The following is a 288,358-nucleotide window of genomic DNA, read 5'->3' as shown; positions in this document are numbered from 1 at the left end:
ACTAAACATTTACATCGGTTTGATAAATAAAAATGCATCATCTAAATTTCTAACATTTCGCGCATGAAAAACGATTGAATTTTCTTTAGAAAAGCACCTCAACGTTTTGTTTACATCACTCACACCTTCAATTCTTTTCTTTTGATAAATAATAAACTGTCAATAGTCTAAATAAGTTGGTTTGATTACTTTAATGATACAACAAACGTAAAAAGGGGCAAATAAATAAGTCAAAGGTATTAATAGTACAATTCATAATCATTGTAGAAATAACTTAATCGTAATCATAGAGAGCATTGATATATGGTAACTTTGTCAAATTAGTTAGAACATCTGACTCTTTTTTTTTAAATACCATTTTACAGGTAACAAAGTTATTTTTCTAGATACTTTTTTGAGTCTTTGATCACAAATTGATTAATCAATGTTATTATTGTCCGACACTTTTGTTCAAAATTAAGTCGAATATCCTTTATTAAACTGATCATCATTTTGACAATATTTCTTGACAATTTTGGAAAAAACTAGATTTCTGCAAAATAAGAATATAAGTAATTACGCTAAAGGCTTTTCAATAGTCGAAAGAAAATATATGCACTCAAATGAAGTCAATTCTTAAGTTAAATTCCTTTTATTGTGTTTTGCAATATGGAAAACTTTATCAATTTGTATATATAGTTTCCATGGGGGGGGGGGGATTTCCAGGCGGTTCCAGATACAGATAGCCGTTATAGAATTTCATTATATTTGTATATTTGTTGTTGTTTGTGGGCTCATTTATGTTGGTGAAACCAAAGGTTTACTGAACAATCGAATATCAGGTCATAGATTTCTAATCAATAACGGCTGTCAGCAGCTTTTATACAAACATTTTTATTCCACTGATCATTCTGTTTTGTATATGAAGTTAGAATTCTAGAAAAAAATTACCATCATACCAATAGCCCATTGCCGAGTATGCCATTCCGTAAACAACAAGAAGAATTTTTGATAAGAAAACTAGATAAATATATACTAGGTATATATCTATCATTGATGGCGTAACATGATGTATGTTTAATAGAGAAGATCAATGTCGGGAGACAAATCATTGGAATGCAGTGTAAACAATACCGATATAGGTATTTTATACTGATACACAAGATTTAGATGAATGTCCGTTTGGATATTATCAGAATAATAAGGGCATGGATATTTCATTTTATTAGCGAGTGTTATAAGGTAAGCAAATAAATATTCCTGTGGCTTGACCGGCCTTTCCTCTGTCTGTGTGTACAAAAAAGGCAAAAGTGTAACACTTCCCCGAATATTATGAAAAATGAATTTGGCAAATATCAAAAGCATTTGACCTAAACTACTAGCAAAAAACTGCTAGAATCCTGTGCTTTGTTGTTGTGAATAAAAAACACGTAGTATTTTCAATGATATCGAAGATGTCGAAGGAGGGGGGGGGGGGGTTTCGATAAAATCAAAGGAAACATCGACATCGGTCTTATAACAAACTAATTATACACGATGTTTCCTTTGATTCAGTATTACCTTATATAAATAAACAATTGGGTCTCCATTTCATTCGCACCAAACTTTACTCTGTCCCTTTGAAAGCGTTAAACAATCTTTATGATTTTTTGACTTTTCTACACCGGAATACAGACTCGGATCCATGATTATTGATATTGCTCATCATCAGCTTTTTAAACCTACACAAACAGAAAATACTGCTCATGTACCACTTTATTTTTTCAAACTGCAGTATGCCAACAAGGGAATTGATGCCGTTAATATAGGCAATATTTTTAATCACAAAAAAGTTCAGTCCTGCATTTCGCCATATTTCAAGATAAAGTCAACCCCTTGTATTTCCTACAATTATACTTCAACCATTGCTTCCAAACTCTTCAATTGCAAACAAACTCTACAAGACCTCAATATCGAACATCTGAAAGATAATCCTCAAACGTGTTCATGTTCTTCTTCACCCTACCACTATAGTCCTACCGGACATGTCATTACTGATGATGTTAATTTAGTTAACAACGAAGACCTAAGATCACTTATTATGAAAGAACCAAAATTTAGGGAGCCTAGATCCTTCAGATGGCGCCGTAATTTTATACATAACATAAATTCTGTTGTAGATTACGCAAAATGATGGGCAAAATCTGAATGAGAAGAACGTAATACCTTGTCAGAGTGGCTTAAAAGCATCAGATATATATTTAATACTCGTAATATACGACGGAGAGGTCAAATGAAAACCATCTATCCTTCTGTTTTCAATAAAGCAGAAGTGAGAAAAGAACTGCACGATCAGTATGCACCGTTCCCTGCTGATAAGGCAATTAACAACACTATCTTTGTTTGTAAGGCACATTATATTAATTGCATTTTCAAAGAACTAGGTTTTGATTCTACACATGGTAATCCTTCTTACATCTATAGCAGCCTTTCCATTTAGGAAATACTTCAAAATCATAAAACAGTTATGGATATATTTAATATCCCCAATAAACAAAATGAATTTGATTTACCTTATTTGTACTGGATTCCAAAGCTTCACAAAAGTCATTACAAACAAAGATATAGAGCAGGTTCCAGTTAATGTTCTAGCAAACCTCCCTCTTTATTCCTTAATAAAATTCTTCCAGTAGTGAAGGAGAAACTTTAGGAGTACTGTAAAACAATATACTCCAGAAGTGGTGTGAATCAGATGTGGATACTAAAAAAAAAGAATTATTAGAAACGTTGAGGTCACAAAATCTTACCAAAATCAATAGCATCAAAACGTACGCTTTTTAAATGCTTTTTACAACCATTCCCCATGACAAATTAAAATCTAAACTTTATTGATATCATCGACAGTTGTTTCTTCAATAAAGATGGAAGTCGTAAAAATGCTTTCCTTGTCATTGGAAATCTAAGAAATTATTTTGTTAAAAATCATTCTGATTGCACACACAAGTACTCTGAAGTTAACATTAAAAAGATGTTTAAGTTTCTGATAGACAACATCTATGTATTTTTTGGAAATCAAGTCTTCCAGCAATCTTTTGGAAATCCAATGGGTACCAAATGTGCCCAATTGTTAGCAGACATATTTTTGTATTCTTATGAAGCAGCATTTATTCAAAAACTTGTACGTGAAAAAAATAAATCACTCGCTGTGGCCTTCAACTCAGCATTCAGGTATATCGACGAAGTATTATTAATTAACAATTGTTATTTCCATACTAACGTCGACTCGATATATCCCAGTGAATTTGAAATAAAAGATACTACAGAGTCTGCGTTATCTGTTTCATATTTCGATATTTTACTGGAAATGGACATTGATGGTAATATAACAACAAAACGTTATGATAAACGCGATCACTTCAATTTTTCTATAGTCAACTTTTCTTACTCTTGTAGCAATATACCTTCATCACCTGCATATGGTGTTTTTGCTTCTCAGTTAATTCGTATGAACAGTTTCTTAGGTGAGGCAAGCTACTGACAAACAAGTTGAAAAAACAGGACTATCAATAGTCTCGTTTGAAATCATTTTTTCGTAAGCTCTATGGTCGATACAACGACCTTGTCAGCATATACAATATTCCACCTGGTCGCATGCTGACTGACGTCTTTCATACTAATTGTTTGACCATAATTAATCACCTAATTGTCTACGGATTTTTCCGTTTTTCCCGATTACGACAAAGAGCAGACGGCGGGTGTAACCGGTCAGAAGAGGATGCTCACTGTCCTAGGCATCAGATCCTGCATCCTGAAATTTTATAGAGGTCCGTGAATGATTTGTTCTGAACTATTGATTGAATACCGAATTGTCCACGGATTTTTCTCCCATTTTTCCGATTATGAAAAGTTCCCCAAATTACGACATTTTCATCGATAAAGACATGTTTACCGATATGATATTTGGCACACGGCCGGTGTGACAGGTTAGCAGAGGTTACTCACTTCTCCTAGGCACCTGATCCTACATGTACCTTTATCTATTTGGAGGTCCGTGTTGTTCTGCTTTGAATTTGTATTTCATTTTATGGAATTTTGAGATGGTTGAGTGTTTATTATTGTAATTTTTTTCATTCCAAAATTGTTGTAGAGGCGAGCGCAGTCTTCGTCTCTAAATCTGCGCATTAAATTATATTAACGTATGTTTGTTTCCTTTTATAAACAACATGTAATCGGTGATGGAGCTCTCTCTTTATTTGTTTGATTGTAATTATAAAGATAAAGCATTGATTACCTCGTTTTTCGAAAATATAATGATGTCTTTTCTAAAAACGACGACGATATCGGATGCACAGATAAAGTTCAACATCGTATTCGTCTTACTGATAATGCACCAGTTTCTCAACAGTATAGTCGTATCCCTCCATCTCAGTTTGAAAAAGTAAAATAGCATATTTGGAGGCTGCTGGATAATGGTGTAATTCGCGAGAGTACAGGTACCTTCGCTTCTAAAATTGTGCTTGTTCGAAAGAAATACAACTCTTTCTGGCTATACGTTGACTAAACTCAATGAGAAAACTATCAAAGACAATTTCCCTTACTGAGAGTTGAAAAAACATCCGACGTGTTGCATGGTTTTTCTATATTTTCCATTGTAGATCTTACTTCGGGTGACAGTCAAAATGAAATTTCAGAAGAGGATATACCGAAAACTTTTTTCACTGCATGTTTTGGACTCGCATGCCATTTGGTCTTACAAACGCTCCAGCCATATTTGAACGTCTAATGCAACACTGTTTTCGTGAAGAACTTTTCAAAACTTTACTTGTTTTCCTTGACAATACCATCCGGGTTTTTTTGCAAACATAAAATAAGCAGTCTAATAGTAGTAAACAACTATTCCCAAAATCTATAATTTGTATAAATTATAAGATATGTAAAAAATATTAACTACATGTTTAAAGTTTTGATAATCAATGTTTGTAAGATTCTGGCAAAGTAGTTTTTAATTTTTTTTATAGTTTCCTTATTAGTGTTAGTTGTATTATTTAACTGTAAACAGAGATGGGGTCAATTACATTCAAAAGTAATTAATTAAATTACAATTACTTGCTTAAAACCTTCAATTGAATTACCATTATCATTAAAAGGATTTTCAAATGTAATTAATTAAATTACAATTACTTTACCAATGTAATTAATTAAATTACCCATTACATTTGAGAAAAATCATTTATTGAAGTAAAGCAGATATGACATGTACTAAATTTGTCTTGTCTTGCTTCAACACCTACACATGTTTACAGTTTCATTTAATGATTATTAATTGTTCATTATCCATGCCCCTTAACCTACACTTTTTATGTTCACAAGACTTTTCTTGGACACTGAAAGTAAACATCTATCTCCACTAAATTCTTCTTTCTAAATTGGAAAAATACAGGTTATGTAAATCTGGGGTAGAGAGCAGACTAAAATTGTTATCAAACCACAATTTACACCTTTTGGTCATTAAAGTAACCCATCAAAATCTGGCAACAAAAACTTATAAACTCTTGGCAAAACTGGCAATTTAAAAGCATGACTTAATAGTTTATACAATTCAAATAACATTGGTTTTATTTGTAAAATAACAGAAGTTTTTAATCAAATGCAATCAATACTTGGAACCATTAATTTTTCCAATAAAATAATAAAAATTTTAGGTAAAAAAGGGTTAGCATACATACTATCAAAATTATTTGTTTCCTAACGAATTGATAAATATTAAAAACAATGATATTCATATTTCACATAATTCAGAAACCTCTTGATTAGACAGCGAATAGGTGAAAAAGTTTATATCAACTACATGTTTATTAATTTTGGTAAACTTTAAATACATTTAAGTACTCTTCCTAATTTGATCTTGTATTTGTGTTGTTTTATACTTTTGTACTATTAGAAGTGTGATGACAATAGATAGTTGATAGCTTTCTTATTCATATACACAATCGTCACTATGTAATTTAAAGTACTTGAAAAATAATTTGAATTACATGAATTAATTCATTTAAGTTGTGAACATTTAAATTTATACTAATCAAGTTTTAAAGAAAAAATCATAAAAGGTAGATACATGTGCATAAAAAAATACTCGCCTCGTCTTTGATCTGATTTTTCTACACGGGTGTTCTGCCTCTCATTCATTTCGATAAAGCTGCCAGCGGCTATTTTAGGTCGCTTTTTTTTAAGGTTTACAAAGTTTTAGTTTTGGAGAATATATTATTCAGTGGATTGAAATTTTAAATACATGTAGAAATTTCTGTGCACGCATATTCAAAGCAATTTTTTTATAAGTACAATTTGACATACAAAAAAAAATGTAGAAGGGAAATTCTGTTGCTTCTTATTTATCATTAAATTTTGCTCCTGCGAATACAAAAACCATTGCCCTTATCAAATACTGGAAAAAAGAATTCTTCGTCTTTGGGTTTTCATGTAATTAGATCTCAGAAAGCCGAGTTAAAAGTCTTTAATAACTCAAGACTACTAGTAAGTGGGTAAGAAAATAGTGGATATTAAGGATTTTTTTTTATTTCTTTCAAATGCTTATTGATTAAGACGTCAACTACTTCACATAAACTATGGATACATTTTTCGTTTGTCAATGGAGATGATATTTTACATCAACTGATGCTTTTTGAAACATGTTTTTTGTGTTCGAATGTTTTGGTATAGAAAGCAGTGCTTGATGGAACGATATTTTGATCTCTTAAACATGTTATATAAATTTATTTACTCATTCTCCGAATTTCAAAACCTTACATTACATTTCTACATATTATTATCTTACGCTGATTTTTTGTCTCAATTCCCTTAATAATGTGTACAACAATTGCTAATTCATTTAATTTGGATAGCTTCTAAAATTGGTCGATTAAAAATGATAAGACTTTTGTCATCTGTGTCTTGCATGTGTTGTGACGAGCCAAATGCATAATAAAAGTACTTCTGTAAATTTATCGTTTCTGTCATGTTGATGTTTTGGACATATACACACATACATGGATTAAATATATTTTCAATTATTGAAAAACGCCATCGGTGTCATTTTAAGATTTCATTAAAATTAAACGTTGTTTTCAAAACGTTGAATGATTTTATCCATATGTCATTTTTAGAATGGATCTCTATGTAACGGAGTATGGTATATTTATTCACCTAAAATGTACACAAAGAAGTACAACGCACTTTTTTAAAAAAAATAATTATTTTTTCTCATATTAAAACTGCACGTGATTTTCTATGGATATTCAATAAAGTAACATAAGAGCGTTCATATCAACTAAACTCAACTATCAAGTATATAAGAAGAGATGCGATAAAGTCTATACGCGGAAATGTTGATTTTCATGGGGTCAGTACTTGGTTAAATAGTTTTCTGTCTTTTCCGTTTCTATGTAATTTAGAATCGCTTGAAATGAAATAGATTAGAAATTAAATATACTTAGTGAATGTTAATTTATAACATAATGACGATGTTAATGCATTTTACTGCCACTGCCACCCTCACGTTCAAAGTAAAATTTAACAAGATGGGTGGCTTTTTAATGACAGTTATCATTGCGTGTTGTGACGAATCTAAACAGTTTGATGCCCAGAAAGCAGTCACTGTACCTTTTTAATGCCAAAACACATCTGTTTTATCACATGACGGTTAATTACAAAAATTATAAATCAAAGATGTGTGTTGGTCAAAATTGATTTACTATTTGTAAACATTTGCTAATGTATAATAAATAAAACTTTTCAGGTTGATAGAGCTATAAGTAACTCTTTTATCCTGTTTGCCATGGCGCCAGATGCAAACAAATCGTCTATATAACATTTTTCAAGTGAACTTGCTGTAGTGTAACAAATGAGGACAGCTTCGAATATGTACGTAATTATTTCACATAGTAAAACGCTTAATTGTAATGGAAATGTACATTTATTGTTATGTAAACTTATATCTTAAATTAATTTGGGTTTTAGATCTATTTAAGATGGGTTTCATAGTAATGTTGTTTTGCCTCGCCATTCTAGAAGACAGCGCGGCGTATTTTCGTAAGTACCTAATTAAATAATGAAAGCTTTTACCGTTAAATATTATCAACTATTCTTAAATTTATAGAAACTCTATATCAGGAAAAACACTTTTATTTTATTTTCCCTCAGAGCAGTGTCTTTTCATCTCTCACATCTTCATTTTCAATGCAAAATTGGTAATTTTATTTTGGCAGTACTTGTCTATGAGATATTGTACCGAGCAGTTTCAGTAATAGAATTTAAATATACGTTTTAATAGAAAAACAATTTGCTAACTTCATAGTTCAAATGAACCACACAGTAAAACGTTTGTATTAGATGTACGTACGAGCCTGATCCTTTTGTTTTTTGTTTAACAAAATATAATAAGTAAAAATATGTAAATATTTGAAATAGAGTTCATTTCAATGAAACGATTTACACACTATAAATTTTAGGTATTTGATTTAACATAGCCACTTGCTGCATTGATTATCTGCTAGATAATTTGTGTTTTTGTTGTTTTATAAGGTTTATTGAATGCTTTTTTTCATACGAGCTTTATTAATTTAAACTGGTTTGACGGTTTGAACATACTTTACTGTATATGAAATATACAGTGGCTAGAACACAAGTTTTGACAACCTACTTTGTTAAATCGTGAATCGTTTATGACAATAGTTTGTTTTGTTTTTTAAAATGTTTTTAGTTATAAGCTCATATTTGATTTATTAAGATAGATTATTGCTCAGTAATTTTTATTTGTTCAAATCTAAAAAGGCATTGTTCGTTTGTTGTTTTAAAAGCGTTTAAATTATCAATCGTTATCATTCATAATCGTGTCAAATACCCAAATGGAGATTTTTTGTAGAGTACTTAGTAACCGAGTATTGTCATTTAAGCTTTATTCAAATGTGTAAATACATTTTGTTACTATACGTTTATCGATGAGTTTTATTAATATTTTCTACCAAAAGTTCAAAGGTCTCCAGTTGTCGCATTCACTGCCCTGCTGTCTAAGGATACAACAGTCGGAGGGCGAGCTGTCGTTAAGTATGATCACGTGGTAACTAATTGGGGCGGGGCCTATCAACTGACTTCAGGAATATTTACTGCACCTTTCGATGGGCTCTACAGCTTTTCCTGTAGCTTAATGAGTCACCCCAGTAGCTATGTTCACTTGAACATGGTCAAGAATGGAAAAATAATTTCCACTGTGTTCTCTGCCTCTACAACTTATCCACAATCTTCACAGACTCTCTATCTGGTGTTGAATAAAGGAGACAGGGTTTGGATGCAAAACAGGAATGGCCATGCTTCAACAATGCACGATGGGAAAATTTATAATGTTTTCTCCGGTGCCTTAATTAAAGATATATAAAATTAATATAAAGTTAGAAGAATAGTTGTTTTTTTTTCTAGCACTTTAAAATGTTTTATAAAAAGTATGCTATGCATACAAGATCACGATATCATTATATTACTTTGGAGCTAAGCTTAAAAAGTAGTTGCTTCGCTAAGTAATTTTTGATAGTAAATTAAATTTGCTGGTCAGTGGTCGGAATTCAAGTAAAATATAGAGCTTGCAATTCTTTATTATGTAAAAAGGTTCGTACTATGTTTTCATTTATATTAAACTGAGATGTGCGACATATGTAATGCGTTTGTTATGTTAAAAGTTAGCAGGCAAATAGAAAAAAAAATCCTCTCTGAAATATTCTTTATCCTCACATATACACGTCATCTTTGAGTAAGCTTTGCATTGTCCCAATCAGCTAAAAATTAAATCACAAACATTTTTACTTGTATATAGACGATATCATATAATTAAATGTAAACAACAGACATAAATTCAATTTACAATCTCAGAATATGTTTTCATCATTTTCCATGTATTAGGACTAAATAGGGTATGACTTACACAAGCAAGCAAAACAGTCGTTGTTTGGTCCATGGAATTCATCTGATGGATATTTTATTTAAATAGTCTTTTGCATCTGGTGCAAACTTAAAAGTCATCGAAAATTACATGCTTGAATTGGTAATTTATGGCCCTAATAATTGGATTTACAAATTGTAAATCGCTTAACAAAAACATTACCAGCTTTGATATAGACAGAAAGATATATTGTCTTCTCTGTGACAGCAGTTGAGACAAATAAACCCACAACTGATGGGAAAGCTTGCAATTTCTAGTAAAGAGACTGACTGATCAACAATATGGAAAGTAATCTGACCTAATAAACTTCAAATCTTAACCTACAATTTTCGGTACATTCAAAATCTATAATTTACAATTACTCATTATTATGAATGTTACAATCTGGCTAGTAATGGCTGCCACATTTCTAAGAAAATATGCATTTGATTTCTTGAACATAGGCAACTTTCTTTGGCATGAATTTTAATTTTCAGATAGTTTTTAGACGGGGTCACTGACCCCGTAAATTGGTTTACTGTCAGCCGAAGTCTAAAACCGGAAGGCACGCGTAGAACACATGAATGGAGTCTACGCGTAAGAAAATAGTGCAGACAGTTTTCATGCATTTCAGTAAAAATATATCATAAAAATACGCATTATATCTTTTTAAGTTCTCTGTGTATAAACAAAATTCTATTTAGAAAAATAAACAAATAGTTTTATTGATCAAAATATTCTTGCTCGGGTTCAAATGTGGAATGAGTTACGTAACTGAATGCACAGCGCCGTTGACGATTCAGTTGGTGTACGAGCTCATTAATCAATAGTAGAGGTTGATGGTGGAATCGAAATTAAAGTGTCATTTTTGAAAAGTTGTGAATTTCATTTTGACAATCTTTCACCTGAATATTACCAAACATCATGTGCAAGCCGAAGTTAAAATCGGGACGGGTTATACACAGATGTTTTACAAATTAAATAGGTGTTTCATGGGCTTTCCAGTCTACTTGCGGTATGACTGCCGTTCATCTCTAAAGGAATTTTGTACAAAGAAAATAAAAACAAGTCTGAATTTGCCTTCTCGTTCGTTGGCTCTTTATTTGATTAAACTGAATTTAAATTTTAAACAATGCATTGTAAGCAAAATCTATAATAGATTATACATTTTGGAAGACTTATAAATCATATAATGTATACAATAGTATCGATTGAAGAACCAAGTTAAATGTTAATGTTCATGTTTTCCGGCTTAGTTGGAATCAGGCTTGGGGTGAATTACATGTAAAATAATGCATTACATTACCATTACTTCATGAATTAGGGCATTAAATAACCATTACCATTACTTAATTTTCTTGAAGTAATGCATTAAATTACCATTACATGAGTACAGTAATGCATTACCATTACTTTGTGTAAAGTCAATAAATTTTAAAAAAGTAATTTAAAAACTAAATAAAGAGTTTTTTGTAAATATTTCATAAATAAAACATGCTTAAAATATTAACAGGTTCATGTTCACTATCAGGTTCAAATTCAATGACTTTTACAAGATTGCTGTTGCAATCAAAGTTGTTCTCAAAGTAAGGTTGGTCCCGTAACATTTACACGCTAATGGCGGAGTTGACAATATCTGTTATTGATGTCTCTGATTTTCGGAGTATAATCTTTAATGAAAGGAACGGTTACATCGTAATTCGTGTAGGTGATGCACGGGTTTACACAAAAAAGTAGTAAGTGGCGAACGGATTTATCTTTACCTATCAATTTTGCATGAATCGCAAATGAAGAAAATCGTGTCAGATAAGTCGGTCTTAAAAATCAAAATGGCGACCGTGACAAATCTTTTTATTGCCAAAGTTCTTGGAATCTTATTGTAAAAAAATATTTCTAACGTCAGGTGCCTGTGTTTGTTATTGGTATACAAATGTTCACTTTGTTTGTTAATTCGGCAGTTTAAGAGTTTTCGGGGTTTTCATAAAACTTGTATTACGGATACCGTCAGACTTGTGGATTTTCCCTTGGATCACAAAATTGATTAAATCTAATGATTAAAATTATCTACTTTGATATAGTTGTTTGATTTTCCCGGATAATAGTAATTTTTAAAAATTTTCCTTGAGGTCTTATTTTACATAATATACCGTTGTGTCAATTTTCTACAATTATGAAGGTATCAAATTAAAGATCTTGTAGATATAAACAATGTCATATTTTGTCATTGTCTGTATTGAGTAAAATTTAAACAAAGTATCAGACAATTACAAAAAAGCCGAATAAACATAGATTGTAACAACTAATTCAAACTCATAAATTTTGGAAGCATATTCGAGGAAATCCACGCGGCTGTGTTAAGGCTGTCCGAAGCTAAATATATATTGAAAAATGATATTATTTTAATTATCGAATAATACTTTAACCGATCGAGTTTCTTTAAACTTTTATTACATAAATTAACAGTGACATCCAACACTAAATTAGATGTATTTTTGTGACGTCATATATTTTTCTTAAGCACGTGACGGGTGTATTCTAACACGGTAAATAATCTATAAAATCGCATCGGCACAAGTGAATAATGTCATTAAATTAAAAATATTTTTATGAAAAATCCTTCGATAAGTAATGTATTTTGCAGTTCATATAAATATTTCGTTTATTTGAAATATTGTCAAAACAATTCGCACCGCCATCGAAATTAGGCACATTTTTACCTTTTAGGCTTGATTTACACAAAATCAAGTCAATGGGTAGGTTTCCCCCAGCAAGATTCACTTTGGTACTTATTTTCTCTCCCGATTTCACTTAAAATATACTAAGATTGTTTTTATCTTTCACTTGTGCCAAGCCGTTTTTTATGCATATACATATCACCATTCATTAGATTACACGTAGCAGGGGGCGTCTTAAAACCATTAGTTTATAAATAGTTATTTACCAATTACGAAGCTTAAAAACTGTTGATTTTTTAATACCCCATATCGGTGATATTGAATTTAGTACACTAGTATTTATAACAGTGTCTATGTAAAGGAATGAAGCGGTTTTATATTATGCACGATGAATATCACTTATTACGTTACGATACATTCCCTAAGAACGATCGAAATGAATGCAGATCGTGACGTCAAAGTTAACTATGACGTCATATCTTATGAAGTACAGACAAGTGACTTTCTACATATCGCTGTGAAATTAATCGGGCAGCCTTAACATAGCCGCGCAGGACAATTACAAACATTCAAGACCCCGTCTTTCAGTACTCTTAGTACTTTGATTAAAAACAGTAAAGTGAACTTGTCTGCCAGGTGAGTTTGTACGAGTTAAATGGATAAACCATTTTCCAAGCAAAATACAAAAATTTTGTGGAATATTGTTAATATCATAACAACCAAAAATAACATCTTTCATAGTCAAATTATTAACAATTTCTATATGCTGTTGCCACCAATATATCAAGTCTTTCCAAAATACTTGAATGCTGCTGCATAGGAAAAATATGTGCTGTATTGTGTCAATTTCACTACAAATATAACAATTTGGACTTGGTATCAATTTCATATTACAAAGAGATTTGTTATGTACTATTATTCTGTGCAATATTTTTAAATGAAGAGATTGTATACTAGTTTGTGTGCAGCACTGGAAAGTTAATTTGAATATTTTTTTGTAATCAGAAGTAGGAATTTCTAAACTAAAAATTTCCGACCATTTTTGAATACAGGGGGTTGAGTCATTGCAGCTGTTGAGCAAAATCCAGTAAATATCTTTGCAAGTTAGCTTACATAAAGGTACAAGCTTGCCCTGAATATTCAAAGTGTGAATTTTGGTCCGGTTCACTTGAGAGAATATGTGTTCCTTTTTAACAGTTTTTATCCAATTACTTGGAATTGAAGAAAGAAGGCTAGTGTATTGCAAAAATTATGGTTTAAATCTGAATCTTTCATAAAACTCATCTAAAGATAAAAAAGTACCATTGTTGTTAAGAATATCCTCTAAAAACATCATTTCATGTTTATACCACTCTAAGAAAAAAATTGGTTTGTTTTCAATACATATATAATTGTTAAACCATAAACACTCTGTGAAAATAGGAGGATTTAGACTGATTTCATTCATACAAGTTCTTAATATTTTCCATGAAGTAATAATATTATGGTAAAAAGTAGGTAACCTGATTGTAGAGGTTGACGGACTACACCGTGTTAAGAGGAGATCAGTGATATTCATAGTTCCTGTGAAAGCATTTATTAACTTTTTCCACTTTGCTTCATTTGCACTAAAAATCTTTTGATCCAATTTAATTGAAGTGACTTAACTTGAATTTCAAAATTTGGAAATTTGAATCCACATCTTCAAAACTTTGGCAACTAATTGTGTATTTTATTTTAGGGATTTCCGAATTCCATATAAACCTACTTATTTCTTTTTGAACCAAATTTATTACGTTATCCGGAATTGGAATTACAGAGGCCAAGTATACAAGTTTTGACAATGCTAATGATTTGGTCACCAAAATTTTCTCTAGAAGAGATAAATTGCGATTTTCCAAAGATTGAGGGTTACTTTTAAGTCCTCTAGTTTAGTGTTCAGATTTTTTATGAATGGCATTGTTTTCGTCTTCACTGTTAAACCAAATACCTAGAGTGAAAAAGTCTCCCTTGGAACATTTTACTGGCAAAGTTCCTGGTTTATGATTTCTTTTTATCCTATCCATATTGCTTCAGTTTTGTTTAGATTTATCTTTAACCCAGATAAGCTGTGAAATGTTTGCATGTTATTCAAAACCTCAAAACCTGACTCTTCATCACCAAGGAAACTTCTAGGTATTTTATAACATCACATCCTTTGTTCTTTATATCAAAGTAACATAGTGGTTTAAAAACTTTTTTCACTTTCTTACTTTGACAACGCGAATAAGAAGATTAATAAGAATTTAAACTTGTCGGTTAAAAGTTTGCAAGTCATCAAAGATTTACTTTGAATAACACGTATCAACAAACAAGGTCATTCTTATGAATGTCACGTTGTTGTGATTGCTGTGTATGATAATTACAATGGGATTAACACAGTGAGAAAATAATCTGAATTCGAGGTCATTCGTTGATTGCCATCAGAAATAGGCATTTATGAAGCATTGTTGCAACCACTATTGAAATAAAACCACTATTGAAATAAATTATTTCAATAGTGGTTGGGAATGCATTTCATTAGAAAAATCACTTTGCAACCACTATTGAAATAAAACCACTATTGAAATAAATTATTTCAATAGTGGTTGGGAATGTATTTCATTTGAAGGATCACTTTGCAACCATTATTAAAATACGACTACTAATGAAGTATTGATTTAAATAGAAGTTTGGGATTTATTTCATTATAAGAACTACTTTACAGACACCATTGAAGTCCAACTACTAGTAAATTTATTTTTTCAATCGCAGAAGGAAATGAATTACTTTATAAATATAACTATATGATCACTATTGTAACACATTTGGAAAGAAAGAAGTTGAATATCATATTTGCAAACGATTTTGAAATAAATCTAACGAATAATTTAAAATACACAATTATGTTACAATTTTCACTGCTGCGTAGAAGAAAATAACCAATTCTCGCAAATAATCATTATTTACATTTGTTTTTATCTAACAAACAATTTCAAATACACAATTAAGGTACTAAATACTTGCATATTTTACGTTAATTATAATCAAGACTGTGAAATAAATGTACTTTTTTAAGTATTTTCACTGTTGTGCAGAAATAACCAATCCTCTCAGATTAACATATATAATTGTTTTTCATTTTTTTTCTTTACCTATTTCTCTTTCTATAGATATATCATGTATTATAAAAATTGTAAATTTTTTGTACTAGAGGACAACCCGATAACTTTTATTCAAAACCCCTGTATATTAAAAAGTAATTTATAGCTTACATGTCATTATAGATATATGTTATAAAGAATATCACTATTGAGATAAATAACTTAAATTATAGTGGTTGGGGATGTACTTCGTTATGACTAATATTGAATGAAATAAATTATTTCAATAGTGGTTATGTATGCATTTCATTACAACCACTATTGAAGTAAAGTATTTCAATTGTGGATAAGGATGCGGTCCATTTCAACAATTATTGAAATAAAATATTTCAATAGTGGTAGGGATGCATGACTGTCATTTTAATGCCTATTATTCCGACTGTGCATAACACTTTCGGTTCCAGATGACAGGTGGTATGGGAAACATGACCATATAGAGGTAATTCAAAAAACATCATAATAAAAAAGGAATTTATCATCTCATAAGACATACTTCTTATATTCAGAAACTCCCCTAGCAGAAAGGAAAGTGTTACACACAGACATATTAAGAGACATAAAACTGAAATGCATCATCAACCACTATTGAAATACTTTATTTCAATAGTGGTTGAAATGAAAGGTATCCCTAACCACTATTGAAATAACTTATTTCAATAGTGGTTGAAATGAAACGCATCCTTAATCACTATTGAAATAACATATTTCAATAGTGGTCGTAATGAAGTACACCCCCAACTACTATTGAAATAATTTATCTCTATAGTGATATTTATAATAGTATTTATCAATAATTAATTTTTCAATGTACAGCTGGGGGTTTGAATAGAATTTCTGGCAATTTACAAGATTTTCACTATTGTGCAAAAAATATACATTATTCATAGGACATGATATGTTTGTAGAAGGAGAAATGTAAAGAAAAAAATATAAATTTTCAAAGAAATGCATTCTATGCTACGATTGAAAATTTGTTTTAATAGTAGTTGTACTTCAACAGTGTCTGTAAATTGAATTTCAAAATTGAATACATCCTGGAACACTATTTAGATAATTTATTTCAATAGTGGTTGTATTTCAATAGTGGTTGCAAAGTGATTTTTCTAATGAAATGCATTCCCAACCACTATTGAAATAATTTATTTCAATAGTGGTTTTATTTCAATAGTGGTTGCAACAAAGCATGCATCTCAATACCTTTAGAAAATAAAAGTTTACTTTAATATGTATTCTTCTTAAGGTCAAGATCTAGTAAATGATTCCAGAGTGTCCTTTTCCCGCTTTAAAGGAATAAAAAAAAATATTTTGAAATTCTTTACTGTGGTTTTATTAATATTAATGGGTATCATATAACGTGGAAATAGTGAAAACCACAATCTCAAGGATACGTGAACTTGTAGCCAATGTCCATATCAATACAAATTATTAGTTAAAATTGCACTTCCATGAACAATATTTACATTCCACATAATGTTTGCTTGTAAAGTGTGTTGAAAGCTACGGTAGTTATAACACTGTAATGCACACAGGGTACCCAAATGTTAAAATGACAAGTTTTATTATGACGTCACAAACGTTGAACGCTGTAAACCGTAATGTCACGAGCGAAAATCACAGTTCACGCTTGTGGCTGGTACTGTGGCTCTTCCATTAATATGAACTTACCCTTAGGATAAGATAGGAATTTTAAGGTATAAATCACATTTGCAGACAATGCATGAAGTTAAAAAAATGTAAATATAAGCATTAAATCATGATTTCTTTTTAAGTATGCACAATTTCACAATAGAAACTCTGAGTAGACCACAATTAACCCGTCGCCATAAACAAAATTCGTTTTATATGGCCCAAACTTTGAAACAATCATTTAGATAAAACAAAAAGTATTCAATAAAGTTGACGTGTGTGATAGTTTTGGTTTTTTTCGGGTGTACAATAAAACACAATTAAACATAATTAAATCACTTGTGTATATCTTAATTTTAACCCATTTCTTAAAGACAGAAAGAACATATTTGTTTATTAATTTATTATTCGAAACCAGACAGTATACGTGCGTAAGGACGACAGTTTATTCACAAAGAGCATATCTTTTTATAAAGAATTGTTTCATTTTTATGTTGTATTTGTAAATAATAAATACATATAATTGTAAAATACAAATATATGATCTATCACTATAACTAATTACATTTACATCAGATGGAGGGTTTCAATGCAATCAGACGGAATTAAAAACTCAATTAGGGGAATTTTGAAAGTTGGGGATTAAATGTCAACTGGGTAAAGAATTTGTAAGAATCAATCAGATTGAAGAACTGCTAGAAATATTAATATTCAAATATTTTAAAAACTTAGTTCGTATCTGGGTAAAATGCCTATAACCCATATTTTTTTTAGATATCTACAATGAATAGGGTTATACCTAAATTTATACCAAAATGAACACATAACTACCTAAATGTACATATAAAGTATAGATTTACTGCCCATTAAATTTGTTTTCTTTTGTAGCAAGTGGTTTAATTACACAATTTTTTGACAGCATAATCCCAAACATTTTATCCGATGAAAAAAAAACTTACTTTAAATACAATAATGTATTCAAGATTCTTAAATAACTGCAGAGATACATATATTATTTGAAGATTTTTGTTAAGTGAACCCAGTAGATGGCGCATTTTCAATTATTACAATTTAAACATAACAATGCAATGGCTACAGCAAAAAGCTACCTTCCGCAAGGGAACCAAAATACACGTTGTTTTCTAATAAAGGGTGCAAAATTATTTACCAGTACATAATTATTATTCTCCAAAGAAATATCCCTTAAATAAAGAGTAAAAATCTTCGTCAAGAGCACTGCTGTAAACGTTTAATATAAATTACGTTTTAACAAAAAAGATAAGAAAAAAAAGTTATAGCAAGGGAGAAGACTCTGCTGATGATAAGAGGCATTTATACCACATTAACATGCAGTATCCATTTTCAATGCTGTTACTTTTTATAGTCCAACAATTAATATTGATAAAATAAAAAGCTTGACAGACAGTTTCCATATACATGTTCAAAAACCTTGTTAATATAAAAATATTGCAGTATGTTTCTGGTGTCAAATATGGTACAACACTATTTCTTGAAAAAAATTTAAAAATTCGTTAAAATAAGAATAATCATTCATGATCGTGAAAATATGACATTTCAAGTTTTATGTATGCTACATGGATTGAATTAAATACACTTCGAGCACAACAATTACTAAAAAAATGAATTTGTACAGAGAGACTGTACAAGGATACAATGTCAAAAGGATAGGGAGACTCACAATGTCTTCGTCAGTAAGAGTAAAGCAGTTTTCGGTAGGAGAAGGAGATATATGTACACAACACAGGCCGGAGGCTATAGCTCCATGTCTTGATCTTCGTCAAGTTGTTTTTTTTTTACTTTTCATTATTTTCATAAATAAAATAAACGTAGCATATTGTTTTCGAATCTATTCCTTATATCTATATGAAAAAATTCAAAATTTTATTTTCCATCAGCGAAGAGTGTATCATCCAAGACAAAATTGAATGGTGCCATACCCACAAGTATTCAAAATTAAACTATTTTTCACACTGTAGATTTAATTACCTAATGAGAATGAAAAAGGAACTCAGTTGAGTACTTTGCATTTAAATTCTGATATAAAATTTGTACGTGTGTTCATTTTTGTCCATAGAGTATCGTTTAAATGGTGCACACAATTTCATTTAGTCACTATGAAATATTTTTTAATCGTTGATTTCATACACTTTTCTTTGCGACAAACAAATTATTTGAATATGAAGTACTCTAATAAAATAAATTATCCATTTTTGTATATCTGGGAGATCTCAGAGAATAACTTATATAATTGTTTTATGATAAACTGATTGCGAACGATCGATGATATCGTGTGCATCCAATCTCAACACTGAAGGATTAAACTACAGTTCAGTATTAATTATTTGTGGCATGTCTACACGTTCAGTGTGTATATATATTTTAATGTTATTAAACCGTTGGCCGTCGGCTTCGGGCAATAGATCATACTGAGCTGTTCCCTGCACCTCGGGAAAAATATTCGGGTCTATTGAATGCTCAAGCATTAAATAATTGCATACTAGTTGCACCGTGAATACAAATGACTTAAAGTGCATATTGCCTTTGGCGTGAATAAAAAAAATTAATTCTATCTTTAAGTAAACTACTATGTTTGTTTCATTTTAACTATATAAAACTATTTTCTGTGAATCATGGGACTATAAACATATGAATCATTGCGGAAGAATACATAACTCGAGTGGGTTATGTACATATATTGCAATGATTACTACCTTTATCATACTAAGCCCTTATAAAAACACTTTACAAAAAGTTTGCTGCTTATATTAAAATATATCGCTGAATTTTGTTTTCAATTATACACAAAAAATGCTGAGTGAAAATACGTAGATTTTTTTTATTGCATTTTATACACAGTAGAAACGTCAAATTCTGCCTTTTCTGTAAGATAGCTATGGTTTCTTCAATTCTTAAATACAGTTCATGTTCGTGGTCTTTGTTCTTTTAATGTAACTTTTGATTGATCACAAAAACTCCACACATGTACATTGCAATGGTCATGGGTATACAACAATTGAGCGATGTTAATATTTTATAGTTAAGTATTTTATTAAATGTGTTATTTAAATAGCTTAACAAGGCATATAACTTTTAAATTAAAAAAAAAGAAAACATTGATACCCGGAAGATTTTTACATAAACTAATGTTAGATCGTTATATGGTTTAGCTTTCATCTCTAAAGGTGCTGGGTGGTCAATAATTTAACCTTCAAATCTTCATTGAATTTACAAATATTATTAGTTTAATTCGTTATTAACTATCATTGGGTAATGAAGAAATTCATATTATTTTAGTTTTAAAAAATTGAATATTTGCTATATTTAAATTCAGACCTCTTCTTCTTAAGAAATTTAAAATGACCATGATCATCCAGCCCTTCCTAATAGGTTTCCAAGTAGCAATGTGCACAAAGCACCGGCTTCTCATTGAGTTCGATTCTCGTGATTGCAGGGTTGTATGTGAAAGGGTTTGTAATTGCACGCATTAACACGTGGCCATACCCCGCGCACCACGACTTCCTCTTATATATATGATTCCTTTGCGCTAGCAAGTATGTTAACGAGAGACACTCATATATGATGTAAAATTTGTTTGTCAATCTGTTGAAAAATATAAAAAATCCAGCTCTATTTTAACCACATCAAACTTTATTCATATTATTGTTGATTTGTTTAAGAATTACAACAACCTTTAAAGGGCCTTTATTTCATATTTGTGTTATCAACACACCAGAAAACAAATTATAAGATCCATGGTCATGGAGAATGGCTTTAATTCTGCTGTGGTTTTGAATCCAAACACGGTCTCCCTTATTAAGAAGTAGTTGCAGAGTCTGAGCAGAGTGAGGATTTATACCAGATGCAGAAAAGACTATGGATAACTTTTTTCCATTCTTCATGATATCGAGATTAACATATTTGCTTGTACTACTCAGGAGGCTACAGGAAATGGTGTAGATACCCTTAAAGGGCGCAGTAAATATCCCTGTGGACTTGTCATAGGCCCCTCCGACATTGGTCAGCAAGCTATCATACTTCACAACCTCCTTACCGCCAACTGTTGTAACTCTGGACAAGATTGCACTGAAAGCAACAGCGTTTTTCTCTGAATAAAAACAAAGTATACCTATTTATTATCCGTGTAATTCATATCAGTACCGTAAAAATATCAACGATCTGATAATTGGATATCAAACGAAAAGTTCCACTGTTTACTCTTACATGACCGGTTACTGAAATATTAAACGAACAATAAAAACAAGAGACCATTAGACTTATCGTTCACTAGAGCAACTATACACATGATAAATTTAGCTTTATGGAGTCATATACAAGATATCTGGACAATGGGCCGGGGTAAAATAGATTTTAAAATATATATTATCAGATCTTTTTCCAGATCTTCTCATGTCGAATATTGAGCCCCGTTTGTAAAAGGATGATATCATAGTCATATCACATATTGAACATTGCAAATCAAACTTTGAATCCTTTGAAGAGCCCAAGAATTGACCGGGCCATAGTATAAAATAATTAAGAATCAACAATATTTCAATATATTGCATATAAGCAATACCACAGAATAAAATCTGTGTTCTAAAAAATAATATTGAAAAACTTCCTTAGTATGTAAAATAAGACCTCCTAATGTGGCCCATCCCTACCCCCGAAGATCATGATTTTGACAAACTTGAATCTACACTATCTGAAGAAGCTTTCATTAAGGAAACAGCTTTTCTAGGCAAATGTTTTTTTTTTAAATTTCTTTTTAAATACTATATATTTGAATGTAAACATTTGACATCCCCCTCGAATGTAAAATGTTTGACAGCCCCCTCAATTGCGACTCGTCATACCGGTTACAGCATGTTTAATTTATTGGGTTTTAGAAGAAAGATTTTGATATATTTATAATTATGTAAATATTTGACTTTGTGGACCCAACTTAACCCAGACATTCATTATATTGACAAACTCGAATCTATACTCTATGAGGTTGTCTTTGCTAAAGTTACCGCTTTAATGGCTGATCGGTTATAAAGAAGATTTTATTCCTAAACCTGAATCTAAATCACAGCTTTTTGGAACAAATGATTTCAAGTAAGAAGATTTTGAAAGATTTTCTTTTTCCAATATATTCCTAAATAAAAATCCACCCCCCCCCCCCCACTTCTCCCATTGTGGTCCCACTCTACAGATTTGATTCGTGATTTGAACAATGTTGAATCCACGCTACCTGAGGTTGCTTCTACACAAGTTACTGCTTTTCTGGCCGAATAGATTTTAAGACGATTTTTGAAAAATACCGACACCAATTTAACAATTCCTAATTATCTTTTTTGTTAATGTCTTAAGAAAAAAAATGTTTTTTATATCATTTTCTTCATTAATGATTATACTAAAAATTGAAATAAAAAAGCACTAACCAGCAGCTATAACATTTCCAGTCCCACTTTTTCCGAGATATTGAAATGTCTGCACATTCTGTATATCTAAAAGAAATAAAGGGGAGGGGGGTTAAATACATCAAAGTAGTGTCAGATTTAGATGTTGGGCTCAACATTGTAGAGGGGGATCAATTAAAGCGTGCATTGGTTGTTGGTTAAAACGTCTATATGAAGGTCAATTGTTCTACTTCCAGCATGTTTGGTCAACGAGTTTGAAAGGAAACCAATCGTTTGAATGGAAAATGTGTTATTGTTTAAGAGAGGAATCGTAATCAGGTTAAAGACTGAATACATATTTATGAACTGAGATATCCTCTACTTGATATGTATTCATCAACAAATAAATAAGCAAAAAATATTGATCTTTTTATATAGCAAGTCGTTTGCATGAGATAATTTACAGGTTTCAGTTTGTTTTATAGATGAACTACGTTACTCTAATGCTACTGTCTCAAAATTGTTTCCGATTGATTTCTGAATATTTACATATGGTATAATGGAAGTAAAAAAGAAAACAATGATGATGATGACAATGATGATGATGATGAAGATATTTTTGGTGTTACTTACATAAACTATCTAAACAGCTCAGCATCAAACTTCCAATCAACATTCCAATCAACATCATAATTATTTCTATCGAAACAAAGATAACATGTTCATTTGTTAAAAATGTTTAACTGTTTTTATTATTTTACTGACAGCATTTTATATTTTAATAAAGTATCAAACATAGACTTAAAAATACCTTTCAAGCTAGAATGCAGTTTGATATCCATCGCATGTTCGTCGGTCTTTTTATAAACAGACTTGACCATGTCATGAATATCAGTTTCATTTTAATGATGCGCATACATTAAGATATTGATGTAGTTGAGTATGTAAGTATATCAGTTATATTTATTGATATAACATTTTTTAGAAGTTTATATTATTATTTTTAGAAAAGTTAGTGTTTATATTTATTTTTTATTCATGTGTTATCTTCAAAATTAATTACTTATTCTTTGCAAGTAATGCTTTTCGGAAAATAAGCACTTTGACCAGAAGTGTAATTCTTAAATACATAGAATATTGCGCGTTCACGTCTTACATAAAAGATACGTGACATGCTTTAAGGTTTAGTATATCTGTGTATAATGATAACTTTACTCGCAACAAAATATCTCATTAGTAATTGTTCTTAATAACTTTTTCCATTCATGTACTTCATTATTAAGAGATTACTTAAAAAATTACTTAATTTAAAATGTTTTTGTAGATTTTGTAATACTTTGGGGTGTTTGCAGAGATTTATTTTATGGGCGTAAAATATTCATAGGTTTTTTTTCTTTAAAAAGTTTGGTTTCTAGCCATTTTAACATCACATACAATGCACATATGACTCACTTGAGGACTGCAACCCAATACATCAGATCACGCAACTGCAAGATCATGAAATACAGGTTTATTTTGAAACACATTTACAACTTATAGCTCTTTCAGTATTCTTAGTCATCATCATGGTAGAAAAATGAATTTTGATACTTTGGTTATAAACTCTCAATTGTTTCGATCAATGTCAATTCCGATAATATACAGCAAAGAAAACAATATCATTGTGTCTCTTTTTTAGTCATTTATAAATAGCATTCAGAAGGAATGGCCAAAGATGGTGTTCATAATCTTCCTGCGAAAACAAACTGGCCATAAAAGAGATTCTAACAGAAAATTTATTAAATTATATGTTATATCTTTACATTTTCAGGAGCGGTAAATAAACGAAAATTTCCTAGGAAGAATTTTTTAGAAATTTATTGATACGAAAGAAGCACCGCTTTCCTACATTTTAATGATTTTTTTTTATTCTTTTGGTGCCATACATTGTTGTTAAAGATGGTAGATTTTTAGTTTTATTCTCTGATAATGAAATATTGTATTTCCTAAATAGTGTGTCATCCTTTGTCCATGTCATAACTGTTGAAAATTAATTTCAGAGTCTATGAAAACAGCACGACGAGGAAATTAATAAACATAATCATTACATCATAGGGATTGGTGCTTTATAAAAAAAATTCGTACGCTGTAGCAAAGGGTTTATGTAGTGAAAATTAGCGTTGATACAGCAAATTTACAACTTTCTCTTCAGTATAGCAGTTCTTTCATCAAATTACACTGTTCATTACTTTTTGTAGACAATACATATAGCTGAAATAAAGCGATGCGTGAAGTCAAATTTTTTACAAGAAAAACATCCCCTTTATGCATCTATATTGATGAGCAGTTTTTTGATTATCAAAAATATACACGTCAGTTAATCAAGTATAATGTCGTATATGAAAATGGATCTAGCATCTAAAAGGCTCATAAGCCCTTTGCTTTCTGATTGTAATGGTTTTAAACTTAAATTATATCCAGCATGATAACAGGGGACGATGTTCAGGTGTCCGATTGTTTTGAAAATACGTTAGAGCAGTAATTTACACACGGTCCGAGGTATCTGTTAATCGATAATAGCTGGATGAATGATCACATAATTTGATTAAATATCCACTACTAGTAAGTAATTGCTACTCTTCAATTAATGTTTTGTACATTTTTTACTTAAACTAAATTGAAATGCATCAAATGTCTCTTTAAATTATCAATTACATGCATAAATCATAATTTAATGAAATAATGAAAATACTTTCTAGTTATTATTTGTTCATTTCTGTTTTTAAAAAATCCCACACAATATATTAATGCGCAAGAAATACATCTCATCCTCCAAAAACAAATCTTTTAAAGAGAATTAATATTTGTCTACTTTATTTTTTATCTGTAAATAATAAATACATATAATTGTGATATACATATATATGATCTATCACTCTAACCAGTCACGTTTACCTTTCATGGAGCGCTCAATGAAATCAGGGGGAATCAAAAAATCTATGGGGGAAATAGAAAGGCGTGGATTCAATGTCGATGGGTAAAGAATTAGTCAGTTTTAATCATAAAGAACACTTGCTACTAGTATATTGTTTTTCAAATAATTTATGTAGTTAGAATATATCTGGGTAAAATGCCTTCAACCTGCACATTTTGAACAAAAATTATCTATTTTGGATAGGATTATACACAAGTAGTATGTACACTGTAAGATGAACACATAATATAATTCTACACACGTTAATGCAAATAAGTTTCTAAATGTTGAATATCCACACAATAATGTAGCAAGTGCTTAAAACTCTTCATTTTTTGTCAGCAAAATCAAAAATATTTTTTTTATCCAAAAAAAAGAACTTACTTTTTCAAAATAAAATAACTGCAGAGATACATGATACAAGGACTTGTGTTTAGTGAACCCATCAGATGGCGCTTCATCAACTATCACAATTAAAACATAACAACGCAATGGCTACGGCAATAAGCTACCTGCTGCAAGGAAACCAAAATATACCAATTGTACAGGACACAAGCTTAAGCTTACTGTCCAAAAAAGAAACATTTTCATAGTTACCACACAATTTACAATCAAATTAAAAGATTGCCATATTTTATATACAGAGCACACAGGAAGTTTACATGCATGTGTAGCCACAAATAAAACAATAAAAGTTTTTAAAAACAAAAAAAGCAAATTCTCAGGGGAAAACAGCACTCAAAACTGATCACACATCTTTCACACTGTGATAAATGTTAACAATGGTAGATAGGGGTCATCTTCGGGAAGAACCTTACTGAACATCACACTACTGTGGTCCTTTATCAAAAGAGAATCGTTAGAGCAACTATTCTACGACAATGGGTGTCAATCTCATTATAATTTCAGTTCTAAAAATAGATTTTATCAAGGTATATTGCATGCATGAAATTGTTTGCTTATGGTTCAAAAATATTTTATCCTGGTCACATATGATGAAAAATACCAGTAAGTGGACAAACTAGAGACATTTTGATTAAATGATTCCCAAATACGGTTTTGTAACAAAACAAACAGCACACAATATAATCTTACATACATGTTTCTTCAATAAACAATAAATGTTGAACTATTGAACAAATGCACATTCATTTATCATCCACTTCCATTCATAATTTCCAGAATCAAACTTACTTTCACATAAAGAAAATCAACTAGTTGCAAAAGAAATCTGTCTAGTTAATGTCTGCTTTCTCATCACGAGAGTAAAATAAGTTATATGATTTGTCCTAAATTACTTTTTGCGAGGGCTAATGTTCCTCAAGCATTTATTATTTCTGCATTTATCAAAATAGCATGGCCCCACTGAACTTTTTCATTCTCAAAATACAGATATGATATGAATGGTAAATATATCAAAAGCACCTTTGTTGTGACTTCTTTGAAAAGCATCATAATAATAAATTATGCCACACACTGGGGATTGATTACATTTTTTAATTATACATACAATTCTTTGTATATTACTTCAGTAAAGTCACTTAATAGATGGTTTCTAATCTAAAACATTAGATTATTTGAAAACGTTATTATCTACAAAAACAAGCATTTCTATGTAAAAAAAAAAAAAGTTTACATCAGTAGCCAAATTCTATAGGGGCAATGTATTCTACATTTACATCATAAAAATGAACAGATTAATGGAATTTTGCTTCATAAGCATTTAAATTAATTATACTTTTAAAAATATATTCAAATCTTTGGTGTAATCTAATGAATGATTACCTTAATTGTATATACCTTGACACAATCAAAAACTCATATCATTTTCAACAAGTTTGTAAAACATAGAATTTGAAAAATCAAAAAATAAAATTAAATATGTGTTTTCTGCAAATGCAGAAAGAGTGCAATATCAACGCTTTTCTTTTAGTCTCGTAACCCAATTGGTCATTAATTTTTGGTCAACAATTTTTTTTGTAATGAACAAATAATGGGTAATATTTTGTAAGTATTACTCAAGTTATGTTTGTATAAAATACAAAATTAATTTATCTGCACTTATCTTACACTCAGTTTGTACAGGTTAGGAGGGAATGTTTATTTCGTTTTCTTCATATATACGTAACTATACTCTATGTTTCTGCTTCCACCACGTTTTGTTTTATAGTTCGTTAATCATAAATACCTTTGTGCCCTTAAAACGTTCATCCACTAGAATGAGAAAGTTCATATTATCTGTTTTGTAACCACCTCTGTCGTTTAAGATTTTAATACGCAATCAAAAATAGAAAGTCTTCGTGGATTTTGCATGGCAGAAGAAATGAAACGAATCCGTATGATAACGTTGAAAAATTGTGCAAAGTGTCCCTAGTACTTCCGAATGGAGAAAAGACGTAAACATGTCCCAATATAAATTTCTATAAGAAATTCGTTTCGTTCATGTTAATTTCTCCGGGTAAAAATAGATAAGTGTCAATGAAGATGCCTTGGAGTATCTATTTCAATTGTACTTCTTTGACAGCTATGTGTACTTTCATAGTTTCATAGTTTTCATAGTCAAAACGTGATGAAACCAGTAACCTGGGACAAACTTTAGATGATTATTCTGTTTTAAAAATTAAAAGGTGTCCATGTTTAGGGGCGGTTACATCATTTATGTTACCGATATATACGGTTTTATTCATTGGGTAAAATGTGTAGAACAGGATGATCAACGATACATTTAATTGAGTAAAATGTATCGTTGATCATCATGTTCTATATGGGGAACCGACGATTTTTCCAATTACCTTTTCTTATCATAAGCTAGATGTCAGTCCGTGCCTTCCGCGGCATCTGTGTTCTAATTTAGCTATATGTCAAACTCAACATTTCACGTTTATGTTGTTTGATATTTGCTGTTGAAATTGGTTTACAATTTGTAAACATTTGCTCCTGGATAATAAAAAGCACTGTTCAGTTTCACAGTGTCAAGAGCAACTCTTATATCCTATTTGCCATGGCGCCAGATACAAATGATTTATTACTTATATAACAATTTTCAAGTGAGCTCACTGGGACAAAAGGGTGGAGAATGAAATATGTGCGTATTTTGTACTTATTAGTCATTATTAATGTTTAAAGTTATGATGAAACTTCATTTTCTCTTGCGTAAATTGGAATTCTGGGAAGAAGCTATAGACAGTTCGGGGTAGTGAAATTCGAATAAGTTATGAAAGAGGTCAGTTTTGGGGTCAAACTGCGCATTGACTGTCCATGGGTATCGCCCAAAGCCGTGGTCCAGAGTGTATGTATATATATATATATATATATATATATATATATATATATATATATATATATATATATATATATATATATATATATATATATAAATATATATATATATATATATATATATATATATATATTCCCAACTCTCTTAGCCAGATTAGAGATAATATATAAATTGACAGTGGTGACCATGAAGTTCAGAGAGCAATTTTTAAAAAAAGTTACAACTTTAAGTAATAAGTCGGCGTGCTCTACACTGTTTGTACACCACTACACGCTTGTCTCTTCACCAGCAGCCATTAAACATAAAGGTGCAAACTATATTGCACACGTATATTGTGTTCTTCTGGAAACTGTATATCTCGTATTTTAATCGATTGTGTATCCTAAAATTTGTATTCCTCTGGCTGACTTTCTTAGCTTTTTTTAAAAGCTTACCTTGTTTTATATACTAATACACTTAATTGTAACAGAAGTGTTAACATACGTTCAAAGTTAGCAAGCAATGAGGAAAAAATCGACACATAAAAGATATTCCATACAGCAGTTGTGTGAACAAAAAACATTGCTGGAGTCATGTTTACAAAACAAAGAATTGTGAGTTCTGTATTTTGCCAATACATAAAGAATTGTGAGTCCTGTATTTTGCCAATACATATACGGCTGTCGTCGAAGCGTAGTACCAAATATTAAAATACCCTAAGAAAAACATTTTATTGTAAGAACAAACATAGAAAAATAGGAAAAATAGGAAAAAATCAGCCCAAATCGTAACCATGCCTTTTAAAAGTAAAATCTAGGTCTGTCATTTAATCACTTTCAGGATTTTGAAATATGCAAGATAAAATTATAATTATCTGAACGAGTTTAAATGAAAGATATTTTCATTTTAACACCACCAAATTGACTAAACATTTACATCGGTTTGATAAATAAAAATGCATCATCTAAATTTCTAACATTTCTTGTAGTGCCGCTCATGAAAAATGATTGACATTTTCTTTTGAAAAGTACCTCAACGTTTTGTTTACATCACTCTCATCTTCAATTCCTTTCTTTTGATAAATAATAAACTGTCAATAGTCTAAATAAATTGGTTTGATTACTTTAATAATTTGATACAACAAACGTAAAAAGGGGCAAATAAATAAGTCAAAGGTATTAATAGTACAATTCATAATCATTGTAGAAATAACTTAATCGTAATCATAGAGAGCATTGATATATGGTAACTTTGTCAAATTAGTTAGAACATCTAACACTTTTTTTAAATACCATTTTACAGGTAACAAAGTTATTTTCTAGATACCTTTTTTAATCTTTGATCACAATTTGATTAAACAATGTTATTATTGTCCGACACTTTTTTTTCAAAATTAAGACAAATATCGTTTATTAAACTGATCATCATTTTAACAATTTTTCTTGACAATTTTCGAAAATACTAGGTTTCTGCAAATTAAGAATATAAGTAATTACGCTAAAGGCTTTTCAATAGTCGAAAGAAAATATATGCACTCAAATGAAGTCAATTCTTAAGTTAAATTCCTTTAATTGTGTTTTGCAATATGGAAAACTTTATCAATTTGAATATATAGTTTCCATGGGGGGTGGGGGGGGGGATTTCCAGGCGGTTCCAGACACAGATAGCCGGTATAGAATTTCATTATATTTGTATATTTGTTGTTGTTTGTGGACTTATTTATGTTGGTGAAACCAAAGGTTCACTAAACAAACGAAAATCAGGTCATAGATTTTTAATCAATAACGGCGGTCAGCAGCTTTTATACATACATTTTTATCCCCTGATCATTCTGTTTTGTATATGAAAGTTAGAATTCTAGAAAAAAATTACCATCATACCAATAGCCCATGTTATAACTTTCACGCCTTGATGGATTCTCATGTGTTTTTGTTTTTTTGTTTCAAAGATATCAAGAGGATTTTCTTAGAAGTTTGTTTTGAATTTATAACTTGTACCTAGATATGCGCATTTATGGTAAGGATATATAGTAAATTTCATGCGCAGATCTAGAGGGGGGTTAAGGGGGGTCCGGCCCCCCTTGTAAAATTCAAATTTCTTTAAATTACATTATAAAATTACCAAGAATATGCCTCGGACCCCCCCCCTCCCCGCAAACTCAAATAACCATCGGACCCCCCCCCCCCCCCCCCCGGATTTTTGTTTCTGGATCCGCGCATGAAATTTTTAAATACTGTAGTGCCACCTGCAATACATACGAGCTCTGTCGATTGGATGGAAAACTGTTAAATCATTATTTAAATCATAGTTTCTTACGATGAAGCGTCGTATACGCAATTTAAATGAGGTATCACTTTATAACGATTATTACATATATTTATATAGCTCAACAGTTACACTTTTTATTAAATTAAATTCAAATTATTTGTGTTGGATTATCAACAAATTGCATATCAATGCAAATTGATAGAAATAATTTCTGAAATATTGCATACAGAAAACGAAGCCTAAAATAAAATTGATTAAAAAAACACAGCACAAATTATCTTGTGAAATATTTTGTATAAAATTTCTGCATTTTTATATAAAACATGGTGTTTATAACTATAACATATTACATGTAGCTCGACATATTATGCTTAAACGAGGGTCTATTGCTCCATGTTGATAATGAATTTTAATCAAATCACCGGTAGCAAATAACACTCAGGTGATTGCATTGTTTGAAAGGGATAAGGCTAGATGTTTTTACAATTATAAACACTTCTAATGAGATATGGAAAGCAATTTAGTGTCTTCTGACACTTAAATTGTTCCGTCCGGATAGAAGTAGCAATAATAATATATAGTTTATATAAAGAAACGTTTGGTCCGGCGGTTTCAACTTTGAGACTTTACCGTTTAAAAACACTCAAAACCTATTCATATCACAAAGTTATTCCAATTATTACTTAACAACTAATAGACAACTCAATGCATATAAAACCCATTTTTTTAAAATTATAATTGGAAAGAAATCATCATCATGAATGTGATATCTTTTTGAAGCACCCATATCCGATATATAATAATAATATTCATTAAATGAAATTTATTGCCAATTCAATAATGATAGTGATTGAACAAATGTATCTGCATGCAGGATAACTTGAAGATATTAAGTTTTCCCTACTGCATAGTTATGAGCTCTCCCTTGTACGACTTCTCCAGGGTACGATTTCTCTAGCATACGCCAGTAGGTGGCGGTATTTCTGAAATGCGAAAACGAAAGTGGAAGTAGGATTAGAAATCTGGCGACAAAAAAGCGCTGCAGCTATGCTTAGCGCTTTAAAAAGTGATTGCCTTACATAAAAAATATATACATTATAGTTCAATGAAAATATATATTCAATGTTCCTCCATAGACACAGACAAATATATCTTGTGGTTTTGAGGCCCATTTTCAGGAAAAGGTACCCTACTTTGAGACAAAGTAACAACTGGAATAAGCAAGCCTAGACCTCTTTCTCAACAAATGGCTGTAGAGAAGACACCAATGAACCTCACTCATATTTTTTTCTGATTTTTAAATCTTCAAAATATGTCTGTAGCTGTTTAGTTTGACAGCTGTTCTAAGTGATTAAAAGAACATCATCCTGTTCTTGTATGCGTACGTCTTAAACAAAATGACACAAAAAACTTCATATTTATTGCTTTTGTATCTTTTGGAAACAAGCCAGTTCGAGAAATGTTTACATTCTTATCCTCAAATGTACAAGATGGCCGCACTACCCCTTTAAGGTGGCTGAAAAATATAGCACATTAATAGCAAATTAAACTGAAATTTGACAAAAATATAATTCGTTTCTTACGTTCAAAGTTAGCAAGCAATGAGGAAAAAACTCGACACATAAAAGATATTCCATACAGCAGTTGTAAACAAAAAACATTGCTGGAGTCATGTTTACAAAACAAAGAATTGTGAGTCCTGTATTTTTCCAATACATATACGGCTGTCGTCGAAGTTTTAGTACCAAATATTAAAATACCCTAAGAAAAACATTTTATTGTAAGAACAAACATAGAAAATAGGAAAAAATCAGCCCAAATCGTTACCATGCCTTTTAAAAGTAAAATCAAGGTCTGTCATTTATCACTGTCAGGATTTTGAAATATGCAATAAAAAATTATAATTATCTGAACGAGTTTAAATGAAAGATATTTTCATTTTAACACCAGCAAATTGACTAAACATTTACATCGGTTTGATAAATAAAAATGCATCATCTAAATTTCTAACATTTCGCGCATGAAAAACGATTGAATTTTCTTTAGAAAAGTACCTCAACGTTTTGTTTACATCACTCACATCTTCAATTCTTTTCTTTTGATAAATAATAAACTGTCAATAGTCTAAATAAGTTGGTTTGATTACTTTAATGATACAACAAACGTAAAAAGGGGCAAATAAATAAGTCAAAGGTATTAATAGTACAATTCATAATCATTGTAGAAATAACTTAATCGTAATCATAGAGAGCATTGATATATGGTAACTTTGTCAAATTAGTTAGAACATCTAACACTTTTTTTTTAAATACCATTTTACAGGTAACAAAGTTATTTTTCTAGATACTTTTTTTAATCTTTGATCACAAATTGATTAATCAATGTTATTATTGTCCGACACTTTTTTTTCAAAATTAAGACAAATATCGTTTATTAAACTGATCATCATTTTAACAATTTTTCTTGACAATTTTCGAAAATACTAGGTTTCTGCAAATTAAGAATATAAGTAATTACGCTAAAGGCTTTTCAATAGTCGAAAGAAAATATATGCACTCAAATGAAGTCAATTCTTAAGTTAAATTCCTTTAATTGTGTTTTGCAATATGGAAAACTTTATCAATTTTTATATATAGTTTCCATGGGGGGGGGGGGGATTTCCAGGCGGTTCCAGACACAGATAGCCGTTATAGAATTTCATTATATTTGTATATTTGTTGTTGTTTGTGGACTTATTTATGTTGGTGAAACCAAAGGTTCACTAAACAAACGAAAATCAGGTCCTAGATTTTTAATCAATAACGACGGTCAGCAGCTTTTATACATACATTTTTATCCCCTGATCATTCTGTTTTGTATATGAAAGTTAGAATTCTAGAAAAAAAATTACCATCATACCAATAGCCCATTGCTGAGTATGCCATTCCGTAAACAACAAGAAGAACTTTTGATAAGAAAACTAGATTAATATATACTCGGTATATATTTATCATTGATGACGTCACATGATGTATGTTTGATAGAGAAGAACAATGTCGGGAGACAAATCATTGGAATGCAGTGTAAACAATACCGATATAGGTATTTTATACTAATACACAAGATTTAGATGATTGTCCGTTTGGATATTATCAGGATAATAAGGGCATGGATATTTCATTTTATTAGCGAGTGTTATAAGGTAAGCAAATAAATATTCCTGTGGCTTGACCGGCCTTTCCTCTGTCAGTGTGTACAAAAAAGGCAAAAGTGTAACACTTCCCCGAATATTATGAAAAATGACTTTGGCAAATATCAAAAGCATTTGACCTAAACTACTAGCAAAAAACTGCTAGAATCCTGTGCTTTGTTGTTGTAAATAAAAAACACGTAGTATTTTCAATGAAATCGAAGATGTTGAGGGGGGTTTCGATAAAAAATGACAATATTTTTTTTTTTGCGATTAACAATAGGTATCTAGCAGTAATACTTATAAACATGAACTAATTGCTAATTGAATTATGGTATCATACATACAAATTAACTTCTGGGTAGTCTTACACTTTTAGATCTTTTGTTAAGGTAAAAACGTTATCTATTTTAACTAAAACGTGATACCATTGCAAGGCAGCTTAAGCGACCAACCAGATTCTGAAGTAGAAATATAATATCATGGCGAACACATTCACTTTATAATAATATTCAGGGCTGTTTTCATAAAAATAAACAATTTTTAAATTTATCAATTGATATCGCCGGTCATTAAACTCGGAGTTGCCTTAACCTACCTGCGTATGCGAAGTCATAGACATCGGTCTTATAACAAACTAATTATACACGATGTTTCTTTCGATTCAGTATTACCTTATATAAATAAACAATTGGGTCTCCATTACATTCGCAACAAACTTTACTCTGTCCCTTTGAAAGCGTTAAACAATTTTTATGATTTTTTGACCTTTCTACACCGGAATACAGACCCGGATCAATGATTATTGATATTGCTTATCATCGGCTTTTTAAACCTACACAAACAGAAAATACTGCTCATGCACCAAATTATTTTTTCAAACTGCAGTATGCCAACAAGGGAAACGATGCCGTTAATATAGGCAATATTCTTAATCACAAAAACGTTCAGTCCTGCATTTCGCCATATTTCAAGATAAAGTCAACCCCTTGTATTTCCTACAATTATACTTCAACCATTGCTTCCAAACTCTTCAATTGCAAACAAACTCTACAAGACCTTAATATCGAACATCTGAAAGATAATCCTCCAACGTGTTCATGTTCTTCTTCACCCTACCACTATAGTCCTACCGGACACGTCATTACTGGTGATGTTAATTTAGTTAACAAGGAAGACCTAAGATCACTTATTATGAAAGAAACAAAATTTAGGGAGCCTAGATCCTTCAGATTGCGTCGTAATTTTATACATATCATAAATTCTGTTGAAGATTACCCAAAATGATGGGCAAAATCTGAATGAGAAGAACGTAATACCTTGTCAGAGTGGCTTAAAAGCATCAGATATATATTAAATACTCGTATTAAACGACGGAGAGATCAAATGAAAACCATCTATCCTTCTGTTTTTAATAAAGCAGAAGTGAGAAAAGAACTAAACAGATTGCACGATCAGTATGCACCGTTCCCTGCTGATAAGGCAAGTAACAACATTATCTTTGTTTGTAAGGCACATTATATTAATTGCATTTTCAAAGAACTAGGTTTTGATTCTACACCTGGTAATCCTACTTATATCTATAGCAGCCTTTCCATTTAGGAAATACTTCAAAATCATAAAACAGTTATGGATATATTTAATATCCCAAATAAACAAAATGAATTTGATTTACCTTATTTGTACTGGATTCCAAAGCTTCACAAAAGTCATTACAAACAAAGATATAGAGCAGGTTCCAGCAAATGTTCTACCAAACCTCTCTCTTTATTCCTTACTAAAATTCTTCCAGTAGTGAAGGAGAAACTTTAGGAGTACTGTAAAACAATATACTCCAGAAGTGGTGTGAATCAGATGTGGATACTAAAAAACTCTGAAGAATTATTAGAAACGTTGAGGTCACAAAATCTTACCAAAATCAATAGCATCAAAACGTACGCTTTTTCAACGCTTTTTGCAACCATTCCCCATGACAAATTAAAATCTAAACTTTATTGATATCATCGACAGTTGTTTCTTCAATAAAAATGGAATTCGTAAAAATGCTTTCCTTGTCATTGGAAAACTAAGAAATTATTTTGTTAAAAATCATTCTGATTGCACACACAAGTACTCTGATGTTAACATTAAAAAGATGTTTAAGTTTCTGATAGACAACATCTATGTATTTTTTGGAAATCAAGTCTTCCAGCAATCTTTTGGAAATCCAATGGGTACCAAATGTGCCCAATTGTTAGCAGACATATTTTTGTATTCTTATGAAGCAGCATTTATTCAAAAACTTGTACGTGAAAAAAATAAATCACTCGCTGTGGCCTTCAACTCAGCATTCAGGTATATCGACGAAGTATTATTAATTAACAATTGTTATTTCCATACTAACGTCGACTCGATATATCCCAGTGAATTTGAAATAAAAGATACTACAGAGTCTGCGTTATCTGTTTCATATTTCGATATTTTACTGGAAATGGACATTGATGGTAACATAACAACAAAACGTTATGATAAACGCGATCACTTCAATTTTTCTATAGTCAACTTTTCTTACTCTTGTAGCAATATACCTTCATCACCTGCATATGGTGTTTTTGCTTCTCAGTTAATTCGTATGAACAGTTTCTAAGGTGAGGCAAGCTACTGACAAACAAGTTGAAAAAACAGGACTATCAATAGTCTCGTTTGAAATCATTTTTTCGTAAGTTCTATGGTCGATACAACGACCTTGTCAGCATATACAATATTCCACCCGGTCGCATGCTGACTGACGTCTTTCATACTAATTGTTTGACCATAATTAATCACCTAATTGTCTACGAACTTTTCCGTTTTTCCCGATTACGACAAAGAGCAGACGGCGGGTGTAACCGGTCAGAAGAGGATGCTCACTGTCCTAGGCATCAGATCCTGCATCCTGAGATTTTATAGAGGTCCGTGAATGAATTGTTCTGAACTATTGATTGAATACCGAATTGTCCACGGATTTTTCTCCCATTTTTCCGATTATGAAAAGTTCCCCAAATTACGACATTTTCATCGATAAAGACATGTTTACCGATATGACATTTGGCACACGGCCGGTGTGACAGGTTAGCAGAGGTTACTCACTTCTCCTAGGCACCTGATCCTACATGTACCTCTATCTATTTGGAGGTCCGTGTTGTTCTGCTTTGAATTTGTATTTCATTTTATGGAATTTTGAGATGGTTGAGTGTTTATTATTGTAATTTTTTTCATTCCAAAATTGTTGTAGAGGCGAGCGCAGTCTTCGTCTCTAAATCTGCGCATTAAATTATATTAACGTATGTTTGTTTCCTTTTATAAACAACATATAATCGGTGATGGAGCTCTCTCTTTATTTGTTTGATTGTAATTATAAAGATAAAGCATTGATTACCTCGTTTTTCGAAAATATAATGATGTCTTTTCTAAAAACGACGACGATATCGGATGCACAGATACAGTTCAACATCGTATTCGTCTTACTGATAATGCACCAGTTTCTCAACAGTATAGTCGTATCCCTCCATCTCAGTTTGAAAAAGTAAAATAGCATATCTGGAGGCTGCTGGATAATGGTGTAATTCGCGAGAGTACAGGTACCTTCGCTTCTAAAATTGTGCTTGTTCGAAAGAAATACAACTCTTTTCGGCTATACGTTGACTAAACTCAATGAGAAAACTATCAAAGACAATTTCCCTTACTGAGAGTTTGATAATCAATGTTTGTAAGATATTGGCAAAGTAGTTTTTAATTTTTTCTATAGTTTCTTTATTAATGTTAGTTGTATTATTTAACTGTAAACAGAGATGGGGTCAATTACATTCAAAAGTAATTAATTAAATTACAATTACTTGCTTAATACCTTCAATTGAATAACCGTTATCATTAAAAGGATTTTCAAATGTAATTAATTAAATTACAATTACTTTACCAATGTAATTAATTAAATTACGCATTAAATTTGAGAAAAATCATTTATTGAAGTAAAGCAGATATGACATGTACTAAATTTGCCTTGTCTTGCTTCAACACCTACACATGTTTACAGTTTCATTTAATGATTATTAATTGTTCATTATCCATGCCCCTTAACCTACACTTTTTATGTTTACAAGACTTTTCTTGGACACTGAAAGTAAACATCTATCTCCACTAAATTCTTCTTTCTAAATTGGAAAAATACAGGTTATGTAAATCTGGGGTAGAGAGCAGACTAAAATTGTTATCAAACCACAATTTACACCTTTTGGTCATTAAAGTAACCCATCAAAATCTGGCAACAAAAACTTATAAACTCTTGGCAAAACTGGCAATTAAAAAGCATGACTTTATAGTTTATACAATTCAAATAACATTGGTTTTATTTGTAAAATAACACAAGTTTTTAATCAAATACAATCAATACTTGGAACCATTAATTTTTCCAAAAAAATAATAAAATTTTTAGGTAAAAAAGGTTTAGCATACATACTATCAAAATTATTTGTTTCCTAACGAATTGATAAATATTAAAAACAATGATATTCATATTTCACATAATTCAGGAACCTCTTGATTAGACAGCGAATAAGTGAAAAAGTTTATATCAACTACATGTTTATTAATTTTGGTAAACTTTAAATACATTTAAGTACTCTTCCTAATTTGATCTTGTATTTGTGTTGTTTTATACTTTTGTACCATTAGAAGTGTGGGTGACAATGGATAGTTGATAGTTTTCTTATTCATATACACAATCGTCACTATGTAATTTAAAGTACTTGAAAAATAATTTGAATTTGAATTACATTTAAATTTATACTAATCAAGTTTTAAAGAAAAAATCATAAAAGGTAGATACATGTGCATAAAAAAATACTCGCCTCCTCTTTGATCTAATTTTTCTACACGGGTGTTCTGCCTCTCATTCATTTCGATAAAGCTGCCAGCGGCTATTTTAGGTCGTTTATTTTTTAAGGTTTACAAAGTTTTAGTTTTGGAGAATATATTATTCAGTGGATTGAAATTTTAAATACATGTAGAAATTTCGGTGCATGCATTTTCAAAGCAACTTTTTTATAAGTACAATTTGACATACAAAAAAAATGTAGAAGGGAAATTCTGTTGCTTCTTATTTATCATTAAATTTTGCTCCTGCGAATACAAAAACCATTGCCCTTATCAAATACTGGAAAAAAGAATTCTTCGTCTTTGGGTTTTCATGTAATTAGATCTCAGAAAGTCGAGTTAAAAGTCTTTAATAACTCAAGACTACTAGTAAGTGGGTAAGAAAATAGTGGATATTAAGGATTTTTTTTTTCTTTCAAATGCTTATTGATTAAAACGTCAACTACTTCACATAAACTATGGATACATTTTTCGTTTGTCAATGGAGATGATATTTAACATCAACTGATGCTTTTTGAAACATGTTTTTTGTGTTCGAATTTTTTGGTATAGAAAGCAGTGCTTGATGGAACGATATTTTGATCTCTTAAACATTTTAAATAAATTTATTTACTCATTCTCCGAATTTCAAAACCTTACATTACATTTCTACATATTATTATCTTACGCTGATTTTTTGTCTCAATTCCCTTAATAATGTGTACAACAATTGCTTATTCAAGTAAGTTGGATAACTTCTAAAATTGGGTCGATCAAAAATGATTCGACTTTTGTTATCTGTGTATTGCATGTGTTGTGACGAGCCAAATGCATAATAAAAGTACTTATGTAAATTTATCGTTTCTGTCATGTTGATGTTTTGGTCAAATATACACATACATGGATTAAATATATTTTCAATTATCAAAAAACGCCATCGGTGTCATTTTAAGATTACATTAAAAATAAACGTTGTTTTCGAGACGTTGAATGATTTTATCCATATATCATTTTTAGAATGGATCTCTATGTAACGGAGTATGGTATATTTATTCACCTAAAATGTTCACAAAGAAGTGCAACGCACTTTTTTTTTTAAAAAATATTTATGTTTTTCTCATATTAACACTGCACGTGATTTTCTATGGATATTAAATAAAGTAACCTAAGAGCGTTCATATCAACTAAACTCAACTATCAAGTATATAAGAAGAGATGCGTTAAAGTCTATACGCGGAAATGTTGATTTTAATGGGGTCAGTACTTGGTTAAATAGTTTTCTGTCTTTACCGTTTCTATCTAATTTAGAATCGCTTGAAATGAAATAGATTAGAAATTAAATATACTTAGTGAATGTTAATTTATAACATAATGACGATGTTAATGCATTTTACTGCCACTGCCACCCTCACGTTCAAAGTAAAATTTAACAAGATGGGTGGCTTTTTAATGACAGTTATCATTGCGTGCTTGTGACGAATCTAAACAGTTTGATGCCCAGAAAGCAGTCACTGTACCTTTTTAATGCCAAAATACACCTGTTTTATCACATGACGGTCAATTACAAAAATAATAAATCAAAGATGTGTGTTGGTCAAAATTGATTTTACTATTTGTAAACATTTGCTAATGTATAATAAATAAAACTTTTCATATTGATAGAGTTAAAAGTAACTCTTTTATCCTATTTGCCATGGCGCCAGATGCAAACGAATCGTCTATATAACATTTTTCAAGTGAACTTCCTGTAGTGTAACAAATGAGGACAGCTTCGAATATGTACGTACTTATTTCACATAGTAAAACGCTTAATTGTAATGGAAATGTACATTTATTGTTATGTAAACTTATATCTTAGATTAATTGGTTTTCAGATCTATTTAAGATGGGTTTCATAGTAATGTTGTTTTGCTTCGCCATTCTTGAAGACAGCACAGCTTATTTTCGTAAGTACCTAATCAAATAATGAAAGCTATTACCGTTAAATATTATCAACTATTCTTAAATTTTTTAGAAACCCTATATCAGGAAAAAACACTTATATTTTATTTTCCCTCAGAGCAGTGTCTTTTCTTCTCTCATATCTTCTTTTCTAATGCAAGATTGGTAATTTTATTTTGACAGAACTTGTCTATGAGATTTTGTACCGAGCAGTTTCAGTAATAGAATTTAATATATACGTTTTAATAAAAAAAAGCAATTTGCTTAAGTCATAGTTCAAATGAACCACACAATAAAACGTTTGTATTAGATGTACGTACGAGCCAGATCCTTTTTTTTTTTTTTGTTTAACAAAATATAATAAGTAAAAGTATGTAAATATCATGTCATATTTTTGACAATAGTTTGTTTTGTTTTTTAAAATGTTTTTAGTTACAAGCGACCACATATGCAATTAATGGATGTGGATATTATTTTTAGTGAAAATTAGGAAAGGTGTTCGAAATATCTGATATATTACTCATGTTTAATTTATTAAGATAGTTAATGATTGCTCAGTGATTTTTATTTGTTCAAATCTAAAAAGGCATTGTTCGTTTGCTGTTTTAAAAGCGTTCAAATTATCAATCGTTATCAATCATAATCGCGTCAAATACCCGAATGGAGATTTTTTGTAGAGTACTTAGTAACTAAGTATTGTCATTTAAGCTTTATTCAAGTGTTAATACATTTTGTTACTATACGTTTAACAATGAGTTTTATTTATATTTTCTACCAAAAGTTCAAAGGTCTCCAGTTGTCGCATTCACTGCCCTGCTGTCTAGGGATACAACAGTCGGAGGGCGAGCTGTCGTTAAGTATGATCACGTGGTAACTAATTGGGGCGGGGCATATCAACCGGCTTCAGGAATATTTACTGCACCTTTCGACGGGCTCTACAGCTTTTCCTGTAGCTTAATGAGTCACCCCAATAGCTATGTTCACTTGAACATGGTCAAGAATGGAAAAATAATTTCCACTGTGTTCTCTGCCTCTTCAACTTATCCGCAATCTTCACAGACTCTCTATCTGGTCTTGAATAAAGGAGACAGGGTTTGGATGCAAAACAGGAATGGTCATGCTTCAACGATGCACGATGGGAAAGTTTATAATGTTTTCTCCGGTGCCTTAATTAAAGATATATAAAATTAATATAAAATTAGAAGAAAAATTGTTTTTTTTTCTGGCACTTTAAAATGTTTTATAAAAATTATGATATGCTTACAAGATCAAGAAATCATTATATTACTTTAGAGCTAAGTTTTCTATTTCTTTCTTTTCATGTTTGATAGTAAAATAAATTTGCTGGTCAGTAGTCGGAATTCAAGTAAAATACAGAGCTTGCAATTCTTTATTATGTAAAACGGTTCGTACTATGTTTTCATTTATGCTAATCTTAGATTTGACAACATATGTAATGCGTTTGTTATGTTCAAAGTTAGCAGGCAAATAGAAAAAGAAATCCTTTCTGAAATATTCTTTATCCTCACATAAACACGTCATCTTTGAGTAAGCTTTGCATTTTCCAAATCAGCTAAAAATTAAATCACAAACATTTTTACTTGTATATAGACGATATCATATAATTTAAATGTAAATAACAGACATAAAATCAATTTACAATCTCAGAATGGTTTGTTCCCGTTTTGTACACATTTGAAAATTAGGTATCGAAAAAATGTGTGCGAAACGGGAATTTTACCAGGTGAGATAATTGCTTAATTGCTATAGTCTATATCACAGTTCCAGTGTGGACAATTGACAATAAAATAAATAAAACATATTTACTCGCAACTGATATTTACATTTATTACATGTTACAATTTAACTTGTATAAAAACACATTTACATATAATTGACATCCATGTTCTTCAATTTAATTTCAGACGTCAATTTGGTCACGAACAATTTCATTAATTTATTTAAACAAGAAAGATTACTGCAAAACTATTGTATATTTATTGGTTTTGTTTAATTTGCTGTCTATAAGAAGTACATGTACATGTAACAAGTTTGAAGAGAAAATATATTTCAATGTTCAATTATTCCTTTTGCTGACATAAATGGAGGAAATGTGTCTAGTGAAAACGCTGGTAAATATTTTTCAGTTATGCTACGGCTTGAATAATCGAAGAAAATAGACAAATTGTATGATGATAAATTTGCAATTTTTTATGCTTCAAAAACTGTAAAGATATTTTCATAAAATCTATCAAATGTAGGTCTACATGTAATTCATGCATAGCCAACCTTCTTCAGTTTGAAGTTTATCGAATCCATATTATTATTATTTTTATTTTAGTCGGAATTTTTTGTGCTTCATGTATTTAGCTACTGATTTGAAAAAAAAACCCAGAAAGTGGACTGCGATATACTAAAGCAGTGATGTCATAAGAGCTTACCGAAACAATATTAAAATTATTATTTTTGTTGAAATTGTTTGTGCTTCATGTATATAGCTACTGATTTGAAAAACCAGAAAGTGACCCGCAATATATACTAAAGCGGTGGTGTCATAAGAATTACTTTGAATTAAGTTGTAAAAAGCGACACGGGGTACCCCATGACTGTACGTGTAGTTTTCCCATTCATCATTTAATTATACAACATATATATAATTATCCATTGAATCAGCTTCCTGTTGGCTTGGAACCAGAATATTCCCTCAATATTCATTTAATTTTATATTTAAGATAAATGAACAAAAATGTAAAAGTCAAATCATTATTTTTCTTATTAGTGAGTGGAAATTAAAGACTATAAAATATCATTATCTTCATTTTATCAAGTGAAAAAAATGGTGAGTTATTAGTAATCAGACATAAAATACAACAAAATATCTATATTCTTTTTGCTAATTCATTGTAAGGCGCTGATAAAATACAGGTAAAAATCCAGGTAAATTCTTTGATTGAAAGCAGACTATAATTGCTATCACAACACAAATCACACCTATTGTTCTTTACCTAATTATCAAATGTGTGCAAAACGGGAACACACCCTCAGAATACATGTATATTTCCATCATTTTTCATGTATTAGGACTAAAAAGGGTATGACTTAAACAAGCAAGCAAAACTGTCGTTGTTTGGTCCATGAAATTCATATGATGGATATTTTTTTTAAATAGTCTTTTGCATCTGGTGTAAAATTAAAAGTCATCGAATTACATGCTTGAATTAGTAATTTACGGCCCTAATCATTGGATTTACAAATAGTAAATCGCTTAACAAAAACATTGCCAGCTTTGATATAGACAGAAAGATATACTGTCTTCTCTGTGACAGCAGTTGAGACAAATAAACCCAGAACTGATGGGAAAGCTTGCAATTTCTAGTAATTTTATAACATGACATCATTTGTTCTTTATATCAAAGAAACATAGTGGTTTAAAAACTTTTTTTCACTTTCTTACTTTGACAACGCAAATAAGAAAATTATTAAGAATTCAAATTTGTCTGTTAAAAGTTTGCAAGTCATTAAAGATTCACTTTGAATAACACGTATCAGCAAACAAGGTCATTCTTATGAATGTCACTTTGTTGTGATTGCTGTGTATCATAATTACAATGGGATTAACATAGTGAGAAAAGAATCTAAATTCGAGATTATTCGTTGATTGCCATCAGAAATAGGCATTTATGAAGCATGCATCTCAATAACTTTAGACAATAAAAGTTTACTTTAATATGTATACAAAAAATTGAAATTATATACTGTGGTTTTATTAATATTAATGGGTATCATATTACGTGGATAAAATGAAAACCACAATCTCAAGGATACGTGAACTTATGGCCAATGACCCTATCAATACAAATTATTAGAAAAAATTGCACTTTAATGAACAATATTTATATTCCACATAATGTTTGCTTGTAAAATGTGTTGAAAGCTACGATAGTTATAACACTGTAATGCACACAGGGTACCCAAAGGAACGCTGAAAACTGCAATGTCACAAGCGAAAATCAAAGTTCACGCTTTTGGCCGTTACTGTGGCTCTTCAATTAATATGAACTTACCCTTAGGATAAGATAGGAATTTTAAGGTATAAATCACATTTGCAGACAATACATGAAGTTAAAAAAATGTAAATATAAGCATTAAATCATGATTTTTTTAAGTATACACAATTTCACAATAGAAACTCTGTATAGACCACAATTAACCCGTCACCGTAAACAAAGTTCGTTTTATATGGCCCAAACTTTGAAACAATCATTTAAATAAAACAAAAGGTATTCAATAAAGTTAACGTGTGTTATAGCTTTGATTTTTTGGAGTGTACAATAAAACATGATTAAACATAATTAAATCACTTGTATATATCTTAATTTTAACCCATTTCTTAAGGACAGAAAGAACATATTTGTTTATTAATTTATTATTCGAAACCAGAAGGACGACAGTTTATTCACAAAGAGCATATCTTTTAATAAAGAAATGTTTCATTTTTATATTGTATTTGTAAAAAAATAAATACATATAATTGTAAAATACAAATATATCATCTATCACTTTAACTAATTACATTTAAATCAGATGGAGGGTTTCAATGCAATCAGACAGAATTAAAAACTCAATTAGGGGAATTTTGAAAGTTGGGGATTAAATGTCAACTGGGTAAAGAATTTGTAAGAATCAATCAGATTGAAGAAATGCTAGAAATATTAATATTCAAATATTTTAAAAACTTAGTTCATATCTGGGTAAAATGCCTATAACCCATATCTTTTTTTAGATATCTACAATGAATAGGGTTATATCTAAATTTATACCTAAATTATATACACATTACTACCTAAATGTACATATAAAGTATAGACTTACTGCCCATTAAATTTGTTTTCTTTTGTAGCAAGTGCTTTAATTACACAATTTTTTGACAGCATAATCCCAAACATTTTATCCCATTAAAAAAAACTTACTTTAAATACAATAATGTATTCAAGATTCTTAAATAACTGCAGAGATACATATATTATTTGAAGATTTTTGTAAAGTGAACCCAGTAGATGGCGCATTTTCAATTATTACAATTAAAACATAACAATGCAATGGATACAGCAAAAAGCTACCTGCCGCAAGGGAACCAAAATACACGTTGTTTTCTAATAAAGAGTGCAAAATTTTTTACCAGTACATAATTATTATTCTCCAAAGAAATATCCCTTAAATAAAGAGTAAAAATCTTCGTCAAGAGCACTGCTGTAAACGTTTAATATAAATAACGTTTTAACAAAAAAGATAAGAAAAACAAGTTATAGCAAGGGAGAAGACTCTGCTGATGAAAAGAGGCATTTATACCGCATAGCATGCATTATCCATTTTCAATGCTGTTACTTTTTATAGTCCAACAATTAATATTGATAAAATAAAAAGGTTGACAGACAGTTTCCATATACATGTTCAAAAACCTTGTTAATATAAAAATATTGCAGTATGTTTATAGTGTCAAATATGGTACAACACTATTTCTTGAAAAATTTTAAAAATTCGTTAATATAAGAATAATCATTCACGATCGTGAAAATATGACATTTCAAGTTTTATGTATGCTACATGGATTGAATTAAATAGACTTCGAGCACAACAAATACTAAAAAATGAATTTGTACAGAGAGACTGTACAAGGATACAATGTCAAAAGGATAGGGAGACTCACAATGTCTTTGTCGGTAAAAGTAAAGCAGTTTTCGGTAGGAGAAGGAGATATATGTACACAACACAGGCCGGAGGCTATAGCTCCATGTCTTGATCTTCGTCAAGTTGTTTTTTTTTTTTACTTTTCATTATTTTCATAAATAAAATAAACGTAGCATATTGTTTTCGAATCTATTCCTTATATCTATATGAAAAAAATCAATATTTTATTTTCCATCAGCGAGGAGTGCATCATCCAAGACAAAATTGAATGTTGCCATACCCACAAGTATTCAAAATTAAACTATTTTCACACTGTAAATTTAATTACCTAATGAGAATGAAAAAGGAACTCAGTTGAGTTCTTTGCATTTAAATCCTGATATAAAATTTGTGTGTGTTCATTTTTGTCCATAGAGTATCGTTTAAATGGTGCACACAATTTCATTTAGTCACTATGAAATATTTTTTAATCGTTGATTTCAGACACTTTTCTTTGCGACAAACAAATTATTTGAATATGAAGTACTCTAATAAAATAAATTATCCATTTTTGTATATCTGGGAGATCTCGGAGAATAACTTATATAATTGTTTTATGATAAACTGATTGCGAACGATCGATGATATCGTGTGCATCCAATCTCAACACTGAAGGATTAAACTACAGTTCAGTATTAATTATGTGTGGCATGTCTACACGTTCAGTGTGTATATGTATTTTAATGTTATTAAACCGTTGGCCGTCGGCTTCGGGCAATAGATCATACTGAGCTGTTCCCTGCACCTCGGGAAAAATATTCGGGTCTATTGAATGCTCAAGCATTAAATAATTGCATACTAGTTGCACCGTGAATACAAATGACTTAAAGTGTATATTGCCTTTGGCGTGAATAAAAAAAAAATAATTCTATCTTTAAGTAAAAAATTTTCTTGATTATACCTGTAATTCATATCTGAATTATTTTTTTTCATTTACTTTATTATCGTAAAATGAAAATTATTTTCAACTTAATTTGAAAAACAAAAATTGCAAATTCTCTCGAGTTCTACCCTTATTGGCAAAACAATGAGAGTATATATAGATCTATGATACTTATCTATGATACTTAAATTTACATAAATACATCCTACCTGTACTACATGGAAAACTACTATGTTTGTTTCATTTTAACTATATAAAACTATTTTCTGTGAATCATGGGACTATAAACATATGAATCATTGCGGAAGAATACATAACTCGAGTGGGTTATGTACATATATTGCAATGATTACTACCTTTATCATACTAAGCCCTTATAAAAACACTTTACAAAAAGTTTGCTGCTTATATTAGAATATATCGCTGAATTTTGTTTTCAATTATACACAAAAAATGCTGAGTGAAAATACGTAGATTTATTTTATTGCATGGTATACACAGTAGAAACGTCAAATTCTCCCTTTTCTGTAAGATAGCTATGGTTTCTTCAATTCTTAAATACAGTTCATGTTCGTGGTCTTTGTTCTTTTAATGTAACTTTTGATTGATCACAAAAACTCCACACATGTACATTGCAATGGTCATGGGTATACAACAAATGAGCGATGTTAATATTTTATAGTTAAGTATTTTATTAAATGTGTTATCTAAATAGCTTAACAATGCATATAACTTTTAAATTAAAAAAAAAAAAAGAAAACATTGATACCCGGAAGATTTTTACATAAACTAATGTTAGATCGTTATATGGTTTAGCTTTCATCTCTAAAGATGCTGGGTGGTCAATAATTTAACCTTGAAATCTTCATTGAATTTACAAATATTATTAGTTTAATTCGTTATTAACTATCATTGGGTAAAGAAGAAATTCATATCATTTTAGTTTAAAAATTGAATATTTGCTATATTTAAATTCAGACCTCTTCTTCTTAAGAAATTTAAAATGACCATGATCATCCAGCCCTTCCTAATAGGTTTCCAAGTAGCGAAGTGCACAAAGCACCGGCTTCTCATTGAGTTCGTGATTGCAGGGTTGTATGTGAAAGGGTTTGTAATTGCACGCATTAACACGTGGCCATACCCCGCGCACCACGACTTCCTCTTATATATATGATTCCTTTGCGCTAGCAAGTATGTCAACGAGAGACACTCATATATGCTGTAAAATTTGTTTGTCAATCTGTTGAAAAATATAAAAAATCCAGCTCTATTTTAACCACATCAAACTTTATTCATATTATTGTTGATTTGGTTAAGAATTACAACAACCTTTAAAGGGCCTTTATTTCATATTTGTGTTATCAACACACCAGAAAACAAATTATAAGACCCGTGATCATGAAGACTGGCTTTAATTACGTTGTGGTTTTGAATCCAAATCTTGTCTCCCTTATTAAGAAGTAGTTGCAGAGTCTGAGCAGAGTGAGGATTTGTACCAGATGCAGAGTAGACTAGGGATAATTTTTTACCATTCTTCATGATAGCAAGGTGAACCTGATTCTTTGGATGGCTCATGAGGCTACAGGAAATAGTGTAGATACCCTTATAGGGCGCAGTAAATATCCCTGTGGACTTGTTATAGGCCCCACCGACATTGGTCAGCAAGCTATCATACTTCAATACCTCCTTACCGCCAACTGTTATATCTTTGGAGAAGATTGCACTGAAAGCTACAGCGTTTTTCTCTGAATAAAAAATATTATACATATTTATTATGTAATATCAATACCGTCAAAAATATCAATGATCTTATAATTGGATATCAAACAAAAAGTTCCACTGTTTACTTCTAACAAGAGACCATTGGACTTATTGTCCACCAGAGCAACACTATGGATGACAAAATAAGCTTTATGAAGTCGTATACAAAATATCTGGGCAATGAAGTTAAATAGATAGTAAAGATATATTTTCAAATCTTTTTCCAGATCTTCTCATGTTGAATATTGAGCCCCTTTTGTAACAGGATGATATCATAGTCATATTACATATTGAGCATTGCAAATTCTTAAAGAAGATCGTTAAAATATAAACCCATTTCAAACTTTGAATCGTTTGAAGGGCCCAAGAATTGACAGGGCCATAGTCAAAAATAATTGAAAATCAACAATATGTGAAGATATTGCATATAAGCAATACCATATAATATAATATCTGAGTTTTAAAAAATAGTATTAAAAAATTAGTATTTAAAATTGGACCCCCTAATGCGGCCCCACCCTACCCCCGAAGGTCATGATTTTGAGAAACTTGAAACTACACTATTAGAAGAAGAATTCAGTAAAGAAACAGCATTTTTTTTCTAGGCAAATGGGTTTTTTTTTATTATTTTAAATACTATATATTTGATGGTAAAAACTTGACATCCTCCTCCATTGCGACTCATCCTACTAGCGAAGATTGTAATTTTGACCAATTTTGAAGTAGCTTTTACTAAAGTTACAGCATGTCTGGTTAATGGGGTTTGAGAAGAAAGATTTTGATGTATTAATTATTATGTAAATATTTGACTATGTGGGCCCAACCTTACTCAGACAATCATGATATTGACAAACTTGAATCTACACTATATGAGGTTGTCTTTGCTAAAGTTTTAGCTCTAATGGCTGAATGGTTATAAAGAAGATTTTAAGAGATTTTTTTTATACATTCCTAAACCTGAATCTAACTCACAGCTTTTTGGACCAAAGGATTTCAAGTAAGAAGATTTTGAAAGATTTCTTTTTCAATATATTCCAAAATTGAAATTCACCCCCCCCCCTCCCTTCCCCTCCCAGTTGTGGTCCAACTCTACACCCGGAGATCGAGATTTGAACATGTTGAATCTACACTACCTGAGGTTGCTTCTACACAAGTTACAGCTTTTCTGACATAGATTTTAAGACAATTTTTGAAAAAAACCAACAATAATTCAATAATTCCTAATAATCTCCAACTGAAAGAGACGTGGTCCTTCATTTAAAAAACCCTAAAACTCCTTCACCCAATAACGCTTTGTGCTGAATTCGGTTACATTTAGCCAATTGTCTTGGGAGAAGAAGCTTAAAATATTCACAGACGGACGGACAGACAGACAGACAGACAGACAGACAATGGAAAAAAAAGTGATCAGAAAATCTCACTTGAGCTTTCAGCTCAGGTGAGCTTAAATTCAAAATAACAAATAATAATAAGCTTTATCTTTTATGTTAATGTCTCAAATTAAATTTTTGTTGTTTTTTTTTTCATATCATTTTTTCATCAATGATGATACAAAATACTAAAATAAAAAAAGCACAAACTCGCAACTATAACTTTTCCAGCCCCACTTTTTCCGAGGTACTGAAATGTCTCCACATTCTGTATATCTAAAAGAAAATGCAAAATTCGTCAATGTAATGTCAGTTTTATAAATGTTGGTCTCAACATTGTAGGTAGGAATCAAATAAAGCGTGCATTGGCGTTTACTTTAAACTTCTATATGAACGTCAATTGGTTTGCTTACAGCATTTTTGGACAACAAATTTGAACAGAAAACCAATCGTTTAAATAGAAAACATGTTATTGTTTAAGAAAAATTGTAATCAGGTTAGAGATTGAATACATATTCCCGACCTGAGATGAGCCTCTCCTTGGCATGTATTTATTTACAAATAAATAAGCAAAAAATATTGATCTTTTTATATAGTAAGTCATTCGCATGAGATAATTTTCAGGTTTCACTCGGATTATATATGAATTACCTAACTCTATTGCTACTGTCTTAAAATTGTTTCCGAGAGATTTCTGAATTTTTACATATGGTATAATGGAAGTAAGAAAGAGAGCAATAATGATCATGACGATGATGATGATATTTTGGTTATACTTACGCACATGGTTTAATGGAAGTAAGAAAGATGATGATGATGATGATGATGATGATGATGATGATGATGATGATGATGATGATGTTTTGGTGATACTTACATAAACTATCTAAACAGCTCAGCATCAAACTTCCAATCAATATTCCAATCAACATCATTATTATTTCTATCAAAAAGATAACATATTCATTTGTTTAAAATTTCAAACTTATTTTATTATTTTACTGAGAGTATATTTGTAATAAAGTATCAAAGATAGACTTAAAAATACCTTTCAAGCTAGAATGCAGTTTGATATACATCGCATGTTCGTCGGTCTTTTTTTATAAACTGATTTGACCATGTCATGAATATCAATTTCATTTTAATGATGCGCATACATTGAGATATTGATGTAGTTGAGTATGTAAGTATATCAGTTATATCTATTAATATTACATTTTTTGAAGTTATTATTACTATTTTTAGAAAAGTTAGTGTATTGCGCGTTCACGTCTTTCATAAAATATACGTGACATGATTTTAAGGTTTAATATATCTGTGAATAATGATAACTTTACTCGCAACAAAATATCTAATTAGTAAGTGTTCTTAATAACTTTTTCCATTCATGTACCTTAAGTTCATAGATTACTTAAAAAACTTATTTAATCTAATTTTTTACAAAAGTGTGGATTTTGTAATAATTTGGAGTGTTTGATTTGTTGGAGATTTGTTTTCTGAGCGTAAAATATTTATAGGGTTTTTTTTTCTTTAAAAAGTTTAGTTTCTAGCCATTTGTATATCACATACAATGCACATATGATTCACTTGAGGATTAAGTAATGAGATGTAGAGCAATAATACAGTAATAATAGTAATGCAGCAGGTCACGCAACTGCAAGATCATCAAATACAGGACTGCTTTATTTTGAAACACATTTCAAACTTATAGCTCTTTCAGTATTCTTAGTCATCATCATGATAGAAAAATGAATTTTGATACTTCGATTATAAACCCTGAACTGTTCCGATCAGTGTCAATTCAGAATATACAGCATAGAAAACAATATCATCGTGTCTCGTAGTCATTTATTAATAGCATTCAGAAGAAATTGCCAAAGATGGTGTTCATAATCTTCTTGCAAAAACAAACTGGCCATGCAAGATTTTCTAATAGAAAATTTATCATCTAATATGTTGCATCAACAAAAATTTACTAGGAAGAATTTTTGAGAAATTTATTGATATGAAAGAAGCACCGCTTTAAATTCCTATATTTTATTGATTTTTGAATATTTTCTTGGTGCCATACATTATTGTTATATATGGTAGATTTTTAGTTTTATTCTCTGATAATTATATATTGTATTTTCTAAATAGTGTGTAATCCTTTTTTCATGTCATAACTGTTGAAAATTAATTTCAGAGTCTATAAAAACAGCACAACGAGGCAATGAAAAAAACATAATCATTATATCATAGGGATTGGTCCTTTCAACAAATTTCGTATTCTGTAACAAAGGGTTTATGTAGTGAAAATTAGCGTTGATACAGCAAATTTACAACTTTCTCTTCCGTATAGCAGTTCTTTCATCAAATTACACTGTTCATTACTTTTTGTGGACAATACAAATAGCTGAAATAAAGCGATGCGTGAAGTCAATTTTTTTATAAGAAAAACATCCCCTTTATGCATCTATATTGATGAGCATTTTTTGATTATCAGAAACACACACGTCAGTTAATTATGAACTACAGGAAACAAGTATGATGTCATACATAATAATGGATCTAGCAATCTTAAACGCTCATAAGCTCTTTGCTTTTTAAATGAAATGGTTTTTAAACATAAATTATATCCAGTATGATTACAGGGGACGATGTTCAGGGGTCCGATTTTCTTGAACACGTTAGAGCTGTAATTTACAAACTATCCGTGGTATCTGTTAATCGATAATAGCTGGATGAATGATCACATAATTTGATTAAATATCCACTACTAGTAAGTAATTGCTACTCTTCAATTAATTTTTTGTACATTTTTTACTTAAACTAAATCGAAATGCATCAAATGTCTCTTTAAATTATCAATTACATGCATAAATCATAATTTAATAAAATACTAATGATACTACTTTCTAGTTATGATATGTTCATTACTGTTTTTAAAAAACCCACACAGTATATTAATGCGTAAGAAATACATCTTATTCTCCAAAAACAAATCTTTTAAAGAGAATTAATATTTGTCTACTTTATTTTGTATCTGTAAATAATAAATACATATAATTGTGATATACATATATATGATCTATCACTCTAACCAATCACGTTTACCTTTCGTGGAGCGCTCAATGAAATCAGGGGGAATCAAAAAATCTATGGGGGAAATAGAAAAGCGTGGATTCAATGTCGATGGGTAAAGAATTAGTCAGTTTTAATTATAAAGAACACTTGCTACTAGTATATTGTTTTTCAAAAAATTTATGTAGTTAGAATATATCTGAGTAAAATGCCTTCAACCTGCACATTTCGAACAAAAATTATCTCTTTTGGATAGGATTATACACAAGTACTATGTACACTGTAAGATGAACACATATTATAATTCTACACACGTTAATGCAAATAAGTTTTTAAATGTTGAATATCCACACAATAATGTAGCAAGTGCTTAAAACTCTTAATTATTTGTCAGCAAAATCCATAATATTTTTGTTTATCCAAAGAAAAAGAACTTACTTAAATACAATAACAATTTCAAAATAAAATAACTGCAGAGATACATGATACTCTATAAGGACTTGTGTTTAGTGAACCCATCAGATGGCGCTTCATCAACTATCACAATTAAAACATAACAACGCAATGGCTACGGCAATAAGCTACCTGCTGCAAGGAAACCAAAATATACCAATTGTACAGGACACAAGCTTAAGCTTACTGTCCAAAAAAAAAACATTTTCAGTTACCATACAATTTACAATCAAATTAAAAGATTGCCATATTTTATATACAGAGCACACAGGAAGTTTACATGCATGTGTAGCCACAAATAAAACAATAAAAGTTTTAAAAACAAGAAAAGCAAATTCTCAGGGGAAAACAGCACTCAAAACTAATCACACATCTTTCACACTGTGATAAATGTTAACAATGGTAGATAGGGGTCATCTTCTGGGAGAACCTTACTGAACATCACACTACTGTGGTCCTTTATCAAAAGAGAATCTTTAGAGCAACTATCCTATGAGAATGGGTGTCAATCTCATTATAATTTCAGTTCTAAAAATAGATTTTATAAAGGTTAACTTCATGCATGAAATTGTTTGCTAATGGTTCAAAAATATTTTATCCTGGTCACTTATGATGAAAAATACCAGTAAGTGGAAAAACTAGAGACATTTTGCTTAAATGATTCTCAAATACAGTTTTGCAACAAAACAAAGAGCACACAATATAATCTTACATACATGTTTCTTCAATAAACAATAAATGTTAAACTATTGAACAAATGCACATTCATTTATCATCCACTTCCATTCACAATTTCCAGAACCAAACTTACTTTCACACAAGGAAAATCAACTAGTTGCAAGAGAAATCCATCTAAATAATTGATATCTGCTTTCTCATAATGAGAGAAACATTAGATACATGATTAGTTTTCTCCAAAGAAACGACCCCTTAAATGAAGGAAAAATTCCGTATCCACAGCACTGCTCAAATATCTTAACAAAAAATATACATTGATACCATGGGAAAAGATTCTGTGAATGTAAAACTTGACAAACAGCTCCAACATAATTTTTAATTACCTTGTATAAGTACATTTTTTTAAATGTTTGTAATTTCAAATATTACACATCTAATCCAAATTCTTAAAAACACCATAAATACAAAAATGACCATTTCTGATAATGAAAACATGGCATTTCAAGATTTATCTTTGTCACATGGCATGAAACAAATAGAATTATAATACAAATAAAATAAACCCAATACAAATTCAAAACAATAAAAATGGTACATGTACAAATGTACAAAGAAACTGAACAGGAAGAAAGAAAATCATGAATGTTAAAATGATTGAGAGATTCACAATATCTTTGTCGGTAAGAGTAAAGATGAGCAGTGCTGGGTAGGAGAGGGAGGTAAATGTACACAACAAAGGCCAGAGGTTATAGCTCCATGTCCTGAGCTTCATCCTCCGAAAAGTCACTCATACTGGACTCACTGGACGATGATTGCTGCTCGTCATGCTCCCGCAGGGCTTCCTCCGTGGCGTATTTCTTCACATACTCTGTAAACACCACATGGATAGGAGAATCAGTAATATAACACAATGCATGGCACTAAAAAAGGCATCAAGCAAATAGGAACATTACTCATAAAAGACAATACACGGTTCTAGAGTATAGGTAAGGTATAGGTATTTTGATGGATTTAATGCTAAAACATTTTTGGCTCAGACATTGAAATGTCAGACATATTTCTTGACTTCATGATAAATTTATTCTCAGTTTCTCACTTTAACATAAATACTGACATAACACATTCAGTTCTGATTTCAGGGATTAAATCACATTATTTTTTATGTCGACATCATTTTTGTACAGAAACATCAGACCCAAAGTCACCGAAAAAAAAAAACTGCTACAGATTTTTTTCTAATCACATTCACGTACAATAATTATAAACAACTGTTAGGAAACTCTTCTTATGAATGACATAGTCAACAAAAGCCATAATGAAAATATTTCTTGTGTTCAACAAACATTTAATTTCAATTTTACATTAATAGTTGAAAACTGTCACAATCAGTTGCAATATAAATTTTTTCAAAAACCCTGATTAGAAGATTCATTTATAAATGTACAAAAATCATGAAATTTTATTATCGTGAGATGCAATTCCATTAAAATTACAAGTAAATCAAAGGCCGGAACGGCCACAAAGGCATCGAGCTGACATTTTCTTTTATATAGATTGATAAAATGATATCAATAATTTGAATTTTTGTACTAATAGTCGTATATCAAATAACAAAATAATATTTAGTGAATGTTTACACCTTTTGTATTCATCCGCCATTCTTGATTAGGCAAATTTATACTTATGCAAAGAGTTATCAATAACCTGCAGGGAGGCAAAGTTGGATTTTTTTTACACAATGTAGTTGAATAAATGGAATAAAAATATTGTAATACGTTTAATACTTTAAGGAACTTATTTTTTGTGCGCATTTAAAAGGCGGTGCAGTGCATGAATTTTTGGATGATTGCCAATCCAGACGATCACTCGAAGGCTGCCGAGCATTAGCTCGACGCCTTAAAAATTTGTCACAAAAAATAAATTTACATTATCACACTACAATAATCCTTTAACAGTTTAATGATCTTTATCCAGTAGATACAAAACTTTCAACTCACCTAGGACTTTCTTTTTGTAGTCCTCTGGTTTGTGGAGATACATGGCGGCTGCGTCTCCATTCAGTGGGTCGATGGGATTAGGGTAGGTCAGGAGCTGTGGCAAGAAAGCCTCAAAGATGTTGGCCAGATCTGTGAAAACAAAAGTGTACAAAAATCAAAGTACTGAAAGTACTGGAAACTGGTTAGCAAGCTTGCTTTCAAGTTGTTTGAAATACATGCATTAAGGTACTATAAAGTTTCAGAACAAGTTTCACCATTAAAGTTTAAGCTTTAAGTTTTTATTGTGAAGGTGTGGTTTGCCCGGAAGGATGCACTTCAGCTTTCTACTTAAATAATTTCTAACATTCTCAAATGTATATAGGATTAAATTTGATTTAAATCGTAATGTAAAGTTACTGAAAATCCATATGGTGAATTCAGGGGTAAGCTCAATTCGTTACACTCACTCAAGTAAATGCTGAATAAAAACGCCAAAACAAAAGTTTGACAAGTTGTATTTTAGTTGGTGGAAAAAAATTGGTAAATGGTATTTCAATGTAAACAAGTCTTTCAGTTCTCGAGACAATAATTTAATAATGTGCAGACGAGTCCGATATAATTTTGTTTACAAAAATGATACCAAGGTGTGGAATTTCTATACAGTTAGACTGACATCACACACTCCTCTAATATGCGGGCTTCCAGCAGTTTGCCCAAAATAATACACTCTTAATGTGTTTCAGCACAATTTGCCCAACCATACTCTTTCAGGGCTTTCACTATTCCCCTATTATTTGTGGGACTGGCATTGCTTTTTCTTTTAATTACAAAGAGATGGTAATGACATGTCAGAAAAATAAAAATTCACATGCATATACAATATAGCTGTGCAGATAAGTTCAAACATCTATTGTCCAGCAACTATTTAATTCACCAGGAGATAAGTTAAGAAGATATCTGATTCAAAGACTAGTGTTAGTGGGATCAACATTTTTGTCTCATTAAAGCTTTTTGATTTTTTTTTGTTTTACAAATTATTATGCAATATATAACTGTGAAAAAAATGAAACTGATCTTCTCATAGCAGCTGGTACATTTTAAATCTATAATATAGTTAAGTTTAGAAATCTTTAATTTAATACTTTTAATGTACCACAAGCTCAGAAAAGATCTTCTTTTCAGTGTTATACAGTTTCTTAGAATAATAATGTGTTTTAATTTTAACCTCTATAAAAAGACTTAAAATAATAACATTTATTTTTCTAATGTCTATTAATTTTTAGGATGTGCATAAATAAAACAAGTGTATGAAATCAAATTGTGTTGAGTAAAGGAATACATTTAAAATTAATCAAATCATCTTTCAAGTAGGATTTACATAAAAGATAGAAGGAATTTAATCATCCAATCAATTGCATTTTTTATTTTTTTTAAATGTAGAAAGGTATCAGTTTTAGACTATGTTAATCAACACATCACCAATAATATCATAACGAACCTAGTTTTAATGCATAGAGAACCAGAAGTTCATTTCATTTTATTACGCAATGTGCTACAATATTCCTTTTCTTGAATTTTTGTTCTCTTTCAAAGTACTGCAGATCCAGTAAATGAGTAAATTGTTGTTTTTTAGTACCGTATTTTTCCGACGATTAGTCGCTATTTTTTCTCTCTGAAGCAGACCATCCGACTTATCGTCTTGATCGACTTGTCTTAGGCTTGAGGTCAGAAAATTGTTAAAAATAGTATTAAAAATTTTGGTTTCAATCATCTTGAGTTGGCTGTGTGATTGAAAATTACGTTGTTGAATTCTTTGTTCATCTTTAATAATTATCATTTTCACCCATCTGTTATTACTAGAATACATAATAATAATAGTTATTAAACAAGAGGCCCATGGGCCACATCGCTCACCTGAGGAACAAAAGGTATGATAAAATCAGTTTAATGGAGTCATAATACAAACTATCTGGACAATGTACAATAATACATGTACATCCTGTATAAATAAAATCCATTTTCCCCTGGATATTCTTATGTTTATAATCAGTCCCTTTTCTAACAGGATGATTTTATAGTCATATCATATGTTGAGTATTGCAGTTCTCAAAAAGATCCTTAACAATAGTTTATATACGGGATATAAACGTACATCAAACTCTGAACCTTCTCGGGAGGCCAAAGAATTGTCCTGGGGCCAAAGTCTTAACAATTATTAAGAATCATCTGGCTGATTAGTTTCTGAGAAGATTTTTAAAGATTTACCCTATATATTCCTTTGTTAAACTTTGACCCCCATTGTGGCCCCACCCTACCCCTGGGGATCATGATTTTCACAACTTTGAATCTACACTACCTGAGGATGCTTTCACACAAGTTTCAGCTTTCCTGGCTGATTAGTTTCTGAGAAGAAGATTTTTAAAGATTTACTCTGTGTATTCCTATGTAAAACATCGGCCTCCCATTGTGGCCCCACCGTACCCCAGGGGTCATGATTTTCACAGCTTTGAATCAACACTACCTGAGGATCCTTCCACACAAGTGTCAGCTTTCCTGGCCGATTAGTTTCTGAGAAGAAGATTTTTTAAGATTTACTTTATATATTCATATGTTAAACTTCGACCCCCCATTGTGGACCCACCCTACCCCCGGGGGTCATAATTTTCACAACTTTGAATGTACACTACATGAGGATGCTTCCACACAAGTGTCAGCTTTCCTTGCCAATTAGCTTCTGAGAAGAAGATTTTTAAAGATTTACTCTATATATTCCTATGTAAAACTTTGATCCTTCATTGTGGCCCCACCCTACCTCCGGGGGTCATGATTTTCACAAATTTGTATCTACATTACCTGATGATGCTTTCACACAAGTTTCAGCTTTCATGGCTGATTAGTTTCTGAGAAGAAGATTTTTAAAGATTTACTCTATATATTCCTATATTAAACTTCGACCCCCCCCCATTGTGGCCCCAACCTTAGGTGAGCTAAAAAGGTTAAGTTTACAATACAATAAGTTGTTAAAGTTGGTTTCTGGAAGAACAGACTTTGAAAATTTTCTTAATAAATATTGACATTTTTTTTACTTTTTTAATCTTTAGTTTTTAAGATCTGTGTACAAACATAGAATTGTGAGCATTGTGAGAATCTATGTATCTTGCTTACAATTCGAAGCTTAACACTCAAATATGGTGAGTAAATAGAAATTGTAAACAATTAAACACAAGAAACATGCACTACATGTATAACAAATAAAGAACACAATTTATTTTTTTCGAAATGAATCATATATATACATGTATATACCTACATATTTCCGTCAGCGATATCAAACTCTATTTAAACTGAATAAACTCGAGAAAATGCCGAGCTATTGCATTAATCTTCCATTACGCAAAAGATAATGCCGAATTACCGATAGAATGAATTGTATTTCAGTACCCCTACATCAGATTTTGCTTAATTTGCGCAGGAAAACAGTTAACTGTTTGATTTACCGAAGTCTCTGTTTGATTTGATACGTAAAAATCACGAAATACAGACGATAGTTTCCAGGTTACAAAGCATAGATAATGAAAACGAAACGAAAATCAGAACAAGCTAACACCAACGTCATGTGTGAAAACTGTCAACGCATTGAAATATTTAGCCTCAATTTACTTCACAAAATCGGCACCAATATATTTTGCATCTTTCAAAATTTCCCTTCATACGCGAACTGTTGCACAACAAGCAAATTCATCATAGTCAGATCGACCCTTTTTCGTATAATGTCATGGCTGCTTTAAACAAAGAACCTCGTTTTAGAAGTATGGAATCATTTTACCGGATGCCGAACCCGAAGCTATTAAACTGATTGAAACACGCCTTTCCTTTATTATTATTTTCGTAATAACTCAGATTTGACACAAAATTACCCCTTAATTTTTGCAATTTATATTTTCCTTCCCATAAGGATAATTTATGCTAAACTACGTTGAATTGGAATCAGTAGTTCTTGAGAAGAAGATTTTTAAAAATGCACCCCCCTTTTTCTACAGTTTCAAGGTTTTCTCCGCTTTAAATACAGATCGGACTTTTATTTCTGCAATTTATATTCGCCCTCCCATAAGGATGCTTTGTGCCAAATTTGGTTGAAATTGGATAAGCGGTTTTAGAGAAGAAGTTCAAAATGTAAAAAGTTTACAGACGGACAGACGGACAGACGGACGGACGGACAGACGGACGGACGGACGGACGACGGACAAAATGTGATCAGAATAGCTCACTTGAGCTTTCAGCTCAGGTGAGCTAAAAATGGTATATTGTTTTTAATGAATTAAAAGTTTTACCATTCCGTTTTTATAAACACATCGCAACATGGTTCATATACCACTATTGGGAAGATAACATTGCGCAGTAAAATTGAAACCAAACTTGAATGGAAAAAAATTATTGCAGTAGGTCCAGGGAATGTTTTTAAAGTTTTATAATTTTATCAGTAAAGAGTTGTTAGTGGAAAGTATGAATAAGAAATATTTTATGGTCAAATTTAATCTTAAAATATGTAATCGGCAATTATCAATACTATTGTTTATATAGTAGGCTGCGCCGGTTGTGCTAATTATCTTGCCCTGAGGCTGAGATCTATACAGCGTGTTCACACCCTGTGTATATAAAGAGTACCGTTATAAGAGTGATTATAGTTCATTGATTAATTTTTGTCCAATTCTTTGATTATTGTTAAATAAAATTTATAGGAAACGTATGGTATGTCGTATATCGTCATTTTCAAGTCATACAAATGATCGATCAATTTCTAACAGTGTCTATGTAAAACAATAGCAGGTAACTGCATTACTGGATACAAAGTAAACAAGTTTCATCAAATCATAGTAATTGCTAAGCTTTCTGCACTTGAGATCCCCCTTTGAAGTCCGACACGAGACAGGTGCATGTCTCTGACACCGGAAATTGTTAAACAAACATTGACCACGCGCTGAGTCAACAGTTGGCTGATTACGTAAAGGCGAATACACTGGCGATAGTCAGAGTGGATAATTATTTTAATACATGGGAATAAAATATTTCTGTCAAAGTAAGTTTAGTTTTGCATAACACGCGATATTGGGAATTGTTAACAATGCCAGCGACTTTGTAGATGTTGCCGGTATTTGAAAATATGATGCATAAGTATAAAGTGTAATTGTTTATATGTTAATCATTGATAATAATTGGTAGCAATATCGGGACATCCTGGCATCATACACTGATAAAGTTACTGCAGTTTTATAAGCCATTTTGAAGTGATAAGATGGACGTATCGTCTGAATCAACGTATCATATGATTTTGTTAAAATTTTGGCTAAAAATGAGCAATTCGACTAGTTATCCGCATCGACGATTCGTTGGGAAAATACGGTACATGTTAATCTGACCTCAAGTTCTTGTTAACATTCAAATTAATAATTTGTCAATGATCAAATAATGTGGATGGAAAAAACTTTGAGAATCAAAATATCACAAGAAAATTATTGAAAGGAACATGTTGAAAAGATTTGTATGTTAAGTGAAGTAAGTTTCTGTGTGTATCATGTATCATCTTTCAAACCTACCATATATAGCCGTCCAGGCTTGGTTGATCACATCTAAGCAAACTGTACCGGATCTAAAATTCAAGATTACCATGGTGTACATAATTCAGAAACTTTGGATAATCAGCATTACCTTAGCATAACAATCTGGCATAAAATATACATAACCATGTATTTATCAAATTAATATTCAGCTTCAGGCTTGCAATAATTCTTAGTCAAAATATGACATAAATATTTTTTATCAAACAAAAGCGAGCTTTCTTTGATTATTTAATATAAAGATTTAACAGAAATTGAGACTTGTTAACATCAGGATGCAGAATTGTTAAAAAAAAAAGAAAAAAAAGCACAGACCACATTCTTAATTCTTAAGAGATGTTTCTTGTTAATCACAGTACAAGTATTGAGTTACTTACACTTCATCTATGTTAGGGTGGTATATTCTATTCATAAAACCTGCAATAAAATTAAAACATGTTAAAAACTGCTCCTTGCTGTCTAAAAGGTATCAATATTTAATTAAAAAATAAACAGGTTAAAAAGTTCAGCAGGATATGAACTTGGTTGGTCACGTGATAAAATCCTGTGAACAGAAGATTTGATTGAATACCAACGAAGTTCATATCCCAGTGTTTTTTTACCATGGCTGTTCATTACTTATATCAACGTTTGAAATAGAAAAATCATAAAGAATTGTTAAAATTACCAAGATTTTTTTGTTTACAATAACCCTAGCGACAAGCGATAAGCGCATGCCATGATCATTGCGAAGTCATGAAAAAGTTCATACATATTTGAACGTTTTCAATTTTTTTATAGGTTCATACAAGGAGACATATTTGCTAATGTAAAAAATATGACAGGCATTTCAAATAGGTTTTGTTAACATCCAGACTCCTTGGAAATAACTACCAAGTTAGTACTAAGGTAATAAATTTTCCAAACTACTCACAATAGCAATGTGTTCTTGTGTTTAGAACTGATATTTTGTGTATCATTTCTCAACCAATAGCATATTTTCAATCATTATTTCTAGCAGAGAAAGAAATGGACAATGAATGAAACAGAAATTGGACATACCAACCAGTATAGTCATGAATACATGTCTAAGCTATATCTACAAACAGTATGATGATGATGGTGATGATGAAGCCCAAGATGTCGATAATCAAGATGGTGATATACCTATAGAGGGCGACTTGAATGGGTACTTCTCTGGCAGATCTACGCGGACTTTCCACACTCCTCCTTCATATGGAGCTAGAAATAAAATTGTACTAAGTGAACTATATGTTACTAACAATATTGCTATTGTTGCTTCAAATGTTTCTATCAATTTATAAATCAATGTCTTATACATTCGAAAATAAATACAGTCCTAGTGGCATTAAATGAAAACTGTAGATTCCTTTTTAAGCATGAGGAATTAATATTCGCATAAAATTGAAAGAAGCAACCCTAACCAATTTTAAAGTACTGCTTTTATTTTTAAGACACTGACAGTTTTGAATTTTTAAAATGACGACAAAAAATTGGTGCTCCCGATTTTATATTCTCGCAATTTGATACAAAACAGTGGAATTAAGTACTCCATATAATAAAGAATTGATTATGCATGCTCATTCTGTTCACTAACATCAAAAACAGATCAGGTATTTTGGTTCAAATGTTCATTTATCACAAAGTGTAATCCAACAGAAAATCCTTGGTTAAAGTCCCTTCTAAAATGAGCAAATGGGTTTAACAATGCCAAATTTCCCTCAATCCAAATTACATCTCATTACTTAAAATATAATTTAAAGTAATGTCCATGACTTTATTTACAGCCTTAGTACACTATATACAATAGTAAAGGAACAGGAAAGTTTTCAAAGCAAGGAGGACAGCAAAATCCTACGTATTTTCTCAAATCCATTTGATACAAACTACAGTGGAATCATTTGAATATACAGGGCTGATTTTCACACATTCACACTTTATATTGTGGTACAATGTGATGATTGTGGATATCAAAATATACAACAAAGTGATATACAATCTACATGTCCTAGATAGCTTGTTTCTTAGTCCTTTGAGCAATTGTCTATTGAAAGTAATGATAATTGTGTCACCACTAATTATAATGATTCCACCGTGTCACTTACTTCCCTGTGGTCCGTGAAATTTGACGATGAACTCGTTGAGTCCCCCAAGGATCGTCACCTCATGTTTACTTTCTATTCTGATACAGGTTAAGGATGCTAAGATTTATTGTTTTTTTTATAAATAACATGAAAAATATAAGTTTTACATACAACATGTACCATCATACAATACACTTGAAATTACAGATGATTCTTTATATATATTATTAGTTGTTCTAAGATCTAAGAAACCTATCAATGTTTTAGTAATTACCGGTAATGCCTGTCGCTGACTAGTATGAATTGAAACAAAAACATATACATGTAGTACTTAAAAATTAAGCAGTGTGAATATTGGCAAATGTATAACACTACTTCATTAACAAGACTTTATTGTGTATTTAATTTCCCTTTCATGTGCTATTCATTATCAAAGTTTTACATCACAGACTTTCATTTAACAGATATAACATGCTTATTGTCAGAGTTCACATACATGACACTATTCGTCCCGTTTTACAGTTAAAACAATATAATACATCCTCATCCCTCATCTCAGCATGTCTATCACATAACCCGTCACACAAATTACTCTCAACTTCACTTCCTTCTTTTCTGTCATAAGCATATTAGATGTTCAATGCAGCCTCTAGGCATACATCAAAAATATTAATGATGGTATTGCAGGGCCATGCATTTCCAATATTTGATTCATGATCTAAATTGCAGCTTTGCTCAGATTTGTCAATAGATGTACTTTCTTTTAATAAACAATATTTTTTTTTAATTCATGAACATTAATATTTCATTTGGTCTGATGTTTTGGATAAAAATGGGAAAATAGAGTAATCAATGAAAAATTGATACTGAAGAAAAAAATTGAGTACTGTAACATAAAATATAAACTTTATGTAGAATTTTCAATATACATGTATGACCAGTGAAATTCTATCACCAAAAATTAACATTCAGTGTAATATAGGGAAGCTAAACTTGAATAATTAAATACTAGTATCTGTCTGAAACACAACTTAATAATTCACTTGTACATACTTTTTAATTGACATCACAATTCCTCGTGTCATAAAATATATCACGTACATTACATGTATAACAATTTGTAATTTGTTTGCTATCAAAATTTAATTTTAAGAAATGATTTATGCAATAGCTTCAAAACATATACAGTACTAAGGAACTGGGTTGTAGCAGATTACGTACACTTTTTTAAAAAGCACTTCATGACTTATAAAGCATAAGCTGTCCACCTAAGCTTACTCTTTTAAATTCTGTAGCTAAATTCTGCTACTGAGTAAATTTGTGATACTTTAATGATGGAAAGTATGAATCAGCAGTTGAATTTTTAGCACTGAATGAGGCAAGCCTCATGGTCTGTTGCATCATGTATCTGTGACTATCACTATATTTATTACAAGTATCAACTGAAAGGGCAGAAAAATGTGATATAATACGAGTAAATATACGAGTTTTCCAGATAACTACAGAAATTATTAATCCCATCCACTTTGACATACCAACTATCATGTATGGCTTTCAAGATATGAAAGAATGTTTCAAATAATTGAAATTCTTTTCATTAGTTAGCGCTTACTGACAGTGCATGTACAATTAATTTCAATTTACCGGTACCTCTGCTTGCAATATATGTATATGCAGATCTCTTGAAATGGGAGCAATTATATGATCTTTGTTTAGCCAGAGGTCATTGCATGCAGTGTCTATTTCAATCATTTTGTCAATCAAACATGCAGTGTCTATTTCATTTGATCATTTTGTTAATCAAATATTAATCCTAGGACTAAGGTTTTAACCTACAAACTCACTGGAGCTACATGCGTAATGATTGAGTTACCAAAGATACTGTGGAATCATCAATTTTCGTTGGGGCCAATTTTCGTGGATTCCTGAAATTTTATAGGTTCGTGGGGACGAATTTTCGTGTTTTTTCTTATACCTACAAAACGAAATATGACTTTATAACCTAATATATTATTCGTGGAGGATGTTAATTCGTGGATGAGAGGTACTCACGAAATCCCCGAAAATTGAGACACCACGAAATCTAATGATTCCACAGTATGTGATCATGCAGTCACTGATATATCATATCAGCCAGATATCATACATAAGCCTGGGTATGGACCTTAATGTTTCCAAGATATCAAATGGTTAATATCATAGGGGTGTGTGGCCACAGGTACAATAAGTAATAATTTGTAGGTATAACCAGGTAGGACTACAATTGTGTAAATGTTCATGATTATTCAATTTCCGTTGTAACACGCTATTTAACTGGCTGAGAAAAATATAGTTTATTGAAGGAATTAATTCAATAACTACATAGTTTATATATCAACCATGGTTTAAAGTTTATGCTCTTATAAACAGCCACAACAAAGTTAGCAACTTACTATATGCATAAATTCTTTAGATATCAAACCAATAATTTAAAATTGTTAGGCCCCTAGATATGGTACCTCATGCTGTGGTTATAGAACTAGCACAGTGCACCAGATGTATAATGGACTCAAGTTCAGTTCCACTGCAACATAGGTGACCACCAATTTTCACAAGTCATGTAAATGCCCGAGTGATAACAATTAGAGTTCCATCCTACAGCTAGGTCATTTTGAGTCAAAATTTTTGACACTCAGATCTACATATACTTATAATATTCAAAGCATATAATGTAAACAAATCATAAATTTTGGGCCATTATTATCATTAGGCCTATTACACTTATATATATATTATATACATGTATATAATACACGTAGCTCTTTTTAAGTTTTGTTAAATTTGAGTTAACTCATCATTAAAGGCACATGTAATTAACTATGCCCTTAATTGTACACAAATACAAAGAACTCACAATTAAAAATGGGTCAACTGTGAAAAGTTGAGCTTTTGTTTTTAATATCTCCTTGAAAACAGCTGCCATGATGCAATGGCTTATATATATTCATTATATAATATGATACCTTATTGAAATAGATATCGACTTAAAAACTATGAAGATTCTGAAAATTTTCATCAATCTTATTTTTAGACTGCGCAGCAAACGTTTCCGCTCAATATTGGGGTCAGCACTGTCAGCAAAAGGAAATAAAGAACAGACGACTTATACCGTCGATCATTATTCCAAACTAAGCGATATAAGCTTCGTGAAGTGAAATAATTAAGTACAAAAATAAAAATGCATCCTTCCTCAAAGAATCTCATATTTCATATTGCTAATGAAGTTTGTAAACAAAGCCCTGACACACCAAAACAGGCTGAAACCAATCGGACGAATCGCGCAGATCCCCAGATGTTAGTACCCTTTAAAACACCAAAAAAACTGGGATTGAATATTGCAGTTTATCATATCAAATGTAAAAAAGATACAGTTTTACAACATCTGTATCCATCCTCCGCTTTCCTGGGCTGGGGGATGACATTTTTACTGATTTTCCTCCGCAATATCTGTTTACGTAGTCGACTTCTTGAAAACAACAATAATAATGGCGGATATGTGTTATCCTAATGCATGACGATAGATCACGTGATTTTTAACCCCTCCCACTTAGCAAGATTTTTGATAGATTTCTTTTTAAAAACCAACAAGAGTTCTTTATTTTGATATAGTTGATTAGAGCCTGTTTATGAAGTTTCGGAAAATACTCTTATTAAACGAATAAAAGAACAGATTACATTATTTTCATACCAGGGTCAAAGGTCAGCAATGTGTAGATACTGGTCACATGACCCCTTTACCACGAGGTTCTACGATCAGCTGTCGGATGTAAACAAATGATGTTTATACTTTGTCAACGATGATGACATCATCAATGCGAAAGAAAATACTATAAATGTAGCATTTTGATATTATGCATATTTTGAGAATTGTATAGCATTTTAAAAAAGTTATTAAATTTTCATGACATTGATAATACAAAAACGTTATACATGTAGACTCATGAATGTGGGTCATGGGGCCCGAGAGGGGGTTACTCATTGAGGATCTCTAAAGGGAAATTGAAAGTATAAAAAAAGGAACATTCGAAAATTAAGTAAACTTACACAACTTTCTCAAATTACATGTATCTTACTGAAATTTGGACAGCGAAGAAGATATGTACAGCTAGATCGATTTATTTTTAAACAATTCCAGTTATCGCGCTTTGGATGTCCCACATGTAGTACTTATATATATAACGTTATTTAACCGAGTTGGTCATGGTACCTGAAAATGTCTGATAAATGCATCTTATTGAAATAAATATAATCTAAAAAAACCTTTCGACAACTTATACTCCAAGTCAATCAGAGAAGAATGACTTTCAAATTAATACATGTAAATGTACATGGCATTCAGTTGTGCATGAATCAAATGCGGATCAAACCACCGCCGCCACCACCACCCCTCTCTGCGTTAAAATGTTGATGTTTTATTTATCTATTTATTGATTTGTAAACTTTGTTATCTTGATATTGTATACATACTTTCAATTAAGTTAATGTGAAATGTATGTAATTCAAATGTATATATACACATATTGCAACAATAGGGGGACAGAGGGACAAATTAATTAAGTATCATTATCTATATCTATAACTTTGTTTTAAAGTATTTGTTTGTATATTCAACTACTATAATGTTTACAGAATTTGGGACTCATCCTTTTGTTCTCCATCAAACAATAAAATATGTTTAAATTAAATCATATGTCCCCAACATATCTTAAACTCTTGTTTTGCAGATTAAAAATTAACACTGTAAAAAAAATTCAAAACTTGTGAAAACCAAAGGTTTTTTTTTCTTTGCAAAATTTATGGGGTTTTTTTCTAATTATCTATTTTTAAAAAAATTAAATCTTTTAATTCTTATGTAAACACAACAAAAAATATCAAAATTATTTGTACGCTTCATTTAGCTTTTAAAATTTCTTATTAAATAATAAATTTAAGAGCTTTCAGGGGCTTCGTCCGGCCCCTGGACCCCCAGATAATTGATTTATTCATTTATATCGGGGACCTCTACAAACACGTATCAACAGGGGGTCTTATTGACCCTTTCCATTTTTCAAAAACAAAATTTATCTAACTCTTTTTTTTCTTATCTAAACTTAATTTAATAAAAATACTAAAACCATTTGTTTTCGGTGTCTGGCACTCCCTTCCCTCAATTTTTGCGTGCCCTCAAATTACCTGACTGTCAGTTTAAAAAATGGCACCCCCTCGTAAATTTCTGGATCCGCCCCTGTGTATCTTGTGGAATTCAAGAAATGATACATACAAATTAAAATGATACGGGGCAGCTGTTTAAAATAAAGACGATTCCAAGCACGTAGCATCGGTTTTGAAAGTGGAAGGGGGGGGGGGCAGACTCATCCAAAAAATCTTGACAAGAAAGAAAAAAAGGGGGGGGGGGGATCATTTTCATTCCAATTTTATACATTCTCCCAAAAAAGTGGTGGGGGGCAACTCCAGGATATTTCAATTTTTAATATGTAAATTTTATAAAATTAGCTGCTGCGAGAAAAAGTGTGTGTGGGGGGGGGGGGGGGGGGCAGCCCCCCTAACAAACTATGATATTTGGTATATGAATTTGTTTACTCTATCTATTGAGCAACCCAGAAAGCTTTTGGAAACCTTTCTGTATTATGTAATTCGCTGTAACAATTGGAGTGTCACGTGATATTGGTTACCGTCTACGAATATAATACTTTTGTTTTTCAACTGACATAGTAAGAAAAAATTGGACTTAGAAGTTATGTAATGACTGCGATCAGAAACCTTTACAAAGAGTACACATTTCAATTCCTATGCGCCTACATGTACATGCCAGTGAGTGAGGCGGAATTAAAGAAAAACATATTTTTTATGCCAAACAAAAATAACATTTATTCAAATGTAACTATTGTTTAATATCGTCATTTTACAACATGCAGTTCATTTTTGTCAAATGAGAAAGAAAATATGTCAGAACTGGATTGTTTGTACATAGACTCGATTGTTTGTACATAGACTCGATTGTTTGTACATAGACTCGATTGTTTGTACTCGATTGTTTGTACATAGACTCGATTAAATGTACATAAACTCGATTGTTTGTACATAGACTCGATTGTTTGTACTCGATTGTTTGTACATAGACTCGATTGTTTGTACATAGACTCGATTGTTTGTACATAGACTCGATTGTTTGTACTCGATTGTTTGTACATAGACTCGATTGTTTGTACATAGACTCGAGTGTTTGTACTCGATTGTTTGTACATAGACTCGAGTGTTTGTACATAGACTCGATTGTTTGTACATGGACTTGATTGTTTGTATACATAGACTTGATTGTTTGTACATAGGTAAACCACTGCTCTGTGCATCACCAAGTCCTCTCAGTGTGAAAAGATCTAGTATACCAAAATTATATGTCATGGTGATAAGAAATTAAGGCGAAATCCGGAACCAAGAAAAGAAAGATCGATCTCAAGTTGATATACCCGAGAAATAATCAAAGTGCTGAAGTTCAGAGAGCCAGACTATTTCGATGCATTCACACTGACCCTTCTCTCTCTCTCTCTCTCTCTCTCTCTCTCTCTCTCTCTCTCTCTCTCTCTCTCTCTCTCTCTCTCTCTCATTTCTTTGATGTGCAGCCGAAACTTACTAATGCTTTGTAAAATTGTTCATGGTGAAAACTTATGCGCATTGTATGTGTCAAAAATCATAGTCTTGCCTTTAAAACACGTAATTAATGAGGAATAAGTAAACAACAACAAAACAAACACTCCTCGCTATTTTTTTTCGCCAAAAAACCCCCAAATAATTATTGACAAAAAATAACTCTCTATGAAACTGTTTGGAATAGCGGAAGCTTTTATTCTGACGCTGTTTGGTTTTTTGTTTACTTTTGAAAATGCGCTATTTATAGTAACATTGGCGATTTGCCTACCCTTTAAATCGCCAATCATCTCAACCAACCAACCCCCCTCCCCCTCCTTCCACCAGAGATTTGCTAAGATCAGTATAATCAGAAATAAACCCCCCACCCATTCTTGAAAAACACATATCACTTTCTTAAATTAGAAGTTATGTAAAAGTAAATTCGAGGAGACCCCCCCCCCCTTTCTCGTAATCATGAAAGAAATCTCCGGATCCTTGCCAAAGGCGATTATTTGAAATAGAGGGAATGTTCTCTAGATATTATTCCTAGCCGGTCAGTATCTAAAAAATATTGACCGGTCAATATTTTTCGGACGAGCTGATATTACAATTATTGACTATTCGTCTATATAGAGTTATATAGTGAGAATATACTACTGAATATAACAAATACATTTATTTTACCGTATCCATTCTAAAAATATGTCATGTATGATGTAAGATATGTTAATTCAATCTGAAAATGAAGTGACAGTTTTCGTAAAGTTTTCAATCCGATGAAAAAAAAGGTAAAAGTAATTATAAGTCATTTTTAAAAACACATTTATCGTTTTGTACATATTTTAACAAATGTAAAAATATTCTAATGACGTTCATGCCTAAAATAGCAAACAAACGTCTCTTTAATAACCCCTACACTGAAACTCATTTTCATCAAAAGTCCATGAAAACGTTGAACAACTTTCATATTTTATGTATCAAAAATACAATCTCCTTCAATAGCCAATACATTCCAGTGCTAATTGGATCATTAAAAGGTTTATATGTACTACGTCAATAGAACGTTTTCCGTTCGCAGACGTAGTTCAGTCTACTGGAGCAGACGTTATCGTTCCAACCGTCACCACTGATGTCAAGGCAGTCCTCGTTTCCGCCATTGCCATTGTTCGGGTTTCCCGCTCTCCAGTTTGTATAATTGAAATATTCGTCGGTGATCCACATCCACTTGCTTTCTACCAAGAAATCGTGGCCACCAATCCAAGTGTAACCATGCGACAAATCTACGAGATCATTCCTCTCACGTTTGACGTAATCCAGGATGAATTTCTCCTCTTCGGCGGAGTGAACCGCTGCAAGATGTCCGCTCATTCTCTCGCAGGCAACCTCAGCGTCTTGCCAGGTCTTCGGAACAACGCCAAAATAGTAACAGGATTTATCAAACATAGTCCAGCCATCCGGGCAACGCGGCGCCAGGGTGGACGCACATCCACACAAAGATCTGACCTGATTGGTCAATGTGGAAACAGCTTCCTTTATTTGTCCAATTTCTGCCAGTATTTCTGAAGCATCTCCAGGATTTACCAGAAACTCGCTGGAAACATCAATTCTTGCAACAAGAAGAACAGAAATCAAAAGCAAACCTTTTAGCATGGCTCTGATCTAAATTGGTCGATTTCGATGTTTAAGACCCTCAAATCTCTAAGAGCTAACATAGAAAATGGAACATTTTTTTCTGCCTTTTATCTATTAAATCCCCTCAGGACTCTTTATTTGTTATCGTTTGGAACCCAGTATATACAAATAGAGCCATCGAGTTCAATCAAGATGTTGCTAAATTTCTCTAAAACCATAACAGTAAAAACAGTGAGAAAGCTTTATATATGTCTCATTTGAGAAAAGATAGATTTAGAGCTGTACATCGTATTAATTACTAGCAGTTACATCGAGCGGCTTTTCATCTGCACTTTTATTTTAAAACCCTCAGATTATTTCGCAAACGACAATATGTCTAAAGTCAGATTATTCCAGGCACTATATTATATACAGCTGAGCACCGTAATTTTAAAAAAAAATCCAGTAAGTTGCAGTTACACAAAAATCTCCTTTTGTGACATAATCGTCTTACAAATCTTCTGCAAATGTGTTTATAAGACTTAGCCCTTGGGATGCTATTAAAAAGAATATGAATGTTCTCAGATTGCTGAAAGCAGATCAAATCATGGCTACAGGCAGGCAAATCGCAAATATTACTATAAATAGCGTTACTTTAAAAGTAAACAGAAAAAAAAAAAAACAAACAAACAAACAAAAAAAGGAAAAAGAAAACTAAAAGCTTTCGCTATACCAAAACAATGATGTTACTAATAGATCCATGTTTTGTCACATCTTTTGAGTTTTTATTTTGGCAAATAACAGCGAAGAATGTTTTTTAAAATAAATTGATTGCCGTGCGATTTATCAACGAGATCATGCATTTGGGGCACATACACAATGGAATGAAATTCCACGTACTACTTTACAAAGCATTTATTTGGTATTCAATTGCACATGAATTTGTTTCAAAATTTAATATACGTTGATTTTTTTCTACTAGACAGCTAGACAGCCATATTTTTGTAAATAGGAAATCCGATATACGTTGATTTTTTTTCTACTAGACAGACAGTCATATTTTTGTAAATATGCGCTTAAAAATTTAATCGCTCTTTGACACTATGCCGATATTAAACTTTGGAGAGAGAGAGAGAGAGAGAGAGAGAGAGAGAGAGAGAGAGAGAGAGAGAGAGAGAGAAGGGTCAGTGTGAATGCATCGAAATAGTCCGGCTCTCTGAACTTCAGCACTTTGATTATTTCTCGGGTATATCAACTTGAGATCGATCTTTCTTTTCTTGGTTCCGGATTTCGCCTTAATTTCTTATCACCATGACATATAATTTTGGTATACTAGATCTTTTCACACTGAGAGGACTTGGTGATGCACAGAGCAGTGATTTACCTATGTACAAACAATCAAGTCTATGTACAAACAATCGAGTCTATGTACAAACAAACGAGTCTATGTACAAACAATCGAGTACAAACACTCGAGTCTATGTACAAACAATCGAGTCTATGTACAAACAATCGAGTACAAACAATCGAGTCTATGTACAAACAATCTCTTTACTACACAATATGCATGTAAAAGGACACATTTAAAAAGCCCGGCTATCGGTACTTCAGTACTATGATTATAAAATTTGCAGTAGCTATTTTACTGTGATTAACAAATATGAAGTTTATTCAAATTTTAAGCATTTTACAAGTGTCCAATACACCAATTTTCATTTTTGTTCATTAAAATCTTAAAATAAGCATTCACGTTAAAGAAATCACGTATTGCAGATTTAAAGACACTCCTAAAGACCATATAAACATCTTTTGTTCTACTTAATCTATAAATATCTACAAAATGTCTTTTTCCGGATTCCCTCTATAATTGTTGAATGGAATGACGCTTGCTTTGCGTGAACAAAACGATGGAGCTACAATGTTGACTAGCTAGAGTATTGGTATACTTGATATCATGCCGAAAAAGAATTAGTTAGGCTACAGTCTTGGCAAAGACAAATAGAGTACAATGTTTTTCAAGGACATCAGCATTCAGATCATATTCGGCAAATGGTTTAATATAGAATTACACGAGTGAGTTGGTGACAATTTTCACGTCCAACATACATCGAATTTAATTGCTGAATCATCTTCATCAGATTGCTACGAATACCTCTGCTGATCTAAACCACTGAAAGAAACACTTGCATGGCCAGTAAAGATTATCCGCCTTAACTTTCATATCAATCAACTTGACATTATCCAGATATAACGTTAACAGATCTATACGAGTATACGAAAAGACTTGACACTAATGCACTTTACTCTGCAGTCCTAGAAAAGTTTAAACTATCAGTCTACTCGTGAATTTTTATACTTATTTAAACAAACGCGTTTTTCAATGGAATGTCAATCTGTCTTGATTAATGTTTTGTAACGTTACACAATAAGTTTAAACAGTCATAATTAATACGTGAATTATGTGTTTGCGAGAGGCAGTTTTTTTGTTTGTCAAAACTAACGACGATATATAAATGCTTATATGAAACATTACTACACACTTGTTGCTGAAGTATTGAAATGTGAAAAAAATGTCAATACTCTTTTGTATTATCTTTTTTTACGTTCTAGCATAACTTTCTAGCTATGATACCCCATTATTTGTGTTAAATAAGATACACCTCGATAATACGGGTATAGGTTAAGTCAACCAAGTCAACAGGCCACGTTCTCAACTCAAGATGATATTTTCTGTGGTTTTAGTAACGGCCGTTTTTGTCCAAGCAATTTCTGGACTACTGAATGGTAACGTTCATACTGATACAACTAGATCACCAGATGGCGCTGTTTTCCACCAGACTCTTGCACAACTCGTCGTGGAACTGGACAAACGTGTTAACGACCTCCAAACTAAGGTCAATGCCCTTGAAACAGAGAAACATGACTACATTGTAAAAAACACTCAGTTAGAGACAGAAGTATTGACACAGCGGCTGAAACAGGAGTCTTTACAGCGGATGTTCCAACAGCAAAATGCATCACTGATGTCTCTTAAAACAGAGGTGGATGTCTGTAGAACTTTGAGTTTTCAATTGAACGACTCGTTACAGAATCTGACTGATGGCCATGAAAAACTGAAATCAAACTTGGACGTTGTAAAAAGTACGTATATGTAACAATTATTTACTATTTGTATGGATTAGTCAATCGATACACAAGTTATTGAAAGTCTCTCTGATCCTTAGCCTCAAAGTTGTTTTTTTTCTTCATAAAAATGTCATTTATCCTTCAAACTTTGAAATGAAATAAAATTAAAAAAAAAATTTAAGGTTTCCACGCTTTTTACAAAGTTTTTTGCAATTTTAGCCACGATGAATATAATGGTATAAATAACGTGTGCAAGTTGTGATCAAATTATAAAAAAACAACAACACTTGTACTGTACCGGTTGCTTGAACCCGTTTAACCCAAGGTAGTAGGTCTCCGTGGAGCCAAAGGCTATGCGTATAATATTAATACTTCAAGACTTTAAGATACGAATAAAAATTCCGGATAATTAAGAGTTATCGAACATTGCTGAGGATCAGAGATCGTTAAGACACTAAAAAATACCTGCCGTGTTTCTGCTGAAATAAAATTTGAGTGTCTACTTCAACCAGACATTGGGTTTTCGCACCGAATTTTGGCCCAGAGAGAGAGAGAGAGAGAGAGAGAGAGAGAGAGAGAGAGAGAGAGAGAGAGAGAGAGAGAGAGAGAGAGAGAGAGAGAGTTAGTTATGGTTCTTTACATCGAATTTGTGAGTGGATATTCGATGTAGTGGAAAATTATATATATTTTTTTATAACTTCATATTCCAATTTTTCTGTCTTATTTTTTTTCTTTTTGGTCTAGAAAAACAAACGGGTTGCGGTCGCTTGCGTCAATTATTTTCTTGTATTAAAAAAATATCGGTATTTTGAATTACCTGGGAAGAACTTGAGAAAGTTTGTACAGTGTAACTACATTTTTTTTAGACTTTACTATTCTGCCAATGAAGAATGATATCAACAATATGCAAGGACACATCTCCGACATTCTGGCCGCCAAGGGAGGTCTCTCAGGGAATCTGTCACATGCTCAGAACGATCTTCATGATTTATACGGTATGACAGGAATTGTACTTCAATTAATGAAAAATTCTAGGGTTTTTTTTTTTGACAAAATATGAAAAATATTTTTTTTATCAATAAAAACAACAGAACGTTGAACTTACTCCACGATTTATATGGTTTGTATGATATTTTCAATTTCAAAAATAAGCATATTTCCCTATTACTGGAAACTAACCAATGCACGGCATTAGGTCTGTCATTAGATGGGAGTCCAATAAGGGCCATCAACACTTTTTGGAAATTTTCTAAAAGAATTTCTTAAAATAATATAAAAATCATTTTTTTAAATGTCATTTATTTAAACAAATGCACAATTTAAAATTAATTTGAGAAAAGAAACTTTCGGGAAAAACAGAAATATTAAATAGCTGAAAAAGCTTTCCATATCTAGAAAGTGTGGAGAAACCCCAAGAAAACAAATGTTATTCACTTTGCTACAGTCAAAGCCGAAGATAGATCTTTATAATTTAAAGAAAATTGTCCACGTATGATTATGCACTTTCCTAGAACGCGGTGCATGCAATTATATCTTATTTTTAATTCAAAGCCAGTGTATATAAGTACTGATCAAGTGTTTGACTGTACCTGGTGAAAAATATATACAAGGTTATAATGGTTTGATAACAAGCTTATTTGCTACTCGTTTTAGCTATTAAACTGATCAATGCTCCGTCAAAGTAATATAACTTTCATCATATGCTTTATATTAACGGAACTTAAAAGGTAATCGTATGAGAGAATAAAAAGAACTTCCAAATATCTTTTGCACGCAGGTAAAAGGAGTTAAATAAATATTATAAGATAAATATTTTATTATTCATTTAAAATACCGGTAGTTTATTAAATGGAAATTTTACGAGGTTACGACATAAAATTGCGATATACACCAAAATACTCTTGGTTTATAGAAATACAGTTGGAGAGGGAGAAGAGGGTAAATTGTCCCTATGTTCAATACGCAAACTTTTCCACTTGGAATAAGCATTAGCTTTTATTCCGTAAAACCCGTTTCCCAAGACCAACTATTTAAGAAATAAATATACAGATATAATTGCCAATTCTGATTTGACGTTTAACTTATTTTCGGACCAAATACAAACATTTGCACCTGTATTTATTTTATTTTATAGCACATGTCCACCAAGAAAAGCCCGGATTTACAGCATACGTTGATGGCTCCTTTGACGCTACCGGTACCGTCATACTTCCACACGTCTACAGCAATACCGGATCCCTCTATGACCCCAATACAGGCGTCTTCACTGCAGACCGCAGCGGGCTATATGGCTTCTATTTGGGTATTGAATGCGTTGACACAGGCACGAAAATTGTTGATTTGGTGAGGGACGGAAGTCTTATAGGACACGCTGTTTGTTTTCCCCAAGCAGGTCTTGCATCTTTTGGTAGTACATTCTCTGTCCACCACATAGAGAAAGGGTCAAAAGTGTGGGCTAAAAACGCATACGATTCAGGTGACATTGAACTAAGAGGAAAAACTACCTTATCGGGATTTCTTATTTCAAGCTAACAGATTGAAATCAATATACATGTTAGCAGTTGCCTACGACATAACTTTTGAATATCAACAAAATATATTGGTCTAGAGCATATTATATGAATGTTTGTTAGTTGTTTCCAGCAATTTTTCTAAAATATATCATGTTGGATGCACAATGGATAAGAACACCTATATCATCAAACAGTATTAAGCGATGTTTTCTCCTCATTTTCATGCATCCAAACAATGCAAGGATATCATGATGTGGAAAGGTCATGATATGAGCGCTTATATTAAAGTGCAAACTTCTAGAAAAACAATATTACTTCAGAAATTTGTGGGGAAGGTAAAGTCCATAGAAGGCAAACCTGGATGCCATTGTATATAGGATCGTTTTATTACGTCACGGGCAAAGGGGAGTCACTCTAAATATTTTGGGGCTTAAAAATTAAAGGTATGGTTGATCGTTTGTGTAAAACATTAACTCAAATAATGTTACATCCGCCATGTTGCCGTATAAATTTTGACGCTGGCCGTGTAAAGAAATTTAGAAGGCAATCACGCGACGCGAATCATCAAATGACGCCGAGACATTCTATTCCGAGGCAAAACAAAAGTAAATGCAGAGAAATGAGAACAAAAGAGGCTGATTTCATCACCTTTTTAATCATTTAGAACGGCGCAGAGCCAGACTTAAATTCAAGATTTTAAAACGATGAAAGGCGGCCTAATATTTATGGAATTTTATCATAGTTTTGGGCAATTTTTGCCAAAAACAAGCCAGTTCAATAAATGTTTACATTTTTGATTATCCAATGTACAAAATGGCCGCATATTTCTCCGAAAGTTCTGTTATTTCAATATCCATCAATATATAGATATGAGCATGAAGTATATTATATTGTATAAACTTTACATTGCATTGTACAGATGGTTCAAACTATCATACGTGTATGTACTATTCTGTAACTTCCTGAAGATTTCAGACATACCCATTAATACAGATCGATATAAAATGATAGCATGGAAAAGATTTAGAATTTCTTATTGACACGTCATCTGATTTTATCCGGAAAAATTCAAGGGAATAAAAACAAATTTCTAAAGGAGAATAATAATGGGGTTATGATGACATCTTTTTTCCATTCGATAGTACTCAGGCATAGTTTAAAACATTATCATCGGGGGTACAATTTTGTAATTTCAATGTAAGATCCAGGTATACGTATTATTTTGAGCTGTTTATTGGAATCAGACAAGCTAGAGGTCGTTTTACAGGAAAAAAAATTATTCTATTGAATAAACATTGTTTGACCTTGAGGTATTTCTGAATATCAAATACTTAAAAAAATGTCTGCATAGATATTGTGAGACAGAGTATAGTGGCAAACTCTACCACTGTGAAAAAATGATGATATATTCACCTCCTTTTTCTTGGAAGTTTCTGGGCCAAACTGAAAAAAAATATTCGGATCGGAAACATTAAATACCTTGGGGACTGAAATTTTAAGAGTGAGAGTTGTAAACAATTAAGAAAAACGGTGATATTGAAACCCTAAGTATTTGAGATTCGAGGCTGTACAAATGAAGAATACTCTATTTATCAAAAGAGGATTTAACAAATCGGTCTCTGAATCATACAAAAATTCTACCTTTCGATCGAAAGGCCTAAATCGTAAAAACTAGAGATGATATCTTCACCCTTTGGTCACAGTGGTACATATTTATCACAAGTAGCTGACACAGAAAAAAACCGCAAAGAGTTCGGGTCTGCATCTCCAAACCTAGAGATGACCACAACACAATATTCTCTTAAAAAAAATTTAAGAGTCAGAATGGTAAACGTGAAGTGTTTGGATGTGTAAATAAAAAACAACATAAGTTAGAATCAATTTTCATATTCGCCGTTTCATAACTCCTTTGCTAGGATACCCTATCGTCTGTGTCAAACTGATAAACTTGGGTTTTACATAGATTAAGAGTCAGGAGCAAGGACCACAAGTCAACAGGCCACGTTCTCAACTCAAGATGATATTTTCTGTGGTTTTAGTAACTGCGTTTTTTGTCCAAGCTATTGCTGGACTACTGAATGGTAACGTTCATACTGGTACAACTAGCTCACCAGATGGCGCTGTTCTCCCCCAGACTCTTGCACAACTCGTCGTGGAACTGGACAAACGTGTTAACGACCTCCAAACTAAGGTCAATGCACTTGAAGCAGAGAAACAGACCTACATTGCAAAAAACATCCAGTTAGAGACGAAATTATCGACACAAGAGAAGAAACTGGAATCTTTACAGCAGATTCTCCATCAACAAATTGCCTCAGTATTGTCTCTCGAAACAAAGGAGGAGTTCTGCAACGCTTTTAGTTCACAATTAAACGACTCGTTACAGAATCTGACCACTGATCATGAACAATTAAAGACAAACGTTGAAGATATGAAAAGTAAGTAACGATTATGTAGTTACTGTGGATAATCGATCGACTAACATATGCTGTCTTTTAGTTTTCAAACTGATACATGCATTAAAAAAGCACAAAGCAAAAACATAAAAAGTTAATTTTAATTTAACTATTGAGTATATTGATTTACAAATTATCTCCTTTTTGGTATAAGTTATTTAAATGATAATTAATCACGTTTAAAATGTAAAATTCTTGTGATAAGTTTATAGGATCCATTAATCAACATTCTTTACCACCTTGTTTTACACCCTTTTCAAAATCAATTATGCTCTCTTTTAGATCTTTCACTTTTGCCAATGAAGAACGATATCCACAATATTAAAGAACACATCTCCAACATTCTTGCCGCCCAGGGAAGTTTCTCAAGGAATCTGTCACATACCCAGAATGATCTCCATGATTTATTTGGTATTTATGGGAATTTAAAGGGACTTAGACACGATTTGAGCTCAAATTTGAATTTCATTTTTTTCATTTTAATGTTTAGAATGATTAATATGGGTATCTGTAATGCTTTGTCAAAATTTGAAAGTAAATATTGAGTTATAAGCAAGATAAGGGTTTGAAATCCTTTCTTTTGTAAACAAAGCCCGAGCCTTGTTATTGTTTCCATATGTGTTTGATTGGTATAAGTTTCAATCTAATAATGCTTTCTTCTGTTGATAATATTATTCATAAACACATTGAATAAGTTAATCTTGTTTTCCACGAGTCATTTTTGTCAAAGAAATGGCAATTTCATACTTTACATTATTTGCAAACAAATATTAGACTCGTGCTTTGTATACAAAAAACAATGAATTCTTACCTATGTATCTCTCTTATAACTTGATTTCTTACATTCAAATTTGGTCAATCATTCAAAATGTGCAAGTATATATATATATATATATATATATATATATATATATATATATTTATATTTATATATATATATATATATATATATATATATATATATATATATATATATATATATATATATATATATATAAAAGAAAAAAATATCTAAAATCGTGTCCAAGTCCCTTTAATTTTATTAATAAAACATTTCTTTTTTTTTTTGACAAACAAAATAAATTAAAAAAAATTTCTAGAACAGAAATTACAGAAAATTAAATTATCTCCATGATTTATACGGTACACTGTATTTTAGGAAATGTTCTACTGTATACACTTATTTTGTTTTTGATGAAGCAAAAGATAAACGAATCTTTTTATGAGTGAAAACACGTTACGGTGGTATGGGACACTTGTCGATATCAATGTGGATAAATGTTAAAGATGAAAAACTAGACAGAAAGTAGGTCACATATAGATAAAGGTGTCCTATAGAACGAAATATGACATAGTCATCCGGCAGTGTTAATATTTTCTTCTTTGTCCCTTAGGAGAATTGATTGTTTTTATTTTGCAAATGACCAATTCCATTTTAGACCTTAATATAACCAGATTGAAGCAATTTGTCCAGTTATGATATACGGATACTTTGAGCACTTTGCACTGCCAATTCTTTGTTTTTTAAAATTCACTTAAAATGGACGTGCGCCTTGGTCAAGTGTTTGTCTGTTCTAGCTTACACAGGTGCCTCGACCTTTCAGGTTGAAGGTCTTTTTTATACACCACTTTTGTATGCCTGTAAATTGATATTATTTTTTGATATGTTTCTAGTTTGAGAATTATCATGGCTTGGAGGCTTCTTTTGTTTTGTATTTATATACATGTATCTAGTTCTTCTAGTCAACAGTTTTTTGGTCTTACAACACTTCTGATGTATTTGAACCTTAGTGCTATATACTAGTATTGAGTTAATAATTGAGTCTTATGTAATAAACAAATCAAAACTAGACTGTAACTTTCTTGAAACAATATGCAGTCAATGGCACCTTTATTTATTTTATAGTACATGTTCATCAAGAAAAACCCGGATTTACAGCATACGTTGATGGATCCTTTGACGCCCCCGGCACCATCATACTTCCACACGTCTACAGTAATATCGGGTCTCTCTTTGACCCAAATACAGGCGTCTTTACAGCAGACCGAACCGGCCTCTATGGCTTCTATTTGGGTATTGAATGTGTTGACATAGGCACGAAAATTGTTAATTTGGTGAGGGACGGAAGTCTCATAGGACATGCTGCTTGTTTTCCTCAATCTGGTGTTCCGTCTTATGGTAGTTCATTCTCTGTACAACACATAGAAAAGGGGTCAAAAGTATGGGCTAAAGATTCATACGATGGAGGTAGCAAGAGAATTGAATTACGAGGAAAAACAACCTTATCAGGATTTCTGATTTCCAGCTAACACGGATAATCCAAAAATCATGATCATGAAACACATTGGAAAGGAGCTAAGAATGTGATAATGCCAAACAAAAACTATGTACTGTATGCAGTGACTAAATTAGGTGAAATGTATGCGTTATATTATGTCACATAACCTATAAAACTAGAAATATTATACTTATAGGGACAAGGTCACGAATTAGGCTGAAATTAAATTTTCATTTCAATTTGTACAAGGTTTTATTAACGCATTTCAAATCGTCAACTCAAATATGAGTGTCAGTCGTCGAGTTTTAAGCAAAATACAGCTTAGTATTTTTTGTTATATACATAAATGTCGTTTCGGAATGATGAATAAAATTCCACGTGTAAAATAAATTTGAATGCTACAAACACTAAAAACAGTGGAGTTTTTTTTGTGTTCATAGTAAACTAGCAAAAGCCTCTGGTATTTGTGCACATAAGAAAGGATTGTGAGCTCTGTATCTCACTTTTAACTTAATATCTGACATTCAAATTTTGGAAGAATAAGAAATACCCTAGTAATGCGATAAAAACATTAACGTTGCAGCTCAAATCGTAGACATGCTCCTAATACTTGTTTCTTCTGCTACCCGTAATCTTTGGTTCATGTTTTCTCAGATAATTTAACTAACAAAACGATGTCATTTAAATATTGGTTTTCCTCTTTTTAGTTCCACCAAGGATATTATTGAGTGAAAAGGTTACCAATAGCACGCCTATATAATTATTATGCAAACCAAAACTTTAGAAAAACAAAAACAAATGCAGAAGCGAAATAATAAGAAAAGATACTGATATCAACACGTAGTTGATATACAGATTTTTCCGGCGGCAGAGGATAGTTTTTTATTTATTTTCGCAGATAGTGATCATATATGTCATTTAATATTTCAGTGGATTTTTTTAATTTGCTGAAATTGGTTTACCTGCAGGGGACACATGGTCCTGGCTCTTGAGAATTTTTAAACATTCCAGAATAAAATAAGTACAACCTACATCTTGCACTTCATAGAATAGCCAAACTTTTCTGATAAATTGCCATTTTTTTTTCACTTTAACGGGTCCAGCACAACGCTCCAGTCCCGAGCAACTGCCATAAACTACCATAGGATTTGTAGGTTAATATCTATACATGCAAATAATCGCCAACTAATGGGGGGGGGGGTCAATCACCCTCTTTTTGAGTGATATTTCGAGTTCTGAACCCACCTAGTTCAGGCACAAAACAGATAGTGAAATTTTTGGCCGCATTTTTAATCCATATAAGGATAGGGTATTGGTCATTTGTAATGGTTATTGAGTGTAATTAATTACAAATGTTGATGTAATTGAAAATAATGTGTAAATGGCCAAATTGTCAATTATATGTAATGGAAATATCGTTTAACGTTCGAAGAAGGCATCTTATTCCAATGAATTTCAATTTCTTTCAGTTAACCATTGATGTGCATGTTAACATGAAGCTGTACACAAACCATTGTTCCCCATACTATCAATGCTACAATGTCAAGTTAAGAAGAGTGGTTAAAGATCACTGAAGTAATGTTATATTACTTAATGTTTTTAAAAATATATACTTTTACAGTGATTCAATGAAAAAATGACAATAACAAACCGTCAACCGTCTTAAAAATCCATAAAACGAAATACAAATTCAAAGCAGAGCAACATGGACCTCCAAAAAGAAAGGATAGGTAGGATTAGGTGCTATTATCTACTCAAGACTTTTCCCAATTTGACAAAGCCCATGTATTTGAAAATATCCCTGATCTTTTAATTTTTAAATTGTCCATTCTTATTGGAATAATTAATGTATCAATTATCATTTAATGAGTTAAATAATCTAATTATTTAACAAACAAATTCAATGTTAACTAAATTTGAAAAACCATTATGTCATAATCAATAGCCTGAAACACCTAGGGCTCAAATGTCTGGCTTCGAATGGGTTTTAAGTTTTGGATTCCAAACATGTCCACAGGGTGTGTTCTCTTATTTCAAACATTTGGTACGGAACAACAGGTGTTTGTCGTTTATATCTTGGAATATCTGTCGGTCGCTTCATGATAAAATAAACAATCCCGAATTCCATTCAATTATAAATGGATACGACATAATCTTCCTTAGTGAATGCTGGCTTGCTCCTGGAGATGTTGTAGACATAGATGGCTATGAAAAGTGTATTTTTCCAAGACAATCAATTAAAGGTGGGGGTATTGTTATCTATTGTAAACCACACCTATCTCCATATATTAGTATTGTTGAAAATATATACGACAGCATTATATGGTGTAAAATTTTAATAAATGCTGAAAACAAAAATATCTACATTGCTATGTGTTATTTACCTCCTGAAAGCAGTGTTTTTTTATGAACATTTTAATATTGATACCTGTATATTCCAATTATTAGAGGAGTCAATAAGTAAATATAAAAATATGGGTTCTGTATATGTTACAGGAGATTTAAATGCAAGAACGGGTGTCAGAAACGATTACATAACTGATGATTTTTTGAAATATGTTGTATCTGATGGAAATCTACCATTTCTATATGAAGACACCGAAGTTCTTTGTGAAAGAAAAAACCAAAATAAACTCATCAATAATTATGGTAGAAAATTATTAGAATTATGTAAGTCAACAGGTCTACGAATTGTTAATGGTAGACATCCTGGGGATGTACCTGGTGACTATACTTTTTTCTGTTCTAGAGGAAATAGTGTTATTGATTATCTGTTGACCGAAAGTTCATTGTTTTTTAGTATAGGCCATTTTTCTACTGGCATATTTAATATTTTTTCTGACCATTCACCAATTATTTTTACCATCAATGGTATTTGCCTAGAAACACAACTGCATAGAACGAGTGTATCTTCGGTAGTAAATCAGTAAAGTGGATCGATGACAATGCGGAATTTATCTTGACTGAAATTAGACAAAATCAAAATTTTCTACTCGGTGAATTAGATATTGATTTCAAAAATTCTTCAGATCTCAATACTTGTATCGACAATATTTGCAGTATATTGAATGACTGTGTCTTACCTTACATGGATGTTAAAGTATCTAAAGCACAACATACCATACATAAAAATAACGCATGTGGGAATATGAAACAGGACAAACCCTGGTTTGACGAAACTTGTAAAAAAACTATTGAAAGAATACAAAGGGCTACTCCATACATACAATAATGAAAAATCATATGAAAACAAAGAAACACTTTTAGTCGCCAAGAAAAAATACAAAAAATACATGAAAAATCAAAATATAACTACAAACGATATGAGGGGGACATGTTTGATTTTTTGAGAAAACACAACCCAAAACACTTTTACAGTTTATTCTCTAAGGGGAAAAGCAAGTCTGGAAAATGTAGCCTAACGAATGACGACTTCCAAGCATATTTTAAAAGTCTTCTTGAAAGTAACAGCGTTGACGACACAGAAAGTACTTGTGACTTTGTGAATTATAATGCCGTATATGAAGAGTTAGATAAAGAAATTACCTATGATGAAATTAGTAAGGCTATTAAAAAACTAAAATGTAACAAAAGTTGTAGTGAGGACTACATTGTAAATGAGTTATTTATAAGATGTAATGATATTTTAATGCCTGTGTTACATAAACTTTTTAACAAAATAATGATGTCAGGTTTATTCCCTGATCTGTGGACAAAAAGTTGTATTGTACCAGTACACAAAAAAGGTGACATTGATGATGTAAACAACTACAGGGGTATCTCTATTGTCAGTTGTTTTGGAAAACTATTTACAAGTGTTTTAAATAATAGAATCCTAGAATGGGATAACAAATACGATATCTTGACTGATGCTCAGTTTGGGTTTCGACCAGGACTTAGTACAGTAGATGCTATATTTGTTTTACAATCACTTATTAACAAAACTCTATGTAACAAAAAACGTCTATATTGTTGTTTTGTGGATTTTCAAAAGGCATTTGACTCTATTAACAGATGCAAGTTATGGGATAAAATATATAAAGTTGGTATACGAGGGAAATTATTACAAGTTATACAATCACTGTATAATAATGTGAAGTCATGTGTCAAATATGGTGGTGTTTTATGTGATTACTTTAGTAATGACATGGGTCTTATGCAAGGTGAAGTGTTATCACCACTACTTTTTGCTTTGTATGTTAACGATTTTGAGATAAACTTTATAAAAAACCATCCATTGAACTACAAATGATTAATATTTTCCTGCTAATGTTTGCAGATGACATGGTATTGATTGCTGAAACCCCTGCTGGGTTACAGAGTATGTTAAATACAATTAAGAAATATACTATAGAATGGGATCTGTATGTAAATGTGTCTAAAACCAAGGTTGTCATTTTTAGAAATGGTGGGAAAATATCAGATCTTGAAAGCTGGTCATACAATGAACAAAAACTAGAAGTTGTGTTTACTTTTAAGTATCTTGGTATGTTATTTAACTTCAATGGAAAATTTTTACAAACACAAAAATATGTAGCAGATCAAGGACGGAAAGCACTTTTTGCAATATCAAACACTATGAAAAATTATTCTTTTAATGTTGAAACTCAATGTTCTGTATTTGATACGTATGTACATAGCATTCTTTCATATGCCTGTGAAATTTGGGGTTTCCACAAAGCACCCGATATAGAAAAGGTACATCTCAATTTTTGTAAGAGAATTCTTGGGGTCAACAAAAAAAACTACAAATAATTTAGTGAATTATGAACTGGGTAGATTTCCTTTGTATATTAGAAGAAAACTACGAATTTTCAAATACTGGTTAAAAATTAAAAATACAAATAACATTATCTTGAAGGAGGCATACGAAAGTATGCTTGTCAATAACGATAACTGGATGGTTTCCATACAAAGCGAGTTATCTAGCATGGGTCTAAAATATTTGTTTGACGAAACTTGTTCAAATCATTGTAAAACCTACAAGATAATTGAGTGTAGAATATTAGATATTTATAAACAAAGTTTGATGTCATCTCTTACGACATCTCCGAAGAGTATGTTATATCGACACCTTGTGGATAATTTTTGTTTGCAAACTTATCTTAGGAGACCGATTAATTATACTTCAAAAAAATTTATAAGTATTTTTCGAACTTCATCACACTCTTTAAATATTGAAATAGGTCGACACAACAAGGTGCCAAGAAATGAAAGATTTTGCAATCATTGTAATAAATAAGATTTAGAAGATGAGTTCCACTTTATACTCATATGTCCTTTTTACGCTGAATTACGGAAGAAATATATAAAGAGTTTTTATTACAAAAAACCAAGTGTTTTTAAGCTAACTAAACTTTTAAGTGTTAACAATACAAAGGAACTCAATAATTTAGGAAAATATTTATCTAGCGCTTCCAAAATGAGAGCGCAGCATTGTAATAATACTACAGTTTAAGCTACTTATACATTTATGTTCATTCATATCTTAGATATGTACATGATTATATTGTCTTAATATGTCCACTCACTTACTGCACATTGCACATTTGTATATAATTTTATATGTATTATAATTTGTATTCCGATGAGTTGTAAAGCTCAAGGATAATAAATTGAATTGAATTGAAGGTGTGAGTTGTGTTTTGATAGTAATTATAGTCTCCCGTCTATCTGAGATTAACTTATATTTGGGCATCGTGTTTTTAAAAAAATAGTGGACATAGATGCAAAGAAGAAAACTCCAGATAAGAATTTTGCAAAACTTTTATAAAGACACGATAGGTGTAGGTTAGGGAATATGACTTTCAAATGTTTATTGAATATCAAGGTGGTACGGGACATCTCCATATTGTAACTACATTTGTTTTGAAATAAGCTATAAAACCTTTTCCATTTCTAATAAGAAAGGCTACCGGTACTAACATTTAAGTACCATATATCAATTAAATGGGAATGTGCTCCTTTATCCACAAAATGAATGCAAGAAATATTCTAGTAATTTACAGACCTCAAATAACCAGACAAACCTCAGGTTCTCCCTTTATTTCAATATGTTGACCAGATCGTTCTTGCGAAACTATCCCCTGCAACCTCAGTCTTTAAAACCCGGTATTTTATATCAAAGCGGCATAAGTCAAAGATAAAAATGCGAAAATCGTACATTGCCGTGTAACTTTGGAATCCATCGTGGGCTAGATTACGTATGCCGGCCTACTTGACTACATATCATTTTCGATAGCACACTTTGTTTTGCCTCAGAGTACAGGGTGTTGGACAAAAATATAGTCATGTGATTTATTGGAATTCTTTAATGATATTGTAAGCCTTTACTTCATAATTCAATTATACATGTATTTTCAATAATAAGGGGAAAACGTGAACAATTTTAAAAATACAAACTGTAGTAATATTACTTAAGTAAACATCAGAGAAAGGCATATAAATATATATATATATATATATATATATATATATATATATATATATATATATATATATATATATATATATATATATATATATATATATATATATATATATATATATATATATATCTTTCAACAGACCAAATTGGAATAATTTTGAATTCGGACAATTGTGCTAAAGAAAACTTTAAATTAACAGTTGAGTGCTGCAAAAATAACAAAAGACTGATATTTTATTCTTCTTTAAGTGTCCCATATAGTCAACTTGGGTGATAACTTCGAAAAGATAAACATAAATGTGTGTTACAATATAATTAATCTATTGGCCTCATACGGTATTTCAGATTTAAAGATTTAATTCAACTATTTATTTCATTTGAATATGCATTTAATCTTCGGTTCAATTGCAGTTATTGTAAAAATACATCAGTAACTGTCTACCATTTGTCTAGTCTATTTTAGACAACCATTGTTTTAGTTTGTTTACAAATTTATCATAGGACGATGATAATCTATAACTTTATCGAGCTTATTCTTTCTTGTGACATTATATTCTCTATTTTAAGGGTCAACAAAATGATCTTAAATTGGAAGTTACTGGAATCGAAATAGTTTATGTAGATTTCTTCTTTCAGACTAAGTTGAAATACCTGTTAAAAGAAATATATATATATATTTTCAATTATTAAGTACAATCATTAAATCATGTTACGTTGTTGTAAGTAATGAGTTAGTTATTGTTGATATCCCAAAATGTGGTTCAACGAGTTTAGACTGTTTTATGAAAGAATATATTTTAATATAAACATTCTAAAAACGCGTATTCATTTCAAATCAACTATTATGATATTTGAATAATAACTCTACAAGCAATGACAGAGGCAACCTAATATAAGCATGTCTCTAAATGATTTAATACAAGGATATATTTTTTCAGGCTATGGCTATGCTTTGGAAGAATCATATAACCTACATCATATTGAAATGTCAACACCAACAAAACTACAAAATACAAAATGATTGCAAAAAAGAACGGATGCTGAGATTTTCACGTAGTTCATGCTTTGAATTATATCTTTTCAAAAAATGTTTTGGTCAACAAACTAAGGTTCTATTTTTGTTACCGAAAATACCAGAATTATACAGCGTCCTAGGCGCTGACTGAACATAAAACTGCACAATTAGATCCTTTTGTGACGTATTAATCGTGTGCTAGGAGACATACGTCACTCAACTCGACAACAAGTATCACCATGGATATCACGACACCACACGTCATGCAGTTAAAGATCTGGATTTCTTCTAGCGACTGCCTTCAAAGTAAAACACACGAGAAATGAGAATTGTTTTAAGGAAATGCCACTGTCAGGCAAAAGCTGTTTAACACAGAAACTGTATGGTACATTCACATCCAATCAAAGGATCTAAACTCGATTTGACAAAAAAGGAAGTAAATACCGGTAAATCACATGGGTATATTCAGGTTAGAAAAACAAGTATGTACAACCTAGATTTACATGTATAGATACGCTGCGCGCTGTGAAGTAACATGTGGTTGTTTATGATTTAATTGCATATATTTTTTTTAATAAATGTTAAGCTTGAGTTTAACACGTCCAGCAAAATTTATAAATCTCAATTAAGAATTCGTCGAAAAGGCAATTGTACGTACTTTGATGGGGTTTTTTTTTCAAGAGAAACAAGATGAGAAGTTCCAACACCCGTTTCAGTGTTGCGAACCTTTATTTAACATTGAGAAACACTTGCCGTCTATGAGATACAAATCTTACTCTTACCTGTCTTGGTTACAGCTAAACCAAAAAAATAGTCAGATCATGATAATGTCAGACTACTCTTGTTAAAGAGTCAAGAAATTTATCGCATCTCACTTATTACACCACAGTGATAAGCCGCACTAACAAAAGTGCAAACTCTCATAAACCAGGCCTTTAGTATGTTGTTGAAGTCTGTTTAATTCCCTTTGTATTTTTAGTGGAAAAGTTTCCGTTCAAATGCCATTACATGTACATTGTCAAGATGTCGGTAATCATTACAATGAAATTGGTCATCACGATCACCGACTTTTGAACTATACATGTAATATTCATTAATGTAAAACCACATGTGTTATGTAAGTAGAATGAACCTTTTCCATTCGGATATAAATAAAAGGGGTCAAATCTATACGTGATACAAGGTACAAATTAAAAGGTGAAAGACATTCTTTACACCTTTGCAATATTGGACCTTTCTAAAATGTTCTTCGATACTTTGCCTGAAAAATTCAGGTAAATGAAAACAAAACAACGATCAATATTTGCGTTCAGATGTCATTATAATGGCTTCCAACTAACTCGATCATCAGCTTTCTGAATTTTTCCTAGTTATATAATATAAACTAATAACTATTAGATTTAAGAGTCAAGGCATCGATTTGTATTAAATATTTCACACATTTTAAGCTAAATGAAATATGTTTTTCATGCAGCACTTAATACGGTCCTTAAGCTATCATATTAAAGTTAGACACACACGTAAATAGTCTAGTACTATTGCGTACCTTTGCAGTACTTTTTTTAAAGACAGCAACCTGTTTTTAAATTTTATGAATTGCCTACAAAACTAGGGTCAATCGTTTGCTGCAAAGATCAGCACGCATTCAAAACTAAATTTGAAATGTCTTTAAAACATAGCCTTCTTAAGAAGAACTTTACTTCAAATGTAAATATTTGAAGTCCTTTCAAACTGTAGGGCTCAAACAAAAAGCAAAAGCACCGACTGTATCTCTCTAGATATATGAATCAGTTAAGGAACGGTCGAAAATAGAATGGCAAACAATAACTTTATCAAAGTAATGAAAATATTGTCAAAAGATATTGTTAATATTTATCGTCGTCTGTAGCAACGATTCGAAATAAGATTTTACCTTTCCTACCAGTAACTGTTGGATCAAGTGTCGTTATGATAAATATTTCCGCCGTTATGTGACGTTCGTTTATTATGTTTAAAATGTACACCTACAAATTTCAGCAATAATCAGTATGTTTTATGTAAGCTAGTTTTGATAATCAAAGCCTGCGTATGAATAAATAATCACAAAATATCCTACAAGTAAAAGAAAATATTTTATCTTAGGACTTGTTTGATGTCAACTAAGCATTTAATTAAAATGCCTGAATTGTTTTGAAGGAAATTTGTTATGTTAATTGTACATCGTCGTATTGACGTTTTATCCATTTATCTGTACTTTATTGCGGCATAATCCCATTTGAAAGTGAATATTTTCTTTTTTCATTTCTTCAAAGTTTACAATGCTTCAGTAAAGATTTTTAATTACATATATGTATCAACCATAATTTCTCAGCCATGACGTTATAAGCAGAATTTAAAACTTTTCTTCTTTGTTATGTATAGAATAAAGCTTTGGTCATGATTTTATTTACATATTGACTGCTTAGAAATACCAGGTTAATAGCAAAACTTCATATGTGAAAATTGATTCAATTTTCAAACCATCAAGCTTAAGATTGTTGTTATTTTAAACCATTGGGATTTGGCGCAGACCATCGGACTTTGGCGTAATCATCGAACTTTATACATTTGTATATTTCCATTTTTTTACTTAGGAGTCCTACATATTATACCTTTTCTACCAGATATTGAAAAATTTAAACAAAAAGCATGACATGAGCTTAGAATTATGAGCACCGTAAAAGACGATTCCCAATAGAGTTTTTATATTTTCAATGTCATTTAAATGCCTTTGTTTTAAATGAAACATTATCAGATTCAGGACTCATAAATGATGTGATCAACCTGTCGAATTTAAAATAATGGCTTCATTAAAACGCAAAACGTTTCACTGTAAAATCAGTAATATGATAACAGTAACATATTTCCAAAGGCTAAGATTGGAGAAGTTCAAATTAAAACGTCTTTTTATTTAAATCATTTTGGGTATTAAATTTGCATTGTTATAAAACACTGAACTGTTTTTAAACACGATATATTATGCTTTAATTTGTATTCAAATGATGCTACTAAATTGAAAAAAAGAATATGTCCTCATATTTTAAAATCTGTTGATATAAGGTATAGCAGGTAATTGTTTTCACTATTTAACACTATACAGGGGAAAATTCTTACGAATCAGTTTGTATTTCTCTTGACAAAATATTCGGAGGAAATGTTATGTGTTACCTATTTCATCAGCTAACACCAAAAAAGAGCACATGATGCGACATTTTCTCAAAATATCTACATTTGTAGCTCCAAACAAGTCTATTCTCAAGCATGTAAACAGACTGCACACTCCCCAGGAAGCTGCTGCACGTGCCAATAAAGAAGTAGTCCTTGTGAAAAATAATCATCATCTAACAAATACATGAAATTTCCTTCTCAGTAGTATAAACATCTTTAAAACTGAGCAAAGGAAAATGTAAAAATTCAGTGAAGGAAAAAATATTCTGAAATATATATGGAACATCGATTAATTAAGTTGATTTTGATTGGTCAATTACCGGTGTGATGCCTTGAAGATAACAAATGAAGTAAACAAATTCGGCAAAGTTGAGCATTGTAGTGTATCATTACTAATTTGATTGGAATCAATTAAAAATAAAAAAAATAAAATCATAAAAACATTTGATTCCAGGAAGAGCATCACATTTAAAATCGATATTTAATGTAAGACGGAAATTATAAACCTATTATATGTTCTCGGCAAAAAAGGCTGAAACAAATATGAATATAGACACCAAAGGCATTTAATTTATCAGATAATTTGAGTGAAAGAGCTTATTTGATGGAATCCTCTCAAATGATTATAGAACATTTTTCACACTGTGATGAATAATGGCAAACATATCCGATTTCTTGAATAGTGTTGAACCAAGCTGACGCTGTGAACATCTTTACAAGTTTGTCCTCAAAATTAAAATGCCACCGATTTACATGGCGTCGAATATTTTAATCTTTTAAAGGGGGATGGGTGATCAACAAATTAGCCACCAGCAGGCATGTTCTGGAAGCTATCGAAGGAATATGGTGAGTCCTTATTACGTCTTAGGATATGTTATAGGTGTCATAACAGTATTTCACTGAAGGTTCAAAACATGGCTGAGCCAAAATAATTCCCGAATTTTCCTTTTAATTCGGGGCGTTTCCGCAAGCGACAGGAGCTGTTTTTTTATGAGACGAAAAACAATGTGTAAGAGGTCTAACTATCCCATTTTTGTAATAATGCGAGGTCATTTGAAATTTTGATGCGTGTTGTTTCCGGAGGGGGGTGAAAAGGCCCGGGCTTGATTTTCAAGCACATGTGTAACTTCGAAGTAAACAAAGTCTCACGCCTTGCTGGATGCACGTGTGTGTTTTGCTAGAAAATTGTAAATGAAGCGTTGTTTAAATAGATGTCAAGAGGATTTTTTCCAGAAGTTCGTTTTGAATTTTTAATCTGTATGTAAAGCTGTGCAATTTTGGTAAGAATATATAGTAAAATTTAATACTGTAGTGACACCTGCAGTTTTAATTCTGTTTCTCGAAGCTCTCCTTATTTTAAGAATCGTCATAACTTTGTCCTAACTTTAGGACATCACCTACCGTGTCCTAAGACATCCTTAGGTTGCAAAATCACGTTTTGGGGGATATTGGGATCGTTGTAAAGCCTTTTTTTAAGACCGGTATAATAAGGCAATCTTTTCTAAAGTTCCTACATTTTAATAAACCTCAAATTCCTAATCCGGGAGGTGTGCATAGTCATTTATTCTTTCGCTTATTTCAACATAATTATGTGGAGAGGGACCACAAAGCTACCCATCCCTTCTCCGTTGCTACATGTCTGCCTGGGGGCTGAAAAATTAACAAATTTGGAGTTTTTTTCCTGCATATTCTGTCTTTGTTTATCAAAAGAAATTTATTCATTTATTTTTTTACGTAAGCACCAAGTAAGTTACATTTACTGTTTTGATTATTAGTATTAGTAAAAAATATTCACACGTCCTTGAATATCCTTGAATGTGTAAATCTTCATCGGTTTATATAAGCAATGAATGATCACGTTTATTGTTCATCACTTTATTTTGAAAAATAATCTTTAAAAAAAATCGAATTATTATTCAAACAGTATTAATTTTATGTATTTTCGAGATGGATTACAACTTGTTTATCATTTAACCTGTATGTGTATTCTCTATGTTACTGCAGATTAAAAGAAAATTGGCTGTATTGTACATGTAACGTTTAATTATATGAAAAGCGCGTGCTTATGTATTACTCGAATGACATGATCATCATCAAATGTTAATTTACACTCAAAGAATGCACACACGTTGCTTAAAGGGGCATGGTAACGATTTTGGTCAAAAATTATTTTTCCGATTTGAATGTTAACAATGCTTCAGTAACTAAGGCATTTTTAATAGACAACCACAATTGTAGTGTCAATCGTCGAGTTAGAAGCGAGTTACATAGCTTACAATTCTTTGATATGTAATCAAAGCTTTTGTTAACATTTTGAATGTTGAAGTAAAAATTCTAGTTTTTAGACCTAAAATGAATTTGTTAAACTAAGGAACTGTTTATTTATTCTTAAAGTGAATAAAATGATTGCAAAATGAGCTTCAAAAAGATTTTTTTCTAGTTTATTGACCCTATATAAACAAAAACAGGACACGAGCCTTGTTTACATGACAAAGAATTGTGAGCCCTCTATCTTGAATATATCTTAACGACTGACTCTCAAATTTCATTTGATTATCAGAAATGCACTTTTAAAACACTGTAAATAAAACAGAAAAATAGAATTTAACCAAAATCGTGACCATGCCCCTTTGAAAGTGTATATACGTAAAAGTGTCTGAATAATGTTTCATAGATTTATTGTAATTTATCCCTGCATATGTCTCTCAAATTCTATATGTAAATGAATTGATGTGAAAAATAAGAATGAATTTAGTAGGTCATGATATTCTAACTTAAGACATTCCTAAGTTGATGTTAGAATGTTCAAAACTTTTTCCTATATCATATGCATATCTTAGGTAATAACATAGTAGAGTTTCGTAAACATGCTTGCAGATTTTCCTTAAATTCTTTAGCTATAAACTATTTTTTAGTAAAGAAAAAATTCATATATTTTACATTTTAAATTTGGAATTTTCCTCTATTCTTAAGTAGAGTTTTCCTTTTAAAGGAGATAAATACCGTCTAAAAGTGACCACAACCATTGAACCCTCTTTAAACTGAACAGTTGTATCATTCACATGGAACAATTTTTTAATGTGTCTTACCTCTCTATATAATCTATGGATAACTGAATTAGATAATTGTTTCCCCTAAAAGCGTAGGCATTGTTAATGTTGTTTATTGGCATTTATGCTTAGTACTGAGTTCTTTCAATTAAAAATAATAAAATGTCTGACACAAATATGAAATTTAAATTAACTTACACAAGAGATGTGCGTTGCCTGGTAAGAGAGTTTCACTGAGCTAACATTTATTTTTGTATTTGTATTTTTTTGTAAAATGTCTTTCGTTTTCTAATATATTTTCGATCAGAAAAAAAACATCAAATTTAAATCAAATACAAGGTCACTATTACTTATTTGTACTGAGAAAAATTTTGATTCCCAGTTGTCTCGTATATAGCATATCATCTGATATGATGCAGAGCCTACATACATTATCGACTTTATTCTATTCTTGGATCTTGGGCATTAAAGAGTGCTGCTTCCACTGTGGCACCCGAGTCCTTCTAACTGGACGGGGAGATATAGACGTGGAATCACCGGTAAGTGTTATGATGTTTGAATTATCATCTTTTTTATGCATGTATACTTTTAGTTTTCTTTTTAGCTTATTTAACAACAATTTTGGGGGGGGGGGGTTTTAATCAAGAAAATGTTAGCATTTCCTTATAATGTCACGTCTTGTTTAAAAAGGTGTTTGCTTCTGTCTTTAGTTTTGTTTTTTGTTTTCCTTCAAATGATAAGTTAAGTTTAACAATTGAATCTGTTTTATTTGTTATGATGATATCGTTAAAAAATCCTGGGGGTGGGGGTGTTTAATTTTGGTTTTTGGTCTATTCTATTTAATATGTGAACTTTAACAAAAATCGATCCGTTGCTATTGGTACGAAACTACACGAATTTGTTATACCTTGTTTAAATAAATATAAACCTGATTTAATAAAAGAAACATTTTTAACAAGTTAAAACGGCTTTGGTATAGTCTGTGACGCAATTGAACAAGAGTACTGTGGTTATTGGTAGTTTGTTTCTGTCTAAGCAGTCTGTTATACAATACCACAGCTTCCCCGGGGAATCTGTAACGAAGCCAAATGCATAAACGAGTCGTAACAAAAGGATATTGTAACTTTATTTTATGATCACTCTAATGTCAATCCATGGAACCTGTCACCAGAGACTATAATGACATTCAAAAAGAAATCAAATACTGATGCATCTGAATTCTTGCTACATTTACGTTTAATATTTCAACTTGATTACGGCCGCTCAATGTCTACAACACAGGTAATAATTTTGTTACAAAAGAGATGTACCTGTCCATATGTTTAAGTTCGCAAGAGGCAAAGGCTCCCCTAATTTTTTCCTGAAAATAATTGGACTGGGATTCGTAGTCAGATTTTTTTAAGTGGCGTTAGTCATTAATGTAAGTCGCGTTAACATTTTACGTTTTAGTTTTCTTCTCTTGGTTCAGTTAACAGATTTCAATCAAAATCACAAATTAAGAATCCTTACGAAAAGATCTACGTTCGTCATTCCGCTACAGCGCTATAATTTTTTTGAGAGGGTAATTTTTTAAAATTGAAAGTAGAGTTTATGCCTCTTGAGTCTATTATTAAGGAACTTTTGGAAATTTTAATATAAACAGGTACTGGTAAGCATAACTAGACGATCAAAAGGAATATAAAGGGCCCTGAAAGAATTTTACATTTTTGGTAGGAAATTTGGGGAATTTCTAGTAGATTATGTTAAAAAAATTTCCTCATGAAAACTTTATTTCTAGCCAAGAATCACTCGTAAATATCCACGAGGAATGCAAAAATCTTCATAAAAATCTATAATTAATATCTTTTTAAACGTTTTAAATGTTTACAAGGTTTACAAGTTACGTGATATGATCTGGTGTGAGGAGTATTCATTGCCACATCTGTTATATCTATTGTTTTCTAATTTAGATTGACATTCGTTACGTGTTGTAAGAGTGCAATTCAAACATAAAACCAATAGATACATACAAGGTATGTTAAATAAGCTTTACGGTATGGCATTTCAATGCGCTTTGTTAAACAAAATACGTACTTCGTTTCAGGGCCTACTCGGCAATTTAATTCATATTTAACAGCTCACCTTGAGAATGAAAGGTAAAAGGAGGACTCGTTTTGTTTTCAAATGCATGTAGTTTATCATTATTTTTCATGCATCTAAATCTGATTCCATCTACAAAAAAGGGGGGCTTTCCATTTAGTACGATGAGAACCCATCCTTAGTATATAATGACTTGGAAAATGGTACCTCATGACCAAACATTATAAGGTTTTTTTAATGTATTTCTCGTATAACACATTTCTAGTTACATTCATTCATTCATAGTTAGATTCATTTCACATACAAAACATGACCAATAACAAACTGCGTGTCTATAGATTTTTGTGCTGCAATAAAAACAATATAATATATAAATAGTGCCTGTTTGGGAAGGTAACAGTTGAACTTGACACCCCGAGAAAACCATTGTCAACCGACGCTAATTCTACGACGAACGTTACTCGCATGTAACAGTTCGTTTTATTATACTTTCATGTTAAATACTGAAATCTGATTGGATTAGACGCAGTTGATATTCCATTCTATTACCAACAGCGTTAGCAACGCACTAAGCAACGGGTAACACAACGAATTGTTACATGCACGTAAATTATGCGCGTACGGTTTGCCGTAGAATTCACGTCATTTCTATATAAAAGCAATATAAAAATTCTCTAAAATTAAGACATTCAGTATAATAAAATTAATAGTGCCTGTTTGGGAGGATAACAGTTGAAATTGACACCCCTCGAAAAACATTGTCACCGCTTCGCGTCGGTTGACAATGGTTTCCTCGGGGTGTCAATTTCAACTGTTACCCTCCCAAACAGGCACTATTTATATAGTGTTACCCGTTGCCAAGTGTGTTGCTAACGATGAGGGTAATAGAACGAGTTATCAACAGCGTCTAAACCAATCACATTTCAGTTTTTAACATGAAAGTATCATAATGGTAACAAGTTGGTAAATTTTAATTGCTAAAGTCTCCATGTTTGACAATTTTAGTGCTCTTTTTAACATCTTCGAATGAAACATGGTTTGATAACTTTTAAGAATAGGAGAAAATATTTCTAAAATATTTCTAAATCAAAGTAAAATTTGCAAGAAAGATAAAATCATTAGAATAACATGATAGAGTAATGTACAAGAATTAAACTTATATCCAATCCATTTAGTTTTACGTATTGTGAAAAAAAAAATATCGTAAAAGAGAAAAATGCAATCTATATGAAAAGACTGGCCAGTGTAAGATCATCATGGATTTGGATCATCTTCTTTTTCTCCCTTGATTCGCTAATATAAGGACTTTTAACTCAAGAGCAATGATCACATTATTTATTCAGGATATTGTTCTGAATAATCACTGAAACGTCGAATGGCATGAAATGATATTCTATTTGAATATTGAATATCAATACCAGATTGCCTATTTAGTGTCTGGCAATAGTTATGACATAGACAATGGAATCCGTCTTACGTAGGCAGTTTTAAGCTAAGGACGAAATACGACAGAAAAAAAGTGAGGTTCTTTTTTCTGCAAGAATAATTGTGGCTTAAAAACTCCATCCTCACTGGTAGAATTTTTTCTTATAACTTCCACTCGATAGCATTAACTTAATGTGACATACATTATATTCAGTTTTAAGGTTTTAAACACAATTTCATAAAAAAAACTTAGATTTTGGAATATTATTGAATCTAAAGTGCATTATGACAAATATATTTAAAGATCTAGTGTTCTCTCTCTCTCTCTCTCTCTCTCTCTCTCTCTCTCTCTCTCTCTCTCTGCATTATGACAAATATATTTAAAGATCTAGTTCTCTCTCTCTCTCTCTCTCTCTCTCTCTCTCTCTCTCTCTCTCTCTGTAATTGCTGACGATACCTTTGAAAAGAAAAAAATATTCTTCCCCCAAAATGGACACGGAAATCGATATACACATTGCAAATGAAAAACGCCATCAAACAATTCTTTACATAAATGTAAATTGATCCTGCAAGATTTGCTTGCGTTATTACAAGATATTGGTAACATAAACTATGAAGTGTTGTCGTGTAATTTCCTATATTTCAGTCGGATATTTCGATGCCTGTTTAACATGCTCCTCGCGTACTTCTAGCAGGATGATGATATTCTCCCATACAATATAATAACTTGTAAAACACCTTTTCAAATGTCTCAATTACAACAAAATTACTTTATCTATCGATAATAATTGCTTAAATCTTTAAGTTATTTTGTGAAACGTAACGATTAGTTAACAAGAAATTAAAAAAACGAACATTCACCGACTAAAAACCTTGAAAATGATATCAATCACGCTGTACAAACCAGCATAATTTTTCCACACAATATTCTCTGAATAACTAATCGTGACGTAGCCATAGTTTCATAACAAAGCCATCGGTGGGTTTCATTATTCTGACTCTGAAATAGTAATCAAACATTTTCATGTAAATTGCTTGGATAATACAAAGTTAAAGCGCCGTATACGTTTCCATGAATTATTTGCTTCAGAAGTTGTTTTGTTGACATTGTCTTTCGTTACCTCCAGCTTATGTTTCTAATAAACCCCGTGTTTGTTTGTACGTTATTTTTGTTTGCACTAAGGTGCATTCGTCTGTTAAACAAACTGATAGTGATAAGAAAATTGTTCTTATCGATGTTTTGGAAGCCAATATTTCCTCCGATATATTTTGAGTTCAAACAATATATGATTATTTAACTGAAATAAACGCTGAGAGTACTGAGGAGTCTTCTATAGGTAATAACTTTTTTTTTAATTAATCAGTGTACAATACTTTGAACATTCTTGCACAAGCTAAATTGCGAATTTTTCATTCATAGTTCATACAACAACAAAAAACAGACTCTAATCAAAGCATAAAAATGTACTTTTGCTTTGTCTTTTTTTAGATATGTTTTTGAATCATATTAAATAATGTCAGGTAGATACCACTACAATCATGAGGTGTCGGGCCACGGTTGAACGGTGAAGACCAATGACAAGTGAAGCATGAAACACACATTATCAGTAGTACATTACTATAACAGTATATCAAGCACATGGGTGTACTATTATGTACTTTCATCCATACTTAATGAAAATATTTCTCTGTGATATTTTGCATGAATACCCTAAAGATGTAAAAACATCCACTGTATAATTAATGTAGTTTTTCGCGATCCTAAATTGCTGGTACTTTCAGTTGCGTCATTCGATGTCTAAGTACTTTTTTCTTAAGATCTTTTTTTAATGTTACTTTTTCATGTTTTGTTTTTGTCTTGTTCTCTGCTGCATGGTAATTAAGTTATATCACAATTATCATTAATTAATCATCCTTGTTTTAATTGGTTTTATGATTGACGTTGTCCTTCATATATATAAAAGTAAATATTAATGTTAATGATATTCTTGATTTTTTTTTCTTCCTTCCTGACTTATTATACAGTAAGTCATCTGTACACACTTATTAGTCATCATTTTCTTCTGTTTAAATCATCATGTTTTTAATTATCACTGTCGGAGAAAATGTTTGTGTTCGATTTTAGTTTGGTCTCCATAATTATGTTTTTCTTTTTAAAATTGTTCTGTTTTTTTTTTTATTAGTTTAACAAATAGCAATTTAATTCCCCCTTTTGCTATCATTTTTTCCTCTAATGTCATAGAATAATTTTTTTTTTCAAGATTTAAGATATCATCTTCCGTTATAGATTTTAAGTACAGTTAAATGTATTTCTAACCATACAATCAATAATAAAGGACAAACAAATATTTTATGAGAATATAACAGATACTTCAAGGACTCTTGCTATTATAATTTTTTATAGAATTGCATTAGATAGATATAAAGTTTATTAACAATATATCAAAAATTTCAGACGCTAAAGATGCTCATTAAAACGAAACTACCTAATGTGCAAACTTAATATTGAAATACCATGCAGGCATTAAACTTGGCCTATTTACATCCTTTTAAGTTCATATCAAATAATCCTTAACCTCAGAGACAGAAAAAATCTGGCGGGTGATACCAGTGAAAGCGTTTAAGGATGACCAGTAAATATGTCAGTAGCCCAGGAACAATGCCCATTTCCAATACTAGTATCACACAGTGACAGGTAGTTGCTCTCTTTTTCTTAAACCAGGGAACATAATTTCTTTTTTCAGTTTTAATTACCTTTATCGACTTACAAAATCGATTCCCGACTACAATCAAGAAACTTCTCCTACAAATTTGAGACATTAAAGAACTATACACACGCAAACACTATGGTAATATGACATGCTTCAATTACTAGCAGATGTGTTTAACAAGTACTCCAACATTACTGATGGTGAACTATTGTTTGTCGATAGCTTGGTCACCAATAGTTCATTAATTGAAGGTTGCTTTGAATTGCAAATCAATGTCCAATTCCGCATTGGAATTTGTAATTTCAAAAAACCAGTAAACAGAACGTTGGAATTTAACGCTATTTTATCTAAACGTTACTTTATTGCAGATAATATGTGACGGCTGTCGTATCTAAAGATTTGGGACAAGGAATACACGAATAAAACAATTCATTTCTGTATAATGAATGTGACTTCAACCTTCAACCATGACGTATTAGATATACAAGACTTTAACTTCATTCTGGACACGGACATTTTCATTTTGTGCTGTGACGTAGTGATCTTGCTTGCCGCCGCCTTTGGGATCGTCGGGAACACGCTCATATGTGTTTGTATTATAAAATCTCGTTCGCTGAGAACCCACATAAATGCTAGCTTAATGAGCACTTTGATTGGTAACCTGGTCGCGTGTTTCACTCTACTTCCGCTCCGTGTGTATCTTTTCACGGCTTCGAAAACGGATGAAGAAAGCTGGGATTCGTTATGTAGGGCGGTTGTGTTTTTCAGGACATTTAACGACACGCTTCAACTCTTCATGCTCATCACGGTTAGTTACGAGAGATACCAGTCCGTAACTAACCCGTTCAAGAAAAATGGCCGCGCCAAGAGGACCGCGGTCCTAATTGGTCTGTCTTGGACGGCATCGAGTGGATTAAGCTTCCTATCGGCATTTCTCTTCGTGGATTCCTCCCTCGTCGACAAGTGTCTACCAAACACGCTGACTTCTCGTTTGTCCTGGGGAACGCATGATTTATATTTGATTTTCCCGTTTGGTATCGGAACATTATTTATCATCATTGTGTTTTATAGTTTAATTATGTTGACTCTTTTGAAGCATAGAAAGAAATTGCACAGCCATACAACTCGTCGTAAAAATCGAGTGGTGCCTCAAAAGAAAAATGAGGACTTCAAGGGTGTTGACAAATCATCGAGTAATTCAGATATTTCAGCCATCAAGCTCAGAACTCCACAACACTTCAACATCAGCATGGAAAAAACCAGCAAATACTCCGATTTTAATTTGGATGTGGAAAATAGGATAAACAATACCGAAAGTAGACAAGACATTCAAAAGAATAATAAAGTTTCAACCAACGGTGACCCAAAACAGCTAAATAAAACGAATTTAAGCATAAACAGTAATGATAAATCATCGGATAAACAAACGGAACAGTTGTCTGTAAGTAAGGAAAATGTTCAAAACTTACAACAAGGGAAGTCTGAATGTGACAACAAAGGAATCGAACAACCCTTGAAAAAAGCAGACAACTCTGAGGTAGAATATATTAAAAATGAATTCACTATTTCAAATGACCAGGCGTCTAAAATGTCCGACAATAAAGCGCAAGACAATCTAAAAACTGAGCTCAGTTTAAAAGCAGAATCCCTGAATGATGCAATGTCAACAATCAGTCAACAGAAACCTGTTGATTGCGTGAATACTGATTGCGTCATTCGTATTTACGACATCAACGGTGTAGTGAACCGTGTCTCGACCAAAGACACGGCTTACTCGGGATCTGTGTGTGTAATGAACTCTCAGAGCAGAGAGCTCGGCAAACGGAAAGTAGAAGCACGTGCTGCTAAACGTATCGCCATCATGATCGGCGTGTTCACCTGTCTCTGGATACCACTTCCGTTGACTGTTCTGTTAACGAGAGACAGCGAGTTTACCATTTTGCAGGCTCATGCGTTAATTGTAACAGCGACTTTGGGGATGTGTTCAGTGGTAATAAACCCACTGTTACACAGCGCCCTTAATAGACAACTTCACGCGTCATTGAAAAACATGGTCAGCGTCAGGAAGTGTGGATGTTGTTAACGTCACGACGCCCCATCGTCGGAAACTAACGATATCGATTTAGAAATTAGAAGAACGAATTACCTCATGTTTAAAGAGAAATAAAGTAGGAGAAATGAGCCTTTTGTTTGGTTTTGAAATACTTCAATTTCTGCTGACAGTTTGCGACCGTCAAAAGTTTCATTTTCATTGATTCAAAATTGTATTGGCCTTGACTGTAATGGTTTAAGAAATATTAGAATGGTATGGATAAATTGTAATTTTTACACGCACAATTAATTTTATGTTCTAATGAAAATAACCAATCATTCATTAGGTACTTTGAATTTACAGACAAGGAAAATTTAAAACAATTAAAGTAGGTCTGACATTACAGACACAGCTAAAACCACATCTTGCTTGATAGGAATAGATTGTATTTGATTCAATATTTCTATATCACAAATTAATCAGTTTGGAAAATAAAAAAAATATATAAAGCTGTTTTGATTTCTCAGAATGGACATTGTAATAAAATGTCATCCGGAAATATTTACAGTAATTGGTAAAAAAAAAAAAAGTGTTATTGTCTTTCTTTCATGTATTGCTTTGAATGCGGATTTTATCATTTGGTTATTTTAGATAATAACAGTTGACTTTAATTTTTTCTAAATTTGTGTTAATCACCCAAGTGTTTTAAATATATGTGTTTTTATTGTAGCATGTTCTTTAAAGTATCCGACTAATACAGACTTTAAGACATTTTTTGTGTAATAAAACTTTGAAATTGGTTATCTAGAAGCATTTTTGGGGGACACAAGTTGATTCATAGTAAAAATAATGCAAGTGTATTCTAGTGATGAAACAGAGCGGAAACTGACAATTCTATATTCTTTACAAATAAGTTCAAATGAGGAAGACTGCATGCTGTTAATGTACATAACATTAAATATAATAAAATAAACGTCCATTACACTCTCCGTACTTTTGTAAACATTCGAAATGGAAACCGATTTACTATAATTCTATGACCTTAATCATCAGCGTTTGTTTTGGAGTGCTTTTGGTTTAAGTACTCTCATTTGTTTAAAAAAAACCATACCCATGATTAGAAGAAGCTTTTGTAAAATATTTAGACAACAGAAATAATTTCCAATCATATACGGTGCCATGAGAACCATATGTGTCATTAAACTTTGGCCATCTCTCCCCATTCGCAATCAAAGGAGCTTTAGGGGGTTTTTTCTCGTTAGGCAATAATTGACCCCTATCCTACTTTAGAATGCTTCAGAATCACGTGACAAATTGCGTAGTAATTTTAGGCATGTAGTAAATAGCAAGGTTATTAAAACCCTTGTGTCGGAAGTCTTTTTACAGAAAAATAAATTTTTATTTTATGAGTGATTCAACTCCAGGACCGGTTCGAGTAAAATCATGTATCAGCTAAAAACAATAAAAAAACAATCAAAAAATAATCTTCAAATCAGTTTTGCGAAACGAAGTAGGAGTTAGCGTGTTGAAAAAAGTAAAAGTTGACTGGAAAGTCGTGTGGTGAAGTACGATTGTATGATAATAAGTAAACAACAACGGTTGTCAAGAATATTACTTCTATAACGTATGTAAGAGTATTAGTGAAAAGTGCTTTTGGAAATGACTATGGGTGATGCGGATGCTACTAATGAATTAACCGGAGAATTTTAAGACAAATAAAGGTTCAAATTAAAATATATATGTTAGTTTAAAACTAGGAAAAATTGGCCAGGGATATTGTGAAGGTATTTTTTATTAAATACAACTATATTCAATTTCCCCATCATATATACATGTATAGTGATGCACATGTAATTGGGCCATTTAATGTTTTGTTTTCATGTAGAATCTAGCTGTTACTGTGCACACTTAAGCGGGGGTTCGGTAAAAAAAAAAAAATACTAATTTTCGTTTAGGCATTGAATGAATGTAAATTATTACTATTTACAAAAAAAATTAAATCCCTATAGAAAACATTTTTGAAGGAGTAGAGATATGATTACAAAAGAATATTCAGCTTATATATAGCACCAGTGCCAAGTCTATATATTCAGCTTATATAGCGTACCAGTGCCAAGTCTTTTATGAAAACTGCTTTAATACAGGTTGCTTTGGACAATATCATAGCAATTGCTATATAATAAACAATCTACATTACGTAAATTACAGATTCACTTTACTCTCTGTAAAGCCAAACAGGGCTAGATGAACTGTATAGAGCAACCAATTGAACTTCCTCTCACCAGGCGAGCAGAGACCTTGCAATAACTGATGATTTAGTGACTTCAGTATGATGAAAGACGTATATCTCTCTGTATACTGAATAAAACCGCGTTGAACTAATCAACTTCCGGTCTGTTGTTATTGGTTGTGGTATGTTGATTGATGTGACGGGTTTCCTATTGCCTCAAGTTTCATCTATACAAAAAAAACTCATAAAGAAAGGTGGACACATGCTAAGAACCTCTTCAGGTTGAATGAAAAAGAACATAACTAATATGCACGGTTGGTAAAGGTATGCAAAAATTGTATTGATAATTCTAAGAAAATCTGTGTACATATCTGACAGTTGCCTAAGAATGGCGATTCAACGAAATTCAAAAGAAAACTGACTGACGGCTTAAGACGTATCGATGACAGAAATCGTATACTTTATCTTGTGGTTTCACATATTGGCCACGAGTTAAATAGATGAAGAGTAAGGAATACTGTAATACCATGCAGTTATACGTTGATGTATTGATTTATGAATTCAGTGCTCAGTTTCTGCAAATGGAAAAATCGGATTAACTTTAATACCTTTCAATGTATCAGATATGGGCGTCATAATTATAGAGAGTTTTACTCCATTCTTACAAGAGTGCTTATTTTCTTTGTAGAACGAGACACATCTCCCAGTAGGGTTTATCTGTATTTCTCCGAGGCTAGCACAATATAAAGATTATAAATGATTGATTAATAAATTTTAAGTAACTATTAAATTGTATAGATATGATATACATGTAATGTGAGTGGCTTATATTACCGTTTACAATTATTTTAGATCTGACCTGACGTTACTTGTACAAAGGAGTCTCTAGTTTTTATAACGTTATAGGTTTAGAGTGATGTAAGCTTCTTGGGTGAGAGATAGAAATCAGAAAAGTTATACATAAATGTGTTCAATCTTTGCTCAGAGAGAGAGAGAGAGAGAGAGAGAGAGAGAGAGAGAGAGAGAGAGAGAGACTGTTTCATGTTGTCACGGCATTTAATATTGTAACTCTGACTTGCTATTTTGGACACAATTATATTAATATGTGAAGATAAAATGAAAAGTGTTTTCTTGACTGATGACTAATTATCCAAGTAACAACAGAACAAACAATATTTATTAATTAATTATTCATTTATTTAATCAATTCATTATTTATATTTTCAAAATTTATTACCATATGTAAGGCAAGGATATTAAAATAGCCTGATTTTGTTCCTTCTTTGAGATGCGTCGATGTTCCTCCTTTGAGATGCGTCGATTTTAATTTTAAGAAAATGCATTAGTTTTGCATGAGATGTTTTGCGATGCAAATGACCCCAATTTTCCAGACCATTTCTTGCTTATCAAGGTATATGGACGGTATGTAGTGATTAAACCTCAGTGCATGCTATATGAAATTAACAGCATTTTTGCTTGCGCTAGATTTAGTCACCTCAAATCATTATCAGAACCCGGTACAATGAAACTAGGTTAAGACAACATGAAAAGTTGGTGTTGGATGTATTTGTAGGAAAAAAGAAGCCCAAGGCCACATGATGTAATTAATTTCATTTAGATATGAGTTTTTGTGAAACTGATATGAATGTCTTTTGTTCTGGTTTTAAATGACAAAGCAGCCGGTTACGTGATAAAATTGAGTAATAATCTCTTTCTCTCTCTTTCTCTCTTGATTAAAAAATCTCTATCTAGATCTCTTGTCTTTAAAATAGTGCAATAGATGTACATGTTATAACAGCAATAAATAGCCGTAACAAAAATTATTATGGTTGCGCTCTGTTTAATTTTGATTATTAACAAACCCCATACCCCATTGACAATGATAAAAAAATCCAGAGATTTTTCTTTTTAAGAAAAATGCCGCTTGTTTTTAATTGAAAGAACTATATATGATATGAGTTAAATTTGGCCCCCATTATTCGTCATTTTTTAAGTGCTTCGGGTACAATAAAATATTAATTTATTTTTCAGAAGAGCTGATATAAAATATATTTTTCATCTATTTATTTGATTTATTTGCACTCACTGGCAGTATATGACTTCAGAAGTGACGCTATTTCTATAATTCAATCAAAATCAGTCAAAAATTGACATTTTTCTTATCTTTTAACGAATGGGAAATATAGAGCGCATTCTTGAACAAGGAAGATTTTTTTGTCACTTACTAGTCTTGGCTAGATACATCTCTGATTAAATTATTTTGTTTGTTCAAGCATGCGCTCTATGTTTCCTTCATGAAAAACTGCTTGAAAACAAGCTGTTTTATGCTAAAAATGCAAAAATGGCGGGAAAAGGTTGTCTATACGATGCCATATTTCTAAATCGTGGGCACTTGCACCAAAATGAATATTATGTAAACATATCACATATATATTTGTATTAAGAAAAGAAAGAATTACAGTTTAATGATGATGTTCATTTTAGGGAGCCATTTTAGGCCCTTATCATATATAGTCCTTTCATACCTAAATTATATTGCTAGTAGTACAAGTTGGTTGAATTGTAAGATACGAGGGTTTTCAAGTTGCGTTGTCTTCAATGTTAAAAATTATACAAAATACGCCTTCCAATGATTCCCTTTTAATGCCTTCATTCAGAATATTCTCCTTTTATCACAAAGTAGAGGTCGGTAACCATTAATTCCAATTCCGAAATGCGTTTTTAATTACAAACCAAAATAGGCAGAACCTGCGGAATTCCGAGATTTGTTTAGTCTTCCTGAAAAGTGGTTTTTTTTTCAAATTGGGGGAAAAGAAAAAGAACACAGGGCTAGAAACCAGGCAAATATGGTGTGGGTGTGACCAAATATTGGCTTTCTTAAAAAAAACCTTTATTTATTTACTAGTTTAGAATGATGTGCTGGAGCGTTTTCGTGAAGATCAGTGTTAGGTATGCCTGAATGTGGTCTTCTCTCTTACACATTTTTATTTGTTTTAAAATTTGGCCTTTGTGGACACTTTCAGTAATCGAACGGCCTTCCGAATAAGAACTTGAACATATTATCACTTTCGTCGTGCTCTGGCATCCCACTGGTCCTCTCTCTCTCTCTCTCTCTCTCTCTCTCTCTCTCTCTCTCTCTCTCTCTCTCTCTCTCTCTCTCTCTCTCTCTCATCTACACATTGGTAACATTATTTTTTTATAGTTCAAAGTAATGATTCCATGTTTTGCCTGTCATAGTTTTGGACAATCGTCGACCATCACAGTTTTTTATTCCTTTTGATATCCTTACACGCTCTTTACCACGCTCTTGTTTATGTTCTGTCAAAACATTGGGTATCCTTGTGCAAAGATTTTTCAGTTTCAGATGTTCTTTTTAAACAGTGTAAACTGCCCCTGAAGAAATCTCTTCTAACGTAGCGTTTTGTCTGATATTCAATCGACCATCATCAGTGATGTTTTCTAGTGTTTATTGCATTAGTTGTTTTTCCTGGTTGACCATAACAGTTATCGTCTTTGATGCTTATTTTACCGTTTGGAATTTTGAGATACACATATTCATTTGTTTTAATGACATACATCGGTTGCGACTTCACAAATGCCATTGTATTTTTCTTTGGGATCCCCCCCCCCCCCCCCAAGTTATAGAGCAGCTTTAATATTGCTTCTAACCACAGCCTTGTTGACCAATTATTTACCATTCATTTTACGTACAGTGTCCCGAGTGGCATGTGTATTTCATTCTCTAACAGTAAAGCGTTATGTTGAAACGCCGTCACATTCACGGTTATAGGTTGTAGAAGGATTCAATCACGCGAAAAGACATCGGAAAATGTCACTTTATTCCCTATTTCTATAGCATCGAGTTTAGGACTTACTTAATTAGACGGGTATCGTATATTTTGCGCGTAAACTGTGGTGCAAAGACTAAATTGTATGTAAAGTTGATCCATCAGAATATACAACATGGAGAACTACAAGTGGATTCATGGTCAATTTTAAACAATTGCATGGACACCAACTAGATTTGGTATATTTTTGTGATCGGCTTTGGCCGATCACTGTTGTGTTCATATGAGGCATCCGGCAAATGCTTCCACGTGCGCACACATTACGCTTGCATACGTAGTTCTTATTAAAACTTGAAGTTTGGTTTAGTATTTATACATGTATAACATTTTACTCAGTTTTATTTCAGTTCATTTACCTTGATGCAAACATACATAAAATACAGTTCGACCTGTTCATTCAAGAATGCACATTTTGTCTCACTCGTAAGAATTTCGATCGAAAGATTCATTCAGTAATACAGTTGACCTCGATGAACTGACCTCAATCATAAGAAGATGCTCCATGAACTGACCTCGATCTTTTGATGTTGCATAATAGTAGCTAGGAAGGCGGCTTGATTTATAAACAAGATTACGTTATAATGTGACCGCAATAGCAAGTTATGATGGCATTCAATGTTTTTCAGTCGCATTAAATTATTTTAATACAACTCTTTCTTTGTATACGTGTTAATGCTCTTTGAAGAGCCCTATACTCAGTATTCTGAAGAAGAAGAAGAAGAAGAAGATGAAGAAGAAGATACATTAACATTTAATAATTACGTTAAAAATATCAAACTAGACAAGGAGTTTACGAACGGCTTTCCCCAAATTTGTTTCAAAATTAAATTTGTTGACGGTTTATAATGATGAAATTATGGTGTACAGATTCAAATTATTCTATATTTTGTAAAAGTACAGTACTTTTTTAATTATTTTACATCAAACTGATCATGTTTATTGTTTCTAGCTATCAATATAACATTATTGTCGATCATTCCTTTAAAAGGAATACTTGTTTTCTTATTTCTTTTATAAATTGTCATCTTAAAATAAGGATCATAAAAACAGAAGCATTCCATGCTCACAAAACTGGCTAGTATTTAATAGGTTCTTCGGAGGATAAACAACTCTACAGATAATCAGACTATTCCATTAATTTAACGATGTTTTACGGCTATGTGGTATATAAAAGTGCAGCATCTTTTTCAAGATAAGCACAATTAAAAGATGTTTGTACTTTTTGTGGAAATAATTCCCTGCTTAAGGTATCAGCTGGATCATTTGTACATGCATTCCTGTATTAATGAAGTATATTTCAATAAAATCAGAACTACGTCTCATTTTGGCCAAATTCCGACTAAATAACTCTTGTTTCTACCAATCAATTGTACTAAAAAATGTCGATTTACTTGAAGCTTTAAAGCATTTTTCCACCTGTTTCAAATTCATTGTACCTTAAACGTATCATCAAGACTTTCATCCCTCCATCATGTGGACAATATGGTAGCCTTGTCTAAAAATAAATTGTTATAAACTGGACTAATTTAAAAATGTACTGAAAATATTCGACATAAATCTTATATGAATATATCTTATCGTGTGCGTCATTCAAAAACATCAAAGTAAACACGAATACCTGTCTCTCTTTCAAAAGGAGAGAATTTCATTTCATGAAACTCTTCCAAAAAAGTATCATTTGTTCGAATGCTCTGATAAAGCAACCTAGATCATAAGAACATAAAAAAAAATTAATCAAAAGAGCACTCCCAGATGATGGAGCTACGCCACCTGATGTCTTTTGTGTTCGTTGATATTTGTAGCTACTTTTTATGGGAAAAAATCTTTAAATAAAGAAATCTGAGAGATGTATTGGTTTTTAACAAAGACACAAAGTACGCGAACTATACATTATCTATCAAAATGTTTCCATCTGTGTGGATGATACTGAAGTGAACTCCTGCAGCATACATTGATGCATTGTAACCTTTAGTCCCTGAACCCTAACAATAGATGATGCTCTTATTGAAGGCCAAGAGAACAGGTCTATACACCAACTTGACCGACTGTGCACTGAAAATTGCTCCGAATAAAAACTTGATAGCTTCGCAAATCATTATTCCTATATCTACAATATAAATAGTGCCTGTTGGGGGGGGGGGGGGTAACAGTTGATATTGACACCCCGAGTAAACCGTTGTCAACCGACGCGAAGCAGAGGTTGACAATGGTTTTCGAGGGGTGTCAATTTCAGCTGTTATCCGACCAAACAGGCATTATTTATTTTATTATATTGAATGTTTTAATTTTAAAGCTTTACTGCTTTTATATAGGAATAACGTGAATTCTATGGCGAACCGTACGCGCACACTTTTCGTGCATGTAACAATTCAAATGTTACCCGTTGCTAAGTGCGTTGCTAACGCTGAGGGTAATAGAATACACTTTTCGCGCATGTAACAATTCAAATGTTACCCGGTGCTAAGTACGTTGCTAACGCTGAGGGTAATAGAACGAATTATGAACTGCGGTTAAACCAATCAGATTTTAGTATTTAATATGAAAGTATAAGAACAAGAAATGATTATTGGATACTTGGGAAAAGACCAAACAAATTCAATGTAAGAAAGTGCACGATCCAAAGTGATATCACATTATGAAATAGGCTTATTCTCACAATGCATTTTACAAAATTATACATACATGTTATCATAATCCCTTATAACCTGAAAAGGTTCATATATTTGGTTAACAATTTAAAAAAAAACACAGATGTTTAAAGTACGCTACTTAAGTATTTTTGCTGCACTATTATTTCAAACAGACAAAGCGTTGTATTTTTCCCTTAAAACTGAAACTACAGATATCCATTATACACATGGCGTTTCTCATCTCCGTATCAAGCAGCAACAAGAAACAAACTGACGCAAGAGACAAATGAACGACCGCAATAAGGAAATAAAAGTAAAGTACATAGATTTATAGGAACAAAATTGAGTTATTCCATTGCAAAACAAATCAACTCAAAGAAATAGGAACAAATAATTTTCCGCTTAAAAATCTAAATATATACAACTAAACGCACATGTATATGTCATCTATACGCATTATTTATCAAAGGATCCAAAACTCCACAAAGATCTATAAGTGGACTCTTTGTTTTGTGTTTGTAGAATCAAATATGCTTTTGAAAGGATAATTATGGGATCTACGAAATATATTTATTGCAAAATAGAAAAAATTCAAAAGTATCACCCTAAAATATAACTTTTGTGTTCAATGCATCCTTTGTTTTAAGTTAGATTATTCCAAGTACATGATTATTCCGTTTGCAATAGGTAACGCAAAAAATACTTATCTAAAAATATTTTCTCCTTTCTCCTGAATTCTTTCTGTATATAAAAATTTCTTTGCAAGTGCAAAAGGATTAACGAAATCAATAACTTTACTTGAGTTGAACGTTTTACTTCTTTTATTTTTAAAATCACCTGTCATTATAAGTCTCATTCAACCAGACGCCATATCTATATATCCTATTTGTTTGAGATTAATAGTAGAGTCATTGTGATAAGCAACTTCATTCCAAGTATAAAGTAAGAAAGAGTGAAGAATGGCAATTCTCATATATTATATATGCATGTATAATGTCATCTCAGATAATGCCATGTCTCGCACCAATGAAACAAAGAACTGTAAAAACAAAAACGGTCGTAAGAAAACTAAGAACTAATGACTGTTGAACATTGTGACCAAGATTATGCTTTATAAAAAAATTTCTCTATTTGACCAATGACATAATTCAGAAAGATATGCAACGCAAAAGGTTAGCTAACAATTGGTTCAGAGACTAAATGAAATTGAATACAACAGCCTCTCCAACTTAATTTTGATCTTAAAACAACGACAAAAAATTAATTTTGAACATCAACAAAGTGCACTCTTTACACTGCGTTCTGAATATATTCATGGAAAATTGAGATTTGTTAGATAATATGGTATATTGCAATTATTGGCTGCTTTATGCTGAAATCTAAATTTTAGTGATTGAGTTTAAATCTAGATCAAGGGCTATTAATTATTTTCTATTTAAATATGGTTCGTAACAGTTTTTGTTTATATTAAGGCTCCCAATATTAGTTATAATATTAAAACTAATTGTGTCATTGTTAAAACTTGATTGAAACGAAACCTTTACTGATATATAAAATTTCCAGACAATAAAATAAGCCTATGCTGTTGAAATGTGATTGTGTTCAGTCATTCATTAAAATGTTGATCTTGATTATTAGTTTCACAGAAGGAAAAGTCATTTTCCTTATAACAATTACCAAAAAAAATTGCTGAACATCCTAGACAAAGCATGCATATCATTTTTATTCCTTTCCTTTCGTTGAAATGAAATACTGCATTTGAAATTTGATAAATTTTAGTTCAAATCGTTAACGTGTCCCTTTTAATCTTGAAAAGATTATATAAAAAACCAATCTTACTACACATATTCTTATCTAATGAAATACATCATCATAAGAATGACGAATATAATAACAGACTAGCGAAGAAAAACGTATTCATCTAATGCAAGATTATGTATCATAACTTTATTGTGTTTTTAGTTATAAATTCATAATCCTATATATGTAAATAAATCCAAAATCTGAGACATTAAAACCCTGTTATCGGAATATGATGCAATATTGAGCAAAACAAATGATTATAATGTTTTAACTGTAGAAGAAAATAAGACGTCAGTTTTAATCTAGTAAACATAAAAATATCCACAAAAACAAGTCTCTTCGCTTACATGATGTTTTTAACTCTATGTCAAGCGTTTTCCACAATTTTATGTTAAAAAACGACTTTGATATACACTGCTCTTTAATGCAATAAAAGAAGTAAGATTTTGTTGAAAGCCCGGCGCTACATGTATATTACGTGATTTAACGAGCCTTAACATTTTCTTCATGGATTTAAAAAATCCAAAGATATGCCTCTTTCTACACAGGTATTCGACAGCTTCTACAAGGTCACCGAATTCTGAAAAACTACCGTATTGATGTTCCGTTACCATTGTTTTTTTTATACCAAAGGTATGTAATGACACCTTCAAGATCACCTATTCAAATGGCAAATCGCCAAATCATCATCAAAATCAATAGAAAAACACGAGACATTGACAACTGTAGTAAACTCCACATTTGTCAACTTTTTCTAGACGACAGTTTTAATTAAAGACTTAATTAACGGATAAGCATAAAGCTTGTAGACACTCAATTTGCATCTATCAGGTCTTGAACAGGATGTTGATCAGAGTTGAGGCGGCTGTTAACAGTCTGTCGACTAATTATGTATCTGACGTATTTTTAATAATTAATTGTTCGAAACTGTAAAGAAAAAAATAAACACCTTCTTAATATCAAATATCGGGTTAGTTCAAATTGTTTAAGTATAGTGTTACTTTGTGTTAACCTCGTATTATACCAGCAAATCTCAATTTAATATAAATCGAATCTACTATAGAACTCTTGTACGTCGTATTCGTTTTCCTAGATGCCTTCTGGTAAAAGGAAACGTTATTTAATGCCATCTGTGACCTTGGCAAATTAAATATGGCTGTAACTGTTATTTTCATTCCTCCGCTAATGGATATGCATTATACAAAATTTTAACTTAAAAAATCTTTACTAATATCCTAAAACAAACAACTTTTACACAAGGCTAGCATTGAAATAGAATATGCTAGTGTAATGAATGTCATAAATACACTATGATTTTCATATTTCATTATTTTACCTTGAAATTTTAAACTGATCCAACATGTGATATGGCTATCAAATAAACGAAATGATTAATTGTGTATGTTTTTCGTATTCTTAAAGTTGCATCCATCTTATTTAAAAGCCATATACGTTTTGTGAGATTAGTTTTTGAAACATAAACCCAGACTTTTGTTTTATCTTAAAAAGATAATTTTTCGAAGAAAGTGAGCATTACACATAGATACAAATCACATTTTAATGTCTCAATTCTTTATACAAAAAGCTTTTAAGCATAAGTTGATAAACTGATTTCCATTTTGATTAAGCCATGAGGGAAGAAGGCACATTACGTAAGCTTTTCTAGTCTAAATTTGATCTGAGTTGTTAATGTCTCGTGTTTTTCTATTGATATTGATGATGATTTGGAGATTTGTCATTTGAATATGTGATCTTGAAGGGTTATTGCATTTCTTTGGTATCTATAAACAACAATGGTACCGGAACATCAATACAGTATACCGTGTGTGAACAAGGCAGGTGTATAAACTTGAATTTATTGGTGTTCTTTTAAAAGAGACAAACAAAATAAAATTTGCAGCGGTAAACAAGTGTGCGATTCATTTACACAGTTTTGTAAAATAAATATTGATTCAGACTTTAATCAAACCCACAAAGAGTGAAATGAAATGAAAGTTAGCACAATGGAGTCCAATTAAGTAGAAAATATAATCTCTATTTAGCCATGATATTATCTTATTATTACAGAAAAATGATATAAGAATGTGTGGGAATTTTCGGATTTGTCTTATTGTCAAATTATGAATAACTTATATTATATTTACAATAAAGTAGAAAATAATCAGGATATTACGTCCATGAAAACTATTCCAATGTAGAAAAGTTTAAATATTGCATTTTTATGAATAAAATAACACTGAGCAGTGGTATCAGTTTTAGGAATCATAATATTGTCACCGTGTGAAAAATACTTATTTCGAGTGACATAATGTTTCTTGATTTAGTGCTAATTATTTCTAATTAGACCTTCACCGCCGGACATTAAGATGTCACATGTTATTGAACTAATTATATATCTTGAGTAATCCTTTAAATTAATTATCTATTGTGTCAAGAGTAACTCTATTTATTCACTCATGTATGTTTTACCTATTATAAATTAGTCGTTATCCACAATGATCATCAGTTGGAGACTGGACCTTGTATTGTCCATGCCGACTGCATAGATCGTGTAGAAACGACAAGTTTGGATCGTTAATAAATTGTTATTCGACATACCGACTTGTGAATTTCTACCGGTCATATTTGATGGAGAATTCCTAAGGGTAAAGATACCCGGGGCTGCTACATATACTTTGTAGTAGTCGGATCCCAGTACCTACTCACAGCAGCGAGCAATCCCCAGTCCATGGATTTCTTCTTCCCCCTAAGCCCTGCGTGGATGCATCCATTCCGGCCGCGCTACCCTCTACAACAGTGTGAACGCTGCGGATTAAGGCATGGATGGAACATCTGCAGCGCCATTTCATCTCAATGTTTCAAGTGCGGAAGAAAAGGACATTATGCGCGGATGCGCAAAACTAGGAACTCCGGAGCTGCCATCAATGTCGTCTCTTCTGTTACAACTCGCACTTTTGGAACACAGACAGAAGAATTCGGGAAAAGAAAATCGGACAGAAAACAAACTCGGGATAGAGATCGCATCAAAAAGTTCAACAAAGATCGAAGAGAAAGAAACAATTTACGTGAAATGCCATTTGCAACCGTAAATGTTAATGAAATTCATAGTGAAATGATAGAAACAGAAATAAAAAAATATAGACAGCAGGCGTCATCCAAGAAAGCAGAGGCGGACTTTTGGAAACGTGATCGAAAAACCCTCGAACGTCAAATATTAGAAAAAGACAATACCATCAAGAAACAGAGTGAAGAACTCAGTGCCCAATTAGACGATCTGGCGGAATCGAGGATTAAACAAGAAGAGCTCCAAGTCGCGTTGCAGACATTACAAGACAAGGTTGAAAAAATGCATTCGAAAGGAGACCAAAAAGCGTTACTCGAGAGACCAAGAGCTTCATACCGCCCTCGTACCGCACCAAAACGTCACCAAGGACAACAAAATCCTCACTATGCTTATTCGACCCATCCATGTACCGGAAGTGCCACCGGGAATGCAAGGAGCTATCGGAAACACGAGGACGTGTTTCGGGGGGCAAGAGGGTATTGTCACCGTGTGAAAAATACTTATTTCGAGTGACATAATGTTTCTTGATTTAGTGCTAATTATTTCTAATTAGACCTTCACCGCCGGACATTAAGATGTCACATGTTATTGAACTAATTATATATCTTGAGTAATCCTTTAAATTAATTATCTATTGTGTCAAGAGTAACTCTATTTATTCACTCATGTATGTTTTACCTATTATAAATTAGTCGTTATCCACAATGATCATCAGTTGGAGACTGGACCTTTTATTGTCCATGCCGACTGCATAGATCGTGAAGAAACGACAAGTTTGGATCGTTAATAAATTGTTATTCGACATACCGACTTGTGAATTTCTACCGGTCATAATATTCTTATAATTCAATGAATCATTCCGAAAAACTCAAAAATTTAACCTCTTCCAAGTGCCAGTATTGAGCAAAACAAGGAATCTATATAAAAAGTTATAAAAAAAAAAAAAAAAAAGATATAAAAATCTAAATGCATAATTTTGTTCTTAGGCAGCAATCTCTATACGGGTTATTAAGTTTTTCACATATACATTAAAAGAAAAACAAGTATATCTTAATGTGGTTGTGTGGGTGTGTCTGTGTGTGTGAAATGAAAGAACATAGTATTTTGAAGGAAAAATGCAATTAAAACTAACTTGACTTATATTGCCAAGAAGATTGACACTGTGTTGATAAAGTGATATGTAGAATGAATATTGGGACCACGTGCAGCTACAATTCATTTTTTAAAGACACTGGATTTTTGTCTGTACTTAGCTGTACCAAGAAGCTCTAGTTTATGATTCATCGGTATCAGAATAAAAAGAAATGTCTGTCATTTCAGCCAGTCTGTGGTTTCACGATAATGAATCCATAGTTGATAATGATGTCGAATTATTCTGATTGCTTTGCTTTTATACACCGCAAGTCGCACAGTGGTCTAATCCAATTTTATTTCAAACAATGTAGAGCTGTTTCATAAATAGGCTTTTAGACAAAGAATTTTCTTTTTCTAGTCAGCATCAGCTGAAAGATTGAACATTAATGAACATTAATTTTAGCCATTAAAGAGCCACCAACGACCTTTGGAATAAACACGCATTACTATTGAGATTGCCTTTACTCTCAACATCTGCTGCAGAATCAGTACAGGAGTTTTCAAAACTTATGAAAAAGATGAAAGTTAATCAACTGAAAAAGTTTATAAATATATATAATTGCCATAACAATTGTCAGGACACAATTTGGAAAAGCAATACATGTGAAATCAAAATGTCGATTTTTTAATGTTCAAAGAAAGACAACCCCAAACTGAGATAAGATATTGCAAATACGGGTTTTTTTCTACGGAGTTGATTTATTTCATTCACATGCATGTTTGGCGAGGAATACAACATATTTTATCTGATTTGATGGCGAAACTCATTGTTGAGTAACAAAACATATTGAAGTTCCTTCATCCTTTGTGCATATGTAAGTACATGTATGTTTGCTCTGTCATAAACTCTCTTTTACTCTAAATGCTACTCAGATAGACTGTATTTTTGTGGGTGAATTGATTTCTTTTGATTTTGAACAGTAACTGCGTATACCTACAATTTGGGTCAAATTAATGAAAATGCTATCTTCTTCATCAAAAGGCTTTACCTGTAATTTTGTTTATGTTAACGAGTATATCTCAGTTGTCTTGTATGTCTATGAACTTTATGTAGAGCTGTTAACTAATAAATGTTGGTTTAAACTAGTTATTCTTTTCCTAATCTCTTTTAAGGTATGTAACCGTTATCAATTAAATATTGACACAATTTTGTATTTAAATTTCAATTGTGTGATCCATTTTCTATAGAACTGATTAACTTTCCTTTTTTTTTAACGAAAGACTTTTCATCCATTATATCGTATATTTTGGTTAGATCACAAGTGATGTTCTAGGTAGTAATGAGATTATGTTCTTCTGTTTTAGGTGTCCAAGTAGCGTAGTGGACAATGCACTCGCTTGTCACCGCTGCGACCCAAGTTCGATCCCAGTGATCGACAGTGGTGGTATGTGATAGGGTATGGTGGTCGCCCGCTTGGACACGTGGGTTCACTCCGAGTACTCCGGCTTCTTCCCACACCAATGCCCCCCTCGCGCTAACATCCGTGCCAACGAGAGATATTAATATAAGTTGCTTATAACTTGCTTATCAATCGTTGTGAAATAAATAAAGTTCAGGTTCAGGAGATTATGTTCTACAAGAGCGTTATCTTAACCTTGCTTTCTCTTTTGGGACCATGATACTTAACAAAACTTTAACATCCAAAGGACTCACGTTATTACAAATTTATCAAAGTTACAAAACACGTGAAGTTTTTTTATATGAATGAAAGGTTAAAGTATTCATTTTGAAAACTTTGATCATTACATAGATGACAAATCATAAATTTGCGTGTTATGTTTACCAAATACTTTCATTTATTTTTGGTATATTCAATAAAAGCATGGAACAAATCCAACATATCCCTTTTAGTTGATTAAAAGTTTTGTTGTAAATATTTATGCATGTACATCAAGTTGCACTGTTGAGTAACAGACACAGAAGAAATTGGTTTGTTGTGCGTCGCTCGTTAACAATTTTGAATTATTATCTTTTCCTTGAATTCTTATAAGCCAATTATTACAATTTTCGGTTTAAAGCATCTCTAGGATAAGAAAAATTACAAATTTGAATTGATCTTTGTGAAGTATATGACCACACCACCCTCGGAGCCTAATGGGCGGGCCAAAAAAGTAAAAACAAATTAGTGGTTCTTTTTTTTTTAATTTCTTCTCTTCTCCCATGTTTTAAAAATATTGAACGTCATAACGTCGGGTACCTTTGATAGCGTACTGCATGCATTCTTAATTTAAAATTAACCGTTCATGGTGCAGGGGTTGAGGTTTTTATTTGTGGTGACGAGTATATTTGGCCGTATTGTGAGCGTGTGATTTTTTTAAGGTCTAGAGCTACCGGTATTTGGGTGACCTGTTGCCGCCATATTTTGGCAAAGCTGTATGCGTGATGTATGCATTTTTAATAAAACTGAATATTATAAACGACTGACAATCAAATGCATGCAGGTATGTTTTTTTCTACCAAAGATATACAAATTTTGGCACCTGAAGCTAGGGTAAACAAATTCAAATAATACGATTATTGCAACCCCATTTAATTTATGACTTAATATTTATCAAACATCAAATGACAAAAGGTGCGGTTAACAGTCAGAGAATACTAAGATTAGGGTTTAGAAGCCAAAATGAAGCTAAAAATACAAATGGAGACCCCTCTGACATGTCAATCTGACGGATATGGTACTCTGGTGAAAAATTCTAAACCGGAAAAAGAATTTCAATTATAATGTACTTTAATCCACATTAATATCGACAGTTGTCCCATACCACTTTAACTTCAGCTATACATTACTTGATATAACCTTGTATGTCAGGCGCTATCAACTTTGGACATTCAAAGTTTGGTCAAACAATAGAGACGCTTAAGGTTATCAGTTCAAACGATAAAATTTGACATTTTAAGCTGAAATCGTGACAATATCCCTATAAATAATAAATTATTTCACCGATTAAGCTTGCTAACATGCGGGTTGAAATCAATTTTATTTTATGTTTGCATCTGTTTCATCATTTAATGGAGTATTTTGCATTTCTGTTTCAATTGTTTAAACAAGTTTGTATTGATTTTAAGGGAACGTTCAGAAGGAAAAGGGAATTTAAAATTAAACTGAAGCAAGATGAAAATCAATTTTATGTAACTGTTTTCGGTTATTGCGCTCCGCCATTTATAGATATTTCAATTCCTACAAAAAAAAAGGGGGGGGGGATCAAAACTGCATAACAAATTGCGTTATATAACATGCATTTCCAACTTTGCTTTGGATGACAAATTTTGTTCGTTGTATTAAGGTATCTCACTCATCACGTTTTGATTTCATTGCGCCAATTATCATTGTATTGAAAATGAATATGGTGTTACTTAATTTAACCGTCACAGAAAGATAAATGTCTCATAGAATGCTTGCAAAATAATATCAAAAATCAAAGCATTGAGATTTCTAAGAAAAAGTAATTTTGGGATTTTCTACAAAACATTTCCAGGTAGAATTCTGAAATCCTTTTGGGGTCCATTCGTAGTCTGGTTTCAGAGTTAAAGAACTAAGATAATATACACAAGCTTATCTTTTAAAACGATTGGTGAGCTAGCGCTGTAGCCATCATAAAACACAGAAGCAGATTTCTAAAACATTAGTTTTATCGATCGAATCGATTAATTAAATAGGAAGGCATAGTGGTGTACTGGAACTGTACTGGAGTAGGGTCTCAATTTAGAACTATGAATCTAGAGGCATGGCATAGCTCATTGACTGTGCCTTAATCATTCTGTATCTATTGTAATTTCAATTTCGAAGTGAAAATTTTCAAGAACCATTGGTACTGTTTTGTAGCAATCGTATCTTCTCGGGTCTTTCCGTCAAGCTCGGAAAACATATCCGAAGTTGTTTTCCGAGCTTGAAGAAATTTAAGATAAGCGCTAGCAATAAAGTGTTTGTTGTATATATTGGCATTTCTGATGCAATGGTTCTTGAGTTTTGTCAGTCAAGTATTAAATCGGAGGTGTTTTTCATAAAATATTTTATATAAAGATGTTTTTTAACGTAAATGGTCAATATGATTTTATATTTTAACGATTAGGACAATTGGATAACAAATGCAATACAATAATTATAAGTGGGGTTTTTTTTTCCTGTGTCAAACATTTTGATTGTCAATCAATTTCTAAGAATTCTATTGTGAATAGTTTAAACTGTGATCGTGTTATAAAAAAGGGGTAGCTGTCCTAAAAACAAAAATGTTGAATGATACCTATGACGATCAAAACTTGAAGCATTGAGCGATGAGAAACTTTTCCAGACGCCAATTAACAATACATCTATCCATTGTACTTCCTGAACTAAACCAAATCAATTCAATATCTATATCAATATCAGATTATCATGCTTGGACAAATAAATTTGTTTCTTTAGAAGTGTTTTAATTATATCATAGGAGACATCAATGTAGAAAAAGACCACATCTTCGTTCCGCTTGCGAATCGTATATCTCTAGTTTCAGAAAGCTGGAGAGTCGACAGTTCGTTCACACAATCAGCATTAAATTTAGTTCTCTTCTTCTTCACTTATCATAACTAAGATCTTACACGTACAAATCATTTCTATTGTTGTAAAATGTGACTAAATTTCATATCATATTTTTGAAACTTCGAATTTCATTTGTTTATTAGAAATGCATTAATTTAAGAAATGAACCGAATGTCTACCCAAGTTATACTCGTATAACCAGGGTTAGGGCAGTTTACGCTTTTTAATCCAACTATTTTTGCTTTAACATTTGAACATTTTAATATATCTTTACACAGGCCTCTCCCTTTAAAGGAAACGTATAAAGTCTACGAATGGCCACGATCATTTATCTCTCAGGAAAGCTTCTTTTCGTTTAGTTCACTTGTTATGTTAGCAGATTTAGAAAACAGGATCAGTAAACAATGAATACATTTTCATTTGTGATATAAAACAATTCGACGTAACATCAATAATCCTCACCCTGCGAATGTCATAACTTCTTGATTTTGGTCTCCGTGCTCATTGTATTCAGGCAGTCAGTTCGTCCACTTGTACAGAAAGATGTTTTAAACAGTCAATACAAAAAAACTACATCGCAAATGAAGAAATTCTCTAGAACAACAGTTTTGGTAAGATTTTATTTGCCTATTAGACTATTTCATGAAGCTTGTCGCGAACAAGAACCTACTTTGTGAAATGTCCTCGAACATTGCCTATAAAAACGAAAACAGCATATCATTCAACTGATTTACCATCATAATAGCCAAGCGTTATGAATTTAAAGTAGACCTTCCATCTGTGTTAAACCGTAAGTTCATCTATAACAGCTTCAAGCAACAACAATGATAGGCGTGTTCTGGTTTCTCTGTTGGCCTTCTGTTTGCAATTATCTTATTTCCTGGCAATTATCTAGCAAAACAAAATAGCTCCACAAAAAAATAATCCAATGGAAAATAAAGAAGGAACATAGATATTTTTTTTTAATTTTTCGTGTTTCATAACTTTCTATTACTAGTTCAAGGGCGTATAGGTACAACTGCTTTACAATGAAATATCTGATGTAATTATTCTAACATGACTGTGATTAGTTTGCTAAGGATATGACTAAATCCTTAAAGAAATTTAAATATTTATTTGCTTCGGAAACATTTTCCCATTTAGGATATGTTTAAGGACATACATTTTTTCAAATACTTGACATTTTAGTGAAAAACAATGCGCGTTGGTGGACATTAGTCACACGCTTTCTTATTTACTGAGATTTCCCTGATTACCTTGATTCAAACCTCAAAGCCCTAACGGCATATCCTGAACTGTACACCTTTAATATGGAAATCTTCTGATTTACAAATCGATGAAGTCATTTTCTCATTATAAAATACTTTATTGTGAATGCTTTTTGCCTGGTGATTTCGTCAATGACATTTGGAATCTTAGTTATTTATTTATGTTAGTCATTTTAGGGCAAGTTTTATGACTGTCTCAGTACTTGCCTAATAACTAGTGCACTGCTTGTGGACTATTGATTGATCACTACTACTACTTCCTCGCTCATTCCAATCTATTCTTTGTTTATACTTTGCTCGATAAGTGAAGAAATTACGGAAATTTACTTGATTGTGTATTCGTCATTTGCATTTTGACTGTCGCTTAATTATATTTGGCTTGAAGACAATGGGTTGGTTTTTTTTTTTACTTTAGAGTACTTAAATCTACATAGTGCAAACCTGTAAAGCTATATTTGTTTGTGGATATTCTAGGTAATATATATCATAAATGTCAGATTTGCATCAAGCATATCATCCATTTGAAATATATTATATTTTAATAGATTTTACATCACATAGTACACCTATACGTAATTTTACTCTCTAAAATGAGCACATTACAATATGCAGGGTTCTTTGAAAAAAGGATTTTCATTCCTTAGAATACGAAGACCAGTAGTTATGTAAGGAAGATACGATGACAAATACAGACACCATATTCAATTAACAACTCTCTTTAAAAGTCATGAGATTCCCTATATTTATTCACATCTGTTGAATATTTCGTATCAATCAGTTTGTTACCGACTGCAGTACTTAACTGTGGATTGGAATATAAGATAATAACTTATGGAAATATATCTGCTGCCTAGTTTTAGATAGGTATACAACGATTTCTTTTGAATTTACGGACATAACTTACTAATGGATTTGTATAAAATATTATGATTGGTATAAAACATAACTCACTATTGGATAGGTATGAAACAGTACTAACTAATGGATAGGTATAACCATATACCTAATTAATGGATAGGTATAAAACATAACTAATGGAGAGGTATAAAACAGTACTAACTAATGGAAAGGTATAACCATATACCTAATTAATGGATAGGTATGTAACATAACTACCTAATGGAAAGGTATAAAACATAACTAACTAATGGATAGACATAAAACATTACTAATTAATGGAAAGGTATAACCATATACCTAATTAATGGAAAGGTATAACCATATACCTTATAAATGGATAGGTATAAAACAGTACTAACTAATGGATAGGTATAAAACAGTACTAACTAATGGAAAGGTACATGTATAACCATATACCTAATTAATGGATAGGTATAAAACATAACTAACTAATGGATAGGTATAAAAGATAACTAATGGATAGGTATAATACATAACTAACTAATGGATAGGTATAAAACATAACTAACTAATGGATAGGTATAAAACATATCTAATGGATAGGTATAAACATTACTAATTAATGGAAAGGTATAAAACATAACTACCTAATGGATAGGTATAATACATAACTAACTAATGGATAGGTATGAAACAGTACTAACTAATGGAAAGGTACATGTATAACCATATACCTAATTAATGGATAGGTATAAAACATAACTAATGGATAGGTATAAAACATAACTACCTAATGGATAGGTATAAAACATAACTAACTAATGGATAGGTATAAAACATTACCAACTAATGGATAAGTATAATACATAACTAACTAATGGATAGGTATAAAACATAACTAACTAATGGATAGGTATAAAACATTACCAACTGATGGATAAGTATAATACATAACTAACTAATGGATAGGTATAAACATTACTAACTAATGAATAGGTATAAAACATTACTAACTAATGGATAGGTATAAAACATTACCAACTAATGGATAGGTATAAAACATAACTAACTAATGAATAGGTATAAAACATTACTAACTAATGGATAGGTATAAAACATTACCAACTAATGGATAGGTATAAAACATTACCAACTAATGGATAAGTATAAAACATTACCAACTAATGGATAAGTATAATACATAACTAACTAATGGATAGGTATAAAACATTACTAACTAATGGATAGGTATAAAACATTACCAACTAATGGATAGGTATAAAACATAACTAACTAATGGATAAGTATAAAACATTACTAACTAATGGATAAGTATAAAACATTACCAACTAATGGATAGGTATAAAACATTACCAACTAATGGATAGATATAAAACATTACCAACTAATGGATAAGTATAATACATAACTAACTAATGAATAGGTATAAAACATTACTAATTAATGGATAGGTATAAAACATTACCAACTAATGGATAGATATAAAACATTACCAACTAATGGATAAGTATAATACATAACTAACGAATGGATAGGTATAAAACATTACCAACTAATGGATAAGTATAATACATAACTAACTAATGGATAGGTATAAAACATAACTAACTAATGAATAGGTATAAAACATTACTATCTAATGGATAGGTATAAAACATAACTAACTAATGGATAAGTATAATACATAACTAACTAATGGATAAGTATAAAACATTACCAACTAATGGATAGATATAAAACATTACCAACTAATGGATAAGTATAAAACATAACTAACTAATGGATAGGTATAATACATAACTAACTAATGGATAGATATAAAACATTACCAACTAATGGATAGGTATAAAACATTACCAACTAATGGATAGGTATAAAACATAACTAACTAATGGATAGGTATAATACATAACTAACTAATGGATAGGTATAAAACATTACTAACTAATGAATAGGTATAAAACATTACCAACTAATGGATAGATATAAAACATTACCAACTAATGGATAAGTATAATACATAACTAACTAATGGATAGGTATAAAACATAACTAACTAATGAATAGGTATAAAACATTACCAACTAATGGATAAGTATAAAACATTACTAACTAATGGATAAGTATAAAACATTACCAACTAATGGATAGGTATAAAACATTACCAACTAATGGATAGATATAAAACATTACCAACTAATGGATAAGTATAATACATAACTAACTAATGGATAGATATAAAACATTACCAACTAATGGATAAGTATAATACATAACTAACTAATGGATAAGTATAAAACATAACTAACTAATGGATAGATATAAAACATTACCAACTAATGGATAAGTATAATACATAACTAACTAATGGATAGGTATAATACATAACTAACTAATAGATAGGTATGAAACAGTACTATTTAATGGATAGGTATGAGACATAACTAACTAATGGAAAGGTATAACCATATACCTTATAAATGGATAGGTATAAAACATAACTAACTAATGGATAGGTATAAAACATAATTAGGTTTATCAAATATGGATAAACCCTGTTATTTCATGCAGTTAAGCATATTGTTTGGGGCAAGAACTATAACTCTAATAATGTTAATTCAAGGGCAATAACTCTACACTTCCTGGTCTTGGAGTGTGCGCGTTTAGCTCTTCCTTTTATATTCAATAAAGAAATAAAATTGGGTAGAATTTTAGGCCCCTTTCCCTGTCCACCTATTTCAAATTTGCGGTGTAATCCTATTGGTATCCTCCCCAAAAAGCAAGGGGGGTGGCGTATGATTTCTAATTTATCACACCCAGTGGGTAATAGTATCAATGATCACATTGATCAGCAATATTGTTCAGTGTCGTACTCTACATTTGATCAAGCCTTGTCACTGATTCAGGAGATGGGGGAGGGTGCATTAATGGCCAAAATGGACATTTCAAGTGCTTTTCGATTGTTGCCAGTCTGTCCTGAAGATTTCTGCTTGCTAGGTTTCAAGTTTTTAAATTCATATTATGTGGACAAATGCTTGCCAATGGGTTGCTCAATTTCATGTTCATTATTTGAGATGTTCTCTTCCTTCCTTCACTGGGAGCTGCAGCAAAGGTCAAATTCAAGGGGGATCATTCATTATTTAGATGATTTTTTATTTATAGGTAGAGCAAACACAGCTGATTGTGAGATGTTAATGGCTCATATGATAAAGTTATCTGAAATTTTAGGGATCCCATTAGCTCCAGAAAAAACAGAAGGTCCATGTACATCTATTTGTTTCTTAGGATTAGGCATTGACACAGTTTCAAGAACTATTTTCATTCCAAAAAATAAAGTTACTGAACTTTTGGAAAAAATTAATGATGCTTTAAGTTGTAAAAAGGTCACTGTTAAAAAATTACAGTCATTAGCAGGGTCACTTGCATTTGTGGTTAAAGCTTTGCCCTCAGGAAGAGCATTTTGTCGTCGTGTATATGCGGCTTTAGCAGGAGGTAAAAAGTCTTTCCATTTCATAAGAATTTCAAAAGAAATCAGATTGGATTTAGAAATGTGGGTAGAATTTCTTACAAAGTTTAATGGCTTAACCCCTTTTCCATCTTTGACATGGCAAGATGATGAGACACTCAAATTTTATACAGATAGCTCAGGTTCAAAAGGGTGTGGGGTTATATTTGACAGTCAGTGGTGTTATTTGGCTTGGCCTTCACATTGGTTTTATGAGACAACAAAAGATATTACTTTTCTTGAACTTGTGCCTATTGTTTTGGGAGTTTTTATTTGGGCAGAACAACTCTATGCAAAAAAGTTATTGTTACATATTGACAATCTCTCATTAGTTCATATTATTAATCAAAAGTCTTCAAAAAATAACAGGGTCATGGTTTTAATTCGAGCGTTGGTATTGTATACCCTTAGTTATAATATTCAGGTTAGAGCTATACATGTTCCGGGAAAAAATAACAATATAGCAGATGCTATTTCTCGCTTTCAGTGGTCAAGATTCCGACAGTTGGCTCCTACAGCAGACAATTTTCCATGTCAAATTCCTGCTCCATTTTGGGAGATTATTCATCAACTATAGATCAACTGTTAGAAGCCAGTATATCTGAAAACTCAAGTAAAGTTTATAAACAAGGCATCCAAGCATTTTTTTAATTTCAGAGTTCAAGCTTCCTTTGAGCATTTGTGGCCACCACCTATAGATCATATAGTAATGTTTATAGCTTATATGAAGGAATCTGGATTTGCATTTTCAACAGCAAAATCTTATATGGCTGGTTTGAGTTTTGTTGTAAATTTACATGGTTGGCAGAATGCTACGGAATCCTTTTTGGTCAAAAAGTTGTTAGCAGGATTTAAAAGGTCATGCAGAACTCAGGACATTAGACAACCAATTACATTGTCTTTATTAACACAAATTACCAGTATCATTCCACATTTAACTATTTCTTCATATGAAGCACATTTATTTCAGTCAGCATTTCTCATTGCATTTTTTGCTTTATTGAGAGTAAGTGAGCTAGTGGCATTGGAAAGAAATCATGTTCAAATGTTGGAGGATGAGTTTATAGTTTTTGTGGGTTGCTCAAAGACAGATCAATTTGGTAACGGTTCATCCATTAGAATACCCAAAACACCAGATTCTTTTTTGATGTTTCAAATTTTTCAAAAATTTCAAAGTCATAGGCAATGCATTCAAGCAACACATCTATTTGCCCACTGCAATACTAAACCATTGACTCAATATCAATTTTCATCCATGCTGTATAAATCCTTAAAATTCCTAGAGGTACCTGCAAATTCATTCAAGTCGCACTCATTTAGGATTGGAGGTGCAACTTACCTGTACTTAAAAGGGGTTTCTGAAATACAAATCAAGCACATGGGTAGATGGAGTTCCTCGGCTTTCAAATCCTACATAAGACCATGTTAATAATATTTTTAGTTTTATGCTGTTAAATCATACATAAATTTCAGATTTAGTTTGGATCATTGGCTCATCTATTATTCATTGGGCACAGAAATATGCAGAGACCACAAATCAGTTAAACCTTGGATTAAACCACTTTACCATTAATTGGAATGGTAGAAGGGGAATGGTTTGGGAGTACTTGTATACAACTGTGTCAAGTATGTTAATACCTAATAAACAACCAACTATTTTGATAATTCACTGCGGTGGTAATAATATTGGGGACCCTCAAAATACCCTAAAAGGTATTCAAAAATTCATGAAACTAACTTTATCTCAAATAGCAGACCTCTTGCCAAACACTCTCATTGTATGGTCACATATATTACCTAGAAGTAATTGGAGGCAGTCTTTATCAACCATTGAAGGTGAAAACTCTAGGCGTAGAATAAATAGTGCCATTGCAACATTTGTTTTGAAAAAGCTTAATGGTGCATCTATAAAATATCCAGATATCCAGATAACTCAAAAGAGATTATTTAGATTAGATGGTGTGCATTTGTCAGATCTGGGTAACAATATATACATAAATTCCCTGAAAAATGCTATTGTGCAGTTTGTGACATCTTCCTCTCGCACCTATCCTTAAAATATACTAGCAGATATATCTCTGGCAAGTCATGGTCCGTTTACTTATCTATCTTATTATATATCATATACATATATCTGAATCTAGAATGTCCAAGTATAGACATTCTTATGTATCATATCTACAGGTGTCATTGTTGTCAAAATTGCCGCCTGGTATTGGCGGATGGTTCACGTGACAGTGTCCGTGATCCATTTGGCATAATTTTGATTAGAATACTGTCTTCGTGGGGCACTGTTTTTTCCAGGCTCCTCGGGTCAAGAGAGTATTTCTAATATTGTATATTACATATATATATTTGATATATGCTGTCATATTGTTTGAACGGCGCATGTCGAGTTCAATGTACATGTATGAAATCTATCTGATGTACATGTACTATATATCTGACTGATATCTATCTGATATTCATGTACTTATCTAAATTTTGCACATTTGATTAAACGGCCATGACAACTACGCCAAACAAACAAAAGTCTATTTAGTTTTGTATATACATCAGGGTAAATATCTGAATCATAATTGTCTGTTGTTTTGATATTGGTATTAGCTAGAAACATGAAAAGCATATTTATTTGGGCAAAGGTCATGAAATAATTAGGTTTATCAAATATGGATAAACCCTGTTATTTCATGCAGTTAAGCATATTGTTTGGGGCAAGAACTATAACTCTAATAATGTTAATTCAAGGGCAATAACTCTACACTTCCTGGTCTTGGAGTGTGCGCGTTTAGCTCTTCCTTTTATATTCAACTGTTCCCTGAGTCGGTCACAAAAAATCCCCTCCCACCCAAACCCATTATTTAGAATTAGGTTGCATGGTTATAATTTATTATAAATTTCCATTTAAACTACTTGTGAATAGTTGCACAGGTATTGTTTTTTGTACAATTATAAATTGTGAATAGCTTTTTCGGGTTGAGTTTTCTTTTGCAGCGTCATGGCCATGAAGAATAGAAGAAAGATGTGCTGGAAAGTAAATATGGACAAAGAATGGTTTTGCAGGTCATCTGTATTCAAGGACTCAGCAACAAAGTGCATAATTTTGATTAGAATACTGTCTCCGTGGGGCACTGTTTTTTCCAGGCTCCTCGGGTCAAGAGAGTATTTCTAATATTGTATATTACATATATATATTTGATATATGCTGCCATATTGTTTGAACGGCGCATGTCGAGTTCAATGTACATGTATGAAATCTATCTGATGTACATGTACTATATATCTGACTGATATCTATCTGATATTCATGTACTTATCTAAATTTTGCACATTTGATTAAACGGCCATGACAACTACGCCAAACAAACAAAAGTCTATTTAGTTTTGTATATACATCAGGGTAAATATCTGAATCATAATTGTCTGTTGTTTTGATATTGGTATTAGCTAGAAACATGAAAAGCATATTTATTTGGGCAAAGGTCATGAAATAACTAATTAATGGATAGGTATGAACCATAACTAACTAATGGAAAGGTATAACCATATACCTTATAAATGGATAGGTATAAAACATAACTACCTTATGGATAGGTATTACCATATACCTAATCAATGAATAGGTATAAAACATAACTAACTCGGAGCGCCTGATAAATGCACGTTTGCCTGCCTACTAAGAATGACCTAATAATGTCACTGACTATTTTCATCAATTTTAATATAGAACATTCTGATGAATTTTCATGGAATGTAAAGTTGTTCATCAGCAGTAAATGTCTCAAACATTTCCAAGCAGGCCCCTTACATGAATTCTTTTATCAAACATGATGTGGGTTTGCCTTGTGTTTATTTTCTTATTATTTCTTTTTACATTTTCCTGGGGGGGGGGGGGGTTGTTGAATATATGTATATAAATAAAATGTTTATTTCATATACATGTAGAAATCTGAGAGTTCAGATAGAGAGGTGACATGTCTGTCTGTTGATTGGCACTTAATATTGGTACACAAATTATTAATCGTTGCAGTTTACACGGAGATTCTAACGGTAGTGAAATTGTCGGGAAATTGATACAAATATTTAAACTGCATCAACAGTGAAACTTATGAGTCGAGTCGATCTGTGTGTCGATGCCTGAGGCTCATTGCATTCGTCTCCATTCTGATATTAGCTTCCATTGTTTATTTCTAGAACAGCATTGTGCATCGAACTACACCCTGCATTGAATGTCAAAACTTACCACAGATCGATGGATATTAATTCTTCATGGATAATTTAGATGTTTTAACAAATTTTCTAGCAAAACCATTCCTACACATCACCGCCCGTTATATTTATGGCGGCTTTCTGATCTTCAGCATTTTTGCCAATTGATCAATTTCTATTGATTTTTTTAGGATTTCAAACTTCTGAAGCGACATGTATAATTCATCACCTGAGTTCACTTTTAGCAGGCGACATCGTTCCAAACAGACGACAAGGAGACAATTGGAGGTGTCGCCAACGCCAAATATGTTCCTCCGATATATTGTGGTCTTCAGTGTGGCGTTCGTTTTTATCCAACCAAGTAAGATTTTTTAATCAATCTCTCTCTCTCTCTATCTCTCTCTCTCCAAATTCATTTAAATTAGATTTATAGTTCGTATAGGTATAATAAAGAATTGCATTTTTTTTTATGATTAGAAATTAATAAGTGTTTAATTTACGTCTTCAATATCAATGCTGGATGTCTAGTAACCCGCATTACAAAAATATATTTTTGGGCCATTAATTACATGTAATTGCATGCAATCGTTAAGTCTGCTATCGGTCCATGAGAGCATTTAGGTATTATGAAGACCCACACTGTCTTTATGCTCAAACTTGGCGTACATTAATTTTCATTGTTTCAGATTGTATCGTTATCAGAACAATCAAGGCTTGCCATTTTTCTCGTTCAATCAATATATACTTTTAGACTCGCTTTGAAATCATTGCTACGATGTTAATAGAAAAATAATTCTAGTTCGATCACTATTGGTTACCGCGCGAATGGTTTTTTTTTTCTGAACCGGGCTTGTTATAAAAAGACGACGGACGAATTAATTGTTTTTACACAAGATTATGAAAATATTAAAATATAACGTTTAAGATAAATAAACAGATTGTCTATTCAGATGAACAATATATTTGTATTCTAAACAAAAAGAGGTTTTTCTAGGGGGAGAGGGGGGATATCCCCCCTCTCCGAAATAAAAGATATAGTATAGACGAGTGATAAGGGGAATATGAAATCTCAACATTAATTTATTTACTCAAAATGTCATCATTTAGCCAACACCTTGCTCAGCCAAGTCAGTCGAAGCCTCCGATTTGGATCTGTAAATTGTTGTCTGTGCAATACTTATGCATCCTTTTAAAAAATTCATTATTTGATTTTTGTTAAAGTGGTGCAGTTTTTTGTAACTTGTTATCTATTGTTTAAAGGTAAGAATTTTATGCATGCTAGATATCTGATATAACAAATCGGGTACATTCAAGCAGGAAAGAATAAAAGAGAGTTTCAAATATAAAAGCAATTGATTTTGAAAAACAATTTCCCTGAAGATTTAGATCGATTCAAATTCCTTTCTATATTGATACATGATCATATTCGGATATTTCCTAACTATACATTTTTTGCAATACAGATTACCAGATGCCGGTATATATTCGTCGATGCATATTCTTATTGTTTAAAAGAGTGAAGTTATTTTTTTTTTGTTAAAACATATCTTGCACTCATGTTTAACTACGATCAGATTGAAGCATTTTCATTGGTATTCGGAGACTTTCAACAAATTTTTAAATTTTGTGATAAACACCAATTTTTGAAGAGAAACATATTGATAGCAAATGGATTCTGATATTTTTTTTACGATAGTATGTTAAAGATTATATTCATAATCTTAAGATTGGTAAAGACATTACATTCTTGTAAAACAGCTGAAATTCACAAATAGATTTTGGCATGGCTCAATGCTGCTTTCTTGTGGTTTTTTCTTCAAATATCAACATTTTTTAAATCAAGATAAAAAATATATATATATATATAAATATATAATCCAAAATGAGTGAAAGGTGATATCACACAGTATAAATAATCAAAAAAGAAAAAGAAAATGAACAGTTCCAAAGTTTCTATTCACTAGCGCTTTCTGGATTTACATCCTTCTTCAGGTGAATGTACATAAGTTATATATATATATATATATATATATATATATATATATATATATATATATATATATATATATATATATATATATATATATATATATATATATATATATACTACTCTTTAATAATCAAAGAGCAAGAACTGTTTTCGATTTTTTTTTTCAGTCAACGTTAACACGTCACACACATAGTGTATTTGGTTAACGCATATATATGAACCAGATTAGATCAATTCAGTGAGACTACCGGAAATGCTTTATAATGATTCCGCGCATTAATCAATGCGCATTACGTGCCATAAAAAATGGAGCTTTGATATTCAACGATTTTACTTGATTCAGGTCAAAGCACTCTCTTAATTGCTATGCAATTACAAATAAGATGCATACTAAAAACGTCGGTCGTTAAACCAAAACAATGATGTATCGAATAAGCTTTTAATTTTATATCAAATGCATATTTTTGGTAAAACATTTCAAAATTTACTTGAATGTTGCTTTGCAAAAGCAATGGATTAAACAGCGTTTTGAAAATTTTTCGAATTGCACTTTCCTTGTGTCCTTTAGGAAAAACAGTCTTTCCTAGATGTGGAACCAATCCGACAAAAAAGATCCAAGTTTGTGTTTAAAAAACCCCCAGAGTTTTCGGAGCTATTATAATTGTACTGAAAGAGTTCGTATACCACTTTAGGACAAAAGGTCTATCGCTATTTTGATAATTTTCTGATTTTCTTTTTTTTACATCTAAAAAACTAAATTGAAACAATTGCGGACATAAATCCTCTTTGGATCAGCAAGCTTTTTCCCTACCTTTTTTGCAATTTAATAGTTTTTATCTATTGGCATGAAAATTAGAACAATTTTATTTTTGCAACCTCACTCTGGGGGTTCAAGAAAAAGAGATTACTATTTCATGAACACTTTTTTCTGCTAATACTGACATACATGTACCTTTTTCTTACTATTTACTTTGATTCAACATTTACTGTTCGTTTCCCCCGGCCGGCCCTGCATACCATCGCATCACTTCTTTGTTTTCTTCTGTTAAAGAAAAAAATTAAATCTAAACATTGTGTTCACCAATTAGCCTCTGCTATTATCATATTTAACAAAGAAGATGGGGGAGTAAGATGGCGCAAATGCCCATTCGGTTTAGTAGTGAAATACAATTTGAATTTATATTTTTCCCAATAAAATCTATTCAAATATATTAAAATACAAGTTTGCGAACGCATAATTTCTAACTATATTCAGTTTTTAATATATTTAACAAGAAAAAAAATATTGCCAGAAATTTTTGAGGTATCGAACCCATAACATAAAAACCTTATATATTTAAGGTTAGCTTATGTCGGGTACTCTAACCACTGAGCCATTTCAGACATAACAAAGTAGGCTTTGGCCACGAGTTTACGGACTTGTATTATTTTTTCAAAACGTTCAATTGTTGGGATACAAAATGATATTTTTAATATATAGTGGGTCATCTCTCCGCGTTTTTGTTGATTGAAATCGGTTTGTTTTCCAAAATACCTTATTTAGACTATGAGAAAAATATGGAGCACAGACCCACTCTATGAAAAAAATTGCCTTGAAGTTCTAAAAAATTACAGTATTTGCAGGTTTTGATACGTATACGCCTGTTTGAGTAAACATATTTCAAGTATTGAACATGTTTATAGGTTAAAAATCAATGATATGTTAAATGTATTATGTTTTAAATGATTTTTAAAAATATATCAGATTCATTGATACTTTAATTTTTCAGTAGCTTGTCCAACCGTGTATGGGGATTTCACACGCCTTATCCACCCATCTTCTTTTAAAGAAGCTATAAAACAATTAGTCTAGTCTATTATATCGAGAAACCTCCAAATCCTCGCATTGAGTCCAAAGCTCTCTGACCTTTATACACATTTAACATACTCATAGTATTAATGTAAAACACACACCTACATTGGCTACAATACACAAACGGTCATACTCTAAATAATGCATAAGATTTGAGTTTTTATGTACCTGACAATGAACAATTTTATGTTAAGTATTTCTTAATGCATACTGTCAAGTTAGAAAGAAAGTCAATGACATCGGGCAATAAAAATATCGCATCGAAACATTGCTTTCTTCATAACATATACAGTTTACAACCATAAAAAAGTGACTTATGAGTTTAAGACCCCAAAACTATCATTATGTGCCCTGTTGTCAAGTATTTCATTGAATGGTTTGTCATCGATCCACATCAAGTCAAGGTCTATTTTCAAATAACACCCGGTCCGGCATTAGGCTTCTGACGACCTCTTCAGTAGAGCTATTTGAATCAATAAGTCAACCACCGTTCTGAGACTCAAGTCTTAATGTGTTTGAACATAAAACACATTTCATCCCACCCCTGAAATTGCTTTACAGTTTGTCATTTTTGTTAAGGCATATAATAAGAAATTGAAATTGAAATTCGACAGAAAATCAATCTTTACATTTTAATGTTATTTGATTAATTGCTAGTCTGTACCCATCAAGACAGTATGCGGCGTCACCAGAGATAACAAATCAAATACAGGAAATTTAATAAGTCATACATGTAATTTGTACAAAGCATTGTATTTAAAGTATCATTATACAAAAATGAAATGCACAGATTCGGAATTCAAATCATAAAAATGAAATACATAACCCATGAAGGTAGACTTGTTCTTAAACGGGCCGGAACTTTCCACCGCAAAGGCCTATAAGTGATGTCAACATTACAGGTCTGCCCCGGACCATTTTATGGGGTGAACCTTTAATTATACGACAATGCAATTTTGCAGTGAGGAATTTTCATTGTCTACAGGTCACGCCGCAGCTCCTGCGGCTCTCACCCCCGGCGTTGCGGTCAAGGCCGAATACTCCGCGGTCACAGACCTCTTCTTGGGGTCAAAGGTCGCATTCACTCTGACCGTGGGGTTCCCAGCAGGGGTCACTAGTGGTGTCATTGTGGAGATCCTCCCCTCCACTAACGTTACCATCATGGCGGTTGGTTCGGTCAATATGACAAGGGGAGCTAACCTCGACATCGATCCAAACACGAAGCTGGTCTATCACCCTTCTGAGGAATCCAAGGACGTAAGTTGTTTTTTCTGTTCATCTTCACGAATTCTCTAAAAAAATAATAACATGGTTTTTTGTGGGGGTTTTTTGGCATGTTTTGTGACTTGGTTCTTTTTTTATAATCATTAATTGTTAATTTTTTTTTTTATTTGGTATTTGCTGTGTATTGATTCTTTATTATTCTATTATTTATTTCTAAAGAATTTTTCGATTTTGGTTTTGTTTCTGTAAATAGATTTTTTTTCTCTCCCAGGCCGCCTTCAAAATCTACACTCGTGGAGTGTACAACTTTTCTGACGTGAATAACGCCAACACGAACCCCGCAGACGCCGCGAACAACCTGGTGATTGAGTACGAGGCCTTCGTGGTGTCGGTGGACGGCCTGACAGATGGCGCCACGCACTGGGTGAGCGCCGGGATAGAGTACAACAACAGTTACAACGTGTGGATAGGACAGGTCTCATACACTATGAAGACAGCCGCCCCTGTAAGTAATGGATGTATGTAGAACAGAACTATTTAGAATCATGTAGGTCAGGTGGACAGCCGCCCCTGTACGTGTAGGTACGAGGTAAATGTAGAAACTATGTAGTATCACATAAAACGGGTATCCAGTCGTACACGGACAAAGCGTGGAACCAAATATTTTTCCCGGGGAGGGGGATGTGTAGTTCCGAGAAAAAAATGTTTGCCAAGAGGCTTCCAATGCCTTTTTTCAATAACTTTACCTTTCAAATTAACTAGGTTTTAAATTTGTGATGGTGGTAAATCCAAATATCGGACCCCCCCCCCTTTTTTTCTAGATCAGTGCATGAGGATTGCAAGTTAACTTGTATTTGAAAGGTCGGGTGTTTTGTGATATAAGAACAGCGAGTCGATCCTGGATGCAATATATATCAGTAGATACCGTATATAAATCCGGGGTTTTTTTGCGTCTAAATTAAAAGTTAAGAAAGAAGTTTCAAACCATTCCCTAGATCCGCGCATGGTATGTTCTTCTATCAGGTTATTGAGTAAAAATCATTCACTCTAAATCATTGTTGCATCATTGCAAATTTTTAAAAAAAAAAAACCACTTTACACAGTAATATTTGACATTCAAATCAAACGTATTTATTTTTTCTCTTGAAGACTCTCACTAAAACCCCCACGTACAACTTGACGTCTCCCGCCAGCGCTACTTCAATGGATAAAGGGGACAAACTGACGGTGTTGTTCGAAACATGGATGCCTTACCCGAGTCCAGACATGGCGGCGGAGGCGTTCAGTCTCCATAGCGACCCTAATAACAACCATCTCCAAGTGGTGTCACTAAGGGTCAAGGCGATTGGGCAAAACTTTGATGGAACAACTGTGGCGCCACAGGTTTGTTTTCATTGAATGCGTCATCCTAATAAAAGAAAATTACCATGGGAAAAAATAAGTGAAAATAATGCCTTTCAGGTTGACTTGTCCAAAATTACATCGACGGGGGTCCTGTGTAATACGAGCTGGTCCGGAAGTAGACGGGTCCGAGTGGCTCTTCCGACGACTCTCACAAACAAAGGTATACCTTTACTAAATTATACCAAACACTAACAAAGGTACAACCTTTACTAAATTATACTTAACACTAACAAAGGTACCACCTTTACTAAATTACACTAAAACACGAACAAAGGTACAACCTTTACATAACTACACTAAAGACTAACGAAAGTACATCCTTTACAAAACTACACTAAAATACTGACAAAGGTACAACCTATACTAAATCACATTAATAGCTATCATCAACCTAAACCAAATGACACAAAGTACAAATCAACAATGTAGGCTATATCCAATCAATTGTCCTTGCAAAACATGACATATATACTGATGCAGAAATGCGAATGCACACATATTTTATTATAATTACGTGTTGCAAATTTGTTTTTTGATTTGCTTTTTCATTAAATTGTAAATTTTGGTGTCCTGTCTATTTTTAAATTTACAAAATCAAGAGTTCTTTTTTTATATTGATTCGCGTTTGATGGTTCTTGGGCTCCTGAAATAGTTACCTGCATATTCCGGACAGTGAAATTGAACTGCAATAGTTTGAACACTATATTTTCATTGACATCTATTATAACAGTTGATCATTTTTGGTATGTTCTACTTATTGCAAACATCATCTGCAACCAAGAAAGGTTGTCCAAGGAATGCTTCGTTAATATAAAAAAAAAGATCACGATACAAAAAAAACAGTCTTGTACATGATCTATTTCTGTGATTTTACTTACACTACTACCATTGAATTTTGTCAAAACTGTATAAAATAAAACTTCGAGTTAGAACTCGTATGTATAGTTAATCGTATTTGCTTCTTTTTATTTTCCGTCTTTTTTAAAAAGGTTCCAAGTCTGATTTCCTTCATACATTGTTTTTCATTTTTTGTAGTCTTAAATCAATGGCATCTTTTCCAGGTTTTAAATATCGAAAACAAATTCTAATGAATAATACAAACCGCACAAGTACGAAAAATATTCAATATTCTACCCTTTTCTTAAATGTAGCACTGATATTGAAAGCAAACACAGATAATGGAATATTTGATGAGACTCGACTTTCACATAATATAACTGCAGACATTTACATATGCAGACCGGGTCGATTGAATACCATCGATTATAATAATCCTGGGTTGGGTTTTTTTCTTGGAACACAGAATCGCTTTCAACGTCTCCATCCACGAGTACAGCAGACGACAGAATCGAATTCGAAGCCATAATAACCATGACTTCGGATGCTGTAGAGGGAGAAATTTATCCGGTCGGGTTCGGTATTGAGGTGGATGCAGCGGAAGTGTGGGTCTCATACTTCAACATAACAGCGAATGCTCCCTCGGGATCAGTGGTAAACCCATCTCACCGAAAAAATCAACTCTGCCTGACAAATTCTTATCCATTGCTGCAACAAAATACTCCCAGAGCCCCGAAAATATTTCTATACCGTTTGATTTACATTTCAAAATCGTTTTAATAATGATGTTTACATAAATATAATTATATTCTTAAAAACTTTTTATCCTAGAGGTCTAAATTACGTAATACAATTTTTTTTTACAGATCCTTGCTTTGGTACATTTAAGATGAAATAACATCTGTCGGATAAATAATGAGTCATTCGGTTAAAAGCGTTTTTTTTGATACATATATGAGCATCCCATATTCAATATACATCTCCATTTTTTAATTGATTTCCATATTCGTTTTAGTCGGCTATGTCACTTAACATTGGTGACGTGAATACAACGGCATGCGTCGGTGCGATGAATGAGTTCACTGTCAACATCAGCACTGCTGAGACGGGACTTACAGCGTTCTCTTTCAACGTGGAAGTGGTGGACTCGAACAACATCAAACCATCGGGGGTCATGGTTGCCCATATGGAGGTTTTGGAGACCGGAAGTAATGTTCTCTGCAGCGAGGTCAACTTCACCACTACCAGTACTACAGGTAACACTGCCGTAGACAACTCCGGGAGTATGGAGTTTAACATCACTAACTTTGGTACCATGACAGACCTTGGCGGGAATAGCACAATCACTGTGAAGGTAGTTTTGGTGCCGTTACCAGGATATGCAATAACGGGGGACGCATACAAAGTGAAAATTGGGCTTACTGGTCACACAACAACGATGGATGAGACTACGGTGCTCGACATCTCGTGTGAAAATCAACCCGATGTAAGTGGCTCGTTTAAAATTGCTGATCCGCTCTTTTTTAAGATATGTGGATACTCTGCAATGTTATTTGAGCTACGTATAAGAAATTGAATTTTACTAAGATACATGTACACTACAATATTCAGGGGTCAACTTTGTGGAAAAATATTTTTACTATCTTAAACTCTACCATTTCTGTAGGCTCCTGTTAACTACGTTTTCGATTTCTATCACAACTGCACCGGAAACTGCTTGACAAGGGGATCTGTGTTCGAATTCTTCCTGGATATCACAACAGAGAGAAACAAGAATCCGGGGCGCGTAAACGTAGAGCTTGCCGTGCCCACTAACGAATCTGAGTCCTTCTTTGTCATCTGTGGGTACGAGGTCGTCAAGATCGGATCGAATCTGAAGTGTATCTCCAACAAAACAATAACGGAGGCAACCAATGTCACAACGTAAGAATTAACCTAACTACTTATTGTGAGGAAGTCATTGAAAGTACGTGTTTTAAAATATGTGCATTGTTATAACGCACTTTGAACAATTACGCCCTTTAAAAAAATTTAAAATACGTTAATTTTGGGACCAAATCAACGCAACTTGAAAAAATTTACAATCAAATTGAATGTACTGGGAATTGAATCGTATCTTTATCTTTAGGTGTTACTAACCCCCCCCCCCCCCCCCCCCATTTCCCCGTTCTCAAAGACGGTAAGTCATAATCATTGGTGTTTACAAATCATCACACTATCGACTAATTAAAAATCGAACCCCGGAGTTGGTGATTTAAACTTTTTTTTTTCAAAGTGCGTTAAGTGTTGACATTAAATCATATTGATGTGCCGTTATAAAGCGTGCACTTCGAAAAAAAAATCAAAGTGAGTTAGCTTGGTCCCAAATTTGGGTACTTTGAAAAAAAAATTAAGTGTGCAGTTTTTTAAAGTGCGTAGCCACAGTGCGTTCTAGATCTAAAATTACTACGAAATTATATTAGATTCAAAAGCTGGTGGGGAAAAAACGTAACAGAGCAGACAGTCAATGTACATCATTGGAAACTCAATGTTACTGGTGACTTATTTCGTAAATTTTAATGCTTAGTTCGGGTGATGGTACAATAAAGATTGATCAATAATCCTAAATACCGACCAGAGTTCTAAGTGAGAGATTCTAAAATAACCTTGAACAAGCAAATATTTACATTAAAACTGACTGATAAGAATATAGATCAATTTGTCAAGAACTAACGGATCTGAAGCAACATCAATTTTTTTCCTTTAGTAAAGGCGTCATAGTTAAAAATTATGGTATATAAAAATATATAGATTATTGAAATATTGAATATAGTTCATCTTATAAAATGTATTACAAATCAAAAGGCATGGCATGTACATACATGTATATAGATTAAAAAATACTGAATACCTGAATCAAAGTACTAAAGAAGAATGTTTGCTTGGCTTATAAAATCAATGTCTGTAGCGATTTTTTTTTAAAATAATGAAATAATAAATGTTTGTATTGTATTGTTTATTAGTCAACAGCTGTACAGCTCATAGACATATACAATTAATATACACATGTTATAATACATATACTGGTCACTTGAAAAAGGCAAGTTTATACATGAAGTTTTCTGATTACAAAAGCATTCTTAATATATTTACCTAAATTGCACAAATCCTTTACATTTTGTGTTGACAATAATAGAATTAATTTAAAGACAGAGGGTTTAATATAATAAAACTTCTTAAGGAATTTTTCTCTTAAGTTACAGTAATAGGGACATTTCAATATAAAATGATATTCATCTTCTATATCTAAAGTACATAGAGGACATAAACGTCTTTGTAATGGAACATTGTTATATCTGCCAGTTTCGATGGTAAGACAATGGGATGATAATCTTAATTTACATATAAGTTTCTTATATTGTAAAGGAATTCTTTTTGTTAGATATGACTGCAAGGTACAATGATCAACTAAATATCTATAGATTGTACATTTGGAAGAGGCATTTATGTCAGCTAGTAAAGACTGTTTAAAATTATCAAAAATACGTTGCTTGGCGATCGTTAAAATAATTTCTGGCTTTTCAAAAAATTGGTTTTCCCATAATAAATGTTTACTATATCAACAAGCAAATCAATAATTTTAAAATCACTCGATAAGTTTGAAGACGGAATTCTATCTATCTATCTATCTATCTATCTATCTATCTATCTATCTATCTATCTATCTATCTATCTATCTATCTATCATCTATCTATCTATTTGTATTTTTAGCTTATCCTTATACATATTCCTTTAGGCTGTTTGGTGGGACTGTTCTTGAATTGGTGTTCTTATATTTAATTTTCTCTATAGGGTTTTCTGATGGGACTTATTTTAGAGTTGTCATGGACTTGTTTTCTTTTAGGCTGTTTGATGAGGCTTATTCTGGAATTGACATGGACTTATGTTTTCTTTAAAGTTTTCTGATGGAACTTAATCTATAGTTAAAGTGTCGTTAAATTTCACTTTAGGTTGTCTGATGGGACTTACTCTAGAGTTGATGTGTCGTTATATTTCCCTTAAGGTTGTCTGATGAGACTTACTCTAGAGTTGATGTGTCGTTAAATTTCCCTTAAGGTTGTCTGATGGGACTTACTCTAGAGTTGACGTGTCGTTAAAATTTCCATTAAGGTTGTCTGATGGGATTTACTCTAGAGTTAAAGTATCGTTAAATTTCTCTTAAGGTTATCTGACGGGACTTACTCTAGAGTTGATATGTCGTTAAATTTCCCTTAAGGTTGTCTGATGGGACTTACTCTAGAGTTAAATGAAAGTTAAATTTCTCTTAAGGTTATCTGACGGGACTTACTCTAGAGTTGACGTGTCGTTAAATTTCACTTAAGGTTGTCTGATGGGACTTACTCTAGAGTTGATATGTCGTTAAATTTCACTTAAGGTTGTCTGATGGGACTTACTCTAGAGTTGATGTGTCGTTATATTTCCCTTAAGGTTGTCTGATGAGACTTACTCTAGAGTTGATGTGTCGTTAAATTTCCCTTAAGGTTGTCTGATGGGACTTACTCTAGAGTTAAATTATCGTTAAATTTCTCTTAAGGTTATCTGACGGGACTTACTCTAGAGTTGACGTGTCGTTAAATTTCACTTAAGGTTGTCTGATGGGACTTACTCTAGAGTTGATATGTCGTTAAATTTCACTTAAGGTTGTCTGATGGGACTTACTCTAGAGTTGATGTGTCGTTATATTTCCCTTAAGGTTGTCTGATGAGACTTACTCTAGAGTTGATGTGTCGTTAAATTTCCCTTAAGGTTGTCTGATGGGACTTACTCTAGAGTTAAATTATCGTTAAATTTCTCTTAAGGTTATCTGACGGGACTTACTCTAGAGTTGATATGTCGTTAAATTTCCTTTAAGGTTGTCTGATGGGACTTACTCTAGAGTTAAAGTATCGTTAAATTTCTCTTAAGGTTATCTGACGGGACTTACTCTAGAGTTGACGTGTCGTTAAATTTCCCTTAAGGTTGTTTGATGGGACTTACTCTAGAGTTAAAGTATCGTTAAATTTCCCTTAAGGTTGTCTGATGGGACTTACTCTAGAGTTAAAGTATCGTTAAATTTCCCTTAAGGTTGTCTGATGGGACTTACTCTAGAGTTGACGTGGTTTTCCCCGTGATGTGCAACCTCGGAGTCGTCAATGACACTGAGGAGGATAAAGTTCGGGTCCGGATGACGGTTAGAATCCGGAATGACACTAACGTTAACTCCACCACCGAGGAATGGTTTGGGTTAGGTTCCCGCTACAGCACCACTCAAGTCTGGGTCGGACAATACAAAATCTGCATTCGGGCACCTGTAAGTTTCAATCCATTTTAGCAAATATAAACGTTCCGTTTCATGTCAGTAGCTACGGTGCAAAAGTATGAAAATTTACCGTTCAATTCAATAAATAATAAACCTCAAGTGTTTTGTTCCTTTGTAGTTTTAGATATACAGAGATTGTTAAAAGATACTTTGACTTTGATTTGAAATTAATTTTATGCTTTACAATGAATTGTATGCGTGAAAAATAGCAACGCAAAAAAAGATATTTAAAAAATCGAAGCTTTAAATTAGTCAAGCATTCTCGAGTTCGTTATATCTATTTATATTAAGTGACAAGCATTTTTTAATATAATTTTACAGGACCACTATTCAGAACTTGCCCGCGTCCTGGGGGTAGCCATCAACCCCGCGGACTTGGTGGGAGATTTTCCAGGGGTCAGAGGGATTGAGTACAGTTTTGATGGTATTGAGTTCAAGGACAAACCTGTTGTCGTGAGTTAACTATGTACCAGTTAATATTTTACCTCAATCCAATACATCTACTTTTTAACCTTTAACCAAGTGGTAGAGAGGCTATCATTGGTAAGAAAACATAATATTAAACTTTTTATATGTACCTCAGTGATCATATATGTGTTATCTTGACAAGTAAACATTGAATGTATGATTAATATGTTACAGTAATTATTTATTTCATCTCTATACGTGTACTAATAATATTTATTTAAAAACTAATCATACTCTTATTTGCCTAGAGATAGAGAAAGACTATCATATTACCAAGACTATTTATCATCCTTGATGACGAATTGTCGATTAGAACGACGTCATGAAATATATAACAAGACAAACTACGTGTATATGTCATAGTAAAGATGGGTTATTTTTTTTTGTTTAATAAAGGCTTGAATTCTATTTACAGTTTACTCCGGATGTGGGGAATTCCTCGGTGTACAACATCGACAAACCCTTCATCACCAAGTACGTGGGCATGACCAATCTCCCGAACCAGACGTGCCAGGCCAGCTGCTACGTCAACCACGAAATGGTGGTCACAAAACGTACGTTAAAATTAACATGATTGTGTAGACCAATAATAGTTCTATGTTCCTAACAGACTCCAGATGCATTCATAACTCCAGGGAAGCGATTACGCTTTGAAAATTAAAAAAATATATTTATATGGCATCAAAACCGACAAATATATGGTCTTTCGGGGGGGGGGGGGTCAACAAAAGCGAATAATTTTTTTTTTTTAAAATGAGGAAATAAAAGTATGACGTGATATCTTGGATATACGAGGGTTGTCCCAATATAGCGTAGACAAGTGGTGTTATTCATGATCAGTTAATCGAAGACAAAGGAAGATGAAATTTGTGCCACAAAGGGTTCAAGAAATTTGCATTCAAATAATATTTTAAAATCAAATATTGTTTGAGATTAAAGTAGTGAAATGAAAGCATGTTAGATCAGAAATTCGACATGCGGCGCAATGCCAAAAACAAAAAGTTAAAATCAACATAATGAAATGAAAATTGCGAGGAAAAGTACTTTTAGAATGAAAAAAATCAAATAAAACATACATTGATATTTGATATTAATTCTATTATTTACTCAGAAAATGTTTTGGCTGTAACAAAACTTTTAAATATTATATAGCGCGTTTTGTGACAAGTTGAAAAGTTAACTCGTAATAAAGTGACTATGTCAGCGTTTAAGGCGGCGCAGCAGTAACTGATACAATTTTGTAAAAACCATGAAATAAATCCTAAGCGGCTTTGGAAGTATTAAAATGAAATTAACAAAATCGATTAGAAATGCGTTTTGTGAATAAGTAGTTAAACAACATTGAAAATATTTGAACAAGTATGATGATAATAAGTGAAAAAAGAAACCCCGAACAATATCAATGGATGTCAAAATCCAGAACGACACATTTCGGTAAAACGGAAGTTAGACAACAAGTAATACAGGACAAGTTTGGAGCCGACAGATCGTTTGTACTTAGAAAATATTTTAAAAAAAAACAAACAAAAAAAACAAAAAAACTAGAAATATATGTTGAATGTGCACTCAGGGTACATGTTCAAAGATGATATTGTTTCTAAGACATTTTCGGAAATAAAACGTAAATGTTGTCGTAAAACGATGCTGAGGGTTTAGCAACAACGTAAAACTGGAAATTTTCGACGTCGCACATTGCGCCGCCTGACAAAACTTGTTAATAATTATTCATTTTCTCGAGAAATAAATAAAGTACAGATTTGAATTTTTCAGTATTGTTTGCCAAAGGGTCATTAAAGAAAACATAGAAGTCTAATGAAATTGCAGTGAACAAATTATAAGTTATGTGTCCTGTCTACATTATTTTGGGACAACCCTCGTATTTAGCTACATGTACATGTATAGCGAGCACACAGTGGTCGTATCTTTTTGTTTGGCGTTGCCAGTAACTAATTTGACTTACTTATTTTTATAAAACTTTAAGACGTATCACGCTTACTTGAATTTTTTTTAAGTGTATCTAGTTTTGATCGTTTTGTAGTTGATGGTTATCTGGAAATATTTAACGATAACACCGGGGCGCTCAAAAGTCAAACCCCGATCGCTCTGGACGGTGACAACGACACCTGCTTTGCTCTTCCGGTACAGGGTGACACACCGCCGTTGTTCTGGACGCGGATGAATACATCAGTGGTTCTTGGAATTAGTGCCTCACAGTTTGATATAGTTATTACCGGGGAGGGTATATCCTGTGCCAAGCACTCCAACAACAGAGTATTACAGGTGAAATAAGATTATTAAGTTATCTTGATTATAATGTATGGCGTGCATTATAAAGAGTCTCCTGTAATTGAAACAACAAAGTATTTTCCTTTAATATTGATAAATGGCGCTTGTGTCATCCAGTGGTTTTCCATAACTGATTAAAGTCTGACATAACGTAGCTTAGTCTTCGTTTTAAGTAATTCTGTTACTAAATAACTGATTGCGATTAAAATAAATCTTATTATAATGCCAGCATGCGTTTTTCAATACTCTTTGTGGGTTTTTTTTTCTGAAACTAAAGGCAACTGTAATTTTGTTAAAGAAGACTCAAATTGTGAATTATTATAGCAACATCGGACAAAATGTTAAGGAACATGATCAACGTTTATCCATTTAATCGATAAACAAACGCATGAAATCAGAGTACATATATATTTAGTTTATTTACTTATTTAAATAAGTTGCTTTGTGGCATTTTTATTTTGCTTTTGTCGATTCAAATTGGATAACAAATAAAAGACAGATATTAATAAAATTTAAAACAGCAAACATTTGCTGTTTGATCAAATCACAGTATATGGTTTTTAATTACATATTTAAGGACTTCTGTAATTTCAAATATTTAGAGGTATTTGATTACTGTAGATAAGTTAAGTACCAAATTACGGCATTTATATTTACTGCAGGTGACTACACCTGCATCTTTACAGGTTTCTTACCCAGAATCCAGTTCGGTCGGAAAATTCCATGGTAATATCCAGTTCTGCACTTTGACGGACGACAACGCGGTAGCCAACAGCTTCTCTTCCTGTCAGTTCAGGTGCAAATGTCCCTCCCCCGCCAACTGCGAGGAAGTAATCATATTCCTGGCCAATGAGGAGAATGGGTCCAACTGGAAGTTGTGCGAGATCTCTGCAACTAATTTCTAGGCGTCCAATCAGGATCCTCTATTGTATCACGTGACATCCGTCCATTATTTATCTCTCCTTTACGATATGAAATCAAGATATGGTGATTTGGTAAACATTTGACTTTGATTTATAATAACATTCTGTCTATCTTGATTCAATTCATATTTGACATATCAACTCTAGAATCACGAACAACGACAATATATAGTGCCATTTTAGTATCAGCAGTGTATTACATTTGTTACTTATATAATGTAATACTCTCGACAGTTTCTGTAATTAGCGTTAATATAACTTGGATCTAACTTGTTACTCAAGCTAAGTCGGTCGTGATTTAACCTTTGTTTTCTTGTGATGATGTTTTATTTTTTTCATTTGACATTCTTATCACTGTGATTTTGTAACGAGATGCTTGAGCAAAGAAACATGCAAAACACGTACCTGCTGTTATATAAATGTAAAATGGTCAATATATTATGTCAATGGCCATGGGTAGTTGTGCTTCTACGACAACATTTAAGGTGGTATGGGACACCTCTATATTATGACGTAATTCCTACAGAAATAAACAATATAATCAAGTATAACTTTAAGAATCATTTCTTTCCATAGATTTTATATAGCTGCGTAGCGCAATGGGTTTCACAGACAAATGCGAATCTGCAAGTCATGAGTTCAAATCCAGCCGGGGCTTTTATAATTTTTGCCTCTTCAAAAAATCTTTAAAAAAAATATTTTCTTGTCAAATATTTCAAATTTTTAAAATTTAAAAATCGGTGAAAGTATTTTGATTAAAAAATCTACTTTCATAAACATTAATATCGACAGGTGTCCCACACCACCTTGAAGCACCAAATGTAATGTTTGTATTTTCAGTACTCGTTCATACTTTTTTATGTCAAAGCTTTTGCCCATCGTCGATGTTGCGCATGCTGTACCCCCGCCATTGTAGTTAATTGGTGAAAGATGATTCTCAAGCATCAATGTCTGGTGTTTCACAGTAAATAATAATAAATATATATGTGAAGCTTTAACAACGGACATTCAATTGAGTGTTAAACTGCTGTGATTCGCTGTAAACATTTTATATATTACTTATATCCCCAATTATTTAAGCAGGTGCTTGTTTTAACAATGGAATGCTATGTAGCACAGATGCTTGTGGCTCAAGAACACCCCCCTCCCCCCCCCCAACCATCCCCTACCGTTACGCACTCATTGGTCTTCTTGATTTATGAATACTGCATGTAATGTGAAATGTAAAAACCACCCCAAAAAAACCATATTTAAAATTATCACAAATTAAATGTATTAACATGTACCAAAATGATTCCATTTTCAGACGTTTCCTAAATGAAGCATAATGCGCCTCTGCTTATGACTTTATATTTAAATACCCGAACTGATCTATTTGACTCTGTTTCGATGTTTGCGAGGTCTTATCTAAATGTCAAAGCTGACGAATAAAAGTAGCTTTATATGTATTACAAATTAACTAATGCCCACCGTCTTTAAAACTTTAAATTTTCTATTTGTTGATGTTGTTGCAGAATTGTTATTTTAATAAAATCTAAACAAAATCTGGAATTTATGTTGATTGTTTATATATTAGTGTCAATTCTCTAACACAGTAACTGAGGACAAAACGTGGACGATTTTTTTTTCCTTTTACTTTCACGTTTTGGCATATTTATTATTTAAACAAGTGCGCATTGGACAAAATAAATGAACAAAATCAATATACACAATGACAATTTTATTTTTTCTAAGCCTTCAACAAATAATTTATACATATCATTCAGTCAACACATTTCACTTTTTTTCATGACGCGCGATTTTCTAAATATAGACAGGAACACATTTTGAACAGATAAATCCGGGTTAGTTTATGTTTCACTTGACTTCTTTTTGCGCTTCCGCTTCCGCTTCTTGGCCGAGTCTGGCACTGACCTTTGAGCCGGCCTCTGCTTTGTGATCAGACCCAGTCTACTCTCCTCTTCCCCCTCTGACGAGGAGTCCTGGCCCACATGACCGTGTCTTTTTATCTTTCTGTTTAAATCCACCTCCCCCTTATCTGAAAGAAAATTAATATTAAAAGTATCTTTAGGTTATACTATATAGATAACTGATACCTTCGATAACTATAGTGCCTTGATAATATGTACCCATATAGGGCAGGGTCTGAATTCTCATAGGGAACACACACAATATTCAATATCAATTCATATACTATCATACACTATTTGTTTATCTGAAAAGGCACAATATGGAACTAAGTAGGATAGGGGTCAGATTTCTTCCATAAGAAGTATTGACCCCAGCACTAAATATAAGAATAGATTTTCCTTGGTAACCGTTCAGTACAGTTGCCTAGCAACACATCAAACATGACGCTCATATATTTAAAACGTAGAAACTGGTTTTCTTGATGTTTTCCACGAATAGGCGTGCATTTCGTCCATCTAGTTTCGTTTAAGCAACAAGTGTAAAGAAATCAAACATGTATCTTAGTCAGCATTTGTTATCAACTTTATAAAGAATATGAAATTTTTTTATGTGCATGCAGTTTATTTTATAGAAAAACTGGGGGCATTACGTCTGATCAATGCACTTTCTTGCTCATGAATTGCAGTTTTAGGCTACGTATACATGTACCTTTGCCTGGGATGGAGAGTCCTTGCTCCCTTTTCTTGTGACTAGCTTTCAGGAGTTTTTTGTTAATCTTCCCCTGTATAAAGCTGGACACGGATAAATCTGTCGCATCCTCTGAATGACCTTCACCCTGTGGAAGAGTTCTGACCTTCCCTGGCGTTATGTCCCGTGAGTGTACAGTACGGTCAGACGTTGTCAAAGTTCCCGTCCCATTTTGACTTCCTTTATTCAGTTTCTTGTGTTTTCCTTTCTTGTTTTGCTCACTTGGAAATAGGACAAGTACGTGTTATAAAATAATACAAAGCTGACCTCGGACATGTCTTGAATTCAATACACATAGACCACAGGGACAACGTATCCGCTCTACACTCTATGACATACACATATTAAAAAATACACTCTGTCATGGAGTGTAGAGCGGATACGATGCCCCTGTGCAAAGACTGAGAGAAAGAGGGGTCGGCACGTTATAAATTCAACTACATATTCAATACAGAAGGCCAATCGTTCCGAGTAAATGATCAGTTTGACATACATGTTTACAGTAATCTGCATTACCGAAGTACAGTTACTCGTGGTTTGGTCTGTGATTTCTAGTATCTGTTTTTATATATAATGATCTTAGTTAACAGGTGTGTATACTTATTATACTTTGAATGTTATATATACAATTAATTGTCTTGAAAATCCAAAGACAGTATAACGAATGGTTCTGGTTATCACTGTCCATTTGTGTCAGTGTTCATTATAGCAGGGACGTATATACTAGTATATACGTCCCTGGTATACCGTCATTTCCAAATATACATCATTCCTACAAGTTAGGTGTAAGAAGGACAGATAGTTGAATGTAATCGACCTGTTCCTAAATCTAACCTCTGTTAATCAGGTTGTAAAGTCCATTTCAAATTATACACCACCCCATCACCACCACCCCCCCCCCCCTCTCCCCTTTCCACACATAAACACACTGCACAAGTTAATCGTTAAAATAACAAGTCCAACCTGATCTTTACATCTTCAATTTTTCTTTTCTTTGGTAATGTTTGCCCAAACCACGAAGCTACAACGTCGAGGGACGAGTGATCTACTTCTAATGTTGACATTCGATCTCATAAAGAAAATTCGGAAAATTAAACCGGAAGCATGTGGTCCATATAAACAAAGGGCAGATAACTCTATTTTCTTAACATTTTTGATACAGTTCTGAGTTCATACCCACGTCTGAAAAGAAAATGAATTTTTACTCGATCATAAACTTGCTGTAATGTGGAACCATGAATGTCACAGGTAATGATTTTAATACAATTTTACATCGATCAGTTTATCAATACAGAGAATTTCTGGATTGTGAAACTATTGAATTTGACTTCAATTTAGGACATCGTGATCAGCACATGTTATCGCTCTGCACAAGGCTAGACAAACAGGAGAAGAGTTTTTTAAGAGAACAGTTATATAATTTATTAGAATTCTCGATGTATCCTTACCATAAGATATGCATAAAGTTGTATCCAATGTGTGAGAATATTTAATTCGAAAAATCATGCAGGTATTGATTTTGTCACTTTATAGGTCCATATGTATTCTCCCTTTTTTACATTTGATGATTTGGCATACTTGACATCAATTTTAGTATTTAATATCATTGAAATAAACATATACATATAATCCATTTAAAGTTGATTTGTGCAGATACCTTGAATTGTAAACTACAGTACAGGTCAAGGTCATCATGATTTGTTTAAACCAGCACAATATTAAGTTCTCATGAGGAAAAAAATGGCTAAAGATTAATATATGTGACTGATATTAGGGCATCATTATAAACCTTTTCGACAAGACTATTTTGGGTTTTTATTTTTTTGACATACTTGAAGGTCAAGGCCACAAATGTCATTCATCTACTTCACACAAATTGGTTACTGTCAAAAAAAGACCACATCAGACTTTGACTATATATTTGATAAAATACCCCAGGTACATCGTATGTGTTACTCCGTCTGATTTAAATCAAACTTTCCACTAGCTCCTCATTATTCTAATGATGGCGTGGATGTGTTATTTTATTTTATATTACCGGTACATGTAAAGAGGGTGTTTGACTTTATTTTTCTTAATCTCCAGAAATTATAGCTTGCTGATGATGAAGCACATCTGACATTTGCTGTGATAATATTGGTGTCAGAGAATGGATGTCAAGGAAGCCTGGGTGACTGCATTGGTAAGTGATAAACCTATCAGTTTGGGCTGTCAATATTTAATCAGCATGTTTTGATTTAATGAAGGCATGAAAACATTTATGATGGTAAAGACGGCAACAAAATTTGAAGATGTGATGTGTAATTTAGGTATAGGTTAGACAGGAGGCGTGTTCAACCTAGCGCTTGCCAAAATTTGTGTTGCAGGTATAGGGAATTTTTACGAGCTCTCTGTTGAATATGCCTCAGGGTCGTATTATAAGGATATAACTGTTTACGTTTGCTTAGCTAAATTTTGAACCTGACATATTTAATATGCTGAATTATAGCATGTATAAAGGGTGATATAACAGTTTCGGGAGGGCAATATTATAACTATTTCCTGTGAAATAAAACTGTTTCCAACTTTCCAGAAGGGGATTATAACTGCTTTCGGTGTACTGAAGCAGTGTTGGGGCATAGTAATAAAATTATCTTATTTATGACATGATGAGAAAACTTATTCAAAAATGTTATATAAAATATATAACAACCTGCTTGTAATAAACAACTTGCTTCATTTTTATTGCATTGTGTGTGTCAACAATTTATTCTAGGCAGGTGGATGTGCCGGAATGTCTGTAGATGTGACCCTGTTTCCATTGGATACAGTCAAGACCCGCCTTCAGAGTGAGGTGGGATTTTCCCGGGCAGGTGGATTTCGTGGGATATACTCTGGCCTGCCCTCAGTTATAGCGGGATCCTTTCCTACTGGTAATTATTATCTTTGGAGTTAGTAGGCCTAATTGATTACATATACTGAATCACAAAATTCAAAATTCAAAATAATGTTTTATTTGGTTTTAATCCTCATCAGTTAAAAACTGTTAAAAATGAAATCACCCCAAAAATATATCTTCCTAATTTGGAATTAGAATGCAAAAGAAATTGCACCTGCAGAAAATAATGCTGTGTAATTAATAGATTTTGTGGTGGTTCAGTTTTCTTGGAATTCGTGGGTACCTCTCATTTAGAATTAACATCCTCAACGAATTAATTGATTATTAGAGTTATAAAGTCTGATTTCCTCATGTTGGTATAAGAGAATACATGAAATTACGTCCCCACAAACCTGTAGAATTTAAGCAATCCACGAAAATTTGCCCCAAAGAATTTTAATTACCGGTATTCCACAGCAGAGATGTGGTATCTGACATCAATAATAACTCTCACCCTTCCTATCATGCAATGGACTTTACTGACTCTGAAAAAAAAAGCTCCCCAAAATAACAGCTGGCAGTGTCTTACTTTCATACTAACTTTGGTTTCAGCTGGGCTGTTTTTCTGTGCCTATGAAGGGGTGAAGAATTATGGCAGGGGGTACCTGAGTGAGAGCTGGGACCCAGTCCTCCATATGACAGCAGCCTCAACCGGAGAGGTGGTGAGTACCTTACTGACCGCAGTCTCTGTAACTACCCCCCATCTCCATCTTACTGACCGCAGTGTCTGTAACTATCCCCCATCTCCATCTTACTGACCGCAGTGTCTGTAACTACCCCCATCTCCATTTTACTGACCGCAGTGTCTGTAACTATCCCTCATCTCCATCTTACTGACCGCAGTGTCTGTAACTACCCCCCATCTCCATCTTACTGATCGCAGTGTCTGTAACTACCTCCATCTCCATCTTACTGACCACAGGTGTCTGAAACTACCCCCTCCTCCATCTTACTGACCTGTTGCCGGATCATCATTGTCAAGAATAGGTGTTTTACAAAACTTTCAACGAATTTACAATACATTTAGGAATAAAGGAAAATGTTCTATAAAAGACAGGGAGTATACAACTAAGATGGTGTCAACACGTGTTAAATACAGTCCCAGAATTTCTACGTCACCTAGTCTCTCTGTATCTTTAGCTTCCTTAAATTACTATTCTTTCTATCTGTAACAACTTCTTACTGACCACTTTTTATGTGATCAGGTCATCAATGGAGTCATAAAACCGAACATTTGTATCAATAATTCTGTGAACTTTGATAACTGCACACATCTATATTTCTGCACTTTTTTGTAGACTGCATGTTTGGTGAGAGTTCCTGTGGAGGTCATAAAACAGCGGGCCCAGGCGACGAGGTTTGCGTCATCAGACATACTAAGGGAGACACTGAGAACCGAGGTAAGTATCCTTAGTTACAGATGTATAATTTTTAAAAACTGTACATTTCCACAATGTCATGAAGACTCTAGATAAATAACTAGACTAACAATTGCTTGATTTGTGATATTGAAAGTTGCATGTTGTTGAATCAATATTAGATAGAAATAATAGAGGATATTAAAGAGTGAAGTTAATATTTACAGGGATTTAGAGGCCTGTACAGAGGATATATCAGTACTGTGTTAAGAGAAATTCCTTTCTCCTTCATACAGTTTCCATTGTGGGAATACTTTAAGGTTTGTATCCAAGGTGAAGTTCAGAACTAACATATATCCTGTTTTTGCGTGTGTCACAACATTTGCAAAAATGGGGGAAATATATAGAATTTTTAATTTGCGTCAGTCAGTTTTGCAATTTCAAAAGTTTCTTATAGAAAATGATACATGATATAATTTCTGCACATTCAATTATTTGTGATTAATAAAGATTGCGAAAAAAGCGAAAATCAGATCGTGGCGAAAATTACTTGATCAATGTGTTCATTGTCCTCTCTTCCTCAGAGACTTGGAGGACAATTTTATAAGTTTGTTGAAAAAATTTGTAAATGAGGAGTTTTGATTGGAATGTGCAAGTCAAAAATCAGATAAACATTTGCAAGTTGACTATAATTCTGTTTACAGAAAACTTGGTCTTCCTTTCAAAAGAGCCCAGTTGATCCCTGGCAGTCATCTATATGTGGAGCTACTTCAGGTACCTCAATGGAGAACATACAGTATAAACCACTTGACTGATGTGGATGCTTTATTCATCATACATTTTAAAGTAACACACACACTTGTAACTAATTCACTCTTACAGTGAAGCCAGTCTCATTCTCCCTAATCTTAGAACTTTTTATAAACTCATTGGATATAGCTAATAACGTTTGTAAAATGGATCATATGCACTTGACTATAAGTGTGTTTTAATTTACCTACCATTAGCTAACACAGTTTAAATACGGATTTACTGTTATACAATTTTAATTTCTTCAGGTTGCATAGCAGCAGGAATCACCACTCCGTTGGATGTGGCTAAAACCAGGATAATGCTGGCGGAGGTAGGAGACTATTAAACTCAATAACACATCAGATAAATCAGTCCATGACATAGGCACTTTAGTTGACTATGTGCATATGGTTCTTTATTGGCAAGATGTTTAAAAAATACTAAAAAAAAGGATAAATAAAACCATTACATACAGGTCAAACATTTTTGATGTTCTAAACAAGTCAACCAAAGCAAAATGTAGAATGGTAAAAGAAGTGAAGATTCAATTAGCATTGATTTCAAAAGTCCATAATCTCCTATTTAAATGTGATTAACTATTTATGACAGTACATGTACTTATAATTTCTTATTTCTTCAATTAAGATAATTTGATTAATTAAATAGACACACCTTTTCTATGAATTTTCCTACTTGTGCACACAGACAGGGTCAGCTCTCTCTACTGGAAGTATATCATTTGCCATCAGAGCTGTGTACAGAGAAAATGGAATGCAGGGGTATGCCTCAAAAGTTTTATTTAGATAGGTCATTTAGGGCCAAAATAATAACATTTTGTTTTGTTGTCTGTCCCAAGATATTTATGTCACACATTTTCTTAAATTGTTCTATATTCATAAATACCTCATAGGCTCAATAGTAAAAAAAAAAAATTCAAGATTTCCCCCTTTGAAATGCCCCCTCTAGCTTGTCTGATTTCAATACATGGCTTAAAATAAAAGTCTTTGGGGATTTTCCATTGCAAATGAGATGAAGGTACCTGGATGATAACGTTGAAAAATTGAGGGAAGTATTCCAAGTGACTTCGGAATGGAGAAAAGATGTAAACATTTCCTATTATAAATCTCTGTCAGAGATCAGTTTTTGTGTCTGTGAATTATTCGGAGTGAAAAACGATATTGTGTCAATGAAGAAATCTTTAATTGCACTTCTTTAAAAGGTTATGTACATTTTTATTAAAAATCGTCTAAATGTGCAGTATAAATATCTTGGGACAGACTATAGGAACATCTTCCTATCAAAATACATGTACAATGCTGCTGCATTAATTTTTATTTAGAATTTCACTGCCATTTTGAAAATATTATGAAAATTGCATCAGTCACAAAGTATTTCAGAATGCACATGTTTTGACACTTTCCCATTGTTCTCCCTGTCAGATTGTTTGCTGGGGTGGTTCCCAGAATGCTGTGGATCACAGTGGGTGGCGCCATCTTCCTGGGCGTCTATGACAAGGCCAAGGTGGTGCTGTCCTCCGCCCTTATGGACACCAGCTAACCCCAGGGGTGGAGTTAGGACTTAACTTTCCATTATTTGTACCATATTAGTATCGATTGTTGACTTAAATTATAAAGTCAAACGTTGCCAATGAGATCTTTATATATATACTACCGTATTTCAATAGTGTGAATGGTTAACCCTAGAAATGCTATTTATTAAGTTTTGGACATGAAATTAATGATAAAATTATGTCTTGCCAATGAGATATGTAACCACAGGGGCATCGTATCCGCTCTACACTCTATGACATATATATAATAATACACAAGGGAAGAATCGAAAGTAGGACACGATTTGTAAACAATGTCAAAAAACAACTTACTTCACAAAAGTTACGCAAGTCCTCGCACACAATGTTGCAAATGTTGTCAAAAAACACGTTCACACTCAAATATTCCTAATAAACTCGGTAAAAAGCGTTTTTATAACATTAAAACCGCTGTCTGCTGCAGAAACCTAATCTCTTCGCCCAAGAAAAGATAACTCTGTACTTTCGCCATCCGAAAACTCTCGGGACTCTCTATATGTTCAGTAATGATACATAGTAAAATTCCGCGAAACATCAATAACAAAACAAAGAAATAAATTTTATACATCTGCAGATCTGAACTTGCAGCACGGGTAGGGGTGAATTTTGAATGATGGACAATCTTATTTTAAATAAATAAGTAAAATTCAATTTAAAATGTCAAAATATATGTATATTTTTTTAAATAATGCATATCTGCTGTCACAATTTATATTTATGGTGTATATATTTGTGGTCTTAAAGATACATGTAATGATAGGAAATTAGAGAACAATGAATATTGTTCGACCTGCCACTGCAATTACTTTATACTGACCACTAGAGAAAGACCATTTGATTTAGAAGAAAAAGACTCGTATATTTTAAATTTAATTAAGGAATTATTTTGTAATTTTAGAATGAAAATTAATGATGATGAAAAAGGGTTGAAACAGTATTTAATTTTAGATATTTTTTCTTCTCTAAAATGTTAATGAAAAACTACGTTGGTGTTGACATATAATTTTTTTAATTATTTTTTTGTATTCGACAATTAAAATACTCATAATAATTCATTTATTGTCTTTGCAACTTATTCCTTCAAAATTAATTGTCGTTGCCTAGAATTTCAGCATTGTTTTATTGTCAATATCAAATATTACTAGTATATTTACATTTCTACATGAAATGATAGGAAATAGCCTATGTTTGTTTTTAAACAATTGTATATCAAATTACGCTAGTTAAAGTACATGCCAAATATATCGGAACGAATGTTATTATGCTTACGGTAGTTACATATTTTATTAAGACAAAAATTTCCCCAGTTTACCGCCGAAATTTCTATCATTACTGAACATATATATAGAGAGAGAAAGTACAGAGTTATCTTTTCTTGGGCGAAGAGATTAGGTTTCTGCAGCAGACAGCGGTTTTAATGGGATAAAAACGCTTTTTACCGAGTTTATTAGGAATATTTGAGTGTGAACGTGTTTTTTGACAACATTTGCAACATTGTGTGGGGGGATTTGCGTAACTTTTGTCAAGTAAGTTGTTTTTTGACATTGTTTACAAATCGTGTCCTGCTTTCGATTCTTCCCTTGTGTATTATTTATATATATGTCATAGAGTGTAGAGCGGATACGATGCCCCTGTGATCAATATCGAGTCTACTCTTTTATTGGCAATAAACAGAATTTTCTTTTATAATGTCTTGTATCTCAAAATAATTTTAATGTGTTGGCACTCGTTATAATGAGATATATACAGTCATGTAAATGTAACTCGTAAATATGACAACCATACTCCTATACAATACGTCAGTATCTTGTTATATCGGAAGGATTTTTATTTTCCCTTCTTTCACGGTTTATTTGAATATGAATGATTTTTTTTTTTTACTTTCTGTAAACTGCAGTAAAAATTACAATATTGTAAAGACTAGTTCACAAATAATTATGGATGCCAACTGCTTACTGCCAACTGTGTATTGCCAAATGCTTTCTTTACCTCTTTATTGGGTTAAAAGCCCTGTCACATTAAGCTGCGTCCCCACGGCGTCTTCACGGCGTTGTAAAACTCATGGAACCGCCGTAGGATCGCAAGGAAAATTCAGAAAAAAGTACAGTTTTATTTGAAAATTTTACAAGTGGAGATGTCACGGCGTCCTGACGGCGACCTAGGCGTTCTTACGGAGCTCCCACGGCGTGTAACTGCGATTCCACGGAGTTCTACGTGGCGATTAACTGCACTCTCGCTGAGTCTCCGACGAGCGCTCGTGACGTGCTAGGAGTTTTTACCGCGCGTCCACGGCGTGCTCTGCGCGCTGACTGCGCTTCTTTACTTCTTGGTAGGTTAATATTAATTTGTACAATTATATGGGGAAACAAATAAGAATTTTCAACTAGTAAATAAATGATTAAAAAATTGTTTTGATTTTATGAAAGTGTAAATTGTAATTGAAACATAGTTACTTCTAAGCAATTTGTGAATGACTAGGATTTAACTCTTTGTAGTCAGGTCTACAAAAAAGATCCGTTATTAGTTGTTAGAAAAAATGGCATGAATTCCATCTACGTCCATTGATAGGTCTTGGAATATAAGCAAATGCTTCTTTTTACATAGTCATCTACATCCAGTTTGATAATTATTACATCGCTTGCTATTGTAATTTGTACCACAGCCACCGTCACGAGGGCGCGATGAACGCAGCAACAGCTCTTTGGGGTCGCTGTGTGAACGCAGCCAAATGGAAAACAACTTGATCAAACGCTGTGGATGCGCAGTGAGAGCGCGATAGAGACGCAGTGAGATCCCAAAGGACTCTGAGAGGTCTCCGTGCAAGTGCAATTGACTTATCACTGCGATCACAGGGGCATCGTATCCGCTCTACACTCTATGACATATATATAAATAATACACAAGGGAAGAATCGAAAGCAGGACACGATTTGTAAACAATGTCAAAAAACAACTTACTTGACAAAAGTTACGCAAATCCCCCCACACAATGTTGCAAATGTTGTCAAAAAACACGTTCACACTCAAATATTCCTAATAAACTCGGTAAAAAGCGTTTTTATCCCATTAAAACCGCTGTCTGCTGCAGAAACCTAATCTCTTCGCCCAAGAAAAGATAACTCTGTACTTTCTCTCTCTATATATATGTTCAGTAATGATAGAAATTTCGGCGGTAAACTGGGGAAATTTTTGTCTTAATAAAATATGTAACTACCGTAAGCATAATAACATTCGTTCCGATATATTTGGCATGTACTTTAACTAGCGTAATTTGATATACAATTGTTTAAAAACAAACATAGGCTATTTCCTATCATTTCATGTAGAAATGTAAATATACTAGTAATATTTGATATTGACAATAAAACAATGCTGAAATTCTAGGCAACGACAATTAATTTTGAAGGAATAAGTTGCAAAGACAATAAATGAATTATTATGAGTATTTTAATTGTCGAATACAAAAAAATAATTAAAAAAATTATATGTCAACACCAACGTAGTTTTTCATTAACATTTTAGAGAAGAAAAAATATCTAAAATTAAATACTGTTTCAACCCTTTTTCATCATCATTAATTTTCATTCTAAAATTACAAAATAATTCCTTAATTAAATTTAAAATATACGAGTCTTTTTCTTCTAAATCAAATGGTCTTTCTCTAGTGGTCAGTATAAAGTAATTGCAGTGGCAGGTCGAACAATATTCATTGTTCTCTAATTTCCTATCATTACATGTATCTTTAAGACCACAAATATATACACCATAAATATAAATTGTGACAGCAGATATGCATTATTTAAAAAAATATACATATATTTTGACATTTTAAATTGAATTTTACTTATTTATTTAAAATAAGATTGTCCATCATTCAAAATTCACCCCTACCCGTGCTGCAAGTTCAGATCTGCAGATGTATAAAATTTATTTCTTTGTTTTGTTATTGATGTTTCGCGGAATTTTACTATGTATCATTACTGAACATATAGAGAGTCCCGAGAGTTTTCGGATGGCGAAAGTACAGAGTTATCTTTTCTTGGGCGAAGAGATTAGGTTTCTGCAGCAGACAGCGGTTTTAATGGGATAAAAACGCTTTTTACCGAGTTTATTAGGAATATTTGAGTGTGAACGTGTTTTTTGACAACATTTGCAACATTGTGTGCGAGGACTTGCGTAACTTTTGTGAAGTAAGTTGTTTTTTGACATTGTTTACAAATCGTGTCCTACTTTCGATTCTTCCCTTGTGTATTATTATATATATGTCATAGAGTGTAGAGCGGATACGATGCCCCTGTGATGTAACATTGTTATTTATGTGTGCAGTATGTACTGACAATGTGATTACAGAATTTAACATGAATGATATACCTTAATTGGTCATGGAAAAACATACCATAACATACCATAGTGTTAACATTAGGAGCTAAGCAGTAAAATTCAGTCAAAGAAAATTTCTAGTTGCCATTAAATTCACTGCATTACATCCATAATTCCTTATAACCGCACAACAAATTCATAATACCAGGCATAGCAATTATTTTTATGTACATGTTTCTTTTCACATGACCACCAATTGTGTTTATTGACACATAATAATTACTTAAATTGAACTTCATAAAAATATTTTTTTGGAAAATAAAATTGTTAGAATGTTTAATACAAATTTGTTGTATAAAAAGGTGTCAATTTTGGGGGGTTTTTTTACCTTTATGGGACTCGAGACTGGTTTGCTCTGTCTCTGAATTATTCAAAACCGAGTTCAATTTATCCAAAAAATTTTACAAAGATTTGTATAGAAATTTTTGGACACTGAACAGAACTTTGCTATATCTGAGATTTTACTGTATCCATGTTTGTACTATACAAGTTTTACTGTAGTAAGACTTGATTTCTACATTGATGTGGTTATTACTAAAAAGAAATAGCAATTCATAGATAAGCTTAGTCTCTTTTAATTTACCATTAGTCTTTTTGGGGTGACATTAATTATGAAGTTATACATTAATGGTGAGGTCGCTACATACTATAGTCAACAGTGTGTAAATGACTGTTATCCTATGAATGCTATTATTCTTGTAAAAATGGTTAATGGAATTATGTGCTTCCAATTAGATTTTTACATAACATTTTTTATACTGTAAACATAATGTATTGTTTGATGTTAATGCGATTATTAACATGAACATGAATGTATAGATTCTACATTGCAATGGAAAACTTGAAAATACATTGCTGGTGTTTTTAGCTAAAGTTAGATATGATTATTAGGTTCTTATGGTTTCTATTGAGAAAAAATAGTGATTTATACACTCATTTTACAGTTGAATGCAGTTTCCAACATTAAAGTTGAATGAATAAATTTGTTTTATAGAGAATTTTCAGCTTGTGTATATATAAACTATTCAATCTTTATATCAGCTAATGGTTTTTTCAAGTTTAAGAGTTTGTCAAGAATTTGAAGAGGATAAAACCAAAACTAAATACACTTTCTTGGTTATACATTTAGGTGTGTTGTTGACATATGAAACAATAATTTGATCTTGTACTTAATTATTTTTTTATTCTTTTATTCATATGACAAAATACTTATACAAGATTGTCATAAAATTTGTGTGGACAAGTAAGTATAATAAACATAATACACACATTGCAATGTTTGAAATGAACACAAGAAGAAAAAGATGTAAGTGTGCTCTCTCTCTCTCTCTCTCTCTCTCTCTCTCTCTCTCTCTCTCTCTCTCTCTAAGACGTTATTGTCAGCTGTCATCAAAATCATATCTAGTAGAAACTCTAATTTGCTCGTCAGGTTGAACTGTTGCATAAAGTGAATTTTCAAAAGTGATCGGAGTAAAACCATTGGCTTCATCAAGGTGACAAAGGTCAGAGTCGACGTTATAGCGACGGCTTCCATTTATCGCAAGTGTCTTTTGCCTGTAACGAAATATAAACACCGATTCTTTAAGAAAGAAAAATACTTAATACCAATACACTTAAGCTGTCATAATCAAGAACATATTTGCAGGTCCAGATATTTTCCTTGAAGGGGGTGTTCGAGGGTTTGATGATTTCATTTATTGAAGGGGGGGGGGGTGACCTACACTTATTTTTGGTAACTTCACAATTTTAATTTAATAAATCTATATCCCTAACACCGCCCCTCCTCTTGATCTAACCTTGGTTATCTAGGGGTTACATTAAAATAATGTACTTACTTGCGCTTCTTCAGGACCAGGACTATGATCAGAATGAACAATACGGCTGACGCCACAGCAACCACCACCACATACCAATTCACAGACAACCAGTTCTGTAAACACGTTCCATCATGTACATGTATCAAAGATACGACAACACCAAAGAGTCGTTTTAAAAATTGGGTGAACATGTTCATTTTAAAATCGATTGATGTTTGCAATATAAACTGCGTGACTTTTTTGACCAATGAAAAGTTAACTTTCTTAATCTCGATCTCCAAAAATCTCATCAAAATTACTTGTGTTAAGAACTTTTGATTAGAAAAGTTTCAATGTTATTTGAATAAAATTTTCTTAAATTGATTAATCGTATTGTCCAAGGTCAAAACAAACCATCACTTGAAGTCTGAGGTCCTAAAGAAACTCTAAATGAGTAAGAATGTTTCGGCGGATGTCGGCATAAATAACAAGTGGCGTGTAAAATATACGCGTACTGTGCAAGTTTCTTACCTCATTGTCCGTCTTTTGAATTATCAAGCCACTGCGAGGCTGGCTTCCGGTCATCAGAGAACTTTTAACCTCCGTTAACAATGGCTGCAGCTCCTCAAAACACACAGCTCGACTTTTGACAAAAGCTCTAACACTCAATAATGTATCTGACACGCTGTAAAAAAATAAATAATTGCTTATATTGCCTGTTAAAAACTGTAGTATATGATTCGTACGCTGTTAAGAGAATTATCCAAATATCAGATGAAAATTGAAGGTCGCTGTTGTTTGCTGTATCAATACTTACTTTTCTTCTTTCTGGATGTTAGGTGTACTATTAACGTTCAAGTAAACGTCAGCCTGATCCACATTAAATCTGCTCGCAACACGCATCTTAATTTTATCTTCGAACGCCTCCAGCTCCTCTCTGCCGAGGTTTTTGTCCATTTTGACTGTAGAAAAAAATTCATTGCTTTGGAAATGAAGACATACGCTCTTAGTCCTCTTACAGAGAAAAGGTGGGCGATTTTTCATTTTTAGGAGGGTTTTATTTACCTGTAATTGCCCTACATCCGGGCGGTATCAGCAGTGAACATGTTGGACCTGTCCATTCATCGATACAGTCACACTGGCTTTCATCGGCTTCTTTGACTATGCACCTTCCACCATTCTCGCAAGGGTTGTTAAAACAATTATTTTTAAATTCACACAGTGTTCCTGGAATGATATTGTATAGAAGGGTCATTCTACGATAAAACAACATAAAATCCTGCAAGGTTGACGTACCAAATGTATAATATATGAAATCGACGAAATTCAACCAAGAGAATTCCATGCAAAAGCATAGCATCAAGCTTTTCCAATCCAGCATGCACTTATAATAACATGCTTTCCGATACATGCATGATGTCAAAAACTGACAAAGTTGTAAAAAGTAAAAGTGATACTTGTATCAGAGAAAACTATACTTTACCAAGAGTAGAAAGAGTGTTCTGAAGATCAAAGATCAAAAGATTGCCGTCAGAATGAGAACTTGTGTGAAGAGCCATTATACAGAACCGTATGTTGTCAGATAGAAGTCAAAGTTTTCACAGAGTGTTAGAAATTCAGAAAAGGTAGTATAGTGGTACACCTGGCCGTTTACCTGACCGATGTAATTCACACAAACACCGGAAGGTTCCAAATTCGTTGACACAAGTGGAGTCGCCTTGACATGGACTCTTTAAACACTCGTCTATATCGTCATCACACGTATCTCCTTTCAAACCATCTGGACATTCGCATGTAAACGACCCAGGAAAGTTTTCGCAAGTGCCTGTACCACAAGGTGATTTTGCGCACTCATCGACATCTTCATCGCAAACGTCTCCTCGAAAACCGTTTTGACAGTGGCATGTGAACCCATTAACGGAGTTTGCGCAGTCTGATTCTCCAGAACATGGGTTGGACTCACAGAAGTCTATTTCGGTTTCACAGTGTTCTCCAGTATGCCCAGAAAGGCATATACATCTGTATCCATTTTTCCCATTTACACAGGTTGCTCCATTATGGCATGGATTGGAGGAGCATTCATTAATTTCGAGCTCGCAGTTCTCTCCGGTAAACCCAGGACTACAAAGACACTGATATCCGTTTATCCGATCTTCACAGGTCCCATCATTTTGACATGGATGAGAGGAACACTCGTCAGTTTCTTTCTCACAGTGCTTTCCAGAAAAGCCTTGCTTGCAAATACAAGAAAACCCATCCAAAACGTCTTCGCACGTGGCTCCATTTAGGCATGGGTTCGAATAGCATTCATCTATATTGTTTTCACAATAGACTCCGGACAAGCCACTCGGGCAAATACACTCAAACCCATTCACCCTATTGACACACGTCGAGAGATTTTTACACGGGTTTGAACTACATTCATCAATATCAACATCGCATAGCAGTCCAGAAAACCCCGGTGGACAAACACAACTGAAAGAATCAAGTTCATCCACACATGTTGAACCAGCAGCACATGGTGACGTCGCGCAATCGTCGATGTTGACTTCGCAAAGAGAGCCTTCCATCCCTGGCGGACAGACACAGCTAAACCTTCCTACCTCATCCACACAGGTGGCTGTCCCATGGCAAGGGCTGGACTCACACTCGTTCTCATCTACTTCACACAAATCACCATGGACCCCGACTGGACAAAGACACTGAAAAGATCCAGGTGTATTGAAACACGTAGAATGATGTTGGCAAGGCTTGGACATACATTCGTCTATATCATTTTCGCATGTTTTGCCGCTATATCCTACAGGACATAAACAAAAGAAATCGTCTACTCCATCTGTACATGTGGCATTGTTCATACAGGGATTCGATTCACACTCATTAATGTTTTGCTCGCACAATTGACCCGAAAACCCAGACGGACATAGGCATATAAAGCTCCCATCCTTGTTTTTACATGTGGCTGTTCCTGAGCATGGACCACTAATGCATTCATCCACGTCAACGTCACAATATGTACCAGACCACCCCGCGGTACACACACAAGAAAAATGTCCGTCATGGTTGGTGCAGTTTCCATGCAGACAAGGATCGTTCTCACATTCATTGACATCGACATCACATGCTTCTCCGGTCCAGGCTTCAGAGCATGCGCAATGAAAGCTTCCGTCGGTGTTTACACATGTTCCACCATTATTGCACGGAAATGTAAGACATTCATTCACGTCTAAATCACAGAAAGTTCCAGACCTGCCAAGAGGACAGCTGCAGAGAAAGCTGTCGATTTTGTCAATGCATGTAGCATTCTGATGACAGGGGCTGCTACTGCATTCATCAACATTGATATCACAAAGAGTACCTGTCCAGCCGTTTTGGCAGCGACACCTAAATCCTCCAATCAGATCTTGACACGTGGCACCATTTTGACACGTGTGAGATTTGCATTCGTCAATATCTTCGGAACATGTTTTTCCAGTAAACCCATTCAAGCACAAGCATTGAAAATTATTAACCAAGTCAACACACGTAGCATTATTATGACAAGAAGATGGTCCACAATCATCAACATCAGTTTCACATCGTGTGCCTAAAACAAATAAGACTACTGCAACACAACAGTAAAACATAATGGAGTGATGAAAAGAGGTATACTAGTGATATGTAGTTGCTGGTAGACCATATGAAATGATAGATAGCACTAATGATTTTATAAAACGCTGCGTACTATTCATTTTTTTAAAAATCAAATATTCATAAAAATTCTATGGTATGCAGACAAAAGTACCTTATATATAGCATTTGGTGAGCGGAAAAAAACTCATTTATAATAAACTTCAGCAATTAGTTGAGGGATTAAGTGTAACTTTTAAAGCTAGCGTTAATCTATCAGCTGATGAATGAATACTAGTAATTTGCAGATGAACAACATTGCACTCTACCATTTCAGGGTTTCAATACTTATAAATGGTGCTTTAATAATAATATGGTTCGGCTGTGGCGGATTGAACTTCTATAATGGCAAAGAAAAATTACAACGACACCAGGAGACGATACAGGATATAATTTCATTCATCACACGACAAATAAAAATAAATTCCATAACACTAAAGCAATATCAATACACAGAGACAATTTGTTGGAAAGCGGTCATACCGTTGTAGCCATCTTGACACACGCACACGAAGCCTCCATTTGAGTTAAGACATGTGGCTCCATTCAGACAAGGTGAACTTTGACAGTGGTCAATCTTAACGTGACAGAGTGTCCCCTGCCAACCTGGAAGTAAGAAGTTATCAAGAGTGAGATACAGTAGAGCTCGATTATAGAGAAACAACAGGGATGAGCAAATTCCACTCCCTCGTTGCGTTTGTCCGAATATAAAATTAATTAAATTTTTATTCTATGTAATAACAAGACAACGCCACTGCATCAGCTGTAGTGTTTCTGTTTCCTCTTGGTCGTCTTGTTGCACTTCTTCTTCAAGTCGTTCTGTTTCACCCGACATACCAATACATATATCCCCTGGCCCGTGTTTCACGATGTACGTGTCTTCCGGTTATAGCGAGAACCGATTCCGGATTCGTATGACCAGCGTAATTTATAGCAATTTAGTCACGTGTTCTATAAATAATTATAGCACGCAAACAAACGAACTAAATTTTATTTATAATTGATAAATGGTATACGTTACATCAAATAATAATTTGCAACAGTACATAGTTAAGGTATTAAGGGGAATGAACCCGTCTTTGCTGTAGGCATGAATTCGTTATAAGTGTGTTTGCTGTTATCATAATTAACTCTACATAAAATGCCTCTCATGTTGTCTTCCCTGTATTTAAAAGTTAAAAGAAAATTTACTGACCATGCAAACATATTTTTGATCCAGTTTTAGGATCACAGGAGTAGTGTCCAAAACTGTCGTCACGTGGTCGACAAAAGGTGGCGCAACTCTCTCCATAGAAATCACTGTCACAGTAAACTTTTAGCTTCAGCCACAGTCTAAAAATGAAAGACCATTCTTTCTAGGTTTATCCGTTTTGCCTATGTTTCAATGATGGACTTTATTGTTACAGTTCGAATTGCATTTTATTATAATCTAATATAATACTTTTATATTAACACTTTCCAGTCAAGCTTTAAAAACCATGTACTTGTATAAGTTTAAAAAGACATTTGTGTAAATGACTCTTAAGAAATGTTTACAGTAATATGTCTATCGTGCTGTAGAAAATATTTGTGAAAAAAAAAACTTGGAGACTCTTACGTTGTTCTTGCACTGAGTGTGTGCGATATGGCGTGAGCGGAAGAGGCGTTATAGTAAGGAACGGCTCTAAACATAGAATGCAGGAAGTCAACGTGATCATCTCCATTATCATCAGAGTCCCACACCTCCACCTTGATTTTTATGCTTCCCTGAAAGTAGAGTAAAAAACATGTTACACACAATATATGTATTAAGTAATTTGCCGATTAAACAAGAAATGTCGTTTATACCTGCCATATGGCAAAGGGGAACAGCATTGGATTGGACACGCCCCCAACAGAGCTACCGAAGTAGACGTTGTTAGTGTTACTGACTTCATTGGTGGATTTCCGTCCATACGGGCACCTGTAGACGCTGTTAGGTCTGTGAATAGGGTTAATAAGGTACAATAGATCGAGTATGTATACAAATAGGGTTAATAAGGTACAAAAGAGTATATATCCATATAGTTTAATATTGAATATCATGGTAATTTAGTGGTTAGGTAAAATTAAATATAATACAGGTAATAAAAAAAAGTTTTGATTATCTAATAAACAGTTGTTAAAAAAAAAAAAAAAAAACTTTGTATTTGTAAACATAAATTTTGATAACGAAGATAGTATAACACACAACGTTATTTTTACCCATTTGATTCGTCGAGGCAAATAATGAAGCGGTGATCGCAGTCACTCCCGCTGAAGAAGAATTTTCCGTCACAGGGATGGCCGTTACTTCCCCGACCCCCGGGGTTGTAGTAACGGATCATTTGGAGGGAGACCTTCCCTGAACCATTACACACCTGTAATAAAACGATAACATTTTGATATGCCTATGATAACTCTGTCGTCTCTGAGGTAGTGCTGCATTCCTACACTCAGACCTTATTACGACGAATTGTGTTATGTAATGTTCAGAAATATCGGTGGCAATATATAAAGATCGCACTGTATAAGTAGTGTATACAGATACCTTTCGTAAAATGTAAAAGGATGGGATTCAATTAAAAATGGTGTTATCTGTGCATGTTTAAAATAATATTTCGAACAAATTCACAATCTAAAATAGCAAACTTTCTTTTCGGATGATTATTAAACGTCTGTTTATATAGTCATGGGAAGTCGGTTCTTTTATTTTCAAAAACAAAATACTCCATTTACTTTTAGAGCTCCATGATTTAGCCTAAAATTCCCGAACCTGAATCTGAATGTATCCTGTAGCTATAAGTGTATATTCTGCTAAGGGTTTTGATATAATTCAGCTTCCCCCTTATAGATGGAACGCTATAAGCAACATTTTCATAAAATTCCTGTAAAATTTGTTTAATTTATCAGAGTTAGCAGTGGATATTATAGAAAGATAAGATTCTTTTTCAACCTTTTTAAGGTTAATCTTTTAAGATGACTTTACTTTTTTCAAATAATTTTTATGGTAATATGAGAAGCATTAATTAATGATAATTATATTTTCAACATATTCTAATAAATATCACAACTTTAACTTAGGATCTTTTGCGATTTTATCAATTCATGAAATAGAATTAAATGACAAACTCTTGGAAAAAATCATCTAATACTTTATTGTTTGCTCTTTCATTAATGAAACATAACATAAACATGACCTTAAAATTTGTGGGAACAAAACCTTCTTATTACTTAGTACTTTGTTAAAACTGAACGAGATACACTTCCGGTTAGAGTGGACTTTGTGTAACACTGGACAGTCTCTGGATATAGGTCAAGTTTGTAAACCTCGTTAGTCACGTGACTCATGTTTTTGTCACTGCGTGGTCAGTGTACCGCATGCAAGTATAATATAATTACAAATATATGTTTAAGTTTTGTCTGAAAGGGCGTAAAGTACCTATCAGTGACGTAATATAGATGTATAGATAGACTGACCTACGATCTTCGTCGGCATTATTTAATTTTGAAAAACACACAAAATATGTACAACGAGATAAAATTCTACTTCACGTATAAAATTTGACTATCAATCTATTAATCTTCTTCTTTTTTTTTACGTTTAATCAAACGTGCCAGAGACACGTGAATATTCTTGACCTAATTATTATCATTTTGCCACATTTCCAAGATCAACACAAGTTGTTGGTCTGATGACAACTAGCTGGACACTAACCGGTAAACCACCTTAAGATTAATGAACTAAAGGGGTATCGTTAAGTTATCTTCTAATTATGTTATGACATCATTTCGTCATAGATCGACAAACACAAGTGTGTTCGATTGGGGATTAGGCCGTTATCCGATAAAAGTTTTATCTAGTAATGGTTCTACTTAAAAATGATCTGTGATTATTTAATAGACACTTGGTCCTTACGAATGATGAATCAAACTCCAGTTACCCAAAATGTACACGCGAATCAAGTTGTTTTCATTGCATGGCGATGCTTGACTGATGATCTTTTGCAAATTTAGATCTACTTTAAACTGACAATAACAATTATACCGCTTTTTTTGACACTCTCTCTCTCTCTCTTTGTCGTCCATTGACATCTCATGAGATACAAAAACTTACAAGTGACAGGTACTTCAAACGCAAATCACAAGGTTTCTAACTGGGTCAAATTTAGACGCATTCAAAGAAACGTCAATATCAACAACGTTCATATGACACTTATCATATCTAATAAGATACACAATCTGAAACTGCGAATGAAATCTGTATATTAATTATATTCAGCTGTCCAAACACATGCGGCGTATGAAAATAGTCGAATAGTCGCGCAGTTCATAATATAGATATGGATATATCTACGTTATTTTACAATGTTTGAGAACTATGACAAATGTCAAAATTTTCAAAATCACTTTCTACAATCTCACAAAGATTTTTTACGTTTAAAAAAAAGCTTTCATCAATAATGCTTGGGCAACGCTTATCTCTGCTACAGTGCAAGCTAACATTTGTTCATCAAATTCTAGTTTGCACTGTTGCAGATATATATGCGTTGCGCTGACGCATAATGGTTGCATCAGAGAATCATGATATAGTGTTTTCAAATCCGAAATGTCGAGGCGCGTGTTGTGTAATTCCCAAAACAGAACCTATATACATATCGATTGACATTTCTGCAGTATGGTCGATGGTCTAGTCAGTGCACAGAGCGATTTGTCAATTTGAACAGATTTGTACCTCAAAGGACAGAGAATTGATTCAGCTTCCTATAACATTACTAAAACATATACCAATTCACAATCTCACTTTGTCAAAGTCGTTCATGTCGGTTCCAACTAATATTTCTTAATATAATAAATACAAATGCAAAATTTAAATCTCTCTCTCTCTCTCTCTCTCTCTCTCTCTCTCTCTGAGTACTTACTGCGATCAGACAAGCCATTAATATCAGGAGACATTCCATTGTCAGCATCTCGTATCAGAATGGGCTCCCCTCTTTCTCTCGCTCTGTCAATATTTACGTCTGCTGAAGAGGCCGTTAAGTGGGATCGTTTCCTCTTCGTCAATGGTCGCGCGAGATTCGGGGGAGAAAGAGCTGACGAAGTAACATCCAATGGGGAAGGCAGTGCGAACTAGTACCGGAACATGGGCTGATCTTCATTTCATTTTCATTGTGAAATGGTCGGAATATTTTTTTAGTCATAATATTAATATATATTATAATATTATAATCATATTTAATTGATTCAGCAGTGGCGAAACTATACATTGAAGCACTGTAAGCAATATCTTATAAACTTTTTTTCAAAATCTCAAGTTATTAAAAAAACATTGTTATTTTTTCATTGCAAATCCCGAAAACTTTCCTTTTTTTTTTTTTTTGCCTTTACTTTTCCTGAAGCATCCCGAACTTGTTCTTATACATGTAGTAAATTACTAGTAATTTAATACCTGCCGGTCTGTAGCTCACGGCCTGAAAAAATTAGGTCGACGACCAGGTCGTCCGTCCGAATTTTCTTCAGACCGGGAGCTTCAGACCTTGAAAAACGCAGATTGCCTAGACCTGGTAAAGGGAACAATAAATTGCCATAGTAATATGAAATAAAATTATTACAAAACATGCAAAAAATATACGGTAACCGTAAATTACAACTTTATTCCTTTGTTAGACAATTATAACCACAGGTGCTTGAGGACAGGATCGACCCCCCCCCCCCTGTCCACCATACCATACCCCCACCCCACCCCAATATATAGAACCCCGGGACTTTTTTTTTCTTTTTTATTAAATTATCCTTTTATGACATATTTCTAATCTAATTTATACATTCATCGCCCAAAATTAACTAAAACAAACATTTTTTTTTTAAATCGGACCCTCTACATATATAATACATGTATAGAGGGTCTGATTTTTTAAAAAAAAATTTTGTTTTATGTGATTTTGGGCAATGGATAAAATAATTAGATTAGAAATATGTCATAAAAGGGTAATTTAATAAAAAAGAAAAATAAAGTCCCGGGGGTCTATATACTGGGGGTGGGGGGTTTCGGTGGAAGGGGGGGGGGGGTCGATCCTGTCCTCAAGCACCTGTGATTATACCAGGTATAAATTCGGTAAAAGAAATACTGCAACAAGTAATTAAAGAAATCTAGTCAAAAGCCCCACTCTCATCGGGGTTTTTTCAGTCGTGGTTGCCTCATATAAAAACTTTGATTTATTTTCTTGATTCTTTGGTATTTGTTGGTGTGTGTTTTGTTTTGTTCCGTTTTTCAACTTCTTTGATTTTTTTTATCTAGTATATTTCATCTCATGTTGACAAAAAAAAAACCCAAAATGTATATCAAAAAGAGCTTTTTCTGTAAGTACAACTTAAATATCATGGATGAGGTATCAAATCCAGTACATTGTAATAACATTAAAATTACTGCCACAATAATTAAAAATGTGCTAAGCCTCTGGGGGCTATCCCCCCTCCCCCCCCCCCCCCCCCCGATCCCCTGCTTAAAAATATTTTGTCCGTAGCTACGCCACTGAAATATACCTTTATTCTTTTAAAGTATATGACATTTGTGACTACATGTAATTGATAGTTGAAGTATAGAAAATAATTTGCACATATATATGTTAATTTGAGCTCCGTAAAAATAGTACTACATACTTTATAGTACTCGTTAAGAATAGAATATTAAGGAATAAGAGATAACAATAAGGCTCTATTTAAGCTGATTTGTGTCGGGTTGAACTTCCCTGTGGCTAAAAACGTGAAAAGGCAATTTATTTTCATACTTTGGAAAATACATATCTACTTGTGATAGGTCCTGGTTTGATTTAAAGGCAAGGCACCGGAACTATATAATAATGATAATAATAATAGTATGTCAAAACATATTAACAATGTGCATATAATATGTAGTCATAAAAGTAGTTTATACAAATATAAAGATAGTATCATGATTTGTATCAGTATTTCACCGGTCATTTGGAACTATATGTTACATTAAGGGTTTAAAATTCTTAAAAATTAAAACTATTATAACAATTTTAAATAGGTTTCAATGTTATGTAATTCAAAGCCTATATGTAACATATAGAACCCCCCCCCCCCCCAAAAAAAAAAAGAAAGAAAGGAATTTCAAGTACTGCAGTTTCTTCAATATGCGAAGGCATCAATTTTCGTGGATCTAGTAAAATTTTACAGTTACACGAATACGTAAATTCGTGGACAATGATCTATCAGTAAAATATGTTATCAGACCTCATACGATACTGAACATCTGAATTCATGGATTGACTGGACGACGAAATCCACGAAAATTAATTATCAGTGAATATTAGTATTCGTGAAACCATAGCATACTATATGGATGCGAGTGTAACATAAGTTAAATATATACAATAATCAATTTTCAATTATTAATAAAACGCATTTCGGAATGAATATTTTATGAAGGTAAAAATTGTAAATACCCCAAATGGACTCGAACTCACCACATGTACAATTTATTTTCTTTGAAGTAGGTGAAAGAATATTTTGTTTACATTGTTATTGACCGGTAGGTATAGGTAAGAATGGTATATACTCCAGCGTTTAAACTTTGCACGATACAGTTTACTTTCACACCTGATCAATAAATATTAATTCAGTCCATGATACAATGCCTATCGAGTCGAATGACGACGGGGTTTTCAGCCCTTATGACAAGCTGCCTGTCAAATTGAAAACCTTTAACTTTTTAAGAATTTTTGTCTGTTTAAAGTTGAAGATTGTATTGGAGAAATTTTCTGCATTGTGATGGAAAAAGAAATTGCGTTTTGTATTATGCAATAGTCTATAGATAATAAAGTAGAAAACACTATTATAAAAAAGTTTAACAATTTCTGATTTAACCAAATAACTGATATTTTTTTTAACAAATACCAAGTGCTGTAGAGTACTGATTTACATATGGGGAAAAAGATATATGTAGTTGGATTAAGCTTGTTATTCGGAAAGAAAGTACGAAAGGAAATTGAGAGTATTTTATAACTTCTTGTCCAATTTACATATTACAAACAATAGAAGCTTTTACCAGCGAAGGGTTGGGGATTCAAATGTTAAAATACTTGTATTCCTGACTATAATTTTTCTAAAATGTTTAAATGAAATGGTAAATAAATGTGTGCATGGTGCTTCGGGCTTCTACTAATTGAGGAGCATGAATATTAATTAAAAAACCAAAATGAACACAAAACAAGAGGACAATGAATCATAGTGCTCACGACCCAAGTATATTCAACTTTGACCCAAACAAGTTACTGAGTATGAACTTGAGGCTTCATATATGCCTTCTTGATTCCATTGTTTATCTTAACTTCAATTAAAACTTGAAATCCCAAAATATTTTTCGTACCAGTAACCCCCCAAAAAGATTTTTTCTGCATACATCTTGCAGGTACGTTTCATCAGGTTGCTCCCTCCCGTCCGCCCCCCACTTTTTCTCAACATTTTTCTAAAATATTAGTATAGAAAATTGAATTATCATTGAGCCCCCTTACTTTTTTTTCGAGATCTGAAAAATCGAAGTAAAAATAAGGAAATTAACAGTGAAATTAAAATTAAAGTTAAAGGTTTGCCCGTGGAAATTAACACTGAAATAAAAGTTGATGGTTTGCCCGTGGAACTTAACAGTGAAGTTAAAATTAAAGTTACAGGTTTGTCCGTTTTCTATTAATTGTAGCCTCCAAGTTCCACACCCCTAAATATTGTAATTTCCAAGAACTCTGAATTTCCATAAAAACTTCCAAGGACCCTCTTTCTGCACCAATCTTCTTTATAGACTGAGAATACACGATGTATCTAAAAACGCTACAAGTAAATTAAAAAAAAAATGATATGACTTGTCATTTCTTATTGAGAAGATTTAAAAAACCCACCGTGTCCTATTTCTATTATTTGCTAGTAAGATTGTGTGACCTTTGATTGAACAAACTTGACAGGTGTTCACCTAATGATGCTGTGTGCCAAGTTTGGTTGACATTGTTCAGTAGTTTGAGAGAAATGAAAAAGCTTAAACAGACAAAAGGTGATAGCGGCAGCTGAGCTAACAAATTGTATCTTACACTAAACAAGCATTCACTGAGCTTTCATCATAAAGTACACTCTATTGAAAAGTATACATGCCATAAACACAGTTGTACACTGATAATCAAATTTATTACAAACAAATACAACCAAGTACAATACTGGTGGGAAGCAAATTTTCACAGGAGACAAATTAAGTCATAATATGAGTCTGGTACAAATATACAATATTTCAAAATCTCTAAAGATGAAGTATGAATCATGATTCACAAATAAAATAAAATAAATATTGTTCATCATGGTACACAGAAATAGCTATTTCTTGTGAAAATGTTACATTTGGAATGAAAATATATAATACTTCTCAAATGCATGAAAATATGTCTTTTAAGCAGCTAACCAGAAAAAAACTTATTAAAAAAGACCATTCCAATTTATTGAAATTCAACTTAATGTAGTATACATCATCATCTTTCATCAATCATGTCTATATAATTTTCTTACTACATGTGTATCAACAGTTACGGTACATAATTATTCATAACTTAATTTAGAAATATTTTTCATTAAATTGATGCGGAGTGAAATAAATTTAATTTAAAATTCACATAATTAACAAAAAAATTAAAACATTGGAAAAATAGCAAGCTACTTTAAAATGGCGACTGAGTATTTTGACTAACACTTATAATGCCTCAGACATGGAATGTGTAAAAAATATCAACATGGCCAAGGTATTAAACCAACACAAGAACTGTTGCTACAGAGTTTTACTGGAATTTGGAAATACTGTAAAACTTCGTTATCTCGAACTACGTGGGGCTGTTGAAAAACTTCAGGATATCAGAGTATTCGAGATATCGCGGGTAAAATACTTAAAAAATAGGTAGTTGGGACTTAAAAATCACTTCGACATATCCATTGTATATGAGATACATGTGTATTGGTGTTCGAGATATCAAAGTTCAACTGTATTTTTTCTTGGATTTTTGTCCAATTCCAAGTTCCAATAGTGCTCTGTTTTATGAAATTGTCGTCATTCTAATAGCAACCACACAATACACGATCCATTAGAACTCATTGTAAAAGGGAACATAATGCAGAAAAACGGAACAGTAGTTATCAAACATAAAATAATTTAATTAATGAAAAATTAAATCATATTGATTGTGGACAATATTGATTGCTGGAAACTTAAAAATACAACATCACACAGTAATTAAAACACAAATTTGGCAGATAAACTGATGAATGACGAAGAACAACCCCCTCTTAGTTGGCAGTGATTGTTAATCTATTGTCCATGTTATGAAATGAAGACAAAAAGTATTTAATGCACTAAATAAAAAAAACAAGACCAGCTTGTTTTAGGCAATCCTTAAAACTAAAACACTTTTTGTGGGAAAATATGAAGCATAAGGCTAATAAAAGCTGAAAATGTTAAATAATATGAAGCACTGACTTATCATTTTTGTCTGTCTTTAGTCTTACAACATTATTACAATGCAATGATAATATGAAAAGCTATAAAGTTAAAGTCAAGTGGGCTGGGTGGTCATTGCCATTTTTAGACTATATGAATCTCTTAAAGAAGAAGAACTCTGTATAAAGAAATAGAGAACCAGTCAAATTTTAAGGTTAAAAGATTGGGATATAATACTGTAAACATACATGTATTATATTAAGCCTGTACCATATTTGGCAGAAAATGATTTTTCAACAAATTAGCTTGGATCTGAATTTGCGTCTTTCTTAATGTGCAGTTTCTAATACATTTATCAAAGGCATTTAACAATATATTTGAATAAGCAGAAGTCGTTAAAAAGAATACACAGCTAAATGTTATACGTTTACAGAAGTTTATAGCTAAAAAAAATCACTTTAAAACGTTTTAGGTAGATCCTGTGGCTAATTTTTTGACCATCCAGCCTCCTTCACCCATCCCCCCAACATTCTTATTCCTTAATCTAATATGTATTTAACTTAGCTCTGGAAGCTGCTGTAAAATAAACTGAGCAAGATAGTGACAGATTTACAATGCTGTAGCAGTGTTCTACACACAAGGGTGACATGATTTTGACTCGGGTTTGGCACAATATATATAACAAGAAAGACATGGCCACATCTACAACAACTAATGGCACAGCCCAAAAAATTTCTTGGCCTCTGCCCTCAAAATTCCACAACTATTCCATCGAAACTCAAACTCTATGGCTACAGATCAATTGGCAATGTTTACATTGCCTTCATTCATGACATCCTTTCTACAAGCCTTCCATCACTACAGCAATGTCCAAAACATTTCTGGTCATACCCCAAAAAAACGTCTAGACTTGGCTCCCCCCCCCCCCGGCTTACTCCCCCCCCCCAGCTTACTCCACCCCCAGGCTTACTTAGACAACAAATAACAAGAGGATGTCTGTGAGATCTGTGCAAAGCTAAAGACCAAAATCCCCACCTGTTTTTATTCTCCAGAAACGTATCAGATCAATACAATTATAAAAGAAAATCATTTCTAACATTTGATCGACATACAATTTACATACATTTTGTTTACTACATTTATAACATTTTATATAAGGCCCCTTTATTCTAGAATTTTGATAAAAGCCACGGAAACAATTTTATTGAAAAAAATTGATGCAGAAAAAAATCTAATGCCTACAGCATTCCATTACGTTGTGAATATATATCCGAGTAGGTCTTCTTAACCATGATAAAATAAATATCTAAAAAATGTTGTACCTTGTAAAAGTCTCATACAATTATATGGATATAAAATCTAGTTTCTTAAAATCAGCTAATTCATGTCAAAACCTTTTGAATTTCTTTTCTTTAGAGTTTGGTTTAAAATGATTCTATCAAAATGACATCCATAATGTAAGTCAAAATAGCTTAAAGTTTTTGATGGACCACCTTTTTTCTTCCTTTTTTTACATTCATGCACAGGAGCTAGTTTATTGACAGTACGCGTGAGTGTAAATCTCATCAATCTCCAATGCCTGTACTTTTCCTAATTTATACAAAAATGTGTTTCCTTGTCTTCTTTTACAAAGACTCTTGTATATACAAATAGGAATATCTGCACATAATGTAGCAAGTCTCTGCATGTACTTACTACTGTCTAATACATGTACTCTGTACACGTACACATAAAAATTTCACTCACAGATACATGTAAGTGAGTATGGCAACCAGATCTACTTCAGTGCATCTATTTAATATTTACATGTCTTGACTAGTATCCTGTGTTTCCTTATAGCACATATGTCATCAAATACACGATGACCTGAGCACCACTGAGCACGTGCACCAGTTACTTCCTGTTATGACTTCCTCTGGTGTCAACTCTTGAGAACAGACTGAAGATCATCAGGAAGGGAGGTAACAATCACATCCAAGTGTTTCTTCAGTTTGTGAACACTTTCTTCATTTATAGCAATATCATTATTTACAGCAAAAGCCTGGAAGTAAAGATAACGATAAAATCAATCTTACAGTTCATTTACAAGTATTCTGCAAAGATCTGTACATGTACAGCTTAACTACTAGGTTTTTTTTAAATTCAAATTTTCTGCTGATAATGGCTTAAAGTGTGCCCTTAATGCACATGATTTGAATTTTTGCAAATTTTTAAACCATTTCACTATTTGAATGGTAAAAACATATTGATTCAGAACAAAGTTTACATGGACACATTTTTAATCTACCTTTTGATCAGAGTGTAAGAAAATGGAAACACACAGAATTTACCCAATCTAGGATATATATGTACCTGTACCTAATATGTGTGACTTTGTATCTGCAAAATTTATTTTTTTTTTTTTTTTAATCTTCAGTACTTTCCAACCCTTGTGACATTTTGGATTATTTTGGATACAGAATGTAACAACTTACAAGTTTCTCTCGGATTCGCAGAATAAGATCCACTACTTCCACTTCCTCTTTATCCTGAATCCAATCCGCCAGATCCTGTTGTAAACGAACAGTAAATCTACTGGTTCATCAATGAATCACATTTCAAGTCTTTCCAACAGCTCAATCCATTTAAGGAATAAGGAATCATTCTTTGAGTATTATGAGGTGATAATTTTGGTCGGGGCGTGATCAAATCCAATAAAGCCTGAAGGACTTTATGATAGATTTAATCATGCCCAAACCGAAAATATCACCTCATAATATTCAAAGAATGATTCCTTATTACTTATATTTATATAATTTTAAGACATTGTAAGATTAAATATTTAAATATAAATAACCATTACCCACTGGCGCCCCAATTATACGACATTTGAAGTTATGGGTTATATAGTACAATATTGATACATAGTGTTATCACAGGTTAAGATACTAGAAAATGTAAATATATAAAAGTAACTTTGTCATACTAACAGCATTACAAGATATAAATATAACTCAAAGTACTTTGTCAAACTCAGAGCATTATAAAACATAGGTAATCACAGATTACAAAGCTCACCGAGACAAGGCATCACCCTTATGAGACATCACCTTTATGAGACCACCTTTACCATATTATATGAAAATCATACTTTATGATCTAAGATATTCATGGATTCTGTTTTGACACAAAATCATATATCATCTGTTAAAAAATTGTATGATAATCATATGTTCATATGTTTATAAATTCAATAATATAAAATTAATATATATCATATAATACAATAAAATACTGTACTAAACAATGATGATATTGTAACCTATGAAATGACATTGTATTGTGTTAAACCGTATTGTTTTTGATCAAATAATACAACATCATATATATAATACAATATTGTATTATATGATTCAATATCATATTATATAATACATCATAACATTGAAAAATATGATATCATATTGTACAATATAGTATGATATTGTATTGTATGATACTGTATAATATTCGATACATAATATGATATTGTATCATATGATACAATATAATTTGATACAACATTGTATCATATCAAATGATACAATATCATGTGATAAAGTAAAATATTATATAATACAATATAATATTATACATATTGTATCATATGATACAATAATATATCATATAAATCAATATCATATTATACAATATCGTATGATATGATAATATATTATATTACAATATCATATAATACAATTTCACATGATATAATTGTATATTTCAGAAACCAATACATATTATATAATATCATATGATACAATATTATGGATACAGTATAATATTATATAATATTGTATCATAATATACAATACTATATATAACAATTTTATGATACAATATCATATCATAAAATATCAAAAAATATTGATACAATATCATATTGTATCATATAACTTTTTACAATATAACATATGATATTATATTGTATCATATCAAACAATAGTGTTTCATATCATGCAATACTTTATCATATGAATCATGTTATATTATTTAACAACAAACACATCTTTCTATATAGCAGGTTTAAGTGAGGTAGGAGATTTCTTTAGCATCCTTGATAATGGAGATCAGGCTCTGCATCTGAAGCAACCTCTGTGTTTCATTTATAATATAGTTAAATCAACTATGCAAGATATCATCTATAAAACATGTGACCTGTTCCAAAAAACTAAACCTCATCCAGCATCCGTAACCTATGGCTCAGATTCAGCATTCAAGCCCGTCAGGTGCATCAGTATCATAAGGCACATCACCCATGCAAGTTTTTTGAAGTTAGGACCAGTTATAACTAAAATATCATCATCAGAGGGCACCTGCAACAAAAACTATAACCTCCTCCAGCATCCGCAACCTATGGCTCAGATTTAGCATCCATGCCTGTCATGTGCATATGTATCATAAGACACACCATCCATTCAAGTTTGGTGAAGTTAGGACCTGTAATAACTAAGAAATATTTTTTAGCATCCTTGATATTGGAGATCAAACTCTGCATCTGAAGCTTCCTCTGCGATTCATTCATATTACAGTTTAATCAACTATGCAAGTTTGAAATAGTACTATTATCTATGTAACATGTGACCTGTTAAAAAAACCTTATCCAGCATCCAAAACCTATGGCTCAGACTCAGCATTCAAGCCTGTCAGGTGCATCAGTATCATAAAACGCACCATCCATGGAAGTCTGGTGAAGTTAGGACAAGTAATAATTTAGATATCATCATCAGAGGGCACCTTTTTCAAAAACTTTAACCAGCTCTTAAAACCTTAACCTCCTCCAGCATCCAAAACATATGGCTCAAATTCAGCATTCAAGCCTGTCAGGTGCATCAGTATAATAAGATGCACCATCCACACAAGTTTGATGAAGTTTGGACCTGGAGTAGCTAAGATATAATCATTAGAGGGCACCTGCTCAAAAGACTTTAACCAGCTCTAAAAACCTTAACCTCCTCCAGCATCTGAAACCTATGACTCAGATTCAGCATTCCAGTCCATCAGGTGCATCGGTATCATAAGACGCACCACCCATACAAGTTTGGTAAAGTAAGGACCAGTAGTAACTAAGATATAATCATCAGAGGGCACCTGCAACAAAAACTTTAACCAGCTCTTAAAACCTTATCCACCTCCAGGATCCGAAACCTATACCTCAGATTCAGCATTCAAGCCTGTCCGGTGCATCAGTATCATAAGACACACCATTCATGCAAGTTTGGTGAAGTACAGACCAGCAGTAACTTAGATATTGCTATCAAAGGGCACCTGCAACAAAAACTTTAACCTGCTCCAAAAACCTTAACCTCCTTCAGCATCTGAAATTTAAGACCCAGATTCAGCATCCAAGTCTTTCAAGTCCATAAGTAGGTCCAGGTGCATTATCCATGAAAGTTTGGTGAAGATAGGACAAGTAATAGCTTAGATACAGGACCTGCAACAAAAACTTTAACCAGGTCCGGACGCCGACGCCGGGGTATAGCATAAGCTCCCCTTGACTTCGTCTCGGTGAGCTTAAAAGTCTGACTTACAGCATTGAAAGATTTAAATGTAAATAAGAACTATATGAAAGTCTATAATAAGATGTAAGTCTGCCATACTTGCAGTATTATAAGATCTCTAGGTAAGCATGTTAGTACTTACAGCATTACAGAGAGCCTCCAAATGCAGAACCTGCAGTTTTTGGTTGACCTCTGATTGCCGGTGCTGATACCACCCCTCAAAGTTCGGACTCCGGAAGAACCGGCGATAGAGCCCCTCCCAGTCTCCCTTGATCCCAGAGGTCAGCTGAGGACCAGAGCGTTCAAGGGTGCTCAGAAACTCATCAGTGTCAAAGGGGCGAAGACTTGGGGGGCACTGCCAATAAACAGAAGAGTAATTATTTCTATTCGATGCATGGTCCTTTTGTTTTGAAGTGACTGTGTGTTTAACAAATATACAATTAGATCCAAAAATAAAATTACATATGATTTTCCTTGCCATAAACTTTTAATCATAAAAAACCCAATATTTTAGATCTAGATTCCTAATTTCTAATAAAGTACCGATCGCGATGATTTTAATTTCATGCTGCTAGAAAATCAATTTATCAGAATATAAGCTTTGAAACATTTTTGAAAACTAATGATAGTATTCACGATGGGTTTAATTTCGCGAAAAAATGATAAATCACGAACTTAGTGAAATTATAAACATAGTGAATATTTGCCAATCTACAGTATACCGGTATTAGATCTTCTTTTCCAGGAAGAAGAAATAGTTTTAAACAAGTCAAGACATCGCGCACTTTTTAAAAGAATATCAAATACAGTTTTTTTTTAACATACTTTTTTACATGAGTATGATGATGAAATTTTGATGTACTATCTTGGGCATTTACAGACATGTAACAGTTTAGGCCACAAACAATGGGCATACCTTATGTGGAGAAATATTTCTTTGTAGAGGCATCAGACTTCCCATGTAACGTTCCTGAAAAACAGCATTCATGTTATGCAACATCTCTCTTTCTTATAAGTTTATTCTAAAAAATCCATACAATGTTAACTAGAAGCATTACTATACCATTTATCCGGGTTTTTTTCGCCTGTCACACAATTTGCAAAAATGGGGAAAATCAGTAACATTTTTAATTTGCGTCAGTCATATTTTGCAATTTAAAAAGTTTGTTATAGAAAATGATACAGGATATAATTTCTGCATATTCAATTATTTGCGATTTAAAAGAGATCGCGAAAAAAGCGAAAATTAGATCATCACGAAAACTACCGGATACATGGTGTATGATTTCCAATATCACATCCTTAAATATATTCTGTGTTCATTAAATTCAATAATCAACAAACAAAGGAACAAAATGAATACCAATGGTATCATAAAGCTTTGCGTCAACTCAAGGAAGTACCGCCGAAGAATTGCATTCTGGGCTTCCACTGGTCGTTTCGCTTGCATTCCCTGAAAAAAATTTTAAAACTCTTCACATTCTACATACAATATGCATATATTAGTTCAACTATTAAATTAAGTTCATAGTTATATACATTTTGTATTTCAATATATTTCAAAATCAAATTTTAGGTTTCAAAGCAAATACGCTTGCATACTGTCAACATATTTTATTTTTAATACGAAGATTACAGCATAAAAATATCTAATTCATGACAAAATTCATTGGCAAGAATTACATAACTTTAACAAAATCTCTCCTAAGACATATCCTTGGTTTTTAACTGACCTTGATGATTCGTTTGAGTATTCCTTTATCCTTGGCCAGGAACTGTTTGTACCTTGTGTAAACCCCTGTGCCAATAAAGCAATGGCATGTTATTGTCATTATAAAGGCTGGACATGGAAATACCTTAATACACAGATCAGTCATTATCTTTTTTAAATATTGGGCTTGAACTTACAGTATACTGTAGATCAAGGAATCTTATATTAAGTATAAACATGATTTTATTACCATATCTAAATCAATCTATTAATCAAATATCTCAAACAACTTATATTATCAAATATTGTGAAATAACGTGGTAATATGTTTAATTAAAGACAGAAATTGCAAGTACTTTTGCAATGACATCCTCATTTTCAAACTCCAGCTTCCATTTATTATATGTACACAGTATTTTATATGCATGGACAGAGAAAATTCATGGTGTATTAAAAGTAAAGTTAGTCTTACATAAAATTTATAACATATCGTGTACAGTAGAAGATTTATGTATTATGTTCACATGCATTTAATACAATTCATGAATCATCTTTATATACATTCTAATATTGTTCTGCTGAAACTGAACATGAACTGAGAAAAACAGTGTACAAGAAAGTTACGTTAATTTCTTACGATATTTTTTTCAATTAAATTTATAAAATAGTTATATCTATAAATACTTTTATCTAATCTACAGGACTGGTTATTCTTTAATCATTGACATTTTTAATTTATTATTATTTGTAGTTTTGTACTTGTTTTAATCTACTAATAATTTATACTAATGCTTAGTACAAACTGATCTTAATTTACGAGTGTTTTGACTTTGAACCTGTTTTGACCTACTTAATTTACAATTGCTTTGTATCTGTTTTAATCTACTTTATATCGAAAAGTCTTGTACCTGTTCTGACCTACATGTACTTCCTGTTTTGACCTACTTAATTTACTAAAGCTGTGTACCTGGTTTGACGATACAATTGACCTACTTAATTAGAGCTGTGTACCTGGTTTGACCTACTTAATCTACTAGTGCTTTGTACCTGGTTTGGCATCCAGGGTCTTCATGCTGCTGACTTTCTTTAGTTTATTAAATCCTTTAGGCACTGTAACAGCGAGACAAGACAATTCAGCAGGTTATGCACACAGGCAAGGGAGTGTGACAGAGCTTAGCATGGCTGCAGGTAAATGTTGTACTCAGGGAGTGTTTATTATTTATCTAAGGAAAGTCAAATACAGTCAAACCTCTTCATTTCCTTATAACAACTGGACAAAGCAAAACTTCAACATCAGAGGATTTGAGGTTGAAGTAAATAAAGAACAGCAATTGGGACTTTTCTGCTTTACTATATTTGAGATATCTGAGATACTGATGTTCAATATACTGAGGTTTGACTGTATTATACATGGCTACACATGTTATAAACACCTAGCAAACATACATCTGGTACACTTCAGTGAATCATAACAGGTGTGGACTAATGTGAAATGAAATATATTGGATCTATTAATAGACAAATAGATTCATTTAAATTCTATGATATTGTGATAGTACAAGTGCAAGGGGTAGTTGTGCTTTGTCTGTATTTTTACCTTGAGTCATCATCTCTCCTATCCTTATAATGTGAGGCCAGTGCTGTAATGTTTTGGCAAAAAATGGATTGGTAACCCCCAATATAACTGAAGGTCTGAAAAAGTAGAAATAAATGTAAGAAACAAGCCATTAACATTCATTGTTTGATTACAAAATATTTAATTACAATTTACATGTAACAAGCAGTGTAGTTTCAAAACTAAAAACAATTTAAAATGGAATTAAACCCATGAACATACGGAGCCTGGGTTTTTGTTGTGTACTCTTTAAATTCGCTGTCGTGAATTGTGAAGTATGGCCGGTAGTCTGAGCAATACTTCTGTGGTCCAATCAAACTACAAAATACAACCAGGAAATATAATAAGGAAATCTAATGGTTCTGACATCAGAATACATGTATCAGAATTAAAGTGAAGGTCATTGCTGTGTTTGTAGCTGACCTTATTAAGGCTTGGACTGCTGCTGAGGTCACTGATGGAGATGCTGCCATGACAACCAAAGGCTGAAAACAAAACAAATATTGGCATGAATATCATGAAACATTTGTACTATCAATATTTATCTAATACATGTATTACTATCTCTATTCTAGATTTATGAAGGTTTCACATTGGTTCAAACATTCTTCTGATTTGAATTTTTTCAATTACAGCGAATTACAGAATACCGGTAGAGTTTTCAATAGCTTGTTGGATTGCTCAATAGGGTATTCAATTTGGTCAGCAAGGTATCACATTAGGTTTAAATCTAGGTCATGTGATTACTCAGATATGACAGCGATAAAGTGAGTTAATCTAGTAAACATTGCATTTGCACATTTTGGCCTTTTTTGTTTCTCCCTGTTATCCTACATTACTGCTATAAAAGTCTGAACTAATTTAAAAGCAGTCACAGCATAAAAATACTCTTAGTGCTGTATGTTGCACCAGGAAAAGGGGAACCAAAATGTCTAATGATTTTTTGCAGGAAAAAAAATATCTCCGTAATTCTTAAGGTTATGCTTTTCTCTTTTGTTTCTTTCTTCAGAAATGTCTTTTGAATTACATTTTTTGAAAAACAAAATTCTTACTTCAAGCAGAATTGATGCTCTATAGAATCCAGTGCTGTCCAGGTGAACATTCTTTTTAAAAGTCTATGAATAGAATAGCTAACAATAGGAGAGAGTGTTCTAGAGGTTTTCTTTGTGCCAAATGAATTGGTTGAGTGCAAAATAACAATCTACACTTGGGTAACCACAGGACCTTGATTTAAACCTGATGTGATACCTTGCTGACCAAATTGAATACCCTATTGAGCAATCCAACAAGCTATTGAAAACTCTACCAGTATTTTGTAATTCGCTGTAAGAATTTTTTGTTTTACTTCTTTTCAAGACTTGTTGACATTACAAGAGTTTTATCTTTGATTGTGATAAAACCATTATCAGAAGACAACCTTGTCTATGTGAACTCCCTTACATTTATTTTCAATCATGGGTTTGACTTCCCTCACCTATATAAAGTTACAATTAGAAAACAGTCTGTTTTTTTGTGAACCCTGTTACATATTTTCAAATCATGAGTGAATGAATAAGGTGATGGGTTTATAATTGTAGGAATGAATGTGTTCAATACATGTATATGTTAAACAACAAATTAACTTGCAATTATAATTACATGACAAAAGTCAAGTTTATTATTTAATATCCAATTACCCTTGTCTTGTATACAAAAAATATAATAATATATCACTGTGTAAACTGGTAAATAATACTATATACTACCGTATTTTCCCGAAGACTCGTTGATGCGGACAACTCGTCGAATTGCTCATTTTTGGCCAAAATATTAACAAAATCCTACGATACGTCGATTCAGACCATACGTCGATCTTATCACTTCACAATGGCGTATAAAACTGCAGTTACATTACCAGTGTATGATGCCACGATGTCCCTGATATTGCTACCAATTATTATCAATGATTAAAAGTTTAACAATTACGCTTTTTACTTATGCATCATATTTTCAAATACCGGTGTCATATATATTTTGAACCCCGCGATATATTGAACCCGGGTTCAAAATATCGCTGCGATATATTGAACCCCCCCATAAAATATTGAACCCAGGTTCAATATTTTATGGCCGCGATATTTTGAACCCCCCTCTATTTTTCATTGCTTTTGGAGAGGGGGTTCAAAATATTATGGCTGCGATATTTTGAACCCCCTACCTTTTTCCAATTCCCATTGGATAGGGGGTTCAAAATATCATGGCCGCGATATTTTGAACCCCCCTTTTTTTTTTCATTGCTATTGGAGAGGGGGTTCAAAATATTATGGCCGCGATATTTTGAAACCCCCTCTATTTTTCCAATTCCCATTGGAGAGAGGGTTCAAAATATTATGGCCGCGATATTTCGAACCCCCCTCTATTTTTCATTGCTATTGGAGAGGGGGTTCAAAATATTATGGCTGCGATATATTGAACCCCCTACCTTTTTCCAATTCCCATTGGATAGGGGGTTCAAAATATTATGGCCGCGATATTTTGAACCCCCCTTTTTTTTTTCATTGCTATTGGAGAGAGGGTTCAAAATATTATGGCCGCGATATTTTGAACCCCCCTCTATTTTTCCAATTCCCATTGGAGAGGGGGTTCAAAATATTATGGCCGCGATATTTCGAACCCCCCTCTATTTTTCATTGCTATTGGAGAGGGGGTTCAAAATATTATGGCTGCGATATATTGAACCCCCTACCTTTTTCCAATTCCCATTGGATAGGGGGTTCAAAATATTATGGCCGCGATATTTTGAAACCCCCTCTATTTTTCATTGCTATTGGAGAGGGGGTTCAAAATATTATGGCCACAATATTTTGAACCCCCCTCTATTTTTCCAATTCCCATTGGAGAGGGGGTTCAAAATATTATGGCCGCGATATTTCGAACCCCCCTCTATTTTTCATTGCTATTGGAGAGGGGGTTCAAAATATTATGGCTGCGATATATTGAACCCCCTACCTTTTTCCAATTCCCATTGGATAGGGGGTTCAAAATATTATGGCCGCGATATTTTGAAACCCCCTCTATTTTTCATTGCTATTGGAGAGGGGGTTCAAAATATTATGGCCACAATATTTTGAACCCCCCTCTATTTTTCCAATTCCTATTGGAGAGGGGGTTCAAAATATTATGGCCGCGATATTTTGAACCCCCCTCTATTTTTCATTGCTTTTGGAGAGGGGGTTCAAAATATTATGGCTGCGATATATTGAACCCCCTACCTATTTTCAATTCCCATTGGAGAGGGGTTCAAAATATTATGGCTGCGATATTTTGAACCCCCTACCTTTTTCCAATTCCCATTGGAGAGGGGGTCCAAAATATTATGGCCGCGATATTTTGAACCCCCTACCGTTTCCGATTCCCATTGGATAGGGGGTTCAAAATATTATGGCTGCGATATTTTGAACCCCCCTCTATTTTTCATTGCTTTTGGAGAGGGGTTCAAAATATTCTTGCCGCGATATTTTGAATCCCCTCTATTTTTCATTGATTTTGGAGAGGGGGTTCAAAATGTAATGGCTGCGATATACATGTATTGAACCCCCTACCTATTTCCAATTCCTATATATATCGCAGCCATAATATTTTGAACCCCCTCTCCAAAGGGAATATTTGAACCCCTTCTCCAATAGCAATGAAAAATTAAGGGGGGTTCATATAATCGCGGCCATAATATTTTGAACCCCCTCTCCAATAGCAATAAAAAATGGAGGGGGGTTCAAAATATCGCAGCCATAATTTATATTTTGAACCCCCTCTCCAAAGGAAATTGGAAACAGTAGGGGGTTCAATATATCGCAGCCATAATATTTTGAACCCCCTCTCCAAAGGAAATTGGAAACAGTAGGGGGTTCAATATATCGCAGCCATAATATTTTGAACCCCCTCTCCAAAGGAAATTGGAAACATGAGGGGGTTCAATATATCGCAGCCATAATATTTTGAACCCCTTCTCCAATAGCAATAAAAAATGGAGAGGGGTTCAAAATATCGCAGCCATAATATTTTGAATCCCCTCTCCGATGGAAATAGGTAGGGGGGTCAATATATCGCGGCCATAATATTTTGAACGCCCTCTCCAATAAGAATTGGAAATAGGTAGGGGGTTCAATATATCGCGGCCATAATATTTTGAACCCCCTCTCCAAAGGAAATTGGAAACAGTAGGGGGTTCAATATATCGCAGCCATAATATTTTGAACCCCCTCTACAAAGGAAATTGGAAACAGTAGGGGGTTCAGTATATCGCAGCCATAATATTTTGAACCCCCTCTCCAAAGGAAATTGGAAACAGTAGGGGGTTCAATATATCGCAGCCATTATATTTTTAACCCCCTCTCCAATAGCAATAAAAAATGGAGGGGGGTTCAAAATATCGCAGCCATAATATTTTGAACCCCCTCCCCAAAGGGAATTGGAAATAGGTAGGGGGTTCAATATATCGCAGCCATAATATTTTGAACCCCCTCTCCAAAGGAAATTGGAAACAGTAGGGGGTTCAATATATATCGCAGCCATAATATTTGAACCCCCTCTCCAAAGGAAATTGGAAACATGAGGGGGTGCAATATATTGCAGCCATAATATTTTGAACCCCCTCTCCAATAGCAATAAAAAATGGAGGGGGGTTCAAAATATCGCAGCCATAATATTTTGAACCCCCTCTCCGATGGAAATTGGAAATAGGTAGGGGGTTCAATATATCGCAGCCGTAATATTTTGAACCCCCTCTCCAAAAGGAATTGGAAACAATAATATTTTGAACCCCCTCTCCAATAGCAAAAAAAAATGGAGGGAGATTCAAAATATTGCAGCCATAATATTTTGAACCCCCTCTCCGATGGAAATTGGAAATAGGTAGAGGGTTCAATATATCGCGGCCATAATATTTTGAACCCCCTCTTCAAAGGGAATATTTGAACCCCTTCTCCAATAGCAATGAAAAATTGAGGGGGGTTCAAATTATCACGGCCATAATATTTTGAACCCCCTCTCCAAAGGAAATTGGAAACAGTAGGGGGTTCAATATATCGCAGCCATAATATTTTTAACCCCCTCTCCAATAGCAATAAAAAATGGAGGGGGGTTCAAAATATCGCAGCCATAATATTTTGAACCCCCTCCCCAAAGGGAATTGGAAATAGGTAGGGGTTTAAATATATCGCAGCCATAATATTTTGAACCCCCTCTCCAAAGGAAATTGGAAACAGTAGGGGGTTCAATATATCGCGACCATAATATTTTGAACCCCCTCACCAAGAGCAATGAAAATTCGAGAGGGTTTCAAAATATCGCGACCATAATATTTTGAACCCGGGGTTCAATATTTTATGGGGGGGTTCAATATATCGCAGCGATATTTTGAACCCGGGTTCATAATATCGCATAATATATTGAACCCGGGTTCAATATTTCGCGGTATCAAAATATTATATGACACCGGCAACATCTACAAAGTCGCTTGCATTTTAAACAATTCCCGATATCGCGTGTTATGCAAAACTAAACTTACTTTGTCAGAAATATTTTATTCCCAAGCATTAAAATAATTATCCACTCTGACTATCGCCAGTGTATTTGCCATTACGTAACCAGCCACCTGTTGACTCGGCGCGTGGTCAATGTTTGTTTAACAATTTCCGGTGTCATGGGCATGCACCTGTCTCGTGTCGGACTTCAAAGGGGGATCTCAATTGCAGAAAGCTTAGCTATATGATTTGATGAAACTTGTTTACTTTGTATCCAGTAATGCAGTTACACGCTATTGTTTTACATAGACACTGTTAGAAATAGATCGATCATTTGTACGACTTGATAATGACGATATACGACATACATACGTTTCCAAAAAAAAATTACCTAACAATAATCAAAGAATTGGACAATAATTATTCAGTGAACTATAGCCACTCTTATAACGGTACTCTTTATATACACAAGGAGTGAAATTGCCGTAAAGATCTCAGCCTTAGGGCAAGATTATTACCACAACCGGTGTCAGCCTGTTGTAAACAGTAGTAATTGCCGATTACGTATTTTAAGATTGAATTTGACCATAAAATATTTCTGATTTATACTTTCCACTAACAACTCTTTACTAATAAAATAATTAAATTTAAAAAACATCCCCCGGACCTACTGCAATATTTTCTTCCATTCAAATTTGGTTTCAATTTTACTGCGCAATGTTATCTTCCTACTAGTGATACATAGAACCATGTGACGATGTGTTTATAAAAACGGAAAGGTAAAACTTTTAATTGATTAAAGACAATGTAACATTTTTTAATAACTGTTGTTATTATTATGTACTTAAGTGTTAACAGATGAGTGAAATGATAACTATTAAAGATGAACAGTGAATTCAACAACGTAATTTTCAATCACACAGCTAATTCAAGATGATTAAAACCAAGATTTTAAATGCTATTTTTAACAATTTTCTGACCTCGAGCCTACGACAAGTCGAACAAGACGATAAGTCGAGTGCTCTGCTTCAGAGAAAAAAAATACCAACTAATCGTCGGGAAAATACGGTATATTCTATAATTATGTTATAACACCACTTCTTGAATTGACTTTGCCTGTTGCCTAATCCATTTGATTACTCAATCAAATATGTTTAAATCATGAGCTTTAACTGACCTCTCCTGTAAGCACCAGCTCCCACAACATCTGAATGTGGGGAAGAATGGTCTGAAAGGAGCTGTAAAACAAGTTGTCACAGCATCAGTCTTCAATTATGGTACATGTATTTGAAACTTCATAGTCTATAGTCTTAAATTATGGTATTTAAAACTTCACATAGTCTTAAATTATGGTATTTAGAAATGCACATAGTCTTAAATTATGGTATTTAAAACTTCACACAGTCTTAAATTATGGTATTTAAAACTTCACACAGTCTTAAATTATGGTATTTAAAACTTCACACAGTCTTAAATTATGGTATTTAGAAATGCACATAGTCTTAAATTATGGTATTTAAAACTTCACACAGTCTTAAATTATGGTATTTAGAAATGCACATAGTCTTAAATCATGGTATTTAAAACTTCACACAGTCTTAAATTATGGTATTTAAAACTTCACACAGTCTTAAATTATGGTATTTAAAACTTCACACAGTCTTAAATTATGGTATTTAGAAATGCACATAGTCTTAAATTATGGTATTTAAAACTTCACACAGTCTTAAATTATGGTATTTAGAAATGCACATAGTCTTAAATTATGGTTTTTAGAACTGCACATAGTCTTAAATTATGGTATTTAAAACTTCACACAGTCTTAAATTATGGTATTTAGAAATGCACATAGTCTTAAATTATGGTATTTAGAAATGCACTAAATGAAATGTCTTATCTAGATGTATACATAAGCAATAAATTATACCCAAAAAAATCTTCATATATCTCAATTGTTTGACTGATATTAAAGACGTTCTCAATACACTGGAGGAAAAAATGTGTCGTTATTTAATCTATATTTTCATGATGAATTTTTATCTTGATGGAATTTGAACTATGAATTACCTGAAGATGTCAATTTCATAGAGAGAAGGCAAGATGGATGGGGCTGGAAGAACAGGCTGGAAGAGAGAACCAATCCACCATAAATACAGGTGTATGTAGATTGATATGAATAGCTCTATACAAAACCTATACATGTATATTCATGCAAGACTATGCCAAATAAACTCAAAAAAATCATGCAGAAAATCAATATACAAAACTTACTACAGCAGATTGAAGAAATATGATAAAGTTTGCATATTTGTATATTTTATCTATACCCCTCTGTGAATAATACTGTGGGTAGTAGTAACTTACTGATGGGGTGGTTTTGATTGGTACCCTGTCTAGAAGCTTGTCTGACCGCGAGGGGATCCGGACCTGTGTACACAACATCATAAACTCACAACAGCGAGACTTACATCAGACGCATACAACATGAAGGATAGAGTAAACAAGTATAAAGAAATTTTTAAGAACATAATTTATTTTGGTTTAATATAAAAAGCAGAGTAATTGCCACAACCAAATTCAACTTTAAAAAGCAAAGAAGGGAAATTGTCATAAATAAATAAATTGAACTAAGGCCTGTATGATTTAATGCTGTATATATATCTAAATATAGTAAATCATAAAGATCCGAGCTGAATGCAATGTGCTTTAATTTCACATCACAACATTACGAGTATGCATGAACTGTTTTTACCAAGTTGCTTAAAAATAATTAAACCTCTCTTGACAACAAAAACTTTCAAACAAATCCCTTTTCAGTAAATCTGATAGAAATTTGAAATTTTTTTGTAGGCTTCTAGAATCTAATGAAAAAATTTAAAAAATGCAAAAATAGTTCATGGCAAATTATGTCTTCATATAACAACTGCATTTCCAATTACACAAAATGTCAGATGTCAGTCTAAATCAAACATCAACACATGCAGATATTTCACAAACCTGTAAGACTGTTCCAAATATGGGCAGACTGACAGTGTCTCCACCTAGCGGACACTGCCATTGGTCAATGTCATGACAGGCTGCAACAAGAGATGTTTCATTGAATTTGCTAATGACTAAAGAAATCATGAAAAACTTTCAAAAAATTAGTTGTTGGAATTAAGATTGAAGTACAAAATATTTCATTCCTCAAATCTGATTCTTAAAATCTTTTTGTTGTATGAAAAAATTAGCTTATCAATTATCCTTAATGATATGGTTTAAAACGACCATTACCTGCTTCCAGACTTGGCTCTCCGTTATCAAAGTACTCTGGGGCAATAATACTGACCAACTGGTTAAACAAAGCTATAAATGGGAGCCTGGAAACCAGCACCACTGACTGCAACAAATAAAATCCAACTGTTAGAATACAGAGAGAGAGAGAGAGAGAGAGAGAGAGAGAGAGAGAGAGAGAGAGAGAGAGAGAGAGAGAGAGAGAGAGAGAGAGAGAGAGAGAGGAGAGAGAGAGAGAGAGAGAGAGAGAGAGATTACAAGCAGGATTGAAATAAAAAAATTTGTACCTTCTGGAAGTATCCTCTTTTGATGCTTTTGTCTTTTGTTTGGCGGAAATACACAAAACCGTACAAATAACCATTGTCTGCCTAAAATAAACAATTACACATGCACTGGTAACAAAGCTTTATATTTGTGTTTTAGCAGGAACATATATACATCCCCGGTTTTAGGGTTAAAAGACATGATATTTTTTTTCCCTCACTTCACTGACTACTGAAAATGTTTCATACTAAATTATATTTTCATCATTTTTTCCTTCAATTATATTTAATAGAATAAACTATATGTTTTTTTACTTAAAATAATACTTGAGCTTAGATTACTCTTTATTATTATTTGCATGTATACATAAGGCAAGCATTTAAATCTTTCAATTTAGTTGTACACGAAGTAATACATGCATCCCAATACTGTTTTTATTTTTGTAATTTTTTTTCCCACAATAGTGAAACACAGACACAGTTCAATTATGACATCAGACCTGTAGTTGGTGAGGGTAGTCTTTCTGGATCGCTGACTTTGGAAAATGTCTCCGGCCCGGACTCTGACGAATCCGGAAATGGAACTGTGTGTCTCCCATACATCCTGATTATAACAAAGTAGATCTTATTTATCTGTATACATACATGTATAACACAACACTCTGAATATAAAGTAAAATTTTAACAATTTCAATGATTTTACAACTGGTAAAAAATCAGTAAGGCACTCTTACCTGAATTGGAATCAGGGAAAGACAAATAGCAAATGTTTGTTTTCTGTTTAAAGAAACAAAATTATGTAAATCAACAAGGACATCCTCATGAGGTTAATGAAAACAAAAATTGATAGAAATTTGTTGCATAATTTGTTTGCAAGCTATAAGTATATGAAAAAATATCTATTATTGTCACCAAATTACTGTCTGAGTATATAAAGCAAATGATTTCAAACTATGTGTCCCCTTCAATACTCATTTTAATATTTTTTTAAACTCTTGACAGAAGCATAATAATAAGTGCAATGATATTGGTTACTGAGAATGACATATTTATACTTATATTTACTTAAATATAGATTACACTACCAGATTGTACATGTTGTACAGTATAATATGTATTCATTACCTCCACATCTGTTAGCTTAACATGGCCTGGATAAATCAGCTGAAAAGATTAAATCAATAATATAAGAACATATGCTGCAATCTTTTCATAGACACTTAATAAAAGCTACCGTAATTATGGATCTAATTCGGTGTACATTATGAGTGTGACTCAAAATATTAGTGGGTAGTTTGTGGTGCTAGTAAATCTAATCAAATTGTAGTCTCAAAGTATTTCCACACTTTTGATGTTCAAAAATGTTTATCTGTTAAACTTTAAGTAAATCAGGCGAAATCTTTTTTCAAATAATAACAAGTACCAGTAGATTACACCGATTTTTTAATTTAAAAAATATACAGTGAAGATGCCAATTCTTTGTCACTTCTGAATCTTATGTTAATACTTTGCAATTAATATCTTAAAATACTATATATGTATTAAAAGGACAATTTTAAGCTATTAAACAGTCATTTCTTTTTTCAAAATGAATAACAGGGAATAAAATTTAAATCAACAAGGCCTGGGTTTCCCCACTTTCGAATCATTTTCTCCAAATTTCGGATCATGTGACTCCATGGTCTCTGTATAAATGTGCGGGAATGATTTTGGAACACAACTTTGATTAATTTGAAGCATTGAAAAAATAATGCTGCTTAGAAAAAATATTTACAACTGCTGATACAAGAGTAATAGGGACCAATTTCTAAATTGCTCTGTAAATGTTGATCTTCAAATATTCTTTTTATTATCAACATGATTAAGAACTGAGAGCCCTTAGTTTAATGTATTTTAAAGTTTTTTTCTGCTTCAGTTTAAACAATAAGACTTGAAACACATTAAAGTGACCCGTAAATAGAGACATGCTGGAATTGGCAACTTAACTGTACAAATGAAATATCTGACTAAGATGTTATTCTGATTGATTTGAGCTAAATAAAATTGAAACTTCCCTAAACCAAATAAGTCTTAAAATTTCCATGAACTTGGGATGATTTGGGGTAAATCATATTGATACACAAGACGAAAATCAAAATCTAGTTCGTAAGTACTTTTCCCCATTGAATGAATCTACATGGTCTATTACATTTACAAACAATCTGTTGATTGAACAATACGTCATATTTTTCACATCAAGAAATCGAAATTTCATTTATACATCCACTTCCACATACAAACAAAATCTTCAGATATGTCAAAATATATAAAAGAATATTTTACGAAATACAAACATTAAAAAAGAACTAGGTGAACACCATTGCCAGGATTTAAAAATAAAATGTCAACAAAGACAATCAGCTGATCCGGTTTTATACCTCCATTGCCTGACCCAGCTCCAAATCGAATGTGACAACACACGCACAATGGATCCAATTGGAGAACCTGTCCCAAGGAAGGACCGTGGGGGAGGTAGGAGTCTCCTCATGGGGCACGGAAACCCTCCTCTCTAGCCCGTCTCCTTCTACAGCTGCCATTTTTAATCCAATGACCTTGACCTCTTTTGTTGATGTTTTTAGGTCAAACTTTATTTACAAGATAGTTTTATGAATACTGTTTAGAATACTCAACAAAAGTTGTAAGGAACTCGATCTTACGTATGTTATATGTTATATTAAATTTGATACGACTTTGTTTTGAAGGATACTGTAGGCCTAGTGTTTTTGTTTAGAGATTATAGAGGAAAAATTCAAGATGGCGGACTCTAGAAGACTTGAGTAATTCTCGGCTATGAGTATGAAAGGTAAAATATTTTAAGTTTTACTATGATTTGTTAAAAGATGTCTAGTTTCGAATATTGCTATAATTCAGTTAAGTTGTTTTGTATTGTTTTGGAATGATTAAAAGCTAAGATCCAGGATGTCTTTTAGTTTGTTGGTGTTCCATTTCCTGGGTCTATCCTGAACACCTATTTAGTTCACGATGTAGACGTTATAACCATCTTATCAAAACATTTGTGATACATTGAAAAAGAGTTTACATATTCAACTGATTAATAGTAGATAATGGTATAAAATGTTAAAGATTTTACTTGACAACTGATTTTTTTCAAATCAAACATAACAGGTGTTGAGTTATGTTTTGAAGTTTGGTCAATGCATGTGTTAATATTTAGCCCGAATAACATCAAAACAGATAATGCTCCTTAATCAATCTGTCAAATGTCTTGACATTAAATATAGAATTCATCGATACTGCAAAGTCATTGGTGTCAAAAAATTTTGTAGACCCCCCCCCCCCCCTCCAAGATTAAAAAAAAGTAAAAATCAAAACCCTGTTATATTATGCAAAGTAATCGTTGTAACGAAGAAGATGCCAATGCTGTTAGCATATGTGTCTCCTCCTTAAATCAGACACCGAGGCAGAAAATTTATGTAGATCGTTTACTGTTGTTGTTTATTATTACATCAGGTTGATCAAATCAGGAAAGACATGTATAATTATAACAAAAAAAGTAATCTTATATTGAACCCATTAGAACTGTTTTAACAGTCATCTTTACATGAAGACTCAAACAGAGATCTAAGCTATGCATATTGATATCCAAATGGTTTCCATACAGAATTCTCTGTTAATAGCCTTGTTAATCACAAATTTTTGGATGTATGTTTACATAAGATGATCATCGATTTAGAAGGTGACTATTTTTTTAAACACATTTTAAACCTTGAGTTTCATTATATCTGAGGTAGCAGTAATTGCTGCTGGGTAGGAGTTTATTTTTTAGTTGTTATTATCCTGCACATCAAAATAACAAATGAGGAAAGAACGAGCTCACAGATTGATTTTTCTTCCCTTCAATTTGAAACTCTGTAGTAATAACATTAAAACAGAAACGGTTTAAGTTTAAAGTAATTTCATTTTTTTATTTCAACCCTTACCACAACCTTCTAAAGACATGTACGATAAATAGTAAGGTTTGTAATTTAGTGACTTTCAATCATCAATTTGTTCCAATTTTTTTTTTCTTTTTAAATGCCAAAAGAGATAAATTGAAATTCTGGAAATTGTTTTTGAAAGTTTTAAGCTAATTTAAAAGACTGCATTATTTTGATATTTTATGAATGTTTGGGTATACAAGATAAAATAATATCTATTTTGAACATGTGTTGAAAAGCACTTGCATGTACCATGTATTGTTATTATTCAGAAGTCCCAGAAAGAAAACCCAATAAGGATAGGACTTAGAGTAGGATGAATGAATGTGAGTTTTTGCTCAAAAGATTTTCTCATACTTTGGTCATCATCACCCTGTGTTGTCACTATGAGTTGTTTGTGAACACTGAACTAAGCTTTTGTTTGAAGTAGATCCGGGCAGCGAGTCGTACCGGGACGCTATGTCCAGTGTGGTGATTCTCTCCTGCCAGCCGAACTCCCACCCCTTCCAGGAGCGACACATCTCCCTGCTCGAGCCCGTCAAAATCGGCCGCTCTGTTGCCCGAGCTCGGCCCGCCTCTAACAATGGCATCTTTGACTGCAAGGTGCTGTCCAGGAACCATGCTGTGGTCTGGTACGAAAATGGCAAGGTAAGGATCAAGAGTAGGAGTCATAAATACCGGCACTAATGATTTCTTGTTTTACTGATAAGGTTGTCCAAAGTTAATTATTAAGTATAACATTATCCACATGTGTACATTGTATGTTTATTTCAATATTATCCTTTCATGTTTGGGGGTTTTAAAAACTGCAGTCTTCCAGTATATAGAAATATAAAATATACAGTGCATGAGTTTGTATAGCATAATGTTTGGGATCGTCTGTCAGGAAAGATCCTTAAACAACATATTGTATAATATACATTTATGATATAATATAAATCACTTTTGTTTGTTGATATTTTATCACCCTCCCTTGCAGGTTTTTATTTGAATTTGAATATTTTCAATTTGACATTGAACTTGGACTTAATTTTGGACAGCCTAATATCCCTACATGTAAGATGAGTGACACAAGCAAACAAAATCAATGGTGTTGATTGAATGTGTTTTTTGATCAGTAGGTCATTGTGACCTTCGTCTTGACCTAATTTTATTGATGAGGTACAGATAGAAACCTCTCCATTGTGTAGGATATTGAGTAAATTCTTTGTTTACATTTATTTGTTAGCATGAACATCCTGTAACATCTGCATAATCTAACAAAGACGATGAGGTCAATGCCAAGGTTTTTAATGTCTGTGTGCTGTAAACGGTCAAATCCAACTCCTGTTTCTTTTTAAGAAAAATAATTCATATTTTGAATTTAATCGTTATAAAAGTCAATCAGTCTGAGAGTGCATATTACAATACGACCATTACAATACTTATTATATCAGTAAATCATGTGTATATGGTACACATTTATGTAATTCTGATTTAAGACTCTACATCTTTTCATAGAAAATGACCAATGTTTCAGTATCTTTAGGTTCTATGATATCCTAATTTGTTACCTCCTTTCTTTGATCTACATAACATACCAGCAATACTGTGCAGTGCATGCATTCCTCAACTTGTCACTTGTGCTGCAGAATTATGCTAGTTGTAAGACAAGCTATATCATAAGGCGTGTTAATGGCATGCATAGAAAATGACTCTCACAGAGTTTCTTTTACTTTTTTTAAAGAATTCTTTATCAAAATCACCTTCAAATATTTGGAATATGTTAGCCTACTCCCAACAAACAAACTAAAATAAATGCTAAAAAAAAAAAAAAATCAAAAAAAAAATCTCAAAATCCCATCTGAAAGATATTTTTTCAACATCTGAGTACTGTAACTTTTTTTTATTGACTTCTTTGTAAATTAATTCTGTGTAATCATAATACATGTACTGTAAAGGTATTACATATGGCTGTATTCTTCTTGCTATTTTGGTCAGTTTGTGGAATGTGTCTTCTGCTAAATCAAGTACATTGCTAAATGACATGAATAATATGTGTATATAAATAGGTCCATTCCGAATAAGGATAGTCCAAACCCATGCTAACCTGTTAAAGTATCTGCCAAATATCATACTAAACATGCTAAATATAATAGGTTCATAGTATGGTTTCATGAAATGTTTCTTGAAATCTTAAAGAAAGATAGTGTACCAATAGATTTAATTCTGAGTGGGGAGAGGGCAAACAAAATTTCTCACAGGTGGCCCTAAATACCATGCATTCACTGGTGACAGTGTTAAGTGGAGGTATAAAATCAATGTTAATGATTGATTGAATCAGGCAAATTAATTTTGTAGAGACAGATTTAAGCAATCTGAATGCTATGATTTTATCTAGATCCAGTACTCTGCACATTCATGGGAGATTGAAAAAGGCACCTTTCTTTTAAACAAAATCTAAATTTTTCCCAAGTCTTTTAAAAACTTTGAGCGATAGTTTGTGTTCTGTTAAGATGTTCTTTGTATGTCTTGTTACCTACATAGGGCAGACAAAAGCCAGCCTTATTGCTCTGTCAGTGAATTTTGATCCTTCTTATCCAGAGCTCACGTAAACAGGGTAACAGGCATTTACCTGTAGTAATCAGAGCTTGTACATCATCACCTGCTTTCTGAGGGGCTGTTCTTCTTTTTATCTAGAAATTATGAGCAGGTGAAGAATGCATTAGTGGCATGTACCAGCCTCGGTGCAGTGCTGTTGGATGGCTCTATACACAGGGTTTCTTTGTCGAATGTACAGAGAACTATTGATGATATCTAGGTTGTAATGGGCAAAAAAGAAGGGAAAGCATATCTGTCATTGATATCTCAGATGAAAGGTTTACACCCTGTATGTGCTTGTGTATTGTTCTGACCTCTCTTTGTCTCTTGTAATATGGATGATGTCTGGGTCACAATGGACAGGGCAGGAGGGAAAAGATCAAATTTTGTATATGTAGTCTGTTTTTATCTGTATAATGTTCTGACCCTCTCTTTGTCTGAGGCACTGAGAACTCTGTGTATATCTGGGATGTAAATGACAGGGGAAGAAGGAAAAAAGATAACTATCATTTGCATCATTTACATGTACACTGTATGTGTTTTATTGCACTGACCTCTCTTGACATGGTGTAATGTCTGAAATTTGACAGATGGTTGCAGGAGAGAGAAGTATATTATTCTACCTTTATTCACTTTATGATGGTACCAGGTTTATTATGCCAATGTGTATATGTCCTTATTGTACTGTCACGCATTGTCTAATATGGTAGATGATTTCTTGGTAGTAATGGACAGAACACAATTAGTTGTATGATGACATTTTTTGAGGTTCAATATATTTTTTGTATGTATACATTGAAAGTGGTTGTTGTACACCAGTCATCTTGGAATAATATTGTGTCAGTTTTCTAGCAGTCATAACAATAGTTGTTTGACAGGGGGCGTTAATTTTGAAACTTATTTTTGCTACTAAGCATTTAGTCAGGTTTAATGGACCCTATTCAGAGTCTGTTTCCATTAACACATTTCAAAGCATTAGGTTGGTAAACAAACAGTCAGGTGAACCAGGTTTTCTGGCTTACTGTACAAAAGTTCATTCACTCTCTAGCCGCTCTAGGGTGTAAGACTTGTCCTCTTCCTGGGATTATTGGCTCCCAGTGAAGTCAGCCAGAGGAACAACAACTTGGTGAAAGTGAAAGTAATCCGATGGATTAGCAGGCATAAGATGGGCTCTACAGAGCTTCATCAACACCCAGCAGGATGACAGTAGAAGAACAGGAGGAGAAAATAATCACAGAAATAATTGAATTTGCTAATTGATGTAAAGTTTCCCATTTTGAAAAAAAAAGCCCCTACAGCTGAATCCAAAACACAATTATTATATTTTTATTGTTTTAGGAGATTGCTCTTTTAGCCAAAGACCAATTCTGCCTTAGAGAGAAAGATTTTTTTTTAGAATCAAGCTTGCAAACAGGTTATAACAAATTTTATCAACTACATTATGTACATGTATCACAGGTTTTCAGTTGTGTATTATCTTGTAAAGAATATTCTAGCTGATAATTCACTATAACAACAAAAACTACCCCTTCTTAAGCCCTGTCCCAAATCCCAGCCCCAAATCTCAATTCTCCCCTTAAAAAATAATGGTAAAAAAAACCCATAAACCAGCCAAGAAAGACTTTTTTCCTAAATATTCTTCCTGTAAATTATCTGTAAATACTTGGGGGTCTTTATATTGATAGGCATGCATCTCATCACAGAAATTCCCTCTAACTGCTTGGCAGTATTGTACTTCCTGACTACAGGAGAATTGATTGAATTAGGGAGAGAGCTGGGAATAGAAGAATGGTCAGGGACTCATTGTCTGAGATGGTTTTAGGGATGTTTATAAACATTGTGTGTGGGTGTTTGATATAGAGTATGTCTAATTCATATGGATCTAAGCAGTATGTGTACATCTAGGAAGTTATCCAAATCTGTCTAAACTGTTAAGAACATGAACTTGAAATGATGTTAGTTACCCATTACATGTATTATTATTTTTTCACTGAGTCCTTGAAATGAAAATTGTTGGTTGGTTACTCATTATTTTTTTTTCACCAAGTCTTATATTTCCAAATCTACTTTGCAAGAGCATTCACACATACAAGTACAGATATCCATGATTTTATGTGAATTCCTCAATGACTTATAGAGATTGGTTGGAACCACTGCCCACTAAATGAAATCTATATATGTCTGTCAAATCTTTATAATATCATTTATCGTCTAATGTTACTATATAGTTAAATTTAATGTTGAGTGAAAAGTACATAATTAGCTTTTAGTGTGTAATGTTACTGTCATAGCAGGTCAGACTATAAGTCCTTGGAACAAATAAAATTATTAATTAATGATTAAACAGTACTGGTAATTGCTCATGTCATCAACCCCCAACCCCCCACCCCCAAACAATTATGCTGAGCATACAAGAAAAGAAACCTTTCAACTCTGCTCTCCAAGCTAAGAGAAGTGTGTGCTTATAATGGGTACCTTGGATGTCTTTTTATCGTACTAAGGATGTCATGTCATAGCGTACATCAGTTTTGGATCAGTACCTGCTTCATGAAGGAGGCGGGGTGGTCAGCAAATTGGCCGTCACATTTATACTTTTAAAATACATTTTAAGATATGATTTTCAGCCATAAACTATTAGTGAAGAAAAATTCCGTACATGTGACTTCTTTGCTGTATCATTATACAGAGCTCTTCTTCTCAAGGAGATCAATATAGTCTTAAAATGGCCACGACCATCCAGCCTTATTAATTTTACAACCTGCCCTTAATGCTTCATTACAAGTCTTCCTCTAACAGATGGACTGCATTAACATTGTAATCTCCAAGGAGAAATTTCTGATCTGCTCCTGAAGAGGAATTTCTATTGATTATTTATTGTACTCATTAAATTGATTTACAACAATGGCGGCATATAAGATATAGGCTCAATTACCATTGTTTTTACAAGGACATTTTTTAAGGAAATTCGTTTTACATATTAGTGATGGCTAAAGTGTTCTCAAAATAGCATCCTATTGAAAATTAGTCTTTCCCCTGGAAATATTACAAGATGAATCTTTCTAAAATTACTAAGTTAATTAAAGTCAAACAAGAAAGAAACTAGATGATCTATGGTCTGACTGCTTTAAATGCTTTTCAACTGATGTTTGTTATCATTGCTGCAGGAGACATTATCAAGATTTCTGAAAAAATCTTGTTTCTGACACTTCAAGCAATTAAAAAAAATCTTTCATATCTCTGAGAGCAGACTGAAAAAAAATATTTGGCAACCTGTTGGCTTCCCCCAGTGGTAGCAAAGACAGACCCTGTCTCATTCATATCACAAAAATCCCTCTGTCAGTGACTTGAGGATTTCTTTAAACTTTGCAGCTTATTTGTTGATGGAAACCCAAGCAGATACAATATGGCTGTTTGTGTTTAGTCTAAAGTTTGATAAGTTATCAATGTTACCGTACATGAACACTGCGTATCTATTTCTGCAGTGAATATTTTTCCACTTTGTTGATGTGTTTGTTAGTGCAGTGAAGATTATCCACTTTGTCGGTGTGTTTGTTAGTGCAGTGAAGATTATCCACTTCGTTGGTGTGTTTGTTAGTGCAGTGAAGATTATCCACTTCGTTGGTGTGTTTGTTAGTGCAGTGAAGATTATCCACTTTGTTGGTGTGTTTGTTAGTGCAGTGAAGATTATCCACTTTGTTGGTGTGTTTGTTTGTGCAGTGAATATCCTTCCACTTCGTTGATGTGTTTGTTTGTGCAGTGAAGATAATCCACTTCGTTGATGTTGATGTGTTTGTTAGTGAAGAGAATATTCCTCCAATTTGTTGGTGTGTTTGCAAGACAAAAGGAGCACCCAATACACACTGTCATTAAAGCTTCTGTGTAGTATGTATAATCCAGCTGGAGAAGTTAGAAACTTGTAAACATGCCTGACATCACTCAACAGGAAAAGGTGGGTCATTGTTCTTATAAGTTGAGATAGTCAGTGGTTGTGTGATAATAAGGCCTGTATAGTGATGGAGTTATTCACAATATAAGTACTTTTCCTGATTCATGCAACGTATGAAGGCAATTCTTTAAAAGTATCCCTGCTCCAGCATCAATGATATAAAGAGCATGCACTGTTCAGCAAACATTCATTAAAAGCTGTGCCTTAATAAGCCCGCCCAGTATCAAAAGATTGCAGAGTGCGAGTTGTAACATTCTAATAGATCATTAGTGGGGCAGCTATTCATTGACTGCACCTTGATGCAGTAATTTTTATTTATCATATATGTATAGCGGCCTGTTCTGTAAGCAATTATTTTGCATACACTATAGTTTTTGCTGCATAACCCAGTATGCTTAAATTTATGATGTTTATGTAGACAAACTTGTGTACCAAATGAGCTTCATGGAGACCGTGAGGCTGATACCATGACGTCATTAGCAGATGATAAGCATCACATTCACATGTTTCAAGTTTATCGCATTTAGTTTGATTCAGTGAAAATTTAGAGAATAAGTTTCTGTAATTCTCCTGTAAAACATCAGGGACCCCCGTCTGTCTTGTTTTTGGCCTCAATTAGTAGCATAGAGCTCTTTCTGACTTTGAAAAGCTTACAAAATTTGTATCTGAATGAATTGAAATACACCATATGCAAGGTTGTGCAGATTTTCATTGATGCTTTGAAAAATTTGTTTTGATAAAAAGGAAACTATTATATCAAAACTATGCAAAATTATCCATGCAATATTCATCAGTTAACAAACCAAACCTTATGCATCACACATTTATAGTTCTTAAAAATACCAATGTAGTTAGCAGCAACTCCACTGTATACAGACATCTGTTAAATTGATGACACCACAGATTAACAAACATACTTGCATAATTACAACATGATTCTTCATGTTTTCTCCCCTAGTTTTACCTGAAGGACACAAAGAGCAGTAATGGGACCTTCATCAATAACCAGCGCCTCAGTCGGGGCGGGGAGGAGAGCGCGCCCCGGGAAGTCTTCTCCGGCGACCACATACAGTTTGGGGTCGACGTAATGGACAATAACAAGAGGGGAGAGAAAAGTAAGAGTTGTCTGTTCTTGTCAGATATATCCCTAAGATAATGATATAGCCATTGATTAAATGATAATTGTTGTTTTAAATCTGTTCAAGTATTATTTTGTTCTACTGGGGTAATTCAATAGTGTTTGTGCAGAGGTTCAAGTACTGATCTTTGAATTATGTTCTGACCTTTATAATTACTCAATTTGGAGGTACACATGTATCTATTTTGTATAAGATGTTGGTGCAATGACATGTCAATTTGTAAGGATTTTATAAAAAGCCCACCACTTAAATATATATTGTTTTTTGACAGGTCAGTTGTTTCTTTATATAATTGTTAGAGTGTCTTGCACATAAACAGAATAATTCCTGCAAAATGTTTCTGAATCAGCAATTAAATGCACATCAATTTCTGAAATGAAAGTGAAACAAGACATCAACTTGCACATACATATCTAGTACTATTTACCCTTAAACAGAGAGCCCTCAAATCTGAGTTATATGTACCTCAAATGACTGATACACATTATAAAGGCATAGGGAAAAATCCCAATTACCCTACAGGGTTTGCATTGTTATATAAAAGGCAATGCTTTTGCAATGTGAACACTGTTGATTAGTATTGAACACTGCTTAATTATTATAAATGTAAAGATACATCAATAAAATAAAAAGGAAAGGTAGTACCATTTTTAGCTTAAACTAACATGATTTGTTTTGCAATTTCCATCCTGTTTATGTTGAAGAATCTAATGAGAATGAAACTTTAACATTATTCCAACACACACCTCTGCAGAATGTTGATCTGCAGAAAATAGATTCTCATTTTAACACTGCCGCAGTTGGCAGCTGTCAAGAATTTATGAATTGCAAATGGGAAAATGCAATACCTGATGCTTTTATAATTAGCACTCTATTTCTGTGAATGAGAAGAGAGCTTTTCCAATCTTAGCTAGGAATTGAAGGAATTGTGCTCCCAGAAACTAATCGTGTAGAACAAATGAAACTGATATTTTTTTCTGTGTATGAAATTGAATTTGGAATGCACAGACAGCAATCTTTTTTCCCTCTTCCCTCGGGAGTTGATGAGTCAGACATATTAATGACACAGAGTGATCTGAAACTCACGAGGAATTCCAGGTATTCTGAGCTGGGCTGTGATGAAGATATCTCACCTGTGCCTCACCTGTACCTATGTGTGCATTCATGTCTGTTTATATAGCACATCTTACAGACATTGACTGTGCTATTATAGTAATATAAGGAACCTACCAGGCTCACACATCTTATGTAATGCCTAGACATTTTCATGCAAGAATTTCATGTTAGACTCTGAACAAGTATTGTATCTACATTATAAGCCTTAAGGACATCAAAGCTATTACATTATGTTCTATTTTTGGATTTAAAAAGAAAGCTACCAATTTTGTTTTTATTAAGTTGCCTGAAAATTTTCAATTCAAAAATAGGTTGTATTAAGTAATGTTGTTAAACATGTTAAATTAAATTAACTTGTAAGTGATGATATTACAAGGTATATGAAATACAAATATAATTTTCTTACTTTGGACCATAAGTTATTATGAATACTTCACACTCTTTAAAAATTTAAATATTTATCTCAAGATCAGTATGTAAGTGTTTTCCATACCATATTTTGAATGTGCCTCTTAGTAAGAGCTTAATGCGACAAAATTAAGCATTAAATCCTGGAGTCAAAATGCATGCTCAAACACTTTATGTAAGATAAACACTTGTGATAAGGGTTTTTTGGATAGATTGTAAATTTGTTACAGATGTACCTATGTCAAATAAGACCTATTTTTATTAGATGTGTAACCAAGTCAATCTTTTTGTTTTTTCAGTCACACATAACTGTATTATAGCCACAGTAACATTATTCCATCCAGACGGACGGGAAGCCAGAAACATGTAAGACTCACAGCTCATACTTATACCAGTAAAAGTGTAACACACAATAACATTGTAAACACAACACTTGAAAAGGGAAGTAATCTTACAGACATTTCTTGGCTCTGTTTATTTCTTGCTAAATGTTCTTTTTGGGGGGGGGGGGGGGGGGTTATAATAGAGAAATGCCATCAATATTTTAGATTGATTGACAGTCCATCTGTTGCTGTGTTACTAGGTTTTGGATAACTGAATTTAAAGAATTTTGAAATGAGATGGTTTTTTGACATGACTTAGATTTTTTGGTGATTGCAGATACTCTGAATCAGGGCAGTTTTCTAACACAGTGACACCTGGTGTTACGATTCAATCTCAGGAACTCTACCAGCTTGCTCAGTATCTGCAGGTAATAGCCCAGAGCTCTCTTCATTCCTGCCAGACAGACAATATAAAGACACCTAATAATCATTTTAAATTGCTAAAATTTCATCAAATTACATTATTTTTATGGTTTAATCACTAAAAAAGCATTACTTTTCATTGAAAGATGTGTACTGGTACTTTTGTAGAAAATATCTGAAAGTCAGAATTGAATTCAGTCAAGGGGAGGGAACTCCTGTATTTTATTTACCTGCCACTTTTACTAATGTTTGGGATGTATAAAGAGAGGAGTTGATTTTTGTAGTTTTATTTATCTGGTAGTTAACACTTTATGTTGGGTTGTAGGAAGCTTTACATAGAGAGAAAATGCTGGAACAGAAACTGGGCAAACTACAGCAACTTGTGGACAATACACAGGAAGCGTCGGAGAACGGGTGGCAGGCGCTGATTGACGAGGACCGGCTACTGTCACGACTAGAAGTCCTAGAGAACCAGCTACATATCTACTCCAAGGTAGGACCACCAGGCAGTCAGAACCAAATTCTTTTAAAAAAAAATTAATTAAATTTATCCCAAATCAGTGATTTGAGAGTAAATGGCATAACTCTTCTTCTTATAACCCTAATATTTAAAATTTTCAGCATGCAAAAATTGATGTCAAGGTATAAGATTATATAGTACACTGTGTATTTTTCTTCCCATTAGAACCATGCAGAAGATACGTTACGACAAGAAGTGGTAACCCTGCAGGAAGAAAAGAATACATACGAAACAACTGCCAAAGTAAGTGTACAAAACATACTCCTCTACTGCCAAAGTAAGTGTACAAAGCCCACCCCTCTACTGCCAAAGTAAGTGAACAAACCCCACTCCTCTACTGCCAAAGTAAGTGTACAAAGCCCACTCCTCTACTTCCAAAGTAAGTGTACAAACCCCACTCCTCTACTGCCAAAGTAAGTGTACAAAGCCCACTCCTCTACTGCCAAAGTAGGTGTACAAACCCCACCCCTCTACTGCCAAAGTAAGTGTACAAAGCCCACCCCTCTACTGCCAAAGTAAGTGAACAAACCCCACTCCTCTACTTCCAAAGTAAGTGTACAAAGCCCACTCCTCTACTTCCAAAGTAAGTGTACAAAGCCCACTCCTCTACTTCCAAAGTAAGTGTACAAAGCCCACTCCTCTACTTCCAAAGTAAGTGTACAAAGCCCACTCCTCTACTTCCAAAGTAAGTGTACAAAGCCCACTCCTCTACTTCCAAAGTAAGTGTACAAAGCCCACTCCTCTACTTCCAAAGTAAGTGTACAAACCCCACTCCTCTACTTCCAAAGTAAGTGTACAAACCCCACTCCTCTACTGCCAAAGTAAGTGTACAAAGCCCACTCCTCTACTTCCAAAGTAAGTGTACAAACCCCACTCCTCTACTGCCAAAGTAAGTGTACAAACCCCACTCCTCTACTGCCAAAGTAAGTGTACAAACCCCACTCCTCTACTGCCAAAGTAAGTATACAAACCCCACTCCTCTACTGCCAAAGTAAGTGTACAAACCCCACTCCTCTACTTCCAAAGTAAGTGTACAAAGCCCACTCCTCTACTTCCAAAGTAAGTGTACAAAGCCCACTCCTCTACTTCCAAAGTAAGTGTACAAACCCCACTCCTCTACTTCCAAAGTAAGTGTACAAAGCCCACTCCTCTACTTCCAAAGTAAGTGTACAAACCCCACTCCTCTACTTCCAAAGTAAGTGTACAAACCCCACTCCTCTACTTCCAAAGTAAGTGTACAAACCCCACTCCTCTACTGCCAAAGTAAGTGTACAAAGCCCACTCCTCTACTTCCAAAGTAAGTGTACAAACCCCACTCCTCTACTTCCAAAGTAAGTGTACAAACCCCACTCCTCTACTGCCAAAGTAAGTGTACAAAGCCCACTCCTCTACTTCCAAAGTAAGTGTACAAACCCCACTCCTCTACTGCCAAAGTAAGTGTACAAACCCCACTCCTCTACTGCCAAAGTAAGTGTACAAACCTCTTCTGCCAAAGTAAGTGTACAAACATTTACTGCCAAAGTAAGTGTACAAACCTCTTCTGCCAAAGTAAGTGTACAAACCTCTTCTGCCAAAGTAAGTGTACAAACCTTTACTGCCAAAGTAAGTGTACAAACCTCTTCTGCCAAAGTAAGTGTACAAACCTCTTCTGCCAAAGTAAGTGTACAAACCTCTACTGCCAAAGTAAGTGTACAAACCTCTACTGCCAAAGTAAGTGTACAAACCCCACTCCTCTACTGCCAAAGTAAGTGTACAAACCCCACTCCTCTACTGCCAAAGTAAGTGTACAAACCCCACTCCTTTTCTGTAAAAGGCTGACTTCAACACTCAGTACATGTATATATCAAAGTCTACTGCCATGTCTATAGACTTGTGTCCTGTTTGTCTTCTTATGTAGTTCTTATAAGTTAGTTATGTTTTATGACGTTTAAACCATATTCAATTTGCAGGAATCTCTAAAGAGGGTGTTACAAGAAAAACTGGAGGCTGTCCGTAAACTTTCAGACCTTGAGGTAAAAGTCAAGATTTAGGGATCAGTTATGAATTACGGATATATTTTTTAAGGTTTCTAAAAGATGAGTTTTTATTAAGAAATGTTTTAAGGATGTTCTTAATATTTTCAACAAGAGATGTACAATAACAAGGTTATCACTTTTTAGCGCTCACTTCACAACACGGAGGATGAGTGTGCTCACCTGAAGGACATGTGTGAGAAAGCTCAAGAGGAACTGATGGCGCTCGCCGAGAAATACCAGGACCAGCAAAAAGAGGTCATAGAGATCCAGGAGAAACTTCAGGTAATTACAGCTCTAATTAATTTGTTGGAAGGTAGAAAAATACTTTGAAATACCAGTGACACCCTAATTGTACTTGTAATTTGCATTTAATGCACTTTTTACGGCTTTTACTTTTGCAGTCAATATGGCTGAAATGTGATGCTTATGTGGTTTGTTTGTATGTTTACAGGAGAACAATTGTAATGAATTATGGTTGTGTTTACAGGAAGCAAAGAGGATTAATCAGAGATTGTAATGATTGTAAAGAGTTGTGGTTTGTGTTAACAGGTTGTTAATGAGTTGTTGTTTATGTTTACAGGAGGCGGAGAGACAGCACCTAGAGGAGGTGGAGAAGATCCGACAGGAGAAACAGGAGTTGAGCGAGAAGCTCCAAGACATGATCCACCAGGAGACGATCCTCACCGCCAAGATGGAGTCCCTGCAGGCCGACAACGACATCACCAGGGAGCAGCTCGCCGCCATGAAAGGTACGGAAATTGTAGGGGGAGTATAAACAAAGGTACAAAAATTGTAGGGGAGGATAAACAACAAAGGTACAGAAATTATACAGGGAGGATAAACAAAGGTACGGAAATTGTAGGGGAGGATAAACAAAGGTACGGAAATTGTAGGGGGAGGATAAACAAAGGTACGGAAATTGTAGGGGGAGGATAAACAAAGGTACGGAAATTGTAGGGGGAGGATAAACAAAGGTACGGAAATTGTACAGGGAGGATAAACAAAGGTTCGGAAATTGTAGGGGGAGGATAAACAAAGGTACGAAAATTGTAGGGGAAGTATAAACAAAGGAACGGAAATTGTAGGCGGAGGGAAAACAAAGGTACGAAAAAATGTTGGGGGAGGGTGTACAAAATAACAGAAATACTAGGGTGAGACTGTACAGAGGTACAAGTATTGGAAGGGAAGGGTAAACAAAGGGACAGATGTTGTAGGGGGAGAGTGTACTAATTAACAGAAATAGTAGTGGGAGGAAAAACAAAGGTACAGATATTGCACATCATTTATAGCATTTTGAAACTATGCTCTTTATCTAACTTTGACTGTTATGTTTTACAGAAAAACTTGAAGCCATCAAAGAACCAAAGGAAAATGCCATTGATGAAAAGGAAAATGGTGAAGGGCTCACAAATGGAGAGAGACAGACTGATGAAATGATAGACACTGGTGATAAAAAGATAATCGTAGGGGATGATATCAAGATAATACTGAAAGACGACGAGAATGATAATAAGTTAGAAGACATTCACAAGTCTGACAGCTTGAACCACGTCCAAAACAATATGGATGATGTTGGTAAGTACTAATTTGTAACTTTTCCATTGGTGTATTCAATAGCACTTATAATTTACTTGTACAGTGTAGCTGCCTTAACTGGATTTATTAAGTGAATGATTCTGCATATTACAGATTCCATGAAAATATTAACCTCAGAAAAAGGCAGCCCTGATGATCTTCAAGGTAGCTTTGTTATTATAAGTATGATATTGTTTTCTTTGATGTTCAATAGCTCAAATACCTTTAATCAAAATTCTGTTACAATGTACCTTTTTCTGGATTTTTATATACAAAAAAGCAAAGTATTTTAGAAATATTTAATAAATATAGATTACACTCAAACATTCTTCCAATTGGAATAATTTTTATTTAAGGATATATTGATCGGTTTCATATTTTTACGTATCTTTTTCAGGAAAATTAAAAGAAGCACAAAAACAAATAGAAAAATATAAAGGTATGTTTTCAATTCAAAAATTTGCTAGCATATATTTTCTTGACATTGTCTATTAGAAATAGTAAACAATAATATTGTTGTTTAAAAAATTTAAACATATTTTATTGTGGTATTCTTGTAGAACTAATTAGTAAATCAGATGAAAAGTTGAAGGAGAGTGAAGAAAAGTTGGAGGCCATTCAGAGTAAGTGTCTATGTTGAGAGTTACATGGGATCAAAAATACCAACTTGAAGGGAGTTTCCTAATAACTCTGTTTGGGTATTTCTGTAAATATCCTATAGGTTCCCCATATTGTAGATGTTGTTTGAAATACCATCAATACTGGACAACAAGATAATATGAATTAATTTTTGTCAATTCTGGCTATAAAATAACCGACCATAAAATAACCATACAGGTACATATGTGTATGTCAGAGATGATTTGTGTATTCTATATAAGATTTAGTGAGTAGCTAAACATAGCCAAGTATTGAAACATCTGTTTTATTTGTGAATTTTGTAGAGGAGCTGGAGAGAGCTGAGACAGATGCCAAACAATACATAACCAAGATTGCCTCACTAGAAGGTAACAATGGCTTCTTTACTCTGTTCTGTAGGCTTCACGTGTCACGCTAGACCACTCCAAATTTATCCTTCTACTCTCTCCAATGTTAAGATCCATTTACGTTGTATATGTTGCTAAGGAAATATAAAATAATTACGATTTATTTTAGATTTTAATCAGATGGAATTTAATGAAAAGTTTAAATTGGTAAATGAAAGTAGAAAGAAAGAACATTTGCTTTACAAGAGATGTTGTGATTTGCTTCCATCAGTTTGATAAGTTGCAGATATTTTTATTTGACAATGTGTTTTGTTTACGCCCTGTATTCAGTGCATTTGATAATGATAAATTTTTGTTTTAAAACATTTGTGATTATTTTCATTTGCATGTGAAACTGCTGAAGTGTTGCTTTCTTAAAAAAGTTATAATGTTGTTTTCTCAATTTATAGATGTTATATCTGACAATTTTCTCCTGATTACTTAAAACTAAGATCCTTCTAAAATATATCTCAAGTATAAATTGAAATGTATGATTGCATCTCTGACTCAGTATCTACATTACACATACTCTGACTCTTCAATAGTCTACCTTATCTTCTGTTTATACCAGTACTTAATATTATCACCAAAAAGTAGTTTTTAAAACATTAATTATATCCTGGTGTTGGAATCACATCAATTATCAAGTAGATATTAAACACACTTGCACTCTAAATGAAATGACACGAACGTGTACTTTCTAAAAAAAAGTTACTACCTGAGATCAAGAAAGGATCATATTGTCATACATGCATTCAGTGGGTGATGCATTGAATAATGAGCTAGCTTTATATGGACAGTAATTTATTACAGGCCGGCAATGTAAGCTGGTATAGTGAAACCTCAGTCCTGGCATTATATATAGACAGTAAAGGCCATTTGGTGGATTCAAACCATCTATTCTTTCTGTCCTGTGCACATGACATTGTGTAACATCTTAGCCACTTCATTGTCAATTAAGTAATAAAATCCACCTTCAGGTTGTCTTCAAAGTGGAACAAAGCTGAAAAAAATGGACCATTATATTAAAATTGAGTTAATACTTCAATAAATAATTTTTGGGAGTAAAATACAAGTACATATATCTCAGTCACAACTTGATTAAAGGCCCTCTGTAAAATGAAAAATACATGCATACAATGATAAAGTCGCCTTAACCCACTCCCTGCCCAAAACACACACACACACCCCTGCCCTCCGCTCCCCACTGACCCCTCCCCCACAGTCCAAGCAGCATGTGTTCCCTGGCTCTTGCACACACCTCATCTGACTCCGTATCATCTTTATTCATTCAGAAAAGCTTAAGCTGTCGGACTTGCACATGAATCTAATGATGGAAAGTACCATGGCTGATCTGAAGCGTAAGTCTTCATCTCATCCTCTGTGTGGGGTGGATCCAGGGCCGAAAACCTCTGAGTGAATAGGGAGAGCAAGATTTAGGGCCTAAAGAAAATACATTATTTGTCATGCAAAGACGAGAATTATTTAGAATAGGACAAACAGATCTCTTGGAGAAAAAAAAAATTTCAAAAGGAAATATTGGTCAAAATTACTAAGAATAAAAAAAATCAAGTAATTGAAATCTGAAGAAACAAAAAAGAATTCATAAACCTAAGTTGAATAAATACCGGGTACAATGCATTAAAATAACTTAAAAGTAAAAGGCAGCAAATGAATTTGGATTTGGATAAAATCTATTAAGATTTCTAAATGATCTTATGAAATATTTTGTATAGTATTTAATTAAACAAGAAATAAAGTTATATTGCTATTCCTTATACTTAATAGTATTACCGGTACACTGATGAGACATTCTGTATATGATGACAGAAGTTTGATCCACCCCTTTGTTTCTTCAGCTCTGTTCTTGTTTTGTGGTTACTGTTTATTTACTGAACCTTTTTTACTGATTTCTGGCTGAAAGTTCTTCTGATACTGCATGCTACTTTTCAGATGGACATTATTCCTTCTTTGTTTGTGCACTTCAATATGATCAAGTATTGAACCAGAATTTTGAAATATGATATTATAAACTGTCAATAGCTGTCAATTCTTTATTTTTAGAGCAACTTAAAGTTTCCCAACACCAAAACGACAATAGCTCAGGACTCATCTCAGAACTACAGGGTATGTTCTAAAGTAGATCCAATACTAGTGGACCTATCTAAAAGAATCTTATAATTTTGGGGTTAATTATAAAGTGAAATCAGAATAAAGTTCTTTATAAGTAAATCTGAACCTGTGTTACAGACAAGGTACGGGTTCTGGAGAGTGAAATCATGGGTGCGCGGCTACCGTCAGATAAGATGGAAGCCACTTTGGTGGCAACCTGTGCTTCCTCCCCGTCCACCCCCTCATCTTTGTCTCATATGGACGAGTCTAACGACTCGGGTTTGGAGGACGATGACAATCTTAAAGGTCAGTACGACTCACACTCTAGACTTTACCTTACAATAGATTTTATGATGTGTGACCAAATTAATGTAGGCATCAAGATTAATCTACAAATTAACATACAGTCAAACCTCGTTATCTCAAACTAGTTGGGACTGGTTAAAAACTTCGAGATATCCAAGTATTTGAGATAACAAGGGTAAAATAACTTAAAGAATGAGTGGTTGGGACTTACAAATAACTTTGATATATCCATTGTATTTGACATCTCGGTGTTCAAAATACCATAGTTCAACTGTATTCCAAAGTATTTCAATCTCTACATGACATTGTATATTAACTGATTCTTAATTGAAATCATTAGGAATCTGATAACCAGTTAGCATTTACAAATTTGGTCCTAGATTTGCTTGTTTTTTTATAATATTTTACCATAGGCAGATTCATTTAATTCTAAATTGTTAAACAGGAATAAATGTGATTTTTTACATGTACACCTGAATTAAGAATAAGCAATATAACTAATGATTGTTATCTTTGTTGTAGAATTGTTAAGGGAAGCCAGGATCTTACAAAATAAAGCCGAGGCAGAACTGAAGAAATGCAAAGGTAAGGGAATCAAAAAATCACTGCTATAATACAGATCTGTAATAGTTTATACATTGCTCTAAATAACAACTGTCCAAGTTATCTAAAGTAGACTAAGATACACTGTAAACCATATAGATACTAATACATGTATTATAAATAGTACCATAAAAGTCAGATTATAAGTTACAACCAATGTGCTATTGCATATTGTCAAGCATGTCTTATCTGATGTTGATGTAATATTTCTGATAGTACATTGCAATCACTGTGTTATTACACAATTAGACCTGTGTTTACTGACACTGATGTAATCTGTCACACCATACATTACATTCACTATGTATTGGTACAGTCATATAGTAAGACACTGATGAAACATGTCCAACAAGCATTACATTCATTGTATTATTACATATAATGAGACCCATGTAATCAGTCACACCATATATTACAATTGCTGTGTAATAACATAGTGAGACCTATTACAATTGCTGTGTAATAACATAGTGAGACCTATTACAATTGCTGTGTAATAACATAGTGAGACCTGTGTAATCTGATCTCTCTCTCTCTCTCTCTCTCTCTCTCTCTCTCTGATTGCATAAAATAAAACCTATATAATACATGGTTTTCTTGCAAGTGACATAATAGTTGTTTCTCTTTACCATTGGGATCAAGAGGTGAACTTACTTAACATCTCCATTATGTGTCACATGTGGTTTATGATCACTGTGTTTACAAAAATTGAGAAAACTTTGCTACAAATTTAGAGATTGGTTACAGAGAATACTACTTTAATTGTGATGCATACTCTATGGGGTAGTTTACAATTTAATTCTTTGAGTAGTGTTTAAAAGGTGAGGTAGACGTTTGACTTAATGTATTGAAAAATTCTGTCTGTTGCATATTCAGTTTGTGAGAATTTTGAGTCTGCTTTTTGCTCATGTAGAGAAAATGGTAAACTGTTGGCTAGATCAATTCAAGAAGATGATGTTCTATTCTTGTGAAAATGACAGTGCTCTCTTACAGCATTGTCATCTAAAAAGCAGTAGCAAACAACAGTGATTTCAATATTTTAAACATGTTTCTTCCTATTTTGCATATTAATTAAATTCATCAAGAATATTAGCATAACTGTTGATTGACATAGAGGAGATTCATTCATGCAGGCAAAATTCCTTTGTCACGAGAGCTTTCATTGTCTGTGAATCCATGTGTGGACTTGATAAGCAGGTGGACGTTTGGGTCAGATTTGACATAGATATGAAACAGATATTAATATGTTTGCTAACAGCTTAAGACAAGAGATGTGTTTGGAATGTGGATGCATGGGTCAATGGTGACCTTACCCCAGGATGAGTGGGTGCTGATAAAGCCCGACCTCTGGTGTAATCTTACGAGTCAGCCTTTGTCAGGGTTCATTGATACCGTGCTATTTGTACAGTTTGATTGCTTGGGATTTAATTGGTACAGATATACCTGCACAATTCCATTTCTTTGGGTTCTGAAGTTTAAGACATTTAACTGTTTTAAACAGGATTCTGTTCAGCTGACATGAAAACACCTGATGACTTGTTCTGAGAATGCTCTGTGTGTGTGTGTGTGTGGTTTTACCTGTAAGGAGCGGTAATTAAGTGTATATAGCTGTCACATGTTACCTGGAGAGAGTAACAACCATGTGTGAAGTGTTTTCCGTAAAGTCTGTTACTACAAGTGCTTCTTCTTTGTAACTTTTATAACAACACAGTATTAAGGGCGGGGAAAGGTGTGTGGCTGGGAACTTACCTGTTCAGTGTTACCTGTGGGAAGTGATTTAGAGGAGAGTAAGGCTGCACAGATGTAAGACTAGGATGTATATTCGCTGTTTGTCTGTGTGTGGAGGAGAATGAAAAGAAAGTGGGAGGAGTCACAGTCAGATGGTGAGTGCATCCAACAGTTAATTGAAAAGAGCTCTGTGATGGAACTTCTGATGTTTTATTGGACCATATGTTTTGGGGAGTTATCTTTAGGTTAAGGATGGGAACTTGGAGATAATTCATTGTTGTTTTTTATATACTTTTCAGAAGCTAAAAACTGGCAAGTACATGTATGTTGGAAATTATACAAGAATTCTTTGAATGATTCTCATTCAGACTTGTAAACATTCAATTCAGCAGCAAGATATGTTTAGTCTTTTGTTATGAACAGTCAGTGCAGTCTTGCCAGCTATTCAGATTTCTCTTCTTTTCTTCTGATGGCAGCAGCTCATTGTTTCAGTTTTAAGCTTGATAAGTTTTTTAACGATGTTTCAAGTTACAACTTCTGGGCCCAGTGATATTGTACACCATTCAAAATGATCCCCGGCCAATTTCTGCCTCTATAATTAGCTTTGTTTGTTTTACGTGGGGACCACTTCTGGCTATTAAGTTGGTATTCATTTGTAAACTTTCTCACATTTGTACAATTATATCTGACCAATTGAAGGTTTGTTTAGATAAATATTGACATTCAATATTAAGGCCAAGTTCTGAGTTTTAAATGATTTTGTATTTATCTGCTACCTGTCACAAGCTTTGTGATGTGCAAATTACCTCAGAATTTTCCACCTGAGTTTTAATTCACTTGTAGGGGGCCCCTGTTTCATTTTGAGTTAAACTTTAATGATGTATTTAAATCCTTATCAATGAAAGAAGTAAAAGACAAATCAAACAGTTTGAATGTACTAGTATATAAAACTGGTTTTCATGCTAAAAGTTCTGAATATCCCAAGGTACATTTACAATGAATTCAGAAATGATTTTTTAAGCTGCCATCCTGAAAGAAGTTCTATGCATATGCATGTTTCAAACAAATTTTTATATGACTTGTATTACCGGGTACTTGTTGAAATCTGATATGTTACCACAGAAAACAGGTAGATCTATATCTTTGGTCACAGTTGCATTGATCTGCATTAACTGTAGTTCTGTGTGCAGCATATTTTGGGAATCTCTTTTGGAAGCAGAGCTGCCATTTAATTGTGCATAAGAAAAGATCACTCATCACAGAACTGTGCTATTATTGTGCTCAAATTTATGGTCGTTTTGTGTGCTTAAAACTTTTTGCAGGAAATCCCAGAGTAGATATTTCTTCCACTGAAGAAATGTAATTTTTTTTACCCACTCAGAAATTATATTGCAAGGTGTTTCGGGATGAATCATTTTGTCATAAATGTTGGTTAATTTTGGTGTTTTTTTATATATTTGGCAACACAGTACACAAGTGGGAATTTTGATTTTTAACTGGGTTTTCTGAAGGAAAAATACGGTTATTGAAATGGTGAAAATGGCAGGCGGGAGGTTGCCACAACGGAACCCCTATTGTACAGATAATTCCTCCTACAGTTTTCAAGATAAGACATTTTAGTTTTGCAGATCAATTGTACATATGTATATCAGAGATGTGCATATTACTTGGATTTTTATTTTTGATAATTTTTGCAAAAATACCAGCTGTTGAACTTGGTCATTATTTTAGCAAAATATTTCATATAAGGTACCCCATTTCTCTGGATAGGTATAGTGTTTATCAATTCAGTGTTGACAATGGATTATGGATACTGTTAACACAAAAGAAAAACCAGTTTGCTATTACATTGACAGTTTCCTCTTTTTTCGGTTTAACATGTCAGGATTCTAAAAATCATGGACAAAATCAAAATATTTGGAGAAAATAATGTAAAAGACAGATGAAGTCATGTCTTTTATTTATACTAACATCAGTCTTTACTCTAGTGATGTTTTATTCTATGTCAGACTTAAATTCATCCCACTGAACTAACTATTGAATTGTTTGTAGATGAGTTAAATGTCAGCAAAACAGAAGTACAGAAAAAGGACGAGGAAACCATCACCCTGAAGGACCAACTGTCTGACGTCCAGAAACTGACCGAGGACCAGTCCAAGATGGTGGTCGATCTGCAGGGTAAGTGACTAACCCTTATACCCCCGGGGAAGTAGGTAGGCCATCCTCACCCTTACAGGAGTGGGCAGTGGCTGGTGTCCTCATACCCACAGGTAGCATTTATAAAATGCAAATAGTGTCAATTTATGCCATGTACCATCTAGGGATGGCTATATATATAGATATTCCGATACCCAGCTTCAGTGTCAAATACAGAACTGTTATTGAATATAAGAAAATACAAGAAGTTTAAATTTATATACAGGTATTAACCAGGAAATAAGTATGCAGTTAAAGCTCTCCTTCTGCTGGGGTAAAATTTTAGTTCTTTTACTAATGGTTATATTTTTTATTCCTTGTAGAACAACTAAAGAAAGCAGAAACCCAAACCAAAGAGGTGAAGCAGCAGATACTGGATCTGAGGGGTAGGTGGTCTCTCACAGTTATAGCCAGGGCTTACATCGTGTTAAAGTGTGTGTACACAGTCATTGAAATATCTCCTCTCTCTAATGCATCCTTTGAGTTGAGTTCTCCTTTTGATTCCTTTAAAACAATATTAATTTTTCTGTGATTTTATAAGAATTTGCATGAAGAATTTAATTTCCTGTACCTTAATTTCGTTACCTTTGATGTTTAATTTCAATCTGTAACCTTGGAGTACTTGTGTTTTACTCTTTCATTGCACATCTTGAAGTGAATGTTATTGGATGCACCAAATGTTTGAACTTTAACAATATTATTTGGAATTTCTGATTCACTAGACTTTTACTATTTGTTGATTAATCAGAGAGTTAGTTCATGGACCTCTATTACCCCACTTGTAATATGTGCCTTTATATATTTTTTTGCTTTTTATAGTTTATTTTTTTTATTTTTGATCAACTGTCTGTCTGTTGTCTTTATCCTCTGATATTTTGGAAGCAAAACTGTCTTTTTAAAAGTGCATATGTGCTAGGAAAGGAAAACTGGTTTATAGAACCAACACGTTTAAATTGCCATGATATTGCTCTAAAGTCAACAACAAAAAGATGCACCATTATTATTAACATTGTACACATATCTTTTGCACTCAGTTTGCAAAGTTCCAGTTTGGAAGTAAAGAAATCTCAATGTAAGCAACAGTGTTACAGAAAAAAATAAAACAATCAAGCCAAATGCTAGATAATTTTTACTGTGGGGGGGGGGGGGGGGGTACGGTAATTTTGAATTTAAGTCCCAAACTGCCCCATGTACTGTCATACCAAAAAACAAGTGAGACGAGCTTTGTGTGAGGTGAGCTGTGTGATCGGCCTGCATGTTGAGCTTCACACTCCATCCTGCATGTTTATCTCCCTTATATTAACAGACCAGTTAATGGAGGAACAGAAAATAGCTAAAACTAGCCAGGAAGATCTGGTCACCATTACAAGTGAGTCCATAATGCTCCTGACTGTAACAAGTTGACAGCAGCAGCTGTTGGTCAGCTGTCCTGTAAACTTGTACATGGGTGTATTATTCCTCTTATTGTACATTGCAGTAATCATTACAATCATATACATTGTATTTTTATTGAATCTTGGTTTACAGCTTGCATTTTCATGTTATCATTTTCAATAAGTGAAATGTATGGGTTGTTTTGGACTAGATTTTAATTGTGCAATATTATTTTTTCATCAGTCATTTAACAACAAAAATGTATTATTTCCTATCGAATGTTATGAAATATTAGTGTTTAATATGTGACCAGAGGATACAAAACACTCCTTTCTTTCCTTCTAAATAAAGGAGAGTTGACTGTTCGATAGGGTTTAAGAAAAGGGGGAGTAACTATGTCATCTTGCTAACATTTCAGGTGAACTGGACCAGGAGAAGACGAGGAATAAAGAAATCAAGAAAGAACTAGAGGAATCCAAAAGTAAGTTTGTATCATGTAGGTATTAATTAATGTTAGCCTGGCAGTTGTGCCTCTAATAAATTTCATTTAAGTTTCATTGTAAGTACAGGTTATGAGAAGTATAGTATACACTGTACACACACACAAAAAATCACAAAAATTTTATGTCAAATTCATAAGAAGTGAAATTTACATGAAATTCCAATTCTTCGTTTTGTGTAAACAGACATGTTTTGTAAAGAATGAGATCCACCATTATACATGTAATATGACTAGTAGATGTTTTCTTTCATGACTGTTTATTGGTGTGAAATGACCTTGAATAACTTTTGATCCACATGTATGTGTAGCTGATTTATGTGTCTATTCTTTTCTGTATATTTACATGGCAGTTTAACACTTGTTGTAGCTAAGTATTTACAAGGAGGCTTTACAATTTTGGTAGCTAACTTTAATGTAGCTGTTTTACACTTGTTGTAGCTAAGTATTTACATGGAGGCTTTACACTTTTGGTAGCTAACTTTAACGTAGCTGTTTTACACTTGTTGTAGCTAAGCACCTGGAGAGCCAGCAGTCTGCCAAACAGAGTCACAACGAGGCTGAACAGCTCAAGAGTAAGTGCCATGCCCACTTCTCTTTATCTCTGCTTCATGTGTGCTTTATTCTGAGCAATAAAGCTTTGTCAATTCAGAGGCCGATACATTAGGTTATGTCAAGATTTTACAGCACATACTTAGCATCACTGCATCTTTCTATTCTTAAACTCTAGATTAACATTTTTTTTTTTTTTGTAATAGTTGAATTTGATCTTGAAGACAAAAATAATACAATGTTTAGGATAAAGATATCAGAGTAATGTATTAAGACTCGGTATATAATTAAGTGTATTAATTTGATGAACGCCAGTATTAAGACTCGGTATATATTAAATTAAGTGTATTAATTTGATGAACGCCAGTTGGCTCTAACCTAACACACATTTCCTGTGTCCAGCATTGTTTCGGAACCTCGCACCGAAAGAATATAACAGATGTAAGTTGTCTCCCCTAGCTTGGTGTAAATGGAGTTATCACCCTTGTATTAAATATATTTTTTTCATATTTTATATATTTATTTGCTCAAAGAAGTTGCTTATTACAAAATAATGTATAAAGTTTTCTGTGTAGACATTGTATTTGTAAAGATGTACAGTCATCATATAACGATTGTACTAATACTAAACCTGTAAATGCCTATGATACTTCCACCTCTTCCTCTCAGTACTTTAACGTGTAAAGTACATGTACCTTTAACATTATTGTGATTTGGTTATTAAAAGATCTACCCTTGTTATGTGAAAGTGTTTGATTCAAACTTCATGTAGATTTAACATTAAATTTAAAGTTTACAAGGCATGCATCGTTATCAAGTTCACTTCAAGTCGTGAATGAATTTAATTTTTGTTGCAAGTAAGATTTTTTTTTAAGTTGGTGCATCTGGCCTTTCTAGTGTAATACCTGGCATGTTGGAAATGATCTTTTTTCACCTCTGTCAGATAAAACTCTAATGAAGTCTTCTGATTGGCTTGTTGCATCGTCCAACTGTGCTTGTGTTGTTTGTAAAAATGTCATTGAGTAAATGTTTACAGAAAAAATTATGTGGAATGATAATAGTATCTTATATTATAACTGAGACTCATTATTTTCATATTGGTGAAAGTATTATAATTCATATTCATGGTTCCTCTATGTCACTGCCATTACTTGTAAGCACGTCTGCTGTCTTATTCTTTTCTAGATTTTTGTAGTAACTCTCTGTCTCTCTTTTTCTTATTTTGTTGATGCGACATTTCTATAGTTTTGGGTTGCAGCATGGATCAACTTTCTGTCATTTCTTTTGATCATTTGTTTTCCTCTGACTTTCTGCATGGAGCTCTTTTTTATCTACAACTCTCTACTTTTTTCTGTCTGCATGGCTTATGAGGCCTTCTGTCGGCTTTGGATGTTTTACCTATGCGCCCCCTGGTGAGGAGATGTGAAATAAACTGTCTCTGTGTGTCACCCCGCAGACAAAGTTCGCCAGCTACAAGAGAGACTGGACTCAGATAGACGAACTCCCTCCCACTTTGGCTTTAGGAGCCTGCATCAGGACTCGCATGGTCGAGATTCGCATGGCCGCGATTCTCACAGTCGCGAGCTTTCTCACGGAAGCTCATCTCTCAGGGATTCTCATGGCACACATAGGGACCTCCACAAAACTAACAGCGGGGGGCATCCTCCCCCCTCCAGTCCTTCGGGGAAACAACGAGGTAATATAATGGGTAATTGTCTTCATTTACTTCAGTCTGATGTTATCGCGGAAACAGTGGATTTGTGAGAGAAGGTCTTAAATGTTTCAGAATATCTTTCTTCTGGTAGAAATGTGGTGTTCTTTTTTATCATTTTTTGTTTTGTCGTTTTTTCATTTTCATCGTAAATCATTTTAAATCATGGTTACTGACTCACATACCATACACTGTATATGTAGCAGTAGTATTGGTGGTCGGGTGATTTTAGTTACTAGGATGTAGGTATATTTTCTCTGCATGCATGTAGGTGACCGGTTGTCATTTACCTTTTAGATCACGTAGTGTCCAGAATCACATGTGTTTGTACACATATTTATAGCTTGGCCAGAGATTTTTTATAGGGTAAAATGCAGCAAACTTGTTAGAATGCTAGTCTTTTTGGAAGATTTGTTGGTTTGAATTTTTTTTGTTTTTGGTTGTTGGAGACTTTGATTGGTTTGGAGTTTGTTTTTTTTCTCCCTGATTTTGTGCACTGTTTACACACCACTGTAGCATGTAACTTAACATACAGTGGGACTCATCCAATGACAAGTCCTGTTTGTTTTACAGCCGAATTTAATGCTCTCAAGGAGGAATGCTCAAGTCTTCGGAAAAGAATTCAGGCCATTGAGGCAGAGATGAAAATGTAAGTGATGCAGAGAGGTCAAATGGAGGAAAAGAGTACATTTTATTGTTAATGAAATATGAAGTACTTAAATATTGATATGGAAGAGTTTTTAGAAGGCTTATCAAAATTATAAGAAAATAAATGGGTCTTTTCAAGAGCTAAGAAGGTTTATTATATATCCAAGATTAAGAATATTAGTCCTTACAAAGTGATTTAGAGCAATTGAGAAAGTTTATTAAATGATTATTCTGTTAAAAAGTTTTAAAGAAGTGTGGACAATTTTTCCAGTGCCTTGTTAATCTATTTTCCTTTGAACTTTGAAATTGATTATCAAGTGAACTTATGTGACAGGTCGCGGAAGGAGAACTTGCAGCTGTCGGCCGAGTACAACAAGCTCCAGGAGTCGTACCGCCAGCTAGAGGCCATGAAGGAACAGCTGGAGACCCAGGCATCAACATGGCAGTCCAATCTGACCGACTCGCAGAAAGAGACGGAGCAGACGCGACATCAGGTGGGCGACCGACAGCCAATCAGAGGTTTGGTAACGGCAGGGTCAAATGTCACGGCAGGGTCAAATGTCACAGGGTCACCAGGTCAACAGGTACTCCCAGCCTGGGCGCTGAAGCATGGTTGGGTGTGGGCAATTGTTCCATTATTTGTCACATCAGTTTGGCTTCTTTGATTTTTTTTCATTTTTAGTAGGTGATAACACATTATACTTGAGGACCAACATTTTGTGTTAGTAGATGGAGTTTGCTTCGACTGGTAGTAGTAATAGAAGTTACTGCTTGTTTCTGTTTGCTTTTTTCATAAAGGCTTTTTTTAACTGGAGTGCTCCTTAGTTAAATCAATATAATAACCATGATTGATATTTTTTAGTTTTATGTTGTGAAGCATTTTATTTACTCTCAGTGGTTATGGATCAAGTTTTCTTTGGTTCTCTAGTCGATTAATTCAGTTTTGGTTTGACCCTGCATGTTACCAATGCTGTTGAATATGATTTAAAATGGAGGTTTTGTAACACAGACTTAAATTTTGCATGTGCAATTTTTTATTACGATATTTATTTGGGGGTAGGAGTTGTGAAGCAAATTTTTTCAATGATTAAGTAAATCTGTATAAAATTTATTAATTTATGTTTTGCAATTTTGTAATATTTTATAGCACTGTTTCATAATAGCTGGCACAATGTCTACTTGTTTCATGCATTAAAGATAAAATAATTATTGTGAAAAATAACCCGTTTTGGAAATCCCTTACATATCAATGTAAGGGCTTCCAGGAGGCTTGGTAAATACATTTTACGGTAGATGCTTCTTTGAGGGCCTATTATAAAACACCTGTATTTTTATATTGTGATCATTCAATTATCATTTTTCAACATGCTTTAATAAAAATTGTCAATAATGAAAAATAATCATAATATTTGGATCTTTAGCATACTTAAAATTTTGACTCATATCTCATACCAATATTGCACTTTTGACTGTTCATTCAAGGGCAGGTAACTCTTTCTAGGCAATAGTTTATTAACCTCTCTGAACAATGAATTTGATTTGTTTAAATATGTTCAAATATGTTTGAAATACAAATTTTATTATATGAATATTTTTAAAGAAACTATCTATTTTGTTTAAATTCAAAACATTGTGAATGATCTTCATGCTCTTTGGAAGTTTTATATATAGTCGGGTATTTTGTGAACCATCTCGTGTACAAGCTGTTTCTGAGAAATCATGATGTGTATTTTGTGTCTATAGCTGTGTATTTTGTATCTGTAGCTGGAAGAAGCCGCGGCTGAGCTGACCAGTCTGAGGTCAAAGTGTCAGGAATACAAGGACAAGGTCAGCGAGCTAGAGGTCGAGATGAGCCTCGTCCACGAACAATACAAACACCTGTCAGACCGGACCAAAGTGGTGAGTCTCGGGGACCGTCTCCAAACTCTGTCTGCTAGCTATAGATGTCATGATTCATACTGTGCTTGAAAATCCCTAGACAAGCCTTACATTAAGTGCTAGTTCATTGTCCATTCAGCCCGACCCTGTTGAGTATCCTTGTGCAGAGATTCATTTTAAATTTTTAATTGTTGCTTATTTATGTTTAAGGAATGGTGAAATGTTAAGTGTATATTTATTTTTAAAAAAACCCAACAATTTAGACTGCATTGATAAAGAAAATTTGAATATGCAGAGAGACACCATTTTGATATTAATTTTTTCCCAATATTTAGCTAACATTTGGTTGTTTTTGTATCGTTAACTCTAACACAAGCACACTACCAGAGTGGCTCTGCACTTACTGCTTTATTTTAGTGAGAATTTTGTCTTATTTTGGCTTTGTATGTGAACAATCCATGGACAAACATTGTTGTTGTTATGTCATTGCAGTGGACTTGTGTTTAAGTCAGTGGATGGAGAAACCAGTAGGTTTATTTGAATTCAAAACAAAAAAGTGATGCCAGTGCATAAAGTTCACTAAGTGCATAAAGTTCATACTCGGTACAACAAGGACATATTCGGCTTGTAATAGAAATGCTTGACACTTAAACTTCCTTATTTCAGATTACAGAAAACACGCAAGCTTGACTATTCCTCTAAGATTGTGTAGCTTTGGTATGTCCAAGCTCAAAGCTCTTTTGACGTAAAAGCAGGCGAGAATAATCTATCTCCCTCTCTAAATCTGAATATTGAAAACAGGAATGCGAATGAACATTTATCTAAATCTGACAATGAATGCTTCTGGTAACAACCTCTGCATTGTAACTGTTTATACTGATTTTATCCTGAATTTTGTTTTTGTGTACATTGTTCATTAATTTTAATCCTACATTGAATAGTCAGGCTAAGACCTGGCCGTATGAAATCTATACCCCTCTTGGTTAAAAATCACATAAAATATACTAGTTAATCAGGTTCTGTATCAAAACACAGAGAGATGTATATTGTTTTCTATTTATCATTTATTTCTTTAACCCCATGTAAAGTAAGTATTTTATCCATTAACATTATCTTATCAACACCAGATAGACATACATCTACTCCCACTAACTTTAGTAATCGTCATACTCACTCCAGCTGTATCTACTGAGAAACGCGCGATGTGCCAGGCAATAGCTTTATGTTTCATTTCATTTGTCAAGTTTATCAATGAAAAATGCAACAGAATATTTTCAATTTAATATGCATTCTTTGTACATGTATCAGTGATTTAAATATGAAAGCAAAATTTAAAAATAAACCAGGGTTCAAATTGAAATAGATTAGTTTTCAAGTACCAATATCATATTTGATTCACTGAAATCTACCTGCAGATTCTGTTTGTTTGGATGACCTTGAGACTGAATTGTTGACCTTGTTGTTTCAGTTGTCTTTCGCCTCCAGCATCCCCCTGTTGATGTTACTGTTCGCCATCCTGATGGCCCTCTACCCCACCCTGGCTCAAATCACCGCCACCACCGTCTGACGTCACCAGGGGAGACCACTGCTGATTTACCCTCATCCACATCAGTTGAATGTTTGATGAATGCTGTCTGTAAAGTGTGTTTTGTCAAGAGCAAAAGCAATAAGAGTGGTTTTTTGTTTTTTTTCTTTTTTGCCTGTAAGTTGTATGAATGTGTTTGGTTTGTTCAGAAGTTTGATGAGTTTATCATGTTCATATTTAGTATATTATATTATTTAGATACTGAGTTTTTTGTTATTGTATATAGAAGGATGTCTGTAAATATGTTAGTCTTTACATGGATATCTTCTTTTTCCTCCCTGAAATGTCCTGACATTATTCATGGTCTGATGCAATTTGTGTCAAATGAAATTTGTATTGAAACCTTTGGATATTTGGTCAATGTCTGTAGCCAGGATGTGCAGTGTAACGTGTTATCTGTACTGTATGTGTGACACTGCCAGTGCTGTTTGTAGTGACCACTTTTAGTGCTATCAGTACCTCACTGCAGTAACTTTTCCAGTGTCACTCCGGAAACCATCACTTAAATACAGATTTTGTTGCTTTATTTCGCTATTTGCAGTGCTGGTGAATTAAATGTCACATTACATGAAAGTGTATCTATTTATTATTCAGCTGTACATAGAATTTTTATCACCGTCACGCAGAAGAAAAGGTGTTTAAACGGTTCATCAGAAATAAAAATAATTATTTTGATAGAGTAGATATTCTCGCAGAGCTCAGTTTTTGTCAGCCTGTATTGTTGACAAGAAATCTGTATGTAGATGAAGAGTTGATGTATTTCTGGTTATATTGAGGAGTTGGTAATATGAAGTGAATTATTTATTTCTTGATTGTCTCAGTCAGCTAGGCTCTCCAAATAATAGAAAGACAAGGGACAGGTGTAGCTTGTGATGTATGTGTTGATCAGATCTTGAAGAATGATTTTGTGAGTCTGGCCAATTCCTTTTTCTATCACGACTTGATTAAGATATGATATGTTCAGTGGGTTAAATTTGCTCAAGTTTTAAACATTTTAATTAAATTTACCCTGATTCCACTTTGCAAATGAAATTTGATTTGGATATAAAGAAAACTGTGCACATTGTTTAGTTACAGCTTTACTATTTATTTTTGTCCTTGATTTTTTTTCTATTAAAGCTTTTGAAGAAAGTTTTAATTTCCTAGCCTCTATTTTGTTTAAAAAAAAACACACCAAGATTTAATATTATCGGTAGTCTTCCTTGGATGTGATAGACACATACCCACCCCTTTTGTGACCCCCCCCCCCCCTTTTCAGTCTTCAGTCATTGATTTTATTTGTCCCCTGGAGAACTCTTCCATGTGAAGGGGCCCCTTAGGGGGAGCATGGTTTTATCACACCTTAAATTCCATCGGTGTTTTCTGTTGGGTCTGCTTTCATTGGATATACTTTCGTTTTTCATCAAAATAAAAGCTTTCATGTCATCCATGATAGAAACACCAATTAGATCTGAAGATCCGGTCCATGTCCAGAGGTGTCTTCTGTGTTCTGTTTAACCCCCCGCCCACACCCTTAATTTTCTTCTTTGTCTCTGTGTGTTTGAGTGGTTTGAATGTGTATATAAATGTACATAATTATATAGCAGATAATATATATATATACTGTGACCAGTTTGTATATAGGTAAATATATAGAACCCAGAATTTGTCTGTGCAAAAGACATCAAACATTCAGCAAGGCTGTCTCATTATATTTTGATTTATACCAAGGCAACAGCCAATCGCTAGCACTGTTTCATTTACTGTTGTTGAAACATATATCTTCAGAAGTATATTCCCATTTCATGCAAATGTAAACCATTCCTTGCATATGATGTATAAAACTTTATATTCGAAGAAAAAGATTCACGTTTTGCCCATGTCAATGAACTTCTTTACATAATTTTAATACATGTATCACATTTTCTTTATCATGTTATTCTAATGCAGAAGTGCATAAATTACAACCACAGGGTACTTTCATTTATAATGCATTCTTGTTTAAGATAAACTATAATTGTATGATACCCAAGACATAATGTAAGTTGGAGCAAAGGAAAATAATTCACTATATCCTTGGAGTTTTGGTCAGTGCACCTCTTATTTTATTGAAGGTTCATACATTATCTTGAGATGGCCTGCTTTTTGTGATTTGTCTTAGTCGGTGACATTATTCTGGGAAACATTTTGTAACAACACCAACAATTTACTAATTCGATTTGTTTTTTTTTTAAACTATTACTTCAAATGTTGACAATAAAGCTATGCAGATATGCAGTACTTTACTTCTTCAGTCTTCTTTTGTCATAGTAACTTTATCTGACATATTTAAAACATGCTATAAAACTTGTATTAGTAATAATGATATATTATGAATTTTTTTAATTGCTTGACATTCATGAGTGGAAATAAAAACAAACACAACGTGTAAACTGTTGTGATAAAAAAAGGAGGCTGTTAAGAAAATATAGTTAGGTTCTATTTCCTCCTTAAATATCTTGCCGGTTTGTTGATCAGTTGATACGAACAGAAAAGCCGTTAGTTGAAGCATTGTACTGGTCACCACAATTGTCTGAAAATTTTCAAATCCCTTTCTCAGAAAGAATACTTCTATTCACCTTATCAGATGCGATGAAGTTTGAAAAGCCAAACAATAGAGAAACATATAGTATATTAGATGTATACATAGAAGTATCAAAACCCTACCTGCCCTGATCACAACAAAGCTGCAATTTGAATTGCAACTTTTGCGTTGGATATTAAGCTTAATATAAGGGCGGAATTTTTAATTGTATCTGACCTTAAAAAAAAAATTCCGCCCTTATTAAATAACACCATAATGGGTTTAGCAATCAGTAGACACAGCTGTAGAACCCCTCGTTTAAAGAATGGCTCTGAGTGTATTAATTACTTTGTAAGTTTACCCCAGTTTAATCGTATCAAACAGCCCCACCTTAATTTTTGCTTATGCTGTTATGGAATAAGGAATCATTCTCTGAGGATTATGAGGTGTCGGGGCGTGGTAAAATCCAATAAAGCCCAAAGGTCTTTGTGATAGATTTGACCGCTCCGAGCGAATTTATCACCTCATAATATTCATAGAAAGATTCCTTATTACTTATATTTGTATTATTTCCAATTTGTACACTTAAAAATAAAATTATTTAATTTTTAATGTAACACATGTTATGTATTACTACGCGGCGCAGCCAATACCGTTTTTCGGTAATGCTATAAGACACGCCCATTTTGTGTCACTCATGCTTTATGAGGTTATTGGATTTTTGGATTAATATTGATTCGTAATGTTATCACAGATAAAGAAAGTTGAAAATGTAAATAGTTATCGTCGCACCAGTCGTCTGTATACCTACTGCGTCCCATGATCGTATCGATAATGATTTCGCGCCAAGCAAAGTGTTTGAATAGGAATTCGATGTAGTACAAAGTTCCTGTCAGCTGCTTCTGTTGCTTTCATTATTTTTACTAAAGGAAAAATACGTTTCATTTTTTTTACGCGAAAACTATTCACACATTAATCATTCTCTTACGCGCATAATAAAGATCTCACTGCTCACAGATCTGCCGTTTTCAATCAGATGAATCGAAATACTTGTGAATGGCTATGAATCTGTTTCCCCCGGAAGTAATTATTACGTGTATATATCCTTGGTAGTCGATAGTTGCCATGCTTAGTCACCATATCCTCTTTAAAACTTTAAAACTAGATTTTTATCATGCACGTACACATGACTATGCATCTCATTTTTTTGTAAAGAAAAAAAACCTTACTGATGTAAATCCTTCAGTAATGAATTGACGCTTACAGTGAAGTGATTTTCATCCCCCGTGACTTTATTTCATGTTGTAAACTGGACGGATATAACGAAATACGCTTATAACGAAGTACAATTGCCCATCCCTGGGATTTCGTTATAAGCGTGTTTTACTGTATTTGTAAAACTTTTCTCAAAAATCGACTCGATCTTGTATTTGTTTCCAATTAATAACCAATTAACAGACTGAGTAATTAATTGAGTTTGGTTTCCAAGAATATATACCGAACAAAACAATAAAATTAACAATAATCCTACACATTTTATGATATCCTGATCCTCACAGTCTGGAGTGTAGCGCTTTAGTGCAACTGGTCTAGCTGCCTAGTCAGAATCGAAAACTCGCTGGGGACTTTTATCTTTTTCACTTTTAATAAAAACCTAAGAAAGACTTCAAAGATATTTTGTTCTTTTGATAATATGTTGATGAATCGTTGTAATTCAAGAGTCTATCATTTAAACAAAAATACGGTAAAATAATGTAGAAATTAATTAAAAACTAGACCTTGACCCGTGCGTGCACGGGTTGACATTGCATATGATATCGGACATTTACAAAATAAATGCATCGACACACCGTGTTGTTGACATTTACATAACCAAGCTTTAAGCCTAAAATAATTTCACTATATACTCTGCTTAGTTAGAATAATCTGTGTCTCGGGACAGGCCTATTTTGAATTTGACGACATGTTACATACGACTTAAGGCAGCGGATGCGTCCTCAATATCTTCAATTACATGTACATGAATTAGCAATATCTTTCTTTTTGATACTTCTTCGATGATACATGTAGTATAAAAAGAATTATCTATGAATTATATTAACCGGCTTCATTAGGTTTTAAAAAATGTCAACAGGACACGTGTTTTCCTTTATTTTGAGGCCTCCTGAGAATTAATTGATCACGTGTTTTGACTGGATGACTTTTTCATTAACCATATGGATGATTGGCATATCGCTCATGACAATGAAACAAAATTAAAAAAAAGGCCAATTTATTATCAACCAACAGCTCCCTATGTTTTCCCTCATCCGCTGTCGATCTATGAAGCAGTTCATCGAGTAAACCCAGCGAATATCGACTGCAGAACGCCCCTTTTGTAATACGGTACAAAAATTACAATAGCCATAGCGCTCGGCCAATTCCGTACGTGTACACCGGAAGAAGGTTTTAACAATTCTGAATGTCCAATTAAAATCAAAAGAAGACCAAATTATCCGCAGCACCCACGTGACCTGATTAAGAAGTTGTGGAAGTCAGGTTTGTTTTTCAAACAATTTCTGTATTCTGTGGAGTGAGTCATGGAGGATATTACTGAATGAAGAGAGTTACCATGCAGAGCCCGTGGATCGTCCTTCTTCTGTGTGTTCTGAGGCCAGGTAAGTAATTGGATATATGTAATTATTATAATTAACTCTATATATATCATGATTTTGGGGTTAACCAAACTAGAAATCTATAATTTCTCAACCGTAATGAATGTCAAAGATATGTTTACTATGACAGGCCATGCATGGGTACACTCAAACGTCTGATACGATGTGCATATTCTGTAATAAATAGATATGAGGGTAAAAAAAATGATGAATTATTTTAATCTGCTTGTGTCTGTAATTTGCTGTATTCAAGAATTTTGAAATGCGTACCATGCTACACATTAAATCTCAGGTACTTCACGTTTTCTACCCATCCTATCGCCCCTGTGTCATAGACTTCCTTCACTGAAGTTGTTCGCTGTACAGCTGACTGAATGGTTGTGTTGTAACCGTACACCGGCAGTAATATCATTTAACCAATCCACTGTAGATTTTATCTCAGAAAAGACCCGTTGTATTTAAGTATCGGAGACAATTGCTGTCCTAGTTCTCAACGTTGCAGTGCGACAGTTTATGGCTACAACACTAGATAATTTAAACTACTATATATAAAGCGCAAAAATTTAGTTTGTAAATGGAACGTATTCTGTCAAGATTATGTATAATGAGACCAGATGCAAGAGGCTGAAGCAAGCAAGGTAGCCAACAACATTACGCTCTATAGAGATACCTATGTAAGACCTATAGGGAACTCGAAAAAAACCATAATAATAAGGATTTTCCAGAATTAAATTGATGTGCTGATATTTGAGAGAACCAATTCATTCATTTGTACGAAAATCCAAACCAACGGACTTCTAATTTTGGGGCTTCGGATTGTTTTCAACCCACGATGCTTGCATTCATCCAATAAACCGATTGTTGAATTGCGTGGTTTTACTGTAAAGAATATGATTGTAATTGTCCGATGTTCTGGATCAATATCAGGGGATAAAAGCTGTCTGTCGTTCCGACATGGAATTGACTTCCATGCTTTTTAGCCTGTTATTGGCATGCTTTCTGATTCCATATCATTGAGGGGAGCCCCGTTGTTGAGTTCTCTATCAGAGAGGGGGGCACGCGCTTCCTGTTTAGAACTGTACGGAGCAAAAGGGTTCATTATAGCTGGCAGAGTGAGGAAAGGCTGTAATCACCCGAATTATCTCATTTCTGATACCAAGGTCAAACGTTACAGAATGAGGCCAAGGTCACCAACGATTATATCAAGGTTAACTCCCTGTTTATTTTCAGATGTCAATTTAATCGATAAGAAAAAAGTAAGGAATTGTATATACATGTATTACATAGAAAAGGCATTTTACAGATTTATCTCGTTTTATACGACTTTAAACGCCGCATTTTTCAAAATGCATAAACATTTATGACCTTTGAGGTATATTAGTTTGTATATTCTATAAGATTAGATTTTACTTTGACTCAACAAGTAGTGTGTTTTGATGAACGCTGTATTGCATCACTAGCAATGCTATAAATGCGTCTCAAGTAAATGTACACTCTTTAAAATAATCCAAAATAAAACAGAACTTCATTTTATGCTGAGGACATTTAATGATCTAGTTATAGCAGAATTTTAGAGCTTACTGAAAAGTTAAGCATTTTATTATTGTTAAGAAGATGGGGGAATAAAACAAGCGCAATAATGCCCATTTGGTTAAGTCGTAAAATATAATTTCAAATTTAACTTCTTCCAACTACATTGTAAATATACTTCATAATATTATATTATACAAGTTTAAAAAGGACAATTTCTACCTTTATTCAATTTTTAATATTTTAAGAAACTATATATAAAAAGATAAATTCTGAAATTTTGCTAGTATCGAACCCACAACACAAAAAACCTAGCTCTGTAATGTTATCTAACGTCTGGTGCTCTAACAGTCACAACAACCTCCATTCTATGGGCGACTACAACCACGAATTTACGGACTTGTATTAGTTTTCTAAAACGTTCAATTGTTGGAATACAAAATTACATTTTTAATGTATAGTGGGTGATCTCTCCACGTATTTGTTGTTTGAAATCGGTTTGATTCCCTTTTAACCTGATAAACACTATGACAAAAATATGGAGCCCAGACCCTCTCTATAAAAGAAAAGGCACTGAAGTTCTAAAAATGACACCGCATACGCTGGTTTAAATCAACATATTCCAAGTATTTAACGTATTTAAAGGTTATACAAAATTGTTTATGTATATATATATGGTTTTCAATAATTTAGGAAAGAATTATGAGATTTGTTGAAATCTTAATTTCATAGTATCTTATCTGTCCTCATATAGGCAGTTTACTCGCCTAATTCCCCCATCTTCTTTAACGGCCCTTAAGGACAGAGAATAATTTGTTTTGCATCTACAACGTGTACGACATGCTATCTTAAAGTGGTTACTTTGATGCAACCAATATTCAATGGTCATTCATATCAAAATGATTTGTTGCAGTTTCTGTGTTTGCGTGCCAAACGTCATGATAACGGACAGAACTTGATGTATCTGTTATTGTGTATCTCAATTAATACGTGCATGTTTCTTTAATTGATTGATTTTCGCGCGCTGCAATGCTTTTCTTTCCACTTACTATTTTGCCAAACAATCTTTCAACCCAAAATTAGGCTTTGTTTACCTTGTAAAATACATTTCATGTTATAAAACTACTTCTACAAAATGTTTGACTTGATTTGATTTGAAGTAAACGCAACTTATATTTGTAAGAGACCCTTGTCATCTTGAAATGCACAGCAGGAAACTATCAAAGCACGTGACAAAATGTCAAAACATTGCGAATAATGATGTAAACAGTTGAGAACTTATGAGATCAGCTTCTGTTTTGAGAGACCGTACAACAAACCTACAAATAAAAATTACACGGATAAAATAGCGATAAATGAGAGTAATGTCTTTATACATTTGGGAGTAAACAAGTCTTTTGCGCAGTGGGCATTTGTTGGGTTTTGTGGTTATGTTTCATTTTCTTTTATCATAAATCACCAGTCCACACCTACTTTTTATCACAGAAAGATCAATCGAACACACCCACATGTAGCGGTCCGGTACCAGTGATGTAAAGGGTGCGTTCGATTTGTTTTCGCTATTGCAGATAAAATAATGAAAACATTATAAATAACAATGTTGATCATGGAGATCTATAGTTCATTACGTCGAAAGAAAGATAAGTCTGAGGACAGCAGATACCACCACCAAAACATAACCGTTGATCTATAGAAAGTTGTTGCTTCGGTTTTTACTTGAAAATATTATATAAGTACATGTGTTACAATATTTGATTTTATGCTGGTTGACGCAATACAATTTCTGTAAATATGGACTATGCAACGGTTTTATTCCTGCAACTGTTTATATACATAATACCAAAAATTTGCAATTCAGTATGGTATCATTATACAGTAACTTTTTTGTGTATGCATATGCGTTTGTTGACAGTAGTCGTATGTATTTTAACAAGTTTAGGTATGCCAAGACAGGGGAGATATTTGAAACGACTTGCAGCAAAAACTTAAGGCCACGGTTTATTTACTTCAAGTGCCGGTGTTTTGAATTGTGTAAATCTCGAGAGATATTAAGCTCGGTTTGCTTCGTTATTTACATCGGTTTTTACTATGTACGAAAGAACTCAACCAGAACGGACAAGTACGAGATAGATAGATAAATAAAAGCACGTGTTTTCCAGCAGTCACATTTTTTTTCATTTCAAGTCGTGCATATGGCGAACGATCACATCATAAATCAGCAGGAGTTATCGAACGGCGTTAACTTTATTATCTGAGTAAACAATTTTTTTTTATTATCAGTTATATATAATGCATTGACAACTTTCATTTCATTTGATTTTTTGCGCCTTCAAACATCGTAATTTTGATGAAAGCTGGAGATAGTGAGGTCTCCACGGGCCACACAGCTCACCAGATAGAAAGCGCTACAGTGCAGTCATTTTTTTTTAATACAGAAAAATTATTTGATTATTTCTACGAACGCATAAAAGTTCTTAGGATGTTTCCCCCTAATTATCCATGACTAAAGTATAAGAAGATACGTTATAATGTGTCATGTTTTGTCTAGTTGCTGAAGGAATGCCAGATGATTCTCTGCATTACAATTTAATTTGTTGTGAGTGTTGAATTTACCGAGTCTTTCATGTTATGAAAACACAAAATATTGAAGTATGAACACAAAGGAACCTCAAGTACATCGTAACGATCTTTTTTGTTTGTTTTAATGTGCTAAGATTCCGTCATGCCATCGAGATAAGTGGGGATTAACCTTAGATAGTGTCAGCCTCTGATGGTTTCTGCTGTCTGGAGAAGCAGGTGCCCGTACAGAAGAACCCCACCGTCCGTCCGCGCCGTCATATGCGGGTAATGCACTCATAAGATCAACATATGCAGCACCAACTAAACGTTACAACAAGTGCGTCCTGACTTGTTATGAAATTACATAACCGATATAATTATGCCTGGTCTTTCTCGAAGATGGAGAATTTTTGTCGGCCAAGCTATATTTGCATATATTCATTGGACATGGATGCTAATGTAATTGTGAGATTTACACGAGGGTTAGCATATACACGATCTGTAGAGAGTTAGACCGGAGGATATATAGATAAGTGACACCGGGGGTGAGGGTCGAGGCAGGACTCATTAAGGGAATGAACCACTTCCGGAGAGCGATTAGCATGCTCCTCGCGCTTATAGTACACTTTTGATCTCGCATTAGTCATCTGCCATTCCTAGTCTGCTCTTGAAATTTCCCTCTTATGTAATACTTAATTTAGGAAGTCGATCATTGCTAACTTTGGGTATTCTAATACCAGGTATTATATCTTGAAAATTGTATGAATCGAGTAGTGGTAGTTTGTAATTCTTAATAAATATGGAAATGAAATTGTTGGTATTTTCACAGTGTTATGAGTTTCGTTAAGTTCTGCTGATGAATACTAAGCAAGGAAAGTCATTGGATGCAAGTTTATTTCACACATTATTCTAACAACACTCTTTCAAATATAAATGTAGCGTTTTGATCAAACAATTCATTTTCTAACTTTTATGAACAAAAGTAAGTAGCAAACAGTTATTTTGATAAATATTGCTTTGTTGCAACAGACTAAAATGACTGATGACGCAATTTAGTTTGTTTTCACTTTCATCTATTCTGAGTTGGGAGAGTGGGATATTTTCAAGAAGTTTTTACTTTTTTAAATACATGTAACAATAAACAATAAACAATCTATTGTGAGTTCTCTTTCACGAGTGTTGAACTACTAATGATTCATACGTAACTCTGCTTCCGCCATGATACCATCAAAGAGGATGTATCCACATCGACAGTGTTTGATATCAATTGCTTTCAACTTCATTAAAATTTGGACTAACTGCTACGTAAAATTCTTCTTGATTGATCAATAGCAAAGCGGAGTTTCTTTTTGTGAACAGTATTCACAACAGTTAACAACCCTGAATTGATAAACACTACACATCCAGGGAAATGGGGTATCCCATATGCAATACTATGCAAAAATTAACGCATTCAACAGCTGGCATATTTTTTGCAAAAATTATCAAAAATCAAAATCCAAGGAATATGCATATCTCTAATATACATGTATGTACAATTGATCTGCAAAACAAAAACATCCTATTTTAAAAACTGTGGTATTTACCCCACAATATGTAAATGTATATACCCTTTTTGGCAGCCAACTGCCTTTTCCCCAGTTCAATAGCCGGATTTTTCCTTTGGAAAACCCGGTTGATAAAATTGTTGGCGGCTATTCCGGTATACAGTATCTTGTAAGTACGCAATGTTTAGACGGCTGGTTAGCGCACTGTATAGATCTTTCAAAGATTTTAAACCGATTTATGCACACGAGTTAAGGTGATCCGAAAGGACCACGGGCCTTACACTTGCACATACGATTGTTGCCTCCCATGTAGAGTCTTTCTGTATTGCTTCAACCGTTTTTTTAAAAATAAAACTAAACGTGATAGTGATATTATAATGTCTGGTCACGTGATGTGATGTAATATATGGTGACTCAGCAAAGGATAAAAAGTGAATAGAGCAGAACAGCGCGCAATATCCCGGGTTTGAAACAAGGCTGGCTGTTTTACGGGTCGCCTTCCTCCCACTCTCAGGTCGACAGGCTTCGAGGATCGCGGGGTTTCAAAGGAACTCCGAGGTTTCTGCAAAGATATGCAGAAAATGAGAAGTGTAACAAGAATTCATATTTTTTTCTCCGTTACCTACACCTACACTTAGTATGATATACAGGGTTTTGCTTTTTTAGCGTTGATATAGAATTTAAGGGTTAGAGGGGATGCAACATCAAAGTATCAAGGGCGGTTCGGGAAGGGGAGGGAGAGGGGGCAGAGGTGTGTAGGTCTGGTGTCGTCGTTACTCGTACATTTTCTTGTGGTCACGTGTTCCATGCTCTACTGTAAACATGTAGCTAGTTTTGGCTCTCGTTCGACGGCCCAACAGTACAAGGTACAAGTGATAAATAACACGTAATTCTCACCCATATAACAGTCGTAATTAAATTCAGCGTGGGAATGATGTAAAATTTACAAAAACGTTTGAGATTTTTATAGAAAAAATGCACTTTGTTTAATGATTTAAATGATAAGTGAACACTCTACACGGTTCCCATACATAAACTTCATAGTCAACTGTTATATGTGTTTTATTACTGACCAATCCGTCTGCAGGAATCCATCAAATTCATGCACTGATGTAAATTTTCTTTAATTTGACAATAAATGCCGAAAAAAATTCTAAGATACCAACTTTTCACAAAGACAGTCAAATAATCTCTGAAAAGAATGGCGATTCGAACAAAATTGACTGTATAATACAGTAATTAAAGCCGGGAACAATGTTAGCGGATACACCTGAAAAGAATGGGAGAAAGTTGTTAACTGTATAACACCAATGTTTATTTGTTTTTTGTTTTTTATTTCAGGGAGCACTGTAAATGGCTCCAACTGTCCTCCCGGCGCCATGAACATTGCCCAAAACTGCATCAAGAATTCCGTTCCCTTGCTCTTGCCGACAGAGCGGTCAGTGGACGCCGAGATAGAAGTCTGGAGAAGGGTGTGCCTGTATGTTGAATAATGCAAATATATTAATCTTACAGCTGCCAAAAGTCAAGCCTTAGATATAGCTTGTAAACTTGTTAAACTTTGTTTATAATGTATGACTTCTTATCGTTCTCAAACTTACTACAACTATCAATTACCAAGCATATGAAGTTTGTTTGCTATGGTGTAGTGTATAAAAAGTAAGGTTAGTCCTCACAAACACTTTTACTGGTTTCTTGTCCGTCTGAAATTCTCGTGTAGTTAGATACAAAATATGGTGACATTTGTTATTGTCAATGGAGGAAAATCTCGTGCATATGTATATGTTCGCTTGTTTCTCAAAATGCTTTTTTCTTTTATAAATGATAAAATAAAATATCAACGAACACCTCTATACAAATACAAACGAAAACCAAACTAAGTTCAGGAAACTAAAAATGACAACAAACAAACAACAAAACTGAGAAGTTTGTGTGTTTGCAGAGATTCCAGCCTGAACAAGGCGTCAGAATGCCTGCGTCACGTGATGGACAACTGCACGGGGTTCACGGACGAGGAGCAGAATCTACAGCGTCTGTTCAGCCACCAGAACATCCAAAAGACCGCGGTCTTCTTCTGCAACAACTTCCAAAGTATGTATAGATATGGCACATTAAAAGGCAAAACCCTCTGATTTAAAAGGTGCATTCATTTTATTTTTCAAAAAAATCGAAGTGAGGAGGAAGGAATGATGTTTAGAAAGGTTAACGGGGGTTAACATTTGATAGGTAAAAAACTATAAATGGTAACATAAATGTATAGATACAAGTGTATTAAAATGCTAAGTTAAAAGTACAATACGATGGGCAAAATTTTCTTGACAATGATGACTTTTCGAAAGTACTGATTTAGGTAATGATAATATTTCACTTTGAATGGCAGTTTTAAAGATACAGTAGAAAAGTAGGTGCATATATACAGTCAAAGTTGGCTATTGTTGTTATGTAAGTGAGCAATGTGACCCAAGGCCCCTTGTTTTGCAACATGTATATGTGTTTTTAATTTCTTGCGTAATTGTATCGTAATATACCAATCGACATTTCGGTCTTGCAGTGTATGAAAATAACATCCGCTGTGTGCATAATCAGCATGAGGCCGCCATTAAGTGCTCTCGTCCCCAGATAGAGAGTTTTAGGAGAAAGATCGCCGCCAAGTCACCGATAGAGGTCATGATTCTCTCCAGTTGTCGGTAAGTAAGCAGACCATAAACACCGAACAAAACCAAACTAAGCGCGATAAGCTGGCAGGCAACGTATAGTGGTGGTGGATGGAAATCAAAATGCTCGTGTTCGAAAAGAGATCGGGTTATGTATGTATAAAATAAGATTCTGTGGGTTTTTATGTTTACTAATATGTTTAATTAAGGTAATAAATTGAAAAAATGAAATATGTTTATGTATGATTTGTCTATTCATCAAACGATTTCATGGGTTATAAAATCTTTTAACTTTGGCAGGTCCCATCAAGTCATGACTGATTGTTTACTGGAGCCGGTCTATACGGAATGTGGTGAAAGCGCAGCAATGTTTTTGGAAGAGATCACAACAAACTCTCGCCCCCCTGTGTGTCAAAAACTCCCCCGAAAGTATTTGTTACAACAAAGTGACAATAATGGCGCCAACAGCTTTGCGGTGACGTCATTGGCCACGTGGTGTTCATTACTGTTTTGGATGCTTGTTCTAATCAAACCGTCATTGAAGCTGTAACATGGGATGGAAAAGACTTTCCGGTGTACAAAAACAAATACTAGTTGATACCTGCCCAATACTTAGAATGACGTCATTTCCGATTCGTAACATTTTGCCACATCACCCGATAATGTATATGAATGGATGACCATATGCGGGCCACTCATCGGCTCGTTTTGCTGTGATATAGACGTTGTCATGGGGACTTTTTGTCGGAGAGATGATAATCATTGGTCACCGTTCACAGAAAGTACATTCCATGTCCCCTGCCTAGATTACTGTACAAAACACAATGCTATAACAAAGCCTTGGGCTGCTTCACCACCGACACATATAACCTGTTGTACAATATCAGTGTCATTTATTCAAAACACAGACCAGAGCTGTTTCCAGTAGATATGCTGTATATATACATTGTTATACACATTGCATACAGAAGTGACAGAAGGATTAATTTGGTCAATGTAATTGTCCAATTGTTTCATGTGCACATGAATTTTATTTGATCCTTCAAAATTAAATATTATTCATACATGTAAACCACTAGGTGAAGCGTTGATTGTTCACCATTATGGTTTATTTCTTCATATAGACGTGTACTACTTGTGACGTCACTACTTGTGACTCGATCGTACATAAACGAATGACTTATTAATGATATACATGTATGTATATGACAATCAATGCTAAACTCTGCACGTGTATAGGCGAGTATGTAAAAAAAAAAAATTTTTTTTGTCACAGAGCAATTCATTATACATACAGGTGTACATATTGTTTAACATGAAAAAAAAATCATCACTTGAAAGTCTCTATCTATTTCCTTTCCTGTTTCTTAATCAGTTCCTTTTGCATGGAAAGTTATATTTATTAAAATTAACAAAAAGTAAAACTTCGTGGTTCTTTTTCTTCATCGCGCATATAGAGAATAAATATAAATCTGCTTATGTATGTATACCGTCTCCCTCCAAATAAAGATTGTTATACTGATTTTTTTTTTTAATTTGAGATAAAAATACATTCATGCATGGCTAGGTAATGAAAAACTAGGTAAAAAAAATCGCTTTTACTCACAAATTATGTAAGTGGGCAAAATGTTGGTTAATTATGACTTTCATATACTTCGTCTTGATCCTCTGTAATATCCAATGTTGAGAAAGCTTGTTCTTTTGACAATAAAATAATTTCATAATTTTTATAATTATGTAGGTATACACAAGCCAACTTTCGCCAATTGGTATCGTCCACCAAATTCGCATCCCATGAAGATGAGCAAAATTGTTCCATGTCATTTGAATACCTATTTCATACCAGTCCCAAGTTCATGTAACCTCATCTTAGACAGCAATCTTAGACAGCAATCTTAGACAGCAATCAATTTCTGTAACACTTATGACGAGGATCATAACATGAACAGCTATTTCAATATTTGACCAAAAAACCCAAAATCAAGAGAAGACAAGTAATATGCTCCCTTTTCACACTTCACACTGCTTTCTTTTAAGTTAATTAAAGGTATATGTTTGCACAATGCAACATTTTTTAATAATAAGAACATCAAGTAATAGTGGTGTTTAGTTTTATTGCAGATCTTATTCCCCCTCCCCTTGGCACAAACATAACATTATATATAGACAATACAGATAACAGTCACAACCTGATGAAAACATCAACATTGTAGAAAAATACACCATTATTTATTAAAGCTGCAACAAAGTAACAGAAATGTGTACACTAACAGTGGAACAACAGAAAAATACTAACACTGACAAAATGGAAATATATCCCCCCTCTACACAGTTGGACAGATCAAAACGGACAACGTGTAAAAACAAAACCATGTATGAATTAATTCTTTTAAGCACATTGTTGAAAATCAGATCTTGTATTTTTTCTGAAGGTCTGTAAATCTTAAAGTAACCTTCTCTCATTCCAACATAATTTGAATGCACAATTTAAAGTAGAGTTCTTGCGTAAGAAAATAGGCTGTAGTCTAGGACACCAGTGGTATCAGTAAAATAGGAAGTAATGTATACACTCTTTACAACATGGGTACCTATTACAGAACTATCATAGCATTTAATCCTCTCTACTCCTATCCTCCCAAAGTATACCAGATACTGTGTAATGGGGACCAATAAAAAACACTTTTTAAAATTACATGTAAAATCTATATATCAGTTAATGAATAGTTTTGATGCGTAAGGCTCAGAACACAACACAAATATGGAAACACAAACAACTATAAGACAATTTCTAAAATCTCACCTAAAAGCTAAAAAATCACATTCCTTGATAAACGACTTCAACATACCAGTAATCAGACGACTGACTAATAAAAACAAAAAGCATTAAAAAAAATATAGGTACATGTACAAAAATATGTTTATGACTTCATAACTGAAACATGCCTTTAGAAACACTGGAAGAATCTCATATTATTTGTTCTTTTACTGATAGTTAAAACAGAACAGAAATTTTCATGAAGGAGGAATGTAACTACATGTGTATATGTACCTCACTTTTGTAATAATTTAAGACCGCATGGATTTTTGGGGTTATTTTTGTTCATTTTTATCCTAATTCTCAATGTACTCAAGAGTATTCAGATGACAAAATCACAGTTATGGCCACAACCATCCGTCCCACTTAAATCAACATCTCATATTTTCCTATTCCTCCTTAAAACCTTTACAAAAACATTTGAACATTTCTAACACACCTTACAAGCACATTCATTTATGTACAATGAAATAATTTTTACATACTGTATGTGCTTGCTAGGAAAATAGATTGTTTTCAATACACAATGTATATGTATAGCAAATAAAATGATAATAAAAGAGAGAGTCTATAAAATACAATCACTTTTACAACATGAACATGTAGAACACAACACATAAACAGTCTTATCACAGTCAACAAAGCTTCTCAGATTTCTACACAGAACCATCCACCTGGCATTAGTTTATAACTCACTCTCCAGATTTCCTTTTGCCTTATCAATTCCCCCTCCCACGTATCTTTCCTGATATTGATAGACACCTCTTTGGCCAATCAATCTACCTGAGTCTTTCAGATAGGGATTTTCTACCGATGTCTTCTCAATATTTTTCTGAGTTGATGAATTTCTTCCAAAGGAACTTTCGGATTTTCCAAGACTTTTCCTTCCCTCAGAATCTCGAATAAATGGCGAGTCTGGCAAGATTTTTTCAATACTTTTCCTGAGTTTAGAGTTTCTGAGGAAAGGATTGTCTGCAGTTTTCCTGGTAAAACTCTGCCGTTCCTCTGAGCTCCTAACAAACTGTTCTCCCTCTGAATTATCACCAAACGAAATATGATTATCTCCCCTAGCCGACTGATTCTGTGCATACACATTTTCTTTCTGTCCCTGAATAACATAACTGTTGGGGGATGGCTGCACTTTATAACTGTTGGGTGTTTGTAGATTGTTAGGCTGGCCCATTCTGTTTTGTGTGGGTTGTGGGCTGACATAACTGGTAGAGGATGGCTGCACTTTATCGCTGTTGTGTGTTTGTAGGTGGTTTGACGGGGCCACTCTGTTTGGTGTGGGTTGTGGGCTGGCCCTTGTAGAGGTTTGTAGCTTGTTGGGTTGAGTCAGTCTGTGTGGTGTATACTCCAGTCCCGCCTTATCACCACTCTGTGGTCTATTCCCTGGCCATGACCTCTGGTTGCCATAGCTGCTGTTGCCGTGACCTGTGAGACTATTGTTAGAATTTGTAGAATATGTTTGCTGTAGTTCAGATTTATTCACATCAGAGGAAGAAGACTCTGACTGGGACCTCAAGCTTTGCACAGAAGCTGCAGGTGATGAATTTGTTCTTGATTTTGTTTCTAGAAATTTAAATGATGAAAGCAAAGATGTGGGCGTGGTTAGTGAGAATGAGAATGGAGATTTTGGTTTTGAGTCTGCTCCACCGTCCAATAAGTTTTCAGATGACCTTGACCTTCTGGTAGGTTGAGACTGACCTTCATCCCCTGCACTGTTGTGTAGTGTGACCCCTGGACTCTTTGGTATGGCTGAAAAAGAAAATGTTCTGAGTGGGGGTTCCGTTGTGTCCGACTGATAACCCGACGTCTCCCCATCCCATCTCGGTCGAGTCTCCTGAGAGAAAATAAAAGGGGTGCGTATTTCCAGTTTCGGCATTTTAGCAGTTGAAAAGTTGCTGGCATGAGCTGGTGATCCCTCATACTCGATGGAGTTTTTGATGGATGTCTCAGAACTGCTACGTTTCTTTATTCCCTGGCCCAATAGTTCTGATTCCTTTTCATCTAATGATTTCCTGAATAAAAATGTCAGAAGAACATATGAGTGCTAAATACTTGAAATGTTATGAAGATTGATTCAATTCCTTTTTAATTCAACTTTTTCAAAATGAAATTAAAAGAAAAAATTGTACTCCACAGAGAAAAGCAATCATTATGGAACAAAAATTGAGAAAAGGCAACATATCCAATAAATTGGACCTGACAACCTTACTTATTTTCCATGGATATTTTAAGACTAAAAAAGCTCTGACATGATATGAAGATCATTTGAGACTGCATTAATAAGATAACATGCACACATTTATAAATGTTCCTTTTCTTGTTACTCTTACCTGTGATAGCATATTAGCTCAAGTTTGATCTTATGTGATGAATACAATAATTTGAAAATACATGTATTTCTCTAAATAAATATGAAATAATAATGCTGTCCCACCAAGCCGATTTTATTATTAGAATCAAAGTACTGAAGTACTGACGGGAGTTGATTTTATCGATTATCATTTATTTTAAAATCAGCAATATGTGATTTTGCATGGCAAGTAGTATCAGTAATTGAAATATTTCTGAGAAATTGTATGGATCCAGGCAAGATTGAACTCTAGTTTTGTTCAACCAAACGCTTGATTGTCTCCGTTTATCTCCGACAAGCAAGAGAGACTCTCTGTTTTGTCAGATATTAACGGAGACATCCGAGCGTCTGGTTGATCGAGACCAGTACACTGAAGTCTAGCTTATGAATACATACGACTTCAAAAATATCTAAACTTTTTATAACATTTAAAATCTTACTATTTTCATGGTATTAATAAATAGGTTTTCTTGAAAAACAATGCTTCAGAATACATTGCATCTGAATTTATCGATCATTTTTAGAAACTAAGTGTTGTCAGCAGTATTGATTTGTGCTTAGGTCCAAACACTGTTTCACTTTCGGTTTGCCCGAGTAAGTGCATAGGAGAGTTGATTAAAATCAACTCCCAAAAATGATATCATACATTGTTATAATTTATCAATGCCCTCACAATGTGGTTTAATGGTGTATAGTTTTACAAGTTCCACAATTTTCATTAAAAGATCATATTTTTTATGAAGCATAAACCAAAAACAGTTACTGTAAAATTACAACAACACAGTCAGATATCTCTTCAATATACATATACAATTTTTCCAAAAGTTTGGGTTAGATAAATCTGTAATCTGTTAAAAGCTTCCAAGCAATAATTATGCTAGTCATTTCATACACAGCAGAGAGTTCCAATACCTTGATTGATGTCAAACTTTACTCAACCAATTATAAAACCTACAGAGCACAAGTTTTCAATGTCAGCATTTATCATTTTTCAATTTCTACATTTTACATTTATAAAATCACAGAATTAATTCATAAAACCAGTAAGAAAGATGCTATTTTAATCAAACACCTTATCTGTTTTATAAAACTACAAAGAAATATGCATGGGGGCATGTCGTAAACCAAGTATTATCATTTTTTTTAAATTAAGTAATAGCCATTTGAAAATTACTCCACAACAAGCAATTTCTATGAATAAGTAATTACCACATTTATACCCAGAAGAAAATTATACATTATGCACATGCATGAAATATCCACTTTCATTCTCCTGATCTTAAGTTGTTTGAGAATGGTTTTACTGGTCACTAATTTTGTATTATGTGACACCATGCTGTGACAATGTACCTGTGCTTGTGTCGCAGTGAGGACTCCCTGGGGGTGCCGAGAGACCGCCGCGGGTGATTGCCGTTAGGGACAGGAATCTTGGACTTGTCCACCCGCATTGGAATGTCCAATTCATTGCTTCCCGAGAACGAAGACAAGTATACATCCTTCTCTGGAACAGAAATCAGACTCTTTTAATATTAATCAGTTAAAGCATCATACATAAGAAAAATATTAACACATAAAAATGTACAGTCTATGTTACAAAAATTAAATTCTATGTCCAACATGAAGATATATTTATTAAAAGCTTCTTCCTTTTAAAGCCATGAACATACACTCAATTACGTTCATATACATGCTTTTCATACTTATCAGCAAACGGACAGTTTGTACCTTGTCCACTGAGGGGACAGCCAGGGACAACAGCTTTCTGCATCAGGACGTAGAGCGCTGTGTTGGCCACCTTCTGTTGGCCGTCACTGGACGTCTCTTTACCGGTCCCGCGAATGACCGCCTCCCTCACTACAGGGGCTATCTTACAGTTCCATAACTCACAGATCCACCTGTCAAAAGTCATCAAGTATCAATTTTTCTATTCCTTGAATTGACTTAAAAGAGAGCTGATTTTTAAAGGCTCATGCAATATCAAATGAAAATAATATCTCCCTTCATTGAACTATATTGTGTCTTTGAAAAGTGCATTAAAGATGCATACTGATGCAATAGTTTTCTTTCTTCTCTATTTCTGCATAAGATGTTAACATTGTAAAAGCAAAATATTCAACGGGAATTAAATTACATTACAATTACTTCATTGACAACATGATCAACAAAATTAACTCCCAAACAATTGCTACAATATATTCAATGTGGTTATTCTAGAAACAACAAAATTAAATCCCCCAACACTTTAAGATTACAAATAAATAAACTTTTATCCAAATGAAAATTTCTGCTTCTGAACTACAGTACTGTTCTTACTCGTGGATAACATGTGGGTCCTTTGATTCGATTGGACAGTCAAGGAACTGACAGGGACCGAAAACGACATCGGGAATCCCGAGCTTTCCCAGGCCATCGTTTAGTCTCTGCCAGACACACAGCACCCACTCCACCGCGCGGAACACCAGGGTGTCTGGAGACGGCAGGTGCCCCCCGCCCACGTGGAGGAACTTCCTCAGGAAGTAGCGGGCCAGGAAGTTCCGGATTGGTTCCAAGTCGATCCGGAAGTGTACCCACCTAAAACGCTGCTGGATAGACAGATCTAATCCTGTGGATCTGTGAAATAGATACACATGCATTAAGTATGAATTAGGTAGATTACTGTGGAGTCATCATACTGTGTTATAGCTAAATTGTTCTGGTTATGTTGGTAATAGTCACTCATAATTTATAAATGAATATGTACAATAATAAATAAGGGGGGGGGGGTTATTCTTTGAAATTCTATTTGGTTGTTGTTACAGTACAATATTTTTTAACTCTCTTTGCTTTTCAAATATGATATGTTTTCATCATACATGTATCCTTTATTATATAGTGTATTTGCAATACCTTGATTTGTTCATGGTGGCTATCAGGTAGAATTTATCCACCAGGAAGTACTGGTCAGACACCTGTCCATCCAGGCTAAAGGTGTGGTACTGACCCCGGTGCTCTACCGCTGCCAGTAACTTCCCAAACATCTGGGCCATTTTAACCCTCTCCAGGTTACTGAGGACAAGGATAGGGGCAGAATTCTCACTGTAGTCACTCCCTGACCTCACCATACAACCTGAGGGAAAACAAGGCCATGATTAATGTTCTCTTATAATACTGGCACTTAACTGTTCACATATAAACTGTCATTTAATTTTTTTTTTTCAAGAGGAACAAATTTGAAGTTCATCTGAACTAAACTTGACAAATAAATTAAATGAAAGATGTCATTTGTTGTTCAATCATCAAACACATAATCTCCTCCATTATGAGACACTGTCATTGCCTTGCTGTATACAGACAACAACAGAGGCCTGTTCAGCAGAGAGGGTCCTGGCAAGCTCTGGCCAGTGTACACAGAGAGGGGAGCACCTACTCTGCTGAACAAACCTCTGGTTGAGTGAGTTGAGAATACTGAGGAGCACACTGACTAGGTCAGAGTGAGAGAAGTCAGCCATGTTTACATGTAGACAGTAGCACACTGACTAGGTCAGAGTGAGAAAAGTCAGCCATGTTTACCTGTAGACAGTAGCACACTGACAAGGTCAGAGGGAGAGAAGTCAGCCATGTTTACCTGTAGACAGTAGCACACTGACTAGGTCAGAGGGAGAGAAGTCAGCCATGTTTACCTGAAGACAGTAGCACACTGACTAGGTCAGAGTGAGAGAAGTCAGCTATGTTTACCTGTAGACAGTAGCACACTGACTAGGTCAGAGTGAGAGAAGTCAGCTATGTTTACCTGTAGACAGTAGCACACTGACTAGGTCAGAGTGAGAAAAGTCAGCTATGTTTACCTGTAGACAGTAGCACACTGACTAGGTCAGAGTGAGAGAAGTCAGCCATGTTTACCTGTAGACAGAAGCACACTGACTAGGTCAGAGTGAGAGAAGTCAGCTATGTTTACCTGTAGACAGTAGCACACTGACTAGGTCAGAGTGAGAGAAGTCAGCTATGTTTACCTGTAGACAGAAGCACACTGACTAGGTCAGAGTGAGAGAAGTCAGCGGTCAGCTCCACAGAGTGTATGCTGGTCCTACTCCCTTCCTTCTGCTCCTTCTTCTACAAGTACAAAAATCAATGTAATCAGAGTGCTTCCCCATTGCATGAAGATATATATGCAGCATAATTCTTAAAAGTAATGAATATAACAACTGTGTATTCTGAGAACATCTTCAGCAGTATAGGACTAGCATTTGCAACTCCATTTCACTGTATTAATAACAGAGTTCAAAATACTTACTGCCACAAAATGAGCCATTCTGTGGGCCAGGTAGGTCTTCCCTGTGGCCTCAGGTCCATAGAACACAACACTCTTGTAATGCTCCAACTAATGATAAAAAAAACCCAAATAATAATGGTAATGCTACTTTTCATCTTTATTCATTGCTGAAAAATGCAATCAATATTTTTTTTGAGATAAATTTTTTAATTTTAGCAGAATTGTAGGTATAAGACAATTGTTTTGCTTGTGTTCCATTGTGACTCACCAGTCTGAGGTAATTCTGTAGGACAGGAACTGCCAACAATACGTCACAGGAGACTGTGTCCAGATTACCTGAAACAGCACATCAGAATCATAATACAGAAGACTGTGTCCAAAAATATACTTCAGAATCACATTACAGAAGACCATATATTGTTTTTTAAAAGTCATTGCTATCTGTGTAATGTGACTTCATGTACTGATCTCTAACAATAGCTTACCTTCTAAAACAATCCCAATTGACTGAGACTGATTATTGCACAAAATGTCGTAAGGAAGATTATCTACTGAATGAAGTCCAGCTACCCAGTGATACGATCCTACAAAATCAATGTGAAGACACTGTATTAGTTAAAATCACATGCACTGTATATAATTACAATATTCTCAAATTAATACTTTCTCTCCCTTCTTTATATTCTCCCTCAGCATTGCTGAGAACAAAAGGAATATAAGTAGATATAGCTATTGTAATGGTCCTATTATATATAATAACCCTTTTCTGACATGAAACTTTTTTTCAATAAAGAGAGCTTACTGTAGTACAATAGTGATAGTGGTAAGACAGACTGTTGTACCTATAGAGTAGTGTTGGATGGCTTTGGGTCCTAGTCCCAGGCTGTACTGGGCCAAGTCACTAGCTATCTCTGGGTCGAGCCGACTCGTTTTCTTGGTTTTGAGGCCAGTGTCTAGCTGATGGAAGAAGTTGACTAACATGGACTGAAGAATGCCTTCCAGCTCCATCCAGCCCGTGGAAGAGGTCAGCTGGACCGACCCCACCACAAACGAGCGGCCCGGCACATGGATAGAGTTGTCTGTCCCTGATAGACGTGCGTAACTTAACTCAATCATCACAGGGACCTGTACACTAGAGCTACCTGTAATCAAACGATGGGTGTAAATCTGCAGGAATTTAATGAGATCTATTACTGAAAGGTATGCCTCAATTAAAGCATGTTTTTACCTAATTGAGACAAAAATTGATTGCAAATAGGTGTGGCTACATCAGCAACACTTCTCCTCCATCTGTCTGTCTTCTTGATGTCAATGATGCAGTATCTACTGAGGACCGAGAGACAATCCTGAAAAATGGAAACTACAAAGTTAGACTGAAACTTGGCATGGTCACATTACATATAATTCCTATACTGTTTTTAGATGCAGTGAAAAGGGAATTCTAGGATATGTATGATTTATACCTTAAAAAAGATAACTTAGATGTCAAATAGATTTAAATGTTGCATAAAAGGAAATCTGTGATGTAAAATTTTTTTCAATAATGCTATAAATTAAATGATATCTTAAACAATAAACTCTTCTTACTGTAGAACTTTTAGAGGCAGCAACATGTATAACTGTCCATCCATCACTGTCTGAGATCTCCACCAGTTCCTGTATAGTCACGTGACCTGGTTGCTGTGGTAACCGGGAGTGAAAGTTCAAAAGGAACTCTAGACATTCTGATTGGTCAGCATGGACAACACTGTGCAAGGGTGTCCATGTAGTCTACAAAAGAAACACAATTCATGATCTCAATATACAATTTATCGCTACAATAAAATCCTTCTCTGTAAGAATGGTAAATTCATTTCTATTAAGACCAATCAAATCTACATAATTATACATTAAGTTTGTAAATGATGTTCATATCTAAAAAAATCTTCCTATATATCAATTATGATGCAACAATTAATCTAAAAAATTTGAGTAATAATGGTCCCCATTTAATAACAATGGATGTAGACAAAGAATTGTGCCTAACAATATATGATAATATTTATTTATTTTTTTTTCTTTTGGAAGAAAACCCCCCAGAACTGTGTGGATAGATCACTGGAATGAAAAAGAGAGAACTGTGTTGTGAAATGAGTGGATAGAGACTTACGGTGGAGCAGACATTGAGTCTGGCTCCATGCTCCAGCAAGAGTCGGCAGCAGGAGGTGTGTCCACTGGTGGCAGCCAGGTGGAGGGGGGTCCAGTTCTGACCATCCCCCACCTCAGGGTTAGCTCCCTTGTCCAGGAGCAGCTTCAGACAGCTATAAGACAGAACCACAGCGTCTAACAGGGTATGTAAATCACTTTACCACAAGTGTATCAAAGACCCTATTTCTAGTTTCATTTACCCATTTTTTTTTTTAATTTGCTGAATACTATTGAAAACTTACAAAGAAAACAAATAGGAATACAACATTTTTCCATAAATATGCAATTAGCATTGGAATTTATATTGGCCACTGACTGTTGATTTCAGTGTACCTGTCATGACCATTCGCAGAGGCTGCATGTGTGGCGCTGTATCTACTGTCACTGAAGCTGCTCACACTGGCTCCACTGTCCAACAGCAGCTGTACACAGTCTACAATCATCATCATCATCATCATCATCATCATCAAGTAGTATAATGAAAGTAATATGAAATCAATACTTAAATTCTGTTATAGCTTTCCAAGGAAACTGGAGGCCTAATGAGTTTAAAGAGCTGTAATTTTCTTGTTATGCATCCATTGATACAGACCTTGAGTAATGGTATACAATGTAATTCTAAAACAAGGAAGTAGACAGCTCAGCTCTCTGTAATTAACCATGACAATGATTCCCACTCAAAATAAAGTGCAGCCTTTACCCTGAGTCCAACTCCAAATGAAGTGCATTATTTAACCAATCATTGAATTACAATGATGAAAGACTCTGACCTTCATGACCATATTTGGCAGCGTATATGAGTGGGGTGGATCCATCAGTGAGGGGGAGGTTGACGTCAGCGTTGGTGTCTGTAATTAATTTCTGTAGGGATGAAAAATTTCCATTGGCAGCAAATTTATGAACAGGCGAGGAAAGCACATCAGCAGGGAGGGAGGGGGCGCCGTCTATATGTAGTGAATTATCCGAATCTGTGGACAGAAAATTTGAGCTAATGATAGAGGTATATATCATATAAAAATCACAGGAGTGTAACTAAGCATGAAACTTCACAGCTTTTAAATAAGAATTCATACAACAAATAGTCAGCTTGAAAATTTTAGTTATTTCTTTAGCTAAATTGCACAAAATGTCAAAAGAGTTGCAAAGAAATTGTGTTTTAAAATAACAATTCAAAAACTTAAGACATTCTGCATATAACTTCAATTATCTTAGAAAAATTATCTTCAATATTTATTTGCAGAATAATGCACTTGCTTTGGCAAAGTGAAATAAAAATAAAAGCTAAAGCCATAGCATGCAGTGTTCTGAATACAATTCATCTAAAAAATAAAAAAACATGCAGTAATCAGGGCCACTCTAGAAAAGCAGAGAGCTAGATTAACAATTGGTTTAAGTAGGTCAAGTCTCCAGGGGTGAAGGTCAGTCAGAGAGAGCTCTCCGGTGCCTGGTACATGTACTTTAGAACTAGAGGAACTAAGCTGTAATTGTAATTTGCAGGGACATCATATCAGTAAGCTGTAAACAGGGGGTTCTTGTGGATTTTGATTGATATCCAATTAACAGACTACTATAGAGCTTTTGAGAGGGAACTACAAGCCAAAAATTACAGAATCAGCGGCCTCTACTTAAATCTATTTCAACTGATTAGTAAGGATACAACAATAGGACACTTCTACTGGGTATAACGAGGCCAGACTACTTGAATGTTCAGTTCTATTGCTAGATGGTTTTTCAAAAATCGGTTTGAATCATTCAACATAATTAGTTGTCAGCAGAACATTTAGTTTTAACCAAAGATAAGCTTTATAACTAGGGTGACAGAAAATCAATAAAATAGGTGATGTTAACTTGTGATGGCCTTGACACAATGTGAAAGGTGACGGTCACTTACAGTCTCAATCAGACAGCAGTGTCCCTACAATCTAAAAGCCAACAAGGTCAAGGTCAAATTAATCATTCCTGTCTGGAGTTTCTCTGTTTGGAACCCATACATTGTCAACTGCTACTTAAATCATGAATTTTATTTGTGTACACAATGGACAACAGTATTCTTATTTATACAGTGCACGATGTAATTATGTAAGATACTACTGTTTTGCACATTTTGAGGACATAGTTTTTGTGCAAATTGCCTGATCGTGTATTAATATGATTGATTTGTACATACAGTAGTGTATCTTTTGTACAACATCTTTTATTATTAAATTTTTTTTTGGAAATGTTCAATTAACAGGTACAATTAAACTATGGTATACTTAAAAGCTATACATATTTGCCCCATTATGATACAATAAGGTCTTTAACTCTGAGGCCTATAAAAAAAATTGTGTTTTTAGGGTAACACTCATGAATTTTTTTTATCATATTTTTTGCTACATGAATCCTAAGAATGTTTGTTTGTGTCATCTTTAAAAATGGATTTTTTAATAGAAATGATATAAAATTCACAATTGGATAAAAACAGACATCTAAAAATGGTAGGATAGGGGCATTTTTGTATGTTAGGTCGGGTTACTCTAAACACACAACTTTTTTTTTTTAGGCCTGATGTACATTTTTCACCTATGTCATTCACAATTCACAAAAAAATTGTTCTCGATCAATATATAACCAAGCTTGCTATTTCATAAAATAAACCAAATATATATATCTTTTAAAGATCACAGATACAGAGATAAGTCTGCAGTGTAAGTAAGAGGTTATAGTGAATAGATCCACAGCACAGGAGCAAGATAAGTTTGTAGAATGTGTGTTAAAGTTCAAAATTGGTACAAAAGTTTAGTTATCTGCTTGTATTATAATTATCTTGATAAAACAACATATCTTGATTATACTCCACTAATAGTATACTTAATAGATATACCCATTTTTATGAATCAAAAATTGTGCATGTACGCCATGCTCAGTCTGGCCATTATATAAATGCTTATATCAATGTAATTCATTGTGTATACAGAATCTGACTACACCGCCCCAATCCAGGTCATTAAGTGCCCAGAATACAGGGTATTCTATACCGACTCTTTTACTCGTACCAATTTCATCCTATGTACAAGTCTACTAGTCTGTCTGCATGCATATAGACATACATTGTCTTATTTCTAGGTCTGTAATACTGTGAAAATCAATAAACAAACAATTGTCCTATAATAACTAGAACGCTTAATCACATGATCAACCTCCTTTCTAAATAAAACATGTGAATAAATTTTAAAATTTCAGTGGTTGTAAAGGATTTATATTTATTTATAATAAATTTCATTTTCAAGAGTTATCCTTGAATCTTGGTGAATAAACATCAATGCTGAGAGCATAAGATATCTACAAAAGCCAGCCTTAAGTAAGAATAGAAAGCTTTGGAATGGCAGCCATTTTGTTTGCTTTGAGTGATTGACCTAGCGGCTACAGTGGGGATTCTATACCGATTCCATCAGACGAGGATCCGCTTAGCCCTGTAGCACGGAGACAAGTTTAACAAAATACAAAGAGATTCCATTTTTGATATTTGTACAGTACTACTATCAATGATTAAAGAACAATACAAAAAAAATTAATTTTAAATATTTTTACCTAGCTGATTCAATAAATGAAGAGTACTTTGGTATATCTGTTTTATGTCCATGCTATTCAAGGGAGAAAGTAAAACTACCTCACAGTTTGTAAGGTTCATGTATATCATAAATCAACTTTCAATCTAAGATTTTTTGAGTACCTTAATTCTGCATTTATACTGAGGTCCAATTAAGTGTCTCACTACATATTCCAAAGAGTGAATGTTTGTTGCAATTTGTGTTTCACTTTTCCCAGTACCCCCCCCCCCCCTCCCCCCAACCTACCAGTAACTTTTTTCAGTTTATTTCAAATCAATATCTAATGCCTTCACAATTGTTATACCAGCAGTTCTTATAAATGCTGCAGTGAAAAAATTGCTGAAACTTATCAACCATTTTACACGTTCTTCCCAAATTATTTATTTTTTCATTTACCTTTGCAATGCTGCATACCGGTAATGCCTCTTTGTATAATGCATGTATTGACTTTTTCAAAGGTTTTATTAAACTAAACTAAAAATCTCTGAGGCCCCAAAGTTAAATTTGTAAACCTTAAACCATAACCATCATCAGAAACTTATAACCAGTCCTTCATGTGCTTAAAGACCGTGGACCAACTCAGGGATGTTTTCTAGAGTTGCGGCAATACTTGTAAATGTTCAATTAATTCATTCCACCTATGTAATAGCCAAACACTTTAGTTTTTGGAGATATAGAAATAAATTCAACATAAAATTAAATGTTGTAAAACTACACTGCTTTTTTTATTGTATGTGTTGGCATTAACACAATTGTTAAGATTTCCGTCTTCAAAAGTGTTAACAAATCAATCTGAAAAGGGTATGAATCATTCAGCAGTACGTTCGAGGATTGTTTAATGATGTCTCATAGTCAGTAAGCACATGCAAGACTGACTGTACCTCGACATATTTCTGGTTCAGTGTTTTATAATACATTACCTGCCATAATGGAAGTTAGCAGATTTTGCAGGTCAGCCATTTCAGAACCAAAGAACTCCAAAGTTTCATTAGAAGGCTCAGAGGTGTCAGTCAAAGTCACATGATCATTGGGGGTGGAGTCATTATTGCTGTTTACTTGGGGCTGCAAGACAAAGCATGCACATGCAAATATCAATATGCACAAACACACGGACATGGTAATGATAAAATATATATGTAAAATATGCATAATTTCTCAAAAAAATTAAAATTAAAGAAATGGATTTAATTAACTGATGCACATGGAAAACTATATCAAAAAGCTCAACATGATTGAGTAAAACTTGATGCACAATTCGCAAGAGTCAGACATCATAATGCTAGAGTACAGATATAAACTCCACACAAACGTTATCTCAAAACACTGGACAGAAACATGCAGCAGGAACGACAGAGGAAAAAGAATGAGATCCGAGAAGTTCATTCAAAACAAAATGTAAATGAAATCCTTGTGTTATACAGAGAAACTTGCCAGGCAGGAATTAACGGTATTTTGTTTTTGCTGTTTATACCTGGAAATCATCAATTTAACTATTTTCCAAACAAGTTTCACTGAATAACATGGAGCTAAGTCAACAAATTAGAGAAAATAATAAAAGCTCATCAATTTGACAAATAAAAAGGACTAATCAAAAGAATACGGTTCTAAAAGACTACAGTCATCATCAAATTAACCAAACAAAACTCGGCTAACAGTACAATTATGACAGAAAGATACAGAGAAATGACAACATCTAAATAGACAATCATCTCCTCTCACCTTATCTCAAGGAATAAAATGTGAAAGTCTGTCACAGAAAATAACATGCATTAAGTCAATGACTTGAGAATCACCCGACATACAAACATCACTCAATATATGTACGTAAAAACATGCAAAGAGGATGCTTATAGATACTAATTTACCTCGTTATCGTTATATCAGAACCATTGTATATATTATAAGACCAGGTGTGCTGTTGGTAATCTTTGTAACCTTTGAACACCTCAATATATTCTTAGTCTTATTACAGCTTTATATACTGCAATGTTAAAGCTCTTCAGTAAATGAAGATATTGTGGGTAAATAGATATCCTTTAGCTTCACTTACAGAACTATATCAATAATATTGTGTGCTGCAAAACAGTCATTCATACAGGGTACTTTACTGTTTGTGGTCTATTCGGTATACAATGGGACCTGGTGAAATACTCCGGGGTCCGATACTAGTTTCTGTATGACCCTAAGCTTATAAAAACAACTCCAATTGCTTATATACAAAGTTTGAGCTCCAGTAAGTTTTGTGTTTTTTATAGTTTACTTCCTGGTGTTACCTTAATCTATACAAATGTACAAAACATTAGCTTTGTGAAAAATGTAAGAAAGAAATCTGATCAAGGAAAAAAAACACTAGAAAGTCAAACTAAAACAGAAATGAGAAGAATATCTGTCACACAAAACAAATGAACAAGCACGTAAACAAAAAATGAAGTAAAAGAAAATAACCAATCACTTAATAAAATAAAAGTGTATTTAATAAATAAATAAGGAAATTTGTCATGTAAAACAAAAATAAATATTTCAAAAAAAATTAGAAACACCTCCTGATCAAGGAAAATACACTTATAATCCTGCCTGCAGTAAATTGTGTGCTACAATGAATACACGTTTCACAATAATTTCAAAGATGTTCAATCCACTGACAGTTTTTGTCATAAACGAAAATGAAAGTCAAATAGCAAAGGCAGGCAATTAAGATGAAGAATTTTATTGACAAAAAACAAATGCATTTTACAAATGGCAGTAGAGCAATGATATCCTCTAACTTGTATATATTATCAGCAAGACAAACACACAGTCTAAAAGAAGTACATACCAAACGCATCAACATTTTGGCAAGCCATATTTCACAGAAAATCAAGCATAAAATTGTGATTCTTTGGCATCCTTGCTTAACTTGGTACAGGTATTTTAATCATTTAAAAAAGGGAAATTTATAAAAATGAAATCCATTTATTAGGCTACCACATTCTTATAAGAGTTCTGATGTGAGAGATTTCGATGATTTTTACACAACTAGTGATCATAAAATCAATAACTAATTTATTAGGAAAGATCCATTTACAGGATAGTAAAGTCTTGGCAAAAATACGCAATGACTCATATCATCGTTTGATTCTATTTTAAGTATTTTAGTATGCAGTTTTCAAACCACTAGAAATTGCTTAAATTATTAAGCTCTTCTAAAAAAGACAAAAAAACCCCCATACTTTTAAAGTTATTACAATATATAATTAATAATAAATTTATTATGTTTATGAAACTAATACCAAAGAAAACCCAAATTGTAGCTTGCTTTCTTTCCATTTCTTCACCACAGACCAAATGCAGTAGGACTAAATATTCATAAACTTGTGTCACTCAATGGCAGTGAAAAAAATCCACACAAAGTATTCCGCATCACATATATCAGCTGACAATTTATAACAGCAAACAGAAAGTAAAAACAGGATTTCTGAACAAAATATCAAATATACGTCTAAAAAATACAATACAATATAAAAGTGGTCCTAAAGACTATATCATGTATATGTATATAAATTATTTTTAAAATCATCACATGAAATATTTTGTTGTAAGGGAGACTGGGTCCTATATATATAATAAAAATGATCTAGGAAGAGACTGGAATATGTATATATCATGATTAACCTATTGAAAAACAAAGAAAATAGATGAATTGGGACACATATGAAACCATGTATTGAGTGACCTGAACAAATCCAATACATAAAGGCAAGTAGTATTTGTATGATGACTTATGACTATTGACTAGGTCATACACTGGAGATATATGGTGTCAATATGAGTTCAGAGAAGTTAAAGTTTTTTTGTATTCAATGATTGACAATGAAATTAAAATGAGTGATATTTATAATTTATCAGATAACCAGGATAAAAAGAAAACTATTCGAATTGTTTAATTCCCTATCATGCTGAGATTGATACAACCCAAGAAAAGCAAAATCCCCGTCAGTGGTGTCTTTTTCACTACTGGCAGTTTTTCACCCCATCTTATGTTATCCACAATACAAACACAATTTTTAAGCAACAGGATGATAATTTTTTCAGCTTTCACAAAATGTTTACACACATACACAAAGCTATCAATACAGAGTATTAGCATCTCAAAATATAATCCCTACAGTACTTGGACTAAATCAAGGCATGAAGAATTGGGCTGTTTGACCTTGACAAGGACAACTGGCCAAACAATCCAACCTCTTGACAACACACATGAAAGACATCAAATCAGCACAACAGGAGTCACATCCGCTGTACAACCTATAGGAACCAATGGCCTCAAGAAAGCTGAAATCACAACCCACAAATGATGCACCTTGTCTAATCAAGCACGACCCAAAGTATCCAAACTTTTAGCTAATATATCAGACTGTTCCATAGTAACATATACCAGCATAACACTTCAAACAGAGCCACAACTTTTAAGTGTTTTTGTTTTATCTTTGAAAAAACAAGTTTGAACTCAAAATTAGGAAAACTTTTGCACTGGTGATCTTACTCAAATAAACGAACACAAAAGTTAAAAACTTATAGTGTCTTCTTACATTTCTTAAATCTAATGTGTACATCTATATGTGTATGTACCTAGATGAACTTATTTCTTTATAAGCCAATTTTTTGAACAACTGCTGACAAAACAAATACAACCTTCATGATGGCAAGAAAAGAGTTTAATTATGAGTTCACAGTTCATGATTTAGCATTGACACAAACCTGAGTAGGCTTCCGAATAGGCGTGGCCTTCCCTTCCCCTTGCGAGGCCCGGGTAGGGGTAACAGTTCCAGAGCTATGCACAACACTGACTGGTATGTGTACTCCCCGTGGGGACCCTGCCTGGGACACTGGGGTGATCACTTTACTGACCGGACTGGCAGTGACTGGTGAAGATAGACTCGGCTTGTTGGGGGGTAGTGGGGGTGGGGTCCCCCTCCCTGGGACTGCCACTTTCCTCGGTGACATGTTGACAGGAGATGAAGGAGAACTCGAGTGTCCCACATTGACTGTCAGTACCTTGCCCCCTCCAGAACTCAGCACAGCTGTGGACCCAGACTGTGGCCCCAACCTCCCTCCTCCACGGTACATGTCCATGTTTCTATCAATAGACACAGGCTCTGTGGCCACTACCCTCATTTCTTGGGAGTCCGTTCTATAGCCCTCTGGCATCCCTCTCTCCGGAGAATGACTGTAGCGCACACCTTTCTGAATAGCAGACTCCACTGCACGACTTTTGTCAGACACGTCCGACACTTTAAGATTCCCCTCACTGTGTCTCCCCGTCTTGGCTGGAAGCTGTCCAATGTTAGGACTGACAACAGCCATATTACTAGCTCCCCTTTCTGGTGTTTTGACTGTTGACTTAATCTCAATGCTTTGAAAACTGTCTTTGCCGGACGTGACTTTCTCCAGTGCCACCTGTTTCTGCAGCAGGTCCACCTGATGCTGCAAGGCTTCCACTTGATTGGATAATTCCCGGTTCTTGGCCTCCTCCCGACCTAGCTTCCCTCTCAGCTGTTCTCTCTCCACGTCAAAGTCACTCATCTGCTTCTCCATCACAGCCTCCATTTTGAGTGATTTTTTGCTCTCTATCACCAGTCCCTCCACCACATTGCTCGTCTTCTCTTGCTCCTCCTGCAGCTGCTGTTCTAGTTTCTGGATCCTCCCCCGGTCTTTGACCAACTTTTCGATCAGTTTCTTCTGTTCTTTGATCAACATTACAGCCACCTGTTTGTGTTTGATGGAGTTTGCTCGTTCTTCCTCCAGACTTGCTAAAGTCTTCTTAAGATCCTTTTCCAGTTTCTTGTTCTGGCTTTTCTCATACTCAATCTTAAACAAGACCATTCATTATAAATCTTTTTTATTAATATACAGTAAAAATGTACACATGTATTAAATATATTTTTTTTGTGGGATGTTTTGTTCCAGTGAGTGCACATGCTATTTGAACCACAAGTGGCATATTTAGCAAATTTGACTTTATTTCTTTAATATTAGTCATCTGAGACTCGTCTCAAGAATAAACATCCCTTAGACTAGCACATTATGTTAACACATGTCATTTCTTACCTTTTTTTTTAATCATAAAATGTTTATAATTCATTAAATCAAATTTAACAAGAGTTAACCCCCATTAACAGACTTTTAGGTACTTTTACTATACCTCTTGTTTTAATCTCTCCCTCTCTTTCTCCAACATGTATGTGACATCATCTCCCTGGGCGGTGTCCTGAGCATGTTTCCTCTTCTCATCTTCCAACTCATTACACACCTACACAAACACATGCATACAACATTAGCAAACTTTTGTTGTACTGATATTGGCCTTTAATTACCATAGCAAATCACATTAATAGTATCTGCATTAAAACCAAAAGAAATAACCAGACCTTTCCATAGATAATATAACTAGTTCTACTACTAAGTAATCATAGCCTCAATTTCATAAACAGCAATTCTAATATTATTTTTCATTTTTTTTATTCTTAAAATTGAAAAATTTGGTTTTAAATCAAGTCGTACATAAGTTAAATAATCCAAAAAATTATCTCCCTTGCCCCAAACACCATTTCAATGGAAGAAATATATAAAAATCATCACATTATGTACTTCTACCAATCACTATGATAAATTATTTCAACTCTGTATAATGTCTTCCAAGGAAGACAGTAACAAAGGACTGATTCTCTGTCAATAACAAACATGACCTTCACCTTATGATATCGTTTTTCGGCAGCAGACAGCTGCTCTCTCATTTTGAGCTGAGCTTTTCTCTGGGTGGCGATCAGATTCTCTAGCTGAGCCAGCTGGTTGTCGTACATGGACTTGATGGCTGTCTCGTCAAACGAGTTGTCTTTCAAGTTGTCAGAATCTCTTTGTAATGCAGAAAACGGATCCCCAAGACCAAACCTGCCATATTTGGCCTGATACAGCAGCTGTTTTGCCTTTTCAGCCTGAAATATAGTTTTCACATTCAGCATGTGTACTGTGGCATTTTCTTATGTTTAATTAAGATATTTAACCTTCAAAATACAAAACAATCATTTGATACAGATATTTTCAAAATGGAAAATTTGACAAGACATACTTCCTTAGGTTTAAATAACAAGGAAGTCTATCATTATAGTTAGAAAAAAGACTTTATAAGTAGAGTTATTTATTATATGTATATATTTACATTCGGTGTATATTTCCCCTTATGTTTGCATTGGAAATCTGCGACGTTCAATGTTCTGTGAATACACTTTGCTAGTTCATGCCCCATGAGCACAAATATAAATGTAACCACGTGTTTTGAGTATATTTATTTTTTAAAGATTAAATGAAACGTCCAACCAACTAACTAATTTGAAAAAATATTCATTAAATTATATCGACTCCTTTAATAAAAAGATTTTTCTCTACAAAGTTTCTGGCTCTATATTTTAGCTGTGGAAGTGTACTAAATAACATGTTTATATGGTTGTTTCATGTATGTTTCATATCCCTGACTGAAAGCGTACATTATGGCTTTACAGCGACCATATACATATATTTCACACAAAAAAAACATCAGCATGAATGTAAATATAAGCATTGAATGCTTATTTTTGGATGTTGTCGGTCCTATGACACACCAAGCGGTGCAGACAAATTATCATACCGTGCTAACGCATGGTATTCCATTTGTCTGCACCGCATTTGTGTGTCATAGGACCGACACCATCCAAAAATAAGCATTCAATGCTTAAATGTTAGAGTGTGGTGAAGATTTAAATAGGTGTCGATTAAGAAATTGTGCCAGATTGATTTCACATAACTTTTCAAAACACTCAGATTTCAACATACAACTGATATGCTATGATGGGTTCATTGGTTAAGCTAACTATTTATTACTATTGATACTAATTTTACTATAATACTTGTTACAGAAATACATGTACCTTCATCGTAGCAATGACTATATCCCGAGCCTGGAGTTCTCCTTCCAAATAACTGAGTAATCTCAGCAAATCTGCCTTATTCAAATCCATTTTGGGGTGTCTCTGGAAACATTAATGAATATTTATCAAACATGACTAGACTGAGTATAGATTACTTAGTCAGCTAGACCAATTTTAGGGAGGTTTTCTACAAATTGTCTATTAGCTATGTAAAATATAATGTATAATGTACATTGGTTTCTATAACCTCTTATTCTATGTCTCAAAACATCATATTATGAAACACAAAAGATTGAACTTTCTTTTTCTTTTCAAAACTATTTTGTACAATATTGAATAATATACAGTCAAATGACATGCAGTATAATTTATTAATATTTGTTTAACAAGAAAGATCTTAATAAAATCTTTTTTTTAAACTTGTAATATTTACAAATCGGTAAAATTATCATCATATTATCTGGTTAATGAAAAAGTTGGTCTGTCAACGAAGATTTTTTTAAAACTGTCTATCCATGCAAATATAAGGAACTAACTCAAACTAACAAGGTTAAACTAACAGAATAAATTGAAATTTAGTTAGTGTGATTCAATATGAGCCTTTTATTACTTTTCAGCATTTTTCAAATTTTACCTCAAATATTTGTAAATCAGATTTCTATTTTTTTTTCAGGTGAGAGTTTATTGCCAGCTGATTGCAAAGAGTTGAACAAATCCATTGAAAAGATCTACATTGGCATACACAATAAGACGACTCTCTCATAATTATCAAAAACACATAACATTATTTTGGCTAGTAACCAAAATACGCTATTTCCGGGGGTACAGAAAGTACAATAAGTTGGCACAGTATCTATAAGTATGCAACTGTACAAGCTACAAGTTTAAGAGTTTTTAACACTTAAAAGGACTCGCACTGTACATGAAGGAAACAGCTTGTTTATAAAATTGCAAACACTTTAAATTTATAAATAATTTATTCGACCAAAATACCTTGAGTGTGTTTGATTGCAGTTTACTCGCTGGATCAAACATGCCAGCCCCAGGAGGTTGCTTCACATTTCTTGAAGACGCCATTTTCGTTGCTTTCCCTCTTGGTAGAACACCTCAGATTATGTTTCCCGCAAAAAAGTCACACGCTGTATTACATGATAATAGATTGTGATATTGTGATATTCTTTAAACTGCTGCACCGTTAGGCCGTTCCACTCCACAGCACGTAAACAATTTAGATATTTGTCATTGTTCCAAAAGTATCATCTTCAGAATCAGTCACGTGACTCAAAGAGGAAATTATTCATGCACAGTTTCGAACTCGATTGATTATGAAAATATCAATATATTACTTAGCGGTAAAAAATTCCACTGGTAATTCAAGAATTTTAAGCGAATATATATTCAATATTTATCACAAAACTAAAAAATACTTCGGCGCGGCTGTTTTTTGTCAATCATCAGAAATTGGGTAAAAGTAGAATAAACATTCATTTTCAATATTTTTTATTCTCTAAAAATTTGTCATTTTACTTAAATGTACCAAACACATGAAAATTAGGTACTATTCTATCATTAATTCAGCATTGTGTTGTTGCTGCAAAATAGTCACTATCTATGAAAAGAAATAGAAATATTTATTGTTCACCTAGTTTTACCCTTGCCATTCATGATGATAGGTCTAATTGCCGGAAAATGTCTCTATATATACTTTTACCCAGAAAACAATTAAACGTTAACCTTAATGAAGTGTATCAATTTTCTAATTCATAAAATTCAATTGATAAATTTTTGACTTAATAAATCTATAATTAAAAACATATCCAGTCTGATTACATGCAAAATCGTCCCCTTCTCCTTCCACTCACCAGGGACTCTGACGAATGTAAGGAGAAGAGGGGATGATTTTAAATTAAATTAAAATTTAATGGGGGGGGGGGGGGGTCGTTCCTTTCTGTCCTCAAGCACTTGTATAAAAAAAAGTGATTGATAATGTGATAGTGGGTTGTCCCAAGAATTAAACAAGTCCACTTAAGGGTTCTTCGATCATTTATTCGGATACATGGATAGGATTAAAGGATTTAAACCCTGTAATATAATTCATAGATATCAGCATAAAAAGGATCAATGTTTACATAAGTTTCAGCATAAAAATATACAATCATATTCAAATACATATTCATGAAATACATTAATGCTCAGAGTTCACTAATCAAACTATTTGTAAAGAAGGATAACTCTGATCATAATTTCAGTGTCAAGAAGAGTTACTGCCCTTGAACACAATTTACAAAAATATAGAAATATGCTCTACATCTTTATCAATATCAATATTTAATTAAATAAAAACATATACTTTCAATGTAACTCCTTTGTAGATTACATTTTATCAAGATACATAAAATAAATATAAAAATATAACTTTGCAACGATCACCTGTTTATGGAACAAGGTTTCATGCACAATCCTGCAGATTACTCTGACAATGGTAGCTAGTCTCTAACTACAAGTATTAAATATCATAATGGTAACAATAACTAACCTTTCACATATATTAGAAATGAGATACTATAGCTTAGATATCAAAACTATGAATTACTGGGATAATTTATAAAATACATTCTTTCATAAATAAGGTATTATAACCTCAAAAAGTAGAATTAGCCAAATGTACCAATTAACAGAAAATATCATTATCATCTATTAAATTATATATTAAAGTTCAAGAATACCAAAAAATAGAACACTTACTATAACTGACTGCTTCAAATATGTTGATGAAATAAATAAATAAGTTAAATCGTCTCTTAAAGAAATCAGGTCTTACTCATAAGAATCCTAGCCTTGGTCTGTCACAAAGGCTACTCAGTTAAAGCGGGAAAAAATCATAAAAACATACTATTGGCTAAGTAAACCACCTGATCCTGTCCACATGTATGTAAGTGACCATACAGGTGAAATGACTTAAGGCTATAAAATATTAGAAACCACTAGAAAAGGTAATTAAGTAATGATTACTTGATAGATGCATAAAAGACAGGGAGTTATAGGGATATTAGTCTGTTTCTAAATATGTACATGTAAAATATGGAATATAGGATGATGATGATGAAATATGAATAATATGCATGAATGTAATTATCATAAAATGCACCCTATTACAATAATATTCCTCTATTCCTCAAATGAAGTTTCTTCAGGTGAAATAAATGATAAAAAACATCATATCGATATCGACATAATGGTTCTGCATATTTATGGTCTTTGGTATTAGGCTCAAATCTTTTCTTTGCTTTGACTGCTTAGACTGCATATAAGATGCAAGTCAGTACAAACACCTTGAAAAAAAAAACGAGATTCGCAGGTGATACCACTTCAATGATAAAAATCGGCGACATACAAAGTATCGATCTCAAAAGCAAAAAGGCTTGCATGAAAGAGAATTTATCGGAGCGATACGCATCTCTCTGTAACACGAATAATTTTTATCAAATGGAATCATCAGAGCTAGCTTTTCCCCCCAAAATCTGTATCTCAGATTGGAGACATGCAGGTCATCATTTGGTAGTACATGTACTCAGTCATGGGCCGATCCAGAACATTTTTCCAGGGGGGGGGGGGGTGTGCGAGGAATATTTAAGTTTTCCGGGGGGATCCCAAATATTTTCGGTATGCGTAATTTTATACTATGTAAATTTAACAAATTTAAATTTTCCAGGAGAAGGGGGGGGGGGGGGGGGGTCACAACCCCCAACTCAAACCCCCGCTATATCTGCGCATGTATACTGTAAGACGTGAGGGTGGGAAAGGGGCGGTGACTTATACTAGTAGTTTGGTAGGAAAACGCTGAAGCAAAGAGAACAACAAGATGACATTTGACCCATTGTCTGACCTTTACGGATATACATGCAATGTGAATTATGAGAGTTATGCAATTTAATATCTATAACAAGGATAGTGTGGTAAGAACAGAGCTATGTGTAGCCGGCAGTGTTATCTTCAATCCAACCTCCTCTTCGGGCAATGTCGGCGATATATGAGAGTGGTGGCTACAGACCAGAACCATGAGACGAGACCCAACTCCTCGATCCAGAACGTCAAACCATTCAAAGACATACCCGAACCAAAGGGCCTGCCTTATCTCGGTACATTGCTGCAGTATAGAAAAGGTATATGATTTGCTAACACCCAATCTAATTGTTATTACAGTTTGCTGTGGTCTGCATAATTAAACAGTTGATTTAATTAATTCAACCCTTTTTAGGTTTAGGACTATTACAAAAGATCTTACGACAAAGTCATTTTTTCATATAATGATCTTTAATATAAAATATATATATTATATACATTTAACGATTCATATCAATTTTGATTTTTGTAAGTATGTTAATACTGTATTAAGTATAAACATTTAATGGCTATTGAATGATGAGAAGAAGATGGGGAAAAAGATAGCACAACAAACTGCCCATTTAGTTAAGTAAAATACAATTTAAAATTTGATATTTTTTTTCAATTACCCTAAATATATTTGATGTTATAAATTAGTACAAGTTTACAAAAGGATAATTTTCAACTATATTCAGTTTGGAATATTTTAACAAACGATAAAAAAAAAATCCTAACGTTTCGAATCCACAACCTAAAAACCCCTAATTCTATTATGCCTAATGTCTGGTGTTCTATACCACTGAGCCAATTCATTCACAATACAGTGTGTTGTTTCATTAGTTGAATATAAGTGATGATTAATTCCGGCGACTTTGAAAACAACAGGGGACAATAATAGGATGTTTCACTACATGCAGGTCCCTTTCAAAGGTTCACAGTAGACAAATATCAGGATGCTCATATGTCAAGATACAAAGAATACGGCCCGATCGTCAAGGAGACCATTGCTGGTGTAACCTTTATCCGAATCTATGACCCAGATGATGTCAGAACAGTTTTTTTGAATGAGGACAAACAACCAAACGTCTCTCCACTTCTGGTCACTACAAAACTGTATAGACAACAGAGGGGCCTCTCCCCGGGGATAGGAAACACGTGAGGTTTTATATACACATTTATGAAGAATACATTTTTTCTGATATAGCTTATAACACAAAGAAAATGCAAAAGTCTTACCATTTCCACAAACTAAAGCCATTTTGTCATGAATGACCGTTAGTTTTTAAGAGTTCATACAAAACACACTGCAGTGATTTAACATTTTATAGACACATTACAGACAAATATATTAATAAGTGAAATTGAGGGGGAACTACCTAGAGATTTACTCCCGGTAATCAGGTTTCAGACCACTATTCAAGATAATGCTAGTTAATACAGAAACCAACTTCTGAATTATGTTAGGATCAACGTTTTTATTGTACATTGAAAACATAGATATGATTATTATAGGAATGGGGACGAGTGGTACAGATTAAGGAGCGCTGTACAGAAGATGATGGTCAGACCAAAAGCGGTCACCGTTTATCTCCCCTTTGTAGACGAAGTCGCTGAGGATTTCATTGCACGACTGAAGAAAATTCGGAACGACGGTGGGGCAGTAGAGGACTTTCGATGGGAAGCGGCAAAGTGGAATCTAGAATGTAGGTTGAAATTTTTGCAATTTTATATAAAAATTTATATTGAAAGTTTTAACTTTATAAAATACATTATCCATAAGGAGAGAGAGAGAGAGAGAGAGAGAGAGAGAGAGAGAGAGAGAGAGAGAGAGAGAGAGAGAGAGAGAGAGAGGGGGGGGGGGGGCAATTCATATATAAAATATCGGGTAGTATATGCCATCAGTCTCCGAACAATTTGATGTATTTTCATTGACAGCCTCTGGTATGACCTGTTTTGAGACTCGCCTTGGTTGTCTCGTGGACCCGCCTACCTCTCACATTATGCGCATGATCCACAGCAATCATGACATATTTGATGTGTCTGCAAAGATCAACTTTTCCGTGCCTTTCCATAAAGTCTTCACTACAAGGCTTTGGCAAAAACTTCTTGACGCAGAAGACTATTTCTTTGGGTAATATATATTTTGAGGCTTTAATAGTTAGAGCTGTCTTTGTTTAATAAGAGTGTTGATACATTTATCTTCTTAATTTGCAAACAAAACAAAAATGCGTCGGAGGAAACGGAAAGTCTAATACAACAATCACTTTGATAGTGTATTCCTCTAAATATTGATTTTGTACTTTCAAAAAGATATCCTGAAAATACGCAAAAACGCCAAAATAATTTGGCGTTCGGATTAGGTTTTATTAATGCTGAAAATGACAATTTTGAAAAATGACAACATTGTGGCATATTTCAGACATGGTCAGATACTAGTTGACGAGACGGTAGCAAAAATTAGCGATCTACAGAAAGAAGGAAAGCTAAAGGATGGACAGTTTAACTTCCTCTTATATCTATTGTCTAAAAAGGAGCTGTCCTTTAAAGATGTCAGCATTATAACCCTGTCCCTATATGGGGATGGACTAAATTCAGTAAGGACCGACTACCTGTGTATGGCCCGTCAAAAGTTGCAATATTCTATTATTCTCATTAATTACTACCGGTAATACTACCGACTTGGTTTGAACATTTTTAGATGTTTTGATAAATTTTTTTTATCGTTTTCATTTAACAAATATGCGTATTACAATTGTACTACACCATATTATTGTCATAATAACATAAAGCAGAATTTTTTGATCGAGTAATAAACCAAGTTGAAACTTAAAAAAAAAATGTTTTTTTCAGAAACTTGAGGATTCTTTGACTTGACATACGTTTATAAAGAAAAATATTTGTACCCAGCTTATCGCTCGAGGCATAAAAATGACACTAATATTATACGTACTTGTAAGTTGGCCCACTTGTTCATTTATATTAAACCATTTTGATAATGCATATTGCATGATTTTCATTTGTATTTATACAGTCATTTATTTATTTATTTATTTCATCTGTATTATACATTTATAATAATATATTTTGTTTTTATATGTACTATGCACCTTTTTTTCATTTTACAATAAGATTCTAATACGTAATGTACTTTATAACGAAATGAAACAGAACAATAATGAATGGAAATATATTGAATGGAAAACTAGAAAATAAAGAATACAGATGGGAGTTTTTGCCAAACAAATTGAAATGTATCCAAATAGAAATGAAAAATTACACAATATACAGATAAGGAATAAGACAAAATAAATTCAAAAGATACATAATATATGAATATTACATTTATCAGTGCAAAAAAAAAGTCTAGTATTAATATATATGTATTACATTTCACTTCATACTTGTGAAAAGATACTATATAGAAGTTGATATTGGTTAAATTTATTGTATAGTTTGGATTGAACATGGGCCATTGAATTATTACCACTTATGGTATATATTATATAAATTAAAGTAAAATTTACAGAACATATTATTTTTAGACTGTACCAACACTAATATTTGCCATGTACTGTTTGGCCAAAAACCCCGAGGTCCAACAGAAGGCTTATGAAGAAATCCAAGAGGTTCTGAAGGATGATGAACCTATCACAGGGGAACAAATTACCAGAATGCCATACCTCAAAGCATGTGTCAAGGAGTCACAAAGGTTATTAAGCAAATTTTCAGCTACACTGTCCAGAAGTAGCTTATACGTAAATGTACAATGTACAATGTGCGATATACCGCAATATTTAATGAAGCAATTACATAAAGTAATTTGAAACAGAGAGTAATTTCAAACCTAGAGTACTTTTGAACATAGAGTACATTTTTCTTGAATCGTAACATGTAATAGTACTGCTTTCATGACTTATGACATAGGCTATACATGTATACCGGTATTTGATTTAATTCTAAAGACTAACAATTATTGAACACACACTGTTTTACTAAAAGGCGAAAAAAAACCCACAAACAACTGAAAGATATTACTTGAAGAGATCAACAAGATCAAGAATTGTATTTAAGTTGGTTTTAACAAATTCAGGATCATGCCAATTGGACTTGAAAAGAAAAGAATATTGAAAAAAGACCTGATTCTTGGTGGCTACCTTGTACCAGAAGGGGTGAGCGTATTGTTAACAACTACATGTATAATGAAATAATAAAAAAGAAACTGTTTTTGGATGATGTTTTCATTAAGATAACGTTCAGTGCATCACCAGTATTGAATGCTTTGGATGAATTTCATGCAAGAATAAAAGTATACTAGTATTTTAAATTGAAGTTTGCCAAAATTAATTAAGATTTAAAACAAATACCGGATGTTTGGACTGGTCACTATAACCGCGGACGTAAAGCCTTCCCGTACTGTCTTTCCTGACATGGCTCTGAATGACACTTTCCTACTACTTGTGAATCTCTATCAACACCAAGGCACTATTTGTTTTATCCAGTAAATAAACCGCTCTGTAGTTATAATTAATTTATTTCTACATCTTGAAACATGATACATGTATTTGAAATTAGCAAACATTGCAATTTCACAGAGTGTACATTGTCGATATTTGTACAATAGGGCTTTTTCAGCCCTATCAATATTTTTACCTTCATATGTCACTTTCTCCTTCGTACATGTATGTCACAAGTTGTTGCACTCATGTTTGCCTTTGCTGTACATGGTTGTAACTTTATGTTTTCACAGACCACAGTGGAGTTGGCCCCTTATGTACACTACAAGTCCCTAGAGTATTTTGTAGAGCCAGATCGATTTCTACCCGAGCGCTGGTTGAGGGACGGATCGGCTTTGAACATCCATCCTTATGTACTCATACCGTTTGGTCATGGACCAAGAATGTGTGCAGGTTTTTTCCATTTTTTTTCCTTCTTAAACACAAGAACAGTTTATTCATGATATGGATATACAATTTATTTGATAATTATGATGAATAAAATAAAGACAATTTGTACACGTAACACACTTGGATATTTACGGTGTCGCTTTCTTGGACACAACCCATGCGCATGCCCTCCAACACTTACTGATATTTGGCAGATTGGATTAATTATTAAATTATGACATATTTACTTACCATGATTTTTAACGACTAAATCAAATCGATAAAAACTATCACTGTTTAACATGAGCACTATTTGTAGGGAGAAGGTTTGCAGAACAAGAACTTTACGTCATGTTGTCCAAGATGGTGAAGAACTTTAGTCTGGAGTACAGTGGTGACCTTGACATGAAGTTCCAGATGTTGATGATTCCTGACAGGCCAGTGACCTTCACTTTCAAAGACAGACAATCGTCACAAGGCCAATGTCAGTGAACAAGAAATTACGAATAAAACAATTCTTTCTTGGTCTGGAAAAAGATCTTCGGGATCGATTCCGTTTCTTTTGCAATCAAAATTAAAAAGGATTATAGATCTATTTATTGCATGCTTTCGTCCATCTTTTGGAGTACATTGTATTATATTTTTTAAGATATTGGATAGGATTGTGCACTTTTTGAACGATATGATTAAATTTTAGAAATACTTGTTCTGAATTCTAATTGTTGAAGTATTTAAATGATTTTAATGTTAAATGTTTTTCTTGAATTGTTCTATTATTGCTGATACATGTTTAATATTTTTAAGCACAGATATAGTTAGATTTACCAATGTATGTTACAAGCATTATTTTTATACAATAAAATCTAAGAAAGTTGGTAATTGTTATCTTTCTGTTATCTACACTTTAAACAACACAATTACCTGTTTCGAAAATTCATATATGATAATGCAGTAATATTAACGTAAACAAAAGAAAGCACGTGGATATTTTCCGGGGTTCCTCGCTATACACTGCCTCCTTATCGGGGACCTTTTGTTAAGTTCAATGGAGAAGACACAGATGTGACTCTCCCATGCTTCGTCATAAAACGAAAAGCCATGTCACACACAGGTAAGATACTAGAACTTTTCTGAAATTTGCAAATATTGATTATGAAGTTTTGGCGATGGATTCATGAGCTAATTATGACAACAATGTTCTATAATGAAGCATGTTAAGGTCGCTTGCTACATGTATATAATCTGACTTTTCAGGACACATGCACCGTCTTAAGATGGCTATTTAAATGTTTCGTTAAACTGATGTATCGGTCAGCATCGATCAGTTTTGTTGAATTTTATTATATCTCAGTGGTTAAGGTATCGGGCTTTTTAACCGCAGATCACGAGTTCAAATCCGTATGGGGATTTTATTCATATTTATTGAACACAATTTTTGAAATCACAGGTTTTTGGGGTTTTTTAAAATATCCAAAATTAAGTATTTTTTTCGCCTATTTGATTTATATACTTCTTATGCCTCGTCTGCTTTCTTTCAGAATCAAGTAATTTTCTGTTGTTTTGATAAACTAATTTAAGGTGTAGTGAGCCACCTTAAAATCATTTACTGATCACTAATGATCACACTCTCGCTTGGCGGAGACAAGCGCAACTCACTTCATCAGTTTACTTTTGCAGAGAGCAATTCTGGACGGAGGTTAACCTGATGGAACTTCACCTAGCGTATTGTCAAAATGTAATAACAAGCAAAAGTCAAGTTATTGTGTTCATCGCTTTCCTGCTGATGGGTGTTTGTGTGACCCTTGATAACAACAAGACGGAAAACATCACAAAGAGTAGTAGCTCGGAGTCTCCCGACTCGGACAAGCTGAATATTCTCTCTGGAGTATTCACTTTAATGCTGATAGTTGCCGTCATGTCTGGTGTTGCTACGTGTATCGTCAAAGGAAATCAAATGGAGGCTGAGAAAGCAGACGACAACGAGGAAGTGGACGTCACAGAAAGAACACTTTTGACTTCATCACCATGAATCAATATTAGCCATAGCTCTTATCTATTAACAGTGTGGATTATTTATATCAGTACTGTACACAACTGTAGCTATTTATATGAGTACCACAGCTACAATTGTATACAGTCTGCTAACAGCTATATTTTCATGTCGACGGATTTCATTGCTAGTCATTATATCAGTACTGTACACAACTGTAGCTATTTATATGAGTACCACAGCTACATTTGTATACAGTCTGCTAACTGCTATATTTTCATGTCGACGGATTTCATTGCTAGTCATTATGAACAACTTTGCATAGATGGTAACCCAGTCACTGATCGAGAAGACAAAAATAAAGGCGTACACAGGCAAAAGTGGCTCGCATGAATCTCATATGAAATTCGCATGAAGTTCATGTGAATTCTTCGCATGAGAAAGAGACGAAAAGTAACACGCATGAATTTCATGCGAAAACTTCATGCAATTTTGACATAATTTTCATGCGAATATCATATGATAAAAATTTCGCACGATATTCATGCGAAAATGTATATCTTATGTTTAACTGTTGTTTCATGCGAATATCATGCAAATATCATGCAATTTTCATACAAAATACTATGCAGCTTTTAAATTCAATAATCTTGAAATCTTGATCTCTTTTTATCTAAAGTTGAGAATATAATCTGTTATATTTTGAAAAGAAAACTGAAGTCCTAATTAATTTGCTTTATATAGAATTAACATTAACAGAAAACAATGACAATAATCTTCTTAGGAAAATCTTCTTTATTTAGATAAGAACATAATTCAAATTTCTTCTTCTTCCACTTCTCGAAAAGGCTTGTTAGTTCATCAATCTACAAGAAAATATACATAATGCAGTGTTCATGAAATTTTCCTATTGCTGAATGGCATACTGGTATCTATTTTGAATGTGAATTATTAATATTGGAAGATAAAAACAAAATTAATTGATATATGACATGCAGTTGGTAACATGATAAATGCTCGTTAAAGCAGATTTGATCAAATACAATAAATTTATGTTTGTCATATCCGAATACTACGATTCTCACTTTATCACTCTGATCCATGTCCTTATGTTATTTTAAGCTTTCAGTTTGTGAGTTTATTACATAAGCCAAATCGCTCACCTGAGCATCAATAGCCATAACTTATCAAATCTACTTTATGCTGCCAAATACAAAACATTTGGACAACTTTGAAGAGTACTGTACATTTTGTTTATGAGGATTTTCAAATTTTTCCTCACATAATCATCAAGCCGCTTTTGTTGTTTCAATCTTTTAGGAAAATATTTCTAAATGTCAAAAACAATTTCTATTGTGGCCCAACCCTAGGAACCATTACATGTATATGAACAAATTTGAATCTACAATACCTCAAAATGCTTCCATACAAGTTTCAGCTATTCCGAACAAAGGCTTTTAAGATTTTTTTTTAAAAATAACAACGCATTTTAATTTCACTAAAAGAAGGTGTGACTTTTCATTGTTAAATTAACAAACTGGAATTCCCCTTCACCTAATTATATGTTTTGTGTCAAGTTTGATTAAAATTGGCTCAACTGTTCTAGAGAAGGAGAAAATGTCAAAATTTTACAGAGGGATGTAGACTGTCCAGGGACAGAATAAAGACAGACAATAGTGATCAACACATAAACTTTTCGCTCAAGCCTGTTGTCTGAATCTCTTAAATGAGCTTCAATGTTAAACATTGATCCAAATTATCATACAATTCTTAAAAAGTAGAAGTATTACTTACCACTGCATCCATGAATTCTTCCGGAATGTTGTTGGTTGTCATGCTTTTAAAATCTTTTCCAAAGAGTCTTTGCAAATCTGCAAACTTAAGGTTCTCTGCAAATATTGTTGTATAATTATCAAATGATTTCATTCCTGTTTGATCTTATAAATATCTAGATATAATTAAGTATATAAGTAATACAGCTATTGTAATCTTGATATTCATTAATAGATTTCTTATTTAATAGTTTTCACATCTCCTATACAAATTCTTAACAAAACTACATGTACATGTAAGTTGTTGTGCTTACTCAATTACGAACCTGCTATTAATGGTGGAAAGACACTCTGGAAAAATATGGAAGGATCTTTTCTTCTCTTCTTTTGACTTTTGGAAGAAAACAAGCTATGTAATGAACAATATTCAGGCTTTGGATTGGCTCGAGTAGGCCTATAGAATCTCAGTATATTTAGTACTTTGATTTATCCTCACCTTTTATACAGCCAACAGGCATGTCATCATGTTCATGTAACCCGGGGTATTTGGGTCGATCTTAAGTCCGTTGTGGATAGAAAGTTGAGATGAATTCAATTTACTTCTTAATTTGATGTAATCAATTACAAATTAGGTATAAATAAACCCTGCAATAAAATAAATGCGAGTTAGGAAAGATAACTCTTACAAGCATGTAGTTTTGACACAATATGAAAATATTCCTCTTTACAAACTAGACTCAAAAATATTTGTGTCTATATTTAAATTATCTGCTTATTAAATAAATAAACAATAATAATCACATCTGTATAAATAGAACTATACGTTATCATGTCAAACTTATTTCACATGAGTTTATAATTAAATTGTAGAAATATTAATCAGTTTCATAATACTACTAATACTATGATATATATTTGTACATAACTATACATGAACTAAGCTTAAACCATGTTTAAACAATGCTTACCTCACATTGTAAAGGTTGATTAGGAACAATATTCAGGATGTACAAATAATACTGTAGTTGATAATCTAAATTTCGCTATACCACATTCACACCTCCATCCAAATAGTACCAACTCCATATCCGTGTAAGGATGTTTTTGTCATGCTTCAATGAAAAAGATATCAGATATTTTATTGCATAAGCCCATAACATTACGCTAAGGATATAAGCAAAGTTTGCTCAGCTCTGTTCATCATCACAATACACTTCATCTTTATTATGCAGTTATAAATAATTGTAACGAATTCTTTATAATAATTTGCAAAAATTTCGAATGATGGTTTTTATTTATCAAAACGGGAAGCAGAGATCTTCCGATAATATATAAAAATTTCATTTAGGCCTATGTTTCTTACCTCTGTCATTCACTTTGTACTCGAGTCTCGTTCCCGCTGACGTCACATATTGCGTAAATTTTTGGTACTGAGAACCGTCAGGATAGTGTTTGATTTTACATAGAGCAATATACCAAAAATCAGTAGATCAGATCAGATTTTGTAATTTAGATATGATTAGAACAATTGTCATTAATAATTTAAAGCGCTACAGGTTGATGTGCATCTTTTTTGTAAGCCCTTGCAAACATTTTATTCGTTTCCGAAATCCCGTTCGAGTTATCTCCCGCGATAACTCATATGCAGACAGACTGAATTTTCTCTAGCTGCAAAGTTATGTACATCGGCACTGGCTGATCAGTGATGCAAGCCAGCAGAAACTTTACATCAACATCATCAAGATGTGTCCGATCTAACGTACTATTGTATACTCAGCGATTGAAAAGTTCGTGATCCTGGATAGGAGAGGAGCGGATCGTCAACATGCAGGTACCCTAGAACTACGATGTTTCAAGTGTGTGCATATTCTATGTGTACATGTTATATGTTAACTAACGTTTCCAGATACGTGTTTAAACACTAAAAAATCTACTGTTATTATTAAACTTAGATGCAGGTCTTTACATGTAACTATACAATCTACGGGGAAATTCGGGATGACAGAGGGTCTGTCAATTTTCTCCGAAGAGCTTCGGATAAATTTCTATCTATTGTGTATTTCTTAAACAAGAATGAATGAACACAGTGTAACCGTAATGATTACGAAATAAATCTGCAGATATATATTTTAAACATGCGGTTGCAAGCATGCAATCTGATTTCAAGCGCGGATCCAGAAAAAAAAATGCGGACGGGGGGGGGGGGGGTGGGGGGGGGGGGGGGTGATTGATTAAGTAACAAGGTTGGGAGGGGGAGTAAGCCATATTTTTATGAATTTTATAATTTAAATTTAAACAGTTTTTTAGGGGGTCTGGATCCCCTTGACCCCTCCTAGATCGGGTCTACATGTATAATTTTTGTGCATATTGTCACGGTGAATCCATTTATAGGAGTATATATGCAGTTTGAAAATGTTCATAACATTTTTAAATTTTTTTTACAGGGTTGATTTAAGATCCGAAGCAATGTTACACAGACAGAAGAATAGGTGAATGCCTCTCCAGTATATGTTGTATATATGATGGCTATAACAATAACATACATGTATATCACTTGGGAAATCATGCACAACAAACTGTCCATATGATGATACCATGTAAGTAGTTATTTGGTGAAATATGCCTATGCCTTGCGTTTTGAATATTTCTAAAGTTTGTAATTACATGTATATAAAATCAGACATGGATTAACATATATTTGATAAAAGAGGTTGGACATACCTCTTGATCTCATTTGCTTTTGATCAATAAAACATACTGTAAGTTATTTCAATACAGAGATACATTATGATTGTTTTGTTTTTTTAAAATTTTATCTGAGTGTATAAATCTTGTGCTTTTACGCTGTTATACATGTACTCAATACATGTACATTTGTTTGCATGTTTTATTATGAATTATATTTTGTTTTGCATATACACAAGGTTGACAAAGATATTTAAATATGGAGAGGGATAAAGAGACATGCTACAGAAGAAGGAAGATAAAGGCACATGATACAGACACCAGAGTGATTACACCAACATCAGTCCAATAACATTGGTACACACTGAAACTTGAGACCACAAAGGCCTGGATTCTTTTGAAATATACTGTCATCTGTGCAATATCACTTGGAATCATGGAAAACTTGTATCACAGTGTTAACAATTTTCAGTGAATTTTCATTGTCTAGCATAGAAATAATTAATTTTATGTTTGAATATATAGCTGGAAATTTTCCTATATGTAATTCACTTACTGCGTTCAACAGGTTTGGTACACGCAAACTCATAAATTGTATCTCAAAAACATAAGACTTAAAGTATGTATCCTAAATAATGACCAATGCAATCAGCACAGTATTACACATGTAATAAAATCTTAATGTTTACTGACCTTCTAAGAAGAGAGATATAACTCTCAGTTGGTGTGAATGACTATTGTAAAGGCAAAGTTTTACATGTTTACATAAACAAAGACTTTAAAAGTTTTGAAAACATTTATATTTTGATAAAATGTAAACTCTATTCTAATTTTTATTTATACATGTATTAATTCCAACACATGTAGAAATTGTTTAGTTGTCTTAATGTCAAATTTGTTTTAAAAAAAAAGACACTAGTATGTCAACTTATGAATGAAAGAATGTTTTTAAAGTGTTATAAAATTGATTTGGCATAATTAAATTTTTATATGAAAAACATGCAATTTTCATGTGAATTTTGCATGAATTTTATATGAATATGATACAAATATCTAATCGCATGAAAAACATACGAAAAATTATTCGCATGAAAATTGTACATTTTTCATGCGAATATCATGCGAACATATTTGCATGATATTTGCATGAGAAACTTTTCATCTGATTTTCGTATGACTAGCGCATGATTTTCATGCGAAAAGGAAATCGCATGAAAATTATGCGAGCCACTTTTCCCTGTGTACAAACTGTTGAATTTCGAAAGCCACTGACGGGATACTTTAATACTTTCATTCTGCCTAAAAAAAGTTAAACTTGTGTATTATTTTTGTATTGTAAGAACTGTTTTCGTTTTAGAACACGGTTACATGTATCAGTATTTTGAATGCAAAGTACGTTTGAACGCAGAATACGTTCAAAATATAGAGTTGAAAATCCTCCCATCTATATAATAATAAAGCAATCGTTGTGCTAATTTACAACTTATATACAAATCAATTCAATTAATCATCAGTGATTTGCAATCACTTTTGGTGTTCAATGAACATCTTTTGTATATTAATGTGAATCAACATGTGAAAAATCTTTTCCTTTTTTCTTTAAAATGAAAAAAGTAAATTTAAAACAAAATTACGTCTCCAAAAGAAACTCTTATTAGCATTCAAACAGATTGAAGTGCAAATAAAAGACAATATCGTTGGGCATTGAAAAAATATAGAAGTAAAATGGCGCATATACCCACTATTTTATTTTAATCGTAATGTTCTTTCATTTCATCAAATAAAATATAAAACATGACTACTTTTAATATAGAATCTTTTTGACAAGAGCTTGGACTTTTGGTGGGATGTTACTATGTAGTTTGCTCATCAAAACAAGCTTTCGTATATTGACCTTCTTTCTTCTTATTCGCTATGAGAAACTCTTTTCGTTTCAAATCTATTTTTAAAAATAACATAGAACCGTTTTGACAAGAGCTTTGACTTTCGGTGGGATGTTACTATCTAGTTTTCGCATCAAATATTGGCCTCCTTTTTTCTAATTCTAATTTGCTAAGATAAGTTCATCAATATCCATAGACTGTCAAAACTTGAAAGCTGTTTTCCAAGATCTTCTCTGTTGTGTGAAATTAACTCCGTTTTAACGATATATATATACATGTTATAGCTGAATGAAGTCGGACAGATGTCACTGCGTTCAATGCATTCATATAGCCAATAATTGAATGGATAACCATGAGTAGATCCAGCCTTCATCAAATCTGACTTTGTCACGTTCTGCCCAAAGTCAAAGCTCTTGTTAAAACGGTTCTACAATTTTACAAAAGTACGATGCTATTTCATAATCAGTTTGAATTATTTTCAACGAAAAAGGAAAAACAAAATTAGCCCCAAGATTTATGAAGAAGGAACGCGTGAAAGAATAAATGTTTGTGCTCTAACCACTGAGCAATATCTGTTATAACAACGTTTAATTGAATGCCATATGCGATTTTGCCACAAGTTTAAGGGTCTCTTTTAATTTTTTAAAACGTTCAATTGTTGGGATACAAAATATAATATTTCTATGGTGGTTGACCACTCCAAGTTTATACAAATTGGTACGTTTTCCATTGGACCTTAATTAAACAAACGTATGAAGCACAGATATATTATTCGAAGACTTTTTTTTACGCATACGCTATAGTTCAAACCTGTATATTTTAAGTATTGAACCTATTGGTGGGTTACAATTTGATGTTATCTTAAATTTACATCATTTGATACGAATTTTGGAATTGTTTATATTCTAATTTTTTAGTATCTTATCTATCATAAGATATGTATTTACCCGCCTTATTCGCCGGTCTTATTTTTGAGTTTGTTAACATAGTTATTAAAAAAAATACAGAGAGAAGAGTGAAATATTTTCTACAAAGACGGACGTCATGAAACGAAAACATAAGAGAACATCAAATATGTTTTATGACAAAACCGGTATACTAGTTGTGGTGAAATAAAAGAACTGAAGTCTTGTAGTCGCTGATTTGTTTTTAAATACTTTATGGTACATATTTACATAATATATTGGGTAGGCTGGATAGGTATTCCCTATACATGTATAAGCCTAATCAGTGTTGATCATGCAGGGCAACCACAATATATGTAATGTAAGTAATAAATAATGAGTAAATCATTTACAAATGTATTATAGGGACCTGTGTATTTCTTTTACAATTGAATAGTATATAATTACATAAATCAAACACCCGGCCCATTTGACCAATAAGTCACTGTTAACACTAAGAAATAATTTCTAATGCATGCGCGAGAATTTATTTTATCTTAATTTAAATGCAGATGTACATATATTAAATTTGCAGTTTGTCTTTGAATAATACAAATTGTCTTGAGTTAAATAAGAATTATTTGAAAAATTAACAGGGTTACTACAATATATGTAATGTAAGTATAAGTGCGTCTTTGTAAGTTTAGAAATGATTTTTATTATACAAGATTGATAAAAATTCCAAATAATTAAGATACCGGGAGCATAACCACGTGACACCAATTATCTTGAAAATCAAAATTCAATTTTGTTCAAAGTAACAAAAATATATATCTACTTCGATACGAGTTGATACTGTCTGGGTTTTATTTTGTTTTGGCATTGGAAAATAATAATCATTTATGCCCTTTAATATAAATATATATTGCTAAAAAAATGTGACAGCTTGAAAATGTTATACCATGTACATAACTTGAAAGTTTTATGTCATGTACAGAAATATATCTTTTCAAACAAAAACAAAAATACATGTAGGTAAATAGTTGGTACTTGTCTTTTTGACTCTGGATTGTATAAAAACTTGGAGACGAGTTGTCCATGTAGAGACATCGATACGTACATGTATATGTATGCTATTGCTC

At 33.2% G+C, this 288,358-nt stretch overlaps 16 protein-coding genes and 2 long non-coding RNA genes across 40 annotated transcripts; 9 read left to right on the top strand and 9 right to left on the bottom strand.

Moving 5' to 3' along the window:
* Positions 1-21,031: 21,031 nt before the first annotated feature.
* Positions 21,032-23,685, bottom strand: LOC117683139 (complement C1q tumor necrosis factor-related protein 8-like). The gene is made up of 4 exons (XM_034451997.2): positions 23,601-23,685; positions 23,423-23,488; positions 22,832-22,897; positions 21,032-21,510 (listed from the first exon to the last, which is right to left on the bottom strand). The coding sequence occupies exons 1-4, from the start codon at positions 23,668-23,670 to the stop codon at positions 21,113-21,115; spliced, it is 600 nt and encodes a 199-aa protein (XP_034307888.2). The 5' UTR covers positions 23,671-23,685; the 3' UTR covers positions 21,032-21,112.
* Positions 23,686-49,126: 25,441 nt separating this feature from the next.
* On the bottom strand, positions 49,127-52,045 carry LOC136274407 (complement C1q tumor necrosis factor-related protein 3-like). Its single transcript, XM_066081136.1, has 4 exons — positions 52,038-52,045; positions 51,867-51,932; positions 51,200-51,265; positions 49,127-49,603 (listed from the first exon to the last, which is right to left on the bottom strand). The coding sequence occupies exons 2-4, from the start codon at positions 51,922-51,924 to the stop codon at positions 49,206-49,208; spliced, it is 522 nt and encodes a 173-aa protein (XP_065937208.1). The 5' UTR covers positions 51,925-51,932; positions 52,038-52,045; the 3' UTR covers positions 49,127-49,205.
* A 3,201-nt stretch (positions 52,046-55,246) lies between these two features.
* LOC105331747 (ubiquitin-conjugating enzyme E2 H) lies at positions 55,247-68,420 on the bottom strand. Its single transcript, XM_011434075.4, has 7 exons — positions 68,267-68,420; positions 64,880-64,956; positions 63,921-63,995; positions 63,152-63,191; positions 62,754-62,806; positions 57,181-57,309; positions 55,247-56,051 (listed from the first exon to the last, which is right to left on the bottom strand). Exons 1-7 carry the CDS (start codon positions 68,317-68,319, stop codon positions 55,930-55,932), a joined length of 549 nt encoding a protein of 182 aa, XP_011432377.1. The 5' UTR covers positions 68,320-68,420; the 3' UTR covers positions 55,247-55,929.
* Positions 68,421-72,577: 4,157 nt separating this feature from the next.
* Positions 72,578-73,174, bottom strand: LOC117682901 (C-type lectin domain family 10 member A-like). The gene has a single exon (XM_034451508.2). The coding sequence runs from the start codon at positions 73,172-73,174 to the stop codon at positions 72,578-72,580; it is 597 nt and encodes a 198-aa protein (XP_034307399.2).
* Positions 73,175-75,828: 2,654 nt separating this feature from the next.
* LOC136269433 (uncharacterized) lies at positions 75,829-78,878 on the top strand. The gene is made up of 3 exons (XM_011434073.4): positions 75,829-76,276; positions 77,128-77,256; positions 78,396-78,878. The coding sequence occupies exons 1-3, from the start codon at positions 75,856-75,858 to the stop codon at positions 78,791-78,793; spliced, it is 948 nt and encodes a 315-aa protein (XP_011432375.3). The 5' UTR covers positions 75,829-75,855; the 3' UTR covers positions 78,794-78,878.
* Positions 78,879-80,509: 1,631 nt separating this feature from the next.
* Positions 80,510-84,134, top strand: LOC105331746 (uncharacterized). Its single transcript, XM_011434072.4, has 3 exons — positions 80,510-81,212; positions 81,513-81,641; positions 83,137-84,134. The coding sequence occupies exons 1-3, from the start codon at positions 80,792-80,794 to the stop codon at positions 83,538-83,540; spliced, it is 954 nt and encodes a 317-aa protein (XP_011432374.3). The 5' UTR covers positions 80,510-80,791; the 3' UTR covers positions 83,541-84,134.
* Positions 84,135-97,642: 13,508 nt separating this feature from the next.
* On the top strand, positions 97,643-105,584 carry LOC105331744 (Putative G-protein coupled receptor 19). 2 transcript variants are annotated; one of them, XM_066081134.1, is made up of 3 exons: positions 97,665-97,726; positions 99,271-99,322; positions 103,771-105,584. In XM_066081134.1, the coding sequence occupies exon 3, from the start codon at positions 103,845-103,847 to the stop codon at positions 105,483-105,485; it is 1,641 nt and encodes a 546-aa protein (XP_065937206.1). In that variant the 5' UTR covers positions 97,665-97,726; positions 99,271-99,322; positions 103,771-103,844; the 3' UTR covers positions 105,486-105,584. The 2 variants fall into 2 exon arrangements, with proteins under 2 accessions (XP_011432373.2, XP_065937206.1); XM_011434071.4 differs by lacking the exon at positions 99,271-99,322 and having other exon boundaries at positions 97,643-97,726.
* A 15,266-nt stretch (positions 105,585-120,850) lies between these two features.
* LOC105331742 (uncharacterized) lies at positions 120,851-152,398 on the top strand. 4 transcript variants are annotated; one of them, XM_011434068.4, is made up of 14 exons: positions 120,851-120,958; positions 134,716-134,885; positions 139,352-139,623; positions 139,862-140,095; positions 140,740-140,973; positions 141,052-141,154; positions 142,298-142,485; positions 142,847-143,317; positions 143,498-143,754; positions 146,936-147,161; positions 147,492-147,623; positions 148,054-148,192; positions 149,677-149,918; positions 150,587-152,398. In XM_011434068.4, exons 2-14 carry the CDS (start codon positions 134,738-134,740, stop codon positions 150,827-150,829), a joined length of 2,889 nt encoding a protein of 962 aa, XP_011432370.3. In that variant the 5' UTR covers positions 120,851-120,958; positions 134,716-134,737; the 3' UTR covers positions 150,830-152,398. The 4 variants fall into 4 exon arrangements, with proteins under 4 accessions (XP_011432370.3, XP_034307397.2, XP_034307396.2 ...); XM_034451506.2 differs by having other exon boundaries at positions 120,862-120,958; positions 134,770-134,885; XM_034451505.2 differs by lacking the exon at positions 120,851-120,958 and having other exon boundaries at positions 134,454-134,885.
* Positions 152,399-152,546: 148 nt separating this feature from the next.
* On the bottom strand, positions 152,547-154,630 carry LOC105331740 (uncharacterized). The gene is made up of 3 exons (XM_011434064.4): positions 154,469-154,630; positions 153,467-153,726; positions 152,547-152,885 (listed from the first exon to the last, which is right to left on the bottom strand). Exons 1-3 carry the CDS (start codon positions 154,567-154,569, stop codon positions 152,698-152,700), a joined length of 549 nt encoding a protein of 182 aa, XP_011432366.2. The 5' UTR covers positions 154,570-154,630; the 3' UTR covers positions 152,547-152,697.
* On the top strand, positions 154,623-160,340 carry LOC105331741 (mitochondrial S-adenosylmethionine carrier protein). Its single transcript, XM_011434065.4, has 10 exons — positions 154,623-154,753; positions 155,591-155,687; positions 156,261-156,417; positions 156,975-157,084; positions 157,721-157,822; positions 158,008-158,100; positions 158,485-158,554; positions 158,839-158,903; positions 159,278-159,351; positions 160,012-160,340. Exons 2-10 carry the CDS (start codon positions 155,655-155,657, stop codon positions 160,127-160,129), a joined length of 822 nt encoding a protein of 273 aa, XP_011432367.3. The 5' UTR covers positions 154,623-154,753; positions 155,591-155,654; the 3' UTR covers positions 160,130-160,340.
* Positions 160,341-164,975: 4,635 nt separating this feature from the next.
* On the bottom strand, positions 164,976-175,195 carry LOC105331739 (fibropellin-1). The gene is made up of 12 exons (XM_011434062.4): positions 174,924-175,195; positions 172,228-172,382; positions 171,832-171,964; positions 171,602-171,750; positions 171,200-171,336; positions 170,488-170,610; positions 167,990-169,921; positions 167,401-167,562; positions 167,153-167,297; positions 166,867-167,020; positions 166,375-166,469; positions 164,976-166,093 (listed from the first exon to the last, which is right to left on the bottom strand). Exons 1-12 carry the CDS (start codon positions 174,969-174,971, stop codon positions 165,919-165,921), a joined length of 3,408 nt encoding a protein of 1,135 aa, XP_011432364.3. The 5' UTR covers positions 174,972-175,195; the 3' UTR covers positions 164,976-165,918.
* A 6,229-nt stretch (positions 175,196-181,424) lies between these two features.
* LOC105331738 (protein DENND6A) lies at positions 181,425-200,969 on the bottom strand. 3 transcript variants are annotated; one of them, XM_011434059.4, is made up of 20 exons: positions 200,787-200,968; positions 199,495-199,533; positions 199,104-199,146; positions 198,870-198,973; positions 198,394-198,474; positions 198,107-198,212; positions 197,831-197,910; positions 197,198-197,260; positions 196,901-196,956; positions 196,011-196,071; positions 189,756-189,817; positions 189,555-189,650; positions 189,315-189,409; positions 188,765-188,827; positions 187,740-187,804; positions 187,370-187,459; positions 186,923-186,976; positions 186,149-186,361; positions 182,962-183,036; positions 181,425-182,528 (listed from the first exon to the last, which is right to left on the bottom strand). In XM_011434059.4, the coding sequence occupies exons 1-20, from the start codon at positions 200,943-200,945 to the stop codon at positions 182,409-182,411; spliced, it is 1,725 nt and encodes a 574-aa protein (XP_011432361.2). In that variant the 5' UTR covers positions 200,946-200,968; the 3' UTR covers positions 181,425-182,408. The 3 variants fall into 3 exon arrangements, with proteins under 3 accessions (XP_011432361.2, XP_019924252.2, XP_011432362.2); XM_020068693.3 differs by lacking the exon at positions 188,765-188,827 and having other exon boundaries at positions 200,787-200,969; XM_011434060.4 differs by lacking the exon at positions 197,198-197,260 and having other exon boundaries at positions 200,787-200,969.
* A 97-nt stretch (positions 200,970-201,066) lies between these two features.
* LOC105331737 (sarcolemmal membrane-associated protein) lies at positions 201,067-234,867 on the top strand. Of its 14 annotated transcripts, none has more exons than XM_066081124.1 (31): positions 201,067-201,211; positions 202,619-202,672; positions 202,777-202,994; positions 209,831-209,987; positions 211,835-211,901; positions 212,196-212,286; positions 212,607-212,774; positions 212,967-213,044; positions 214,751-214,813; positions 214,961-215,098; positions 215,397-215,565; positions 216,155-216,391; positions 216,506-216,556; positions 216,789-216,830; positions 216,952-217,014; positions 217,336-217,398; positions 218,712-218,777; positions 219,481-219,543; positions 219,667-219,834; positions 220,357-220,419; positions 224,218-224,343; positions 224,685-224,747; positions 225,668-225,730; positions 226,154-226,216; positions 226,747-226,809; positions 227,189-227,227; positions 228,243-228,494; positions 229,071-229,146; positions 229,480-229,729; positions 230,910-231,044; positions 232,492-234,867. In XM_066081124.1, the coding sequence occupies exons 2-31, from the start codon at positions 202,663-202,665 to the stop codon at positions 232,588-232,590; spliced, it is 3,204 nt and encodes a 1,067-aa protein (XP_065937196.1). In that variant the 5' UTR covers positions 201,067-201,211; positions 202,619-202,662; the 3' UTR covers positions 232,591-234,867. The 14 variants fall into 14 exon arrangements, with proteins under 14 accessions (XP_065937196.1, XP_065937194.1, XP_065937195.1 ...); XM_066081122.1 differs by having other exon boundaries at positions 202,774-202,994; XM_066081130.1 differs by lacking the exon at positions 202,619-202,672 and adding an exon at positions 231,516-231,550 and having other exon boundaries at positions 201,142-201,211; positions 202,774-202,994.
* A 2,595-nt stretch (positions 234,868-237,462) lies between these two features.
* Positions 237,463-247,616, top strand: LOC105331736 (uncharacterized). Of its 2 annotated transcripts, none has more exons than XR_004597135.2 (5): positions 237,463-237,807; positions 244,782-244,920; positions 245,383-245,531; positions 245,992-246,247; positions 246,395-246,496. XR_004597135.2 is itself a non-coding variant. In XM_011434057.4 (5 exons), exons 1-5 carry the CDS (start codon positions 237,747-237,749, stop codon positions 246,642-246,644), a joined length of 735 nt encoding a protein of 244 aa, XP_011432359.3. In that variant the 5' UTR covers positions 237,463-237,746; the 3' UTR covers positions 246,645-247,616. The 2 variants fall into 2 exon arrangements, 1 of the variants encoding a protein (XP_011432359.3); XM_011434057.4 differs by having other exon boundaries at positions 245,992-246,127; positions 246,395-247,616.
* A 575-nt stretch (positions 247,617-248,191) lies between these two features.
* LOC105326668 (cortactin-binding protein 2) lies at positions 248,192-270,538 on the bottom strand. 2 transcript variants are annotated; one of them, XM_034451521.2, is made up of 22 exons: positions 270,228-270,538; positions 269,235-269,336; positions 268,026-268,265; positions 267,476-267,583; positions 266,032-267,141; positions 262,215-262,356; positions 261,127-261,156; positions 258,475-258,672; positions 258,038-258,137; positions 257,667-257,817; positions 257,105-257,287; positions 256,746-256,863; positions 256,360-256,659; positions 256,003-256,101; positions 255,786-255,853; positions 255,539-255,625; positions 255,258-255,357; positions 254,155-254,374; positions 253,582-253,878; positions 252,994-253,163; positions 252,619-252,769; positions 248,192-250,930 (listed from the first exon to the last, which is right to left on the bottom strand). In XM_034451521.2, the coding sequence occupies exons 1-22, from the start codon at positions 270,309-270,311 to the stop codon at positions 249,595-249,597; spliced, it is 5,394 nt and encodes a 1,797-aa protein (XP_034307412.2). In that variant the 5' UTR covers positions 270,312-270,538; the 3' UTR covers positions 248,192-249,594. The 2 variants fall into 2 exon arrangements, with proteins under 2 accessions (XP_034307412.2, XP_034307413.2); XM_034451522.2 differs by lacking the exon at positions 261,127-261,156.
* Positions 270,539-273,036: 2,498 nt separating this feature from the next.
* LOC105326654 (probable cytochrome P450 CYP44) lies at positions 273,037-278,914 on the top strand. Its single transcript, XM_034451523.2, has 9 exons — positions 273,037-273,397; positions 274,037-274,274; positions 274,632-274,822; positions 275,055-275,250; positions 275,539-275,713; positions 276,662-276,828; positions 277,210-277,288; positions 277,867-278,026; positions 278,322-278,914. Exons 1-9 carry the CDS (start codon positions 273,205-273,207, stop codon positions 278,492-278,494), a joined length of 1,572 nt encoding a protein of 523 aa, XP_034307414.2. The 5' UTR covers positions 273,037-273,204; the 3' UTR covers positions 278,495-278,914.
* Positions 278,915-280,717: 1,803 nt separating this feature from the next.
* LOC136274406 (uncharacterized) lies at positions 280,718-282,297 on the bottom strand. Its single transcript, XR_010712726.1, has 4 exons — positions 282,261-282,297; positions 282,091-282,155; positions 281,787-281,881; positions 280,718-280,858 (listed from the first exon to the last, which is right to left on the bottom strand). It is a non-coding gene; the product is annotated as an uncharacterized lncRNA (long non-coding RNA).
* A 1,085-nt stretch (positions 282,298-283,382) lies between these two features.
* Positions 283,383-285,335, top strand: LOC117683233 (uncharacterized). 2 transcript variants are annotated; one of them, XR_010712725.1, is made up of 3 exons: positions 283,383-283,620; positions 284,209-284,361; positions 284,689-285,335. It is a non-coding gene; the product is annotated as an uncharacterized lncRNA (long non-coding RNA). The 2 variants fall into 2 exon arrangements; XR_010712724.1 differs by having other exon boundaries at positions 283,389-283,595.
* The last annotated feature ends 3,023 nt before the right edge of the window (positions 285,336-288,358 follow it).

The sequence above is a fragment of the Magallana gigas genome, chromosome 4, assembly GCF_963853765.1.
Source record: "Magallana gigas chromosome 4, xbMagGiga1.1, whole genome shotgun sequence".
Taxonomy (NCBI): Eukaryota; Metazoa; Mollusca; class Bivalvia; order Ostreida; family Ostreidae; genus Magallana; species Magallana gigas.
Note: the sequence above shows the minus strand (reverse complement) of the source record. Positions and strands in the feature narration are given on the sequence as shown.

What these genes read in the sequence shown, in the direction of transcription:
- LOC105331744 (XM_011434071.4), top strand. Translation starts at nt 103,845, where the DNA reads ATGAATGTGACTTCAACCTTCAACCATGACGTATTAGATATACAAGAC.
- LOC105331741 (XM_011434065.4), top strand. Translation starts at nt 155,655, where the DNA reads ATGGATGTCAAGGAAGCCTGGGTGACTGCATTG. An exon ending in AGCGGGATCCTTTCCTACTG is followed by an intron (nt 156,418 to 156,974) that starts GTAATTATTATC and finishes CTTTGGTTTCAG; the next exon opens with CTGGGCTGTTTTTCTGTGCC. An exon ending in TATATGTGGAGCTACTTCAG is followed by an intron (nt 158,555 to 158,838) that starts GTACCTCAATGG and finishes TAATTTCTTCAG; the next exon opens with GTTGCATAGCAGCAGGAATC.
- LOC136274407 (XM_066081136.1), bottom strand. Translation starts at nt 51,924, where the DNA reads ATGATGTTGATTGGAATATTGATTGGAAGTTTGATGCTGAGCTGTTTA. An exon ending in GAGCTGTTTAGATAGTTTAT is followed by an intron (nt 51,266 to 51,866) that starts GTAAGTATCACC and finishes ATTTTCTTTTAG; the next exon opens with ATATACAGAATGTGGAGACA. An exon ending in TGGAAAAGTTATAGTTGCGA is followed by an intron (nt 49,604 to 51,199) that starts GTTTGTGCTTTT and finishes TTTTTTATTCAG; the next exon opens with AGAAAAACGCTGTAGCTTTC.
- LOC105331737 (XM_066081121.1), top strand. An exon ending in AGCTTGCTCAGTATCTGCAG is followed by an intron (nt 212,287 to 212,606) that starts GTAATAGCCCAG and finishes GTTGGGTTGTAG; the next exon opens with GAAGCTTTACATAGAGAGAA. An exon ending in CAGCCCTGATGATCTTCAAG is followed by an intron (nt 216,557 to 216,788) that starts GTAGCTTTGTTA and finishes TATCTTTTTCAG; the next exon opens with GAAAATTAAAAGAAGCACAA.
- LOC105331747 (XM_011434075.4), bottom strand. Translation starts at nt 68,319, where the DNA reads ATGTCATCCCCCAGCCCAGGAAAGCGGAGGATGGATACAGATGTTGTA. An exon ending in ATTCAAGTCGCCCTCTATAG is followed by an intron (nt 63,192 to 63,920) that starts GTATATCACCAT and finishes ATTTTATTGCAG; the next exon opens with GTTTTATGAATAGAATATAC. An exon ending in CTACAAAAAGAAAGTCCTAG is followed by an intron (nt 56,052 to 57,180) that starts GTGAGTTGAAAG and finishes TGGTGTTTACAG; the next exon opens with AGTATGTGAAGAAATACGCC.
- LOC105331738 (XM_011434059.4), bottom strand. Translation starts at nt 200,945, where the DNA reads ATGGCAGCTGTAGAAGGAGACGGGCTAGAGAGGAGGGTTTCCGTGCCC. An exon ending in GCAGTCCAAGCCTTAATAAG is followed by an intron (nt 189,651 to 189,755) that starts GTCAGCTACAAA and finishes TGTATTTTGTAG; the next exon opens with TTTGATTGGACCACAGAAGT. An exon ending in TGCGAATCCGAGAGAAACTT is followed by an intron (nt 182,529 to 182,961) that starts GTAAGTTGTTAC and finishes CTTTACTTCCAG; the next exon opens with GCTTTTGCTGTAAATAATGA.
- LOC105326668 (XM_034451521.2), bottom strand. Translation starts at nt 270,311, where the DNA reads ATGGCGTCTTCAAGAAATGTGAAGCAACCTCCTGGGGCTGGCATGTTT. An exon ending in GGGAGAGATTAAAACAAGAG is followed by an intron (nt 267,142 to 267,475) that starts GTATAGTAAAAG and finishes GTCTTGTTTAAG; the next exon opens with ATTGAGTATGAGAAAAGCCA. An exon ending in TACAGAATTACCTCAGACTG is followed by an intron (nt 255,626 to 255,785) that starts GTGAGTCACAAT and finishes TTTTATCATTAG; the next exon opens with TTGGAGCATTACAAGAGTGT.
- LOC105331740 (XM_011434064.4), bottom strand. Translation starts at nt 154,569, where the DNA reads ATGTCAACATTAGAAGTAGATCACTCGTCCCTCGACGTTGTAGCTTCG. An exon ending in ATTGAAGATGTAAAGATCAG is followed by an intron (nt 153,727 to 154,468) that starts GTTGGACTTGTT and finishes CCTATTTCCAAG; the next exon opens with TGAGCAAAACAAGAAAGGAA. An exon ending in ACTCTCCATCCCAGGCAAAG is followed by an intron (nt 152,886 to 153,466) that starts GTACATGTATAC and finishes ATTTTCTTTCAG; the next exon opens with ATAAGGGGGAGGTGGATTTA.
- LOC105331736 (XM_011434057.4), top strand. Translation starts at nt 237,747, where the DNA reads ATGAAGAGAGTTACCATGCAGAGCCCGTGGATCGTCCTTCTTCTGTGT. An exon ending in GTCTGGAGAAGGGTGTGCCT is followed by an intron (nt 244,921 to 245,382) that starts GTATGTTGAATA and finishes GTGTGTTTGCAG; the next exon opens with AGATTCCAGCCTGAACAAGG. An exon ending in ATGATTCTCTCCAGTTGTCG is followed by an intron (nt 246,128 to 246,394) that starts GTAAGTAAGCAG and finishes TAACTTTGGCAG; the next exon opens with GTCCCATCAAGTCATGACTG.
- LOC136269433 (XM_011434073.4), top strand. Translation starts at nt 75,856, where the DNA reads ATGATATTTTCTGTGGTTTTAGTAACGGCCGTTTTTGTCCAAGCAATT. An exon ending in AAACTTGGACGTTGTAAAAA is followed by an intron (nt 76,277 to 77,127) that starts GTACGTATATGT and finishes CATTTTTTTTAG; the next exon opens with ACTTTACTATTCTGCCAATG. An exon ending in CGATCTTCATGATTTATACG is followed by an intron (nt 77,257 to 78,395) that starts GTATGACAGGAA and finishes TTTATTTTATAG; the next exon opens with CACATGTCCACCAAGAAAAG.
- LOC117683139 (XM_034451997.2), bottom strand. Translation starts at nt 23,670, where the DNA reads ATGGTCAAGTCTGTTTATAAAAAGACCGACGAACATGCGATGGATATC. An exon ending in GAGCTGTTTAGATAGTTTAT is followed by an intron (nt 22,898 to 23,422) that starts GTAAGTAACACC and finishes TATTTCTTTTAG; the next exon opens with ATATACAGAATGTGCAGACA. An exon ending in TGGAAATGTTATAGCTGCTG is followed by an intron (nt 21,511 to 22,831) that starts GTTAGTGCTTTT and finishes GTTTTTATTCAG; the next exon opens with AGAAAAACGCTGTTGCTTTC.
- LOC105331746 (XM_011434072.4), top strand. Translation starts at nt 80,792, where the DNA reads ATGATATTTTCTGTGGTTTTAGTAACTGCGTTTTTTGTCCAAGCTATT. An exon ending in AAACGTTGAAGATATGAAAA is followed by an intron (nt 81,213 to 81,512) that starts GTAAGTAACGAT and finishes GCTCTCTTTTAG; the next exon opens with ATCTTTCACTTTTGCCAATG. An exon ending in TGATCTCCATGATTTATTTG is followed by an intron (nt 81,642 to 83,136) that starts GTATTTATGGGA and finishes TTTATTTTATAG; the next exon opens with TACATGTTCATCAAGAAAAA.
- LOC117682901 (XM_034451508.2), bottom strand. Translation starts at nt 73,174, where the DNA reads ATGCTAAAAGGTTTGCTTTTGATTTCTGTTCTTCTTGTTGCAAGAATT.
- LOC105331739 (XM_011434062.4), bottom strand. Translation starts at nt 174,971, where the DNA reads ATGCTGACAATGGAATGTCTCCTGATATTAATGGCTTGTCTGATCGCA. An exon ending in TAATGGCTTGTCTGATCGCA is followed by an intron (nt 172,383 to 174,923) that starts GTAAGTACTCAG and finishes GTTTTATTACAG; the next exon opens with GTGTGTAATGGTTCAGGGAA. An exon ending in TGCCTCGACGAATCAAATGG is followed by an intron (nt 171,965 to 172,227) that starts GTAAAAATAACG and finishes CCCTATTCACAG; the next exon opens with ACCTAACAGCGTCTACAGGT.
- LOC105331742 (XM_011434068.4), top strand. Translation starts at nt 134,738, where the DNA reads ATGTATAATTCATCACCTGAGTTCACTTTTAGCAGGCGACATCGTTCC. An exon ending in GAACAACTGTGGCGCCACAG is followed by an intron (nt 140,974 to 141,051) that starts GTTTGTTTTCAT and finishes AATGCCTTTCAG; the next exon opens with GTTGACTTGTCCAAAATTAC. An exon ending in GAGGCAACCAATGTCACAAC is followed by an intron (nt 143,755 to 146,935) that starts GTAAGAATTAAC and finishes ATTTCCCTTAAG; the next exon opens with GTTGTCTGATGGGACTTACT.
- LOC105326654 (XM_034451523.2), top strand. Translation starts at nt 273,205, where the DNA reads ATGTGTAGCCGGCAGTGTTATCTTCAATCCAACCTCCTCTTCGGGCAA. An exon ending in GGCAAAGTGGAATCTAGAAT is followed by an intron (nt 274,823 to 275,054) that starts GTAGGTTGAAAT and finishes TTTCATTGACAG; the next exon opens with CCTCTGGTATGACCTGTTTT. An exon ending in ATGGGGATGGACTAAATTCA is followed by an intron (nt 275,714 to 276,661) that starts GTAAGGACCGAC and finishes TATTATTTTTAG; the next exon opens with ACTGTACCAACACTAATATT.